Genomic DNA, 265650 nt, shown 5'->3' with positions numbered 1-265650 from the left:
CCCGGTTTGGGGCTGGATCTCTCTGTCCGTGGGTCCTATACGCAAGAGTCGGTGTGTGTCTTATGTCGGGGATTTCTGCCATGTTTATTTTCATGAATTCCACGTCATCCCAGTTGGGAGCTTACACGTTCACAAGGACCACTGGTGCCCTTCCCCGAACACCACTAAGCATAACGTACCGACCCCTGGATCCGTAACCCTCTTTGTTGCTGTGAAGGCTGTCCTCTTGTTCAGCAATATGACTTACTCCCCCTTGCCCTCGCCTGAATACGATTGGTACGACTGACCCACCCAGCTATTTCTTATCCGCAGTTGGTCCTTCTCCCTCAGATGTGGATGTGTCTTCTGGAGGAAGATGACAAGCTCTCAGACTTTTCAGATCGGTGAAGACTGGATCTTTTCACTGGGCCGTTAAGTGGTCACCATTCTTGCCATGAGTCTGCACTGCTCTGCTCCAAGATTTCCCTTTGACCAGGGGGCATCCAAGATGCCCACCATTGTCATTTACTCCATGTGGATGTGCCCCTACACTCTGGGCTTTCTGTTTGTTTGCTGGTCTGCCGAGATGGTCCTTCTTGGTGTTTTTGTTGCCGCCACGTGTGACCTGTCGCCGCCAGCATTCTATCCACTCCCCCGATTTCTCCCTCTTGGGTGTGTATGTCCCTGTGGGCCTCCCCACTTTACCTCCCCCCCCCAATATCATTCTGCCAGGCATTCCCTCCCCGTTGGGAACTCTGCTGCGCGCACACCCCCCCACCACCACCTCACCCATACCTTCATGAGTTGGCTTGCGTGCTAGTGTGGTGGCCACCCCCGGGAGCAATCCTTGTCCTACCCCACCTGTTGTGATAGCCCCTCTATTCTCTCACCTGTCTCTGTACCTTATCGTTCTCACTCCCTGGGACTCAAAGGTAGGTTGACAGCGAGGCAGTCCTGTCCTGCGCAATTGTCCTTTTCTTTACACAGAGTTTGTTTCTACTGTTGCCGCTGCTTTCCCAGTCGTGTCTGTGCACAAACCCGTCCGCCTCAGCGGTACGGTGAAGTAGCACTCCTTCCACAGTTTGCCAGGGTACAGCATGCCAGACCGCACCCCACTCTTGTAAAGGGCTGCCTTGGCTGCGTTAAATTCAGCGCAGCACTTGGCCATGCCTATCCCCAATACCCTGGAACACTGATCGAGTGGAGTCCCACTGCCAGGACTGGGTGCCTTGCCCAGTTCAGAATCTCTTAATTCTGGTACCGGGGAAGTTTCTCTATGACGGCCCTTGGTTATTCTCCCGCTTTATGCTTTGGCCTGAGTGACCTTTGGGCTCTGTCTATCTCTGGGGTTTGGGAAAGCTCTCCCTCCCGACCAGCTTGCCCAGTGTCTGGGCCACATATTCTGTGGGGTTCCTGCCTTTGATACCCTCCGGCACCAACAATGCGCAGGTTTTGGTGGTGCGACTGGTTCTCCTGGTCTTCGACCTTCCCCATCAGTGCCCCTTGTGTCACCATCAACCTTGCCATTTCTGTCTCCAGGGAGGCGATTTGGTCATTCTGGTCGGACCCCACTTTCTTCTAATTGCTGTCTCCTGTGCCTCTCACTGTTGCTCTGTCCTTTCTAATGCCACCTTGAAGGGGGCCGGGGCATCCGCAACCACCGCCTTCACTGTTGCCATTATTTTGAGCTTGGCGTCCCTGTGTTTTAGTAGCCCCTGAGTCAGGAGGTCAATCCGCTCGTTTATCGGTGTAGTCTGGTCTGGGCCGCTGCGATCCAGCCTGCTCGGGTGCGGCCGGCCCCCACCTGTCCGTGCTTGCTGACTTCCTGTCCTTCCTCTTGAGGCTTTTGATGATTCTACCGTCTTCTGGGCATTTCCCGGCAGTCTTGTAGGAGAGGGGGTGGGGGCTTAGGCAGGTTTAGTGGACCATTTTCGTGCTAAAAGTGGCACTTTTCTAGGGCGGCATGGTGGTGCAGTGGTTAGCACAGCTGCCTCATGGCGCTGAGGACCCATGTTCGATCCCGGCCACGGGTCACTGTCTGTGGAGTTTGCACATTCTCCCCGTGTCTGTGTGGTTTCACCCCACAACCCAAAACGATGTGCAGGGTAGGTGGATTGGCCACGCTAGATTGCCCCTTAATTGGAACCAAAGAATTGGGTACTCTAAATGTATTTCCCCTCCCCCCCCCCCCCCCCCCCCCCCCCCCCCCCCCACACACACCCCATCACCACCACATACATTTCCAGGAGCAATGGTTAAAACATTGCTTCAAATAAAACACGTGTAATGGATCTGATTAGAATTGACACATTAACACTATGCCATCTCATCCCAAACGGAGTCCTATGTGTTTCAGGAACTTTGCATTTGAAAAGCGGAGGATTGTACAATCAATGTAAACTACATCAATGCAAGCAGATGAAACATTCATTGTGGGGTTAAGGGTGGTCTGTCAGTATAGTGAAGCAATAATAATTACCATTAAATATTCAATATCTTCAGGCAGATTAAAAATGAGCTGATATTGAATTCTATTCAAAAAGATATGAGTCGTGCCCACCAGCTAGAGATCCATCAACTAAATCAGAATGATCAGAAATATAATGGAATAAATAATTAGAAGAAAATGGAAAATGCCATCAAGAAAATAACTTGTTAATCACAGCGATTGATTTCAAGTATGTGAGCGATTCCCGGTTTGGGTCACTGTCTGTGTGGAGTCTGCACGTTCTCCCCTTGTCTGCGTGGGTTTCCTCCGGGTGCTCTGGTTTCCTCCCACAGTCCAAAGATGTGCAGGTTAGGTGGATTGGCAATGATTAATTGCCCCTAGTGTCCAAGAAGGTTAGGTGGGGTTACTGGGTTGCGGGGATGGAGTGGAGGCGTGGGCTTAAGTCGGGTGCTCCTTCCAAGGGCCGGTGCAGACTCTGTGGGCCGAATGGCCTCCTGCACTGTAAATGCTATGATATTGAAAGTATGATGTGATTACTGACATCCTGTCCTTCCTCTCGAGGCTTTTGATGATTCTACCGTCTTCGGGTCCTAGAGTTATTTCTGGGCATTTCCCGGCAGTCTTGGAGGAGAGGGGGTGGGGGCTCAGACAGGTTTAGTGGATTATTTTTGTGCTAAAAGTGGCTAAAGTGAAAGTAAGGGGGGGTATGGTGTGAGAAGTGGCCCAGTGGTAGAACTCATGCCTCCTAAGTCAAAGATTTGTGGGTCAAACACACAATTCAGGCTGGGACCTCAGTGCAGCAGTGAGCCAGCGCTGCTCTGACACAGGTATTATCTTAGCCCTTTCTGCTGTTTTGGGTTATCTGGTCTTGTATCTCATTGCTGTTAATGGGACTTCACATTGTGAAAATGGATTGCCATGTCTCCGACGTTAAAACAGTGACTATACTTCAAAATAGTATTTAGCAGTGAAGTGTTTGCAATGTCCTGAGGTTGTGAAAGGCGCTATTAAAATCTTGTGAAGAAAACTCGACCAGCTTTGTACCTGAGCAGTGGCCAATTAAATTCATTATGGACAAATGCATGGTATTGCACATGGTGATTAGAATTAGCAGCTACCTCTAATCCATGGACCAAAGGAAAGGGGAAAGTAAAACTGAGTGTTGGTTGATTTGTAATTCCCCATGTCCAGCTATATGTGTGACAGTAAGGCAGCAGTAAACAGCAAACTGGGTTACTATTTATATTTGTGATAAATTTGTGGTTTATGTGCCACCTGCCAATGTCTGGTACCACTTTATCCGGTGTTATATTGGCTGCAAACTGAATTTTATGGCAATGTGTGTGCAAATCACTGACATTTAAATTTCCAGAATCTGCTGAAGCTTTACAGGGCTCTGGTCAGTCAACTCTTGAAATTTTGGATACAGCTCTTACAGCTGTCTAATGGAACCAAGGGGGTTTAAAGGCAATGCAGGTGGAGTAATGAGGCTGGTCCAAAAGTCTGAGAACTGGCACCTGCAAAATGAGAGAGAAAGGGCTCTCTTAAGGGGATTGGTTAGTTCAGTTGGCTGGACGGCTGGTTTGTGATGCAGATAGATGCCAACAGCGCGGGTTTAAATTCCGTCCTGGCTGAAGTTATCTATGGAGGCCCCGCTTTTTCAACCTTGCCCCTCGCCTGAGGTGTGTTGATCCTCAGGTTAAATCGCCACCAGTAAGCTCTCTCTCAAAAGGGGAGTGCAGCCTATGGGACTTCCATTTTTTAATAGGATATTAAATAGGCCAGAGAAAGTAAACTTAATACTTTCAGGTATACAGTCAAGGGCAGCAGGACAATAGGCTACAGGAGGCAGCACAGTGGTTTGCACTCTTGCTTCACAGCGCCAGGGTCCAGGTTCGATTCCCAGCTGGGGTCACTGTTTGTGCGGAGTCTGCACATTCTCCCCGTGTCTGCGTGGGTTTCCTCCGGGTGCTCCGCACAAGTCCCGAAAGACTTGCTGTTAGGTCATTTGGACATTCTGAATTCTTCCTCCGTGTACCCGAACAGGTGCTGGAATGTGGCGACTAGGGGCTTTTCACAGCAGCTTCATTGCAGTGTTAATGTAAGCCTACTTGTGACAATAAAGATTATTATATTATAGATTCAGGACAATAAAGCTAAGTTTACAACAGATGTCAAAGTGCACTTTTGCACAGAGGGTAACCATTAGACTAATTTTTTAAAAATATAATGTTGCGATGTGGGAATGGTGTTCTGGAAGGCTGAGATCAAGTGGATTGAAGGGCCTTCATCCAAATCTTTCATGAAGTTATAAAAATCACGTGCAATTTACAGTTAATGCCCAAAACAAACAAAAAATGTGAATACATTTTTAATTTTTTTTTTAGTCCTGTAACTAAATAACTCGCAGTTGAATAAGCCAATTATAGCCTTTGATACTTTACATGACTGATTATTTTTTGGGGGTATTCTTGGCTAATATTAGTTGGAGTTGCTGCAGGCCATCACAACAGATGTAACATAGGGAGAGTCATTTGTCATGTGAGAGTACCTTTAAGAAATGGGTGTTTATAAATGGGTGTGTATATAAATATCTGTAGTGAGAGTACCTTTAAGAAATGGGTGTTTACTACTGCAGTGATGTCAGAGAGTGGGTGGAGCTGGGCTGTCTGTCAGCTTTTTACTTTTGTTTTTGAGCAGGGTATGTTTTAGTTTCGTTTTCAGTGTTGGAGCTGAAGCCAGACCAAGCAGGTGTACTGCTGTTCTCTCTGCCATCAAAAGACTATCTCTTGATCATTTGGTGAATTCAGAATTATATATGTTTTCAGTAGTGACTTTAACCTGATGTGCTTCTGATAAAGGTTTTGTTTTTAAATCGCAAGGATGTTAAAAAGGAAAGATTAAAGGTTTACTTAGTGTTGTAGTCTTTGGGGGTTGTATTTTAATTAATGGTTGCTATGTTGTTCACCGTATGTTTTAAAAAGGTTAACTTGAGTTCAAAGAATAAACATTGTTTTGCTTTAAAAAATACTTTTCCATTTCTGCTGTACCACACCTGTCTCTAGAGTGGGCCGTGTGTTCCCCTTACCACAATCTATTAAAAGTTGTGGGTCAGGTGAACTCCATGATACACTTTGGGGTTCTCTAAACCCTGGCCCATAACAAATTGGGGGATCGAGGGGAATAAAAGTGTCTATTGGATTGGCTTAGTGAACTTAAAGACAGTGAGGGATGAGCATATTGTGGTTGCTTCTCAGGTGTGGTATTCTAGTTTAAGTAGGGAGTGTATTGTGGATAATGGCTCTTTCAGAGGCTCTGAAGTTTTTGGGGGTGGAGACGGTCATACGCAGTACCTTACGGACAGAGACTAAAAGCAGATTGTTAGATTTGGCAAAAACATTGCAGTTAACATTACCTGACAAAATGCGAAAAGATGAGGTAATTATGGTGGTGGCTAAGCATTTAAAGTTACCTGAGATACAGTTTGACTCATTGGAAATGGCAAAAATTCAGTTACAACTTAAACAAATTGAACATGAGAAAGAATTAAAGCAGCTTGAATACAAAAGAGAGAGAGAGGAAAAAGAAAAGGAAAGAAGAAAGGAGAAAAGAAAGAATAGCCCTAGCAGAACAAAAAGAAAGAGAAAGGGAGATACAGATCAGGGAAAAAGATAAAGAGAGAGAGTTTGAACTTCAGAAAATGGCCATGAAACATGACAGTCAGTTAAAATTAGCAGACGTAAAGGAAAACGTACAGTTGGATGATAGTGATGAGGATATTGAGAAAGAACGTCAAAGTCGAAGGCTTGGTGGGGATCTATTTAAATATGTCCAAGCATTGCCAAGGTTTGATGAGAAGGAGGTAGACGCCTTTTTCATTTCATTTGAGAAGGTGGCTAAACAAATGAAATGGCCACAGGACATGTGGGTATTGCTGATTCAAACAAAGTTGGTAGGTAGGTCTAGTGAAGTGTTTGAATCACTACCGGAGGAGGTATCTGGGACGTATGAGGAGGTGAAAAATCCACCCTAGGTGCATATGAACTAGTGCCTGAAGCCTACAGACAAAGGTTTAGAAATTTAAGCAAATAATTTGGTCAAACATACATGGTGTTTGAAAGGATCAAACAGAGTAATTTTGATAGGCGGATGAGGGCTTTGAAAATAGACCAAATGTATGAAGCTCTCAGACAAATTATACTTTTGGAGGAGTTTAAAAATTCAATTCCTGATGTAGTGAGAACTCATGTGGAATAGGGTTAAAACTGCAAGATTAGCAGCAGAAATGGCAGATGATTATGAATTAGTTCATAAATCAAAGCTTGGTTTCCGACATCAGTTTCAGCCTGTGAGGGATAGAAACTGGGGACAAGAGAAATACTCAAGTGGTAAAGGTAAAGGTGATCTGATGGGAGATAATAAGGAGAGTGTACCTCAGATTAAAAAAGAAATCCAGGAGGGTGGACAAGAAATGAAAAGTTTCAAATGTTTTCGCTGTCATAAACTAGGCCATGTAAAGTCATGTTGGTGGTTGAAGGCTGGGAAGGCTGATGTGTTAAACAGGATAAGACAGTTGGGTTTGTTAAAGGGGTAAAGGAAAGCCCAAGTGAAGCAAAGGAGGTGCAAAAGATTGTACAGCCTGATCAAGAGGTGATGAGAAGGTGCCAGATCTCTTTAAAGAATTTGCTTGTGTGGGTAAAGTTTACTCATGTAAACTTAGCACAGGGCTAAAGCGCTGGCTTTGAAAGCAGACCAAGGCACGCCAGCAGCAAGGTTCAATTCCCCTAACAGCCTCCCCGAACAGGCGCCGGCGAATGTGGCGACTAGGGGCTTGTCACAGTAACTTCATTGAAGCCTACTTGTAACAATAAGCGATTTTCATTCATTTCATTTTTCATTCATTTCATTTCATGTGTATCAGGAGGAGCAGGTAAAGAAGTCACAATTTTAAAAGATACGGGAGCTGGTCAATCTTTAATGGTAAGAGATGAGGAGTTATGTAGTTTGGGAAGAATGTTGCCAGAAAAGGTGGTAATATGTGGAATTCAGGGTGAGAGGAGTAGTGTTCCATTATATAAGGTAAGGTTGGAAAGTCCAGTGAAGAGTGGTGAAGTGGTAGTAGGAGTTATAGAGAAACTATTGACTTCCGGTGGTGGCTATGAAGGAGTAAATCGCAAATTTGGTGGCTCCCGCTCTGGTTGGACTTTTGGACCTTTCCCCCCAATTTTCTTCTGGTTTTAAGCTGTAAAGCCGAAGACTGAGGCTTGGGCACCGTTTCCACATATCGGTGTATGGAGAAAAGAACCAGAAGTGCACGAAAAGGCAGAAATAGAAAGATAGGCAAGAGCTGTGCTGAAGCTGCAGCAGGAGACAGCATGGCCGAGGACCGGACCCCTGGGGTGTCAGCCCAGCGATCAATGGAGCTGTTGATGCAGGCCATCCAGGACGGCTTTGCCAAGCAGAAACGGGACTGCCTGGACCCGATTAAAGAGTCGATTGATCAGCTGGAGCACAGATTGGACGCCCAGGATCAGGCGATCCAGAAGGTTGAGAAGGCGCTGGCTGAGCAGGAGGAGCATCAAACTGCGGTGGAGCTGGAGGTGGGGATGCTGCGGACCAGCAGAAAAGGCTTCTGGAGAAGATGGAGCACCTAGAGAATAGGCCCAGCCGGCAGAACTTAAGAATTGTTGGGCTCCCGGAGGGGTCTGAGGGAGCCGATGCAGGGGCATATGTAGCGAGTATGTTTGAAAAGCTGCTTGGGGAGGGGACATTCTCTTGACCCTTGGAGGTGGACAGGGCCTACAGAGCGCTTGCGAGGTAGCGATCGGGGGGACCCTCCGAGGGCAATGGTGGTGAGATTCCACAGGCTCCTGGACAAGGAATGTATTCTTCAGTGGGCCAAGCGAATGCGGAGCTGTAAATGGGACAAACAGTATCCTGCGGGTGTGCCAAGACCTGAGTGTGGAAGTGGCTAGGAAAAGGCTTCAACCAAGTTAAGTCAATCTTCTTCAAGAAACAGGTGAAGTTTGAACTGCTGTATCCAGCTCGTCCTGGGTCACATATGAGGACCAGTATCATTATTTTGAGTCGCCCGAAGACGCGCTGGACTTGGCAAAAAGAAAAGGACTGGTGGTGGGCTGAGAACTCTCGGTCTTGATGCAACATGTTGCCTCATATTGTTTTTTTTAAAAAATGTCTCTTCTGTTTTTGAGTTCTGTTTAAGAAGGGTGGGGGGGGTAAGTTTTTTCGTTTTCGTGCTTTCTTTTTGGTGAATGTTGGCAATGCCTTTTTCTTTGATGTGCACCTTTGTGGGATGGAGACGTGCTTGTTTGGGTTTCGGTGTTTTTTCTTTTCAGCTGGGTGATTGTGTGAGGACCGTTAGATGAGGGAATTTGCCTGTATGAGTGGGAGGAGGGGAGTGAGGGAACAATAGGTGGGAGACATTTTGGCACCGGGTGTGGGGGCCACCAAGCTAGCTGGGTGAGCTAACTCACGGAAGCGCAGTGGGGGGTGTGCATGTGTTTAGTTTATTGTATGGGTTAGGTTTTAGAGTGGTGTTGCTGGGGGGGGGGGGGGGGGTGGGGGGGAGGAGCGGTAGTTGTTCTGCTGACGAGGGACGGACTTCGGTTGAGGGACAGAGAGGAGGTCGGTGGCGGGACTGCCGGGGGGGCGGGCCGGAGGAGGCGCAACGCATGGGCTGGAGGCGGGCCCAAGAAAGGGGATGGCTGATCGGCGAGGGGGGGGCGGGCACTTTGCCCCCCCACTAGGCTGATCACCTGGAATGTTCGAGGGTTAAATGGGCCGGTTAAGAGGGCACGTGTGCTCACGAACCTGAGGGCGGATGTCGTAATGCTGCAGGAGCCGCACCTTAGAGTAGCGGACCAGGTTAGATTGAGGAAAGGCTGGGTCAGTCAGGTCTTCCACTCGGGGCTGGACACAGACCGGAGGGGTTACGATCTTGATTAAGAAGCGGGTGATATTTGTGGTGGGTAGAATAGTTTTGGATGTGGGGGGGTCGATACATTATTGTTAGTGGTAAGCTGGAAGGGATGAATGTAGTGCTGGTTAATGTATAAGCGCCAAATTGGGATGACGTGGAATTTATAAAGAGGATGTTGGGGAAGATACCAGACCTGGACTTGCACAAGCTGGTCATGGGAGGGAACTTTAATACAGTTATTGATCCCGGCCTGGATTGGTCATGCTCAAAAATGGGCACGCTGCCAGCAATGGCAAAGGAACTGAAAGGGTTCATGGAGCAGGTGGGGGGGGGGGGGGGGGGGGGGGGTTGGATTCATGGAGATTTAGGCAGCCAAGGGTGAAGGAGTTCTCCTACTCCCAAGTGCATGAAGTATACTCTCGGATCGATTTCTTTGTTTTAGGTAGGGCCTTGCTGGCAGGGTGGTGGATACGGGGTACTCGGTGATCACAATCTCGGACCATGCTCCACACTGGGTTGACCTGCAGGTTAGTAAAGATAGTAATCAGTGCCCGTAATGGTGGTTAGATGTAGGGCTATTGGCGGACGAAGCGGTGTGCGAGAGGTTGAGGAAGTGCATGCTGAATTACCTGCAGGTAAATGATACGGGGGAGGTCTCAGCAGCAGTGGTCTGGGAAGCGCTAAAGGCAGTGGTGAGAGGAGAGCTGATCTCGATCCGGGCTCACAGGGACAGGACGGACAGGGCAGAGATGGACCGACTGGTAAAAGAGATTCTGCAAGTCGACAGGAGGTACGCAGAGACTCCAGAGATAGGGCTTTTAAGGGAACGGTGGAGGCTACAGGCGGAGTGTAGCTTGTTAATCACAAGGAGGGCAGTGGAACAGCTCAGAAATGCGAGGGGGGAGATCTATGAGCATGGTGAGAAGGCCAGCAGGATGCACAGAAAGAGGGAGGCGGCTAGAGAAATAGGGAAAGTTATTGATGGGGATGGGAACTTAGTTGGGGATTCGGCAGGGGTGAGTAAGGCATTCAGAGATTTCTACAGCAGGCTGTACAGGTCTGAACCCCCTGCAGGGCCGGAGGGGATGAGGCACTTCCTGGAGGGGCTGACTTTCCCGAAGGTGGACGGGGAGCTGGTAGAAGGGCTGGGGGCCCCCATCGGGTTGGAGGAGTTAGTGGAGGGGCTTGTAGGCCATGCAGTCGGGTAAGGCCCCAGGACCGGACGGGTACCCAGCGGAGTTCTACAAAGGTTCTCTGGGATATTGGGACCGGTGCTGATGAAGATATTGAATGAGGCAAGGGAAAGAGAGGTTCTGCCCCAGACGATGTCACAGGCCACGATTTTGCTTATCCTGAAACGGGACAAGAACCCGGACTTATGTGGGTCTTACAGGCCGATGTCCCTGTTGAACGTAGACGCCAAACTGTTAGCCAAAATTTTGGCCTCCAGGATGGAGGATTGTGTACCAAACGTCATCGTGGAGGATCAGACGGGGTTCATTAAGGGCAGGTGGCTGGTGGCCAATGTAAAAAGGCTGTTAAACGTGATCATGATGCCCCCGGAAAGTAGGGAGGCGGAGGTAGTGATCGCAATGGATGTGGAAAAAGCTTTTGACCGGGTTGAGTGGGATTATTTATGGGAGGTTCTGGGGCAGTTTGGATTTGGGAGGGGCTTTATTGACTGGGTCAGGTTGCTGTACAGACTTGCTCCTGTGGCAAGTGTATGGACTAACAGGATGACTTCGGACTGTTTTAGACTGCACCGGGGACGAGACAGGGATGCCCCCTCTCCCCACTGCTGTTTGCGCTGGCTATAGAGCCGCTGGCAATTGCTCTGAGGGCCTCAAGGGGCTGGTCCAGGGGTGGGGGGGGGGGAGGAGCACAGAGTCTTGCTGTATGAGGACGATCTGCTTCTGTATGTTTCAGATCCATTTAAGGGGATGGAAGAAATCATGGGAATTTTCGGGGAATTCGACCGGTTTTCGGGGTACAAGCTTAATATGGGGAAGAGCGAGATGTTTGCAGTCCAGGCGATGGGTCAGGAGAGGCGACTGGGGGAACTGCCGTTTAGATTGGTAGGGGACAGTTTCAGGTACCTGGGTATCCAAGTAGCGTGGGATTGGGACCGGCTACATAAATTGAACTTAGCCCGGTTGTTAGATCAGATAAAAGATAATTTCCGGAGATGGGATGCACTTCTGTTGTCTCTAGCTGGGAGAGTCCAAACGGTGAAAATGACGGTCCTCCCGAGATTCCGGTTTGTATTTCAATGTCACCCCATCTTCATTCCGCGGTCCTTTTTTAAGTGGGTCAATAATGTTATTGCGGGCTTTGTATGGGGGGGGGGGGGGGGGGAGTCCCCGCGAGTGAGGAGGGTAATGCTTGAGCGGAGTCGGGAAGAGGGAGGGCTGGCGCTGTCGAATTTTAGCAATTATTACTGGGCGGCTAATATAGCCATGATTAGGAAGTGGCTGGTGGGGGGAGGGGGTCGGCATGGGTGCATATGGCTTCTTGCAAGGGCACAAGTTTGGGGGCACTGGTAACTGCGCCTCTGCCATTCCCGCCGGCGCGGTACTCCACCAGCCCCGTGGTGGTGGCGGCCTTGAGAGTCTGGTGGCAATGGAGGAGATATGTGGGAGCAGTGGGAGCATCGGTCTGGTCCCCAATCTGCGATAATTGCCGGTTTGCCCCGGGGAGGATGGATAGGGGGTTCCAAATATGGTGGAGAGGAGGGATTGAGAGGATGGGGGACGTGTTTATAGAGGTGAGCTTTCCGAGTATGAGGGCGCTGGAGGGGAAGTTTGCATTGGTGGAGGGGAACGGATTTTGATATCTGCAGGTGCGGGACTTTCTGCGTAGACAGGTGTCAACCTTCCCGCTCCTGCTGCTAAGGGGGATTCAGGACAGGGTAGTTTCCAGAGGATGGATAGGTGAGGGGAGCATTTCTGACATTTACAAGGAATTTATGGGATCGGAGGAGACGCAGACCGAGGAGCTGAAGCGAAAGTGGGAGGAGGAGCTGGGGGGAGAGATAGAGGAGGGCCTTTGGGCAGACGCGTTGAGTAGAGTCAACGCGACCGCAACTTGTGCCAGGCTCAGCCTGATTCAATTCAAGGTCGTGCACCGGGCTCACATGACAGTGGCCCGGATGAGCAGATTCTTTGGGGTGGAGGATAGGTGCGCAAAGTGTGCGGGAGGACCGGCGAACCATGTCCACATGTACTGGGCATGTCCAAAGCTGAGGGGATTTTGGCAGGGGTTTGCTGATGTCATGTCCAAGGTATTAAAAACAAGGGTGGCATTGAGTCCAGAGGTGGCGATTTTAGGGGTGTCGCAGAATCCAGGAGGAGAAATAGGCAGACGTTCTGGCCTTCGCTTCCCTGGTAGCCCGGAGACGGATATTACTAACATGGAGGGACTCTGGGCCCCCGAAGTCGGAGACCTGGCTATCGGACATGGCTAGCTTTCTTGGTTTAGAGAAAATTAAGTTTGCCTTGAGAGGGTCACTGTTAGGGTTCGCCCGGAGGTGGCAACCGTTCGTCAACTTCTTCGCGGAGAATTAATCGTCAGCGGGGGGGGGGGGGGGGGGAGGGGGGTTAGGTTAGAGAAGATTAGGGGGTCAATTAATGGTGGGACCTGTTGGGGAGGGAGGTGGTATTTGCACTATGTTTATACTTTCATGTACATTGTTTATATTGCTGTTGTTACAATGCCAAAAAAAACCTCCATAAAATGCTTATTAAAAAAAAATAGAGAAACCATCTTGTCCAGGAATACAGTTTATCTTGGGTAATGATATAGCTGGATCGCAGGTGGGAGTGATGCCTACTGTGGTTGATAAGCCACTGGAAAATCAGACAACAGAAGTGTTGAAGGACGAATATCCTAGGATTTTTCCGGATTGTGTAGTGACAAGGTCACAAAGTCACAGGTTAAGACAAGAGGAGAAATCAAAGAGTGAAGATGACGTTGAAGTACAATTACCAGAAATGATTTTTGATCAGATGGTTGAAAAAGAACAAGAACAGGTGGAGGATGAGGCGGATATTTTTAGTTCAGGAAAATTGGCGGAGTTACAACAAAAAGATATAGAAATAAAACGGATATATCAGAAAGCATACACGGAAGAGGAATCTGAGTGTATACCAGAGTGTTATTACCATAACAGTGATGTCTTGATGAGAAAATGGAGACCTTTACATATGCAGGCGAATGAAAAGTGGGCAGAAGCTCATCAAGTAGTATTGCCGGTAGTGTATAGAAAGGAGGTGTTGCGAGTTGCACATGAGGTACCAGTGGGAGGTCATTTGGGAATAAGGAAACCTCAAGCTAAAATACAAAAACATTTTTATTGGCCTGGACTACATAAAGATGTAGTTAAATTTTGTCAATCATGTCACACATGTCAAGTGATAGGGAAACCTCAAGCAGTGATAAAACCAGTGCCCTTAATACCCATTCCAGCATTTGAGGAACCTTTTACAAGGGTCCTAATAGATTGTGTAGGACCGCCTCCTAAAACAAAAAGTGGGAATCAATATCTTTTGACGATAATGGATGTGTCTACTAGGTTTCCAGAGGCCATTCCAGTACATAATATTACAGCTAAAAAGATTGTGGAGGAGTTACTTAAATTCTTTACTAGATATGGACTACCCACAGAAATATAATCGGGTCAAGGATCAAATTTTACCTCAAGGTTATTCAAAGAACAAAACAATTTAAATCAACCGCGTACCATCCAGAATCGCAGGGAGCATTAGAAAGGTGGCATCAGACATTAAAGACAATGTTGAGGGCTTAATGTCACGATTATCCAGAGGATTGGGATAAAGGAATTCTATTTGTACTGTTTGCAATTAGGGATGCACCTAATGAGTCAACCAAATGTAGTCCTTTTGAACTAATTTTTGGTCATGATGTACGAGGACCACTTAAATTGATTAGGGAAAAATTGGTGGGTGAGAAATCGGAAATTACATTATTGTATTACGTGTCAAATTTTAGGGAACGATTAAATAGAGCAGGTGAATTGGCTAGACAACATTTAACGGTTGCACAAAATGTGATGAAACCGGTAGTGGACAAGAAATCCAAAGTTTGTAGTTTTGCCAGTGGAGATAAAGTTTTAGTGTTGTTACCAGTGGTAGGTAAACCTTTAAAAGCAAGGTTTTGTGGACCTTATCAGATTGAAAGGAAATTAAGTGAGGTGAATTATGTGGTAAAAACACCAGATAGAAGGAAGACTCACCGAGTGTGTCATGTGAATATGCTTAAAAGGTACTTTGAAAGGGAAGGGGAGAAAAAGGAGGCGGTTTTAATGATTCTAACTCAAAGTAACGAACCAAATCCAGATGACTGTGAATTTGACATACCTCAAATTAAATTGGAAAACGAGAATGTTCTTATAAATTGTTGAGTTACCTTCCAGAGGAAAAACAGACTGACCTGAAAGAGTTATTGATATCACATGGGCAAGTTTGTGGAGATAAATTGGGAAGTACTGAAATGGCTATACATGATTTAGATGTGGGAAATGCTGTTCCAATCAAACAACATCCATACAGACTTAATCCTTTAAAATTGGCACAGGTTGACAAAGAGTTTGAGAGTATGCTTAGAAATGGCATAATTGAAGTGGGTTGCAGCCAATGGAGCTCACCCATAGTGATGGTACCAAAACCAGATGGTACCCAACAGTTGTGTGTGGACTATAGAAAGGTTAATGCAGTTACAAGAATGGACTCTTTTCCTATCCCACGTTTGGAGGATTGCATTGAGAAAGTGGGACAATCAGCTTTTATTTCAAAACTGGATTTACTTAAAGGTTACTGGCAGGTACCTTTATCCGAAAGGGTGAAGGAGATTTCAGCTTTTGTGACTCCAGATGGTATATACCAATTCAAAGTTATGCCATTTGGCATGAAAAACGCCCCTGCCACATTTCAACGGTTAACAAACAAAGTCGTAACTTCCAGTGGCGGCTATGAAGGAGTAAGTCGCACACTTGGTGGCTCCCGCTCTGGTTGGAATTTTGGACCTTTCCCCAGGACTTTTTTCCAGTTTTAAATGGCAAATTCGAAGGCTAAGGCAATTGGGCACCGTTTCCAGGTATCGGTGTATGGAGCAAAGGACCAGAAGTGCACGAAAAGGCAGAAATAAGAAGTTAGCCACGAGGTGTGTTGAAGCTGCAGCGGGAGACAGTATGGCTGAGGACCGGACCCCTAGGGTGGCAGTGCAGCGACCAATGCAGGCCATCCAGGATGGTTTTGCCAGGCAGAAGCGGGAATGTTTGGACCCGATTATAAGAATCGATCGATTGGCTAGAGAGCAGATTGGACGCCCAGGATCGGGCGATTCAGAAGGTTGAGAAGGCGCTCCCAGGATCGGGCGATTCAGAAGGTTGAGAAGGCGCTGGCTGAACAGGAGGAGCATCAAACAGCGGTGGAGCTGGAGGTGGGGATGGTTCGGGAACAGCAGAAAAGGCTCCTGGAGAAGATGGAGGACCTTGAGAACTGGTCCCACCAGCAGAACTTAAGAATTGTCGGGCTCCTGGAGGGGGCTGAGGGAGCAGAGGGCATTCGTAGCGGGTATGTTCGAAAAGCTGCTGGGGGAGGAGCATTCCCCCATCCGTTGGAGGTAGACAGGGCGTACCGAGCGCTTGCTAGGAAGCCACGAGCGGGGGACCCTCCGAGGGCAAGGGTGGTGAGATTCCATAGGTTCCTGGACAAGGAATGCCTTCTTCGGTGGGCCAAATGAACGCGGATCTGTAAGTGGGCCAACAGCATCCTGCGGGTGTACCAGGACCTGAGCGTGGAGGTGGCGAGGACTAGGGCAGGCTTTAACCAAGTCAAGGCTATTTTCTTCAAGAAGCAGGTGAAGTTCGGTCTGCTGTATCCGACGCGTCTTTGGGTCACGCATGAGGACCAGCATCACTGTTTTGAGTCGCCCGAAGAGGCGCTGGACTTTGCTTAAAAAAAAGGACTGGTGGGGGTCTGAGAACTCTCCGACTTTGAGACAACTTGTTGGCCTATATTGGGCCCCTTTTTTCTGTTTTTTTCCCCCCTTGTATTTTTGGGTTTTGTTTTCCTGTTTTTAAATTGGCTATGCCTTCTCTTACTGTTTCGTGTCTGTTTTTGGGGCTCTGTTTAAGAAAAAGTGGGGGGTGGGGGGGGGGGGAAGTCGATTTTTTGTTTTTGGGTTCTTTTTTTCAGTAGATATTGGCAATGTCCCTTTTGTTTTTATTGATGTGCACTTTTGTGGGATGGAGACGTGCCTGTTTGAGCTTCGGTGAGGGGTGCTTTTGTTTTTGTGTTTGCTTGCTGTTGGGTGTTTGTTTGGGGATTGTTAGATGAGGGCATTTGTTTGTATGGGCGGGGGGAGGGGAGCGAGGGAACAATAGGTGGGAGACTTCTTGGGGGCGGGGGCCACCAAGCTAGCTGGGTGAGCTAGCTCAAGGAAGCACAGTGAGGGGTGTGTATACGTTTGGTTTACTAGCTGGGTTAGGTTTTAGAGTAGTGTTGCTGGGGGGGGGGGGGGGGGGCGGAGGGGGAGAGGTGGGATGGGTTCTGCTGACGAGGGAGGGACTTCGGTGGAGGGACACTGAGGAGGTCGGGGGTGGGGGCCGCCGTTGGGTGGGCCGGAGGAGGTGCGGCGCAGGGGCTGGAGGCGGGCCCAAGAAAGGGGAAGGCTGATCGGCGGAAGGGGGGGGGGGCATTTTGCTCCCCAACTAGGGTGATCACCTGGAATGTTCGAGGGTTAAATGGACCGGTAAAGAGGGCACGTGTGTTTGCGCACCTGAGGGGACTGAAGGCGGACGTGGTAATGCTGCAGGAGACGCACCTTAGAGTAGTGGATCAGGTCAGGTTGAGGAAAGGCAGGATTAGTCAGGTTTTCCACTCTGGGCTGGATACAAAGACTAGAGGGGTTGCGATCCTGGTTAACAAGCGGGTGACATTTGAGGTGGGGAGAATAGTCTCGGATGTGGGAGGTCGATATATCATGGTTAGCGGCAAGCTGCAGGGGATGAAGGTAGTGCTGGTCAATGTACATGCGCCAAATTGGGATGACAGGGATTTTATAAAGAGGGTGTTAGGGAAGTTTCCGGACCTGGACTCGCACAAGCTGATTATGGGAGGGGATTTTAACACGGTTATTGATCCCGGCCTGGATCGGTCATGCTCGAGAAAGGGCAGGGTGCCAGCAATGGCAAAGGAGCTGAAAGGATTCATGGAGCAGATGGGGGTGGGGGGTGAATCCATGGAGATTTAGGCAGCCGAGAGCGAAGGAATTTTCTTTTTACTCTCACGTAATAGAGGTGTCCTCCCGGATCGATTTCTTTGTCTTGGATAGGGCCCTACTGGCTGGGGTGGTGGACACTGGGTACTCGGCAATCACGATCTCGGACCATGCTCCGCACTAGGTAGACCTGCAGGTGAGTATTGATAGCAAGCAGCGCCCACAATGGAGGTTAGATGTAGGGCTATTGGCGGACAAAGCGGTGTATGAGAGGCTGAGGAAGTGCATGCTGAATTACCTGCAGGTAAATGATACGGGGGAGGTCTCAGCAGCGGTGGTCTGGGAAGCGCTGAAGGCAGTGGTGCGAGGCGAGCTGATCTCGATCCGGGCTCACAGGGACAGGATGGATAGGGCAGGAATGGACTGACTGGTAAAAGAGATTCTACGAGTTGATAGGAGGTATGCGGAAACTCCAGAGGTAGGGCTTTTAAGGGAACGCTGGAGGCTACAGGCGGAATTTGGTTTGTTAACCACAGGGAGGGCAGTGGAACAGCTCAGAAAGGCGAAGGGGGCGATTTACGAGCACGGTGAGAAGGCCAGCAGGATGCTTGCACAGCAGCTCAGAAAGAAGGAGGCAGCCAAAGAAATATGGAAAGCTATTTACGGGGATGGGAACATAGTTGGGGACTCGGCAGGGGTGTGAAAGGCCTTTTGGGTCTTTTATAGCAGGTTGTATAGGTCGGAATCCCCTGCGGGGCCGGAGGGGATGAGGAACTTCTTGGAGGCGTTGACTTTCCCGAAGGTGGATGGGGAGCTGGTAGAAGGGCTGGGGGCCCCCATCACGCTGGAGGAGATAGTGGAGGGTTTGAAGGCCATGCAGTCGGGTAAGGCCTCGGGACTGGACGGGTACCCAGTCGAGTTCTATAAAAAGTTCTCTGGAATATTGGGGCCGGTGCTGATGAAGGTCTTTAATGAGGCCAAGGAAAGGGGGGCTCTGCCCCAGACGATGTCACAGGCCATGATCTCGCTCATCCTGAAACGGGACAAGGATCCGGAGCTATGTGGGTCTTCCAGGCCGATTTCCTTGTTGAACGTTGATGCCAAACGTCTGGCCAAAATGTTGTCCTCCAGGATCGAGGACTGTGTCCCGGATGTTATTGTGGAGGACCAGACGGGGTTCGTTAAGGGTAGGCAGCTGGTGGCCAATGTAAGAAGGCTGTTAAATGTGATCATGATGCCCCCAGAAGATAGGGAGGTTGAGATAGTGGTTGCGATGGATGCGGAGAAAGCCTTTGACCAGGTTGAGTGGGATTATTTATGGGAGGTGCTGGAGCGATTCGGTTTTGGGAGGGGCTTTATTGACTGGGTTATGTTGCTGACCCGGTCTCCGGTTGCAAGCGTACGGACAAACAGGACGACTTCGGACTATTTCAGACTGCACCGGGGGACAAGACGGATGCCCCCTCTCCCCACTGGTGTTTCCGCTGGCTATAGAGCCGCTGGCAATTGCTCTGAGGGCCTCAAGGGGCTGGAAGGGGCTGGGCCGGGAAGGGGCTGGGCCGTGGGGGGGGGGGGGGGGGGAGGGGGGAGTGGAGCACAGGGTCTCGCTGTATGCGGATGACCTACTGTTGTATGTCTCAGATCCAATGGAGGGGATGGAAGAAATTATGGGAATTTTAGGGGAATTCGGCCTGTTTTCGGGGTATAAGCTCAATATGGGGAAGAGCGAGATGTTTGTGGTTCAGGCGAGGGGTCAGGAAAGGCAACTGGGGGAACTGCCGTTCAGAGTGGTCGGGGACAGTTTCAGGTACCTGGGTGTCCAAGTGGCGAGGGATTGGGACCGGATACATTAATTGAAATTGACCCGGCTGGGGGAGCAGATGAAGGAGGATTTCCGGAGATGGGATGCGCTCCCGTTGTCTCTGGCGGGCAGAGTTCAATCGGTAAAAATGACGGTGCTCCCGAGATTGCTATTCGTTTTCCAATGCCTTCCCATCATCATCCCGCGGTCCTTTTTTAAGCAGATCAACAAAATTATTGTGGGCTTTGTGTGGGGGGGCGGCAAGTTCCCGTGAGTGAAGAGGGCAATGCTTGAGCGGAGTCAGGGGGATGGAGGGCCGGCGCTGTCAAATTTCAGCAATTATTACTGGACGGCTAATATAGCCATGGTGAGGAGGTGGCTGGGGGTGGGGGGGGTGGGGGGGGTGGGTGGGGGGGGGTGGGGTGTGGGGGGGGTGGGTGGGGGGGTGGGGGGGTGGGGTGGGGGGGGTGGGGGGGGTGGGGTGGGGGGGGGGTGGGTGGGTGGGGGGGTGGGGTGGGGGGGGGGGGGGTGGGGGGGTGGGGTGGGGGGGGGTGGGGTGGGGGGGGGGGGTGGGGTGGGGTGGGGGGGTGGGGTGGGGGGGGGGTGGGGTGGGGGGGGGGTGGGGTGGGGTGGGGGGGTGGGTGGGGGGGGGGGGGGGGGGAAGAGAGCCGGCGTGGGTTCGCATGGAGGCGGCTTCTTGTAAGGGCACAAGTCTGGGGGGGCAGGTGACAGTGCCTCTGCCATTCCTGCCGGCGCGGTACTCCACTAGTCCAGTGGTGGTGGCCCTGAGGGTCTGGGGGCAGTGGAGGAGACATGTGAGAGCAGAGGGGGCAACAGTATGGTCCCCAATCTGCAATAATCACCGGTTTGCCCTGGGGAGGATGGACAGGGGGTTCCGAATTTGGTGGAGAGCGGGGATTGAGAGGATTAGGGACTTCTTTATAGAAGGAAGCTTCCTATGTATGAGGACGCAGGAGGAGAAGTTTGCATTGGCGGAGGGAAATGAATTTCGATATCTGCAGGTGCGGGACTTTCTGCGGAGGCAGGTACCAACCTTCCCACTCCTGCCGCTAAGGGGGATTCAGGATAGGGTGGTTTCTAGAGGATGGATAGGAGAGGGGAGCGTCTCGGACATATATAGAGAACTCATGGGATCGGAGGAGTCGCAGACCGAGGAGCTGAAGCAAAAGTGGGAGGAGGAGCTGGGGGGAGAGATAGAGGAGGGCCTTTGGGCGGACGCGTTGGGTAGGGTCAACGCGACCGCAACATGTGCCAGGCTCAGCCTGATCCAATTTAAGGTCGTTCACCGGTTTCACATGACAGAGGCCTGGATGAGCAGATTCTTTGGGGTGGAGGACAGGTGTGCGAAGTGTGCAGGGGGGGGGGGGGGGGGGGGTGCAGGGTGGGGGGGGGGGGTGCGGCAGCGAACCATGTCCATATGTTCTGGGCATTCCCAAAACTGAGGGGATTTTGGCAGGGGTTTGCCGACGCCATGTCCAACGTATTAAATACGAGGGTGATAATGAGTCCAGAGGTGGCGATTTTCAGCGTGTCGCAGGATCCAGGAATCCAGGAGGAGAAAGAGGCAGATGTTCTGGCCTTTGCTTCCCTGGTAGCCCGGAGGCGGATGAAATGAAAATCGCTTATTGTCACAAGTAGGTTTCAATGAAGTTACTGTGAAAAGCCCCTAGTCGCCACATTCCGACGCCTGTTCGGGGAGGCTGGTACGGGAATTGAACCGTGCTGCTGGCCTGCTTGGTCTGCTTTAAAAGCCAGCGATTTAGCCCAGTGTGCACCAACTTCTTACTAGCATAGAGGGACTCAAGGCCCCCGAAGTCGGAGACCTGGCTATCGGACATGGCTGGCTTCCTCTGCCTGGAGAAAATTAAGTTCACCATGAGAGGGTCTCTGTTAGGGTACGCCCGGAGGTGGCAACCATTCGTCGACTTCTTTGCAGATAACTAATCGTCAGCAGAAGGGGGGGGGGGGAGGGGCTTAGGCTAGCGTAGATTAGGGGGGGTAAGTAATGGTGGGACCTGTGGGAGATATATGTTAATATTTGTTATTATATGCGGTATATATTAATATTTTCCTTGTTATGTACATTGTTGATATTGTTGCTGTTACAATGCCAAAGAAATACCTCAATAAAATGTTTATTCAAAAAAAACCTAACAAAGTCGTTTCAGGATAACTTAATTGTGCGGTATACACCGTAGATCTGGTATTTTTCAGCCAGACATGGACAGAACATTTGAAACATCTGATGGAGTTATTCAATCGACTTCAGGAGACTGGTTTGGTGATAAATCCAGCCAAAACTGAATTTGGAACGGCCCAAGTCACTTTCCTTGGCCATATAATCGGACAGGATCAACTGGTCCCACGGGATGTGAAAACAAAAGTTATTGGGGAGCTTCCGATACCCTTGACACGACGGGAAATAATGCGATTTCTTGGTATGAGTGGATTTTACTGGAAATTTGTACTCAATTTTAGCAGTGTGGTCGCTCCACTGACGGACTTGCTCAAGAAGCGTAACAAATTCCAGTGGACAGCGGAGTGTCAACAGGCATTTGATGGCCTGAAGGCTGTGTTAACCACTGCTCCTGTGTTAGCCATCCCAAACTATACCAAACCATTCAAAGTGGCAGTTGAAGCGAGTGATGCGGGTGTAGGTGCGATACTTCTACAGGACGACGACGAAGGGCTAGAGCGGCCTGTTGGTTATTTTTCAAAGAAATTGAATTCTCACCAGAAAAAGTATTCCACGATTGAGAAGGAGACTTTGAGTTTGGTGCTGGCTTTGCAACATTTTCACATTTATGTGACCAGCAATCTGTCTGACACCGTTATATATACTGAGCATAATCCGTTGACGTTTTGGAGCGATTCCGGAATAACAATGCGAGGCTGTTTCGCTGGAGTTTATTGTTGCAGCCATTTCATTTAAAAATAGTACATGTGGCAGGACGAGAAAACGTGATAGCCGATGCTTTGTCACAAAAGTGTTGAACGGAAGCAATTTCAGTTGGAGGAAGAAAAATGAAAAAAAATGGACTATATTATTATACCTATTTGCGTGTGTTGTTTTTTGAAACAAAAAGGATATTTACTGTGTGCATTTCTTCAAGGATAGTGAAAAGGTGAAAAATAAAATTGCCTTGAAGTTGATGGGGTTTTTTTTCTTGGGGGGGAGGTGTCATGTGAGAGTGCCTTTAAGAAATGGGTGTTTATAAATGAATGTGTAGATAAATATCTGTAGTGAGAGTACATTTAAGAAATGGGTGTTTACTACTGCAGTGATGTCAGAGAGTGGGTGGAGCTGGGCTGTCTGTCAGCTTTTTACTTTCATTTTTGAGCAGGTTGCAGGGTGTGTTTCAGTTTTGTTTTCAGTGTTGGTGCTGAAGCCAGACCAAGCAGGTGTACTGCTGTTCTCTCTGCCATCAAAAGACTATTTCTTGATCATTTGGTGAATTCAGAATTGTATATGTTTTCAGCAGTGACTTTAACCTGATGTGCTTCTGATAAAGGTTTTGTTTTTAAGTCGTATGGATGTTAAAAAGGAAAGCTTAAAGGTTTACTTAGTGCTGTAGTCTTTGGGGGTTGTTTTTGAATTAATGGTTGCTAAGATGTTCACTGTATGTTTTAAAAAGGTTAACTTGAATTCATAGAATAAACATTGTTTTGCTTTAAAAAATACTTTTCCATTTCTGCTGTACCACACCTGTAGAGTGGGCCGTGTGCTCCCCATACCACAATCTATTAAAAGTTGTGGGTCAGGTGAACTCCATGATACACTTTGGGGTTCTCTAAACCCTGGTCTATAACACATTGAATAGGGAAAGTCAACAACTATTTATTATTCTTCTCTCATTCTTTAACTGTGGAAGAAGTCACATTCCCTTGTTTTATTGAAACCTAGTAATTGAGCACAGATTCAGACTTGAACACAGGACTTTTCTGGGCTGTATTGCTTATTAACATATTACAGTTATCTACTGACTTTACATTTTTCAATATATGGTAGGACGAAACAAGACTATTTTTAACTTTTATTGGCACATCGATATTAACATGATTGATATGGTGTTTAATGTTCATAATATTTAAAAGAAAATTATTGAAAATAATTGTCTAAATTAATGCATTCAACCTGAATACAATAATGAGCAAAGTTTTAATAATGGCCCATAGTCTCCTAAAATAATGTGCATTAAAATATCCATTATGTTTGTGTAACTTCCTCAGTTCACTGTTTGTGGTGCTGCAAAGTATTTGTTTTCTTAAATTATTATTTTTTAACATGACTTCACCAAAATAGGTTGAAAAATAATTTTACAATCTGCATTTAAACAAACAGCTCAAGGGAGAATACGTTCACTCAAACCTATTTAAATATGCATTGCTTTAATTTTTTATGTGAAAAAATTTGCTTTTGGTGTTGTACAATCCACAATGTGAAGTAAGCACTGTACGTATCAACTATATTGTTCAGAATGCATCCAAAGTACACAGACATGAGATTAGTTGTTAGAATGAATAAGTCTCTGAAAACTGCTGAGACAATTTAGTTATTTTAAATGCTGACTGTTTCCTCTTGTCATATCAGCTCTCACGTTGCTTGAAGTAATGTACATAAACTATATGTTCCTTTTGACTGTTAAAGTTGCTTGGTGTTAGTTTTTCCTTCAAATTCCTTCCATTTTCAGATTGTCCAAGAGTCTTGCTTGAACAGACGAGCTGAAATGTGGTCATGCAACATTAAAGTGATGATAGTTCCATATCTGGAGAAGCTTCTTTATGAGGAAAAAAAAACAACACATTAAAAGAATCATAATAAAGGAAAACTGTTAGCTTTGAATGTACATCCACGTGACAAAGAAATAGCTTTTTATGTGTTGTGATCCTAGTTGGTGTTATAACTTGACAGAAAGATCCCAGAATGGAACCCTGGCACAAAAGACCATAAGGTGTACCTTTTTTTTAAACGTAAAGGAATAGAGTCACAGTACTTTCAATAGTATTAACAGTCAGGGAAATAACATTTATTAAACATGAAAAGTTGGATTATTATACAATACTCCTTTACTGTCCCCTTAGCTTCACATTACATGCAGATTTTAGTATCAACATGGATTACAAAGTACATCTTAAGCTACAATGGTCTCATTAACACACAGAATCCTTTAAAAAAAATATTTTATTCTCCTTTTTTCACATTTGCTTCCAAATTTACACCCACCAACAAACAATAAACAGTAACGAATACAATGTCAATCCCCTGATCAACAATAACAATCCCATCCTCCCACCAACAGCCCGCATGTTAACATAAACAAAAAACAAAAGGAATCAAGAAACATCCATAGTCACCATTAATACATACAGTCCCCCTCCCACGAACTCCCCCCTAATGTTTGATGTAATCCAATTCTTGAAAGTGCATAATGAATAACGCCCATGAATTGTAGAACCCCACCATCCTTCCCCTCAGTTCAAACTTAACCTTCTCAAGACTTAAGAATTCCAGCAGGTCTCCCCGCCACACCAGGGCACAGGGTGGAGAGGTTGATCTCCATCCCAACAGGATCTGCCTTCAGGCGATCAACGAGGCGAAGGCTATAACATCTGCCTCTGCACCCATTTCCAATACCCCAAATACAGACCCCCGAGGGCCCGGGTCCAGTTTTACATGCACCACTTTAGAGATTACTCTTAAAAACCTCCTTCCAGTAATCCTACAGCTTTAGACAGGACCAGAACATATGAATGTGGTTTGCGGGGCATGTCCCATTTACAAAAATCCCTTCTCATTTGATCCACTGCTTTGCCCAAATTTAACTTGTGAAGCTACCTTCAATCCTTGGCCACTTGAATCTCCAAATACCTAAAACTCTTCCCAACCACTTTAAAAGGTAGCTCCTTCAGCCTCCTTTCCTGCTCCCGTGCCTGAATCACGAACATCTCGCTTTTCCCCATATTTAACTTATAGCCTGAAAATCTGCCAAATTCTCCTAATCCCTCCATGATTTCGGTCATACCCCCCACCGGCTCCGTGATATAAATCATCCGCATAGAGCGAGACCCTGTGCTCCACCCCCCCTCTCACTATACCCCTCCAGGTATTCGCTGCTCTCAGGGCCATTGCTAAGGGTTCTGTGGCCATGGCAAACAGTAATGGGGAGAGCGGGCATCCCTGCCTTGTCCCCCGACAAAGACTAAAGTATTCTGACCAAACTCAGTTAGTCCTTGCATTTGCCACCGGGGCCTGGTACAGTAGCCGGACCCACTCCACAAATCCCTGCCCAAACCCAAACCTGCCTAAAATATCCCATAGATACTTCCACTCCACTTGGTCGAAAGCCTTCTCCGCGTCCATGGCAAATACCACCTCAGCCTCGCGCCCCTCCGCTGGCATCATAATTACATTAAGAAGCCGTCTAATGTTGGATGTCAGGTGCCTGCCCTTTACAAGTCCCGCCTGATTCTGCCCAATTATCTCTGGGACACAATCCTTTATTCGAGTGGCCAGGATCTTTGCCAATAATTTGGCATCTACATTCAAGAGGGAGATTGGCCTGTACGATCCACAGCTCTCCGGATCCTTGTCACGCTTCAGGATGAGAGAAATTGATGCCTGTGATAGCGTTGGGGGGAGTACTCCCAGCTCCTTGGATTCGTTGAAAGCCTTAACCACGAGCGACCCCAGTAACCCAGAGAACTTCTTATAAAATTCCACTGGGAGCCCATCAGGTCCTGGGGCTTTACCCGATTGCATCGCCCCCGTCCGTCTATCACCTCCCCAAGCCCAATCGGGCCCCCCAGGGCCTCCACCAGCTCCTCATTTACCTTCGGGAACTCTAGCCTCCCCAGGAATTGATTCCTGACCTCCTCCCCAACTGGGGGTTCTGACTCGTCTAGCTGGCCATCAAATTCCTGGAACACTTCATTCACCGCCCCCCGGGTCCGTCACCATCTTCCCCCTCATATCCTTTATTTTCCCTATTTCTCTCACTGCCTCCTGTTTCCTCAGCTGATGTGCCAGCATCCTGCTAGCTTTCTCCCCATGTTCAAATATTGCCCCTTTTACCCTCCTCAGCTGACCCTCCGCCTTTCCTGTGGAAAGGAGCCCAAACTCCATTTGAAGTCTCTGACTCTCCTTCAGGAGCTCCTCATTTGGAGACTCCGAATATCTCCTGTCCACCTGTAAAATTTCTCCTACCAACTTGTCCAGCCCCGACCGCTCAGTTTTATATCTGTGGGCTTGAATCGAAATACATTCCCCTCTAATGACCAGTGCATCCCAGAACAACCCAGCTGCAGTCTCTCCCATGTCATTGATCTTTATGTACCCTCGAATGGCCTCTCTCACTCGCTCACAGATCTCTTCATTTGCTAACAGCCCTGTAGCTAGTCTCCACTGTGGGTGCTGGGACATTCCCGTGTCTGCCCGTAGGTCTATCCAGTATGGTGCATGATCTGAGACCACAATTGCTGAGTACTCAGTGTCCTCAACCCCTGCTAACAGTGTTTTATCTAGCACGAAGAAATCTATCCTGGAGTACGCCTTACGTACATGGGAGTAGAATGAATATTCCCTGCTCTTTGGTCTCTCAAATCTCCATGGATCCACTCCTCCTATGCGCTCCATGAACCCCCGCAGTTGCTCTGCCATTGCTGATAGCTTCCCCGACCTAGCACTCAACCGCTCTAATCTCGGGTCCAGGACCGTATTAAAGTCACCCCCCATGATCAGCCGGTGTGAGTTAAGATCTGGGATCTTCCCCAGCACCTTCCTGATAAACGCGACATCATCCCAGTTTTGGGGCATATATATTCACCAGCACCACTGCCATTCCCTCTAGCTTCCAGCTAACCATAATAAATCTGCCTCTCGAGTCTGCCTCTATCCTCCCCACCTTATATCCTCCCCACCTCGAATGTCACCTTTTATTAATCAGGATAGCCACCCCCCTTGTTTTAAAGTCCAGTCCTGAGTGAAACACTTGCCCGACCCATCCCTTCTTTAATCTAATTTGGTCTCCCAGCTTCAAGTGCGTCTCCTGTAACATAGCCACGTCCGCTTTTAACTGTCTCAGGTGTGCGAACACGAGCTCTCTTAACCGGCCCGTTCAGTCCACGGATATTCCATGTAACCAGTCTGGTCGGGGGTGTTGGTCAACCATGACCTTTCCTAGGCCAGCTCCTAGCCCGTGTTCCGCACCTCACTTGATCCGTCCCTCGGCGGCGACCGGCATCTGATCTCCATCTCCAGTCTCCTAACTGTCCCTTACCCATCAGCAGTACCCCCCTCCCGCCCCCTTCCCCCCCCACTTCGTCTTTCCTCAGCTCTCCCCCCACTTTGCTCCAGTGAACCAGCTATCCAGCTGGCTCAGCATCTCCCACCCTCTGGAGTCAAAAAGCCTACCGACTGCTAGATTCTATCACACCTAGCACTAATACAAGCACTCAACACAGTAACAACAATCCCAAAAAGCAAACAAACCATCCCCCAACACGCAGGCAACGAAGCAAACCCCTTCCCCTTTAACCGGTTCTTATCAGTCCCATCACCTTCAAACAGAATTCAACACAAAAGAAGAAGCTTCAAGCAGCTGAAGCGAAATTATGCATGCAAGAATCAACCATCCTTCTTGCAGAAACTAAAACACCCCATCACATCTTAAAAGTTCTTCCCTCTATCCAGTACATAAAGCAATAAATCAAAATCAAATTACACAAGAAGAGAAGAAAGAAAGAAAAAAAAACACCAAAACCCTTTTCTTCCTGAACATCGCAACTTAACTCTCAGAATTAAAAGACCAAAATTTTAAACAAGAAATAGCAAAACACAGAACCATTTTTCTCACCTCCCCGCCATCCTGTCCCTTCCCCCAAATTCAGACCACCACAGTTTGAGTTTAAAAGTCGTTACACCAGATTGACAGGTTCTACCCCTCCCCCTTTGACTGATTCTTATCAGTCACATCACCTTCAAAGAGAATCAAACACAATAGAAGAAGCTTCAAGCAGCTTAATCAAAATTATGCATGCAAGAATCAACCATCTTTGTTACAGAGAATAAATCAAAATCAAATTACACAAGACGACAGAAAAGAAAAGAGAGAAAAACATTTTTAAAAAAAATAAAACACACAAACTCTTTTCTTCCCGAATATCGCAACTTAGCTCACAGAATTAAAAGACTGAACTTTTACACAAGACAACGCAGAACACAGAACCATTTTTCTCTCCTCCCCGCCACTCCATCCCTTCCCTCAAACTCAGCCCACCACAGTTAGAATTTAAGAGTCTTTAAACCAGATTATTGTCTTTCATGAAAGTAACCACCTCTTCTGGAGAATTAAAATACAGCTCCCGGTTCTCGTAGGTCACCCAAAGACGTGCTGGGTATAACAGTCCAAATTTAATGTCTTTCTCAAACAGGGCCGCCTTAACTTTGTTGAAACTTGCTCTCCTCTTTGCGAGTTCTGGTTCCCAGTCTTGGTACACCCGGATCTCTGATTCTTCCCACATGTACCGTTTTGTCTGCCTAGCCCACTCCATGATACGCTCCTTGTCAAGGAATCGATGTAGCCTCACCACCATGGCCCTCGGGGGCTCACGACCCTGGGGCTTATGTACGAGCACCCTGTGTGCCCGGTCCACCTCCAGCAGCTTGTCAAACACATCGGCCCCGACCATCTCCTGCAAAATCTTCCCCACATACGCTCCCACATCTGATCCCTCCTTTCCCTCTGGCAGCCCGACGATTCGGATATTTTGCCTGCGAGATCGGTTCTCCAAGTCTTCCACTTTATCGAGCAGTCGTTTCTGGCTGTCCTGTAGTATGCTAATTTCCAAAGCCATTGCAGTGGACTCCTTCTCTTGTTCAGTCGCCAGCTCCTGCAACTTTAGAATCTCCTGTCCCTGGGTCGTCATTTTCTCCTTCACCCGGTCAACCACCCACTTAATCGAGGCTATCATCTGGGTTACATCTTCTGTGCACTCCTTGCTATGCCAGGCGAACGTCTCATCCAGGTACTCGACCCATTGCTCCATCGACCAGTGGCTGGCGTGGTCACGCTTTGTCTCGTTACCATTGAGCTCGATGACCTCTCATTCGTGATCACAAAATCCTTCTTAAGCATACCAGGTGATTGTGGGCAAATACATTCTCCACTCTGAATGCCAAGTGAATGTTTGTGGATGTCTCCTCAGAACCCCCCCAATGATTGTTACATGAGAGTTTCTAAACTCCATTCCCCAAAACACACTTTAAAATCGCTCATAAATATGCTTTCCCTTGGCGATTTGCATTCTAAACTCCAGACCAGGGGCGTCATTCTCCGACCCCCCGCCAGGTCGGAGAATGGCCGTTGGCCGCCGTGAATCCCGCCCCCGCCCCCGCCGAAGTCTCCGCTCCCGGAGATTGGGCGGGGGCGGGAATCCGGCCGCGCCGGTTGGCGGGACCCCCCGCTGGATTCTCCGGCCCGGATGGGCCGAAGTCCCGCCCAGGAATTGCCTGTCCCGCCGGCGTAAATCAAACCTGGTATTTACCGGCGGGACCAGGCGGCGTGGGTGGGCTCCGGGATCCTGGGGGGGGGCGCGGGGCGATCTGACCTCGGGGGGTGCCCCCACGGTGGCCTGGCCCGCGATCGGGGCCCATCGATCCGCGGGCGGGCCTGTGCCGTGGGGGCACTCTTTCCCTTCCGCCTCCGCTACGGCCTCCACCATGGCGGAGGCGGAAGTGACTCTCCCCACTGCGCATGCGCGGGAAACTGACAGCAGCCGCTGACGCTCCCGCGCATGCGCTGGGAAACTGACAGCGGCCGCTGACGCTCCCGCGCATGCGCCGCATTTCCGCGCCAGCTGGCGGGGCAACAAACGCCATTTACGCCAGCTGGCGGGGCGGAAATCCCTCCGGCGTCGGCCTAGCCCCAACATTGAGGCTAGGCCGCCAAAGATGCGGGGACTTCCGCACCTTTTTGCCGGCGCGATGCCCGTCTGATTTGCGCCGGCTTTTGGCGCCAGTCGGCGGGCATCCCGCCGTTGGGGAGAATTTCGCCCCAGGTTTTCCAAATGACACTTTTAAACAAAACTTCCATTCCATTTGTTTTTTTAATTTTTAAAATTATATTATCAGAGTTACAAAGCCAGAGCTCAGAGGTGTGGACAGGGACAAATCCCTAATCCAGCTCCTTGCCTGCTCCAAAAGCCAATTCAAATTGAATTCAATTCATGGTCCCCACAAGAGAAACATTATGGGCGAGATTCTCCACTCCCGCTCCGGTTGGGAGAATCGCCTGGGCCGCCAAAAATTTCCCGGGAAGCCGGTCCGACGCCCTCCCGCGATTCTCCCAAGCGGCGGAAACGGCCCGGTCGAGTTCCGCGGGCCGCAGGCCGGAGAATCGCCGGAGACACCCAAAATGGCGATTCTCCGGCACCCCCGCTATTCTCAGGCCCAGATGGGCCGAGCGGCCAGGCCAAAACGGCGGGTTCCCCCGGTGCCGTCCACACCTGGGGCGTCATTCTCCGACCCCCCAGAGGGTCGGAGAATGGCCGTTGGCCGCCGTGAATCCCGCCCTCGCCGGTTGCCGAAGTCTCCGAAGGGAGAAAAGTCGGCGGGGCGTTAATGTCGCCGCTGCCGCGGAGAATGTCACGGGTCTGCGCAAGGCAGCCGATTTTCGGCCTGCCGATATTCTCCCTTCCGGATGGGCCGAAGTCCCGTCGACGTGATGGCCGTTCACGTCGACGTGAATCAAACTTCCTTTTCATCGGCGTGACCCTGTGCTCCAGGTTCACGCCGACCAGCGTGGAGGTGAGTGACGGCCTGGGGGGTTGGCTCTGGGCAGGCAATGGCGTGGCCGCAGTCTGATTGCGTGAGGAGAGGTGTGTCTCGGCTTGTGTGTGTGTGTGTGCAGCGGGAGGGGGGGGGCGGTGGTTAGAGTAGGCTGGGCTCCGGGGGAGTGCCGGGAGGGGGTCCGTGCCGGGGAGGTGGATGGGGGGTCCGTGCCGGGGTGGAGGTTGGGGGGTTGGGGGGGGGTCCGTGCCGTGCCAGGGTGGAGGTTGGGGGGGGGGGGTCCGTGCCGGGATGGAGGTTGGGGGGGGGTCCGTGCCGTGCCGGGGTGGAGGTTGGGGGTGGGGTCCGTGCCGGGGTGGAGGTTGGGGGGGGTCCGTGCCGGGGTGGAGGTTGGGGGGGGGTCCGTGCTGGGGTGGAGGTTGGGTGGGGGGGGGGTTTGTGCCGGGGTGGAGGTTGGGGGGGGTCCGTGCCGTGCCGGGGTGGAGGTTGGGGGGGGGTCCGTGCCGGGGTGGAGGTTGGGGGGGGGGTCCGTGCCGTGCCGGTGTGGAGGTTGGGGGGTCCGTGCCGGGGTGGAGGTTGTGGGGGGGGTCCGTGCTGGGGTGGAGGTTGGGGGGGTCCGTGCCGGGGTGGAGGTTGGGGGGGGGTCCGTGCTGGGGTGGAGGTTGGGGGGGGGTCCGTGCCGGGGTGGAGGTTGGGGGGCGGGGGGTCCGTGCCGGGGTGGAGGTTGGGGGGCGGGAGGTCCGTGCCGGGGTGGAGGTTGGGGGGCGGGGGGTCCGTGCCGGGGTGGAGGTTGGGGGGGGTCCATGCCGAGGAGGGGGATGGGAGGGCAAGTGAGTTGGTCCACCTGGCCAGGTGCCAGCCTCCAACAGTTGGACCCATGCGGTCCATGCCACCTGGCTGGGGGGAGGAGGGGATATGGGCAATGATGACATGTCGTCGTTCCCCTCCCCCCCACCATGCCGTCATGTTTTCAGATCATCCAGCGATGTTGGCCGCCGTGGTGGCAGCCGCTCATGTCTATGTTGCCCTGGATGAGGAGGAGGAGGAGGAGGAGGAGGAGCGTGCCAGAGAGGCGGCGCAGGCTGCCGCAGAGGGGCAGGCGGCAGCCGCCCAGGCTGGAGGGACACCTGACCGACAGGACGAGGAGGGGGAGGAGGACGTCGCGGCCCCACGGCAACGGAGGCACCCGAGGGCGCCCCGTGTGTACCGGCCCCGGCAGTCATACCAGGACCTCACGGACCGGGAATGCAGGAGGAGACTCCGGATGAGCCGGGAAACCGTGGCACACATCTGCCACCTGCTGGCACACCTGTCACCGCGTGGCACTGGCGGGGGACACCCTCTCCCCGTGTCCGTCAAGGTTACGGTGGCCCTGAACTTTTATGCAACGGGGTCATTCCAGGCACCGAGTGGGGACCTGTCCGGCATATCGCAGACTTCGGTGCATCGGTGCATCCGGGCAGTGACAGATGCCCTATATGCCATGGCGCACCGCTACATCCGCTTCCCTGTGGACCGGGCCAGCCAAGATGCCCAGGCCGTGGGCTTCTCTGCCATGGCCGGGTTCCCCATGGTCCAGGGCGCGATCGATGGGATGCACGTCGCCGTGCGGCCACCTGCAGATAACAGGGCCGTGTTCACTAATAGGAAGGGGACCTATTCGATGAACGTACAGGTGGTCTGCGACCACCGCATGATGATCCTGCACGTCTGCGCCCGTCACCCAGGCAGTGTACACGACTCATTCGTGTTGTCGCGGTCATCCATCCCCGGCATGTACGAGGGACGCCATCCCCGGCTGAGGGGCTGGTTGCTGGGCGACAGGGGCTACCCATTGCGATCGTGGCTGATGACGCCTATACGGAGGCCACGCAATGAGGCGGAGAACCGCTACAATGATGCCCATGTAGCGACAAGGGGAGTGATCGAGAGGTGCTTTGGCGTGCTGAAGATGCATTTCAGGTGCCTGGACCTCTCTGGGGGCGCCCTCCAGTATCGGTCAGATAGGGTCGGCCGCATCATTGTGGTGTGCTGCGTCCTGCACAACATAGCCCAACAGAGGGGCGATGTGCCGCAGGCAGAGGAGGGCGGAGTGGAGGAGCAGCAGGAAGAGGCCCAGTCCTCCCCAGATGAGGGGGATGGGGGCAATGGTCAGGGCAGACGGGGTAGACACAGGCGGGTGGCTGTCCACCGTTACCGGCTGGCCCAGCGGGCACGGGACAGACTGATAGCCGCCCGCTTCACTGACTAGATGGGCATGGGAATCGGGTAGTATGGCCACAGACCGCACACCATGGCAACAGCCGACCACACACACCACCCACCCAGCACCCTCACCCCCCTCCCCAACCCCACCCACCCCACCCGCATGCACACCACCACCCCCCCATTGCCGATCCACCTGCGGCACAACGGGCCGGGCTCACACAGTTGCGGGTGGACGCGTGTCTATCGCAGGCCATGGAGGATGATGACAACCCGCCCTGCGATGAGCTCCTGGCTCTACATCGTTGGACTATGTCTGACCCATGGCCACAGTACCACCATCCACCCGGACCATCCCTGCATGCGGCTGTGACACTGCAGCGCACGGTCCTGTCCTCTGCCCGGGGGATGTTGATGGCGGCCCAGGGGGAAGGGGACAGACTCACCTGGGGCTGAGGTAAGACCACCCCTCACACACACACTTGCGCTCAACGTACATGACACCCCCGCACACTTTGGACAGAGCACAAAGGCAGCTTCGGTAGGTGTAACATTGACTTTAATAACCAAAGGAGTTCATGCACGTGCCCTAGCCCCTGAAACTCATCTGTGCCCTGCACCCGTGCCAACTTACTCAGTGTCTAATTGTTTGGCCTTACGGGCCCTTTGACTACGTCTACGTGGTTCCCCAGACGGTACAGCAGAACTGGAGGTGGACTCCTGTGATTCCTGCCCTCTGACACTGGATCCCTTTGGTGGCCGTTTCCTGGGGCGTCCTGGCCTAGATGGGCCAGGCTGCGGCCCGGGCGACTGGGATGGCGAGCTGCCAGCCTATCCTGCCCGTTGCCCACCCGATGCACCTGGGACGGAAGGGGGGGAGTCCGAGGTGTCGCGGTGTACCGGGACCTCCCCTACAGAGGGAGCCGGGATGGACCACACCACCTCCTCCTCCCTCGGGGTGCCCGATGGCCCCCAGGCCTCTACATGGGTGGGGGATGCGAACGGACTGGCCATCCGACGCCCCCCCGACATCTGGCGCTGCCAGTCCTGGAGGCCCGTGCTGGTATCGACAGGGGTCTGCAGGTTTGCAGCCATGGAGCCCAGGGGGTTGGCAAACCCTGTCTGTGACAGTGCGACGCCGGCTCGCACATGGCCATTGGCGCCGATGCCCTCAGCGATGGCCTGCAGAGACTGGGCCATGGCCTGCTGAGACTGGGCCATGGCCTGCACAGACTGGGCTATGGCGTTGAGCGCCTCTGCCATCTGGCGCTGGCACTGGCTCATGGCCTCCTGTGAGAGGGCAGCCATTTCCTGGGCCACAGACGCCGCCTGCACGGAAGGCCCCAGGCCTCGCAAACCGTTCCCCATGTCTGACACCGTCGCACCTATTGCCTCCACCGCGGATGCCACCCGTGCGGTGTCGGCCTGGGTGGCACGCATGACCGGCACCACTCCCAGCTCCTGGACGCGGGTGGACTCCTCCACCTGCGACCGCAGCCGCCGCAAGCCGCCCGTCACCCTCTTCGCTCGTCTCCGTGTCGGTGGTTGCATCGGGTCTATGTGTGGGTGTGGTAACTGCAGGAACCCGGGATCCATCTGGGCGGCAGATGTTCGCTTGGGCTGGGCTGCCCTCCGACCGCCCGGTCCCTCTGCTGCTCCTACCTCCACCTGCTGTACCGGGACGGCTGTGTTGTGCGCACCAGTGAGTGTACCAGACGCCTCATCACTAAAGTGCCCAACCGTGGTGAGTGTTTCTGCGATGGTGGAGGGTGTTGGTGACAGCAGTGGCGTTGTGTCGTGCTCTTCGTCCCACTCTGAGTCCATGGCACTTTGGGGTGGGGGTTTGTCTCCACCCATCCACTCTGAGTCACTGTCCGGTATTTCGTCTTCCTGGGTAGTGCTGTCCCGGGTAGGGGTGTCCTGGGTAGTGGTGTCCTGGGTAGTGGTGTCCTGGGTAGTGGTGTCCTGGGTAGTGGTGTCCTGGCTCGGATGTGACGGGGGCCTGTGGCTGCCCCCCTCGTCGCTGGGTGGTCGCTCCCGCACGTGACGGGGGTGTCGTCTCCCTGTTGCTCCAGGTCTCTCCATCTCCCGTGGTGTGCGAGGGGCATCCTGCGGGCGTCGCATGCTGGAGGGTTCGGGTCTCTCCGTCTCCCGTGGTCTCAGAGGGGCATCCTGCAGGCGTCGCATGCTGGAGGGTGCGGGTCTCTCCGTCTCCTGTGGTCTCTGAGGGGTATCCTGCGGGCGTCGCATGCTGGAGGGTCCGGGTCTCTCCGTCTCCCGTGGTCTCCGAGGGGCATCCTGCAGGCGTCGCATGCTGGAGGGTGCGGGTCTCTCCGTCTCCTGTGGTCTCTGAGGGGTATCCTGCGGGCGTCGCATGCTGGAGGGTGCGGGTCTCTCCGTCTCCTGTGGTCTCCGAGGGGCATCCTGCGGGCGGTCTGCATCTGCGGGGATGGGTGCCTGGACGTTTGGTCCTGCGATACACAATGAAGCATGCATGGTTAGATATCAGGCAGTGATCAGGTGATACGGGGGAGGGGGATATAGGGGAGGGGGGATATGGTGACGGGCTGTCGGTGGCTTACTCGCTAGTACGCCCCCGACCTCTGCATCAGCAACCTCCCGGTCCTCAGGTCCGCCAGCCAGTTCCAGGGCCCTTTCCTCGTGTTCGGTCAGTGGCCTCTCATCAGCGGGCCCTCCTCCAGTCCTCACATGCTCCCTATTGTTGTGTGCGCGCTTCTCCTGTGGGGGGGGGGGGGCATGGGTAAAAGGCAACAGTGTTAGGCAGGTATATGATTGCACGCCATCGGTTGCGCGTGCATTGCAGAGGTTAAGGTTAGGGCTGGATTCACTTGGGGATATGGGGGATATGGGGGAGGGGGGATATGGGGGAGGGGGGATATGGGGGAGGGGGGATATGGGGGATATGGGGGAGGGGGGATATGGGGGAGGAGGGATATGGGGGAGGGGGGGATATGGGGAGGGGGGATATGGGGGATATGGGGGAGGGGGGATATGGGGAGGGGGGATATGGGGGATATGGGGGAGGGGGGATATGGGGGAGGGAGGATATGGGGGAGGGGGGATATGGGGAGGGGGGATATGGGGGATATGGAGGAGGGGGGATATGGGGGAGGGGGGATATGCGGGAGGGGGGATATGGGGAGGGGAGATATGGGGATATGGGGAGGGGGGATATGGGGGAGGGGGGATATGGGGGAGGGGGGGATATGGGGGATATGGGGGAGGGGGGATATGGGGGAGGGGGGATATGGGGGAGGGGGGATATGGGGGAGGGGGGATATGGGGGATATGGGGGAGGGGGGATATGGGGAGGGGGGATATGGGGAGGGGGGATATGGGGGAGGGGGGATATGGGGGATATGGGGGAGGGGGGATATGGGGGAGGGGGGATATGGGGGAGGGGGGATATGGGGGATATGGGGGAGGGGGGATATGGGGGAGGGGGGATATGGGGGAGGCTCACCCTTCCTGCTCTGACGAGGTCATTTACCTTCTTGTGGCACTGGGTGCCTGTCCGTGGTGTCAGGGCCACAGCGGTGACGGCCTCTGCCACTTCCCTCCACAGACGCCGGCTGTGGCGTGGGGCAACTCTGCGGCCGTGCCCGGGATACAGGGCGTCCCTCCTCTGCTCCACCGCGTCCAGGAGCGCCTCCACATCGCGTGACTCGAACCTCGGGGCTGAGCGACGGCCAGCCATCCAGTCGGGTGTTGCGGTCGGGTGTTGCGGTCGGGTGGGGGGGAGCAGCGCGGCCTTATGAGCCGTCACGCCGTGCGGCGCGTATGACGCTGCACGGCGTGAACCACTGCGCAAGCGCGGATCCCGTTACGTCGCTGCTAGCCCATTTCGGGCCGGAGACTATCGACCCATTTTTCCGATGTGACGCAAGTCGGATTTGCGCCGTTTTTTGCGCCGATCGGCGGACTTTCCGCCGATAACGGAGAATTTCGCCCCTGGTCGCTGCCGTCGGGAACAGCGCGCGAACGCTGGGGGGGGCAGCCTTCGGGGGAGGCGATGGGGGATCCTGCACCGGGGGGTACCTCAAATGTGGGGTGGCCCGCGATCGGTGTCCACCGATCGTCAGACCGTCCTCTCTGAAGGAGGACCTCCTTCCTTCCGTGGCCCCGCAAGACCCGTCCGCCATCTTCTTGCGGGGCGGACTTAGAGGGGACGGCAACCACGCGCATGACCGGATGACGGCAGTTATGCGGCGCCGGCCGCGTCATCTATGTGGCGTTGCCTTTACGCGGGCGACAAGGCCTGGCGCGTGTAGATGACGCGGCCCCGATCCTAGCCCATTGTCAGGGCCTGAATCGGTCGGGATCGGGGCCGATTCACCCCGTCGTGAACCTCGGCGGTGTTCACGACGGCGCGGCCACTTCGGCGCGGGAGTGGAGAATCCTGCCCACCAGATCCAGTCTTACAACACCAGGTTAAAGTCCAATAGTTTTGTTTCAAATCACTAGCTTTCGGAGCACAGCTCCTTCCTCAGGTGAATGAAGAGGTAAGTTCCAGAAACATTTATACAGACAAAGTCAAAGATGCAAGACAATATTTTGAATGCCAGCATTTGCAGGTAACTAAGCCTTTACAGATCCAGAGATGGGGTAACCCCAGGTTAAAGAGGTGTGAATTGTCTCCAGCCAGGACAGTTGGTTGGATTTTGCAAGCCCAGGCCAGATGGTGGGGGGTGAATGTAATGTAACATGAATCCAAGGTCCCGGTTGAGGCTGTACTCATGTGTGTGGAACTTGGCTATAAGTTTCTGCTCGCCGATTCTGCGTTGTCGCGCGTCCTGAAGGCCGCCTTGGAGAACACGAAAATCAGAGGCTGAATGCCATCGACTGCTGAAGTGTTCCCCGATTGTAAGGGAATATTCCTGCCTGGCGATTGTCGCGCGATGTCCATTCATCCGTTGTCGCAGCGTCTGCATGGTCTCACCAATGTACCATGCTTCGGGACATCCTTTCTTGCAGCGTATGAGGTAGCCGACGTTGGCCGAGTCGCACGAGTATGTACCGCGTACCTGGTGGGTGGTATTCTCATGTGTAATGGTGGTACCCATGTCGATGATCTGGCATGTCTTGCAGAGATTGCCATGGCAGGGTTGTGTGGTGTCGTGGTCACTGTTCTGAAGGCTGGGTAGTTTGCTGCAAACAATGGTTCCAACGCGCCACAGCGAAAAAACGCACCAACCTCCTCAGAAGACAAACACAGGACACAACCGACAGAATTCCCTTCATCGTCCAGTATTTCCCCGGAGCGAAGAAACTACGACATCTTCTTCGCAGTCTTCAACACGTCATCGATGAAGACGAACATCTTACCAAAGTCACACCCACACCCCCACTACTTGCCTTCAAACAACCGCACAACCTCAAACAAACCATTGAATGAACGGACATCGCGCGACAATCACCAGGCAGGAATGTTCCCTTCCAGTCGGGGAACACTTCAGCAGTCAAGGGCATTCAGCCTCTGATCTCCGGGTAAGCGTTCTCCAAGGCGGCCTTCAGGACGCACGACAACGCAGAATCGCCGAGCAGAAACTTATAGCCAAGTTCCACACACATGAGTGCAGCCTCAACCGGGACCTGGGATTCATGTCGCATTACATTCATCCCCCACCATCTGGCCTGTGAAATCCTACCAACTGTCCTGGCTTGACACAATTCATGCCTCTTTAACCTGGGGTTACCCCATCTCTGGATCTGGAAAGATTTAATCACCTGCTAATGCTCGCATTCCAAGCATTGTCTGGCATCTTTGAATTTGTCTATATATATGTTTCTGGAACCTACCTCTTCATTCACCTGAGGAAGGAGCAGCGCTCTGAAAGGAAGTGATATTGAAACAAAACTGTTGGACTTTAACCTGGTGTTGTAAGACATCTTACTGTGCTCACCCCAGTCCAACGCCGGCATCTCCACATCACTAAATTATGAGAGGCATAGATAGGTTGGAAAGTCAGAGGCTTTTTCCAAGGGTGGAAGAAGGCACAATTACAAGGAGGCACAGGTTCAAGGTGAGAGGGGGAAAGTTTAAGGGAGAATTGCGGGGTACGCTTTTCACACAGAGAGTGGTGGGTGCTTGGAACGCGCTGCCAGAGGATGTGGTGGAAGCAGGCACATTAGCAACATTTAAGATGGATACATGAATAGGGAGAAAGTAGAGGGATATGGACCGAGTAAGGGCCGAAGGGTTGATTTTTAGTTAGGGCATCATGATCGCCACAGGCTTGCAGGGCCAAAGGGCTTGTTCCTGTGCTGTACTTTTCTTTGTTCTCTGTTCACTGAACTCCAGACTGCTTGGACACTTCCCTTCATTTCTCTAGTTTCCTTAACTAGCTGCTTTTCTGATCTCTGCACTTGATTTCTTAACCATTACTCCATGGTATGGCTTTTCTTCTAACAAAGCTGAGCGAGATGTTTCCCCCTCTAGCCTTCTAATCCAACTGCTTCTAGCAGAGCTGTGAGAGCTATCTTCTCTCTTACTACATATCTCTAACTGCAATCAACTTAGCTAAATTACAACTCAAACTTCTCTGCAAGGCCGCAGTTGCTAAGCAATGCCCACATGCTTATAACTTTTTATTTATTTTACACTCTGTAGTTCTCTCTCAGCACAATAGAAGCACAGTTGGAACTTAATCAACAGCCACACCTTTGTCCAGCATTAATCCAACTAGGTTTAATCCTTCCAGGCATGGAAACATTAAATTAAACTCACTTAAAACTATACCTTCTTTCTAATATTTATCAATGTAAATATAAATCCTTTAAAACTGCCGTTGTTTTCTTTTAAAATAATATTTTTTGAAAGTTTTTTCATTCGAACAAAACAGTATAACAGTATAATAAAAACAGATGTTTCAAGTTACAAAATAAAATAACACAATCAACAACCAAGAACACATCCAATCCTTCCCCCCCCCCCCCCCCCCCATATCAAACTAACCAAAACCCCCTTAACAACTGATAGTGATTAATTTCTTAAAAAAGGAAATGAATGGCTGCCATTTTAGGTAGAATCCTTCTACCGATCCCCTAATGGTGTACTTGTCCGTCTCCAAATGTAAAAACTGCATAACGTCACCCTACCAGGCATAGGCACTGCTCCACCCAAACCCAAACAGTTATTAACAAGGCAATGGTGAGAGCCCCGGTGAAATACTCAGGGAGTACGGTAATAATAGCTTCATTGAGAGTTTGGAGGCAGTTTCGCCAACACTTTGGGTTGGGGGCAGGGTCAAGGGAAATGCCGATTCGGAGGAACCACAGATTTGAGCCAGGGAGGTGGGATGGAAATTTTCAGAAATGGGAGGAGAAGGGGATTAAGACACTAAAAGATTTGTTTCTTAGGGGTCGGTTTGCAGGATTGAAGGAGCTAGAAGCGAAGTATGGGCTGGAGCAGGGGAAATGTTTAGATACATGCAGGTTCGCGATTTTGCCAGAAAGGAGATACAGAGCTTCCCGGTGGAGCCGGCCTCCACATTGCTGGAGGAGGTGCTGACGACAGGGGGACTGGAGAAGGGGGTAGTGTCAGCGGTTTATGGAGCTATTTTGGAAGAGGAGAAGGCACCACTGGAAGGGATCAAAGCAAAGTGGGAGGTAGAGTTGGGAGAGGATATGGAGGAGGGGTTCTGGTGTGTGGTGCTCCGGAGAGTGAATGCCTCCACCTCGTGCGCGAGGTTGGGGCTGATACAGCTGAAGGTGGTATACAGAGCACACCTCACGAGGGCGAGGATGAGACGATTCTTTGAAGGAGTAGTAGATGTGTGTAAATGTTGCGCAGGGGGGCTCTAATCACGTTCGTATGTTTTGGTCCTGTCCACAGCTAGAGGATTACTGGAAGGAGGTTTATGGGGAATTTCTAAAGTGGTGCACGTGAAACTGGACCCGGGCCCCTGGGAGGTCATATTCGGGATGTCAGACCAGCCAGAGTTGGAAACGGGTGCGGAGGCAGATGTTGTAGCCTTTGCCTCGTTGATTGCCCAAAGGCGGATCCTGATAGGTTGGAGAGCACCCTCTCCACCCAGTGCCCTGGCGTGGCGGGGGTACATGTTGGAATTCTTGACTCTTGAGAAGGTTAAGTTTGAACTGAGGGGAAGGACAGAAGGGTTCTACAATTCATGGGCATCATTCATTATGCACTTTCAAGAACTGGATAACATTAGTTGGGGCGTGTGGGTGGGAGGGTTGGGGGGAGGGGGGCTGTGTGTGTTAATGGCGACTATGGGTGATCCCTAATTTCTTTTTGTCATTTGTTTGTGTGAACATGCGGGCTAATGTTTGGAGTTTGATGGGAGGATGGGATCGTTGTTATTGTTATGGGGATTGACATATTTGTTTATTGTTGGTGGATGTAAATTTGGGAGAAAACGTGAAAAAGGAGGAGAATAAAAATATTTTTTAAAAACTAAACAAGGCAAAGGTGGGGACATCCACCATCACCCCCTTCTGCAGCACTGAGACCCCGAAAATGGCCACCAATGGCCAAGACTCGAACTAGACATTAAGAATTTGTTAATGTCGTGGGCGGCACTGTCGCACAGTGGTTGGCACTTTTGCTTCACAGCTCCAGGCGCTCAGGTTCGATTCCTGATTTGCGTCGCTGTCAGTGTGGAGTCTGCACGTTCTCCCCATGTCTGCATGGGTTTCTTCTGGGTGCTCCGGTTTCTTCCCACAACTCCCGAAAGATGTTCTTGTTAGGTCAATTGGACATTCTGAATTCTCCCTGTTTACCCGAACAAGCGCCAGAATGTGGCGATGAGGGGCTTTTCACAGTAACTTCATTGTAGTGTGAATGTAAACCTACTTGTGACAATAATAAAGGTTATTATTATAAGATAGAGACCTAAAAGCTTAATAACTTTGGACACGACCAGAACAAATGGGTATGATTAGCCGGCCCCTGGGAACACCACTCATTCCTGTCGTCGTCCCCCCAAAAGCCCCACTCATCCTTGCCTTTGTCAGATGAGCCCTGTGCACTATCTTGAACTGGATTAAACTAAGCTGAGCACAAGAGGATGTGGAATTGATCCTGCAAAGAGCCTCACTCCACACCTTCTCATCCAGACCAGGACCCAATTCATCTTTATCTTCACCTCATCCAGTGGAACCAACTCGGCTGATATTACCATAAATATCCAAAATACTCCCCCCATCAGACCCAGCCAACAATAAAATCCTCTTCAATAGGGTAGACGGTGCCAGGGGAAAAGAAGGAATAGTCTTTCGCAAAAAAATCACGAATCTGGAAGAACTAAACAAATTGGTCGCGGGGAGTTGACATTTTTCTGACAGCTCCTCAAAACTGATAAACCTTCCCTCCACGAACAAGTCCCACACCTTTCCAGACCCTTCCCCTGTCATGTCCTAAATGTCATGTCTCAGCCCCCCGGCACAAAGAGATGATTATTACAGATAGGAACCAACAACGGCACCGAACTAGATTTTAAATGCTGTCTGAACTGCTTTCAGATTCTCAGGATGGACACCACCACCTGATTCGAAGAAAATCTCACAGGAGAAAGCGGAAGCGACGCAGTCACTAAAACACCCAAACTAGAGCCCCTGAAGGAACTTGTCTCCAATTACCCCCATATGGAACTCGGATCATTAAGCCACCCCAGTACTTTCTCACTATTGGCAGCCCTATCATAAAGTAACAAATTGGGCGAAACTAAACTACCTGACTATCCCTTTGGAGAAACGCCTTACGGATTCTCGGGGTCTTTCCCGCCCAAATAAGAAAGGACACTAACTTGTTAACTCTAACAAAAAAGGATTCAGGGAGAAAAGTGGAGCGACACTGAAAAAGAAATAAAAATCTCGGGAGGACATTCATTTTAATAGTCTGGATGCTGCAGCCAAGGACAGGGAAAGATTATCCCACTTCTACAAGTGAGACTCGACATTATTCACCAGACTAACATAATTTAATTTATGGAGCGAGACCCAATCGTGGGCCACCATTTATTCCGATAAATTCAGAAGTTATCAGATTCCCAGATAACGAAAGCTAGATCTGGCAAGGTGAAAAGGCAACATCCCCAAATAGGCTCCACTCACCAGGGGGTTAACCGGAAAGTATTCACTTTTACCCAAATTCAACTTGTACCTGGAGAAGGAGCCAAAACTCTTAGGTAGCTTCAGTATCCCATCTATAGTGGAGACTGGATCTGTAATATAAAAATGCCGATCATCTGCACACAAGGGCAGCCTATGATTCCTCCCTCCCAACCTATCCCCTTCCACTTACTGGAGGATCTTAACACTATGGCCAGTGGTTCAATTGCCAAAACATAAAGAAGAGGAGATAATGAGCATCCCTGCCTCGTCTCCCTATTTAACGGAAAACCCCCTGTCCTCAACACATTAGTGCAGACACTAGCAGTGGGAGCCCTATACAGCAAACGAGCCCGAGAAATAAATTTTTCCCCCAAGCCATGGATACAATCACCTCTGGTTCAGGCTCAAGAGAGGGGGAAAGAGCAATATTTAACAGACGTATATTGGCCGACAGCTGCCGACCCTTAACAAAGCATGTCTGATCTTCCACGATTGCATCTGGAAGGTAGGGCTCCAGCTGCAGCGCCAGCACCTAACGTCTATATTCAAAAGAGAAATGTGCCAAAACAACTCGAATTCCATAGGGTCCTTGTCCTTTTTCAGGATCAGGGAAACAGAGGCCAGCACCAGTGTAGCAGACAACGAACACTGGGACAAGGAATCATTGAACATGTCCAATATTAACGGGATTAACTCATCTTAAAACGTCTTGTCAAACTCAATGGGAAATCCATCAGGGCGAAGAGCAATACCCGCCTACATTAACCCAATACATTTCATAATTTCTTCAGGATCCAACAGGGATTCCAACTCCTCCCACCTTTCTCTCTCCACTAATAGAAAGGACAATCCATCCAAAAACTCCGGCATGGCTGAACCCTCTTCTGGGGGCTCCAAACCCTATAGTTTGTTTCGAAAGCCTCATTGACTTTAGATGCAGCAGAAGTCACCTAAGTCCCTTAACTGCACAACCTCCTGGGAAGCTGCCTGCTGCCCCAGCTGATGAGCTAAAATCCAACTGGCCTTCTCCACATGTTCATTAAATGTCCCCCTCGAGTGTCACAGCTGGCTCATCACCTTACCAGTTGATAGCAAATCAAACTGTGTTTCTACTCGTAAGGAAATCAGGGGACCAAGCAGGTACTGATGGTCCACCTCAAGGATGGAGTCTACCAGCCTCTGCCGCTCCACCCTTACAGTCCTTTCCACATGTGCTTTGCAAGAAATTATCTCCCCTCTAATGGCCACCTTAAAATATTCCCACAACGTAGAAGGTGAGATAAACTCACTTTTATTAAACTTGATATACTCCCCAATGGCGGAAGATATATGTTTGCAAAATCCTTTGTCTACCAACAGAGCTGTATTCAACTTCCATGGTGGGCGTTGAGAGGGTCCTGACTCTAGGGCCAAATCCACAAAATGTGGTGCATGGTCCAAAATCACAATTGCCGAATATCCCACCTTCTTCACTCAGGGAAGGAGAGACCTTCCCATCACAAAAAGGTCAATCCATGAGTAAACCTGATGGACATGGGAAAAAGAGAAAAATCTTGATCTCTCAGACAAAAAATCGCCACGGATCTGTTCCCAGCATCTGCTCCATAAAAGCCAACAACACCTTTGCCACCCCTGACGGAGCCAGCGACTTGGGCCTAGATCGATCCATCCTCGGATCTAGGACACAGTTGAATTCTTCCCCATAAGATTAGCTGATGCGAGTCCAAGTCAGGGATGCAGGCTAGCAACTTGTTAGCAACACTGCTATCATCCCAATTTGGCACATAGACATTAACCAGGACCACCAAGGTTCCCACCAAGGACCCACTAACAATCATATGTCTACCATTAGGATCCACTAAGAGCTTAGCCGCAGAAGATTTTACCCTTTTTAAAATCAGAATTGCTATCCCCCCCCCCGCCCCACCCCCCCCCCCCCCACCCCCGCCCCGATGATAGTGAGTCCTGCCCACAATGTTGTTGTGCCCCACCCTGTATGAAGCCAATGTGTTCCTGACCTCACCCACCCTCAGCTCACACAATGCAAGGCACAGAAGCCCAAAATCTCATCCTTGCTGCCCAGTCCGGTTGCTTTTGTGCCCAGCCATCTGGCTCTCAGCCCTGCTGGCCTCTGGCTGAGTTGCTCTGCCGGCTGGTGCTATTCCATTCCCTGAGGCACGACGCCGGCGCTTGCCTGACCTTTGCACCTCTTGACTGCTGCTCTGCTCACCTCTTGGCTCTTGCTTGGGTGGCCAGAGCTCGACCTCTACCCTCAGCAACTGTGTGTGCTCCTAGCTGGCTGCCTGGCAGCTGCTGCTGGCTATCTGTCCTGCTGGCTTCTCTTTGTTTTTGATTGGTTGCCCGCTTGCCCTCCTCAGCCCTGGCCTGGAGGTCAAAAGTCATCCCGCTGCTCCTCTAAATGGTCGTTGGTTGCACAGGGGTTTTACAGGCGGTGGCAACCGTTCCTAGAATATCTCGCGGAGCGTTAGAAGAAGGTCGATCAGTAGCAGCAGCAACCCTGGGGGGGGGGGGGAAACGAGAGATTGTTCGAGGGGATGGACGAGCGGGAGATAGCATGGAGGGTGGGGGGAAACTGTACGTGCGGCCAAGAACCAGTGTGTAAAGCTATGTAAATATACCATCTTGCCATGTATATATCTTGCTCAGGGAGATTTTGTGTTATTTTTAACGGGGGGGGGGGGGTTACTGTTTGTAAGGGGAAAAATTGTGTTGTTAAAAAACCTTAATAAAAAAATATTTTTTTTAAAAAGTGGTCGTTGGTCAACGTCTTCTCCTCGCCTCTCAGAAGGCTTGGCAACTGAGGCGTATTTACACGCTTGGGGGCACACGCAGCAACCTCTCAGCATGGGGCCCCACGCTGCAGTACTGTGCATTCCATTGTAAGTCCGCCTCTTTGTTTCTGACTGTTTTTAAAAGTCAAACATCATTGCTGACAGGTGTGGTTTCTGTTCATACCACAATGCAAATTTTCACTCAGATATGAAAGACCTCATTGCTAAGCAACGCTCGTTTGTTGATGTTGTATCTTCAACATCTTCCAATTAATAGATGGTGGAGTGGAAACGTTGTCGTGAGTGTTACTACAAAATGGTCGACAAATCATACCTGAAACTTAATCATATCTGAAATCTGTTTCTCGTGCTGCATATTTTGTCAATTCTGCAAAGCATTCTGTGGTAAACCACTGTTGCACCTGTATTAGGTGATGTAAGGTAGGACCTGTACTACAGGTTCGCCGGTAGTCCCCAGTAGGCGGAGCATAAATATGCGTGTCCTCCATTCAGCAGCCATTTCGCCAGCTGCTGTGGGAGGCCACACATCTTAGAGCAATAAAGCCTCAGTTATATCCAACTCTAGTCTTTGTTCAATTGATCGTGCCTCAATTTATTGCTCTAAGATTTTCGAAAAGATGGACCTCCGAATCAAATCAGATCGCCTGCAGCTGGATCCGCAATCAAGCGACGCCAAAAAAGAGTTTAATCACTGGCTAGCCTGCTTTGAGGCGTACATCAACTCAGCGACCACCCCTGTTCCGGAGGCTCAGAAGATACAGATCCTGTATTCAAGGTTGAGCTCCAACGTGTTTCCGCTGATCCAGGACGCCCCGAACTATGCCGACGCCATGGCGCTTCTCAAAGAAAACTACGCACAGAAAACGAACATGCTCTTCGCCAGGCACATACTCGCTACTTGCTCTCAACGCCCTGGTGTGTCCATAGAAGACTTCTGGTGGGCCCTAATCCCACTCGTCCGGGTCTGTGACTGTCAAGCCGTTACGGCCACCGAACATTCCAACCTTCTTATGCAGGACGCATTCATAACGGGGATTGGATCGGACCTCATACGCCAAAGACTGTTAGAAAGGGCCACGCTCGACCTAGCTGAAACAAAGAAGCTCGCACTCTCCATGACGGTTGCCTCATGTAACATTCAGGCCTACCCCACCAACCGCGCGGCCCACCCCTCCTACCCCTCATGGACCCCACAGACGGCCGCCCCAGCGGGGGCCTTACCCAGCCAGTGTGCCTGCACCACACGCCAGCCCGCGCCCGGGGGTCCCCGATGTTACTTCTGCGGCCAGTAGAAGCACCCTCGCCAACGCTGCCTGGCCCGCCCTGCCCTTTGCAAGGCTTGTGGCAAAAAGGGGCACTTCGCTGCGGTGTGCCAGGCCCGCACAGTCGCCGCTATCGCCCCCACCCCCCTAGCCTACACACAATAGGTGGCGCCATCTTCATCTTCCCGGATCACGCACGGCCAGTGGGCGCCGCCATCTTCACCTCCCGGGGCCACACGCGGCCAGTGGCTGCCGCCATCTTTACCTCCCGGGGCCACGCGTGGCCCATGGGTGCCACCATCTTGTCCAACCCCCGCAACGTGCAGCCCATGTGCGCCGCCATTTTGTCCCCCGCATGATCTTCAGGCGCCGCCATCTTGTCTCTGGTTAACAAGGACTGGTTAAGGAGATTATACGGACGGACAGGGAATATGCGGAGTCCCCGAAGCCAGGGCTACTTAGGGAACGACGGAGACTGCAGGCGGAGTTGGGGGTGCTATCTGCAGGTAAGGCCATAGAGCAGCTTAGAAAGGCAAGGGGCGTGGTTTATGAACATGGGGAGAAAGCCAGCAGAATGCTTGCACAGCAACTTAGGAAGAGGGAGGCGGCCAGGGAAATAGGAACGGTAGCTGACGGGGAAGGAAACCGTGTTGGAGACCCGGCAGGACTGAACAAGATATTCAGGGACTTTTACAGCAAGCTTTATATCTCAGAACCCCCTCATGGGGCCAGAGGCGATGAGGCTGACCTTCCCAAAAGTGGGCAGGGGGTTAGTAGAGGGGCTGGGGGCCCCGATTACAGCTGAAGAAGTAATGGGGGGCCTGAAGGCCATGCAGTTGGGTAAAGCCCCGGGGTCGGATGGCTACCCAGTGGAGTTCTACAAAACGTTCTCGGGGATCGTGGGGCCGGTGCTGGTTAGGGTGTTTAACGAGGTGAGAGACAAAGGGGTTTTACCCCCGATGATGTCGCAAGCCACTATCTCGCTGATATTGAAACGGGATAAAGATCCAGAAGTAATTGGGTCCTATCGGCCAATCCCCCTGATTAATGTTGACGCTAAGCTACTTGCCAAGACCCTGGCGTTCAGAATTGAAGACTGTGTACTGGATGTGATTGTGGAGGGCCAAACTGGGTTTGTAAAGGGCAGGCAGCTGGTAGCCAACCTAAGAAGGCTGCTTAATGTGATTATGATGCCCCCGGAGGGCAGAGAGGTGGAGGTAGTGGTTGCAATGGATGCCGAAAACGCTTTTGACCAGGTTGAGTGGGACTACCTATGGGAGGTGCTGGGACGGTTTGGGTTCAGGGAAGGCTTTGTGGACTGGGTTAGACTGCCATATCAGGCCCCGGCGGATAGTGTAAGGATGAACAGGACGACATCCGAATATTTTAGACTATACCGCGGGACAAGACAGGGATGCCCCCTCTCTCCATTGCTGTTTGCGTGGGCCATAGAACCGCTGGCAATTGTTCTGAGAGCGGCAAGAGGCTGGAAAGGAATGGTCGGGGGGGAGGGTGTAGAACACAAGGCCTCGCTCTACGCGGACGACCTGCTCTTATATGTGTCGGATCCAGTGGCAGGAATGGACGGGATTATGGAAATATTAAAGGAATTTGGCCGGTTTTCGGGGTATAAATTGAACATGGCAAAGAGCGAGTTGTTTGTAGTGCAGCCGAGGGGTCAGGGGAACAGGCTGAGGGAGCTGCCGTTTAGGCTGGTTGGGGACAGTTTCAGGTACTTAGGGATACAAGTGGCGCGTTGCACAAGTTGAACTTGTCCAGACTGGTGGAGCAAAGGAGGAGTGAGTTTCGGAGATGGGATGCGCTCCCGCTGTCACTAGCGGGAAGAGTGCAGACGGTGAAGATGATGATCCTCCCGAGATCCCTGTTTATTTTTCAGTGTCTTCCTATTTTCATTCCGCAGTCCTTCTTTAAAAGGATCGATAAACTTCCGGGTGCGGCGATGACCAGCTAAGTCGCACGTTTCGGCAGCTCACGGTGGAACGGACTTTTGGGCTCTTGATAGGAGCCCCAACGGCAATTTTAACGGCTAAAAACACCGTGCGGTAAACCAGAAAGGTGTTCCCCCTGGACACGGATGGAAAAAGGAGAGGAAAGTGGCCGGATTGCAGCGGATCCTTTGGAACAACGGCAAGGAAGGCAAGCAGAAACCAAGATGGCGTCGGAAGGTGGCAGTTTCATATGGGGCCCTGAACAACAAGAGTTCTTGAAATGCTGCGTGGAGGAGATAAAAAAGGAAATGAAGAAAGAGTTGTTGGCCCCGATATTACAGGCGATCGAAGGGCTGAAAGAGGAACAAAAGACCCAGGAGCAGGAGCTTCGGGTCGTGAAGGCGAAAGCAGCCGAGAATGAGAACGATATACAGGGCCTGGTGGTGAAGTCGGAGATACAGGAGGCACACCAGAAACGATGTGTGGAGAGGTTGGAGGCACTGGAAAACAACGCAAGGAGGAACAACTTGAGGATTCTTGGCCTTCCTGAAGGTGTGGAGGGGGCGGACGTCGGGGCATATGTGAGCACGATGCTGCACTCGTTAATGGGAGCGGAGGCCCCGACGGGTCCGTTGGAGGTGGAGGGAGCATACCGAGTTATGGTGCGAGGATCGAGAGCAGGAGAAACTCCCAGAGCCATAGTGGTGAGATTCCTCCGTTTTAAGGATAGAGAAATGGTCCTTAGATGGGCGAAGAAAACTCGGTGCAGTAAATGGGAGAACGCGGTGATCCGCGTTTATCAAGATTGGAGTGCGGAGGTGGCGAGAAGGAGGGCGAGCTTTAATCGGGCCAAGGCGGTACTTCACAAAAGGAAGATAAAATTTGGAATGCTGCAACCGGCAAGACTGTGGGTCACATATCAAGGGAGGCACCACTACTTTGAGACGGCGGATGAAGCGTGGACTTTTATTGTAGAAGAAAAATTGGAATGAGTGGATTATGAAAAAGAACGTTTGGACAAAGTGGTGGGGCGAATGGGGGGGGGCGAAGAGGGGTTTTATGTTCTAATCCTGCGGTATGGTAACTTTTCTTTCTCCCACAGGTGGTGATGGGGGGAGGTGGGGAGGGAGAGGAGATGGGGCGTTGGCCATGGGAGGCGGGGCCGGGGGAGAGGCGCGGGCTTGGTTCCCGCGCTATGATAATTATGGCGGGAATAGAGAAGCAGGAAGGAGGGGGCGTCGCACGGTGCGAGCCGTGGTCACGGGGGGAAGCCGAGGTCAGCCAGAGTTTGCTGACTTCTGGGAGCAACATGGGGGGAGTAATTACGCTAGCGGGGGGTCTAGCGGGGGGGGTGGGAGGGGGGAATTACTGGGTTGCTGCTGCTGGGGAAAGGGGGGAGTGGGTACGGGAGAGGATGGGCGGGGGGGCACCGCCTGGGGGAGATACAGCTGCGTGGGAACTGGGTGAGAAGCTGGAAAAAGATGATGGCTAACCGGCAAGGGGGGGGGGGTGGGAAGCCCCCAACTCGGCTGATCACGTGGAACGTGAGAGGGCTCAACGGGCCGATAAAGAGGGCATGAGTACTCGCACACCTTAAGAAACTTAAAGCAGATGTGGTTATGTTACAGGAAACGCACCTGAAACTGATAGACCAGGTTAGGCTGCGCAAAGGATGGGTGGGGCAGGTGTTCCATTCGGGGCTGGATGCGAAAAACAGGGGGGTGGCTATATTAGTGGGGAAGCGGGTAATGTTCGAGGCAAAGACTATAGTGGCGGATAACGGGGGCAGATACGTGATGGTGAGTGGCAAATTACAGGGAGAGATGGTGGTTTTGGTAAACGTGTATGCCCCGAACTGGGATGATGCCAACTTTATGAGGCGAATGCTAGGACGCATCCCGGACCTAGAGACGGGAAAGCTGATAATGGGGGGAGACTTTAACACGGTGTTGGAACCAAGGCTGGATAGGTCGAAGTCCAGGACTGGTAGGAGGCCGGCAGCAGCCAAGGTGCTTAAGGATTTTATGGAGCAGATGGGAGGGGTGGACCCGTGGAGATTCAGTAGACCTAGGAGTAAGGAGTTCTCGTTTTTCTCCTATGTCCATAAAGTCTATTCGCGCATAGACTTTTTTGTGTTGGGTTGGCATTGATCCCGAGGGTGAGGGGAACGGAATATACGGCTATAGCCATTTCGGATCATGCCCCACACTGGGTAGACTTGGAGATAGTGGAGGAAACAGGAGGGCGCCCACCCTGGAGAATGGACATGGGACTAATGGCGGATGAGGGGGTGTGCCTAAGGGTGAGGGGATGTATTGAAAAGTACTTGGAACTCAATGACAATGGGGAGGTCCAGGTGGGAGTGGTCTGGGAGGCGTTGAAGGCGGTCGTTAGGGGGGAGCTGATATCAATAAGGACACATAAAGGGAAGCAGGAGAGTAAGGAACGGGAGCGGTTGCTGCAAGAACTTTTGAGGGTGGACAGACAATATGCGGAAGCACCGGAGGAGGGACTGTACAGGGAAAGGCAAAGGCTGCATGTGGAATTTGACTTGCTGACTACAGGCACTGCAGAGGCACAATGGAGGAAGGCACAGGGTGTACAGTATGAATATGGAGAGAAGGCGAGCAGATTGCTGGCACACCAATTGAGGAAAAGGGGAGCAGCGAGGGAAATAGGGGGAGTGAGGGACGAGGAAGGAGAGACGGAGCGGGGAGCGGAGAGAGTGAATGAAGTGTTCAAGACATTTTATAAAAAATTGTATGAAGCTCAACCCCCGGATGGGAGGGAGAGAATGATGGATTTTTTGGATCGGCTGGAAATTCCCAAGGTGAAAGAGCAGGAAAGGGTGGGACTGGGAGCACAGATCACGGTAGAAGAAGTGGTGAAAGGAATTAGGAACATGCAGACGGGAAAGGCCCCGGGACCGGACGGATTCCCAGTTGAATTTTACAGAAAATATTTGGACTTGCTCGCCCCGCTACTGACGAGGACCTTTAACGAGGCAAAGGAAAGGGGACAACTGCCCCCGACTATGTCTGAAGCAACGATATCGCTTCTCTTAAAGAAGGAAAAGGATCCGCTACAATGCGGGTCCTACAGACCAATTTCCCTCCTAAATGTGGATGCCAAGGTCCTGGCCAAGGTAATGGCAATGAGAATAGAGGAATGTGTCCCGGGGGTGGTTCATGAGGACCAACTGGGTTTGTGAAGGGGAGACAGCTGAACACGAATATACGGAGGCTGTTAGGGGTAATGATGATGGCCCCACCAGAGGGCGAAACGGAGATAGTAGTGGCGATGGATGCCGAGAAAGCATTTGATAGAGTGGAATGGGATTATCTGTGGGAGGTGTTGAGGAGATTTGGTTTTGGAGAGGGGTATGTTAGATGGGTGCAGCTGTTGTATAGGGCCCCAGTGGCGAGTGTGGTCACGAATGGACGGGGATCGGCATATTTTCGGCTCCATAGAGGGACAAGGCAGGGATGTCCTCTGTCCCCATTACTGTTTGCACTGGCGATTGAGCCCCTGGCGATAGCGCTGAGAGGTTCCAAGAGATGGAGGGGAATACTTAGGGGAGGAGAAGAACACCGGGTATCTTTATATGCGGATGATCTGCTACTATATGTGGCGGATCCGGCGGAGGGGATGCCAGAAATAATGCGGATACTTGGGGAGTTTGGGGATTTTTCAGGGTATAAATTGAACATGGGGAAGAGTGAGCTGTTTGTGGTGCATCCAGGGGAGCAGAGTAGAGAAATAGAAGACCTACCGTTGAGGAAGGTAACAAGAGACTTTCGTTACCTGGGGATCCAGATAGCTAAGAATTGGGGCACATTGCACAGGCTAAATTTAACGCGGTTGGTGGAACAGATGGAGGAAGATTTCAAGAGATGAGATATGGTAGCACTGTCAATGGCAGGGAGGGTGCAGGCGGTTAAGATGGTGGTCCTCCCGAGATTCCTCTTTGTGTTTCAGTGCCTCCCGGTGGTGATCACGAAGGCTTTTTTTAAAAGGATAGAAAAGAGCATCATGGGTTTTGTTTGGGCCGGGAAGACTCTGAGAGTGAGGAAGGGATTCTTACAGCGTAGTAGGGATAGGGGGGGCTGGCACTACCGAGCCTAAGTGAGTATTATTGGGCCGCTAATATTTCAATGGTGAGTAAGTGGATGGGAGAGGAGGAAGGAGCGGCGTGGAAGAGATTAGAGAGGGCGTCCTGTAGGGGGACCAGCCTGCAGGCTATGGTGACAGCCCCATTGCCGTTCTCACCGAGGAACTATACCACGAGTCCGGTGGTGGTAGCTACACTGAAGATTTGGGGACAGTGGAGACGACATAGGGGAAAGACCGGAGCATTGGGGGGGTCCCCGATAAGAAACAACCATAGGTTTGCCCCGGGGGGAATGGATGGGGGATATGGAATGTGGCAAAGAGCAGGAATAACGCAACTGAAAGATCTATTTGTGGATGGGAAGTTCGCGAGTCTGGGAGCGCTGACCGAGAAATATGGGTTGCCCCAAGGGAATGCATTCAGGTACATGCAATTGAGGGCTTTTGCGAGGCAACAGGTGAGGGAATTCCCGCAGCTCCCGACACAAGAGGTGCAGGACAGAGTCATCTCAAAGAAATGGGTGGGGGATGGTAAGGTGTCGGATATATATAGGGAAATGAGGGACGAAGGGGAGACTATGGTGGACGAACTAAAAGGGAAATGGGAAGAAGAGCTAGGGGAGGAGATCGAGGAGGGGCTGTGGGCAGATGCCCTAAACAGGGTAAACTCATCGTCCTCGTGCGCCAGGCTAAGCCTGATTCAGTTTAAGGTATTACACAGGGCACATATGACTGGAACACGGCTCAGTAAATTTTTTGGGGTGGAGGATAGGTGTGCGAGGTGCTCAAGAAGCCCAGCGAATCATACCCATATGTTTTGGTCATGCCCGGCACTACAGGGGTTTTGGATGGGGGTGACAAAGGTGCTTTCGAAAGTAGTAGGAGTCCGGGTCGAACCAAGCTGGGGGTTGGCTATATTTGGGGTTGCACAAGAGCCGGGAGTGCAGGAGGCGAGAGAGGCCGATGTTTTGGCCTTTGCGTCCCTAGTAGCCCGGCGCAGGATATTGCTAATGTGGAAAGAAGCCAAGCCCCCGGGGGTGGAGACCTGGATAAATGATATGGCGGGGTTCATAAAGTTAGAGCGGATTAAGTTCGTCCTGAGGGGGTCGGCTCAAGGGTTCACCAGGCGGTGGCAACCGTTCGTCGAATATCTTGCGGAAAGATAGATGGGGGAAAAAAGAAGGCAGCAGCAGCAGCCCAGGACTTGGGGGGGGGGGGGAGGGATGGGGGGGGGGGGTGGGTGGGGGGGGGGGGGGGTGGCCTGAGACAAGGCAGTTGCCAATTAGGGCTAGTTTTTATTTTCGTTATTTAATATTTATTTATTTGTTGTTTTTTTTTTTGTTTAAATAAAAAAGGTCATTATTATCTGTATTGTTATAATGTTGTGTAAAGGATGCACAATGTACTGTGTTGGTTGACCAAAAATTTTTCAATAAAATATTTATAAAAAAAAATAAATAAATAAAAGGATCGATAAAATCATCCGAGGATTTGTTTGGGCGGGTAAGTCCCGCGGGTAAAGAAGGGGATGCTTGAAAGGAACCATAGTGAGGGGAGACTGGCGTTGCCGAACCTCAGCAACTACTACTGGGCGGCTAACATAGCTAACATGATAAGGAAATGGATGGTGGGTATGGGGTCGGTTTGGGAGCGGGTGGAGGCTGCTTCGTGCAGGGGCACCAGCTTGGCAGCCCTGGTCATGGCTCCTCTGCCGCTCCCGCCGGCCAGATACTCCACCAGTAGTGGTGGCGGCCCTGCGGATTTGGGGCCAATGGAGGAAACATACAGGGGAGGTGGGAGCGTCGGTTTGGTCCCTGTGATGAACGGTTACTGTATTACTGTACCCTTATCATCATGTAAGGTGATGTCCCCTTTAAGACCGGGCTTGGAACCATGGGGGACTCCGCCTCTGGCTCCGCCCACCTGGGAATCGTATACAAGGGGCCGCCTTGTGGGCGGCACCCAGATAGCACCCATCTCGACACCAGGCTAGTTCTTAGCTTATTAAAGCCTTCTTTACCGTTTACTCTCTAAGCGTTGTTATTGAGGATACAACAGTCCCCAATATGTGACAACCACCGATTTGTCCCGGGGAAGATGAACGGCGGGTTTTGAGCGTGGTGGAGGGCGGGGGTGGGAAGGATGGGCGACTTGTTCCTGGAAGGGAGCTTCTCGAGCATGAGGGCACTGGAGGAGAAATTCGGGCTGGCAAGGGGAAATGACTTTCGGTACTTGCAGGTGCGGGATTTCGTACGTAGACAGGTGCCGTCCTTTCCACGCCTTCCACCGAGGGGGATCCAGGACAGGGTAGTTTCCAGGGGCGCGGTAGGAGAGGGGAGAGTCTCGGATATTTATAAGGAGCTTATGGGAGCAGAGGACACACAGACCGAGGAACTGAAACTCAAGTGGGAGGAGGAGCTTGGTGGGGAGTTAAAGGGTGGCTTATGGGCAGACGCTCTGAGGAGGGTAAACGCAACCGCAGCATGTGCCAGGCTCAGCCTGATTCAGTTCAAGGTAGTTCCACCAGGCCCACATGATGGTGGCCCGGATGAGTAAATTTTTTTGGGCTGGAGGACAAGTGTGCTAGATGTGCGGGAGGACCAACGAACCATGTTCACATGTCCTGGGCATGTTCAAAACTCAGGAGGTGCTGGCAGGGATTTGCGGACGTCATGTCCCAGGTACTGGAAACAAGGGTGGCGATGAGTCCAGAGGTGGCAATTCTTGGGGTGTCGGAAGATCCGGGAGACCAGGAGGGGATAGAGGCCAACGTTCTGGCCTTTGCTTCCCAGGTAGCCCGGCGACGAATACTGTTGGCCCGGAGGGACTCAAAGCCCCCAAAGACCGAAGTATGGCTGTCGGACAGTCGAGCTTTCTCGGCCTGGAAAAAAATTCAGTTCGCCTTAAGAGGATCAATATCGGGGTTCGGGGGAGAGGGGGGGGGGGGGGGTAGAATAGCGTTCAGTAGGGGAGACTGTTTGTAAAAAAAAAGAATACTATTTCAGAGCTACGTAATGCCAATATAATGCAATGATGTGGAGATGCTGGCATTGGACCAGGGTGAGCACAGTAAGAAGTCTTACAACATCAGGTTAAAGTCCAACAGGTTTGTTTCAAATCGCTCGCTTTCGGAGCGGATCTGGTCAACTCACTCACCTGAGGAAGGAGCTGTCCTGCGAAAGCTAGTGATTCAAAACAAACCTGTTGGACTTTAACCCGGTGTTGTAAGGCTTCTTAATATAATACCAGGAACAGCAAAAGATGATGTTGACATGTCATCTATTGTTCCTATTGCTGAATTATTTAGGTAGAGAGTGTAGCCACCTGGGATGGCCACTTCCCGATTACAAAATGGACACTTTGCAAAGATTGCAGGGAAAATGGACAATACTGAGAAAACAAGCAGGTTCAGAGCTTGTCTGTATATTGGAGCCGCAGCTCCCAGACAAGACCAAAACTGTGGGCCCATTAGCATACTAATGGCCCATCTCCGGGAACAAAAGAGTAACATTTGAGTAACCGATACTAAGGCAGACACCTCGGCGCCAGAGGAGACCGAAAACAAAGCAGGCCAATGGCCACCTAGGACACGCCCAGCCATCAGGGCACCCACCCCTTTATTGGATGAGATCAATATGAATGATCAAGAAATAGCCCAATTGATTGGGGCCAAGTTCAAGGCCCGCCCAAAAGAGCGCGAAGCCCCTTTGGGGTATAAGAAGGAGCCCCCAAGAGAGAATCGTTCTCTTGGACCCGGCTCTCACCGAGGAGAGACCTGTCCACCAGCTACACCAGCAACAAGTAAGTCCAAGGTCAACGCACGCTACCAGACAGACGACCTCAGCTGTTCCCCTGTACCAGTTCCACCCCAGCAGCCTCAGAACCGAAACACGGCCATTGTTCCTCTGACTGAGTGGCCGCCGGAAACTAAGTATAGGCTTTAGCAGTAGTGATAGTTTAGTCTGTAGAGTTTCGTGCATGAGTATATTTAACTGTGTGTGTAAATAAATAAGCATTGACTTTGAACTAACTAACTGGTGTATCGAGTCTTTGATCAGTATTCGGTTTAGAACCTTATGGCGGTATCGAAAGATACCTGGCGACTCTAGAGCAAACGTAATTAGGATTAAGGAAGGTGACCATATTGATCGCCATATTCAGAGCCAACCAAAGAGAGCAACATTTACTGGCGACCTCTGGTGGGACGCTCCGTCGAGAGATTGAGGAGAGAGACAGAAATTGTGAGGGAGATGTGAGCGAATTTGAGAAGGAGAATAAGGAGTTAAGAGAACAGTTAGCAGAGAGGTGGATGATGCCAAGAGGGCACACCAGTCTTGGCTCGCCCATTTGAGTAGTTTTCAGACCCAGTAGGATAAGGCCTATCAGGACACGCAACGCGCGGTCTTGGTAAGACAAGAAACCGAGCAACAGGTAGAGCAATTGCAGAAACAGTGCAATGATTTAAAAGCAGCCCTACGAGCGCTCCACACTTCTATGACGGAACAAAGGCAGAGCTTCGTAGATCGCGCAAAGTGCCGTTGTAGAGCAGTCATTTAAAAAAAAATTGTTTTAATAAATTTAGAGTACGCAATTCATTTTTTCCAATTAAGGGGCAATTTAGCGTGTCCAATCCACCTAGCCTGCACATCTTTGGGTTGTGAGGGCGAAACCCACGCAAACACGGGGAGAATGTGCAGACTCCACACGGACAGTGACCCAGAGTCGGGATTGAACCTGGGACCTCGGCGCCGTGCTGCCCATGTTGTAGAGCAGTCATGAGCAGCCGGTGGTTACAGGAATATACAGTGAAGAAGCATGGAGGCATTTGCAAACAGTGATGAGTATTTTAATGTTGAAACATTGCTGGACTGTAATTCAATGTAGGTCAGAGAGTAAGGGTTAATGAGTGATGTTCAAGTTGAAGGTGAAAAGTACTCTTTTTGTTCATATAAATATAATTATGTACTGCATTTTTGTGTTTCTGCAGGCTATTTGTCTACTAAAACATGCCTAATTATGTGTATTGATTTATCACATGGGGTGGAATTCTCCGTTTCTGAGGCCAACGGAGGGAGGATCAGCGGGAAAATCGACACAAAACCCTCATTGATTTTGGTATTGGTGAGGGGCTAGCACTGGCACCGCGTGAAACACCGGCGGATCGTACGGAAAATGGCCGGAGAATCACCGGGTCCCGGGCCGTGCATGTGCAAGGTTGACTAGCTACACCGGTCAAACTGGAAAACATGACGCCGGCCGTGCTGGACTGCATACCCGCCCATCCCGACCCCACAGCTCACCTCCCACCATTCCCCCAGCCCCAGCCGAAGCCCCCCCCGGCCAACAGCATGGGTCCTGGCCGAGTGTGGCGTGCTGGACACTGTCCGCAGCCGGCACGCCAGGTTCCCCATCACTGGGACCACACGTCGTGCGCGCCGTTGGGAACTCGGCCCATGGTGGGTGGAGCATTGCGGGTGGGCTGATGATGACACGGCAATGGCCGCGGCCATGTCCCGGTGATGCCGATTTGGAGGGGACGGAGCATCAAGAACTGGCTTCAAACCAATGCCTGCACCGATTCCGGCCTCGGAAGCATTCTCCGTCCGACCGCTGATCCCGTTTCGGCGTCGGGTTACGGAGAATTTTGTTATGGGTTTGTAGTTGGGTTCATCATTAGTCAAGGATGTATCATCCCAGAGATTACTCTGGAGGATTTTAGGAGCAACATGTGAAAGGAGCAAATATGGCTCACTGCTCCTGGAGGTCTAACTTCACCCTGTTGAATCAGGAGGATTAACGCATACACATCAAATGTCTCCCTGCAGAGTACAGTGCAAATAATTGATATACTGTTGGATTGTGTAGTGCGACAGGAGTTCAGTACCCTGCATTGATTTTGTGCAAGTGAGACAATAGAGATATAGGTAGAAGGTTTTGTCAGAACATTCAAAGATGCTCATAATTGTTAGACATTTCAAAAAAATGTCTCTGCTTCTTCTGATCTGCCATGCTAATGTTGATTTTAATATATTAATCAGCATACCAGAGCAGGGCATCTGAATGCAATGATGAACCACAAACTGACAGGTCTCCAGCATTTGCTACAAGGAGGCGATAGCAAAAAACTATCTCTTCGTCAGGTTTGACATCACTGACAGTGCAGTGTTAATGTTGCTCCACCTTTGGATGAAGCAGCACCTTTTATTCATGACTTCTTTGGTGAGAAATAACCTTTCTCTGCATTAATTGTTGGTATGGTTGAATTGGGCACATTGATTCGTGGTCCTGGTCTTATGACACTCCTCTGCTGCTCCTTCGATCGTGGTAGCACAGTGGTTAGCACTGTTGCTTCACAGCGCCAGGGTCCCAGGTATGATTCCCGGCTTGGGTCACTGTCTGTGCGGAGTCTGCACGTTCTCCCTGTCTCTGCATGGGTTTCCTCCGGGTGCTCCGGTTTCCTCCCACAAGTCCCGAAAGACGTGCTGTTAGGTAATTTGGGCATTCTGAATTCTCCCTCTGTGTACCCGGACAGGCGCCGAAATGTGGCGACTAGGGGCTTTTCACAGTAACTTCATTGCAGTGTTAATGTAAGCCTACTTGTGACAATAAAGTTTATTAAATTGAATTATTAAATTAAGATTATTAAATTAATTCAGCATATTCAGTCCAGTAAGAGTCAATGACACAGGACTGTGCTTTGAAACAGCTGAGTGACATTGAGCAATAGCTCTCTCTCTGTTCAATGCTGGTATTTGACAAATTGTGTGCTACTTTAGTGTCATCTCTGTAGCCAGCATCATTCACATGAGCTGGGCTGAAAGGCAAGCATGAACAATTCTCTTCATTTGCTGTTACTTAGCCCTCAAAAAGTGATAAAAAGCCACCAATTGTTTTAAGCTGGTTCAGTCCCATGAGGAATTTTAGGAATGCAGGCAGAAGTGCACCAGTGCAGGCTACTCATTTCAAATTAATGCAAATTTAGCATATGGTTTTTTAAAACCCTGAATTGTTATTCTGTGCAAAAATTATACCGTTTAAAAAATAATACTTTCCAAGTTAAATCCTTACTCTATCAAACCATATTTACCACAGTGAGATTACCATTTACATTTTGTGCTCTCCTCTTCTTTTTGCACAGTTTCACACTTTGATTGCAGACCCATAGGAAGAACATTAGGACAATAGATATCGTAAGAAGAATTGTAGCGGCAACAACTACAAAATTCAAATCTTTATCAACCGGTTCTGGAGAAATAAAAATGTTAAAATAAATGAAAACTCAGCCAGGACAAACCTTTTAACCATGGATGTGGTACTTGTCTTTAGTATATTTTTAGAATTAGATTTTTGATTTTGAACTTTTTAATAAGAAAATGCAATACAACATTCATGTTGTTGCAGTTATAAGTTATGAGGAAACATGTGATCAGCAATGAATCATTCGTAAACTCAATCTGCATCTATATTATTACAGCAGATAAGTGCAAAAAAGAGGGAAAATAAAATAAATTGAAATGATCTCATATTACATAATAGTACTAACATACTTCTATTGATCGGCAAGTTGCATAATTTCCCTAGCAATTCTCCACATAGATTTCTAATCAGCAGAGTTATTCAGGGAGGTGTTGAGTAGATCATTGTTCCCTCTGAATACAGGATGAAAGCCAGACCTTCTTAACTTAACTTCTTCATCACATTTTAACATATTTAGTGTCTCAGCTACCTCCATAGGGCAGCACGGTAGCACAAGTGATTAGCACTGTGGCTTCACAGCGTCAGGGTCCCAGGTTCAATTCATTGCTGGGTCTGAGCGGAGACTGCACGTTCTCCCCATGTCTGCGTGGGTTTCCTCTGGGTGCTCCGGTTTCCTCCCACAGTCCAAAGACGTGCATGTTAGGTGGATTGGCTATGATAAATTGCCCTTAGTGACCAAAAAGGTTAGGAGGGGTTCTTGGGTTCCGGGGATTGGGTGGAAGTGAGGACTTAAATGGGTCGGTGCAGACTTGATGGGCCGAATGGCCTCCTTCTGCACTGTATGTTCTACGTTCCTCTTTTGCATTGACATTGGAACATCTTCTTCCTTTGCTACATCAACCATGGTCATGTGTATATCACCTCTTCGGTCATTAATTTGCCCCAACTATCCTCTTATTATCCTTTATTTATTTGCTTTTAGACGACCTTTGGGCTCCATTTCGCTTTAGCTGCCAGTGTCACCTCATACTCTCTTTCTTGGGTGCAATTCTCCCAAAAGGAAATAAAGTCCCAAAGCGTGTGCGTTTGGCCACGTGTTTCCCAGCACTCACAGTGCTGAGAAATGGCTATTCAATGTGACTTGCGTTGTATAAGAGTCCTGAATGGGGAGCGCGGGGCCGAGGCCACACTTAGCTCCATTTTGTACAGTGGGCCTCTGCTTGTTGGAACGGCCCAGAGTAGCAGAAAATTGCATCCCAATCTCTGAGGCTCCCAAAGCAAAATGCCAGCTTGGCATCTTGGCAGTGCCCATGCCACAAAGGTGTGGCACTTCCAAGCTGCCCAGGAGGCATCATCCGGCACAAAGGGCATGCAGCTGGGAGCCTCCGATCCCCTGGGAGGCCCCCACGAGTGCTATTCTGTCTGGTCTCTGTTTGTGGGGACTATTGCTGAACGGCACTCGCGCGAGGTTTATGAGGCAAAGGGGTTGAATCCCAAAGCCTCAGATATCTCGAGAATCTGCACATTTGAGTGAGACTTACTGCCTCACTCTTAATATGCAGATTTGCCAAAAAGTGAACGCGGCCACAATGGGTGGAATTTACATCGCCATGTCTCGCAAGATTGCGTTGGATCTTGCGAGGCATTGCGCGTCGCGGCGAGCTGCTTTCCAGCGCAGCATGGCCATTGGAATGCACCCCTTATCTCCTTTTTCACTTCTTCTATGAGCTTTCTATATTCAGCCCGGTTCTCAATTGTATTATCAATCTGACATTTTCTGCTTTCTCTTACTCACTATCATCATAGAATCACTGCTGTTCAGAAGGATGCCATTTGGCCCATTTAGTCCGCACTGACCCTATGATAGAGCTCCCTACTAGGCTCACTCCCCTACTCTATCCCTAACCCCGTAACTCCTCCTAACCGTTTAGACACTAAGGGGCAATTCAACATGGCCAATTCACCTCACTTGCACATCTTTGATTTGTGGGAGGAAACCGGAGCACCCGAAGGAAACCCACCCAATATCTTGTATCGTCCAGGAAGCTTTGATTTTGATTGTCCTCCCTTTCCCCTTTGTGGGAATGCACCTTGACTATACTTAAACCATCTCTTATTTAAAGCAGCCCTTTGTTCAGTTACAGCTTTGCCTGCCATTCTATGTTTCCAGTTTACTCAGGACAGATTTGCTCTCAATCGAATGAAATCAGACCATCTCCAATTAAGTCTTTTTAGTCTAGATTGCTTCTTGCCTTTCTCTATGATTAAGTTAAACCTTATGATACTATGATGACTGTTGCCTAAATGTTCCCCGACTGACACTTGATCCCTCTCATTCACCAAAACCATATCCAGGAATTCCACTTCCTTCCTTCAATCTTAAACATACAGATCAAGAAAATCTTCACAAAAACATTTCAGAAACTCTTTCCCTTCTACGTCTTCTATAATGTACGGCAGGCCAAAAGCTCCCTTGTGAGACCTGGAAGAGTTGCTCCTGGTCCAGAGAACCTGAGAATAAAATTAAAATCTATCTTTTGTATTCTCTTGTGGTCAGGATAGGGTTTCCAGCAGGTTTTGAATGATGGGGGAGCTATTACTGTCCCCACCCACTGCTCAGTGCTGAGGTAGAGAAAGCCGACCAGGTCCTGATGACATCATCAGGCCTGATTTGCATATTTTAAACAGGACACCACTTCAGGGTCCAGCTCACCATTTCTAAGAGCAGGTTAATATGGCTCAAAGGGAGGAAGCGAGCAAGATCGCTTGAGTTAAGCGACTCCCATTATTTTAATTACCCTTCTGCCTGGCTTCTGCCAAGGTGTGGTGGGGGTGGGGGGAAATTAAATCAGGCCAATGTTTCTGTTTCAGCCAAGAGGAAAATCATAAAACATAGCCAGATTATAAAGGAGGAAACGAACACGAGTTGAATTGCTAATCATAACTTACCATTTACATTCAACACAATAACACCATCCCTGCTGCTTCCTTCTTTATCTGTCACTGTCACTACATAGCAACCAGCATCATACAACTGAACGTTTGAAAGCTGGATGGACCCATTTCTGAATTCCTGAATCCGGTCTTCATAGCTCTCTGAAATGTTTTGATAATTGTCTGGTTCCCAGGTAATAATGTTCTTCATTCCCCATGCTGACAGCTGTTTCCATCTAATAGTAGGCACTCCATTACATCTGTATTCCACTGATAGAATAACACTTTCATCCACCGTAGCACTGACAACATCATGAGGTATTAGTACCATAATTCCATTAGCTGTAAAATGACAGAATCAAATGTGTTTGTTATATTACTAAATATGCTTCTACTCCAGTGTGTTTCAAAATACTTGAGCATCTTAAGCTATATAACGAGGCAGGAAATGGAAAAGCAATTGTAGAAGTGTTTTTTTCCCTTTATTCTTCATGGGGCAAAGGTGGCACTGGCAGGGCCTGCATTTGTTGTTCCTCCCTAATTGCCCGTTAACTAAGTGGCTTGTTAGGCCATTTCAGAGGGTAGTTAAGAGTCAATCACATTGCTGTGGGCCTAGAGTCAAACATGGGCCAGACAAGGTAAGGACGGTAAATTTCCTTCCCTAAAGGACATTCATGGACCAGAGCTTGTGTGACAATTGGTGATAGTTTCATGGTCATCATTACTGAGACCAGTTTTCAATTCCAGATTTATTCATTGAATTCAAATTCCACTAATTACGATTTGAACTTGTGTCCTGAGAGCATTGGCCTGAGCCTTTAGGTGACCACTGCAGTTGACTGTGCCAACACCTCCCCCTACAAATTGGTGCCATACAATCAGCACTAAGGAAAGGGAAGGTCCTGGGTCCCCAGTCTAAGTCACACTGGTGGACAGGTGCTGAATACACGCTCTGACATTTCTCTGCAGTAAGCGAGGGAATTGTTAAACCTAGGAAGTACCTTTATTAAAACCACTTCTAAGTTAAAAATACAATTTCAGTTTCAGACCTATGAATGTCTCATTTGGCACAACCTGAAGCTTAGAGCTAAAATTGTGCCCATGCCTTTTTTGCCAATGTCAACTTACAATCAAGTTGACCTGATTAGAAAACACTTGAACATAAAATGCATGCAAATCTTATGTATTTGTAAAGTGAGGCTTAAAGATAATTGGAACAGAACCAATGGGGCCTCAATATTCAAGGGTGATTATGTTGCTATGTCATCTGCTGCAGCCAGAAAGCAGCCCGTGACTGAAAGTTATGGGAACGTTGACAGCCACAGCCAGGGCTGTCCATCTTTTGGTTTGCAGATCAGGTTGTGGCTGTAGTTGGTAACATTGCATGCTGTCAGCCACTTTGGTAAATCACCATAAACATTAGCCTGGGACTCTGGATTACTTGGCCAATGACATTAGCACTATGCCAATGTCTTTCCCCATCTCTTGTTACTCCTGCACCTTCACTTCCAGTCCCAAAGGAAGACCACCCTTCAATGCAATGACATGATTTATAAGGCACTCAAACTATTAGTAAAACCTGCTTCTCCGCAATCAGAATTCTGTTTCCAATGATAAAAGGCCAAAAAACATCTGACAAACAAGAAGCCCAAAATGACAAACCAAGCAACTAATATGCAGGTAATATGCGTTCCCTTTAACTGGTGCAGCTAAAGACTCCTTGGTGGCTGTTGGGGTGATGGGTTTTGGGCAAATTTAGCATGGATGAGTCAGTTTTGGGGTATAACAATATCAGAATCAGCTCCTCCTCCAGCAATCACAGGACTCAAACTTGAACATATTTTCAAGTATTTTTCATATTGGACACCTATAAAGGAATCTGATTAAATGTGCCAGATAAGACATTTCCAGCCCATTAAAAGGCTATGTTTGTTTGTTGCCTTATTTCACACTATGCATATGTTGAGGGCCCAAAAGATCCTATTCATTACCTGAATATATTAAATGAACTTTATTTATGTTGTTCATGTTTGTCCAATAAAGTGGTATTTGCTAAGTAAATTTGGATGACATCAATCAATGATTTATTCTTTATTCTAGATAGGCTATTTAAACAGATCCTGTATACTAACAGAGACGGATAATGTAAATAAAAGGTAAAATTCTAAAGTATTTGCCTAAGGTCTTACGTTAATATTGGACAAATATGAAAGGGATTGTTACTGTACAATGCTATGCAATGTTAGGATAGGTGAGTCAGCAATGTAAGTTAAATCTTTGAATTAGTGGTCAAATTAACAATTTTCACGACAGCATTTACATAAAGGGTTTAACAACTACAAAATTGCTGTGGATGAATATAAAATGTTCGTAATACCTTTTCCTGAGCAGCTTTCTGAACATATTAAACAAGAATATAATTTCTCCTTGTCCTTTACACAGTGTTAACTTTAGGAGTAAGTTAAGTTTAAAGTGGAAGATAAGTTTCTTTTTTATATTGACCTTATCTTGTAGTAATGATGGACTCTGACAAGAAATCTGGAGCTCTATGGAATCCAACTCGACGGGGTTCTCCAGCTCACCGCGAAACACCAACTTGTCACCACTAATATACTGTTTCACCAAAAAGACAAGTTTAAGACTTCCTTAAGACATCCACAATCATCATTGTCTGATCCCGAGACCAAAAGGATGCCCTCATCACCAAAGTGAATACCAGTGCAGGAGACTGCTGGACATACCACAGGCTCATCCATTCCTCTATGTCCATCAAACTCCACTAAAAGCAATGGACGATGAAGAAACAGTTCAGGAAAAAAGATCATCATTAAGTGGCTTCAAGAACGAAGCATGCTAATAAACTTCCAACAATGCCTTCTCTAAAATCTTCAATGTGTTCATTCTAATGGGGGAAAGCTGAAAGGAGCTGAAGACAGCCATCATCTCAAGCTGTGAAGAAACCATCGGCTTAAGGCCAGGAAACACCAAAACTGGTTTGATGCGAATGGCCATCCCAAGACCTCATTGACAAGAAGAGGAAAGCTCTCTGAATCTAGCAATAAAACATAACCAGCAAGGCAAAGAGGAGAGCTCATCAATAACAAAAGATGGAGGTATGAAGAAGAACTAGGGGAATCAAGAACCAATGGTGGACTGAGAAAGATAAGGAGCTGCAACTCTTTGCTGACAAACATGACACTTGGAGCTTCTTCAGTGCCGCCAAGGCAATATATGGACCCCACACCCTCGGGCTCAAACAGGTGCGGAGTGAGGACAGAACTCTCTTGGGAGACGGAGAAAACATTGCCGCTCACTGGCAAGAACAATTCAAAGAACTCCTAAACCGTGATGCAATCATAGATGAAGATGTGTTTGAGGAAATCCCCCAACTCCCATCAAAAATGATCTTCGACTCCCACCAAGCGCGGATGACGTTAAAGCCACCAGTAAACACATGAAGAATGGAAAAGCCGCAGGATTGGTGGGATTCCGGCGGAGATTTACAAACTCAGAGGAGAAGAGATCATCTGTCATCTTCATCAGCTATTCCTGAAAACCTGGGACAGAGAAGAGATTCCTGCCGATCTCAAGGATGCCGTTATCACCACCATCTTCAAGAAAGGAGACAATACAGACTGTGGGAACTACTGAGGAATCTTCCGATTCTCCATCACCAGGAAGATCATCGCCCAAACCCTTGCTCTCCCAGTCACTGAAGAATTCCTTCCAGAACGTCAGTGTGTCTTCCGACCAAACCGTGGAACAATGGACATGATTTTCACTGCTCGGCAACTTCAAGAGAAATGCCAGGTTCAACTTCAACCACCCCACATTGACTTCATTGATCTGACCAAGGCTTTTGACTCAGTCAATTGGGAAGTCCTATGGATGACCCTGTCAAAGGCCAGTTGTCCAGAGAAATTCATCACCATCCTTTGAATCCTCCACGACAAGATGTCGGTGACAGTCTTCACCGACGGAAATAAGACAGAAACAATCGAGGTCAAGACTGAGTCAAGCAGGGATTTGTCATCACCCCACTCTTTTCTCAATGTTCATCACCACCATCCTCCACCTTGTCAAGAACAAGCTTCCCAGTGGAGGAAACATCACTTGCAGGATAGACAGAAAACATTTCAACCTCAACCGACTGAAATCCAAGAAGAAAACGACACTGAGATCACTTGTGGAACTCCAGCATGCAGATGACATCACCATCTCCACTCTTGCAGAAGAGAATCTCGACACCATCGCGGAAGCAAACTGAAGAATTGGTCACAGCCTCAACCTCAAGAAGACTCAAGTCCATTACCAATATGCCCCAGGGCAAGATCTGATTTCTCCCTCCATTACGATCAACAGGGAAACCCTCCCAAACGTGAAACCTTCCTCTACCTGGGAACCAACTCTCATCTAAGGCTGGCATTGATGCAGAGATCCTGCATTGTATCCGATTCGCTTATGCCTCCTTCGGATGCCTAAGGGCAAGAGCCTTTGAAGACCGCCACATGCATGCTGACACCAAGATTTTCTTTTTTTTTTAAAATATATTTTATTGAAATTTTTTTCCAAACAACACTTTTTTCCCTCTTACAAAGCAAACGTAACAGTAAAGAAATTTTTAACAATACACAAATAACTAAACCCCATAATCTTTTGACATAAGCTAAACTTAACCCCCCCCCCTCCCCCTCCCCCCCCCCCCCCCCCTCCCCCCCTGGGTTGCTGCTGCTGGTCATCTGTCTTCCCTCTAACGTTCCCCTAGGTAGTCGAGAAATGGCTGCCACCGCCTGGTGAACCCTTGAGCCGATCCTCTCAGGGCAAACTTTATCTGCTCCAGTTTAATGAACCCCGCCATATCGTTTACCCAGGCCTCCAGTCCGGGGGGTTTCGCCTCCTTCCACATGAGTAGGATCCTACGCCGGGCTACTAGGGACGCAAAGGCCACAACGTCGGCCTCTTTCGCCTCCTGCACTCCCGGCTCATCCGCAACTCCAAATAGAGCTAGCCCCCAGCCTGGTTTGACCCGGGCCTTCACCACCTTCGAAATCACTCCCGTCACTCCCTTCCAATACCCCTCCAGTGCCGGGCATGCCCAAAACATATGTGCGTGGTTTGCCGGGCTCCCGCCACACCTCCCACATTTGTCCTCCACTCCAAAGAACCTGCTCAATCTTGCTCCCGTTATGTGTGCTCTATGTAGCACCTTAAATTGAATCAGGCTAAGCCTGGCGCATGAGGAAGAGGAATTTACCCTGCTTAGGGCATCAGCCCACATACCCTCCTCTATCTCCTCCCCATGTTCTTCTTCCCACTTTCCTTTTAGTTCGCCCACCAACTCCTCCCCCTCTTCCCTCATCTCTCGGTATATCTCTGACACCTTGCCCTCTCCGACCCACACCCCTGAAAGCACTCTGTCCTGAATCCCCTGTGTCGGGAGCAGCGGAAATTCCCTCACCTGTTGTCTAGTAAACGCCCTCACCTGCATATATCGCAGGAAGTTTCCCCGGGGCAACTTATACTTTTCCTCCAATGCTCCCAAACTCGCAAAAGTCCCATCTATAAATAAATCTCCCACCCTCCTAATTCCCAACTGGTACCAGCTCTGGAATCCTCCATCCATTCTTCCTGGGGCGAACCTATGGTTGTTCCTAATTGGGGACCCCACCAGGGCACCCCGCACCCCTCTCTGTCACCTCCACTGTCCCCAGATATTCAATGTTGCCGCCACCACCGGGTTTGTGGTAAACTTTTTTGGCGAGAACGGTAGCGGCGCCGTCACCAGCGCCTCTAAACTCGTCCCTTTACAGGACTTTCTCTCCAGTCTTTTCCACGCCGCTCCCTCACCCTCCATCATCCATTTACGTATCATTGGCGGCCCAGTAGTAATCGCCCAAGTTCGGTAGTGCCAATCCACCTCTGTCTCTGCTTCGCTGAAGGAACCCCCCCCTTACTCTCGGAGCTTTCCCTGCCCACACGAAGCTCGTGATGCTCCTGTCTATTTTATTGAAAAAGGTCTTAGTGATTAGTATAGGGAGACATTGAAATACAAATAAGAACCTCGGGAGGACCATCATCTTAATTGCCTGCACCCTGCCCGCCAGCGACAGAGGCTGCATGTCCCACCTCTTGAAGTCCTCCTCCATTTGTTCTACCAGCCGTGTCAGATTAAGCCTGTGTAAGGTTCCCCAGCTCCTAGCGATCTGAATCCCCAGGTATCGGAAGTTTCTTTCCACTTTCCTTAGAGGCAGGCCTTCTATCTCTCTACTCTGGTCCCCTGGATGTATCACAAATAATTCACTCTTCCCCATGTTTAGCCTATACCCCGAGAAATCCCCGAACTCCCTCAACATTCGCATAACCTCTATCATCCCCCCCGCTGGGTCCGACACGTATAACAATAGGTCATCTGCGTATAGCGAGACTCGGTGTTCTTCTCCCCCTCTAATCACCCCTCTCCATTTCCTGGAGTCTCTCAACGCCATGGCCAGAGGTTCAGTTGCCAACGCGAACAACAATGGAGACAGCGGGCATCCCTGTCTTGTTCCCCTATATAGTCGGAAATACTCCGATCTTTGCCGACCCGTAACTACACTTGCCGTTGGAGCCCCATAAAGAAGTTTGACCCAGCTAATAAACCCGTTCCCGAGCCCAAACCTCCTTAACACTTCCCATAAATACTCCCACTCCACCCTATCAAATGCCTTCTCTGCATCCATTGCCGCCACTATCTCTGCCTCCCCCTCCACTGGGGGCATCATTATCACCCCTAATAGTCGTCGCACGTTAACATTCAGTTGTCTCCCTTTTACGAACCCTGTCTGGTCTTCGTGCACCACCCCCGGGACACAGTCCTCTATCCTCGATGCCAGTACCTTTGCCAGCAATTTGGCGTCCACGTTCAATAATAAAATAGATCTATAGGACCCGCACTGCAACGGATCTTTATCCCTCTTCAAAATTAGTGATATCGTCGCCTCCGACATTGTCGGGGGTAAAGTCCCTCCTTCCCTGGCCTCATTGAACGTCCTCACCATCAACGGGGCCAACAAGTCCACATATTTTCTGTAAAATTCCACCGGGAACCCGTCTGGTCCCGGAGCCTTCCCTGCTTGCATGCTTCCCAGTCCCTTAATAACCTCGTCCACCCCAATCGGTGCCCCCAGGCCTACCACCTCCTGCTCCTCCACTTTCGGGAACCTCAATTGATCCAGGAACTGCCGCATCCCCTCCTCTCCCTCTGGGGGTTGAGACCTATACAGTCCCTCATAAAAGGTCTTGAACACCTCATTTATCTTTCCTGCTCTTCGCACTGTGTCTCCCTTTTCGTCTCTAATTCCTCCTATCTCCCTCGCTGCTGTCCTCTTTCGCAATTGATGAGCCAGCAGGCGACTAGCCTTTTCGCCATATTCATACCTCCTCCCCTGTGCCTTCCTCCACAGCACCTCCGCCTTTCTGGTGGTCAGAAGGTCAAACTCCGTCTGGAGTCGTCTCCTCTCCCTGTACAGTCCCTCCTCCGGGGTCTCTGCAAATTCCCTATCCACCCTTAAAATCTCCCCCAGTAATCTTTCCCTTTCCTTGGCCTCTGTTTTCCTTTTGTGGGCCCCAATGGAGATCAGCTCTCCTCTGAACACCGCTTTTAGTGCTTCCCATACCACTCCCACAGGGACCTCGCCGTCGTCATTGACCTCCAGGTATCTCTCAATACACCCCCGCACTCTTGCACACACTCCCTCATCCGCCATCAATCCCACATCTAATCGCCAGAGTGCTCTCTGCACCCTGTCCTCTCCTACTTCCAGGTCCACCCAATGTGGGGCATGGTCCGAAACCGCTATGGCTGAATACTCAGCTTCTTCCACCCTAGAGATCAACGACCTTCCCAAAACAAAAAAATCTATCCGGGAGTACACTTTATGGACATGGGAGAAGAAGGAGAACTCCCTAGCCCTAGGTCTAAGAAATCGCCATGGATCCACTCCCCCCATTTGGTCCATAAACCCCTTAAGCACCTTGGCCGCTGCCGGCCTTCTTCCAGTCCTTGAGCTGGATCTATCTAGCCCCGGGTCCAGCACAGTATTAAAGTCCCCTCCTAAAATCAAGTTTCCTACCTCCAGGTCCGGTATACGCCCCAGCATCCGTCTCATAAATCCCGCATCGTCCCAGTTCGGGGCATATACATTAACCAACACGACCTCCATTCCCTCCAGCCTACCACTCACCATTACATATCTACCTCCGCTATCTGCTACGATGTTCTTTGCTTCAAATGCTACCCGTTTCCCCACCAAAATGGCCACCCCTCTATTCTTTGCGTCTAGTCCTGAGTGGAACACCTGTCCCACCCATCCTTTCCTTAACCTAACTTGGTCCGCCACCTTTAGGTGCGTCTCTTGGAGCATAACCACATCTGCCCTTAGTCCTTTCAAATGCGCGAGCACTCGGGCCCTTTTTATCGGTCCGTTCAGGCCTCTCACGTTCCACGTGATCAGCCTCCCTAGGGGGCTACCTGCCCCCCTCCCGTGTCGACTAGCCATTACCTTCTCTAGGCCAGTCCCATATCCCGCCTCCGCGCTCCCACTCGCTCCCCCAGCGTCGCATACCATCCCCGCCCACCCACTCGTTAGCCATTTCCTTTTGGATTTCCGCAGCAGCAACCCAGTTATCCCCCCGCCCCCCCCCCCCCCCCCCCCGCTAGATCTCTTTCTAGCGTGATTGCTCCCCCCATATTACTTCCGTAAGTCAGCTGACTTCAACTGACCCCGGCTACTCCTGCTCACTGCTCGACCCCCCCGTGTGGGGAACTCCCATCCGCCTTGCGCCTGTCTTCCCGCCATATTCTTTCTGGCGCGGGAACATCCCTTTACCTGACCCGCCTCTTGTGGCGCAGCTCCCTTTCCCCTCCCCCTCCACTTCCTCATTCTCCATCTATGTCCCGTCTTTCCCCCCTCACCGGCGCCCACATTTCCCAATGTCTCCCCCCTTCCCAATTTACTTCGTAATTAACTTCAACCATAACATTAACAATAACATTTCCTGCAGCGTCAGTCCCTCAGTTCCGATCCAATTTCTCCTCTTTGATAAAGGTCCATGCTTCCTCCGCCGTCTCGAAATAATGGTGTCTCTCCTGATACGTGACCCATAGTCTTGCCGGCTGCAGCATCCCGAACTTCACCTTCTTTTTATGCAACACCTCCTTGGCTCGGTTAAAGCTCGCCCTCCTTCTCGCCACCTCCGCACTCCAATCCTGGTACACCCGTACCACTGCATTCTCCCATCTGCTACTCCGCACCTTTTTAGCCCATCTCAGGACCTCTTCTCTATCCTTAAGGCGGTGAAATCGCACGATTATCGCCCTGGGTGATTCTCCCGCTTTTGGTCTTCTCGCCGGGATCCGATGTGCCCACTCCACCTCCAAGGGGCCCGTAGGGGCCTCAGCACCCATCAGTGAGCTCAGCATCGTACTTGCATAAGCTCCACAGTCCCCTCCTTCCACACCCTCAGGGAGACCCAGTATCCGAAGGTTCTTCCTTCGCGCTCCGTTTTCTAGGGCCTCGATCCTTTCAGTACACTTTTTATGAAGTGCCTCCTGCGTCTGTGTCTTAACCGCCAGGCCCAGGATCTCGTCCTCATTATCCGTCACCTTCTGCTCCACCACGCGGAGCTCTGTCTCCTGGGTCTTTTGTGTCTCCTTGAGCCCCTCAATTGCCTGTAGCATCGGGGTCAGCACCTCCCTCTTCAGCAGCTCCACGCACCGTCTCAAAAATTCATCCTGCTCGGGCCCCCATGTCGCCTGCACTTTCTCTGCCGCCATCTTGTGCTTCTCCCTTTCTGTCTCTTTGGTCGACGATTCCTCGCGCTGCAGCCGACGCCGCCGGTTTTTTCCTCCTTCGTTGGGGGGGGGACTCCCTTCTCACTCACCCCACACCGGGTTGCGTTGCCCAAAAATTTCCCGTTGGGGCTCTTAAAAGAGCCCGAAGGTCCGTCGGAGCTGGAGCCGCCGAAACGTGCGGCTAGCAAGGCGTCACTGCAACCGGAAGTGACACCAAGATTTTCATGTACAAGGCAGTCATCCTCTCAACTCTTCTATATGGCTCAGGAACGTGGGCTACATACAGGCACTACCTCAAGGCCCTGGGAGGTACGATCAACAGCCTGAGATAGATTTTCTGCATCAGCTGGGAGGACAGGCGTACTAACATCAGCGTCCTTGATGAAGCCAAGATCACCAGCATTGAGGCCATGACCATCCTGTGGTGATCTTTGTGAGGGGTTTCCAGAATGGAAGGCGTAGTGATCACAAAGATACACAAAGCTGTTTTGAAGAACTAAACTAATTTTATTAACAGTACTAAATTTGGGTTTGACATTATTCTGAATAGGCATCATCCATGTAAGTATTAAACTACACTCACTAATACTGGCCGGGATTCTGCAATACGGCGGCTAAGTGTTGACGCTCTCGTAAACACCGGAGTGTTTCACGCCGGCATCAATGGGCCTCCTGGCCCAGCGATTCCGTGGCCCACAGGGGGCCAGCATGGCCCCCTAGTGCTTCATGCAGCGGCGGCACCGATATGCGACCCTACACAGCCGGCCGCGGGTCCGCCCATGCGCGCGGCAGCCGCTTCCACGCCGGGCCCACGCAACATGGCGGTGGCACACATCGGGACGGCGCGGGAGAAGGTAGGCCCCCCCCGGATCGTGCGCGCCCGCCAATTGGTGGCCCCCGATCATGGGCCTGGCCGTCGTGGAGGCCCCCCTGGATCTGATCCCCCTGCCCCACCACCAGATGGCCACCGCGGCCGTGGGTCCGAGCCCCCACTGGGTGAAACCATGTTAGAATGACAGGCAGGAACTGGGACGATCGACCGCGGTGAATCGCCGCGAGGGCCTCTCTCAATGGCCTCACTCGACTGTCGCCGCGTCGACCGCGCGCGCGCGTGGCTGGCGGTGAATCTCCGGTTGCCGGAGAATCGTGTCCTGTCATCGGACCGGCATCGTGGGCCGTCTCAACGCCGATTCTCCGAGCCGGCGTGGGCTCGGAGAATCCCGGCCACTATCTCTATCTACTAATTAAAACTATTATATTTTAACTAACTCTGCAATACACCATGAATCTTATCTTCATCAGCTCCAGTCTAATCTCCTCCTCTTAGCTTAAGAGCCAGTGCAATTTATATTTCTGTTCCTTAGCTCCCTCTAGTGGCTAGGCTTAACATAACATTAACTCTTGGCATGCTATATATTTATTTAATGTCACATCCCCCTTTCTTCGAGAAAAATGTTGGCAATACATTTTCTTGTTTACAGTATTATACAGCATGTCAACAATGATAAAACTATTGTTAGATTTTCAGATTTAATCTATCTGGAGGATTCCTTTGTCTTGTAGACCTTCTTAATATTATAGCAGTGTTATTTGAATTATCTGGTACATTTGACAATATAATGTTTGGAAAGTTATTTGTAGGAAATATAAGTTGTTGACTCATGGTAGCTGATTCTGTGAGGTTGTTTGAGCTTCAATAGGTCGCTTGTTTCTACAAACAATCTTTCCAGATTCTGTTCTGATCACGTATGATCTTGGTGTGAGTTCATTCAGTACTTTTGCAATGTCTATCCATCCACCTTCAGGATTACGAAGGCGTACAATATCACCTTCTTTGAGTGTAGGTAGTGGTTTGGATTTTTATCGTAATATTTCTTTTGCTTACTCTTCAGTTGCTGGACTTTTTTATGCACCACTTGTTCATCTTTGTTTGGAACTATTAGAGTTCGTGACATAGTTCATCCTATCAATAGTTGTGCTGGAGAAATCCCCAATGATACTGGTGTATCCCTGTATGCGAACAGTGATAAGTCAAAGTTCTTTCTGTCCTCCATAGCTTTTTTGAGAAGCTGCTTCACAATTCCCACCCCTTTCTCAGTTTTTCCGTTTGCCTGCAGGTATAGTGGCTAGAAGTTACATGTGTGAAGTTATAGTCATTGGCAAATTGTAACCACTCCAGGCTGCTAAAGCATGGTCCATTGTCTGTGACAACAGTAAGTCGCATGCCATGTCTGGCGAATACATTTTTCATTGCCCTGACAACTGAATGCGTTGTTGAGTCAGATAATTTGATAACCTCCGGAAAATTTGTGTAATAGTCAATGATTATTAAATAATCACAGACTTGAAAGTAAAATATGTCCATGGTGACTTTTGCCCATGGTTGAGTAACTAGTTCGCTTTCCACCAAGGTCTGCTTACACTGTGCCAGTTGGTGCATTTGGCATATCTGGCACTGTTGAATGTAGTTGTCTGTATTCTTGTAGATTCCCGGCCAATACACCAATTGCCGTGCTCTTCTACATTTCTCAATGCCTTGATGTCCTTTGCGGATTTGTGCGCGAATGTCTTGTCTGAATTACAATACGGCCCCTGTTCAATGGAAAGTCGTCTATTGTTGTCAGGTTTTCTCTGATGTTGCGAAAGTTTGCACATTTCTGTTTAATCTAGTAGTATGTAGGTATTGTATCACTTGCTGAAAAGTCATATCTCGAAGATTATTGTAGTTTAGCATCTGTGACAGGTAGCATTGCTGTAATGAAGTTGGCTTGTGCTTCAATACTGAGTACAACGTCAACAACTTTGTTATCCTCGTGCATTGTGGTTCTGGATAACATATCCTCACGTACTAAGTCTTTCCTTGGTGCATATATTAATTCAAAGTCATATCGACGCAGCTTCAGCATCATGCGTTGAAGTCTCGGCGGCATGTCATTTAGATCTTTCTTGATTATATTGACCAGCGGACAGTGATCTGCCTCTACAAAGAAGTGTGGCAGTCCATAGACATAGTAGTGAAATTTTGTGATGCCTATCAAGAGACCTAGGCACTCTTTTTCAATTTGAGCATACCTTTGCTCAGTTTGTGTCGTGGAGCGAGATGTATACGCAACAGGCTTCAACGAATCGTCGTCTGCTTTTTGTAGTAGAACTGCGCCAATACCATTTTGACTTGCATCTGTTGATATTTTGGTTACTTGTGTTGAGTGGTAGAATGCTAAAACTGGAGCAGAGATTAAAGATGACTTTAGATCTTGCCATTCCACTTCATGTTGTGGAGTCCAGAAGAATGCAACATTTTTCTTTATTAGCTTTCTTAATTCAGTTGTCCTACTTGATAAGTTCGGAATGAATTTCCCCATAAAGTTGACTATCCCAAGCATTCTCGATATGACTTCGTTGTCCTTTGGTGTTGGCATTTGACCAACAACTTCGACTTTTGATTGGTCAGGTTGCAATCCATCTTTTGAGATGACATCTCTCCAGAATTTTAGTTTTTGAATGCCAAATTGGCATTTTTCTTTGTTTAGTTTGAGTCCATAGGAGTCAATTCTGGTGAGAACTTTGAGTAGTCTCACAGTGTTCTTCCTGTGTATTGGACCATATGATGACACTGTCCACATCCACGCGTACACCTGGAATGCCTTCAATGATTGTCTCCATGGCACAGTGAAATATTTCAGAAGCTGAAATAATGCCGAAGGGCAGTCTATTAAAACAAAATCGACCATAAGGAGTGTTGAAAGTGCAAAGTCGTTTACTCTTCTCATTCAGACATAGTTGCCAAAATCCCTTCGACATGCCAAGTTTGGTGAAGAATTTGGCATGCGCCATTTCCGCTGTAATTTCTTCACGTTTTGGAATCTGATAATGTTCCCTTTTTATATTATTATTTAAGTCCTTGGGGTCTATACTGATTCTGAGGTCACCATTTGGTTTTTTTCACACAGACCATTGAGCTTACCCAGTCTGTTGGATCAGTGCCTTTTGATATGATGCCATTCTGCTGCATCCTGTCCTGTTCTTCCTTTAGCCATTCTCTCAGAGGTGCTGATACTCGTCTGGGAGCATGAATGATTGGTTTAACAATCTTTCAGCTTGATGCTGTAGGTAAATGGTAATGCCCCCATTCCATTAAACACATGTATGAAGTTGCTCAAATTGGATTCAATGTTGTTTAGCGAATCAGTGAAAAATGTGGCAGTGTGAATTCTTTGAATCAGGTTTAGCTGGATACATGCATCTACTCCAATAAGTGAGGGTTTTGTGTCATCCACAATTTCAAAATCAAGTGAAATTTTTATGTCACCACTCTGAACTGTGAGGTAGCATGAACCTTTAGTTGGTATTTCATTTCCATTGTAGTCTGTTAATCTACAATGTATCTATTTATATTTTGGACTGGTCGCTACTTTGCCCAAATCCGATTCTGGGGCGAAATTCTCCGTTATCGGCGCAAAGTCCGCCGATCGACGCAAAAAACGGCACAAATCTGACTTGCGTCACGCCGGAAAAATGGTTCAAAAGTCTCCGGCCCGAAATGGGCTAGCAGCGACGTGACGGCATCCGCGCTTGCGCACGTGGTTCACGCCGTGCAGCATCATACACGCCGCACGGCGTGACGGCTCATAAGGCCGCGCTGCTCCCCCCCACCCGACTGGAACACCCGACTGGATGGCTGGCCGCCACTCACCCCCGAGGTTCCAGTCATGGGATGTGGAGGCGCTCCTGGACGCAGTGGAGCAGAGGAGGGACGCCCTGTATCCCGGGCACGGCCGCAGAGTTGCCCCACGCCACAGCCGGCGTCTGTGGAGGGAGGTGGTAGAGGCGGTCACCGCTGCGGCCCTGACACCACGGACAGGCACCCAGTGCCACAAGAAGGTGACCGACCTCGTCAGAGCAGGCAGGGTGAGCCCCGCCCATATCCCCCCTCCCCCATATCCCCCCTCCCCATATCCCCCCTCCATCATATCCCCCTCCCCCATATCCCCGCTCCCCCATATCCCCCCTCCCCATATCCCCCTCCCCCATATCCCCCTTATCCCCCCTCCCCATATACCCCCTCCCCATATCCCCCCTCCCCCATATCCCCCTCCCCCATATCCCCCTTATCCCCCCCTCCCCATATACCCCCTCCCCATATCCCCCCCTCCCCCATATCCCCCCTCCCCCATATCGCCCCTCCCCCATATCCCCCCTCCCCCTATCCCCCCTACCCCATATCCCCCCTACCCCATATCCCCCCTCCCACATATCCCCCACCCCCATATCCCCCCTCCCCCATATCCCCCCTCCCCCTATCCCCCCTACCCCATATCACCCCTCTCCCATATCCCCCCTCCCACATATCCCCCCTCCCGCATATCCCCCCTCCCCCATATCCCCCCTCCCCCATATCCCCCTTCCCCGATATCCCCCCTCCCCCATATCCCCCCTCCCCCATATCCCCCCTCCCCATATACCCCCCTCCCCCATATCCCCCTCCCCATATCCCCCCTCCCCCATATCCCCCTCCCCATATCCCCCCTCCCCCATATCCCCATCCCCATATCCCCCCTCCCCATATCCCCTCCCCCATACCCCCCTCCCCCATATCCCCCTCCCCATATCCCCCCTCCCCATATCCCCCTCCCCATATCCCCTCTCCCAATATCCCCCATATCACCCCTCCCCATATCTCCCCTCCCCCATTTCCCCCTCCCCATATCCCCCTCCCCCATATCCCCCTCCCCATATCCCCTATATCCACCCTCCCCCATATCTCTCCTCCCCCATTTCCCCCTCCCCATATCCCCCCTCCCCCATATCCACCTCCCCCATATCCCCCCATATCCCCCCTCCCCCATATCCCCTCCCCCATATCCCCCCTCCCCATATCCCCCTCCCCATATCCCCCTCCCCATATCCCTCATATCCCCCTCCCCCATATCCCCCCTCCCCATATTTCCCCCTCCCCATATGCCCCCTCCCCCATATCCCCCCTCCCCCATATCCCCCCTCCCCCATATCTCCCTCCCCCATATCCCCCCTTTCCCCATATCCCCCCTCCCCATATTCCCCCTCCATATCCCCCCTCTCCCATATGCCCCATATCCCCCTCCCCATATCCCCCCTCCTCCATATCCCCCCTCCCCATATCCCCCCTCCCCATATCCCCCTCCCCATATCCCCCTCCCCCATATCCCCCCTCCCCCATACCACCTGATCACTGTCTGCGTGTCTAACCATGCATGCTTCATTGTGTATCGCAGGAGCAAACGTCGAGGCACCCATCCCCGCAGATGCAGACCGCCTGCAGGATGCCCCTCGGAGGCCACGGGAGATGGAGAGACCCGGACCCTCCGGCATGCGACGCCCGCAGGATGCCCCTCGCACACCACGGGGGACGGAGAGACCCGGACCCTCTGGCATGCGACGCCCGCAGGATGCCCCTCGCACACCACGGGAGACGGAGAGACCCGGACCCTCCGGCATGCGACGCCCGCAGGATGCCCCTCGCACACCACGGGAGACGGAGAGACCTGGAGCAACAGGGAGACGACACCCCCGTCACGTGCGGGAGCGACGACGCAGGCGTGTGCCACCCAGCGACGAGGGGGGCAGCCACAGGCCCCCGTCACATCCGAGCCAGGACGCCACTACCCAGGACACCACTACCCAGGACACCACTACCCAGGTCACCACTACCCAGGACACCACTACCCAGGACACCGCTACCCAGGACACCCCTACCCGGAACAGCACTACCCAGGACACCCCTACCCGGGACAGCACTACCCAGGAAGACGAAATACCGGACAGTGACTCAGAGTGGATGGGTGGAGACGAACCCCCACCCCAAAGTGCCATGGACTCAGAGTGGGACGAAGAGCACGACACAACGCCACTGCTGTCACCAACACCCTCCACCATCGCAGAAACACTCACCTCGGTTGGGCACTTTAGTGATGAGGCGTCTGGTACACTCACTGGTGCGCACAACACAGCCGTCCCGGTACAGCAGGTGGAGGTAGGAGCAGCAGAGGGGCCGGGCGGTCGGAGGGCAGCCCAGCCCAAGCGAACATCTGCCGCCCAGATGGATCCCGGGTTCCTGGAGTTTCCACACCCACACATAGATCCGATGCAACCACCGACCCAGAGACGAGCGAAGAGGGTGACGGCCGGCTTGCGGCGGCTGCAGTCGCAGGTGGAGGAGTCCACCCGCGTCCAGGAGCTGGAAGTGGTGCCGGTCATGCGTGCCACCCAGGCCGACACCGCACGGGTGGCGTCCGCGGTGGAGGCAATGGGTGCGACGGTGTCAGACATGGGGAACGGTTTGGGAGGCCTGGGGCTTTCCGTGCAGGCAGCGTCTGTGGCCCAGGACATGGCTGCCCTCTCACAGGAGGCCATGAGCCAGTGCCAGTGCCAGATGGCAGAGGCGCTCAACACCATAGCCCAGTCTCAGCAGGCCATAGACCAGTCTCAGCAGGCCATGGCCCAGTCTCTGCAGGCCATGGCCCAGTCTCTGCAGGCCATCGCTGAGGGCATCGGCGCCAGTGGCCATGTGCGAGCCGGCGTCGCACTGTCACAGACAGGGTTTGCCAACCCCCTGGGCTCCATGGCTGCAAACCTGCAGACCCCTGTCGATACCAGCATGGGCCTCAAGGACTGGCAGCGCCAGATGCCGGGGGTGCGTCGGATGGCCAGTCCATTCGCATCCCCCACCCATGTAGAGGCCTGGGGGCCATCGGGCACCCCGAGGGAGGAGGAGGTGGTGTGGTCCGTCCCGGGTCCCCCTGTAGGGGAGGTCCGAGAACACCGCGACACCTCGGACTCCCCCCCTTCCGTCCCAGGTGCATCGGGTGAGCAACGGGCAGGACAGGCTGGCAGCTCGCCATCCCAGTCGCCCGGGCCGCAGCCTGGCCCATCTAGGCCAGGACGCCCCAGGAAACGGCCGCCAAAGGGATCCAGTGTCAGAGGGCAGGAATCACAGGAGTCCACCTCCAGTTCTGCTGTACCGTCTGGGGAACCACGTAGACGTAGTCAAAGGGCCCGTAAGGCCAAACAATTAGACACTGAGTAAGTTGGCACGGGTGCAGGGCACAGATGAGTTTTAGGGGCTAGGGCACGTGCATGAACTCCTTTGGTTATTAAAGTCAATGTTACACCTACAGAAGCTGCCTTTGTGCTCTGCCCAAAGCCTGCGGGGGTGTCATGTACGTTGAGCGCAAGTGTGTGTGTGAGGGGTGGTCTTACCTCAGCCCCAGGTGAGTCTGCACCCTTTCCCCTGGGCCGCCATCAACATCCCCCCGGGCTGAGGACGGGACCGTGCGCTGCAGTGTCACAGCCGCATGCAGGGATGGTCCGGGTGGATGTTGGTACTGTGGCCATGGGTCAGACATAGTCCAACGATGTGGAGCCAGGAGCTCACCGCAGGGCGGGTTGTCATCATCCTCCATGGCCTGCAATAGACACGCGTCCACCCACAACTGTGTGAGCCCGGCCGTTGTGCCGCAGGTGGATCGGCAATGGGGGGTGGTGGTGTGCATGCGGGTGGGGTGGGTGGGGTTGGGGAGGGGGGTGAGGGTGCTGGGTGGGTGGCAGGGTGGGGGGTGTGGGTGGTCGGCTGTTGCCATGGTGTGCGGTCTGTGGCCATACTACCCGATTCCCACGCCCATCTAGTCAGTGAAGCGGGCTAGTCAGTCTGTCCCGTGCCCGCTGGGCCAGCCGGTAACGGTGGACAGCCACCCGCCTGTGTCTAGCCCGTCTGCCCTGACCATTGCCCCCATCCCCCTCATCTGGGGAGGACTGTGCCTCTTCCTGCTGCTCCTCCACTCCGCCCTCCTCTGCCTGCGGCACATCGCCCCTCTGTTGGGCTATGTTGTGCAGGACGCAGCACACCACAATGATGCGGCCGACCCTATCTGACCGATACTGGAGGGCGCCCCCAGAGAGGTCCAGGCACCTGAAACGCATCTTCAGCATGCCAAAGCACCTCTCTATCACTCCCCTTGTCGCTACATGGGCATCATTGTAGCGGTTCTCCGCCTCATTGCGTGGCCTCCGTACAGGCGTCATCATCCACGATCGCAATGGGTAACCCCTGTCGCCCAGCAACCAGCCCCTCAGCCGGGGTGGCGTCCCTCGTACATGCCGGGGATGGATGACCGCGACAACACGTATGAGTCGTGTACACTGCCTGGTTAACGGGCGCAGACTTGCAGGATCATCATGCAGTGGTCGCAGACCACCTGTATGTTCATCGAATAGGTCCCCTACCTATTGATGAACACGGCCCTGTTATCTGCAGGTGGCCGCACGGCGACGTGCATCCCATCAATCGCGCCCTGGACCATGGGGAACCCGGCCACAGCAGAGAAGCCCACGGCCCGGGCATCTTGGCTGGCCCGGTCCACAGGGAAGCGGATGTAGCGGTGCGCCGGTCTGTGAGGTCCTGGTATGACTGCCGGGGGCGGTACACACGGGGCGCCCTCGGGTGCCTCCGTTGCCGTGGGGCCGCGACGTCCTCCTCCCCCTCCTCGTCCTGTCGGTCAGGGGTCCCTCCAGCCTGGGCGGCTGCCGCCTGCCCCTCTGGCACGCTCCTCCTCCTCCTCCTCATCCAGGGCAACATGGACATTAGCGGCTGCCGCCACGACGGCCAACATCGCTGGATGATCGGAAACCATGACGGCCTGGTGGGGGGGGGGAACGACGACATGTCCTCATTGCCCATAGCCCCTCCTTCCCCCCAGCCAGGTGGCATGGACAGCATGGGTCCATCAGTTGGAGGCTGGCAACTGGCCAGGTGGACCAACTCACTTGCCCCCCCCATCCTCCTCCCCGGCACGGACACCCCCCCCATCCCCCTCCCCGGCACGGACCGCCCCCCCATCACCCTCCCCCGCACGGACCCCCCCAACCTCCTCCCGGCACGGACCCCCCATCCCCCTCCCCGGCACGGACCCCCCATACCCCTCCCCGGCACGGACCCCCACCATCCCCCTCCCCCGCACGGACACCCCCCATCCCCCTCCCCGGCATGGACCCCCCCATCCCCCTCCCCGGCACAGACCCCCCCCCATCCCCCTCCCCGGCACGGACCCCCCATCCCCCTCCCCGGCACGGGCCCCCCCCAACCTCCTCCCTGGCACGGGCCCCCCCCAACCTCCTCCCTGGCACGGGCCCCCCCCCATCCTCCTCCCTGGCACGGACCCACCCACCCACCTCCCCGTCACGGACCCCCCATCCCCCTCCCCGGCACGGACCCCCCATCCCTCTCCCCGGCACGGACCCCCCCCCATCCCCCTCCCCGGCACGGACCCCAACCTCCTCCCCGGCACGGACCCCCCATCCTCCTCCCCGGCACGGACCCCCCTTCCCCCTCCCCGGCATGGACTCCCCCCATCCCCCTCCCCGGCACGAACCCCCCCCCATCCTCCTCCCCGGCACGGCCCCCCCCCATCCTCCTCCCCGGCACGGACCCCACATCCTCCTCCCCGGCACGGACCACCCATCCCCCTCCCCGGCACGGACCCCCCATCCTCCTCCCCGGCACGGACACCCCATCCCCCTCCCCGGCACGGACCACCCATCCCCCTCCCCGGCACGGACCCCCCCCCCCCCATCCCCCTCCCCGGCACGGACCCCCCCCCATCCCCCTCCCCGGCACGGACCCCAACCTCCTCCCTGGCACGGACCCCCCATCCTCCTCCCCGGCACAGACCCCCCCCCATCCCCCTCCCCGGCACGGACCCCCCCCCATCATCCTCCCCGGCACGGGCCCCCCCCCCATCCTCCTCCCCGGCACGGACCCCCCCATCCTCCTCCCCGGCACGGACCCCCCATCCCCCTCCCCGGCACGGACCACCCATCCCCCTCCCCGGCACGGACCCCCCCCCATCCCCCTCCCCGGCACGGACCCCCCCCCATCCCCCTCCCCGGCACGGACCCCAACCTCCTCCCTGGCACGGACCCCCCATCCTCCTCCCCGGCACAGACCCCCACCCATCCCCCTCCCCGGCACGGGCCCCCCCCCATCCTCCTCCCCGGCACGGGCCTCCCCCCCCCATCCTCCTCCCCGGCACGGACCCCCCTCCCGGCACTCCCCCGGAGCCCAGCCCACTCTAACCACCCCGCCCCGCCGCACACACACACACACAACCCGAGACACACCTCTCCCCACACATTCAGACTGCGGCCACGCCATTGCCTGCCCAGAGCCAACCCCCCAGGCCGTCACTCACCTCCACGCTGGTCGGCGTGAACCTGGAGCACAGGTTCACGCCGATGAAAAGGAGGTTTGATTTACGTCGACGTGAACGGTCATCACGCCGACGGGACTTCGGCCCATCCGGAAGGGAGAATATCGGCAGGCCCAAAATCGTCTGCCTTGCGCAGACCCATGCCATTCTCCGACGTCAGCGGCGCCATTAACGCCCCGCCGACTTTTCTCCCTTCGGAGACTTCGGCAACCGGCGGGGGCGGGATTCACGGCGGCCAACGGCCATTCTCCGACCCGCTGGGGGGGTCGGAGAATGACGTCCCTGTTATCAGATTAGCATGTGCGCCAGTGCCCAATCTAAATTATACCTCTGAACCATTTATGATCAATGTTTCTATCCAATCTTATTTCTATCGGATAGTTGCCTGATTGGTTTATCATTGAAGCTTACTTGTGACAATAAGCGATTATTATTATTATTGTATGTTCTATGTTTAATGCATTTTAAGATATCCAACACTTCCTCATTCATTATGCAGACATGTCCGAGAGTATTCACACACGCATCCTTAACCTCCACACCCATCATGTCCCTCTCTTTCGTGAACACTGATGCAAAGTACTCATTAAAGATCTCACCCACTTTTTCTGACCCACGCATAACTTCCCTTCTTTGTCCTTGAGTGGGCCTATTCTTTCCCTAGCTACTCTCTTGTTCCTTTGATATGTATAAAAGGCCTTGGGATTTTCCTTGCCAATGACATTTCACGACCTCTTTTAGCCCTTCTATATCCCCGTTTGAGTTTGTTTCTACTTTGCCTATATTTTTCAAAAGCTTTGTCTGGGGTGCAGGAGGGAGGGTTTCGGATTTCTGGATAATTGGGGCTCATTCTAGGGTCGGTGGGACCTCCACAAATGGGATGGTCTACACCTGGACCAGAGGGGTACCAATATCCTGGGGGGGGGGAAATTTGTTAATGCTCTTCAGGAGGGTTCAAACTAGTTCTGCAGGGGCCTGGGAACCTGAATTGTAGCTCCAGTATACAGGAGGTTGAGAGTAGTGAGGTCATGAGTAAGGTTTCAAAGTTGCAGGAGTGTACCGGCAGGCAGGAAGGTGGTTTAAAGTGTGTCTTCTTCAATGCCAGGAGCATCTGGAATAAGGTGGGTGAACTTGCGGCATGGGTTGGTACCTGGGACTTCGATGTTGTGGCCATTTCGGAGACATGGATAGAGCAGGGACAGGAATGGTTGTTGCAGGTGCCGGGGTTTAGATATTTCAGTAAGCTCAGGGAAGGTGGTAAAAGAGGGGGAGGCGTGGCATTGTTAGTCAAGGACAGTATTACGGTGGCAGAAAGGACGTTTGATGAGGACTCATCCACTGAGGTAGTATGGGCTGAGGTTAGAAACAGGAAAGGAGAGGTCACCATGTTAGGGGTTTTCCATAGGCCTCCGAAAAGTTCCAGAGATGTAGAGGAAAGGATTGTAAAGATGATTCTGGATAGGAGAGCAACAGGGTAGTTGTTATGGGGGACTTTAACCTTCCAAATATTGACTGGAAACACTATAGTTCGAGTACTTTAGATGGGTCCGTTTTTGTCCAATGTGTGCAGGAGGGTTTCCTGACACAGTATATAGATAGGCCAACGAGAGGCGAGGCCATATTGGATTTAGTACTGGGTAATGAACCAGGACAGGTGTTAGATTTGGAGGTAGGTGAGTACTTTGGTGATAGTGACCACAATTCGATTACGTTTACTTTCGTGATGGAAATGGATAGGTATATACCGCAGGGCAAGGGTTATATCTGGGGGAAAGGCAATTATGATGCGATGAGGCAAGACTTAGGATGCATCGGATGGAGAGGAAAACTGCAGGGGATGGGCACAATGGAAATGTGGAGCTTGTTCAGGGAACAGCTACTGTGTGCCCTTGATAAGTATGTACCTGTCAGGCAGGGAGGAAGTGGTCGATCAAGGGAACCGTGGTTTACTAAAGCAGTCGAAACACTTGTCAAGAGGTAGAAGGAGGCTTATGTAAAGATGAGACATGAAGGTTCAGTTAGGGCGCTCGAGAGTTCCAAGTTAGCTAGGAAGGACCTAAAGAGAGAGCTAAGAAGAGCCAGGAGGGGACATGATAAGTCTTTGTTCAGGCAGGTAGGATCAAGGATAACCCTAAAGCTTTCGATAGATATGTCAGGAATAAACAAATGACTAGGGTAAGAGTAGGGCCAGTCAAGGACAGTAGTGGGAAGTTGTGCTTGGAGTCCGAGGAGATAGGAGAGGCGCTAAATGAATATTTTTCGTCAGTATTCACACAGAAAAAGACAATGTTGTCGAGGGGAATACTGAGATTCAGGCTACTAGACTAGAAGGGCTTGAGGTTCATAAGGAGGAGGTGTTAGCAATTCTGGAAAGTGTGAAAATAGATACGTCCGCTGGGCCGGATGGGATTTATCCTAGGATTCTCTGGGAAGCTAGGGAGCAGACTGCTGAGCCTTTGGCTTTGATCTTTAAGTCATCTTTGTCTACAGGAATAATGCCAGAAGACTGGAGGATAGCAAATGTTGTCCCCTTGTTCAAGAAGGGGAGTAGAGACAACCCCGGTAACTATAGACCAGTGAGCCTTATTTCTGTTGTGGGCAAAATTTTGGAAAGGTTTATAAGAGATGGGATGTATAATCATCTGGCAAGGAATAGAGATAGTCAACACGGTTTTGTGAAGGGTAGGTCACAAACCTTGTTGAGTTCTTTGAGAAGGTGACCAAACAGGTGGATGAGGGTAAAGCAGTTGGTGTGGTGTATATGGATTTCAGTAAAGCATTTGATAAGGTTCCCCACGGTAGGCTACTGCAGAAAATACGGAGGCATGGGATTCAGGGTGATTTAGCAGTTTGGATCAGAAATTGGCTAGCTGGAAGAAGACAAAGGGTGGTGGTTGATGGGAAGTGTTCAGACTGGAGTCCAGTTAATAGTGGTGTACCACAAGGATCTGTTTTGGGGCCACTGTTGTTTGTCATTTTTATAAATGACCTGGAGGAATGCGTAGAAGGATGGGTGAGTAAATTTGCAGATGACACTAAAGTTGGTGGAGTTGTGGACAATGCGGAAGGATGTTACAAGTTACAGAGGCACATAGATATGCTGCAGCGCTGGGCTCAGAGGTAGCAAATGGAGTTTAATGCAGAAAAGTGTGATGTGATTCATTTTGGAAGGAATAACAGGAAGACAGAGTACTAGGCTAATGGTAAGATTCTTGGCAGTGTGGATGAGCAGAGAGATCTTGGTGTCCATGTACATAGATCCCTGAAAGTTCCCAGCCAGGTTGAGAGGGTTGTTAAGAAGGCGTACGGTGTGTTAGCTTTTATTGATAGAGGGATTGAGTTTCGGAGCCATGAGGTCATGTTGGAGCTGGCCAAAACTCTGGTGTGGCCGCATTTGGAGTATTGTGTGCAATTCTGGTCGCCGCATTATAGGAAGGATGTGGAAGCATTGGAAAGGGTGCAGAGGAGATTTACCAGAATGTTGCCTGGTATGGAGGGAAGATCTTATGAGGAAAGGCTGAGGGACTTGAGGCTGTTTTCGTTAGAGAGAAGAAGGTTAAAAGGTGACTTAATTGAGGCATACAAGATGATCAGAGGATTGGATAGGGTGGACAGTGAGAGCCTTCTTCCTCGGATGGTGATGTCTAGCACGAGGGGACATAGCTTTAAATTGAGGGGAGATAGATATAAGATAGATATAAGTCAGAGGTAGGTTCTTTACTCAGAGAGTAGTAAGGGCGTGAAATGCCCTGCCTGCAACAGTAGTGGACTCACCAACACTAGGGGCATTCAAATGGTCATTGGATAGACATATGGACGATAAGGGAATAATGTAGATGGGCTTAGAGTGGTTTCACAGGGCGGCGCAACATCGAGGGCCGAAGGGCCTGTACTGCGCTGTAATGTTCTATGTTCTATGTTCTACGTTCTAGATCTTATGTAAGCTTCCTTTTTTTTGACTAGTCGCACAATTTAAGGGTTGGGAACCGCAGCAGCAGGCCAGCAAGTGTAGAGACTGGGAAAGAGCTTGAAACTAAGACAAATATAGCAAAGATGGAGAATATGTAGAGGGAAGTCACTGATCTCAGTGGGTCTGGAGGTCTGGAGTCCATTTGCTTCAAAGCAAGAAGTATAACAGGCAAGACAGATGAATTTAGAGCTTGGATTTATATGCGGAATTACGATGACATGGCTAAAGGAGGAACAGGACTGGCATTTCAGGGAAATTGGTGTTTTAGACAAGAGAAAGGGGATAGCAGAAAAGGTGGGGGGGTTGCATTACTGGTTAGGGAACATATCACAGCTGTGATGAGGGAGGATATCTTGGAGGGATTCTCTAGTGAGGCATTATGGGTAGAGCTCACGAATAGGAAGGGTGCAATCACAATGTTGGGGGTGTACTAGAGGCCTCCCAACAGCCAGCGAGTACAGAGGAACAGATGTGTAGTCAGATTCTGGAAAGATGTGAAAATAGCAGGGTTGTTGTGGTGGGTGATTTTAATTTCCCCCATATTGGCTGGGACTTACTTTGTGCCAGAGGTTCGGATGGAGAGCAATTTGTGAGGTGTGTCCAAGAGGGTTTTTTGAAACAGTATGTTGAAAGTCCAAACAAAGGAGGGGGTCTTATTGGACCTAGTATTGGGGAATGAGCCCATCCAGATGACCAAGGTTTCAGTAGGGGAACATTTTGGGAATAGTGATCATAATTCCATAAGGCTTTGAATACTCATGGATAAGAACAAGAGTGGTCCTGGCTTGAGGGTGTTAAATTGGGGGAGATCTAACAACAACAGAACTTGGCAAGAGCTGGAGAATGTGGATTGGGAGCAGCAGTTTGAGGATAAATCCACATCTGATATATTGGAGTCAAAGAACAAAACAAAGAACAAAGAAATGTACAGGCCCTTCGGCCCTCCAAGCCCGTGCCGACCATGCTGCCCGACTAAACTACAATCTTCTACACTTCCTGGGTCCGTATCCCTCTATTCCCATCCTATTCATGTATTTGTCAAGATGCCCCTTAAATGTCACTATCATCCCTGCTTCCACCACCTCCTCCGGTAGCGAGTTCCAGGCACCCACTACCCTCTGTCTTTCAGAGAGCAATTGATTAGGGTGCAGGACGGACATATCCCTGCGAAAACGAAGGACAGAAATGGCAGGATTAGGGAACCATGGATGGCAGGGGAAATTTGAACTTCTCAAGAGCCAAGAATTCCAGCAGGTCCCCCCGCCACGCCAGGGCACAGGGTGGAGAGGTTGATCTCCGCCCTGACAGGATCCGCCTTTGGGCGATCAACAAGGCGAAGGCTACAACATCTGCCTCCGCGCTCGTTTCCAACCCGGCTGGTCCGACACCCCGAATATGGCCTCCCGAGGGCCCGGGTCCAGTTTCACGTGCACCACTTTAGAGATTACCCTAAAAACCTCCTTACAGTAATCCTCCAGCTTTGGACAGGACCAAAACATATGAACGTGATTTGCGCCCCCCCCCCCCCCCCCCCCCCCCCCCGCCCCCGTCCCCCGCAACGTTCACACATATCTTCTACCCCTCAAAGAGCCGGCTCATCCTTGCCCTTGTAAGGTGTGCTCTATATACCACCTTCAGCTCTATCAGCCACATCCTCGCACACGAGGTGGAGGTGTTCACCCTCCGGAGCACCTCACACCAGAACCCCTCCTCCATACCCTCTCCCAACTCTTCCTCCCACTTTGCCTTGATCCCTTCCAGCGGTGCCTTCTCCTCTTCCACAATAGCCCCGTAAACCGTCGATACTACTTGATGGGCCGAATGGCCTCCTTCTGCACTGTAAATTCTACGATTCTATGAAGTGGATAATGGGGATCCTGTAGACGTAATACATCAGGACTTCCCGAAGGCGTTTGATAATGTGCCACATAGAAGGTTAATTCACAAGGTGAGACCACATGGGATTAGGGATACTTATTAGCTTGGATAGAAGACTGGCTGACAGACAGGAGACAGAGAGTCGGGATAAATGGGTCTTTTTCTGGATGGCAAGATGTAACTAGCGGGGTGCCACAGGGTTTGTTCCTTGGGCCCCAGCTATTTACAATCTTCATTAATGACTTGGACACAGGGATAGATGGTTCTATAGCCAAATTCGCAGACGACATAAAAATAGGTGGGACGGTTGCAAAAATAGTAAGTTGCAATGAGGAAATAATTACAGATGGATATAGATAGGTTAGGAGAGTGGGCCAAAATGTGGCAGATGGAGTTTAACGTGTATAAGTCTGAGCTCATGCATTTTGGTCGAAAAAATGGAAAGGCAACTTATTATCTAAATGGGGAGAGACTTCAGGGTGCTCTAGTGCAGAGGGATCTGGGTGTCCTTATGCATGAGTCACAGAAAATGTGCATACAGGTCCAGCAGATAATAAGGAAAGTAAATGGAATGTTGGCATTATAGCAAAAGGAATTGAGTATAAAGACAAGGAAATGTTGTTGCAACTATGCAGGGCATTGGTAAGACCGCACCTGGAGTATTGTGCACAGTTTTGGCCTCCTTATTCGAGGAAAGATGTAGTGACATTGGAGGCAGTTTAGAGGAGGTTCACTAGATTGATTCCAGAGATTAGGGGTTTGTCGTATGAGGAGAGATTGAACAGTTTAGGCCTATACTCTCTAGAGTTTCAAAGAATGAGGGGAGATCAAAGTGAGGTGTACACGATGCTAAAAGGTATGGATAAAGTAGATGCTTCCTCTTGTGGGGCATTCTAAAACGAGAGGTCATAATCTTAGAATAAGAGGGAGCAAATTTAAAACAGATTTGAGGATAAACTACTTCTCCCAAAAGATTGTGAATCTGTGGAATTCTCTACCCCAGAGTGCGGTGGATGCAGGGACAGTGAATGGCGGAGCAGACTCAATGGGCTGAATGGCCTAATTTTGTTTCTATATCTTATGAACCAAGGTGAGTGCAAGGTCTTGGAGTGAAGCTTGGGACTATTTCCAGGCAAACAACATCACTGAAAATGAGCGCCAGGTGGTCATATTGCTCACCGCCTGCGGCCCGCTTACGTTTGGGGTGATTAGGAGCCTAACGTACCCAGCTGCACCGGACACCAAAATGTTTGATGAACTTGTGAACTTAATGGGGCAACATTTTAACCCAACCCCGTCCACGATAGTCCAGCGTTACCGGTTTAATACCGCTGAGAGGACCCCAGGAGAATCCCTTGCCGATTTTCTATCCAGGCTACGCAGGATTGCGGAGTACTGTGACTATGGTGAGACCTTGTCAGAAATGTTACGCGACCGTCTGGTTTGCGGTATTAACAATACAGCCATCCAGAGAAAGTTGTTAGCTGAGCCAACATTGACTTTTCAACAGGCCATTCAAATAGTATTGTCCCGAGAGAGCGCAGAACGGGGAGTGCAGGAGCTACAGGGAATGGAGGTGCATGCCTTGGGGTGCAACCCCTTCCGTCCAAAAGTGTCCCCCCCACACCCCTGCAGTACCTTGGGCGAGGCGACGTGAGGATCGACGCCAGTGGCTGTCAGACATTCCTCCCCGAATGGAGTCTTCTCCAGAACCAATGGATGAGGAGCCATGTCCATGTCAGACTTGTGGGCTCCGACCCCGGCACGGACACAGGTCCTGGGGGTGCCAGAAGCGCCGTCGTTCCGACAGAAACTGGGGCCAGCCCAGGGGCCATACCTTCCATTTCGATGAACCTGCGGCGACTACTCATGAGGACGTGGAGACGGAGGACGACTGCCTGCAGCTGCATTGTGTGGCAGCTCCCCGTGTGGCCCCCATTAAGGTGACAGTACGGGTCAATGGTCACCCGCTTGAGATGGAGTTGGACACTGGCGCAGAGGTCTCCGTGATCGCCCAGAGGACATTCGACCACATCAAGCAGGGTATAGAGACCCTTACAATAACCGACACACAGGCCAGGTTGGCCATCTATACGGGGGAACGATTAGACATTGCAGGAACTACGATGACCCCTGTTGTTTATAGACGCCAGGAGGGGCGTTTCCCACTTATCGTGGTGTGCGGCCACAGGCCCAGCCTGTTGGGTCAGGACTGGTTGCGCCATTTGCGGCTGCAGTGGCAGCACATCCTCCAAACAGTTTCTGGAGATGTGGTGCATCCCCGTATGGTATTGGGCCATCCTGTCCCAGAAGATGGAGAATGGGGCCGAGCGGCCGATAGCTTTCGCCTCCCACACATTGACTGCAGCGGAAAAGAAATACACGCAGATCGAGACTGAGGTGCTAGGACGGTACCCAGATGTATTCCAGCCCGGTTTGGGGAAAATTGCCCGTATCCAAATCGAACCAGGAGTCACGCCGCGATATTTTCGGGCGCGCCCGGTGCCTTACGCCTTGCTTGAGAAGGTAGAAGGGGTGCTCACTCATTTGGAGACTTTGGGTATTATCAGGCCCATCTGTTTTGCTGACTGGGCAGCACCAATTGTACCTGTAATGAAGCCAGATGCCACAATTCGCTTGTGCGGCGACTATAAACTTACAGAGAATACGGCTTCCCGGCTCAGCCGATATCCAATGCCTCACATAGAGGATCTCTACGCGAAGCTTGCAGGCGGACATTCGTTCGCGAAATTAGATATGAGTCACGCCTACCTACAGTTGGAGCTGGACCCTGCCTCCCGGCCATATGTAACGATTAACACACACCGGGGCCTGTATGAATATACACGGTTGCCCTTTGAGGTATCCTCTGCCTGTGCTATTTTTCAACACGTCAGGGAGGGCATTTTGAGAGGTTTACCGCGTATCGCTGTCTACTTAGACGATGTTTTGATTACAGGGACGTCGAAGCAGGAACATTTGGAAAATTTGGAGGCTGTCCTTAGGCGCTTTTCAGAGGCTGGAGTCCATTTACGTCGCACAAAGTGCGTCTTTCAAACCGAAGAAAGTAGTCTACCTGGGTTATCGGGTGGACCACAAAAGTTTACACCCCGTCGCAGAGAAGGTGCGCGCAATTCAACAGGCCCCCGCCCTGACTGACTCTTTGCATCTTCGTTCTTTTCTCGGCCTCGTAAACTATTACGGGAAGTTCCTCCCCAATCTGACAACTACACTGGCCCTGTTACCCCTTCTGCTAAAGAAGAATTCCGCCTGGGTTTGGGGTCAGCCGCAAGAAACTGCTTTCCGGCGGGTAAAACAATAATTGTCGTCGTCTAGGTTACTAACCCACTATGATCCTGGAAAGCCTTTGCTCATCACATGTGATGCATCCACGTTTGGTATTGGGGCCGTCCTGTCCCACAAGATGGAGAACGGGGCCGAGCGGCCGATAGCTTTCGCCTCCCGCACATTGACTGCAGAGGAAAAGAAATACGCGCATATCGAGACGTAGGGCCTGGCGGTGGTCTTTGCGGTGAAACGCTTCCACCAGTGCGTGTATGGCTGCCACTTCACTATCGTGACTGATCATAAGCCTCTGCTGGGACTTTTCCGAGAGGATAAGCCAATACCGCCCATTGCTTCCGCACGGATCCAGCGCTGGGCTTTGTTGCTCGCTGCATGCGAGTATTCTCTGGAGCACAAACCAGGAACGCAGATAGCAAATGCCGATGCACTGAGCCGATTGCCTTTATCGACCGGCCCCATGTCGACCCCCACGACCGGTGAGGTGATTGCAACCCTAAATTTTATGGACACCTTGCCTGTCACGGCACCACAGATCCATGAGTGGACCCAGACGGAGCCAGTCCTGTCAAAGGTTTGGCACATAGTCCTGTATGGTGGGCAGCAAAGACAGCTCCCAGGCGAGTTGCGGGCATTTTCCTCCAAGCTGTCAGGATTTAGCGTGCAAGACGGTATCCTCTTGTGGGGGATGCGTGTGATTGTCCCGGAAAAAGGACAGGGGCTGATACTAAGAGACTTGCACAATGGGCATCCGGGTGTGACCAAAATGAAAATGTTGGCCCGGAGGTATGTCTGGTGGCCAGGCCTCGACACCGACATTGAGAAGGATTTAATTGGATTGGATTTGTTTATTGTCACGTGTACCGAGGTACAGTGAAAAGTATTTTTCTGCGAGCAGCGCAACAGATTATTAAGTACATGGGAAGAAAAGGGAATAAAAGAAAATACATAATAGGGCAACACAACATATACAATGTAACTACATAAGCACTGGCGTGAGAAGGTGGCTCAAAACTGCTCCATTTGCCAGTAACATCAGAAGCTTCCGCCGGCTACCTACATCACTGGGAATGGCCAGGGCGGCCTTGGGCACGCTTGCATGCAGATTTTGCAGGCCCTTTTCAAGGATCCATGTTCCTTCTATTAATCGATGCCCAGTCTAAATGGTTAGAGGTGCATAAGATGCAGGGGACAACGTCCTGCGCAACAATCGAGAAGATGCGTTTGTCTTTCAGTACGCATGGCCTCCCCGAGGTGCTGGTCACGGACAACGGCACTCCGTTCACAAGTGAGGAGTTTGCGAGGTTCATGAAGATGAACGGCATACGCCATATCCGTACCGCCCCATACCACCCGGCTTCAAATGGGTTGGCGGAGCGGGCAGTGCAGTCATTCAAACAAGGCCTAAAGAAGCAGTCTTCCGGGTCAATGGACACGAGACGGGCTCGTTTTTTATTTTCATATAGGACACCATGCGGTGACTGGGGTAGCTCCCGCAGAACTCCTAATGGGCCGGAGACTTCGCACCCGCCTTAGCATGGTTTTCCCGGACATTGGCGCAAAACTACGTCGCACACAAGAACGGCAGGGAGATGGTTTTTCTCGGCATCGGCCGATTCGGCAGTTTGCGCCCGGTGACTCAGTGTTCGTTCGCAATTTTGATGGTGGTGCCCAGTGGGTCCCTGACATAATCCTTCGCAAAACGGGCCCTATCTCTTACCAGGTGCAAGCCCAGGGTTGTCTCCAGCGCAAGCATGTAGACCACGTTCGGTCCAAAAGACCATCCCTTCCAAAGATTCCCCGCCCCCGGAGCTCATTTCTACAGCCACAGAGACCAGACACAGTGCAAATATTCCTCACAATCTTCCTCTGGTGCCGCACTCAAAGCCTGCGTAGGTTGTTGCAGAACCGCGTGGAGATAGAGACGCCGAGATGACGGAGGCAGAGGACTCCGACTCCGAGATGGAGACACAGGACGCCTCAGAGGGGGAACCCACGGTCTGTGGATGTACAACCGTTACGCCGTTCATCATGGAAGCGCCGTTCTCCGTCTAGTTACACGCCGCCCAATCCAGCGCCTCGTGCAAATGGTGTCCAGCCTGCAGCAAAACGAGTCCGACGCCCTCCTTCGCCAGGGTCTTCGGTGGATTCCTTGGACTTTGGGGGGGAAGGGACGTTATAACCTGCCTGCTTACCACTGGCTGGGGACTAATGGCAATCCCACAATCCTTTGGGAGTATGAGCTTCCCCAATGAGGGGGGCGGAGAAATCATTAGCAGGTTCCCTGCATAAATAAAGCTGGCCAGTTTGGAACCGGCTAGAGGAGGGTGAGCTGCAAGGAAGTTGCTGCTGCTGTTGTGTATATATATGTTATTGTAAATAAATGTTATTTCTTTCTCTCCTTCAACTAGTGCTGGATTCTTCGTGGCCCTCACAAAATACACCATCTGCAATATTTTGCTTTTGTTAGCCAGTCATTATTTAATTACATTAAACTCAAGCTAGCCTTGCTCTGCTCTGTCAAAGCTGTCTACCAAACTGGGATAATCTTGGACGGCAAAGATAACACCCAACTTCTCCACTTCTAGCCATCTCCTTGAACTCTTCCTGTCTGTTTTGTCCACTCTCACTTCGAACATATTTGTGACACTGTTACATTTCTTTATCCTGTAGCCATCTCAGATGGCCACCTGCAAAGGACCATGGGAATTATGGCCAACCCAGGACTCAGAGCTTGTGTATGTATTTGCAACCTAGATAGCTAGTCATGATCGAAACCCCCGCTCGTTTGCATTCTAATGGCCCATTTCCCCAGAACAATAGGACTGCACTCAAGAAACCGATACAGATACAGACGCCACTCCCTTTACTCAGGGAGCCCAAACAGCCAAGGTCAATGACCGCTAAGGACACGCCCAGCCATCAAGGCACCCGCCCGTTTATTGGCCAAAATCGAAGGCAGTGATCGAAGCCTGTCGAATTATTGGGTTCAAGTTAAGGACCGCCCCAAAGAGCGCAAAATCCCAGAGGGATAAGAAGAGACACAGCCATGTGCTCGGTCTCTCTTGGATCCGGCCTATGCCAACCCAAGTGCACCATAACGACCAGACAGACAAGTTCAAGACCAACGATCGCTACCAGACGGATGAGCCCAGCAGAAACAGAGCCACATCTTCTACCCAGCCACGCAGGATCCGGACAAAGGCCTAGTCCATCTGCATAGAGCCGGTTGCCCTGAAGTTGCGTAAAGGTTATTGTAGTTGTTAGGTGTCGTTTAACTTGTAGTGTTTTGTGTTGCATGTCGAAGTAATCCTTGTGTGTAAATAAACTATCTTTGAACTTGAACTGACTAACTGGTTGTGTGGTCCTTTGATCGATATCCGGTAAAGCCTTGTGGTGGTATCATTTGATACCTGGCGACTCTAAAGAGCATCATTATTAATTGGCAACATGTGGTGGTATGTATTAGGGGTCATGTGGGACTGTGAAGCCGTGATGCTATTGGCTGACAGATCCCGGGTCCTGGTTGGCTGCCGACTCCTGGCTCCGCCCTGAAGGCGGAGTATAAGAACCCGAGCTTCTCCCCGCCGCTTCATTCTGTTGCTGAGCAGCTGGGGACAAGTCTCGCTTAATAAAGCCTGAATCGACTTCATCACTTCTCGTCTCTCTCGTAAGTCATTGTGCGCTACAATTTATTAAGCGAGCTTAAAAGACTATGGAGCTCCGGATCGCCCCGGACTGCCTGCGGATCAGCCCCCACGCAGCGAACTCGGCAGCAGTATTTAAACACTGGCAAGCATGTTTTGAAGGCTACCTCCGAACGGCCCCCGGCCGGATCACAGAAGACCAGAAAATGCAGGTCCTGCATTCGAGGGTATACCCGGAAATTTACCCTCTCATAGAAGATGCAAAGGATTTCCCGACGGCGCTCGCATTGCTGAAGGGCATCTACGTTCGGCCTGTTAACCAGGTCTACGCGCGCCACCAACTCGCGACGAGACGGCAAAGTCCCGGAGAATCGCTAGAAGAATTCTACGCCACGCTGCTAATTTTGGGACGGGGCTGCAGCTGCCCGCCGGTGAACGCAATCGAACACACGGACATGCTAATTCGCGATGCATTTGTGGCAGGTATGAACTCTCCCCAAATCCACCAAAGACTTTTAGAAAGAGAGTCACTAGGACTCTCAGAGGCACGGGCCCTTGCAGCTTCCCTAGATATGGCCTCGCAAAATGCCCGCGCCTACGGCCCCGACCGCGCGGCAGCCCCTTGGGCTCCGTGGACCCCCGTCGGGACAACCCCCACCCTCCCTCGCAAGCTTGCGCGGTTAAAGCGCCGGACCATCCCGGGGGGGCCCGCTGCTATTTCGGCGGACAAGCGAAACACCCCCGGCAGCGCTGCCCGGCCCGCGCAGCTATTTGTAAAAGCTGTGGCAAGAAGGGCCATTACGCGGCAGTGTGCCGGTCCCGGGGGGTCGCTGCAATCCCCGGAGAAGAACGAGCCCAGCACATCCCAAATGCTCCCCAACCCCCCCAGGCTCCGCAACCCCCCCAGCGCCCCATGTGCGACCCGCGGGTGCCGGGCACCACGAGGGGAGGATGGGCGCCGCCATCTTGTGACCCCCCAGCCACGTGCGATTCATGGGGGCGGCCATTTTGTCCACCCCCGACCACGTGCGATCCATGGGGGCGGCCATTTTGTCCACCCCCGGCCGCGTGCGATTCATGGACGCCACCATCTTGGTTGACAACAAAGGATCCCAGCATCGACGGCTCCACGGGGTCTGAAGAAGACGCCGCGACACTACTACCACGACTGGCTTCGGTGACACTGGATCAATCGCGGCCCCAGACGCTCCAGATGACGACAACAACGGTGCTGGTCAACGGATACGAGACGCCATGCCTGATCAACTCCGGGAGCACTGAAAGTTTTATTCACCCAGACACGGTAAGACGCTGTTTTCTGACCATCCATCGAAGCACGCAAAAGATTTCCCTAGCTGCAGGATCCCACTCCGTAGAGATCAAAGGGTTCTGCATCGCGAACCTAACTCTACGTCCTTCCCCAACTCTGCGCGCCCACATTACTGGGATTAGATTTCCAGTGTAACCTGCAGAGCCTAACATTCCAATTCGGCGGCCCAATACCCCCACTCACTATCTGCGGCCTCGCAACTCTCAAGGTTGAACTGCCGTCCTTGTTTGCAAACCTCACCCCGGATTGCAAACCCGCCGCCACTAGGAGCAGACGGTACAGCGCCCAGGACCGGATATTTATTCGGTCTGAAGTCCAGCGGTTGCTGAAGGAAGGCATAATCCAGGCCAGCAATAGTCCCTGGAGAGCACAGGTGGTAGTAGTAAAGACCGGGGAGAAGCAAAGGATGGTCGTAGACTATAGTCAGACCATCAACAGGTACACGCAGCTAGATGCGTACCCTCTCCCCCGCATATCCGACATGGTCAATCGGATTGCCCAGTATAAGGTCTTCTCCACCGTGGACCTCAAGTCCGCCTACCACCAGCTCCCCATCCGCCCAGGTGACCGCAAGTACACAGCCTTCGAGGCAGACGGGCGTCTATACCACTTCCTAAGGGTCCCATTTGGTGTCACAAACGGGGTCTCGGTCTTCCAACGGGAGATGGACCGAATGGTTGACCAGCACGGGTTGCAGGCCACATTCCCGTATCTCGACAACGTAACCATCTGCGGCCACGATCAGCAGGACCACGACGCCAACCTCCAAAAGTTCCTCCAGACCGCTACCGCCCTGAAACTCACATATAATGAGGAAAAGTGCGTTTTTAGCACAAACCGGTTGGCCATCCTGGGATACGTAGTGCGCAATGGGATAATAGGCCCCGACCCCGAACGCATGAGCCCCCTTATGGAATTTCCCTTCCCCCACTGCTCCAAAGCCCTGAAACGTTGTCTGGGTTTCTTTTCATATTACGCCCAGTGGGACCCCCAGTATGCAGACAAGGCCCGCCCGCTAATAGTCCACTACCTTTCCCCTGTCGACAGAGGCTCGCCAGGCCTTCAGCCGCATCAAAGCGGATATCGCAAAGGCCACGATGCGCGCCATCGACGAGTCCCTCCCCTTCCAGGTCGAGAGCAACGCACCCGACGTAGCTCTGGCGGCCATCCTTAATCAAGCGGGCAGACCCGTGGCCTTTTTCTCCCGGACCCTCCACGCCTCAGAAATCCGCCACTCCTCAGTGGAAAAGGAAACCCAAGCCATAGTGGAAGCTGTGCGACATTGGAGGCATTACCTGGCCGGCAGGAGATTCATTCTCCTCACCGACCAACGGTCGGTAGCCTTCATGTTCGATAATTAAAAATGACAAGATCTTAAGGTGGAGGATCGAACTCTCCACCTTCAACTATGAGATCTTGTACCGTCCCGGAAAGCTGAACGAGCCGTCCGATGCCCTATCCCGCGGCACATGTGCCAACGCACAAATAGACCGCCTCCAAGCCCTCCACGAGGACCTCTGCCACCCGGGGGTCACTCGATTCTACCATTTCGTAAAGTCCCGCAACCTCCCCTACTCTGTGGAGGAGGTCCGTACAGTCACCAGGAACTGCCACATCTGCGCAGAGTGCAAACCGCACTTTTTCAGGCCGGATAGAGCGCACCTGATCAAGGCTTCCCGCCCCTTTGAACGCCTCAGTTTGGATTTCAAAGGGCCCCTCCTCTCCACTGACCGCAACGCATACTTCCTGAACGTGGTGGACGAGTACTCTCATTTCCCCTTCGCCATCCCCTGCCCCGACATGACAGCGGCCACAGTCATTAAAGCCCTTGGCACCATATTCACACTGTTCGGTTGCCCCGCGTATATCCATAGCGACAGGGGGTCCTCCTTCATGAGTGACGAGCTGCGCCAGTTCCTGCTCAGCAAGGGCATAGCCTCGAGCAGGACGACCAGCTACAACCCCTGGGGGAACGGGCAAGTAGAGAGGGAGAACGGCACAGTCTGGAAGACCCTCCTACTGGCCCTATGGTCCAGGGATCTTCCAGTTTCCCGGTGGCAGGAGGTCCTCCCGGATGCTCTCCACTCCATCCGGTCGCTGCTGTGTACCACCACTAACCAAACGCCTCATGAGCGCCTCCTTGTCTTCCCCAGGAAGTCCTCCTCCGTAACGTCGCTGCCGACCTGGCTGGCGGCCCCAGGACCCATCTTGCTCCGGAAACATGTGCGGGCGCACAAATCGGACCCGTTGGTCGAGAGGGTTCACCTTCTCCACGCGAACCCGCAGTACGCCTACGTGACGAACCCCGATGGCCGACAGGACACGGTCTCCCGGCGGGACCTGGCGCCTGCCGCCAACACACACACCCCCCCTACACCGATCATCCCCTCCCTGCCACCGGCGCACCCCGCGACCGCCCCCTTCCCGGGGGGATCGGTCCTCCTCCCGTGCCCGCCCAGGAGTAAAACAGGAACAAACACCGAAACGCTCCCGGAGACGACAACGCCTGAACAAGCACCTGCACCACCACCGGGGCTGAGGCGATCGACGAGGAAGACCAGACCGCCCGCTCGACTCGTGGAATCCGCGTGACACCAAGAATGTTGTTGTAACAAAAAAAATGTTTTGCTAATATTGTAAATAGTTTTCACAAACTTGTACATAGCCCAGTGTAGGGCTAAAACTATAGTAACATGTCCAAAATTTTCCTTCCAGCGCCAGCCTTTTAAACTCCTACCACCATGCGAACCACCACCCCGCCGGGTTCCTTTTTAACAAGGGGTGAATGTGGTGGTATGTATTAGGGGTCATGTGGGACTGTGAAGCCGTGATGCTATTGGCTGACAGATCCCGGGTCCTGGTTGGCTGCTGACTCCTGGCTCCGCCCTGAAGGCGGAGTATAAGAACCCGAGCTTCTCCCCGCCGCTTCATTCTGTTGCTGAGCTGCTGGGGACAAGTCTCACTTAATAAAGCCTGAATCGACTTCATCACTTCTCGTCTCTCTCGTAAGTCATTGTGCGCTACACAACATTACTCCGGTGCCGATTGTCAACAATCCCCACTAGCTTCTGTTCAGATCCCAGCAAATTCTCCTTGTTTTCTTTACTCATCAAAACAACCCTTTCCCATCTCTCTCCTCCCTTTGATTCTATCCGTTCCTGACTTTCGTTCCTGACTTTCCTTCCTGCCCCCCATGCTGATTAACATGTAGTTCCCTTTCCTCAGGCTGTCTCTCTCCTTTCAATTAGGGATACACCATCTTTGTTCATAGCCAGAAGCATAAATGAAATCTATTACTTACTTTGTAAATACAATCCTGTTAAACACAAGATTAAAAGCAGACTGTTGTTATTCCAGCTTCTCGTCCTCATCAGAAACATTCAACCATTCTTTGGGAGATGGATTATTAAAGCACACATGTGTTTATGCAGCCTCTGCTTCTCTGAAGCCTGTTTTAATGGACGTCACCCTGGAGGTGTACTGGACAAACTAGTTTGCTTTGCATTTGCATATAAATTGGCAACCGGCCTGATACAAGAAATGTGTTAAGATTATCCTGGAGGCGATTGTGGATCCTTCTCCAAAGAGTACATATTGAGAAATGCCATGTTTAATATTCAGTAGAGACTCCAGCATATCTGTATGACTCTGCAGTTTGCAATTGAGATAATTTATATTCAGTTGTGGTATGCTAAAATTGTTTTTCATTACTTCCTTATTTCTTAAACTTTAAGGGTTATTTATTTCATGGCTTCATGCCTATTAAAGCTAAGGACAGTAAACACTGTTGGGTGCTCCGGTTTCCTCCCAATCTCCAATAATGTGCAGATTAGGCGGATTGGCCATGCTAAATTGCCCCTTAGTGTCCAACAATTAAGTGGATGTTGAGTTCAAGGAAGCGACCAAATAGGAGTGTAAGGAAACAAAAGGTTTATTGACGTGGAACAAAAATTCTATGTACACTGGTCCCGGAAGGGACAACTTGCACCCAGCCCACACTAGGGCCTGGGCTTCTATGGCCTGATTTGCTCTCCTGCTGATGAGGAAGCTCGTACTCCACAAGACTCGCTCATGGGAAGCTTAATCGGCCTGGCCCAACGGGTCTTGTGTAGGTTACAACAGTGGGGTTACGGGGATAGGGTAGGGCAATGGGACTAGGTAATGTGCTCCTTTGGAGGGCTGGTACAGATTTGATGAGCCAAATTGCCTCCTTCTGCACTCTTGGGATTATATGGATTGGGAAAATTCCTGCTGGCGGGACAGAGAATCCCGTCCCTGGTCTCAACGCTATACAGAACCCAAATCTGGGCCATTATCATAGATCACAGAATTTACAGTGCAGAAGGAGGCCATTCGGCCTATCGAGTCTGCACCGACTCTTGGAAAGAGCACCCTACCCAATGTCAACACCTCCACCCTATCCCCATAACCCCACCCAACACTAAGGGCAATTTTGGACACTAAGGGCAATTTATCATGGCCAATCCACCTAACCTGCACATCTTTGGACTGTGGGAGGAAACCGGAGCACCCGGAGGAAACCCACGCACACACGGGGAGGATGTGCAGACTCCGCACAGACAGTGACCCATGCCGGAATAGAACCTGGGACCCTGGAGCTGTGAAGCAATTGTGCTAACCACCATGCTACCGTTATGACATCAGTTTCAGCTGATACAATCACATTCACACAAAAACAGAATGTTTTCACTGTACTTCGGTACAGGTGACAATAAATCAAATCAAAATCAAATTCATATGTTGAAGCATTGCTCCTTTAAAATAATCCAGTATTACAACATATTCCCACAATAACATGCTATAATTCCAGCTATGTATTCTTGTCAAAGCAGTATATTTCGATGATTTACATTCCTTGACTCGCACTCTAATATCAAAATGTATTATGTCTAAATATTTCCCCCAAGGGACTTTAAATTCTCGCTATTCCTATGTCCTTTTGTTCACTGAAAGCTGTGCTAAAGTCTTGTAAACGCTTTTGTAATAGACAATCTGTGCAAAGTAATAGTTGCACTTCCCATCACCCTAAGTCAATTATGGTTATCTCAAAGGTGTGTGTACTTACACAATTTATCTTATTTGACCTGCATTCAGGCTCCCTGCATTAGAAAACAAACACTGGTTTTATTGTCACTCACAACACATAGTGATTTTTCTCTTGTTACCTCCCTGTTTGAGTTCAGAAATGATTAGCAGCGGGCGGCAAATAAACTGGCAGTGTTGTCCCACCCACTTACCACTGCATTTACAGGCAGTCCCAGTCCTGGTGGACATCACTTCTGGTGGTCAGACCACTGGTCTAGAATAGGTGGGAATCTTGTACAGATGGTTCATTTAGACTCCAGTGTAATTTTTATTCTGATCAGTTGTATTAGTTCCTATTGAAATGAATGAAATGAAAATCACTTATTGTCACGAGTAGGCTTCAATGAAGTTACTGTGAAAAGCCCCTAGTCGCCACATTCCAGCGCCTGTTCGGGGAGGCTGGTACGGGAATTGAACCGTGCTGCTGGCCTGCCTGGGTCTGCTTCAAAAGCCAGCGATTTAGCCCAGTGTGCTAAATCACCAGTCACGCATGTCATAAAATGGGGTATGTCGTGTTGGGTGTTCTGATGCACAAATGATCCAACACGGCTGTAGATGGTACAACTCAGTTTTATTGTCTAAACAACGGTACCAACTAACTACTGGCTTGGGTACGTGCTTCACCAGCTAACCTGTGGACCCAGCCCTATCACTATCTTAGTGAGGCACTCAGCACATGGTCTATGTCTGAGTGGCGCACTGTGAACTCTGTGCTCTGAGCTATCTCCTGGAAGAATGAGCGGGAACTGTGGTGTTCCCTGTTTTATAGTGCGTGTGCTCTCACTGGTGATTGGCTGTGGTGTTATGTGTGTGCTGGTTGGTCCAACTGCCTGTCCATCAGTGTGTGTGTGATTGCACCATGATATCCTGATGTGGATATCATGACATCCCCCCCTTTCATAAAGGATATGTGCCTACATGCTAATAAATAGAAATGTGTACTGAGTACAGCTGAATGTGTGTGTGCAATATTTACAACATGTACATGAGGCTAAACTATATACAGAGGAAGGTGTCAGGTGCAACAGAACAACGACGTTGTACCAATAACAGAACAAATGCAATCAACAAACGACGAGAGAAAACTTCTGGAACAATGAACGACAAGAAAAGAAATTCGTTAACAGTACTGTAAAACAATTCAGTGAGTCCAATGTGCGAACAGGCTCATAAGTCAAGTCTCTCAGGTGGGCGACGAATTCGGGTTGACCGCCTCAGGAATGGGTCAGGATCCACCGGCTGAGGAATGGGCCTGGACAGGGGCGACAGAGGAAGAGGTAGAGTGTCAGGAAGCTCAACAAAGTCTACATCAGGGACAACAGGAGGGCGTGGCACTGGTGCATGATTTCGTAGCGAGCGTGGAACCAGACGAAGGGCCCGCCGATTACGGCGGTGAATGGAGCCATCAGGCATACGAACCAGGAATGAGCGGGGAGCCACGTGGCGGAGAACCTCAGCGATTGCCGACCAGCCACCCTCCGGTAGGTGTATGCGGACATTGTCTCCAGGTGCCAGGGCAGGAAGATCAGTCGCCCGAGCGTCATGTGCCACCTTCTGCTGAGCACGCTGTTGTTGCTTCCTTCGCAATACTGGACATGGTCGAGGTCAGGAACATGAATGGCCGGCACAGTGGTCCTGAGGGTGCGACTCATCAACAGCTGGGCCGGCGAGAGGCCTGTGGACAGTGGGGCCGAGTGATAGGCCAGCAGGGCTAAACAGAAGTCAGATCCGGCATCAGCAGCCTTGCAGAGGAGCCGCTTCACAATGTGGACGCCCTTTTCTGCCTTGCCATTTGACTGAGGATGCAAGGGACTGGACGTCACTTGTGTGAAGTTGTATGAAGTGGCAAAAGAAGACAATTCTTGACTCGCAAAGCAAGGCCCGTTGTCAGACATGACGGTGAGCGGAATTCCACGGCGAGCAAAGGTTTCTTTGCATGCCCGGATGACAGCTGATGATGTCGTGTCGTGCAGGCATATGACCTCTGGATAACTTGAGAAGTAGTCAATAAGAATAATGTAGTCTCTGCCGAGCGGATGAAAGAGGTCCACACCCACCTTCGCCCAGGGGGACGTGACCAACTCATGGGGCTGAAGGGTCTCAGGAGGTTGCGCCGGCTGAAACCTCTGGCAGGTGGGGCAGTTGAGCACCATGTTGGCGATGTCGTCGCTGATGCCTGGCCAGTACACAGCCTCTCGGGCCCTCCGCCTGCACTTTTCAACTCCAAGATGGCCTTCGTGCAGTTGTTCGAGGACAAGCCAGTGCATGTTGTGTGGGATCACGATCCGGTCCAACTTCAAGAGGACACCATCAATGACGGCCAAGTCGTCCCGGACGTTGTAAAATTGTGGGCACTGCCCCTTGAGCCACCCTTCCGTTATGTGGCGCATCACACGTTGTAGAAGGAGGTCAGCCGCAGTCTCATGGCGAATGTGGGCCAGACGTACATCAGTGGCCGGCAGATTGGCCGATGTGAAGGCTACCTGTGCGTCGACCTGACAAACGAACCCCTCCGTGTCGGGCGGTGTGTTGACCGCCCTGGACAGAGCATCTGCGATGATGAGATCCTTCCCCGATGTGTAGACAAGTTGGAAGTCGTACCTCCGGAGCTTGAGCAGAATGCGCTGGAGGCGAGGGGTCATGTCGTTGAGGTCCTTCTGAATGATGGCTTAGGGGGCGATGGTCGGTCTCCACAGTGAACTGCAGAAGACCATATACATTGTCGTGAAACTTGTCGATGCCAGTCAACAGGCCTAGGCACTTCCGTTATGTGGCGCCTGCGACGCATAGGCGACTGGAGCCCATGATGAGGTGTCGTCCCGTTGCAGGAGTACCGCCCCAATGCCGGACTGGCTGGCGTCAGTTGAGATTTTTGTTTACTGTGTGGTATCGAAAAACGCCAGTACCAGGGCGGTGGTGAGCTTGACCTTGAGCTCCTCCCATTCACTCTGGTGTGCGGGCAGCCACTGGAATTCCGTTGTCCTTTTGACCAGGTGGCGAAGAGCAGTCGTGTGCGAAGCAAGGTTAGGAATGAACTTCCCCAGGAAGTTGACCATCCCGAGAAAGCGCAGCACTGCCTTCTTGTCTGACGGCTGCTGCATGGCTGCGATGGCTGCCACTTTGTCGGCATCCGGCCGCACACCCAACTGGGAGATATGGTCCCCCAAAAACTTTAGCTCAGTCTGGCCAAAAGAGCACTTGGCTCGGTTAGGGCGCAGGCCCTGATCCCGTATCCATGCAAAGACACGCTGGAGATGACTGATGTGCTCCTGTGGTGTGGTGGACCAGGTGATAACGTCGTCTATGTAGACGCGTACCCCTTCGATGCCCTCCATCATCTGTTCCATGATGCGATGGAATACTTTGGAGGCCGAAATGATGCCGAATGGTATCCTATTGTAGCAGTATCTGCCAAATGGAGTGTTGAAAGTGCACAGCTTCCTGCTGGACTGATCCAATTGAATCTGCCAAAAGCCCTTTGAGGCATCAAGCTTGGTGAATATTTTTGCCCGAGCCATCTCGCTCGTGATTTCTTCTCGTTTGGGTATGGGGTAGTGTTCCCTCATAATGTTGTGATTCAAATCTTTTGGGTCGATACAGATCCGCAGCTCGCCGGAGGGTTCCTTGACGCACACCATGGAGCTGACCCATGGCGTTGGCTCCGTGACCCGGGAAAGCACTCCTTGGTCCTGCAGGTCCTGCAGCTGCTGCTTGAGGCGGTCCTTGAGTGGTGCTGGGACCCTACGAGGTGCGTGAATGACCGGGGTGGCGTCCGGTTTGAGCCGTATTTTGTACGTGTAGGGCAGTGTGCCCATGCCCTCGAAAACCTCCTGGCTGTGCGTGAGGAGTGAGTGGAGCTGCGCCCTAAGGTCTGCATCCGGGAAATCGGACGTGCCTTCTGGAGACAGTGTGTACCCGTTGAACGAGGTGGAGGATCTTGCACGCCTGTGCGCCTAACAGAGAGTCCTTTGCGGATCCTACGATTTCAAAGATAATGTGGCTTTGTGTGAGTTGTGTGTAGCTTCGAGCTGGCAGGACCCCATGGCCGGGATGACGTTTCCATTGTAGTCAACCAACTGACAGTGGGATGGCAGCATCGGTGGTTTAACCTTCAAAGTCTGGAAGGCTGACCATGCGAGGAGGTTGGCGGAGGCACCAGTGTCCAGGCGAAATGTGATCTGGGATCGGTTGACCGTTAGGGTGGCACACCACTCATCGCCTAGATCAATGCTGTGCACTGGCAGCGGCTGGTGGTTCTGACTTGGGGACATCCGGTTCTTGTGGATTACCGCAACGCGGAAGGGCTCCCTGTCTTCTGTATCGCTGCTCTGCATACTATCTGGATATGACTCAATGTAGGGGGGCTGAATCGGCTGCACGTCCCTGCGAGGCTGGCGGAATTGTTGGGAGTTGGCAGGTTGAGCTGCTCGACAGCAGGCAGCATAGTGGCCCATCCTGCCATAGCGGAGGCATTGTCGCGCTTTGGCCGGACATTGCCGCTTTAAGTGGGCGGAGCCACAGTTGCCACAGGTCGTGACGTCATGGCGTTCGTTGCATTCGTTGCGCCACCGCGCATGCGCGGTGCGGTCCTGCGTAGAGCGCGCCTGTGCATCACGTCCCTCTGCGTCAACGTCCCCTCTTTTGGCGCTTACAAGCGCGGGAGGCCTCGGAAAGCGCACAAGATGACCACCCTTGTCCATGCCGCGGGCCGGGAGGAACTCAATCGACTGGACCCGCTCCGCCTCGCAGGACCCGAGCCGTGCCTTTTCGGCCGCCTGGATTTGGGAGTACCGGCTGGTCGCGTTCTCATGGAGGACGCAGGTCGCAATGGCAGTCGCTAGGGTGAGGCGCTTTATTTTAAGGAGCTGCTGGCGTAGGGTGTCTGAGATGACCCCAAAAACTATCTGATCCCGTATCATGGAGTCGGAGGTGGCCTCATAGCCGCAGGACTGCGCGAGGATACGGAGGTGTGTCAAGTAAGATTGGAAAGGCTCATCCTTACCCTGCAGGCGCTGCTGGAAGAGGTACCTCTCGAAGCTCTCATTGACTTCCACGTTGAAGTGTTCCTCGAACTTCAGAAGCACCGTCTTATAATTTGTCTTGTCCTCGCCTTCCGCAAATGCCAGGGAGTTGTAGATGTGGATGGCGTGTTGCCTCGCCATGGAGAGGAGGAGGGCGATCTTCCTGGTGTCCGATGCATTCTCCCTGTCTGTGGCTTCTAGGAAGAGCTGGAAGCGCTGTTTAAACAGCTTCCTGTTTACACTGAGATTACCAGCGATTCGGAGCGGCTGCGGCGGGCTGATGGTTTCCATGGAGCAGATGGCGGATTTCTGAAAGGGTGCAGGTAGGTCTCACAGTCGCTGGTTAGCTTCCACTACTGGTATCATGTCGTGTTGGGTGTTCTGATGCACAAATGATCCAACACGGCTGTAGATGGTACAACTCAGTTTTATTGTCTAAACAACTGTACCAACTAACTACTGGCTTGGGTACGTGCTTCACCAGCTAACCTGTGGACCCAGCCCTATCACTATCTTAGTGAGGCACTCAGCACATGGTCTATGTCTGAGTGGCGCGCTGTGAGCTCTGTCCTCTGAGCTATCTCCTGGTAGAATGAGCGGGAACTGTTGTGTTCCCTGTTTTATAGTGCGTGTGCTCTCACTGGTGATTGGCTGCGATGTTATGTGTGTGCTGGTTGGTCCAACTGCCTGTCCATTAGTGTGTGTGTGATTGCACCATGATATGCTGATGTGGATATCATGACAGGGTATAGTCATTGTTGGAGGGAATTTTCTGATACTGGACTATGATATAAATTATAGGTGGTCCTGTAACTACATTTGTGCTCCTATATTACTTTTGAATAGTTCTGATGAGACAAAAGGTACTCATTGGCTTAGATGCCTGTTTAGAAGAGGCAATTTGTAGAAATAGATAGTGTACACACAATGCTGTTAATATCAGAAAAGACACAAAAAGGCTGTTAGCTATTTTGTGATATTAAAGATACAAAATGGCTGAACAAGCCACATTCCCTGTAAACTGTCTCATGAGAACCAACCGTGGGTATGTATAGGGAGTATCCCAACAGCCGCTGATAACAGCTTCACAGAACAAGACATACAATGTATCCTTGATCCACAGCTGTAGACAGGACATATCCTTGTGTTAGTTTTGAATGAAATCTGTATGAAGTTAGGGGCAGGTAAGACAACACCCACTTTAACCATATATGTGACAACTGGGATGCTAAGAAAATAGATTGACTGCATATAATAAAGTGTGACGTGAATATAGTTGATTGATTGTATGTAAATAAGAATCCGCCCCTTGAATCTGTATATTAACCCATGTGAGCCTTAGCTCAACTGAGAAACGGTGCTGTCAATAGGCAGCGGAGTCTCAGGCCTTCACTCCCAGAATTCTGACATAATAAACTGCTTTTTTTTACTTATACTCAGGCCTTCGTGGGAATATTTTCACCTCTAACAGTCATTTTGAGCTGCTCTCAGGTGACACTTTAGAGACACTTTTCTCACAAGTATAGCTTGTGGTTTTTCACCTTAAAGGATTTGAAAATACTTGTAGGCCGAGTTTCTGCAAAAACACGGCTAAGTGTTGACGCCGGCATAAACACCGGAGAGTTTCACACCGGCGTCAACGAGCCTCTTGCCCCAGCGATTCTGAAGCCCACAGGGGCCCAGTACGGCACTGGAGTTCTCCGCGCAGCTCCGGCGCTGATACGCTGCCCTGCACCGCTGGCCTCGGATCCGTGCATGCGCGTGGTGGCCGGCCGTGGGTCTGTGCACGCGCGCGGTGGCTGCTTCCGCGCCGGGACCGTGCAACATGGCGGAGCCACACAGCGGGCCGGCGCAGAAGGTAGGCCCCCCCCCCAGATCGCACGCACCCGCCGATCAGTAGCCCCCGATCGCGGACCTGGCCGTCGTGAAGGCCCTCCTGCCCCACCCCACCTTTACGGCCACCCCGACCACGAGTCCGAACTCCAACCAGGTGGAACCATACGTGAACCACGCCGGCGGGAACTCGGCCAGTCGACCGCGGAGAATCACCACGGGGGCCTCTTTCAACGTCCCCCGACCAGCATCGTGTCGACCGCGTGCGCGCGGCTGGCGGCGATTCTTCGGTCGCTGGAGAATCGCTTCCCGGCGTTGGACCCGATCGCGGGTCTGAGGCCACATTCTCCGTCCCCGCACCAAGCGCGATTTCGGCGCGGAGGCTCGGAGAATCCCGCCGTAGTTTCTGTTAGCAATTAACCTATGCTGGACTTCCGGTGGTGGCCATGGAGTGAGTTCCCGCTCAGGTGGAATTCTTTGGTCCTTTGACCATCTGAGGGGTGGAATTTTGGATGCAAAGAGGTGCAGGAGTGCCAGGAGAAGGTGTAACTCCTCTGGTGTGGCTGGTGGTGGATCCACGGCGGGGGGGGGGGGGTGGGTCTAGAAGAAAATAGCTGTTGGAACAGGAGAGTCTTTATGTGCGGTGGGTTGTGGTGGCAGAGGGCGGGGGGCCTGTTCTGCTCGCCTGGTGGTCAACAGAGCAGCTGGTGGACTGTTTAAATTAGACATTCAGCCAGCAGAGAAGGAAAGCTCTAGGGGACCTGGCCAGGATGGTAGAGCCGCTCAAAGCAGGGATTGACCGAGTGGGGCTGGAATCCTGGGGCTGGGAGGTCCAGAGGGTGGGGGTGGGGGGCGGGGGGGGGGAGCGCGGGGAGTGGCTCACCGCGTTGGTGATCGAGATGGTGATGGTGCGGGGGAGACTGAAGGTGGGTGATAGAGGATCTGGAAGGCAAGGTTTGCGGATGCTGGGGATGCTCGAGGGCATCAAGGGTGCGGAGGCCGGCATGTGTGGCCGAAGTGCTGGGGAGGCTGATGGGGGAGGGGGCCTTTGATTGGCCTTTGGGGGTCGACCGAGCGGACAGGGAGTTGATCAGGCTGCAGGCGAGCGAGTCGCTGAGGGCAATGGTGGTGCGGTTGCAGCGCTTCTTGGAGAAAGAGAAGATTCTTTGGTAGACGAGGCAGATGAGAAGGTGCACCTGGGAAGGGAACGAGTTGCGGGTGTACCAAGACCTGGGCGTGGAACTGACGAAGAGGAGGGTGGGGTTTAATTGGGTCAAGGCTGCCCTCTTCAAGGAGAGGGTGACGTTTGGAGTGCTGTACCTGGCCTGCCTCTGGGTGACTTTCGAGAATCAGGAATACTATTTTGTATGCCAGAGGAGGCGATGCAGTTTTTGAGGGACAGTGGACTGGCAGGAGAAGGGGGACACTATGTGAGGAAGTGTTTTCTTTTGGTTGATATTGGAAAACTTTTTCTCCAATGAAATGTTTTGTTGGGTTTGGTGGTGGGGTGCTTGGGGAGTATCAAGGGTGAGTGCACCTTTTTTCTGTTTCTTTGGTTCTTGAGGGAGTGTGGACGTGGGGTGATGGGAGTCATGGGGAGTAGGAGGTTTGGAAGCCTTGGGCAGGCTGCCAGGCTAGCTGGGCGTGCTAGTTAATGGGAGCACAGTGGGGGGTGGTCCGGTGGTTGGTAAAGGGGAGGAGGATGGTGTTGTTGTTTTGTCTGGGGGAGGAGGGATGCTGACAAGGGTGAGGTTGTTGTGGCGCAGTTGGAAAGGGAGTGATGATGGTGGGCCTGGAGTGTCATGTGACACGGGCCGGGGCTGGCCCAAAAAGTTTTTTTAAAAATATATTTTTATTAAGGCGTTTATCTAAACAGCAAATACACAAACAAAAGCAAGAACAAACAGGGGCATCAGAATAAATAACTAATCAACACCCAAACTCCCCTGCCCTTCCCCTACTCCTATCCTGCCATCCCCATTTTAACCCCATTATCCCCCTCTACCATGTCTCCCCCCCCTGCTGACTCCTTAAACCTCCTTAAAGATGTTGATGAACGATTTCCACCTGTGGGCAACCCAAGGACCGACACTCTCAAGACAAACTTAATCTTTTCTAACCTCAGGAATTCTGCCAAGTCGCTCACCTACACCCCCAATTTTGGTGGCTCCGAGTCCCTCGAACCAAGCAAAATCCATCTCCGGGTTATCGGGGAGGCCAAGGCCAGGGCACCGGCCTTTCTTGCTCCCTGGACACATGGGTCTTCCGACACCCTAAACATCGCTACCTCTGGACTCGGGACCACCTTCACCCTCAGCACCTCGGATATTCCGTCCGCAAACCCCTGCCAGAACCCCTTCAGTTTTGGACATGCCCAGAACATGTGGACATGGTTTGTACGCCTCCCCGCGCACCGCCCATACCTATCATCTACTCCCTCAAAAAACCTACTCATCCTCACCACCATCATATGCGCCCTGTGGACTACTTTTAACTGAATAAGACCGAGCCTTCCACAGAACAAGGACGCATTCGCCCTCCGCAGAGCCTCCTCCTATGTCCCGGGCTCCACCCCGCCTCCCCCAGCTCCTGCTCCCACTTCTGTTTAATGTCTCCCATTGGGGCCCCTCCCAATCCATCAGCTCCTTGTAGACCTCGGACACATTCCCCTCCCCTATCCCCTCACTCGACAGCACCTAATCTTGCAGCCCCAAGGGCGGCAACCTGGGAAGGGAAGGCACCTCTCTCTTCACGAAATCCTGGACTTGTAAGTACCCCAAATCATTCCCCCGGGAGCTCCTCCAGGTCCTCTAATTTTGCAAAGCTGCCCCCTATGACCAGATCCCCAAACCGCTCAATCCCCGCCTGCTGCCACTCCTGAAACCTCGGACTCCACTGCTCCCATTCCGTCAAGGCCAACACCACCACTGGGCTCACGGAGTAGCTGGCCGGCGAGAACGACAGAGGCGCCATTAACAATGCCCCCAAGCTTGTTCCTCTACAAGAGGCCGCCTCCATTTGCCCCTTAACACCGACCCCCCCCCCCCCCCACTAACCATTTCCTGACCATAGCGATATTTGTCGCCCAGTAGTAGTTCATTATATTGGCAGCACCAACCCCCCACCACCCCCCTCACCCCACTCCAAAATAGCCCACTTGACCCGTAGGGCCTTCCCCACCCATACAAACCCCGAGATCAACGCATTACCCTTCTTAAAGAATGACTTAGGGACAAAGATCGTCAGGTTCTGAAATATGAACAGGAACCTTGGCAGCCCCGTCATCTTCACTGTCTGCACCCGTCCCGCCAATGACAGTGGCAGCACATCCAAAGCTCGTTCCCACCACCTTGAATGGCAGCTCCCCCAGCCTCCTCTCCTGGCCTGTGGTCTCAATCGGGACTACCTCACTCTTCCCCCTGTTCAACTTGTACCCAGAGAACCGACTAAAGTCCTCCAAAATCCCCATAATGGTGCCAATGCCCCTCAGTGGGTCCAAAATATATAACAATACGTCGTCCGCAAGCAACAAAACTCTGTGCTCGACGTCTCCCCCTCCTCCCTGGACAATCCCTCTCCAGTCCCTTGACGCTCTAAGCTCCATTGCCAATGGCTCTATAGCCAATGCAAAAAGCAACAGGGAGAGCGGGCATCCCTGCCTTGTCCCACGGTGCAACCCGAAATACCCTGAGCTCACTCTTTTCTTCCACACACTTGAGACCGGCGCCCTGTACAGCAACTGGACCCAGTCCACAAACCCCTGCCCCAACCCAAACCGCATCAGCACCTCCCACAGGTTCTCCCACTCCACTTGGTCTGAAGCCTTCTCTGCTTCCATTGTCACTGCCTCTTCCACTTCCTGCTCCTCTGGGGGCATCATAATCATGTTAAGGAACCTCCTCACATCAGCTGACAACTGTCGCCCTTTTACAAATCCCGTTTGGTCCTAGCACCACTGGGACGCAGTGCTCAATTCGCGAAGCCAACACATACGCCAGCAACTTAGCGTCCCTATGCAACAACGCTATCGGACGGTATGATACACACTACTCCGGATCCTTATCTTTTTTAATATCAGGGAGATGGATGCCTGCGATAGTGTAGGGGGCAGTTATCCCCTCTCCTGGCCTTATTGTATGACCTCACCAGCAACGGCTTTAGGCGCTCCCCAAACCTTTTGTAAAACTCCACCGGGAACGCATCCAGGCCCGGGGCCTTCATTGCCTGCATTGCCCCCATATTCTCCATCACCTCCATCCACCTGATTGGGGCCTCCAATGCTTGCACCAATTCATCATCCTGGGAAACCTCAACCCATCCAGGAACTGCCGCATTCCCTCCAGCCAGCCGGGAGCTCTCGTTCAGCTCCAACTACCCCTAAATGGCGGACCTCACCCGCTCGCACGCCTCCTCATCCGCCAACAGCCCCACATCCAGCCTCCAATGCGGGGGCTAGGCCCCCCACCCGATCCACTCGCAAATTCACCCAGTGTGGCATGTGGTCTGAGTACACAATCACCGAATACTCTGAATTGACCACCCATGCCAACAACGCCTTGTCAACCACTAAAAGGTCAATCCGGGAGTACACCCTGTGCACATGGGAAAAATCTGAAAATTTCTTTGCCTTCTTCTTCCCAAACCTCCACAGGTCGACCCCCACAGTAAGAAATCTGTTAAATTTGAAAAAAACCATTGAGAAAGCAATTAATTCTAATCGATTAACTAGATAGTGGAGTAACTAAACCTGAGGGAAGAGATTGGTATTTAGCATTTAATTTTACAATAAAAATCTAGCGTCAGGGCCATATAGTTAATTATAACTCAATCTAACAACAATTCAAGTGTTTATTTTAAATTAATTAACTAATTATTTTAAATTAATTAACTTCCAGGGCAGCACGGTAGCAAAATTGGATAGCACTGTGGCTTCACAGCGCCAGGGTCCCAGGTTCGATTCCCCGCTGGGTTACTGTCTGTGCGGAGTCTGCACGTTCTCCCCGTGTCTGCGCGGATTTCCTCCGGGTGCTCCGGTTTCCTCCCACAGTCCAAAGACGCGCAGGCTGGGTGGATTGGCCATGCTAAATTGCCCTTAGTGTCCAAAAAGGTTAGGAGGGGTTATTGGGTTACGGGGATAGGGTGGAAGTGAGGGCTTAAGTGGGTCGGTGCAGACTCGATTGGCCGAATGGCCTCCTTCTGCACTGTATGTTCTATGTTCTCTAACTAGTGCTTAAATGTGACCCAGTGGGGTGCAGTGCTCCAACTGTGAGATGTGGCAGATCTGTGACGCTTCCAGCGTTCCGGTCGACTACATCTGCATCAAATGTAACCAATGGTAGCACCTCACAGACCACGTGGTTCGGTTGGAACAGTAGTTGGATGCACTTAGGAGCATGCAGGTGGCGGAAAGCGCATGGATAGGAGTTATAGAGATGTGGTCACACCCAAGGTGCAGGCAGACAGATGGATGAGCGCAGGCAGTCAGTGCAGGAATCCCCTGTAGCTGTCCCCCTTTCTAACAGGTATACCTTTTTGGATACTGTTAGGGGGGGAAAGCCTATCAGTGGAAAACAACAGCAGCCAGAACAGTGGCACCGCAACTGGCTCTGTTGCTCAGCAGGGGAGGGCAAAGTGCAGGAGAGTGATAGTTATAGGGGACTCTATATAGTAAGGGGCACAGATAGGTGCTTCTGTGGAAGTAAAAGAGACTCCAGGTTGGTGTGTTGCCTCCCTGGTGCCAGGGTAAAGGACGTCTCTGAACGAACACAGGACATCCTGAAGGGGGAGGGTGAACAGCCAGGGAGGTCGTAGTACACATAGGTACTAATGACATCGGCAGGAATAGTGATGAGGTCCTGCAGAAGGAGTTCAGGGAGTTAGGCACTAAGCTAAGAAGCAGGACCTCTAGGGTTGTAATCTCAGGATTACTCTCTGTGCCACGTGCCAGTGAGGCTAGAAATAGGAAGATAGTGCAGCTAAACATGTGGCTAAGCCAGTGGTGTAGGAGGGAGGGTTTCAGATTTCTGGACCATTGGGATCTCTTCCGGGGCAGGTGGGACCTGTACAAGAAGGACGGGTTGCATCTGAGCTTGAGGGGCACCAATATCCTGGCTGGGAGGTTTGATAATGTCACTCGGGAGGATTTAAACTAATATGGCGGGTGGGGGGGGGGGGGGGGGACCAGGGTGTTAGCTTAGAAGGTGTCATAACTGAAGGGGAAATAGGGAACAAAAATAAAAGAACATCACCCTCAGGCAGAGAAAAAAAGGTGACAAGTGTGAGAAGGGAGGTGGTCAATGCAGGACTGAGGGTGTTGTACATTAATGCACGCAGTATATGGAACAAGGTAAATGTGCTTGTTGCGCACATTGATATTGGCCAGTATGATGTTGTGGGCATCACAGAGACGTGGCTGCAAAGGGATCAGGGCTGGGATCTAAACATCCAAGGATATATGTCCTATCGAAAGGACAGGCAGATGGGCAAAGGGGGCGGGGTTTGAAGTTAAAAACTCCCCACTATTCTTAGAATTCACCCTATACCAAAAAAAGGTATTCTAAATGGTGAACAGGGATTCTCACTTCCCGACTCCGATACAGGCTTCAGTGGGTGCTATTCAGGTCAAACTATATTTTCAAGTTATCCCCCGGTATAACCCATATCTTCACCGAAGAATTTTACCTACTTACCCCTCAGTAGCATTGATATCCTGGGTCCTGCATTGCTAAGTAAGTAAAGTAGGCTAATAACCACTGTTTCAGGTTAAAACTTTTAAGTTATTTTATTATTATTATTTTTTTTTCTTTTTAAAAGATGCAATCACTGTCTTTACTGAAAAGTAAAACGATCTTGCTTCGGGATCCTTCTGGTTGGTTGAAGGGACCTTCAAGCCCAACTTGACAATCAATCTTCTTTTTAAAATCTGGTCTTCTTTAGATGTATTCGTTGATGAGCTCAGTTGCTGTGCCCTATCTTTCCCATGTACAGAGCTGTGAGAGCTGGCTCTGCTGGTGGTCCCCTTTCTTCGGGTTTATATATTTTTCTAACAGTTATCTAGTTTTTATGACTTTATTGTAAAGTAACTCTTGATTCTCTTTGATTGTAAAAAGTATCTTTGAGCTAAACATTCTAATCCAACTAAGTATTCATTTTGACATAACCTCATCTCATAGATCTGATTACATTGTGTCCTTTGTGATATTCAAAATGCTTTGACTTCAAGAGGTGTTACTTTTAATTCCTGTCATTTCTATAGTTTTATTTTCCAACTGTGTCCTCAGCTCATAATTTTGACTTTGATTTTGGCTTTGAATTATGTTTCTCGTAGACTGATAGTCTCCAGTTTTCTTTAATTTACCTGGTATTAACAAATTTTCACACCTAAAATTCTCACCAAATTCAACTGAACCTCATCCATGCTTTTCCAGATGTTTACTAAGATAGTTACTTTCAATGAAGGTGTGAGCCATTGTTTTTGGCTTCATTCAAAATCCTGTTTGTCTTGTTTGCTAAGCCTGCTTGACCAAGGATATCTGCATTTTACAATCCTTTCCTGGCAGCTGCTGTTAACCCTTTGTGGGATCTTGCCCTGCATTCTCTCATGTTTCTCTCAGACCAGATATTGCCAGACTTCCATGTTTCAAATGACACATCTTTCCATATTTTCAATAACACCCCGTCTTGACATTTGAAACATAACTATATCTTTTGGTCAATTATCCCCCCATCTAATTGTATTGACTAACATTTAACCCCGATCTTTCTCATTTGTATGTACATGTTTTGTGATTTTAAATTGTGCACCGAAATAAATTCGTAAATGTATCCATATCACAGACCAGTGTCTTTTTTTGTTCTTTCCTCAAGTCCAATTACCATGAACCATAGCCGCAGCTGCTCAGGAAGGCAACGCAATGGCTATATCCGTGTGTTCCACTACCTCCAAAGCATTTTACGTCCTTGCGGTAGCAGTACCGTAGAAGCTTCCTCATGTCTCTTAGAAACAGCACACAACTCAGTCCATCAGTAACCAAAAAGGTCTTTTGTCCATCACTGGCTTGTTCTTCGTCCTCCTTGACTTTACTACCATATAATACCCAAGCATTCACCAACTCCGTTTTATTAACTGCTTCATCAAGTTTCTGTCCCTTTTTAATGTTATGAATAAACATTATGTCAGAGTTTAGAAGAATGGTTTCCCATCTTTCCCATCGAGCTGTATTTGCACCTTGCTGGCAAATCTGTCTCTTAGTTAGCTCTTTTAATTCCAAAAACTCAGTTGTGACATAAATTTTCTTACCAACCGACAAGTTTTCTATCTCTGCTATTCTTTTTGTTATAGCTGCCAGACATTTCTCGATGTCTGAAAATTTTTGTTCAGCTCTCGCCCAGTTACCTGTCAGATGTTTGATAGGTGTCTGATTGCTATGATTAGCGAGCACCATACCATATCCATTTTTATATATGTCTAATTTAATGCTTAAATCATCCTCTTCTTGCCTCCCAACCAATGGTCCCGATATTGCAACTGCTGTCTTTAACTGATCTAACCCCCTCTGGGCCTTGCTGGTCCAAATAAAATCCCCTTTCAACGTTTCATAAATGGGTTTAGCATAAAGACTGAAGTCCTTCACTACTGGCCTTAAATATCCCAATATTCCCATTATTTTTTGAACCCCTTTTCTCGAGACGGGCGCAGTAATTTCAGCTACCTTCTTCCTCATTTCAATACTGGCCTCCCTACCTTCCTTTGTTACTGAATAACCTAAATAGTTGACTTTGCTTCTCCCATTTTGACATTTCTTCGTCCTATTTTAAAACCTGCTTCATTAAGTGTCTTAATAATCCTGGCCACTCTTTCCACATGTTTGTCCTGATTGTCATCTCCAATTAATACATCATCGATATATACTAAAGCCAAATCTTCTTTAATCAGTTCCCTGACTATTGCCTGAAAATGATTTGGAGAATTAACATATCCCTGTCGCAGTCTACAATAAACGTAATGCTTAGTGCCGAAGGTGAATGCTGTTTTCTCCCTGCTGTCTGGGTCTAATGGAACACTCCAGAATCCATTCGCCAGGTCTATACTAGTTAAGAAAGTTTTTCCTGCAACTTGCTCTGAGGTAGTTTGTGGATTCATCAAATATCTCTTATCTTTTTTTGTGACTTTATTTAGAGCTTTGTAATTTGTTATCATCCTAAATGTGCCATCTGGTTTACTTACTACTTGAATTGGACTATTTGTCGAGGCATATGTGACCTCTTGAATAATCCTCTGCTGCTCTAATTCCTTGATTGTTATCTCCAGCTCGCTCTTAGCTCCTCGGGTCAAAGGATACTGTTTTTGTGATCTGTGTTGTCCTCCGTGTATTGTGTGTTGGAACCTCTTGCTAATTAAACCTGTGTCATTCTTTCCTATTGCTAGGTTTGCTCCCATTAATACTTCTTCCATCCTTCGTCATTTAAAATACTTTTTTCTTTCTGTTTCCTTATTTCCTCCATGTTATCAATTGGTTTTAATATCCTTATTTTTCCTGTATCTATTTTTATTAAATCTTTTCCTGCCATCAAATTCTCATTTCTTGATATTGCAAATAATTCTCCTAATCTAATTTCTGGTCTAATATCCTTATTCCCTAATGCTCCTTCTGCTATGTATTCTTTTCCTGTAAGATTTCCAACTTCTTCCCTTATCATTGATACCTCAGCCCCTGTGTCCACAATAAATCTCTTTCCCTTGTATTCTACTACTAATTCCCCTTTTTCTGTTTCTATTGTTTGATTTTGGATAGCCTGTTTAAGGGGAGAAGCCAAATCTGTTTAATTTATACCGGGGCCTCCGCTGCCTCTTCCTCGGAATCCCCCTCGTGAGGGTCCCGAGTACCACTCTGGTGGTTGATACCTACCTTGCTCAATCCTCCCCTGACCAGCTGCTCTTCTTCTCCTATCCTCAATGAGTCTGTCTCTTTCCTCCCGACTGAGGGCTAGGAATTGTTCCCTTGGTAAGTAATTTAGATTTTGTGGTGGGGGTGGTCCTTGTGGCCGTAGATTATACCCGTGTTGTGGCATTGCTGGTTGGGCTAGATTTTGTCCCGTTTTGTCGGATATCTGTCGATTCGGTGGTCTGGTCTGAGCATTTTGTGTTGAAACATTATTTTGGGCAGCTGCTGCACTTCTTTGTTTGTTTATCCTTAATTGCTTTACCTGCTAAATCAAATTTGACCAGTTCTCTTCCTATTTCTTTTCTGGGGGTTGTTAGCAGTATTGTTGAGAAGCTATTCCCTCCTGGAATCTTTGGTCCTAACTCCCTCAGGAATCTGACTACATCGGCCCCCTCTTCCTTATTAACCTCATATATTCGGTCAACATATATTGTGAGGTATTCCCCTGTGTAGCCACTTAAAATGGCCAACTCCTGATTTAAAATGGCGAATGGCAAAGGCTGATGGGAAAGTCAGCCAACAGAACAAAAACGAGCAGCTGCAGGTTGACTGTGTATTTACCTCTGGAAAGGCAAGACAAGATCGATACCAGCAACCATCAGCATAACAAAACACCAGCCATCTACAAACTAATGAGCAATCCCCGGGAACAATAAGCAACATTTAGACACACAAAGCAAAACCAGACTCTTCGGCGCCAGCAGAAGCCTACACAAAAGGAGGTGCACGACCACCTCAAGACCGCCCATCGATCAGGGAACCGCTCCAGCATTGGAGAAAATTGAACCAAGTGATTGGGACAAAGTCCAATCACTTGGGACCAGGTACAGGGTCCGCCCCGAAAGGCGGGAAGCCCCTGGGGACTATAAGAATTGAGCCCCAAGTTCAAGGCGCTCTCTCTTCCACCGCTTCCAGCTCTTCCTCTCTTCCAGCTCTCTCTTCCACCGCTTCCAGCTCTCTGCACTCACTCTTCACTCTTCAACAGCCGCTCAAAACTGTACGTCTTACTTCAACGCTCGCTACGAGATAGGCGCTCCTAGCTACCAATCTGTACCAACTTCGAATCCCGCAGGCTTAGAACCCGAGCGAAAGGCCATTCATTTCCCTGACCTTGTGGGCCAGTTCCAAGTTAAGTATTGGCCTGTTAGCTGTAGAAGTAGCTTAGACGTAGAATTTGTACATGAGTAATGATTACTGTATATAATAAATGTGCTTTGATTTAAATCTTACTAAGCGGTGTATTGGATTATTGATCATTACTTGGACTTGAACCACGTGGTGGTATCATAAAGATACCTGGCGACTCAAGAGCAAAGGTGATAAAACAGAGCAATTAAACTAAGGCAAAGTTAGCAACACCTGCATATGCTGCCTCTGTCATTTCTTTCATTAATTTAGCTCTTTCATTTCCCAAATCTAACTCATTTATTAAATCTGAGACTTTGCCTGTAACTATTTCTCCCACTGTATGTAAATCAATCAATTTGGTGGATTCTCCTGATGCCCCCATTTTCTTCGCTAACTGTTTTACCCTCAGTGAATACTCAATTCTACTCTCCCCATCTTTCTTTGGGCCTGCTGTCTTCATTACTGCTGCTACTATTTTATTCGGTACCATACCTCCCTGTCCTTCCTCTGGACCTGGTGTAAATGACCAAACTACTTTCTCACTTCTGGGGCACGGCGTTCTTAAAGGGGCATTTCTATCTGGTTCCCTATGTTCTGAGAAATGTATTTGTCGTTGTACCGGTTCTTCTTCAAGATAGGGGGTACCCTGTTGTACAAAATCTTCCACCGGTTCTATATATTCATCGAACATTGCAATTGGTACTTGGCTATCCCGTGGAGCAAAAGATACCCTATCTATGGGAGTAGGTGCAGTTATTCGGGGTCTTGGGAGATTCTGTATCCTTTCTTGTGGTCTTAATGCTGCTATTATCTGGCCTTGTATTTCTGTGCTGTTCCTTACTCTACTCATGGCTCTTCCGAAACTATCATACCCTTTGCCCATTTGCCAAATTTTAGCTTTGGGGGTAACGTTTGGTAATCCCAGTAATTTTGTAGAATCAATTTGTTGACTTCCTCCTAATATTTCTCCTATTTTACGTCCCCTAGATATAACCTCTCTTTCCCATCCTTCCTGATCTCTGTGGTGTACCATTTTTTCCTTTGGATTATACATATACTATGGTAAATCCTTATTTATTGGTCGATAAGTGGAAGGTTGTTGTTGTTTCCAGTAATCGCTATAATCCCCTATTTCTAATAGTTTAGAATTGTTTCTATTCCTTTTTCTTCTCCTTCGTTTTAATATTTCCTCATTCTCTGATGAGGATGATGATTCTTCCTGTCCCAGCGCAGGAGGCGCAATAATCCCAACTGGGCTTTGTTCCTCTTCACTTTCTTGTGTTTCAAAAAAATAATCTATAAAAACTCCTTTATGTGTGACAGATTGCCTAGGCCAATTTTCTTCCCGAAACAGACTTAAATCTGGGTATTGAGAATGGTATCCCTTTGGGAAATTTCCAAAGGGGTCCAAATTCCCTTGGTTATCTGGGGGACTGGGACGTGTTTTTTCTGTCTCTGACAGGGGTGTTGGCACTTGGTTGAATTGAAATTCAGATTGCTGTCTTGTTCCTGCTGTGTCTAAAATGAATTGTGGCCATTGCTCTCGCCAAATCCTTATTATCTGACCTGTCCTAGCCAGAGGGGTTAATGCACATGACTTTATTATTGCTCTCAGAGATTCCCTTGAGTTATTTTTGAATATTCCGTCTCCTAATAATGTCATATCAACATCTCTCCCTACACTATGTCTCAGGATTCCTTCCATTTTTGCTTGATTTACTTCTGTCTCATCCATCATACTATACTGCTGTCCAGAATTGTTTAGTGATACCACATGTATAACCTTTGTCCCATGGCTCAGAGTTGTGGCTCTAGCTATCCCTTCTTTAAATTCTCCTCTTAGAACTACCTCTTCATCCATTTTTAGCTGTAACTCCGGATTGTATCTATGAGCCAATACCCCTGAAATTCCTGCCCTTAATTTCCCCTTTCTATTGGAAGGATTAACTTGTACGTCCTTTTGGGCATTTGTAAAGTCTCCTTCCACTAAGTGGATCTGCTTTCCTCCTACGTACAATTTTTTTATAAGTCTCGACTGCTCCCATTCATCTTCGATTTTACCTGGCGCATTTGTTTGAAGCCCTACTGTTTTCACTGTGCTATCTGATTCTAGGACGGATTCCTCGTCATTTTCCATTTCTAAAGCTTCATTTTTCTGCAGCTGTTTACGATATTCGTTTGTCACTTCAGACTTAGTTTTGTGTTCACTAGGGACCTGTATTATTTCTTTCATGTTTTCTTCGTCAATGATTTTAACCAGTTTAGAGCACTCTTTGCCCACTTGAGCAGCTGCATGCTTCTGTCTGCGTCCGAACAAAATTAGTGATTCAGCTTGCTTTTCAAATGCAAATTTACAAAGTGCTTTAAGAATCCCGACTGCATCTCTATATTGCAGGTTTTTAGGCACTCAACAAAGAAGGAGATGTCTCTGTCTTGATACGTCTCTTTCTTCCAGGATTTTTTTAGCTCTTTTAATTTCTTCCATTCTTGTTTCATTGCTTCATCTCTCTTGACTGTATTCCAGGACTGTATTACCCTAATTGCCATTTTTCGGAATTCTAAGTTCTGTTCCTGGTTGTCCCTTTCAGGTGCACTCTGAAATTAAGGATAAGTACCCTTTCTGGGCCCTATCCAAGGCTAACTAAGGCACTATCTTCCTGTTTTAGTTAAGGGTCGATTGGTTATTGGTCTCTAAAGGTTTCTAGGTGCGCCCTATTTCTCTAGGATTCCTCACAATCTGCCTCACTCTAAGGATGATTTATTTTTTGGCCTCCTTTTACCAGTAATGGATGCAAGATGTTTAGTGCTGTCACCAAGATGTCTTGCAGACTTTTTCTCAGGGTCAGTATCTTCTAGTCTACTGATATTTACACCCAATCTGAGTTTTATGTCCCCTTGATCCACAGAATATCCTTACAAAAGTCAATCACACATGACTTTCCAAACTAAACTCGGCAGGTAAAGTTTGACTCACACATAGACTAGAAACTTCTAATATTCCAGCATTTGTGCCGGTTAAAAACTTCTAATATTCTAACCGTTGTTTGGGAACTGGAAACTTCTAATATTCTAGCCCCCACTTTGCTTAACTAGAAACTTCTAATATTCTAGCCTCGCTTTACCTAGAAACTTCTAATATTCTAGGCCTCCACGCTGGGTGCCATGAAGTTTAAAAACTCACCACTATTCTTAGAATTCCCCCATACCAAAAAAAGGTCGATATTCTAATTGGTGAACAGGGATTCTCACTCCCTGACTCCGATACAGGCTTCAGTGGGTGCTATTCAGGTCAAACTATATTTTCAAGTTATCCCCCGGTATAACCCATACCTTCACCGAAGAATTGTACCTACTTACCCCTCAGTAGCATTGATATCCTGGTTCCTGCATTGCTAAGTAAGTAAAGTAGGCTAATAACCACTGTTTCAGGTTAAAACTTTTAAGTTATTTTATTATAATATTTTTTTTTTCTTTTTAAAAGATGCAATCACTGTCTTTACAGAAAACTAAAAAGATCTTGCTTCTGGATCCTTCTGGTTCAGACTTCAGGCCCAACTTGACAATCAATCTTCTTTTTAAAATCTGGTCTTCTTTAGATGTATTCGCTGATGAGCTCGGTTCCTGTGTCCTATCTTTCCCATTTTTGTGAGGGCCACGAAGAATCCAGCACGAGTTTTAAGGATACAAACTAATAACATTTATTTACAATAACATATATATATAACAGCAGCAGCAACTTCCCTTGCTGCACACTCCTTCCTCCTGGTTCCTAAACTGGCCAGCTTTATTTATACTAGGAGTTTACTAATGGTTTCTCCGCCCCCCTCATTGGGGAAGCTCATACTCCCACAGGATTGTGGGATTGTCATTAGTCCCCAGCCAATGGTAAGTAGGCAGGTTATAACATCCCTCCCCCCAAAGTCCAAGGAATCCACCAAAGACCGTGGCGAAGGAGGGCGTCGGACTCGTTTGGCTGCAGGCCGGACACCATTTGCACGCGGCGCTGGATCAGGCGGCGTGTAACGAGACGGAGACCGGTGCTTCCGTGATGAACGGCGCAGCGGTTGTACATCCACGGCCCGTGGACCCGAGGATTCCCCCTCTGATGCAGCCTGCGTCTCCATCTCGGAGTCAGAGTCTGCTGCCTCCGTCATGTCAGCGTCTCTATCTCCATTCGGTTTTGTAACGACCTTCGAGTGAGGCACCAGTGGAGGATTGTGACGACTACCTTCCCTTGTCTCTGGTCTCTGCGGCTGTAGAAATGAGCTCCGGGGGCGGGGAATCTTTTGAGGAGATAGTCTTCTGGACCGAACGTGGTCTACATGTTTGCGCTGGAGACGACCCTGGGCTTGCACCTGGTAAGATATAGGGCCCGTTTGGCGAAAGATTACACCAGGAACCCACTGGGCACCACCAGCAAAATTGCGAACGAACACTGGGTCACTGGGCGCAAACTGCCGAATCGGCCGATGCCGAGAAAATCCCTGTCCCTGCCGTTCTTGTGTGCGGCGTACTTTTGCGCCAATGTCCGGGAAAACCATACTAAGGCGGGTGCGAAGTCTCCGGCCCATTAGGAGTTTTGCGGGAGCTACCCCAATCACCGCATGGGGGGTGGTCCTATACGTAAACAAAAAGCGAGCCAGTCTCGTGCCCATTGATCCGGAAGACTGCTTCTTTAGTCCTCTTTTGAATGTCTGCACTGCGCGCTCTGCCAACCCATTTGAAGCTGGGTGGTAAGGGGCAGTGCGGATATGGCGTATGCCGTTCATCTTCGTGAACCTCGCAAACTCCTCACTCGTGAATGGAGTGCCGTTATCCGTGACCAGCGCCTCGGGGAGGCCATGCGTACTAAAAGACAAACGCATCTTTTCAATTGTTTCGCAGGACGTTGTCCCCTGCATCTTATGCACCTCTAGCCATTTAGACTGGGCGTCAATTAATAGAAGGAACATGGATCCTTGAAAAGGGCCTGCGAAATCTGCATGCAAGCGTGCCCAAGGCCACTCTGGCCATTCCCAGTGATTTAGGGGCGCGGCTGGCGGAAGCTTCTGATGCTCCTGGCAAATGGAGCAGTTTTGGGCCACCTTCTCAATGTCGGTGTCGAGGCCTGGCCACCAGACATAACTCCGGGCCAACATTTTCATTTTGGTCACACCTGGATGCCCATTGTGCAAGTCTGTTAGTATCAGCTCCTGGCCTTTTCCCGGGACAATCACACGCGTCCCCCACAAGAGGATGCCGTTTTCCACGCTGAATTCTGACAGCTTGGAGGAAAATGCCCGCAACTCGCCTGGGAGCTGTCTATGCTACCCACCATACAGGACTATGTGCCGAACCTTTGCCAGGACTGGCTCCGTCTGGGTCCACTCACGGATCTGTGATGCCGTAACAGGCAAGGTGTCCTCACCGGTTGTGGGAGTCGACATGGGGCCGGTCGATAAAGGCAATCAGCTCAGTGCGTCGGCATTTGCTATCTGCGTACCTGGTTTGTGCTCCAGAGAATACTCGTATGCAGCAAGCAACAAAGCCCAGCGCTGGATCCGTGCGGAAGCAATGGGCGGTATTGGCTTATCTTCTCTGAAAAGTCCCAGCAGAGGCTTATGATCAGTCACGATAGTGAAATGGCGGCCATACACGTACTGGTGGAAGCGTTTCACCGCAAAAACCACTGCCAGGCCCTCCTTCTCGATCTGCGTGTACTTTTTCTCCGCTGCAGTCAATGTGCGGGAGGCGAAAGCTATCGGTCGCTCGGCCCCATTCTCCATCTTGTGGGACAGGACGGCCCCAATACCATACGGGGATGCATCACATGTGACGAGCAAATGCTTTCCAGGATTATAGTGGGTTAGTAACCCAGACGACGACAATTGTTGCTTTACCTGCTGGAAAGCGGTTTCTTGCGGCTGACCCCAAACCCAGGTGTGATTTTTCTTTAGCAGAAGGTGCAAAGGGGCCAGCGTAGTGGCCAGATTGGGGAGGAACTTCCCGTAATAGTTTACAAAACCGAGAAAAGAACGAAGATGCGAAGTGTCAGTCGGGGCGGGGGCCTGTTGAATTGCACGCACCTTCTCTGCGACGGGGTGCAAACCTTTGCGGTCCACCCGATAACCTAGGTAGACTACTTCCTTTGCCTGAAATACGCACTTTGTGCGATGTAAACGGACTCCAGCCTCCGAAAGGCGACTAAGGACAGCCTCCAGATTTTCCAAATGTTCCTGCTCCGACATCCCTGTAATCAAAACGTCATCTAAGTAGACAGCAACACGTGGTAAACCTCAAAATGCTCTCCATAACACGTTGAAAAATTGCGCAGGCAGAGGATACTCCAAAGGGCAACCGTGTATATTCATACAGGCCCCGGTGTGTATTAATCGTTACATATGGCCGGGAGGCAGGGTCCAGCTGCAACTGCAGGTAGGCGTGACTCATATCTAATTTTGTGAACGAGAGTCCACCTGCAAGCTTCGCGTAGAGATCCTCTATGCGAGGCATTGGATATCAGTCGAGTCGGGAAGCCGTATTCACTGTAAGTTTATAGTCGCCACACAAGCGAACTGTGGCATCTGGCTTCATTACAGGTACAATTGGTGCTGCCCAGTCAGCAAAACGGATGGGCCTGATAATACCCAAACTCTCCAAACAAGTGAGCTCCCCTTCTACTTTCTCGAGCAAGGCGTAAGGCACCGGGCGCGCCCAGAAATAGCGCGGCGTGGCTCCTGGTTCGACTTGGATACAGGCTACGGCCCCTTTTATTTTCCCCAAACCAGGCTGGAATACACCTGGGTATCGTCCTAGCACCTCAGTCAACCCTTCAGAAACTGTTTGGAGGATGTGCTGCCATTGCAACCGCAAATGGCGCAACCAGTCCCGACCCAACAGGCTGGGCCCATGGCCGCGCACCACGATAAGTGGGAAACGCCCCTCCTGGTGTCCATAAACAACAGGAATCATTGTAGTTCCTGCAATGTCCAGTGGCTCCCCCGTGTAGGTGGCCAACCTGGCCTGTGAGTCGGTTAATGTAAGGGGCAGTATACCTTGTTTGATGCGGTCGAATGTCCTCTGGGCGATCACGGAGACCGCTGCGCCAGTGTACAACTCCATCTCAAGCGGGCGGCCATTGACCCGTACTGTAACCTTAATGGGGGCCACACGGGGAGCTGCCACACAATGCAACTGCAAGCAGTCGTCCTCCGTCTCCACGTCCTCAGGAGTAGTCGCCGCAGGTTCATCTACATGGAAGGTACGGCCCCTGGGCTGGTCCCAGTTTCGGTCGGAACAACGGCGCCTCTGGCGCCCCCAGGACCGCCGTCCGCGACGGGGTCGGCGCCTACAAGTCTGACACGGACATGGCTCCTCATCCATTGGTTCTGGAGAAGGCTCCCTTCGGGAGGAATGTCCGACGGCCACTGGCGTCGGTCCGGACGTTGCCTCACCCAAGGTACCGCAGGAGTGCGGGGGGACGTTTTCGGATGGAAGGGGTTGCGCCCCAAGGCATGCACTTTCATTCCCTGTAGCTCCTGCACTCCTCGTTCTGCGCTCTCTCGGGACAATACTATTTGAATGGCCTGTTGAAAAGTCAATGTTGGCTCAGCTAACAACTTTCTCTGGGTGGCCGCATTGTTCATACCGCAAACCAAACGGTCGCGTAACATTTCTGACAAGGTCTCACCATAGTCACAGTACTCCTCAATCCTGCGTAGCCTGGATAGAAAATCGGCAAGGGATTCTCCAGGGGTCCTCTCAGCGGTATTAAACCGGTAACGCTGGACTATCGTGGATGGGCTGGGTTAAAATGTTGCCCCACTATATTCACAAGTTCATCAAATGTTTTGGTGTCCGGTGCAGCTGGGTACGTAAGGCTCCTAATCACCCCAGACATATGCAGGCCGCAGGCGGTGAGCACTATGACCACCTGGCGCTCGTTTTCGGTGATATTGTTTGCCCGGAAATAGTAACGCATCCGTTGTGTGTACTGGTTCCAGCTTTCCAGCGCAGCATCAAAAACATCCAAACGTCCGTACAGAGGCATGAAAACAACTTCCAACCTGTATCCAACAAAAATCCAGGGAGGTGGCTTCAGCAGTGTAGACAGCTATTCACTTTAACCTTCGTCGCCAGTTATAACACCCATATACCGAGCTGTGAGAGCTGGCTCTGCTGGCTGAACCCTTTCTTTGTGTTTATATATTTTTCTAACAGTTATCTAGTTTTTATGACTTTATTGTAAAGTAACTCTTGATTCTCTTTGATTGTAAAAAGTATCTTTGAGCTAAACATTCTAATCCAACTAAGTATTCATTTTGGCATAACCTCATCTCATAGATCTCATTACATTGTGTCCTTTGTGATGTTCAAAATGCTTTGACTTCAAGAGGTGTTACTTTTAATTCCTGTCATTTCTATAGTTTTATTTTCCAACTGTGTCCTCAGCTCATAATTTTGACTTTGATTTTGGCAATGAAATATGTTTCTCGTAGACTGATAGTCTCCAGTTTTCTTTAATTTACCTGGTATTAGCACATTTTCACACCTAGAATTCTCACCAAATTCAACTGAACCTCATCCATTCTTTTCCAGATCCTTACTAAGATATTTACTTTCAATGAAGGTGTGAGCCATTGTTTTTGGCTTCATTCAAAATCTTGTTTGTCTTGTTTGCTAAGCCTGCTTGACCAAGGATATCTGCATTTTACAATCCTTCCCTGGCAGCTGCTGTTAACCCTTTGTGGGATCTTGCCCTGTATTCTCTCATGTTTCTCTCAGACCAGATATTGCCAGACTTCCATCTTTCAAATGACACATCTTTCCATATTTTCAATGACAGGTTGTATTGTTAGTAAGGAATTAAATTACATTTATAGCAAGGAACGATATAGAATCAGAAGGCATAGAATCTCTGTGGGTCGAGTTGTGGAATCGCAAAGGTGAAAAGACCCTGATGGGAGTTATGTACAGGCCCCCTAGCAGTTGTCAGGATGTAGGGCAGAAAATAAATCAGGAGATAGGGAAAGCCTGTACAAAAGGCAATATCACAATAATCATGGGTGACTTCAATATGCAGGTGGACTGGGAAAATCAGGTTGGTACTGGATCCCAAGAAAAGGAATTTGTGGAATGTTTAAGAGATGTTTTTTTGGAGCAGCTTGAGGTAGAGCCCGCTAGGGAACAGGCAATTCTGGATTTGGTGCTGTGTAATGAGGCAGACTTGATTAGGGATCTTAAGGTGAAGGAACCCTTAGGGAGCAGAGACCACAATATGATAGAATTTGGTTTAGCACACTGGGCTAAATCGCTGGCTTTTAAAGCAGACCAAGCCAGGCCAGCAGCACGGTTCAATTCCCGCACCAGCCTCCCCAAACAGGCGCCGGAATGTGGCGACTAGGGCCTTTTCACAGTAACTTCATTTGAAGCCTACTTGTGACAATAAGCGATTTTCATTTCATTTCAGTTTCGGAGGGAGAGGCTGCAATCAGATGTAACGGTATTACAATTAAATAAGAGTAACTATGAAGACAGAGAGAGGAGCTGGCCAGAGTTGTTTGGAAAAGGAGACTAGCAGGGAAGACAGTGGAACAGCAATGGCGGGAGTTTTTTGGGGTTATTCGGGAGGCACAGCAGAAATTCATCCCAAGGAGCAGGAAACATGCAGGACAAGGTAGCCATGGTTGACGAGGGAAGTCAAGGACAGCATATAAGCAAAAGAAAAAGCATACAAAGTGGCAAGGATTAGTGGGAAGCCAGAGGATTGAGAATCATTTAAAAGCGAGCAGAGGACAACTAAAAAAGCAATAAGGGGAGCGAAGATGAAATATGAGTGCAAGTTAGCTAGTAATATAAAAGAAGATAAGAAGAGTTTCTTTCAATATATATAAGGTAAGAGAGAGGCAAAAATAGACATTGGACCACTGGAAAACGTGGCTGGAGAAGTCATAATAGGAAACAAAGAAATGGCAGACAAACTGAATAGTTACTTTGCATCAGTCTTCAGGGTGGAAGACACCAGTGGGATGCCAGAGCTCCAGGAGAATCAGGGGACAGAGGTGAGTGCAGTGGCCATCACTAAGGAGAAGGTTCTGGGGAAACTGAAAGGTCTGAAGGTGGATAAGTCACCTGGACTGGATGGTCTACATCCGAGGGTCCTAAAAGAGATAGCTGAGGATATTGTGGAGGCATTGGTGGTGATCTTTCAGGAATCACTGGAGGCAGTAAGGGTTTCAGAGGACTGGAAAGTGGCTAATGTAACACCGCTGTTTAAGAAGGTAGGGAAGCAGAAGACGGGAAATTATAGGCCGGTTAGCCTGGCTTCGGTCATTGGTAAGATTTTTGAGTCTGTTATTAAAGATGAGATCGCGAAATACTTGCGAGTGCATGGTAAAATAGGACTGAGTCAGCACGGCTTTGTCAAAGGGAGATCATGTCTGACAAATCTGTTCGAGTTCTTTGAGGAGGTAACAAGGAAGTTAGACAAAGGAGAACCAGTGGACGTGATTTATTTAGGTTTCCAGAAGGCCTTTGACAAGGTGCCGCGTAGGAGACTGTTAAATAAGATAAGAGCTCATGGTGTTAAGGGTAAGATCCATGGATAGAGGATTGGCTGACTGGCAGAAGGCAGAGAGTGGGGATAAAGGGGTCTTTTTCAGAATGGCAGCCGGTGACTAGTGATGTGCCTCAGGGGTCTGTGCTGGGGCCACAACTTCTCGCAATATACATTCATGATCTGGAAGAAAGAACTGAAGGCACTGTTGCTAAGTTTGCAGGTGATACAAAGATCTGTAGAGGGACAGGTAGTATTGAGGAAGCAGGGGGGCTGCAGAAGAACTTGGACAAGCTAGGAGAGTGGGCAATGAAGTGACAAATGAAATACAATGTGGAAAAGTGTGAGGTTATGCACTTTGGAAGGAGGAATTTAGGCATAGACTATTTTCTAAATGGGGAAATGCTTAGGAAATCAGAAGCACAAAGGGATTTGGGAGTCCTTGTTCATGATTCTCTAAAGGTTAACGTGCACGTTCAGTCGGCACTTAAGAAGGCAAATGCAATGTTAGCATTCAGGGATCGGTGCTGGGTCCACTGTTATTTGTGATTTATATTAATGATTTGGTTGAGAATTTAGGAGGCATGGTTAGTAAGCTTGCAGATGACACCAAGATTGGTGGCACAGTGGATAGTGAAGAAGGTTATCTAGGATTGCAATGGGATCTTGATCAATTAGGCCAGTGGGCTGACGAATGGCAGATGGAGTTTCATTTAGATAAATGTGAGGTGATGCATTTTGGCAGATCGAATCAGGCCAGGACCTACTCAGTTAATGGTATGGCGTTGGGGAGAGTTATAGAACAAAGAGATCTAGGAGTGCAGGTTCATAGCTCCTTGAAGGTGGAGTCGCAGGTGGACAGGGTGGTGAAGAAGGCATTCGGCATGCTTGGTTTCATTGGTCAGAACATTGAATACAGGAGTTGGGACGTCTTGTTGAAGTTGTACAAGACATTGGTACGGCCACACTTGGAATACTGTGTGCAGTTCTGGTCACCCTATTATAGAAAGGATATTATTAAACTAGAAAGAGTGCAGAAAAGATTTACTAGGATGTTACCGGGACTTGATGGTTTGAGTTATAAGGAGAGGCTGGATAGACTGGGACTTTTTTTCCCTGGAGCGTAGGAGGCTTAGGGGTGATCTTATAGAGGTCTATAAAATAATGAGGGGCATAGATAAGGTAGAGTGTCAACATCTTTTCCCAAAGGTAGGGGAGTCTAAAACTAGAGGGCATAGGTTTAAGGTGAGAGGGGAGAGATTCAGAAGGGCCCAGAGGGGCAATTTCTTCACTCAGAGGGTAGTAAGTGTCTGGAATGTGCTGCCAGAGGTAGTAGTAGAGGCGGGTACAATTGTGTCTTTTAAAAAGCATTTAGATAGTTACATGGGTAAGATGGGTATAGAGGGTTATGGGCCAAGTGCGGGCAACTGGGACTAGCTTAATGGTAAAAACTGGGCGGCATGGACTGGTTGGGCCGAAGGGCCTGTTTCCATGCTGTAAACTTCTATGATTCTATGATTCTATGATTCATGTCAAGAGGGCTAGAATACAAGACCAGGGATGTACTTCTGAGGCTGTATAAGGCTCTGGTCAGACCCCATTTGGAGTATTGTGAGCAGTTTTAGGCCCCGTATCTAAGGAAGGATGTGCTGGCCTTGGAAAGGATCCAGAGGGGGTTCACAAGAATGATCCCTCGAATGAAGAACTTGTCGTATGAGAAATGGACTCTGGATCTGTACTCGTTGGAGTTTAGAAGGATGAGGGGGGATCTTATTGAAACTTACAGGGTACTGCGAGCCTGAATAGAGTGGATGTGGCGAGGATGTTCCCACTTGTAGGAAAAATTAGAACCAGAGGACACAATCTCAGACTAAAGGGACGATCCTTTAAAACAGAAATGAGGAGGAATTTCTTCAGCCTGAGGGTGGTGAATCTGTGGAACTCTTTGCCGCAAAAGGCTGTGGAGGCCAAATTACTGAGTGTCTTGACGACAGAGATAGATAGGTTCTTGATTAATAAGGGGTTCAGAGGTTATGGGGAGAAGGCAGGAGAATGGGGATGAGAAAATATCAGCCTTGATTGAATGGCGGAGCAGACTCGATGGGCTGAGTGGCCTAATTTTGCTCCTCTGTCTTATGGTCTTATATGATCTATAAACCCCTTCAGCTCCTTCGCCACTGCTGACACCTTCGCCGACCTTGGGCTCGTCCGGATATCATCTCAATTTGGGACATAAATGTTTACCAGGATCAACGACATCCCCTCCAGTTCCCGCTAAGCATCACGTATCTCCCCACCCCCGAATCTGCCACAATGTTCCCCACCCCGAATGCCACCCGCTTATTCACCAACACCGCCACCCCCCTCGTCTTCATGTCCAGTCCTGAATGGAAAACTTGCCCTACCCATCCTTTCCTCAGCCTTGTCTGATCCCCAATCTTAAAATGTGTCTCTTGTAGAAAAGCCTCGTCCGCCTTCAGTTTTCTCAGGAGCGCGAACACATGTGATCGTTTGACCGGCCCATTCAGCCCCCCCGCATTCCATGTGACCAGCCTAGTCGGGGGGCTTCCTGCCCCCCCCTCCCCTGCCGATCAACCATATCCCCATTTTTGGTGGAATTATATAAGATGTTCGGTGGGGATCTGGGGGCTCTGCTGGTGAGGGTGTTCAACGAGGCTAGGAAAAGGGACCCACCCCCCACAAGCGCTATGTCAGGAGTCCATATCCCTGATACTGAAGAAAGATAAAGATCTAGAACAGTATGGGTCCTGCCGTCTGATATTGTTACTAAATGTGGACGCCAAGTTGTTGCCGAAGGTGCTGGCCTCGCGTATTGAGGACTGTGTGCCGGGGTGATGGGTGAAGACCAGACCGGGTTTGTAAAGGGGAGGCAATTGTCGGCAAATGTTGGGAGGTTTCTGTATGCAATAATGATGCCCTTGGAGGGCCAGGTTGTGGAGGTGGCAGTAGCAATGGCTGCAGCGAAGGCTTTCGATCGGGTGGAGTGGGAGTATCTGTGGGAAGTGTTAGGACGGTTTGGGTTCGGGCAGGGGTTTGTGGATTTGGTCCGGCTGCTGTATCGAGTGCCGGTTGCAAGCGTGCAGATGAACCAGGTGAGCTTGGGGTACTTTGGTTTACACCCTAGGACAAGGCAGGGGTCCCACCCTCCCCATGGCAGAGCCACTGGTAATGGCTCTTAGAGCGTAAAGGGGTTGGAGAGGGATTGTACGGTGTGGGGGTGGTTGAGCACAGAGCTTCAGGTACTTGGGCATCCAGGTGGAGTGGGGATGGGCGCAGCTACATAAATTGAATCTGGCTCGGTTGATGGAGATGACGAGTTGGGATGTGTTGCCGCTGCCGCTGGGTGGGTGCAGACAGTGAAAATGACGGTGCTGCCAAGACTCCTATTTGTGTTTCAGAACCTCCCGATCTTCGTCTCAAAAACATTTTTTAAGAAGGTCAACTCGTTGATTTTGGGGTTTGTGTGGGCGGGGAAGACCCCACGGGTTAAGAAGGTGCTGTTGGAATGGGGGCAATGGGGGGGGGGGGGTTGCTGGTTGGCCTTGCCAACTAATATCACTATGGTTAGGAAGTGGGTAGTAGGGGAGGGGTCGGGGTGGGGGTGGTTGGAGGCGGCGTCTTTTAGGGGAACGAGTTTAGGAGCACTTCACGAGCCCAGTGGTGGTGATGGCCTTGAGGGTATGAGGCAGTGGCGGCAACATCTGAAGCTGGAAGGTGCCTCGGTGTGGGCACCAATCAGTGACAACCACAGGTTTGCACCGGTGGGGGGATGTGTGTTGGACGTGTGGTTTCGGGGTGGAGGCAGGCAGGGATCGAGCAGTTCGGGGTCCTGTTTGTAAGGGGCAGCTTTGTGAGTTTAGAGGACCTGGAGGAGGAATATGAGCTTACCAGCAGGAACAGGTTTAGATGCTTACAGGTTCGAGACTTTGTGAGGAAGCAGGTGCCGTCCTTTCCCGGTTTGCTGCCCTTGGGGTTGCAGGATAAGGTGCTGGCGAGGGAGGGATTGGGTGAGGGTAAGGTGCCTGAGATTTATAAGGAGCTAATGGACTGGGAGGGATCCCCAATAGGAGAAGTCAAACGGAAATGGGAGGACGAACTTGGGGGAGGGGGAACTGGAGACCGGGATGTGGGAGGAGGCCCTGAAGTGGTTTCCCTTGTCTTGTTGTATTTGGCCACAGACTGCTATAGAAAGGGTGGGAAAGGGCCCTTTATTGTGACAATAAAGATTATTATTTTTATTATTATGCTCACAGTCAGAGAGAATTAAAATGGCCTGCGGCATATAACCAAGAGCAGGGCTCCGTCCTGGAAGTGTTTGGTCGGATAGGCACCCTAACACTAAGGGCAATTTTGGACACTAAGGGCAATTTAGCATGGCCAATCCACTTAACCTGCACATCTTTGGACTGTGGGAGGAAACCGGAGCACCCGGAGGAAACCCACGCAGACACGGGGAGGATGTGCAGACTCCGCACAGACAGTGACCCAAGCCGGAATCGAACCTGGGACCCTGGAGCAGTGAAGCAATTGTGCTACCCACCATGCTACCGTGCTGCCCCACAACATCACGGAGGGTAAACTCTTTGTGAAGACAGGTCTTCATTTCCACAAGGATTGTGTAGTAGTCACTCCTACCAATACTGTCATTGACTGATGCATCTGCGACAGGTGGATTAGTGAGGATAAATCGAGTAGGTTGTTCCCTCTCATTTGTTCTCTCACCACTTGCCGCAAGTCTAGTATGGCAGTTATGTACTTCTTAACTCAGCCAGGCATACCCAGTCGCTCTTAGTAATGGACATTGAAGCCCCCCACCCAGAGTAAAATTCAGTACCCTTGCCACTCTCAATGCTTCCTCCAAGAGGTGTTCAACATGGATTCATCAACTAAGGAAGGCTGTAGGTGCTAATCAGTGGGAGGCTTTGAGCATATAAATTCAGAGCAAGAGTACGCCATTCTGCCCCTTGAGACAGCTCCACCATTCAATGAGATTATGGCTGAATTGATTGTGGTCTTAGCTCCACGTTCAGCCTGTCCCTGATAAATTTTGATAGTTCCACCATCTTACGTGCTAGGATTTGAACCCCCTGTTGCCAGAGCTTTAGGCTGGGCCTTTGGATGACTAATTCAGTGATGTTACCACTACACCATCCTGCAAATACTGCCATGGGATCTTTAATATCCACACAAGCAGGTAGATAGGGCCTTCATTAAACTTTCATCTGAAAGACACGTGACACCTCCAACATTGAAGAACTCCCACAATGCCGTCATGAAGTTTTAGCCTTGATTTTTGCCCTGGAGTGAGCCTTAAACGTAGAATCTTGTGACTCAGAGGCAAATATGCTCCCTATTGAACCACAGCTGACAGTAAATGTTGTTTTACTTGTAGCACATATCTTCCCACATAGTGAGGAGGCAGTAGAAGGATTCCTAGGCTATTTTTCAGCCCATTAAATCATGTAATGAATGCTTCTTCCATGGCCAATAGGTCCTGGTGTGGGAATGTAGTATAAGGGTCTGGCATAAAAGGGTTATTGCTCACACAGTGATGTAAGGGAATACATGACCTGTACCAAGGGGTCAGGGTAGTGCTGGCCAGAGCTGAGTGTAGAAATAAGCTAGGGACAGTTCCGAGCTTGGATCTATACTGCACCTATGTCATTTCTGGTAGTTAATAATAAATACTTCCAGTTCATTACCTAAGACTACAAATACATCAGTAAGTCCTATTGAACTATACCCAACACCTTTCAGCATGTTTGCAGCAAATGGAACAACTTTTAACCTCACTGAGGCTGCAGAAGAAAGTTAAAATCCTGGAAAACTGAAGGAACAATCAAACTAGCATTACGACGGAAAGAAAAGTTTAAGAAGTGAAGGCACAGAGGAAAATTGGCAGAGAAAATCTCCAAAGAAAGGCTTGGAAGCTGAAAGCAGAAACTAAATGATGCTCGATCAATAACTCCTGAGAGGAGATTGGAGACAATTGAAGGCTTTATTGTACTAGATGTTTCCCCAGCAGCGCAGGTACAGAATGCAGCTGCTGGGGAGACACAGGCTCTTATACTCTGCCTTACTGGGCGGAACCAGCAGGCAGGCTTCACCAATGAAATAGCAGTCTCCGGTACCGCCCACACCAATGGTCTTACAGCATTATTCAGGATACCGTAATACCCCTAATACCGACTACCACATTCACCCCCCTGTTAAAAAAAGAGTCCGGCGGGGGTGGTGGTCTCGTGTTATACAGTGGTAGAGGTGTAGGTTATGGTGGTACCCGGTGTACATTAGCACAGTGTTTTGCCTCATTACATGCCGCAACTATTCACAGTAACTATTTACAGTCAGAATGAAGCAATTAGTCGATCGGGGGCCCTGGTCATCCTCTGTGATAGTCGTAGCTTCGGCGGTGATGCAGGTGCCGGCTCGGGCATCCGTGGCTTCGGGAGTGTGGCTTCAGCTTCTCTGGCAGCTTCATCACCCCTAGATGGGACCAGTGGAAGGACCGATCCACCTGGGAAGGGGGTGGCTGTGGGGTGCGCCGGTGGGAGGGAGGATGGGGTCGGTAGTGGAGGTGTGGGTGGGGATCCAGCGGGCGCCAGGTCCCGTAGGGAGACCGTATCCTGTCGGCCGTCGGGGTATGCCACGTAGGCGTATTGAGGGTTAGCGTGCAGGAGGTGGACCCTCTCGACCAATGGATCTGACTTGTGCACCCGCACATGTTTGCGGAGCAGGATGGGTCCAAGAGCTGCCAGTCATGTTGGGAGCGAGGTCCCGGAGGAAGACTTCCTAGGGAAGACAAGGAGACGTTCATGAGGGGTTTGGTTTGTCGTGGTACACAGCAGTGACTGGATGGAGTGGCGAGCTCCTGCCAGCTGGAGACTGGGAGATTCCTGGACCGTAGGGCCAGTAGGACGGCCTTCCAGACCGTTCCGTTCCCCCTCTCCACCTGCCCGTTTCCCTGGAGGTTGTAACTGGTTGTCCTGCTCGAGGCAATGCCCTTGCTGAGCAGGAATTGACGCAGTTCGTCGCTCATGAAGGAGGACCCCCTATCGCTGTGTATGTAGACTGGGAAACCAAACAGTGTGAAGATACTGTGGAGGGCTTTTATGACGGTGGCTGCGGTCATGTCGGAGCAGGGGATGGCGAATGGGAACCGGGAGTATTCGTCAATCACGTTCAGGAAGTACGTGCTGAGGTCGGTGGAGGGGAGGGGGCCTTTGAAGTCCATACTGAGGCGTTCAAAGGGACGGGAAGCCTTTATCAGCTGCGCTTTCTCTGCCCTGTAGAAGTGCGGCTTGCACTCCGCGCAAATTTGGCAATTCCTGGTGGCGGTCCTGACCTCCTCGATGGAGTAGGGCAGGTTGCGGGTCTTGATGAAATGGAAGAATCGAGTGACACCCCGGGTGACAGAGGTCCTCGTGGAGGGCCCGGATGCAGTCCACTTGTGCGTTGGCACATGTGCCGCGGGATAGGGCATCAGAAGGCTCATTTAGCTTCCCGGGATGATACAAGATCTCATAGTTGTAGGTGGAGAGCTCGATCCTCCACCGTAAGGTCTTATCGTTCTTTAGCTTGCCCCGCTGTGCATTATCGAACATGAAAGCAACCGACCGTTGGTCAGTGAGTCGAGTGAATCTCCTGCCGGCCAGGTAATGCCTCCAGTGCCGCACAGCTTTTACTATGGCCTGGCCCTCCTTTTCAACAGTTGAATAGCGGATTTCTGAAGCATGGAGGGTGCGTGAGAAGAAGGCCACGGGTCTGCCCGCTTGGTTGAGGGTGGCCGCCAGAGCTGCGTCAGATGCATCGCTCTCGACCTGTATGGGAAGGGACTCGTCGATGGCGTGCATCGTGGCCTTTGCGATGTCCGCTTTGATGTGGCTGAAGGCCTGGCGAGGCTCTGCCGACAGGGGGAAAACTGTGGTTTGAATTAGTGGGCGGGCCTCGACCGCATAGTTGGAGACCCACTGGGCATAATACGAAAAAAATCCCAGGCAGCGTTTCAGGGCCTTGGAGCAGTGGGGGAGGGGAAACGTCATGAGGGGGCGCATGCGTTCGGGATCTGGGCCTATAACTCCATCATGCACTACGTAGCCGAGGATGGCTCGACGGTCGGGTCTGAACACGCATTTGTCCTTGTTATATGTTAGATAAAGGATTTTTGCGGTATGGAGACATTTTCGGAGGTTGGTGTCATGGTCCTGCTGGTCGTGGCCGCAGATGGTGACGTTATCGAGGTCCGGAAACGTGGCCCGCAAACCGTACCGGTCAACCATTCGGTCCATCTCCCGTTGGAAGACCGAGACTCCATTTGTGACACTGAAGGGAATGCTTAGGAAGTGGTAGAGCCGCCCATCTGCTTCGAATGCAGTGTATTTGCAGGCATTAGGGCGGGTGGGGAGCTGGTGGTAGGTGGATTTTAGATTCACCGTGGAAAAGACCTTGTATTGTGCAATCTGATTGACCAGATCAGATATGTAGGGGAGAGGGTACGCATCGAGCTGCGTCTACCTGTTGATGGTCTGACTATAATCGATGACCATCCTATGCTTCTCCCCGGTCTTTACAACCTCTACTTGAGCTCTCCAGGGACTGTTGCTAGCCTCAATAATACCTTCCTTCAGTAACCGCTGGACTTCCGACCTAATGAAGGTCCGTTACTGGGCACTGTACCGTCTGTTCCTGGTGGCAATGGGTTTGCAATCTGGGGTGAGGTTCGCAAACAGGGAAGGCAGATCAACTTTGATGGCCGTGAGGCTGCAGACAGTGAGGGAGGGTATAGGGCTGCCAATTTGAAAGTTAAGCTCTGGAGGTTACATTGGAAGTCTAACGCTAGGAGTGTGGTAGCGCAGAGGTCAGGAAGGACATAGAGCCGGTAATTTTTAAATTCCCTTCCCTGGACCGTGAGGTTCGCTATGCAGAACCCTTTGATCTCTATCGAGTGAGACCCGGAGGCCAGGGAGATTTTTTGGTTGATTGGGTGGATGGGAAGAGAACAGCGCCTTACCGTATTGGGGTGTATCAATCTCTCTGTGCTCCCGGAGTCGATCAGGCAGGATGTTTTATGCCCGTTGATGAGCACGGTCGTCGTCGCAGTTGAGAGTGTTCGGGGCCGAGACTGGTCCAGGGTCACCGAGGCAAGTCATGGCAAAATGTGGATGTTTTCCTCGGGCGGTATGTGGTCACCCGAGTCGGGGTCCTGAGAGTCCAGCCAAGATGGCGGCGCCCACAGGTCGCACATGGCTGGAGGTGTGCAAGATGGCGGCGCCCATCCGTCGCACGTGGTCCCCGGGGAACAAGATGGCGGCACCTGGAGGCAGCTCGTGCCCTGGAGAAGGAAGATGGCGGCGCCCGCTGTCCGCACGTGGCTCGTGGAGAGAGTTGTGGTGGCGGTCCCGGTTCGACCCCGGAGACTGCGGTGACCGCCTGGGCCTGACATACTGCCACGAAATGGCCCTTTTTTCCGCACCCTTTGCAGGTAGATGAGCTGGCTGGGCAGCGCTGCCGGGGAGCTTGGCTTGCCCGTAAAAATAGAAGTGGGGACCACTGGGGTTGCCTGGCAGTCTCGCAGCACAAACTTATTGGGGGATGGGGGATGCATCGGAGTCGGCCACGGGGGGGTTCCACGCTGCCCAAGGGGCTGCCGCGTGGTCAGGGACATAAGCGCGGGCGTTTCGGGAGGCCACATCCAGGGAGCTAGCAAGGGCCCATGCCTCCTTGAGGAGTAATGTCGCTTTCTCCAGCAATCGTTGGTGGACTTGGGAGGACAGCATACCTGCAACGAATGCGACCTGGATCAAAAGTTCTGTGTGGTCGCTGGCCGAAACTTGCGGGCAGTCACAGTTCCTCCCTAACCAGGAGCGCATGGTAGAACTCCTCCAGCGAATCCCCGGGGATTTGTCGCCTCGTCGCTAGCAGATGTCGGGCGTAGACCTGGTTTACAGGGCGAATATAGTGTCCTTTCAGCAGGGTTATTGCGGCCTCGAAATCGTCCGCATCCTTGATGAGGGTGTAGATCTCTGGGCTCACCCTCGAGTGGAGTACTTGCAGTTTCTGGTCCTCCGTAGGTTCAGTCGTGGCCGTCCTGAGGTACCCTTTGAAGCACGCCAGCCAGTGTTTGAAGGTTGCTGCTGAGTTTGCCGCGTGGGGGCTGAGTTGCAGACACTCCGGCTTGATTCGGAGCTCCATTCTTTAAAATCTAGTACAATAAATTGATGCTCGATCAATAATTCCTGAGACGAGATTGGAGACAATTGAAGGCTTTCTTGTACTAGATGTTTCCCCCAGCAGCGCAGGTACAGAATGCAGCTGCTGGGGGGACACAGGCTCTTATACTCCGCCTTACTGGGCGGAACCAGCAGGGAGGCTTCACCAATGAAATAGCAGCCTCCGGTACCGCCCACACCAATGGTCTTACAGCATTATTCAGGGTACCATAATACCCCTAATACCGACTACCATACTAAATTCTTCACTGCAGCAGAGAACTCCACTGAATCCTGTGGAAGTCCAGCTTTAACACCCACAGTGTGCAGAGTCAGCTGACCTAGCAGGGGTGAGCTAAAAATTTTAAAATCCTCTACAACACAAATCATGAAAATAAGTTCAATGCTGCAGTGGTCAGACATTGTCATTTAAATCACAGTCTGAAAAATCCATGTCGGCGATCTTGCATATGGATTTGGAGTCCAGTCCCTTGCGAGCCATATTTGGGGTATTGGACTTGCCGGAGTTGCAGATGGGAGTGGGGGCAGACGTTTTAGCCTTCACCTCACTGATCCACCAGGTGGGTCCTGTTGGGGTGGGGGTCAGCTTCCCCACCCTGTGCCCTGGTGTGGCTGGAGGACCTTGAGGAGTTTTTGTATCTGGTGAAGGTGAAATTTGTCCACAAGAGATGGGGTTTGTACTACATTTCAAGCTGGTTGCCTTCAGCTGTTAAGGGGGGGGGAGGGCAAAGTGGGGTGTTTGGTAGAGGTTACAGGGAAGGGGGGGGGTGGGGGTTGTGTTGTTTTTTCTTTGCTATGTTGTGTGTTTAAAATGTTAAAATATCAGAAACTTGAATAAAAATATTTTTAAAAAGAAAGTAAATTAAAACTTTCCCAGAGGCAGACATGGCTAACACGGAAACCAAAATGCATGACAAGGACACGGCTCTGCAGCCGGCAAAGAAAGAAAAGACAGACGTATGATAGTGGGGGGCAGGGGGGGAGGGAGGGACTAGGGGGAGGGAGGGGCTGGGGGGAAGGAGGGGAGGAGGGGGAGGGGAGGGAGGGGCTGGAGGGGGCAGGGGGAGGGGAGGGGGAGAGGGCTTGGAGAGGGTGCGTGACGGAGAGGGTGCGTGATGGAGAGGATGCAAGCCGGGGAGGAGGGGGGGGGGGGTTGGGGAGGGTGGTCCTCTGACCACCCGGCCCCTCGGCTGCTCCTGCCTCCACCTGCTGTACCGGGACGGCTGTGTTGTGCGCACCAGATAGCGTCCCAGATGTCTCATCGCAGAAGTGCCCAACCGAGGTGAATGTCTCTGCGATGGTGGAGGGTGTAGGAGAGAGCAGTGGCGTAATGGCCTGCTCCTCATCCGATCCGAAGTCCGGGGTCCCCTGGAGTGGTGATTCCTGTCCATCTGTCTCCTGTGTGTGGGGGTCGTGTGCGTCAATGTCCTAGGCGTCGGTGTGCTGTGTGCCAGTGTCCTATGCGTCAGTGTCCTGTGCGTCAGTGTCCTGGGTCGGCTGTGATGGGGGCCTGTTGCTGTGGCTGCCCTCCTGGTCACTGGGTGTGGCCCGCCGGTGTCGCCGCACTCGCACTAGATGTGGGTGGCGTCCGCCTGGTGCTCCGGGTCTATCCCTGGCTCGTGGCCACCCTGTAACGGCCTGGGGGCGGCGTCCGCCTGATGGGCCGGGTCTGTCCCCCCTTCCACTATATCCCCCCTCCCCCATATCCCCCTTCCCCCATATCCCCCCTTCCCCCATCATATCTCCCCTCCCCCATATCCCCCTTCCCCCATATCCCCCTTCCCCCATATCCCCCCTTCCCCCATCATATCCCCCTTCCCCCATATCCCCCCGGGAAAGAAGGTGTGGTATTCGGTATTAGAGGTATTACGGTACCCTGTAATGCTGTAAGACTATTGGTGTAGGAGGTACTGTTGTCATTGGTTAAGCCTGCCTGCTGGCTCTGCCCAGTAAGGCGGAGTATAAGAGCCCGTGTCTCCCCAGTGCTGCTGGGGGAAACATCTAGTGTAATAAAGCCCATCTCGCTTCTGGAATTATTGATCGAGCATCAATTCATTACACTAGATTTTAAAGAATGGAGCTCCGAATCAAGCTGGAGTGTCTGCAACTCAGCCACCACGCGGCTAACTCAGCGGCAACCTTCAAGCACTGGCTGGCGTGTTTCAATGGATATCTCAGGACGGCCACAATTACACCCACGGAGGACCAGAAAATGCAGGTTCTGCACTCGAGGGTGAGCCCAGAGATCTACACCCTCATCGAGGATGCGGACGATTTCGAGGCCACAATGAATCTGCTGAAAGGACACAATATTCGCCCTGTAAACTAGGTCTACGCCCGACATCTGCTAGCGACGAGGTGACAAATCCCCGGGGAATTGCTGGAGGAGTTCTACCGTGCGCTCCTGGTTAGGGAGGAACTGTGACTGCCCGCATGTTTCGGCCAGCGACCACACAGAACCTTTGATCTGGGATACATTTGTTGCAGATATGCTGTCCTCCCAAATCCGCCAGCGATTGCTGGAAAAAGAGACACTAGGCCTCAAGGAGGCACGGGCCCTTGCTAGCTCCCTGAATGTGGACTCCCGAAATGCCCGCGCTTACGTCCCCGACCACACGGCAGCCCCTTAGGCAGCGTGGAACCCCCCTGCGACCGACTCCGATGCAGCCCCCATCCCCCAATAAGCTTGTGCTGCGAGACTGCCAGGCAGCCCCGGGGTGCCCCGCTGCTATTTGTGCGGGCAAGCCATCTTCCTCCTTCAGGGCCACGTGTGGCCTCCGGGCGCCTCCATCTTGTCTCTCGGACACCATGTGTGATGGATGGGCACCGCATCTTGTGCACCCCCAGCCATGTGCGACCAGTGGGCGCCGCCGCCTTGGCTGGACTCTCAGGACTCCGACTCGGATGATCACACACCTCCCGAGGAGAACTTCCAACTTCTGCACGACTCGCCTCGGTGCCCCTGGACCAGTCTCGGCCCCGAACACTCTCGACTGCAACGACGACCGTGCTCATCAATGGGCATGAAACACCCTGTCTGATCGACTCTGAGAGCACGGAGAGCTTCATACACCCCAACACGGTAAGGCGCTGTTCTCTCTCTGTTCACCCAGTTCACGAAAAAATCTCCCTGGCCTCCGGGTCTCATTCAGTGGAGATCAAGGGGTTCTGCATTGCGAACCTCACAGTCCAGGGAATGGAGTTTAAAAATAACCAGCTCTACGTCCTTCCCCACCTCTGCGCTGCCACACTCCGAGGGTTAGACTTTCAATGCAACCTCCAAAGCTTAACCTTTAAATTCGGCGGCCCTATACCCCCCCTCACTGTCTGCCGCCTCGCGACCCTCAAGGTCGATCCGCCTTCCCTGTTAGCGAACCTCACCACGAATTGCAAACCAGTCACCACCAGGAGCAGACGACCGGATCTTTATTCGGTAGGAGGTCCAGCAATTACTGAGGGAAAGTGTCATCGAGGCTAGCAACAGTCCCTGGAGAGCTCAAGTAGTGGTTGTAAAGACCGGGGAGAAACATAGGATGGTCATCGATTATAGCCAGACCATCAACAGGTATATGCAGCTTGATGCATACCCTCTCCCCCGCATATGCGATCTGGTCAACAGGATCGCACAATGCAAGGTCTTTTCCACGGTGGATCTAAAGTCTGCCTACCGCCTTTTTTTAACAGGGGGTGAATGTGGTAGTCGGTATTAGAGGTATTACAGTACCCTGTAATGCTGTAAGACTATTAGTGTAGGAGATACTGTTTTCATTGGTTAAGCCTGCCTGCTGGTTCGGCCCAGTAAGGCGGTGTATAAGAGCCCATGTCTCCCCAGCAGCTGCCTTTTGTACCTGCGCTGCTGGGGGAAACATCTAGTGTAATAAAGCCTTCAATTGTCTCCAATCTCGCTTCTGGAGTTATTGATCGACCATCAGGCGGGATATGGGGGAAGGGGGATATGGGGAAGGGGTATATGGGGGAAGGGGGCATATGGAGGAAGGGGGGATATGGGGAAGGGGGATATGGGGAAGGGGGATATGGGGGAAGGGGATATGGGGAAAGGGGGGATATGGGTGGACATGTGGGAAGGGGGGATATGGTGAAAGGTGGGATATGGGGGGGAAGGGGGATATGGGGAAGGAGGGATATGGGGAAGGAGGGATATGGGGGAGGGGGCATATGGGGGAAGGGCGATATGGTGGAACAGGGATATGGGGAAGGGGATATGGGGGTATATGGGGAAGGGGGGATATGGGCATATATGGGGGAAGGGGGGGATATGGGGGGAAGGGGGGATATGGGGGGGAAGGGGGATATGGGGAAGGGGAAATGGGGGAAGGGGGCTATGGGGGAAGGGGGAAATGGGGGAGGGGGATATGGGGGAGGAAGGGGGATATGGGGGGAAGGGGGATATGTGGGAGGGGGGATATGGGGGAAGAGGGGATATGGGGGAAGGGTGGATATAGGGTAAGGGGGGAATTGGGGGTATGGGGGAGGGGTATATGGGGAAAGCGGTATATGGGGAAAGGGGTATATGTGGGAAGGGTGGATATGGGGTAAGGGGGGGATATGGGGGGTATGGGGGAGGGGTATATGGGGAAAGGGGTATATGGGGGAATGGGGTATATGGAGGAAGGGGGATATGGGGGAAGGGGGATATGGGGGAAGGGGGATATGGGGAATGGGGTATATGGGGGAAGGGGAAAAGGGGGGCAGACAGTGGGGGGTCTCACTTGGCGCTGCGCAGCGGGTGGCCATTTTGCCAGGTCTCCGGGGAGGGGGGGGGGGTCCGTGACGGGTGACACTGTCGCGAATGGTGTCACGCCGTTACTAGCCCATTCTGGGCTGGAGAATTCACAATGTTTTGAGGGGCCTGACGCCGGAGTGACTTGTGCCATTTTTGGCCACGCACAGTCCTTTTAGAGTCCCATCTTCACATTGAGGTTACCCTTCATTGTGTTGTGTGGCACTACTACCATGTTAAATGGGCAGATCTAGCAACTCAAGACTCATCTATGAGGGGCTGTGGGCCATCAGCAGCAGCAGAATTGTACTCAACCACAATCTGTAACCTCATAGCCCGGCATATCCCCCACTCTACCATTACTACCAAGCCAGGGAATCAACCCTGGTTCAATGAAGAGTGCAGGAGAGCATGCCAGGAGCAACACCAGGCAGACTGTAAGCTAGACAGATCCACATTAAAACGATCAGTCCTGCCACATCCATCCCTGAATGGCGATGGACATTTAAACAACTCACTGGATGAAAAGACTCCACATATATCCTCATCCTCAATGATGGAGGTGCCCAGCACATCAGTGCAAAAGATAAGGCTGAGGCAATTTCTACAACCTTCAGTCAGAAGTGCAAGTGGAGGAAACATCTTGGCCATCTCTGGCGGTGCCCAACATCACAGATGCCAGCCTTCAGCCAACTCGATTCACTTCATGTGGCATCAAGAAATGACTAAAGACACTGGATACAATCAAGGCTACGGGCCTGACAATATTTCAACTATAGTACTGAAGTGTATACACCAGAACTTTCATAAATAATAAATAATCTATATTAGTGTCACGAGTAGGCTTACATTCACACTGCAATGAAGTTACTGTGAAAATCCCCTAGTCCCCACACCCCGGCGTCTGTTCGAGTACACTGCGGGAGAATTCAGAATGTCCAATTCACCGCACAAGCACATCTTTCAGGACTTGTGGGAGGAAACTGGAGCTCCTGGAGGAAGCCCACGCAGACATGGGGAGAACGTGCAGACTCCATACAGACAGTGACCCAAGCCGGAATCGAACCTGGGTCCCTGGCACTGTGAAGCAACAGTGCTAACCACTAAGTTTCAGTGTCCCTAGCCAAGCTGTTCCAGTACAGGTACATCACTGGCATCTACCCAGCAATGCGAAAAATGACCCAGGTACATGAGGAGTTCCTCAGGGTAGTGTCCTAGGCTCAACCATCTTCAGCTGCTTCATCAAATGTCCTTCTCTGCATCATAAGGTCAGAAGTGGGGATGTTCTCTGATGATTGCATAATATTCTGCACCATTCGTGACTCCTCAGGTACTGAAGCAGTCCATGTCCAAATGCAACAATATGGACAATATCCAGGCTTTGGCTGACAAGAGTCAAATTACATTTGTGCCACACAAGTGCCAGGCAATTACCATTTTCAACAAGAGAGGATCTAACTATCGTCCCTTGACATTCATTAAAAAAAACCATTTAGAGTACCAATTTATTTTTATTCCAATTAAGGAGCAATTTAGCGTGGCCAATCCACCTAACCTGCATATCTTTGGGTTGTGGGGGTGAAATCCACGCAGACACGGGGAGAATGTGCAAACTCCACACAGACAGTGACCCAGGCCGGAATCAAACCCGTGTCCTCAGCACCGTAGGCAGCACTGCTAACCACTGCACCACCCTGCCATCCTCCCCTTGACATTACCATTGTTGAATCCTCCACAATCAGCATCCTGAAAGTTACAATTGACCGTTCATTCATCTGGACTAGCCATATAAATACTGTGGCTACCAGGGTAGGTCAGATGCCAGGAATCCTGCGGTGAGTAACTCATCTTCTGACTCCCCCAAAGCCTGTCCACCATCTACAAGGCACAAGCCAGGAGAGTAATGGAATACTCTCTCCTTGCCTGGATGAGTGCAGCTTCAAAAACACTCAAGAAGCTCAACACCATCCAGGACAAAGCAGCTTGCTTGATTTATAGCCTTTCCACAAACATTCAATCCCTCCACCATTGATGTACAATGGCAGCAACAGTGTGTGACATCTACAAGATGCACTGAAGGACCTCACCAAGGTAACTTCTGCAGCACTTTCCAAATACACAACCGTTACCACCTAGGATAAGGGTAGTAGATACATGGGCATATCACCACCTGGAAGTTTCCCTCCAAGCCACTCACCATCATGACTTTGGAAAATATCACCATTCCTTCACAATAGCAGGTTCAAATCTTTGAAACTCTCTCCCTGATAGCACTGTGGGTGTACCTACACCTCATGGGCTGTTGCAATTCAAGAAGGTAGCACACCACAAACTTCTCAAGGGCAATTAAGGATTGGTAATGAATGCTGGCCTAGCCCACATCCCATAAATGAATTCAAAAAATTGTACCAATCATTTGCACTATTTCTCCAGTGATTCTGTTGCTGTTCTGCTGCCAAGCATTAACCTTGGGAAACTTTCCCACTAAGAAATACAGTAAAATCTTTATTGTGCCAGTTAATCAAAAACTTTGGTTAACCGAGCATTCCATTTCCCAGTGGAATACAGCAGAATACCTGTAGCATGCGTAAGGAAAGAGTAAATGTTCCCTTGTACTGAAAGTTAGAATTGGGGTGTTAACTGTTTAATAGATTGCACCAAATATAAAGGGGGTGCAGTTGGCAATGTGGTATTGTTGGAGAAGGGCTTGCTGAACACAACAAACTTGGAGTTGAAGAAGTTAAGACCTGTTTTTTATTTCTTATTATAGAGTTACCATTGGAGCTAATATTCAAGTACTCAGGAAGAAAACAGTATTCATTTTACTTTTAAATCTTCAACAGTACATTAAAACATAAATTAAAGTATAAAATAATACAGTGTACGGATTCCAGATAACTTTGTAATTACTTAAATTTGATAAAGTGGTGATTTGTATTCGGGGGAACTTCCGAAATTCCGATTAGTAGATAACTCTGGTTGGTAGAGTGCTGGAAATTGATCTGGATTTTCCTCCATAATTGGCTGATATAATAGCAGAATAGCAAGTAAAATTGGATGAGGAGGCAGTTAGGAAATAGATATAGTTTTGATTAATTTATATGTGTGTGTGTTAGGAATAAGGGGCGGGATTCTCTCAGCCCGGGGCCGGGCCAGAGAATACCCGCGACCGGCGCGAATCGCATGCGGCCCCATCGCCGATTCTCGGCCCGGGATGAGCCGAGCGGCCGTTGTAAAAAAGCCGAGTTCCGACGACCCTGTCCACACCTGCTCTCAGCCGGCAGGAACTCGGCGCGGAAGGGTCGGGGGGCGGCCTGTGGGGGGGGGGGGGGGAGGGGGGTAGGGGGGGGTCCGACCCCGGGGGGGCCCGACCCCGGGGGGGCCTCCGATGGGGCCTGGCACTGTCGGTGGGCCGGCCTCTCTGGCTGGGGGCCTCTTTTCTTCTGCGCCGGCCCCTGTGGCCCTGCACCATGTTGCGTCGGGGCCGGCGCATTGAAGGGAACCACTGCGCATTCGCGGATCCCGCGGCACCCAGTTGATGCCGGGATCAGCAACTGGAGCGGCGTGTCCGCTCCAGTGCCATGCTGGCCCCCTGTAGTGGCCAGAATTGCTGATCCTGAGGCCGTGTTGACGTCGTCGAGAAACGGGACGGCATCAGAGAATCCCGCCCAAGGTTTTATTTTTATTTTTATGAGTGGTCTTTCTGTCTGTGGCTTATTTAGATGCCCGACAAAGAATCATTGGGAGAACCCGGGTCCTCAGGGCTTTAACCTCGGTCTCTGGATTATTAGTCCAGTGACAATATCACTATACCACTGTCTCCCCAAATGTCTCCAAAGGCGCAACCGTGGGCTGCCATCTTCCCTCCAATATTAGGAAACGTCAGGCTAAGACGGGTCCTTAGTCTTCGGCCCATCAGGAATTCTGCTCGTGTACCCTGGTCATTATATACGGTGTGGCTGATAGCTAAACAGGAACCGCAGCAGTTTTAGTTCCATGGAACCTATGGCTCATTTCTTTATGCCCCCTTTTAAGGTCTGTACCACCCGCTCAGCAGGCCGTTTGAAGATGGGTAGTACTGGGTGGTCCGAATGTGGTTTACACTATTCATCATCATGAAGTGCACATTCCTCGCTGGTAATAGGGATGCTGTTATCAGTAATGAACACCTGCGGGATGCCATGGACATTAAACGATTGGCATTGCTTCTTAATGGTAGTCCATGCAGTGGTGGACGGCATCCGGTAAACATCCAACCATTTTTACCTCGAGTCAATGAGCAGCAGGAACATTGACTCTAAGAAAGATCCGGTGAAGTCGGTGTGTAACCGCACACGGGGCCAGCCTGGCCACTCTCAGGTGAAGAGACCCTGCCGGCGGAGCTTTTCATGCTCCTGTACACTGCTTTACCAAAATCTTGATGTCGCCATCAAATCCCGGCCACCACAATTAACTTCTGGTGAGCATCTTCATTTTGGACACTCCCCGGAGTCTATTGTGCAGGTCCTGCAATATGGCTTTCCTACCTTGGAATGGGACCAGTACACGGGCCCCCCTCAGGACAATGCCGTCCTTAATGCTAAGCTCTTGTTGCTTAGTCTTAAAAACCCGCAGTTCCTCAGGCCGTTTACCCTGTGGTCCCCTTGTGCAGGGTGATGTGACACAAATCTGCCAAGGTCAAGCATTTTGTGTCCACTTGGGAATTTGTGAGGCTGTGACCGGCAAGGTGTCCATTTAAATCAGTGCATATACAACTTCATTTGTCACTGGCGGAGGTGTGGGGGTGGGTGGGGGGGTGGTGAGTGTGTGTCAGGCAATGGGAGTCCGCTCAGGGCATCAGCCTGCCCGGTTTTCATTCCCGGGGCATACTTGACAATGTATTTATATGCCGCCATTAATAGTGCCTATTGCTGTATCCTGTATTGCCTTGTCTTCCTTCAACAAGCCGAACAACGGTTTGTGGCCTGTTGTGATTATGAAGTGCCGACCATAAACGTATGGGTGGAACCTTTTGACCGCGCTGATTGTAACCAGCTCTTCCTTTCCGATTTGAGCACACCTGCACTCTGAATTGACCGCGATGATTGTAACCAGCTCTTCCTTTCCGATTTGAGCACACCTGCACTCTGAATTGACTGCGATGATTGTAACCAGCTCTTCCTTTCCGATTTGAGCACACCTGCACTCTGAATTGACCGCAATGGTTGTAACCAGCTCTTCCTTTCCGATTTGAGCACACCTGCACTCTCAATTGGCCGAAGTCCTCAATGCATGGGCTATTGGCCGCTCTGCCTGATTTGTGATCAGGAGCGGTCTGGAAGGTTCGTAATGGGTTAGCAGCCTGGAGGTCGAAACTGTCGCTCTACCTTGGCAAATGCCTCTTCTTGTGGGCCCTCCACGCCCATTCCTGATGATTTTTGAGGAGTGTATGTAGTGGTGCCAATTTGGGTTGCCAAACCTGGAATGAATTTGCCATAATAGTTTACGGTCTGAGGAATGACTGTAGTTCAGTTGTATTCCCAGGCGTGGGGCTTGGTAGCTCGAACCTTCTCCTCCATCGACTGCAAGCTGTCCTTGTTGACCCCGCCCCCAGGTCTCCACTTTTGCCTGAAATACACACTTGCCTCATTTTAGGCAGATGTCTGCCTCAGTGAAATGGCGGAGGACTTCCTCTAAATTATCCAGGCGTTCCTTCTCAGGTACTTCGGTAACCAGGACGTTGCCTTAGCAAACTGCCACTCTTGAGATCTCTCGGAGGATGCTCTCCATAACCTGCTGGAAGATCACACAGGCAGACGATACTCTGAATCGCAACCTGGTGTATTCATGCAGACCCCTGTGGCTATTGATGGTCATGTATCTTCTGGACGCCGCATCCAACTCCAACTGGAAGTATGTGGGGCTTATGTCTAATTTGGAGAAGGAGTGACCCCCGGCCAACTTCGCATGAAGGTCCTCCATGTGCAACATCGGGTACTCGTCCAACCGGGAGGCCTTGTTCACCATCAATTTGTAATTGCCACACAGGCGGATGGTTTTACCCAGCTTCAGCACCAAGACTACTGGCATCGACCACTCCGTGAACTGCGCAGGATGAATAATCCCCAGGCTTTCCAGACAGCTGAGCTTGTCATCCACTTTTGGAACAGGGCACAGGGAACTGGGCAGGCCCTAAAATACTTTGGTTGGGCTTCTGGGTCCATTTCTGGGTAGATTTTGGCCACGGTTCCCTTTATTTTCCCCAAGCTATCCTGAAAAACTTTGGGGTATTTTCCCAGCACCTTGTACAGCCTGCCTATGCCCATTTAGAAAATCCACTGTCAATGATGGTGGAGACTCTGCAGCCAATCACGGCCCAACAGACTGGATCTGGGCACCTGTCCCACTATCATGGCAAACGAGCGGATTGCTGCCTGTTGGCAACCGGAATTGTTGTTGTGCCGACGATATCCAGCGATTCTCCATTATATATCGCCAATCATGCCTTAGTGTTCATTAGGTCTAGGCGATGCATCCCTGTACGTTTGCTGTCCTGTAACCGAGTCAGCCGCCCCTGTGTTAATTTCCATCTCTAGTGGGTAGCCATTAACCTGGATGGTGATTTTGATGGGGGCTACTCTTGGTGCGGCAATCCAGTTTGGTTGTATGCAATCATTCTCCTGACAAGGGCGACATGCTCAGTGACAGTTTTGGCATTCCTGGTCCCCACGATTCTTTCGACCACAGGTGCAGCACTGTTGTGAGTCATCCTCCTGGAGCTCAGGGGAGATGTATCACCAGGCTGTAGAGGCGCTTGGTCAAGACGTCTGGCCCTGATGTTGCTTGGGTGGTGGCTGGGTGCAACAGGCTCTACTCAGGGGTCTGTTGGAATGGAGGGGGTGGGGGGGGCAATGCTATTCACCTCCATATCCAGTGATCCCTGCAGTTCTTGGACTCCCTTCTCCCTGTTTTCACACATTTTCTCCGCCTTTATCAAGTCCAAAGAAGGTTCTGCCAGCAACTTGTGTTGTGTCGCCATGCTATTTATGCCATACACAAGGCGGTTCCTCAGCATCTTTGACAGGGATGGCCCATAGTCATAATGCTCGGCCAGCTAGCCTAGGCATGTTAAGAATTCTATGACCAACTCCCTCAGCGTCCGTTGGCCATGTTGAACCTGTATCTCTGTAATATCACCGACAATTTGGGGTGATAATGGTCCAACAGGAATATTACCAGCTCGCCAAAGGTTGTTGAATCTGGGGCTACAGGGTTGGTAAGGCTTTTGATAATGTTAAAGTAAGGGGCTCCACAGACCATCAGGCGTATCACCTTTTGTCGATCGTCTCCTGTATTGGCAGTCACCTGAAAAATGTAGCAAATCTGTTCAGTGTACTAGGCCCAATCTTCTACGACTGGGTCGAAAGCTTCAAGCCTCCCGAAAAGTGGCATTTTTAAATTTGCTCTGACCTTGCTCCCTTGCAGCGAAATCCAACCGTGGTTTGGATGTCCAGAATCGCAGCCTATAGTTCCGTTTTTACTCGTCGCCATTATAATATTCACAGGTTTAAATATTCACAGGTTTAAACTCACAGGTTTATTCTGCCATAGAAAATCAAGGCCGGCGAGCAGTACGTCATTCCAGCCGGAACCATCCGAAGGTGCCAGTTCCAATCTTGGTCGTTTTTAACTGTCTGGTTCAACGAGCCCCTGCTGTTCGATCTCACCCCTCAGCGGGGGAGCTCGTATTCCACGGGCCCAATGGAGAGATCAATTGGCTCCTCCCCATGGGTCCTGTGGGGGTGATTACAGTCTCCTACCACTCAGCCAGCTTTGGATCCAACGTGCCTGGTTACCCTGAATCCCATGTGCTTTTACCTTCTTTATCAGTCTTCCTTGTGGGACCTTGTCAAAAGCTTTGCTGAAATCCACATAAACTACATCAACTGCACTACTCGCATCTACACACCCGATCAGCTCCTCGAAAAACTCAATCAAATTTGTTAGACATGACCGCCCTCTGACAAAGCCATGCTGACTATCCCTGAACAAACCTCGCCTCTCCAAGTGGAGATTGAGTCTCTCCTTCAGAATGTTCTCCACTAGTTTCCCTACCACTGATGTGAGACCTGCTGCTCTGTAATTTCTTGGTTTATCTCTACCACCCATCTTGAAAAGTGGAATCACATTAGCTGTCCGCCAGTCCTTTGGCACCTGCCCTGTGGCCAGAGAGGAATTAAAGATTTGGGTCAGATTTGGGGTTTGGAAGAATGAAGAGGTGATCTTATTGAAACATATAAGACCCTGAGGGAGTTTGACAGGGTAGATGCAGGGAGGATGTTTCCTCTCTTGGGGTAACCGTACTAGGGAGCACGGTTTTCTCCCATTTAAGATGGAGAGGAGAAGGAATTTCTTCTCTCAGAGCGTTGCTGATCTTTGGAATTCTCTTTACTAGAGAGCAGTAGATTCTGGGGCATTGAATACGCTCAAGACTGAGTTAGACAGATTTTTGATTGACAAGAGAGTTAATATGGGGTTGTGGGTGCTGCAGGAGAGTGTATTTAAGACCATCACCAGGTCAACCTTGATCTCATTGAATGGCAGAGCAGGCTCAAAGAGCCAGATGGTCTAATCCTACTTAATTTCTTATGGTCTTCTGAATTACTTCAGGACTTTTTATATCATTAAAGTTGCCATAAAAATAAATGCAATTTGTTTATGTTGCTGATTGTAGCTGAGACCAGATAATTTGGCAGAGGTGAATAATTGCACCAATAATTGGTACAGGGCTGAGCTGGCAAGATGGATACAGAACTGGCTAGGTCATAGAAGGCAGAGAGTAGCAATGGAAGGGTGCTTTTCTAATTGGAGGGCTATGACTAGTGTTGTTCCGCAGGGATCAGTGCTGGGACCTTTGCTGGTCTGGTTAGTAAGTTTGCAGATGACACAAAGGTTGGTGGAATAGCGGATAGCGATGAGGACTGTCAGAGAATACAGCAGGATTTAGATCGTTTGGAGACTTGGGCGGAGAGATGGCAGATGGAGTTTAATCCGGACAAATGTGAGGTAATGCATTTTGGAAGGTCTAATTCAGGTTGGGAATATACAGTGAATGGTAGAACCCTCAAGACTATTGAAAGTCAGAGAGATCTAGGTGTACAGGTCCACAGGTCACTGAAAGGGGCAACACAGGTGGAGAAGGTAGTCAAGAAGGCATACGGCATGCTTTCCTTCATTGGCTGGGGCATTGAGTATAAGAATTGGCAAGTCATGTTGCAGCTGTATAGAACCTTAGTTAGGCCACATTTGGAGTATAGTGTTCAATTCTTGTCACCACACTACCAGAAGGATGTGAAGGCTTTAGAGAGGGTGCAGAAGAGATTTACCAGGATGTTGCCTGATGGAGGGCATTGGATATGAGGAGTGGTTGAATAAACTTGGTTTGTTCTCACTGGAACGACGGAGGTTGAGGGGCGACCTGATAGAGGTCTACAAAATTATGAGGGGCATAGACAGAGTGGATAGTCAGGGGCTTTTTCCCAGGGTAGAGGGGTCAATTACTAGGGGGCATAGGTTTAAGGTACGAGGGGCAATGTTTAGAGGAGATGTACGAGGCAAGTTTTTTACACAGAGGGTAGTGGGTGCCTGGAACTCGCTGCCGGAGGAGGTGGTGGAAGCAGGGACGATAGTGACATTTAAGGGGCATCTTGACAAATACATGAATAGGATGGGAATAGAGGGATACGGACCCAGGAAGTGTAGAAGATTTTAGCTTAGACAGGCAGCATGGTAGGCACAGGCTTGGAGGGTCGAAGGGCCTGTTCCTGTGCTGTACTTTTCTTTGTTCTTTGATTGCAAGTCTATATGCGTCAGAGTTGGATAATTTACCTCTGAGCCATCAGGACATAGATGATTCCACGTTTCTGATTAACCCAAAGATCATGTTTCATTCAACTCATAGCACATTAATGAACTTTGACATGCAATGAAATTGAAAGGATGATTCATAGCTGTTAGTGTTACTAGCGTGTACAGCTGAACATTGACCTTTGGGAGTTGAATAATACTTAATTGAAGAAATTTTATTTAACCAGGAGCTCAATCAGGCCTCTAGCAACAGAAAGCAATGCAATAGTTTTCATACAAAGCTTAATGCTCCATGTGCACTAGTTTGTAAAAAAAGTGTGTAAAATTCTCGCTCACTCTTTTGATTTCCAAGGCCTTGGCCGGGATTCTCCCTTCTGGGAACGAAGTCCTCATGCCGGCGGGAGAATTGGCGGCAACCACTCTGGTGTCAACAGCCCCCGAAAGGGCGTAATTCTCTGCATTTTCGGGGCTAGGTGGATGCCGGTGGGGTTGGCGCCGCTCCAGCCGGCGACAAAGGGACGTTGTGAGTTTGCGCATGCGCGGAAGGGCCGGCGTGATCTCGACGCGGAAGGAAGATGTGCCTCCACAGAACAGGCCCACCCGCAGATCGGCGGGCCCCGATCGCGGGCCAGGCCACCGTGGGGGCCCTCCCCCGGGGTCGGATTCCCCCCCCCCGCGCCCCTCCGAGTACCGCCCCCGCCGACCTACCTGCCAGGTCCCGCCGGTATGTGAGTTGAGTGATTGACGCCGGCAGGACTGGCCAAATACGGACGGCTGCTCGGCCCATTGGGGCCCAGAGAAGCGGGGGGGGGCAAGCTGCCAACGGCCCCCGACTGGCGTGGCGTGAAACCCGCCCCCGCCCGAAAAACGGCGCCGGAGTCTACGGCAGCCGGCGGTGGCGGGGCGGGATTCTCCCAGCGGGGGTTCGGACAATCCCGTCCCACGTGTCCCAGAATACAAGAGCAAAAATGGCATATATCGGAATAATTACACATTAAATACCTCATTGTTCATTCTGGAAATGGTTTAACAAATATTTCCATCTAGTGATCCAATTTTATATGCCACATATTTTCCTTTAACTTATTTATTAATGGATTCTTTTCATTTGGCTATAGATGGTGGGATTGCCCAACGTCCAGTGTTCTCACTCTTTCCCTCACTGCAAACCAGTTGTTACTAAAATCAGGATGTCCAAAACCATGTAAGACCGATCAAGAACACAGATCTGTTTATGTCCTCTTCTCAGTTTATTAATATTCACACCATAAGCCACATCAATACTTGAAAGGTACTGGCATGTACTAAGGCTCAACAACTATCAGTTATCAACAGAAATAATCAATCAGCTTACCTAAAATAAAGAGATTGCATTTTTATCGCACTTTATATAGCTAATTAAGTACTTTTGAACTATGATACAGAGGAAACATGGCATCCAATGTGCAGGGAGCAACTTCCACTAACAGTAAAGTAACAATGCCCAGATACTGTAATCTGTTAGTTGAGGGATGAATATTTAACAGGACAAGGAAGACCGTCATAAGAACGTAAGAACATAAGAACTAGGAGCAGGAGTAAGCCATCTGGCCCCTCGAGCCTGCTCCACCATTCAATGAGATCATGGCTGATCTTTTGTGGACTCAGCTCCACTTTCCGGCCCGAACACCATAACCCTTAATCCCTTTATTCTTCAAAAAACTATCTATCTTTAGCTTAAAAACATTTAATGAAGGAGCCTCTACTGCTTCACTTGGCAAGGAATTCCATAGATTCACAACCCTTTGGGTGAAGAAGTTCCTCCTAAACTCAGTCCTAAATCTACTTCCCCTTATTTTGAGGCTATGCCCCCTAGTTCTGCTTTCACCCGCCAGTGAAAACAACCTGCCCTCATCGATCCTATCTATTCCCTTCATAATCTTGTCTGTTTCTATAAGATCCCCCCTCATCCTTCTAAATTCCAACGAGTACAGTCCCAGTCTACTCAACCTCTCCTTGTAATCCAACCCCTTCAGCTCTGAGATTAACCTAGTGAATCTCCTCTGCACACCCTCCAGTGCCAGTACGTCCTTTCTCAAGTAAGGAGACCAAAACTGAACACAATACTCCAGGTGTGGCTTCACTAACACCTTATACAATTACAGCAGAACCTCCCTAGTCTTAAACTCCATCCCTCTAGCAATGAAGGACAAAATTCCATTTGCCTTCTTAATCACCTGTTGCACCTGTAAACCAACTTTTTGCGACTCATGCAGCACACCCAGGTCTCTCTGCACAGCAGCATGTTTTAATATTTTATCATTTAAATAATAATCCCTTTTGCTGTTATTCCTACCAAAATGGATAACCTCACATTTGTCAACATTGTATTCCATCTGCCAGACCCTAGCCCATTCACTTAGCCTATCCAAATCCCTCTGCAGACTTCCAGTATCCTCTGCACTTTTTGCTTTACCACTTATCTTAGTGTCATCTGCAAACTTGGACACATTGCACTTGGTCCCCAACTCCAAATCATCTATGTAAATTGTGAACAGTTGTGGGCCCAACACTGATCCCTGAGGGACACCACTAGCTACTGATTGCCAACCAGAGAAACACCCATTAATCCCCACTCTTTGATTTCTATTAATTAACCAATCCTCTATCCATGCTACTACTTTCCCCTTAATGCCATGCATCTTTATCTTATGCAACAACCTTTTGTGTGGCACCTTGTCAAAGGCTTTCTGGAAATCCAGATATACCACATCCATTGGCTCCCATTATCTACCGCACTGTTAATGTCCTCAAAAAATTCCACTAAATTAGTTAGGCACGACCATGAACCCATGCTGCGTCTGCCCAATGGGACAATTTCCATCCAGATGCCTCGCTATTTCTTCGTTGATGATAGATTCCAGCATCTTCCCTACTACCGAAGTTAAGCTCACTGGCCTATAATTACCCGCTTTCTGCCTACCTCCTTTTTTAAACAGTGGTGTCACGTTTGCTAATTTCCAATCCGCCGGGACCTCCCCAGAGTCTAGTGAATTTTGATAAATTCTCACTAGTGCATTTGCAATTTCCCTAGCCATCTCTTTTAGCACTCTGGGATGCATTCCATCAGGTCCAGGAGACTTGTCTACCTTTAGCCCCATTAGCTTGCCCATCACTACCTCCTTGGAGATAACAATCCTCTCAAGGTCTTCACCTGTCATAGCCTCATTTCCATCAGTCACTGGCATGTTATTTGTGTCTTCCACTGTGAAGACTGACCCAAAAAACCTGTTCAGTTCCTCAGCCATTTCCTCATCTCCCATTATTAAATCTCCCTTCTCATCCTCTAAAGGACCAATATTTACCTTAGCCACTCTTTTTTGTTTTATGTATTTGTAGAAACTTTTACTATCTGTTTTTATATTCTGAGCAAGTTTACTCTCATAATCTCTTCCTCTTCTTTATAGCTTTTTTAGTAGCTTTCTGTTGCCCCCTAAAGATTTCCCAGTCCTCTAGTCTCCCACTGATCTTTGCTACTTTGTATGTTTTTTCCTTCAATTTGATACTCTCCCTTATTTCCTTAGATATCCACGGTCGATTTTCCCTCTTTTTACCGTCCTTCCTTTTTGTTGGTATAAACCTTTGCTGAGCACTGTGAAAAATCACTTGGAAGGTTCTCCACTGTTCCTCAACTGTTTTACCATAAAGTCTTTGCTCCCAGTCTACCGTAGCTAGTTCTTCTCTCATCCCATTGTGATCTCCTTTGTTTAAGCACAAAACACTAGTGCTTGATTTTACCTTCTCACCCTCCATCTGTATTTTAAATTCCATACTCTTCTCTGAATAGTGTCATGGGATATTTTATGTCCAAAGGGCATGAACAGGCCTTGGTTGGATGTCTCACCAAAAATGGCACCTTCAGTAGTGTAGCATGCCCTCGGTGTGTACTGAAGTGGAGTGCAGCCTCGATTTTGTGCTCCAATTTATTTTAGCTTGGTTTAAATATTGACCTATTTCCATGTATATCATTTCAAAAATCTAAATACACCGATATTTAAATAAGTTTGGAAACTATCTTTTTCCTGCCTGCTATCAAGTATCAAAGAACAGTACAGGAACAGGCCCTTCGGCCCTCCAAGCTTGCGCCAATCACTCCTGATGGAATCATAGAATTTACAGTGCAGAGGAAAGCCATTCGGCCCATCGAGTCTGCACCGGTTCTTGGAAAGAGCACCCTCATTAACCCCACACTTCCACCCCATCTCCATAACCCAGTAACCTCACCGTACCTTTTTGTACACTATGGGCAATTTAGCATGGCCAATCCACCTAACCTGCACATCTTTGGACTGTGGGATGAAACCGGAGCACCCGGAGGAAACCCACGCACACACGGGGAGGATGTGCAGACTCCGCACAGACAGTGACCCAAGCCGGAATCGAACCTGGGACCCTGGAGCTGTGAAGCAATTGTGCTATCCACAATGCTACCGTGCTGCCCCCTGATAATCGCCTATTGTCACAAGTAGGCTTCACTGACGTTACTGTGAAAAGCCCCGAGTCGCCACACTCCGGCGCCTGTTTGGGGAGTCCGGTACGGGAATTGAACCCGCGCTGCTGGCCTTGTTCTGCATTACAAGCCAGCTGTCTAGCCCACTGTCCTAAACCAGCCCCTACTCTGAAGGATACTAATGAACCAAATGGGTTTTACAACAATTGATGATAGGAATCTAAACTAAATACTGGGGAGAGGATTCAGTTGTATGGAGAAATTGAAAGTCAAAGTTAAAGGTGAAGGTAGATGTGCAGGTTAATGACGAGGACTTTGAACTAGTTAAAGAGGCCGAGGGCTCAGGAGAAGTTAGTAAAGTTTTCAGAATACGTCATAGAACAGAGAGTATAGAAGGTGGCAGATATCTAACCAGGCAAAGCAAAAAAGGGGGACAAGTGTGAGAAGGGAGGTGGTCAATGCAGGACTGAGGATATTGTACCTAAATGCACGCAGGAAATGGAATAAGGTAAATGAGTTTGTTGCGCACATTGAAATTGGCCGGTACGATATTGTGGGCATCACAGAGAGGTGGCTGCAAGGGGATCAGGATTGGGATTTAAATAACCAGGATATGTGACCTATCAAAAGGACAAATGGATGGGCAGAGGGGCTGGGTTGCATTATTAGTAAGGAATGAAATAAAATCGGTGGCAAGAAACGATATAGAATCGGAGGGCATAGAATCTCTGTGGGTAGAGTTGAGGAATCGCAAAGGAATAAAGACCCTGATTGGAGTTGTGTACAGGCCCCTAGCAGTAGTCAGGATGTGGGGCAGTAAATTAATCAGGAGATAGAAAAGGCGTGTAAGAAAGGCAATATCACAATAATCATGATCTACTTCTGCTCCTATGTCTTATGGAATCACGGGTCAACATTACAGAAGCTAGATTTAGACCCTTAATTTATTACTTGAATTTTAATTCCACCAGCTACTGAGATGAGATTTGAACCTTTATCCCCTGGGCATTAACCTGAGCTTCTGAATTACTAGTCCAGTAATATTACCACTACACTGCCGTCATCCCCCAGTACTTCAAAGTACTTCAAAGAATTTGAAATCACTGACAAACACTAAAACTGTTGCTCAAAAATCTGTTTGCTTTGTTTTAATCAAAGCTATTAAAGGAAACAATTAGTATTATGCACTTCAATTCATGACCAATATCAAAACTTCAATATTGCTGAAAAAAGAGACATGCTGTCAAAGATTTTCATCTTCATAATAATCTTTATTAGTGTCACAAGTAGGTTTATATTATGTTGCTCTTATTAGCCTTAGTTTTATTAGCTCTAATTCTGTCACCTTTGCTCACGAGTCGCCAGGTATCTTTCTGATACCGCCACGTGGTTCAAGCTCCAGTAATGATTAATAATGCAGCACACCGCTTAGTAAGAGTTAAAACAACGATCATTTATTATATACAGCAATAAATATTTATACAATAATCCTACTTCTAGACTACTACCTACCACTAAAGGCCAATACTTAACTTTGGTGATGGCCCACCAGGTCAGGGAAACGAATGGTCTATCGAATTGGGTCTGGCCTGCGGGATTCAAAAAGGCTGGTATGAGTCGATAGTCTGGAGCACCTATCCGGTAGCGATCGCTGGAGTAAGACTTACTTGTTTCTTTGTCGAAGGGTCCCGAAGGTTGCGAGCAGGAGAAGAAGGGTCGATCTGAACTTGGCCCCTATTTTTATAGTCCCTAGGGGCTTCCCGCCTCTCGGGGCGGACCTCGTTCCTGGTTCCAAGTGATTGGACTTGGTCCCAATCCAAGTGGGGTGGTCGTCTACCTTCCTTTGTCACAGCCACTGCTGGTGCCGAAAGGTCTGGATCGGCTTTATGTTGCTAATGTGTAGCAATTGTTCCCGGGGATGGCTGCTTACTATGCAGATGGCTGGGTTGTTGCGATGTTAATAGCTGCAGGTATCGTTCTGGGCCGACTTCCCCAGAGCCGAATACACTGTTTTGCCTGCAGCTGTCCGTTTGAGTCCTGTTGGTTGATTTTCCCATCAGCCTCTTTCGTTCGCCATTTTAGATCGGGGTTTGACCATTCTACTCGGGAATCAGCCATTTTAGGTGGCTACATTTAACATTGCAATGAAGTTACTGTGAAAATCCCATAGTCGCTTGCACTCACCAGGACAAATTCACAAGAATACCAATTGTAAAGGGCACACTTTATGTTGCACGAAAAATTGGCAACTCAACTCTGCTTGTTGGAAGAATTGCCATGGAGAATTCACCAGGGAACAATGATTTCAAAACTATACTGTTTAAATTCAAACCAGGCAGGTCGACTCTGATTGGTCAAGGCATTGCCATGAAGAATGAACTAGGGAATGGCTGTCCCCCAAGCTTTTGTTTAATTGAAAATGGAACAATGTATGGACACACTCCTCCTGCCTGCAAAGGACAGGGCTCCATGTGTGACTATATGTAGTTTCCAGCGTGCATAAGTCGGTCACACTGGGAACCTGGCTGATAATCTCAAATTGGTTGCTAATCAGAATTGTTTAACAATTGCTGTCCAACTGCAGAATAAAATTTAATGTTGGACACCATGAGCGGGACTTTCCGCACCCCCCCCCCTTCACCCTTGGCGTGTTTTCCAGGCGTTGATGCGGCTCGCCATTAACTGTTAGAGGGATATTCTGGCCCCACCTATGTCTACGGCACCCTTCCTGCTGCTGTGGAGCCTGCCGGGAGAGGTCACATTCAGCAAGGCAGGAAGATCCCGCTGGTGGGAAGGGGCGGGAGAATCCCTCTCTCTGTTTTGAATTTTGTAAGCACAGGCTTGTTGGTACGGTTAGTACTTTTCCTGTTGCGAACAGCTGAAGGGTGGCGCCGTTTGATATGATTCATCAGTCATTGGGACGCATGGCTACATATCTGGCATCACATCGCCACTGAAATTGATATTATTCATTTGCGTGCGAGGCAGAATATCTTTTTGGCTAGACAGCAGCATAATTTGAGTGGAGAATACCACTCATATTGCTACTTAATAGTAGTAGGGTGAAACGGCTAGCTTACGCATGTTAGAAGCTACATATATTTACACAGAGAGCCCAGTCAACAAAGAACAAAGAACAAAGAAATGTACAGCACAGGAACAGGCCCTTCGGCCCTCCAAGCCCGTGCCGACCATGCTGCCCGACTAAACTACAATCTTCTACACTTTCTGGGTCCATATCCTTCTATTCCCATCCTATTCATGTATTTGTCAAGATGCCCCTTAAATGTCACTATCGTCCCTGCTTCCACCATCTCCTCCGGTAGCGAGTTCCAGGAACCCACTACCCTCTGCGTAAAAAACTTGCCTCGTACATCTACTCTAAACCTTGCCCCTCTCACCTTAAACCTATGCCCCCTAGTAATTGACCCCTCTAACCTGGGGAAAAGCCTCTGACTATCCACTCTGTCTATGCCCCTCATAATTTTGTAGACCTCTATCAGGTCGCCCCTCAACCTCCTTCGTTCCAGTGAGAACAAACCGAGTTTATTCAACCGCTCCTCATAGCTAATGCCCTCCATACCAGGCAACATTCTGGTAAATCTCTTCTGCACCCTCTCTAAAGCCTCCACATCCTTCTGGTAGTGCGGCGACCAGAATTGAACACTATACTCCAAGTGTGGCCTAACTAAGGTTCTATACAGCTCCAACATGACTTGCCAATTCTTATACTCAATGCCCCGGCCAATGAAGGCAAGCATGCCGTATGCCTTCTTGGCTACCTTCTCCACCTGTGTTGCCCCTTTCAATGACCTGTGGACCTGTACTCCTAGATCTCTTTGACTTTCAATACTCTTGAGGGTTCTACCATTCACTGTATATTCCCTACCTGCATTAGACCTTCCAAAATGCATTACCTCACATTTGTCCGGATTAAACTCCATCTGCCATCTCTCCGCCCAAGTCTCCAAACAATCTAAATCCTGCTGTATCCTCCGACAGTCCTCATCGCTATCCGCAATTCCACCAACCTTTGTGTCGTCTGCAAACTTACTAATCAGACCAGTTACATTTTCCTCCAAATCATTTATATATACTACAAAGAGCAAAGGTCCCAGCACTGATCCCTGTGGAACACCACTGGTCACATCCCTTTGCATACAGAAGGAGAATGTCCACACATTGCGTCTTTTTCAACTAAACAAAAGTTTGGGGGACAGCCATTCCCTGGTTCATTCCCCAGGACAATGACTTGACCAGCCAGAGTCAACTTGCCTGACTTGGATTTCAACATAAATTTGGCAGTTAACTATTTTGTGGTGCATTCTCCATGACAACACCTCTAGTGATCAGAGTTCATTTGCCAACCAATCAGCATTCTCTTCTCGTGCACTATAAATTGTTGTCCCCTTTACAATTGGTATTTTTGTGAATCTGTGCTGATTGAGTGCAAGATTAAAAGTTTCAACAGCATGTCTCTGTTCTCAGCAATACGTAAATTCTGTACTAACAATTATATAAAAAATTATGGAGTGGATTCTCCAATGCCTGACACCATGATCAAGATTCCCGATTGGGCGAAGAATGGAACGTTCCCTGGAAAATGCTGTGCGATGCTCTGATCCCCCACTGGCAGCTACCCGCCCACGCTACCCGCCCACGCTGGCGGGAGGATACAAATCACTGATTTTCATCCATTTCAATTTAATTAACAGGCTAGAAGCCCGATTTACCATTGCCCCCCTCCCAACCCCTTATGTACTGACCCCCAAAGTGGGAAATCCATTGGCCGGGCTTTGGTTCAGGTTTGTGGGGAGGAGGGGGCCTCTGGATTGGGCCACCCGCTCAAAATGGCGGCCCGATACCAGGATTCCAATAGAATCCGGCAAACTCTCCATCATGCATATATTTGCATGGTCAAGGAGAGAGACTTGCACCTGGGCCCTGCTCCCAGCATCAGCAGAGGCCAGTGCTGATTCTCCACTGGTGGGAGCACTTAGGGTGGGATTCTTCGATTGCTGACTGAAATTTCATTCGGCGATTGGCCGGAGAATCCGTTTTTACGTCAAAATCGGGGGCGGTGGTGTTTTTCAGACGCTCCGCCCCTGAAAAATGGCATAATCGCTGAGTACGCCTCATGCTGTTGGGGCGGCCTCAGGACGTCACCTGAGGGCCTCCCCCAATGCTCCGCCCCCGATGGGCCGACTTCCCGACTGTGTCGGTTGCGTATGCTCGCAATCTTCGGGATACTAGTGTGGCGGCTGCGGACTATGTCCAGTGCCGCCACAGTTGAGAGGGGTGGGGGTGGGGGGAAGCCATTCTGCTGGCCAGGGAGGCTTCAGCGGGGGCTGGGGGAACTGGTGGGTGGGTGGTCTGGGGGTGGCGAGAGGGGTTACTGGGGGCACTATCTGGCAGGCTGGATATGCGCGCGGCTCATGCCATGTTGTACGGCGCAGCCGCCGTAGGCCGACGGCGTGCGCATGCGCGGCCACGGACCCGGCAATTCTCCATCTATATCTGCAGGGAAAGCCGGGGCTTTACGTGGCGAGGCTGCTAGCCCCCCCACCGGGCAGAGCTTCGGTGTGGGGGCGCCGCCGACTTTTTGGTCGTAAAACTAGACACATGCTCCTGTCCGCATAGCCTCAAAATCGGAGAATCCAGCCCATAGACTCCAGAATGGAGATTCCAGGCCTATATCTGCATCCTTACAACCAACTTATGGTCTGATTACATCCTGTTGTTAACAGACTTGTACATAACGTACTCCATAAAAAATACTTTATGTGACAAAGTAATAAATATTGCCTCAGGCAAATCTTTATCTAAGTTTCCAACCATTACAGGAGGCCATTCATATAATTCAAGTTACCCATTGTTAGCGAATACGTTACATTAATAAATAAGAGGTTCCTGACAATTGGAACAATCTGCAGACTTGAGTAACACAGAGGAACATAAGCTTCAGACGCTTCTTTCAATTCCAAATCCCCATTTGTAAACAAATGTTAGCTTCGGTTTTGCACAAGCACTATTCATATTTAATTATTCAAACACAACTGCGAAGGGGTGTTAACAATAACTCGCTTGTTCAAATTTACACAGTGAAATGTAACAAAATTTGTTTCAAGAAAAGTTTGAGTGAGATAAGAAAGTAGAAATATATTTGTAACACCTGCAATTATTCCAAATGCCCTTAGGTGGTATTGCAGGAAAAGCAATAAAACCAAATCGATCCTTTTACTGTTGGTAAGCTTATCTACTCAAGTCAGTGAAGTTAACTGGGTTTACTTTCATGGTCAGATTTTTATAGGGTTAATCATTTGTTGTGCATAGATCCTTATTTTATATAATTCCTTGGTTAGCTTTTGTTAATGTTTCTTCTTGTAGAAGATAAAAGTCACAACTACAGTTGAACTGCTGTATTTATTGCTGTTTATTCTCATTTCAAATCTGTCTCTTGGCTTGTATTTACTAATTGCAGCTCTTACTGAGATAGATGTTCTGTGCCAGGACAAAGTCCTGAATATTATCTTGTGTGACTTGTATCTTGAGGAGGCAATTTAGAAATTACAGAATAAATTGGACTATATTGATAGTGGGCATAGCGCTCATGGCTGAAGATTAATGTGAGCAAGTGTGAAGCATTACACATAAGAAGAAAAATAGACAAATGTACACTTAACAAATGGTGTTAAACTGGCTAAGGATTAAGCTGAAAGGGAGTCTTAGGAGATCCAGGGGAAGATAAGATTCAATTGTTTCTTTCAAATCCAATTCCCCATTTATAGGCAAATTGAGCATCCGTTAGCTTGAGTTTTGTGAAAGGCTCTGTCCAGAGCAGCTATCTAGGCCGGTTACTAGACTAGTTATCCAGAGACAAACAGGGAATGCTGTAAAAACTCAGATAATTCTGACAATATCTAGAGGAGAGAAAACAGAGTTAATGGGGCCGATTCCGCAGACATGAAACAAAGTCCGGTTTCGGGCACCTTCGGTGGGGTGTTTCTGGGCAGCTGCAACGCCGAGATTCACCCCGTTATTCACTGGCACTTTGCCGGTTTTTGGGCCTCGGATAGTTTCTCCTCGTCGAGGTCACATTTTAGTGGATTTTTATTATTGTCACAAGTAGACTTATATTAACACTGCAATAAAGTTACTGTGAAAATCCCCTAGTCACCACATTCCGGCGCCTGTTCAGGCACACTGTGGGAGAATTCAGAATGCCCAATTCATCTAACAAGCACGTCTTTCGAGACTTGTGGGAGGAGACCGGAGCATCCGGAGGAAACCCACGCAGACACAGGGAGAAAGTGCAGACTCTGCACAGACAGTGACCCAAGCGGGAATCGAACCCGGGACCCTGGCGCTGTGAAGCAACAGTTCTACCCACTGTGCTACCATGCCGCCCACTGTGCTATCCTGCTGCATCATGGCATTGTGGCACTTTAGAACCATTTAAATTAACAGCATAGAAGGAGGCCATTCAGCCCATTTAATTTCAAGAGAAGTCCTAAATTAATCCTACAACCCTCTGTCCTCCCATATAATTTAAAAAAATATATTTCAAATATTTATCCAAGTATTCCTTAAAACGTGAGGGCTGGCTGAAGCAGCAACGTGCACGAGAAGACAACGGCGGCGAAATCCGACCGGGAGATGTGAGGGGCAACACCGGCCCTGGACCCATTCTTGGATTGCCCTCTGGAAGTGCCTCGCCGGCACAAATGGATGCCTACTTACTTATATATAGATATATCTTATCCTGTGTACATAACGGCAAAATATACTCTGCTCAAAAATCCAATAAAAAACATTTATTAAAAAAAAGTTGCAATGTTTCTGATTCAGCCATTTCCTTTGTCGACATATTCCATACTCCAACAATTTGCTGCCCACAAGTTTACTAACCTCTCTCTTCACTTATTAATGACACTTTAAATAGATGACTCTTGTCACAGACTGCACAAACAGAGCCTCGGCGAGTTACCATAGTTCATCTTGTAGATGGTGTCACTGCTGCCACTGTGTGCCAGTGGTGGGTGAATGATTGTTTAAATTGACGGATGAGGTGCCAATCAAACGGGCTGCTTTGTTCGAGCTTCTTGACTGTTGGAGCTGCACTCATCCAAGTAAGTGGAGGGTTTTCCATCACACTCCTGATTTGTGCCATGAAGGTGGTGGGATTTTAGGAACCAGCAGGTGAGTTACTCACTGTGGAATTCTCAGAATCTGACTTGCTCTGCAGCCACAGTATTTATATGGCTGGTCCAGTTACGTTTCTGGTCAATGTTAACCCCCCAATTGTTGATGGTGGGGGTTTCAGCAAGGTAATGCTATTGAATGACAAGGGAGGATGGTTAGTTTCTCCCTTGCTGGAGATAGTCATTGCCTGGCACATGTTTGGCATGAATATTATTTTCCACTTATCTGGCGAGGTCTTTGAAGGCGAAGCTTGGAATCCCTTGGTGAAAGTGAGTTTCAATTAGATTGCTTCACTTGGTGTTTATGGACATCTGGGTGGGTTCTTGAGAAATCTGTGGCTTGGCTGCAACTGTCCTTTACTCTGTAGTGTGTTGTATTTAACTACAGTTTGCTCATTAATTCACATGTACTTCATACTTACCCAGGATGTTAAAGTATACAGCCCAGAACTAGGGGACACTGTTTTAAGTTTAATGTTCGCCCATAGGATAGAACAGAGCACAAGTTTTTTCTTTTAGAGGGTGGTGCAATTTTTAACTCTGCCTCAAAAGGCAGGGGGAGGCAGAGTTAGATAAATTCTTATGATGCAAGGGAATCAAAGGTTACCAAAAAAAATCAATGGTGGCACGGTGGCATGCTGGTTAGCACTGCTGCCTCACAGAGCCAAGGACCTGGGTTCAAGTCCGACCTTGGGTGGCTGCCTTTGTGGAGTTTGCACATTCTCCCTGTGTTTGTGTGGGTTTCCTCCGGGTGCTCTGATTCCTCCCACAGTCCAAAGATGTGCAGGTTAGGTGGATTGGCCATGCTAAATTGCCCTTTAGGTAGGTGGGGTTATGGGGATAGGGTTGGGGTAGGGGGCCTGGGTAGGGTGATCTTTCGGAGGGTTGGTAATGACTCTATGGTCCGAATGGCCTCCTTCTGCATTGTAGGGATTCTATGATTATCGGGTGTAGATGGGATTGCAGATGAGGTGCGAGCAACTGCCCTTGATATCAAAGCAGTATTTGACCGAGTATCAAGGAATTCCAGTAAAACTGGAGCCAATGGGAATTAAGGAGTCAATCACTGATTGGGGTCATACCTAATACAAAGGAAGATGATTGTGATTGTTGAAGGTCAATCATCTCAGCTCCAGGACATCACTGTAGAAGGTCCTCAGGTTTTCCATCATAAGATCAGAATTGTAGATATCCGCTGATGATTGTACAATATTCAGCACAATTCGCAACTCCTCAGAAGCAGTCCATGTCCAAATTCAGCAAAACCTGCACAATATCCAGACTTGGGCTGACAAGTGGAAAGTTACATTCATGCCACACAAGTGCCAGGCAATGACTATCTCCAACAAGAGAGGGCCTAATCATCGCCCCTTGACATTCAATGGCATTACCATTGCTGAATCCCTGCATTATCAGCATTACAATTGATCAGAATCTGAACTGGACTAGCCATATAAATGCTATGGCTATAAGAGCAGGTCAGAGGCTAGGAATCCTGCAGTGAGTAACTCACCTCCTGACTCCCCATAGCTTGTCCACCATCAATAAAGGCACAAGTCAGGAGTTTAATGGAATACTCTCTATTTGCCTGGATGAGTGTAGCTCCAACAACACTGAAGACGTTCTACACCCCATTCAGGACAAAGCAGTCTACTGGATTGGCACCCCTGTCACAAATATTCAACCCCTACAGGACTGACGAATAGTACATGGCAGCAGTGTGTACCATCTACAAGATGCACTGCAGCAACTCACCAGGTTTCCTTAGCTGCACCTTCCAAATTTACGACTACCACCATCTTGTAGGACAAGGGCAGCAAATAGCTGCGAACACCACCACCTGGATGTTCCCCTCCAAGTCACTCAGTATCCTGACATAGAAATATATCGTCGTTACTTCACTGTCGTTGGACTCCCTCCGTAACAGCACTGAGTATGTTACTACACCTCAGGGACTGTAACAGTTGAAGAAGGCAGCTCAATACCTTCTTCTCAAGGGCAACTAGGGATGGGCAATAAATTCTGGCCTAATCAGTGATGCCCACATTCCTTAAAGTAATAAAAAAAAAGATAATATAGAACTCAAAACACAGACATGTCAGCCATGATCTTGTTCAATGGCGGAGCAGGCTTGAGGAGCCGAATGACATACATCTGCTCCTATTTCGTATGTTCGTATAAGTTACATATTGTGGGCGGCACGGTGGCTCAGTGGTTAGCACAGTTGCGCCATGGCGTTGAGGACCCGGGTTCGATCCCGGCCCCAGGTTACTGTCTGCGTGGAGTTAGCACTTTCTCCCTGTCTGCATGGATCTCATAGAATTCATAGAATTTACAGTGCAGAAGGAGGCCATTCGGCCCATCGAGTCTGCACTATCCCTTGGAAAGTGCACCCCCACTCACGCACACACCTCCTCCGCCCATCCCCTTAACCCAGAAACCCCAATTAACCTTTTTGGACACTAAGGGCAATTTATCATGGCCAATCCACCTAACCTGCACATCTTTGGACTGTGGGAGGAAACCGGAGCACCCGGAGGAAACCCATGCACACACGGAGAGAACATGCAGACTCCATACAGACAGTGACCCAAGCTGGGAATCGAACCTGGGACCCTGAAGCTGTGAAGCAACTGTGCTAACCACTATGCTGCGATGCTGCCCATATAAACTCCATCCCTGTCCCTCCATCAAGTGTCTGAGGCTGAAGCAGACTGTTCACAACCCTGGTGAAATATTTCACCCCTGATGAGCTTCCAAACACATATCCATATCACCTATTTCCACCTCAGCAACACAGCCTGATCTCTGTAATCTCTTCCACACACATTGAACATACAGTGCAGAAGGAGGTCATTCGGCCCATCGAGTCTCCACCGACCCACTTAAGCCCTCACTTCCACCCTATCCCTGTAGCCCATTAACCCCTCCTACACTTTTTGGTCACTAAGGGCAACTTAGCGTGGCCAATTCACCTAACCTGCACTTACGTCTATGGACTGTGGGAGGAAACCGGAGCACCCGGAGGAAACCCACGCAGGCACGGGGAGAACGTGCATACTCCGCACAAACGGTGACCCAGCAGGGAATCGAACCTGGGACCCTGGTGCTGTGAAGCCTCAGTGCTAACCACTGTGCTACCGTGCTGCCACAATCCAGGTTAGGTGGATTGGCCACATTAAATTACCCCGTAATTGGAAATAAATAATTGGGTACTCTAAATTTATTTTTTAAAAAGATACATTTTGTATATTTCTTCTGAACTTGTACAATAAGTTTATTTTTGTTTGTTCAAAAATCTGTGGAATCTTGTGGCTTTATTCCAAAAGCAGGTGTCTTGGATCTCAACAAAATGCTATTGGCCCCTATCTGGATCTCCCTACCACACCCTGGAGACCGTCTAAGGGTCATAATACAGTTTTTGGATGTGGGTGTCGGTGGCTAGGGTAGCATTTACTGCCCATCCCTAATTGCCCTTGACATGACGTTGGCGTGCTGCCTTCTCGCAACCTACTCGTGTTAAAATCATGGTTCCAAAATTAATTGTCGTTCTACAGAACTCTGAGGGAAATGGAAAATATGGAAGATTTTCCGGCCGTTCCCGCTGGCGGGATGTTCTGGTTCTGCAGACGGCAACCCCCTGCCGAGGGTTCCCGATGGGACTGGAATATCCTGCTGTTGACCAATGGTGGGCTGCCTCTGCTATTGCAAAATGCCCCTTTCGGGGGGAGGGGGCGGGGTTTTCTGCCCCGGTGGTTGGATTTTAACATCCTGACTGGGGATCTGGGAAGTGGAGATTTACCCGGTGCACTGCGAGCAGCCCAGACGGGCATGTGGCACCTAGTGCGTGGGCGGAATGGCAGTCAGCTCTTGGATCTGTCAATCCCTGTCTGAATGGAGCTGCTGGGTTTCCCCACTTAAAGTTGAAAATTAGACAAATAATGGGTGGGCTGGAGGTGGGTTTGGTAGTTACTAAATCAAAATGCTGCAATTGCTGGAAATCTGGAATAAAAACAGAAAATGCTAAAATTATTCAACTCATTTCACAGCAACTGTGGAGAGAGAAACTAGGAGCATTTCAGCTCAATGACCTTTTGGCAGAATTGTTCTGATGAAAGGCTCTGACCTGAAACATTACTCTGTGTTTCTCTCTCAACATCGGCCCATAACTTCCTGGATCTCCAGCATCACATTTAGGGGATAGCCCAGTAATGCGCTGGGGAATCCCTCGCGGAAGTTCCCCCATGGGAGAAAATATGGCGAGCAGTGACCACAATTCCTTAAACTTTCAGATACTCATGGAAAGAGACGAGTATTGTCCGAGGGTTAAGGTGCTAAATTGGGGGAAGGCTAACTACAACCAGAGTAGGCAGGATTTGGAGGCTGTTGCTCGGGAGAGGCTGTTTGAGGGTAAATCCACATTTGGCACGTGGGAGTCTTTTAAGAAGCAGTTGATGGGACTGCAGGACAGGCATGTGCCGGTCAAAAGGAAGGACAGGAGAGGCAGGATTCGGGAACAATGGATGACCAGGGAAATTGTGAATCTTGCCAAAAAGAAAAAAGATGCATACGTGAGGTACAGACAACTAAAAACAGCTGAAGCATTTGAGGAATAGAAAGAAAGTAGAAAAGAGCTCAAGCAGGGAATCAAGAGGGCAAAAAGGGTCACGAAATGTCCTTGGCAGACAGGATTAAGGAGAATACCAATGCATTTTATACATATATTAGGAACAAGAGGGTAGCTAGAGAAAGAGTTGATCCACTCAAGAACAAAGGAGGGAAATTATATGTAGAACCAAAGGAAGTAGGTGAGGTCCTTAATAAGTATTTTGCATCGGTATTCACAAAGGAGAGGGACACGTTGATTGGTGGTGTCTCAGAGGGATGTGCAAACACTTTAGAACAGGTCGTTATTACAAGGGAGGAAGTGTTAGGTATGTTAAAAAGTATTAATCATGGAATCATTGAATTTACAGTGCAGAAGGAGGCCAGTCAGCCCATTGAGACTGCACTGGCCCTTACAAAGAGCACCCTACTGAAGCCCACATACCTACCCTATCCCATAACCATTTTTTGGACACTAAGGGCAAAATCCCCAGGGCCAGATGGCATCTATCCCAGATTACTGAGGGAGACAAGAGATTAAATCGCTGGGCCTCTAACAGAAATCTTTGTGTCCTCATTAGCCAGGTGAGATCCCAGAGGACTAGAGGATAACCAATGTAGTACCGTTATTTAAGAAAGGTTGCAAGTATAATCCGGGTAATTATAGGCCAGTGAGCTTGACGTCAGTGATATTGAAATTGTTCGAAAAGATTCTCAGAGATAGGGGGCTGGATTCTCCGCACCCCGACGGCGAAATCGTGTTCGGCGACGGGGCGGAGAATCTAGTTTCCCGCATGAAATCGGGACCCGGTGCCAGTTCAGCGATTCTCAGCGCCCTGAAAAGCGGCGTACTCAGGAAGTACGCCGTGCCGATTATCCACACCTGAGGCCATTGCCCGAGGCCCACCCTGCTATTCTCCGCGCCCAACCGGCTGAAATCCCAATGGCGTGGACCGCTCATGGTCCCACCATTCGGAATACTCGCGTGACGGCTGCGGACTCAGTCCGTGGCCACCACAGTCGGGGGCGGGCTGGTCAGGGGCACTATTTCCGCGGTCCAGGTCCGCGGTCTGAGTCTGCCATAGAGCACAGCGCGGCCACTGGAGGCCGCCACCGTGGGCATGCGCGGCATCTGACCCAGAAGTGCGGGGGGGCGTATCGGCAGCTGGAGTTGTGAGCTCCTTGACAGCTGCCTGCTAGTCCCCTGCAAAGCTGTAAATCTGTGGCCTTTCAACGTCAGTTTTTCTGGCGTAAAAAAACAGTTTTCACGATGGCGCGGGGTCATAATCCCTGAAACAGAGAATCCAGCTCCGGATCTATGCACATTTGGAAGTGAATGGTCTTATTAGCGACAGTCAGCATGGTTTTGTACAAGGGAGGTCATGTCTCATTAATTTAATTCAATTTTTTGAAGAGGTGACAAAAATGATTGATGAGGGAAGGGCTGTGGATGTTGGCTACATGGACTTTAGTAAAGCATCTGACAAGGTCCCTCATGACAGTCTGGTGGAAAAGATTAAATCACATGGGGTCAGGGGTGAACTAGCTGGATGGATTCAGAAAAGGCTTGGCCATAGAAGACAGAGGGTAGCAGTGGAAAGGTGTTTTTCCGAATAGAGGTCTGTAACTAGTGGTGTTCCGCAGGGATCAATCCTGGGATCTCGGCTCTTTGTAATATATATAAATGACTTGGAAGAAAACGTAGCGTGTCTGATTAGCAAGTTTGCGGATGATACTAAGATTGTCAGAGAATACAACAGGATATAGATAGGCTGCAAAGTTGGGCAGAGAAATGGTAGATGGAATTTAACCCGGACAAATGCGAGGTGATGCATTTTGGTAGATCCAAATCAGGTGGGAGCTATAAAATAAATGGCAGAACCATCAGGAGCATAGAGACACAGAGAGATCTGGGCGTGCAGGTCCACAGATCCTTAAAAGTGGCAGCACGTGTGGAAATGGTGGTAAAGAAAGCAGACGGCATGCTTGCCTTCATAGGACGGGGTATCGAGGACAAAAGCTCAAAAATTATATTACAGTTATATAGAACATTAGTTAGGCCACATTTGGAATACTGTGTCCAATTCTGGTCACCGCACTACCAGAAGGACATGGAGGCTTTGGAGAGAGTACAGAAAAGGTTTACCAGGATGTTGCCTGGTATGGAGGGTATTAGCTATGAGGAGAGATTGAATAAACTGGGACTGTTCTCCCTAGAGAGACGGGGCCTGAGGGGCGACCTGATAGAAGTTTATAAAATTATTAGGGGTATAGATAGGGTGAACAGCTGGAGGCTTTTTCCCAGGGTGGAAATGACAATTGCAAGGGGGCACAAGTTCAAGGTGAGGGGGGGAAAGGTTCAGTGGAGATGCGCGGTGGAACTTTTTTTCACAGAGGGTGGGGGTGGCCTGGAATGCACTGCCAAGTGAGGTGGTTGAGACAGATACGTTAGCGACCTTTAAGACTTATCTGGATAGGCACATGAACAGACGGGGTATAGAAGGATACAGGTGGTTGGGCTAGATAGGACTGTGATGGGCGCAGGCTTGGAGGGCCGAAGGGCCTGTTCCTGTGTTGCGTTGTTCTTTGTTCTTTGAAAGGGTTTACATAGCAATTATCCAGAAATGCTAACATCCGCTAAACAATTGCACTGGATCGCTTCTCGTCCTTTCGGCTAAGATGGGCGTGGGGCCAGATATAATGTCTGGATCTGGTATGTCTCTCTTGTGGGGATCACGAATTGGATTCAATTTGAATTGTTTTTTGGAGCAGGCAAGGAGCTGGATTAGGGATTTGCCTCTGTCCACACTCTCAGCTCTGGCTTGTTAACTCTGATAAAGTGGTAAAAAACAATTGCACTGGGCTGGGAACCAACCGACAGAAAGAATTTAAATTGCTAACTTTGGGTGGTTCTGTCACTTTTACTCTGATAGTTCCTCTGAAAGAGTTAGAGGATATAAATCATTTCTAACTCCAGAGTAGTTACTTAAAAAACCCAGACCCAGCCTCGCACAGGACAGCACCTCCCACACACACGACCCCCCACATTGCAGACTCGATGGGCTGAATGCCCTCCTTCTGAATTGTAGGGATTCCGTGATTCTGTGCTGTGACCCAGTCTGACACCCCCCACCACCCCCCTACATTTCAGTGCTCCTGTCTTTTTCAGGTTGAGTGGGAGAGGCAGGGGTTTCAGACCCCAGTGTCGATAAGTCATTCGAGAGTGGAAATCCGCTGGTAATTGCCACTCTGAGGTAGTTACAGGCCATAGATTAATCCACTAGTACAATGGAAATAAATGCAGAATTACATGTCTAGGAATATTTTACCATGTTAAAGATACTAGATAAATACAAGTTATTACACAGAGGATATAATACGTAGGACATGAGGGACATGTAGCTCTAAATTGGAGAAGCTGAGAAGGTAAAGTGCATAGCCACAGATTAACTATGAGATTTAGGACAAATGGCAGAGATAAGGGGTTATGAGTTTGTGGATGAGGCACGATCAATTTGGCTGGAGACGAAGTTGAATTCAAACTGAGGCTTTATTAGTATCTGAAGTGTGGCCTCCTACAGCAGCTGACAAAATGGCTGCGAGCTGGAGGCCACGCATATTTATAACCCGGCTCCTGGGCGGAGCTAGCATGCAGGGGCCCAGGTGGACCTGAAGTGCAGGGTCTACTGTACAACCCTTAATATAGGAACACAGTGGTTTACCACATTCACCCCCTGTTAAAATTGAGTCCGGCGAGGGTGGTGGATAACTATATACAATTCGCAATCTTTAATATTTACAGAACAGTGAAAAAAAAATGTCTCTGGTCATCCGGTGGGCCGGTCAGAGGTACAGCCGGTCCGGCACCTTTATTGTCCTCTGGGATCGACGAAGTGGAGCCGGCGATGTTGGTGCTGTCGTGGTCGAAGTTGACTCTGGGAGCGTGCCAAAATCCTCTTCATCAATGGGGGTGGGCAGGGGGAGGACGGACGGTCCTAGGGGGGGTGATGAGGGTGGCGGGGGAGGGGAGGGTGGCGCCAGGGGGCGATGGGGGTGGTGTGGGGGTGGAACTTGCTGGTGCCAGGTCCCTGAGGGAGACGGAATCCTGGCGGCCGACGGGGAACGCCACGTAGGCGTACTGTGGGTTTGCGTGGAGCAGGTGCACCCTTTCCACCAACGGGTCCGCCTTGTGGAGCCGCACATGTTTACGGAGAAGCACGGTTCCCGGAGCTGTGAGCCAAGTTGGGAGTGATACCCCGGATGTGGACTTCCTGGGGAAGGCAAAAAGACGTTCATGTGGTGTACTGTTAGTAGCAGTGCAGAGTAATGAGTGAATGGAATGTAGTGCATCAGGGAGGACCTCTTGCCAGCGGGAGGCTGGGAAAGTTCTGGACCATAGGGCCAGCTGGACGGCTCTCCATACTGTCCCATTCTCCCTTTCTACATGTCCGTTTCCCCAGGGGTTGTAGCTCGTCGATCTGTTGGAGGCGATACCCCTGCTGAGCAGGAACTGGCGGAGCTCATCACTCATAAATGAGGATACCCTGTCACTGTGGATGTAGGCGGGAAAACCGAACAGAGTGAAGATAGAATTAAGGGCTTTAATGACGGTGGCAGGCGTCATGTCGGGGCATGGGATAGCGAAGGGAAAACGGGAGTATTCATCGATCACACTGATTGAGACTACTGATTTGTGGAAGGTAGAGTTTTACAGCACAGAAAGAGGCCCTTTGGCCCATTGTCTCTGCGCCAGCCATCAGGCACCTCACCTATCTAGTCTAATCCCATTTTACAGCACTTGGTCTTTAGCCTTGTTTGCTGCGAAGTTTCAAGTTATCTAGCTCATCGAAACACTTCTGAAATGCTGTGAGGGTTCCCGCCTCTACCAACCTTTCAGGCAGTGAGTTCCAGATTCCCATCATCCTCTAGGTGAAAAAGCTTTTCCTCAAATCCCCACTTGCTCTTTACCTTAAATCTATGCCCCTTGGCTATTGACCCCGCTGCTAAGGGGAAAGGTTTCTTCCTAACTACCCTATCTATGTCCCTCATAATGTTGTACACGCCAATCAGGGCCCCCCTCAGCCTTTTCTGCTCTAAGGAAAACAACCCCGGTCAGCCTTTTTTGAAATGCTCCAGCCCAGGCAACATCCTGGTGAATCTCCTGCGCACCCTTTCTTATGGAATTACATCCTTCTTGCAGTACGGCAACCAGAACCCTACACAATACTCTAGCTGTGGCCTATCGAGTGCTTTATACTGCTCCATCATAACCTTCTTGCTCTTATATTCTGTGCCTTGACTAATAAAGGCAGGTATCGCATATGCCTTCTTCACCACCTTATCTCCCTGTCCTGCTGCCTTCTGGAATCTTTGGACATGCATCCCAATGCCCCTCTAGCCCTCTGTACTTCCTAGCGTCCTACCGTTCATTGTGTATTCCCTTGCCTTGCGAGCCCTCCCAAAATGCATCACCTCACACTATTCAGGGTTAAATTCCATTTGCCATTGTGCTGTCCATCTGACCAGCCCATCTATATCATCCTGTAATCTAAAGCTTTCCTCATCACTATTTATCACAGTAAGAAGTCTTACAACACCAGGTTAAAGTCCAACAGGTTTGTTTCGATGTCACTAGCTTTTGGAGCACTGCACCTTCCTCAGGTGAATGAAGAGGTATGTTCCAGAAACATATATATAGACAACGTCAAAGATGCAAGACAATGCTTTGAATGCCAGCATTTGCAGGTAATTAAGTCTTTACAGAGCCAGAGATAGGGGTAACCCCAGGTTAAAGAGGTGTGAGTTGTCTCAAGCCAGGACAGTTGGTAGGATTTTGCAAGCCCAGGCCAGGTGGTGGGGGGGTGAATGTAATGCAACATGAATCCAAGGTCCCGGTTGAGGTCGTACTTGTATGTGCGGAACTTGGCTATAAGTTTCTGCTCGGCGATTTTGCGTTGTCGCGCGTCCTGAATGCCCCTGACCGCAGAAGTGTTCCCTGACTGGAAAGGAACATTCCTGCCTGGCGATTGTCGCACAATGTCCGTTCATCCATTGTTGCAGCGTCTGCATGGTCTCGCCAATGTACCACGCTTCGGGAAATCCTTTCCTGCAGTGTATGAGGTGGACAACGTTGGCCAAATCGCACGAGTATGTACCGTGTACCTGGTGGGTGGTATTCTCATGTGTAATGGTGGTACCCATGTCGATGATCTGGCACGTCTTGCAGAGATTGCCATGGCAGGGTCGTGTGGTGTCGTGGTCGCTGTTCTGAAGGTTGGGTAGTTTGCTGCAAACAATGGTTTGTTTGAGGCTGCGCGGTTGTTTGAAGACAAGTAGTGGGGGTGTGGGGCTGACCTTGGCGAGATGTTCGTCGTCATCGATGACGTGTTGAAGCCTGCGAAGAAGATGTCGCAGTTTCTCCGCTCCAGGGAAGTACTGGACGACGAAGGGTACGCTATCGGTTGTGCCCCGTGTTTGTCTTCTGAGGAGGTCGGTGCGTTTTTTTGCTGTGGCGTGTTGGAACTGTCGATCGATGAGTCGAGCGCCATATCCCGTTCGTACGAGGGCATCTTTCAGCATCTGTAGATGTCTGTTACGTTCCTCCTCGTCTGAGCCCTCTGTATACACAGGATACGTCCAGCGTATGTGGAGGGAGGTGGGCAATGCCGTCAGCTCCGTGGGGCACACCCAAGGACCGGCGACCAGTGACGCAAAAAGATGCACGACTTAACGAGAGCAGCCAGGATGAGTACACAGTGATGTGCCCCTGGCACCACCCCCCGACCACCCACACATGTGAAAGGCGGCCCCTCCCCAAGGAGGACGGCACAATCCCCTACCTGACACACGTGGGCTGCGCCCACCCATGCCAGCCGCTTTAGCCGGGTGCCCCGTGCTGCCATGCCATCATTTACCCTATAGCTGCGCTGTGTGCGTCGGACCACCGAACACTGATGTTTGTTTCCCCCCTTCCCCCCACCCCCAGGATAAGACTGCCTACAGCCACAGTGAGCATCAGAGAACTGGAGGGGGTCCACCCGTACTGCACCCCCTCATCATGAGCAGAGGGCACTGGACCTCGGAGGCGGAACCGAGGACCGGGAGGTTGCTGGTTGCCAGATCGGAGGCGCACCAGCAAGTGAGACTCCCCCTCCTGACTCCACCTCCTCACCCCATCCCCCCACTTCACCCCCTCACACCATCCCCCCCATCCCCCACTCCACCCCCTCACTCCACCCCCTCACCCCCCCCCCCCCATCCCCCACTCCACCCCCTCCCCGCCGGCCGCCGGTCTAATGATACGGGCTGTCTTGTGTCTTCCAGGACCAGCTGCCAGTCGTCCCAGCCTGTCTGCCGTTGCAGGCCCACGGCCTGTGCCAGGCCCACTGCCCCCAAGGACGCAGGCCACGACACGGGGAGGGCAGACATTAGGGAAGCCCTTCCACAGAGACCCAAGACACTGAAACCCAGAGGACTGACAGGCAGGACACCGACAGCCAGGACACAGACACCCAGGACACAGATGCACACGACACCCAGGACAGTGACACACAGAGGACGGACACCCAGAGGACGGACACCCAGAGGACGGACAGACCAGACAGTGACACACAGACGGGGATGACACAAGGACCATCGGGCCAAGGGTTGAAGCAGGAGACCCCGGACTTTGGCTTCGATGAAGACATTGACTTCTCGTCACTGCTGTCACCACAGCCTCCACCATCACAGAGACTCTCACCTCGGTTGGGCACATTAGTGATGAGGCTTCTGGGACACTCACTGGTCCGCACCACACAGCCGTACCGGTACAGCAGGTGGAGGTAGGAGCAGCCGAGGTTCCGGACGGTCAGAGGGCAGACCGGCCCCAGCAACCAGCTGCCACCCAGACGGTTCCCGAGTTCCTGGGCTTTCCAGTCCCACCCATAGACCTGATGCAGTTAGAAGCCCAGGGACTAGACGACGGGATGACAGCCGGCTTCCAGCAACTGCAGACGCAGGTGGAGGAGTCCATCCGCGTCCAGGAGCAGGGAGTGGTGCCGGTCATGGCTGCCACCCAGGCCGACACCGCACGGGTGGCGTCCGCGGTGGCAGCAATGGGTGCAACGGTTTCGGCCATGGGTCAGGTTATGCAAGCGTGCGGCTTCATGTGCATGTGTCATCCATGGCCCAGGACAGGGCTGCCCTCTCACAGGCAGCAATGTGCCAGAGCCAGCTGGACATCCCAGCCGTGCTCCGCAGTCTGGCCGAGTCTCAGCAGGCCATCACTGAGAGCATTGGGGGCATTGCCCAGATGCTGGATGGCGTCGCACAAGCCCTGAGGGAGGTGGCGCAGTCCCAGACAGGGATGTCCATCACAACTGACGTTAGAACCCTGGTCGATGCCACAGCAGGCCTCCAGGACTGGCAGCGCCCAGGTGTCGGTGGTGCCTCGGGGCTTGTCTCCGCTCGCACCCCTGTCCCATAGAGAGGCGCGGGGGTCGCCGGGCACCCAGAGGGCGGAGGAGGTTCTGGGGCCCGTTCCGGTGACTCCTGCAGGGGAGGTCCCGGAACACTGTGGCACCGCGGCCTTCCCCCGTTTGGCCCCTGGTGCATCTGGTGGGCAGCGGGCAGAAGAGGGTGGCACAAAGCCACCCAGGATGACGGGGAGCAGCCTGGCCCATCCAAACTGGGCCGCCCCAGGAAATGAGCGCAGTTTAGTTATAGGGGCTAGGACACGTGTATATAACCTTTCTAATTAAACTCACCGTCACACCAATGCAAGCTGCCTCTGTGCCATGTCCGATGCCTGCGAGGTTGGGTAGGGGATTGAGTGCCATTGAGGTCCAGGGGTATTGGAACGTTGAGCCCCAGTGGGTGTAATGTGCCCCCCCGGACGTGCACGCCACCCCTCCCCACGATTCAACAGGGCCATGTGATGGAGTGTCCAGGTCGCATACAGGGACCACCCAGGTGGAGGGCGTAAATGTGGCCATGAGTCAGACATTGTCAAACGATTTTGAGCTCACAGCTCATTGCAGAGCGGGTTGTCATCATCCTCCCTGGCATCGAGCACACCCGCTTCCACAAGCAACCGTGTGAGCCCAGCCCATTGTGCCACAGGTGGATGTGTAATGGAGGGGTGGTGCATGAGGTCGTGTGGGAGTAAAGGTGGTGGGTGGCGTGGGAGGTGCGTCTCATGGGTGTTGTGAGAGGTGGGGGTGCGGGGTGGTGAGGTGGTGCCATACAGTGGGGTCAGTGCCCACGCTCAGCGAACCCCTACCTTCTAGTTGGCGAAACGGCAGCGATCAACGCCTCCAGTGCTCGCTGGCCAAGCCGGTGGTGTCGTGCTGCCTCACGTCCACATCCAGCCCCCATGCCACGTCCATTACCCTCTCCACCCTCCTCATCTGGAGAGGCGTGCCCTTCCCCGGGCTCCCCCTCTGCCTCCTGCTCCTCCTCCTCCAGCACATCGCCCCTCTGCAGGGCTATATTGTGGAGGACGCAGCAGACCACAACGATGCGGCCGACCCTCTCCGACGGGTACTGGAGGGCCCCTCCAGAGCGGTCCAGGCACCTGAAGCGCATCTTCAGCAGACCATAGCACCTCTCGACCACACGCCTGGTTGCTGCATCGGCCTCATTGTATCAGGTCTCTGTGTTGTTCTGTGGCCTCCGTATAGGCGCCATCAGCCACGACTGCAACGGGTAACCCCTGTCACCCAGAATCCAGCCCCGCAGCCGGGGGGGGCGTCCCTCGAACATGGCGGGGATGAACGATTGTGTCAGGATAAATGTGTCATGCACACTGCCCAGGTACCGGGCGCAGATGTGCATTATCTTCATGCGGTGGTCACAGATCATCTGAATGTTCATGGAGTAGGACCCCTTCCTGTTCATAAACACGGCCCTGTTATCCACTGGAGGCCGCATGGCGACGTGCACCCCATCGATCGTCCCCTGTACCATAGGTATCCTGGCCATGGCAGCGAATCCTGCTGCCCCAGCATCCTGGTGGGCGCGGCCCACGGTGAACTGGATATAGCGGTCTGCGATGTCGTACAGGACGTCAGTCACTGCACGGATGCACGGGTGCACCGACGCCTGGGAGATGCCAGACAGGTCCCCACTCGGTGACTGGAACGACCCTGTGGCATAAAAGTTCAGGGCCACCGTCACCTTGACGGCCATCGGGAGATGGGGTCCTCCCCCAGTGCCACGCAGTGCCAGGTGTATCATCAGATGGCAGATATGGGTGACGGTTTCCCGGCTCATCCGGAGTCTCCTCCTGCATGCCCTGTCCGGCAGGTCCTCGAAGGACATGCGGCGCCGGTAAACACGAGGTCTCATCGGACACCACCACCTCCTCTCCTCCACCTCCTCCTCTCCTCTCCCCTCCCCTCACCCCCTCCTCCTCCTCATCCACATTGGTATCCTCATCCTGTGCCTCGCCCTCGTCGTTGTCCTCCTCCTCCTGTGCCTGTCGGGCAGGCGCCCTGCAGCCTGAGCAGGTGCCACCTGGCCCTGTGCAGCCCGTCCCTCTGCTGCAGCCGCCACCGCCTCTCTGAGCCGCCTGCACCGACGCTGCCACAGGGCTGCATGCAGGGCAGTTGCCCCCGCCATGGCGGCCAACATCGCTGGCTGATGGCCAAAAATTATGATTTGCAGGGGGTGAGGGGAGTAGACAACAGGTTTAACAATGGCGCATGGCCTCCTCCACAACCAGATGCCATGGGCTACATGGCCGCCCTGGTTGGCAGCTTGCGCCACAGCCACGCATGCACCCCCACCCCTGCCATTACCCTCTGTGCCCTGACTCCTGTTGCCCGTCCCTCCTGCAAGCGCCACCGTTGGATGGCACTGCCCTCACTGGGGGCTGCCAAGGGCACGGCCTTGGACCTACACGCCGGTGGGTGCTGCCGGCTGGGAGGGCTGCCCCCTGAGGGATCCGGCAGCCATCCGCACGCCCGTTGCTTTGGCACCGCCCTGCAAATGCGGGCCGGAGGGGCTGTGATCCCCATGCCCCCCCCCCCCCCCCCCCCGAACCTGGAGGCTCTCCCACCCAGCCATGGCCATGCCCATCCCGCCAGCCGTAGATACCCCCCACGCCGGCCCCTCACCTCCTGTCTCCGCATTGTCAGCCAGCATGACTGGCTGACGATTTTTAAAATCATGTTAGAACGGCGCTGACCTGGGGTCACGCTGTCGGACTTCGGCCCATCAGGTCCACAGTATCGCCGGGAGCCCAGAGAATCGCTAAACGGACCCCCTCAGGTGATTCTCCGGGCCGCGCGGTGCTGATTATCACCACGCCATTTTCACTTGTTGGCAGAATAGCAAAATGGCGTTGGACCGGCGTCGCGCGAAATACAGCCGGGAACGGCGAATCTCCGAACCGGCGCGGGCTCAGAGAATCCTGCCCCTCAAGTCCAAGGACAGCACGGCAGTGCAGTGGTTAGCATTGCTGCCTCACGGCTCTGAGGTTCCAGGTTTGATCCCGACTCTGGGTCACTGTCCGTGTGGAGTTTGCACATTCTACCCGTGTTTGCGTGGGTTTCGCCCCCATAACCCAAAGATGTGCTGGGTAGGTGGATTGGCCCGTTAAATTGCCCCTTAATTGGAAAATATTAATTGGGTACTCTAAATTTACAAAAAAGAAAATCCCCTAGTCGCCACACTCCGGCACCTGTTCGGGTGCATGGAGGGAGAATTCAGACTGTCCAAATTACCTGACAGCATGGGCGGGATTCTCCGGTTTTTAGGTGGGGGTGGGGATCGTGCCGCGCCGTTGGCAGCGGCCCCCCCCGGCAATTCGCCAGGCCCTGATGGGCCGAGCGGCCACCCGTTTCCGGCCAGTCGCGCCGGCGTGAAATGGGCATGGTCCTCGGGGGTGCGCGGGGGGATCCAGCCCCGGGGGATGCCCCCCATGGTGGCCTGGCCGCGATCGGGGCCCACCGATCTGCGGGCGGGCCTGTGCCCTGGGGGCACTCTTTCCCTCCGCGCCGGCCTCTGTACGGCTCCGTCATGGCCGGCGCAGAGAAGAAACCCCCTGCGCATTCGCAGGAAACACGGCGGCGGTTCTGCGCCTGCGCCAGAACATGTTGGCTGTCCTGCGCATGCGCCAACTCTCGCCAGCCGGCGGCGGCCCTTAAGCGCCGGTTGGCGCGGCGCCAATCCCTCCATTCCGGGATTCCGCAACTTCCGGGCGGCCCGCGCCGGAGTGGTTCGCGCCACTCTTGCCGCCGGTACGGGTCGCCCCGCCAATTGCTGGAGAATCCCGCCCCATGTTTTTCTGGACTTTGCCTGAAATGGAATGACATGTGTCTTTACTAATCTTTTCCTTTTTACGTACCGGTGGGAGTTTTTACAGTCAGGTTTTATGTTTCGACTAGTTTACATTCATATTCTTTTTCCGACTTCTTTATCAGTTTTTAGTCACACTTGACTCGCTTTTCATTTGGGTGTTTTGTGCCTTAAAGGAGTAACTTTTTGTTGAACGTCTTACAGTGTAAGTGATGTATATTTGTTGTAAACTGGGTAATAGTTCATGATGAATATCTCTATTGTCATGAAGATATGCTTCATCTAAATAATGATTTTAAATCCACAAGCTAGAAATAAGAGTTTTTAAAATACAGAATTCACAGTCAAGATGGCTACCTAATTTGTACTGCTGTACAATTCACATCACAACCCAATTAAGATGGAGACTGCATGGCTGCAAAAGCCCATTAATTACAATGACCTCTGAGGAGTATGAATGAACCATATTTCTTATTCCATTAGCACAATATCAAGATACTCATACTGTGCGCTGCACGATAGCACTGTTGCTTCACAGCTCCAGGGTCCCAGGTTCAATTCCCGGCTTGGGTCACTGCCTGTGTGGAGTCTGCATGTTCTACCCGTGTCTGCGTGGGTTTCCTCTGGGTGCTCTGGTTTCCTCCCACAAGACCTGAAAGACGTGCTGTCAGGTGAATTGGACATTCTGAATTCTCCCTCTGTGTACCTGAACAGGTGCTGGAATGTGGTGACTAGGGGGTTGTCACAGTAACTGCATTGCAGTGTATATGTAAGCCTATTTGTGACAATAAAGATTATTATTAAACTAATCTCTTGAACAATGGGGCTCCGGCTAAGACGGGTATTCCCAGACCTGATGTAATTAAGTTAAAATTGGAATACACAATTACGTTTGAAATCTTGTCAGTTGGAGAGGGTAGTCATATGTCAAGCCAAGCTTTGTATATTTTAAGCACATTTTCTCCAACAAGAGAGAAACCAACTATCTCCTCATGACATTCAATGGCATTATCATTGCTGAATTCCCCGCTAACACCATCCTGGGGGTTAGAATTGACCAGAAACTAAACTCAACCAGGCTGGTTTAGCACAGGTCTAAATCGCTGGCTTTGTAAAGCAGACCAAGGCAGGCCGGCAGCATGGTTCAATTCCCGTACCAGCCTCCCCAAACAGATGCCGGAATGTGGCAACCAGGGGCTTTTCACAGTAACTTCATTTGAAGTCTACTTGTGACAATAAGCAATTTTCATTTCATTTCATATATATGTTGTGGCTACAAGAGCAGGTCAGAGGCCAGGAATCCTGATGCCAACACATATTGGCAGCAGTATGTGCTATCTACAAGGAGCATTGCAGCAACTCGCCAAGGCTCCTTCAACAGCATATTTTAGACCCTCAACCTCTACCACCTAGAAAGTCAAGGGCAGCAGATGCATGGGAACACCACCACCAGGAAGTTCCCCTCCACACCACGCATCACCCTAATTTGGAATTATATCACCGTTCCTTCACTGTTGCGGGATCAAAATCCTAGAACTCCATCCCTAACGGCACTGTGGGTACCTGTTATTATACACTTTGTGGTAATGTGTCGTTATTCTTTGTCTTGTGATCCAGAATGGTCTGATGAGTTGATGATAAAGAAACCACTAATCTTTAGATTGAAGCAAAACTAATTTATTGAATAACGATTAATTGAATAAAGTTTGCACACACTACTGAGCTATAATTACTAATAAAGAAAGGTTGAATCTGCTAAACAGTGATCTATAGTATAGTATTAAGAAATGATGACCTTGTGATAACTCTCTCTCTAAGCTAAACTACTTCTCGTGCTGTGATTAATACTTCTCCTTTGCTAACTACCCAGCATTCCCTGAGGTCTGATATTTGGACTGAGAATTGGTGGTGCCCTCTAATGTTTGAATTACACTGAAATGTAATAATTAACCCTTCACTGACGTACCTATATACATACAATCACTTCCCCCCTTTTTTTTACATTTCTTTTCTCTGTATAACAAAGGAAAAAATGTACAGTATTATTACAGTACATGTTATGTATATAACTTTGAAAAGTAGTGAAAAATCAATAAGGAAAAAGTTCAATATGAACGATTCACAAATCGAGCCTGTCCGGCTTCCTTCTTTCCCTGGTTGACCTGCTAAAACCAAGAAGAGGAGACGCAGAAGTTTTTACAGTCATCTGTGAATCTTCACAAACTTGAGAATTTGTCATAGTATCATTGAAAATACTTTCATGGAATTGTAGATTTGGAAAGATATTATTGTGTTGTTTGAATTTTAGTAGTGCTCGGCAATTGCATCAAACTATTGTTCCTTCAGCTGTCTGAACAATATAAGAACGTGGTGCTGCTTGTCGAATAACTTTTGCAGGAGTTGACCAACTTCCATCAGGTACTTTGATCCTGACGGTATAATCTGGAAGCAGTGAGTCCAGTGTGTTTGCACACTGGTCATAATACATTCTCTGTTGTTCTCGCTGATGATTCATCTTTTGTATCACGGGCAGATGATCTCGATTGGGTAGAGACATAGATGGTTAGAATAGTTCTCAAATCCCTGTTCATCAACATCTGCGCAGGTGATAGACCCGTGGAAAGCGGAGTTGCTCTGTGTAAGAGTAAAGCTAGATTCAGATCTGAACGAGAATCCAAAGCTTTGTTAAGAAGTTGTTTGATGGGCGGAGGCTGCCTGGGGGCAGGCCGGTGGAGGCGTGGGGGCAACTGGCAACTGGCCCAAGAGAGGGGATGGCTGATCGGTGAAGGGGAGGGGGGCGATGAGCCCCCCAACTAGACTAATCACCTGGAATGCAAGAGGGCTCAATGGGCCGGTCAAGAGGGCACACGTGTTCGCGCATTTGAGAGGACTGAAGGCGGACGTGGTAATGCTGCAGGAAATGCACCTGACCAGATTAGGTTAAGGAAAAGTTGGGTCGGACAGGTTTTTCACTCGGGACTGGACTCGAAGACCAGGGGGGGTCGCGATCCTGATCAACAAGCGAGTGGTGTTTGAGGCAGGAAGAATAGTTCTGGATGGGGGAGGTTGGTACATTATGGTCAGTGGGAAATTGGAGGGAGTGCAGGTGGTACTATTAAATGTGTATGCGCCAAATCTGGACGATGTGGAGTTTATAAAGAGGATGCTGGGAAAGATACCGGCCCTGGATTTGCATAAACTGGCCATGGGAGGGACTTTAGCACAGTTATTGACCCTGGTTTAGACCGGTCAAGCTCAAAAGCGGGCAGGGTGCCTGCAATGGCTAAGGAGCTAAAAGGGTTCATGGAGCAGATTGGGAGGGGGGGGCAGGGGTGGACACATGGAAATTTGGGCAGCCAAGAGTAAATCAGTTCTCCTTCTACTCACACGTGCATAAAGTGTACACCCGGATAGATTTCTTTATTCTGAGCAGGGCTCTACTGACAGTGGTGGTGGACACGGGGTACTCGGCGATCACAATCTCAGGCCATGCCCCACACTGGGTTGGCCTACAGGTTAGTAAAGACAGTAACCAGCGCCCACACTGGAGATTAGACGTGGGGCTTTTAGCGGATGAGGAGGTGTGCGGGCGGTTGAGGAAATGTATTCAGAATTACCTAGCGGACAATGACATGGGGGAAATTTCATCAGCGGTGGTCTGGGAGGCATTGAAGGCAGTGATTAGAGGGGAGCTGATCTCGATACGGGCCCACAGGGAGAAGGTAGACAGGACAGAGACGGATCGACTGGTAAAGGAGATACTACAGGTCGACAGCAGGTATGCGGAGACCCCTGAGGCAGGGCTTTTAAGGAACGGCGGAGGCTACAGGCGGAGTTCAGCTTGTTAACCACAGGGAAGACGGTGGAGCAGCTGAGAAAGGCGAGGGGGCGATTTATGAGCATGGAGAGAAGGCCAGCAGAATGCTTGTACAGCAGCTGAGAAAGAGGGAAGCAGCCAGGGAGATATGGAAATTAAAGGATGGAGACGGGAACCAGGTGGGAGACTCAGCAGGGGTGAATAAGGCATTTCGGGAGTTTTATAGTAGGCTGTATGGGTCGGGGACCCCACCAGGGCCAGAGGGGGTGAGGCACTTCCTCGGGGGGCTGAATCTCCCGAAGGTGGACGGGGAGCTGGTAGAAGGGCTGGGGGCCCCGATCGGGATCGAAGAGATAGTGGAGGGGCAGCAGGCCATGCAGTCGGGTGGGTACCCAGCGGAGTTTTATAAAAAGTTCGCTGGGATATTGGGGCCGCTGTTGATGAGGACATTCAACGAGGCAAGGGAGAGAGAGGTGCCTTCCCCGACGATGTCACAGGCCACGATCTCGCTGATTCTGAAGCGGGATAAGGATCCGGAGCTCTATGGGTCCTACAGGCCGATATCCCTACTGAATGTGGACGCCAAACTGTTGGCCAAAATTTTGTCCTCTAGGATTGAAGACTGTGTTCCGGACATGACTGGGGAGGACCAGACGGGATTCGTTAAGGGAAGGCAGTTGGTGTCCAATGTAAGAAGGTAGCTAAATGCGATCATGATGCCCCCAGAAGGTAGGGAGGTGGAGGTAGTGGTCACAATGGATGCAGAGAAGGCTTTTGATCGAGTGGAGTGGGAATATCTGTGGGAGGTACTGGGACGGTTCGGATTTGGGTGGGGCTTTATTGACTGGGTCAGGTTGCTGTATCAGGCTCCAGTGGCGACGTACAGACGAATAGGACGACATCAGACTATTTTAGGCTACACCGGGGGACGAGACAGGGGTGCCCCCTCTCCCCACTGTTGTTCGCGCTGGCGTTAGAGCCGCTGGCAATTGCGCTGAGAGCCTCAAGGGGCAGGAAGGGATTGGTCCGGGGGGGGAGTGGAACACAGAGTCTCACTTTACGCCGACGACCTGCTTCAGTATGTACCGGACCCAGCTGAGGGGATGGAAGAAATCATGAGGATTCTGGGGGAATTTGGTCGTTTTTCTGGGTACAAACTAAATATGTGGAAAAGTAGGATGTTTGCGATCCAGGCAAGGGGACAGGAGATACGATTGGGGGAACTGCCATTTAGCGTGGTCGGGGGAAGTTTTAGGTATCTAGGCATCCAAGTGGTGCAGGAATGGGAACGGTTGCACAAACTTAATCTGGCCCGTCTGGTGGACCAAATGAAGGATGATTTGTGGAGGTGGGACGCGCTCCTGTTGTCACGAGCTGGGAGGGTTTAGTCGGTGAAGACGACGGTCCTTCCGAGATTCCTGTTTGTATTCCAGTGTCGCCCCATCTTTATTCCGCTGTCCTTTTTAAAAACGGGTTAACAAAGTTATCACAGGCTTTGTATGGGTGGGCAAGACCCCGCGAGTAAAAAAGGGGATGATTTAGCGGAGCCGGGGGAGGGCGGGCTGTCGCTGCCAACCTTATTGGGCGGCGAATATAGCCATGATCAGGAAGTGGGTGGTGGGGGGAGGATCGGCATGGGAGCGCATGGAGGCGGCATCATGTAAGGGCACCAGTTTGGGGGCGTTGATAACGGTGCCTCTGCCATTCCCGCCAGCACGGTACTCCATCAGCCCCATGGTGGTGGCAGCCCTGAGAGTCTGGGGGCAGTGGAGGAAGCATGTGGGAGCGGAGGGAGCATCGGTCTCGTCTCCAATCTGTAACAACCATTACAGACCTGTTTGCCCCGGGAAGGATGGAGGGGGGTTTCGGAGATGGCAGAAGGCAGGAATTGAGAGGATGGGGGATATGTTTATAGAAGGGAGCTTTCCTAGCTTGAGGGAGCTGGAGGAGAAATTTGGATTGGCGAGGGGAAACAAATTTAGGTATCTGCAGGTGAGGGACTTCCTACGTAGACAGGGCTCAACCTTCCCGCTCCTACCACCAAGGGAGATTCAGGATAGGGTAGTTTCCAAAGTATGGGTGGGAGGAGGGAAGGTCTCCGACATGTATAAGGAGCTCATGCGGTCAGAGGACACGCAGACTGAGGAGCCGAAGCGCCATTGGGAGGAGGAGTTAGGAGGAGAGATAGAGGATGGTCTCTGGGCAGAGGCGTTGAGTAGAGTCAATGCGTCCACAACATGCGACAGGCTCAGCCTGATACAGTTTAAGGTTGTTCACCGGACTCACATGACAGTGGCCTGGATGAGCAGGTTCTTTGGGGTAGAAGATAGGTGCTCAAGTGTGCGGGGGGGCCAGCGAACCATGTCCACATGTTTTGAACATGCCCAAATCTCAGGGGACTCTGGTAGGGGTTTGCGGACATCATGTCCACGGTATTAAAAACAAGGGTGGCACCGAGTCCGGAGATGGCGATCTTCGGGGTGTCGGAAGATCCGGGAATCCAGGAGGAGAAAGAGGCAGACGTTATGGCCTTTGCTTCCCTGGTAGCCCGGAGACGGATATTATTAGCTTGGAGGGACTCAAAGCCCCCAATGTCAGAGACCTGGCTATCTGACATGGCTAGCTTTCTGTTTGGAGAAAATCAAGTTCGCCTTGAGAGGGCCACTGTTAGGGTTCGCCCGGAGGTGGCAACCGTTTGGAGACTTCTCTGCAGAAAATTAAACGTCAGCAGAAGGAGGGGGGGGGGGTTAGTTTAGATTAGAGTAGGGGGGTAATAAAGGTGGGACCTGTAAGGGAGGAAGCAGGCTTTTTGCACTATGTTTATAGACTTATGTATGTTGTTTATTTTGCCGTTGTTATAAAACCAAAAATACCTCAATAAAATCTTTATTAAAAAAGAAGTTGTTTGATGATTTGAACTCCTTTCTCCACTTTACCATTTGTCTGAGGGTAGTGCGGACTCGAAGTGATGTGAACGAAGTTGTATTCTCGAGAGAATTCAGCCCATTCATGACTATCGAAGTACGGCCCATTGTCAGACATGACAGTGGTTGGAATACAATATCTGGCAAAAGTTTCTTTAGTTGCTTTAATAACAGATCTGGATGTGAGATCTGATAACTTGATGGCTTCCGGATAATTCAAATAGTAGTCGATTATAAGGATATAATCACGACCATTGCAGTGAAACAAATCAATCCCAACTTTTGTCCATGCGATGTCTCCAATGCATATTGTTGTAGTTTTTCCTTGCATTATGCAGGTTGAAATTTCTGACATGTTTCGCATCCAAGTATCATATCGGTGATGTCTTGGTTGATACCCAGCCAATACACAGTTTGTCTTGCTCTTCTCTTGCATTTTTCAATACCAAGGTGACCTTCATGTATCTGGTTAAGAATCATGGGTCGGAGAGACAAAGGTATAACTATGCGATCAAGCCGAAGTAACAATCCATCCACAACTGTTAAGTCTGCTTCTATATTCCTGAACTTGGAACAATGCCCTTTTGGCCAACCATTGTTGAGCTGGTCTATGACTCTTTCAAGCATTGAATCCTTCTTGGTTTCTTCACGGATGAGGTGCAATTTCACATCTGAAGCAGGAAGAGTTTCAGCTCGAAGCTGCACTTGAGCTTCTACATGCTGTATAAATTCATGATGTTCTCCTTCTAAAATGATTGAATGTGACAAAGCGTCTGCAATTACCAAGTCCTTGCCCGGAGTATAGATGAGGTTGAAGTTGTATCTCCTAAGCTCCATCAAGATCCTCTGTAATCTTGGAGTCATACCATTTAGATCCTTTTGTATGATATGTACAAGTGGTTTGTGGTTAGTTTCAACAGTAAAGGTGGGAAGTCCATAAACATAATCATGAAACTTTAAAACGCCTGTAAGTAAACCAAGGCATTCTTTCTCAATCTGTGCATACCGTTGTTCAGTCGGTGTCATCGCTCTGGAAGAGTATGCAACCAGTAACCATGACGAGTTGTTGTCCTTTTGCAACAGAACTGCTCGTATTCCATCGTGACTCGCATCAGTCGAGGTTTTCTCTGTTCGGATCGAAGAACGAAAGACGAGGTGGTGTCGTCAGTTGTGCCTTTAAATCGAGTCATTCCTTTGTTGGTCTAGTCAAACTTGGTAAACTTCTTAATGAGATTTCTGAGAGCAGGGTTTCTGAATGAAAGGTTGGGAATGAACTTGCCTAGAAAATTCACAACAGCTAAGAATCGTAAAACGGCTTTCTTGTCCTCTGGAACTTTCATTTGTTGGATGGCAGCCTGGTCGCAAACCATGTTCAGAAATCTGGGCCGGGATTCTCCCGGAATTGGCGGGGTGGACCTAACCAGCGCCAGGAGTGGCGTGAGCCACTCCGGCGTCTGGCCACCCGGACGTTGTGGAATCCTCCACACTTCCGGGGGCTAGGCCAGCACTGGAGAAGTTGGCACCGAAGGGCCACCGCCGGCCAGCGCGAGTTGGCGCATGCGCAGAACCGCCGGTGTGTTTCCTGCGCATGTGCAGGGGCTTTCTTCTCCGCGCCGGCCGTGGTGGAGCCTTACAGAGGCTGGCGCGGAGGGAAAGAGTGCCCCCAAGGCACAGGCCTGCCAGCAGATCAGTGGGCCCCGATCGCGGACCAGGCCACCCTTAGGGCCCTTGCGCCCCCCCCCCCCCCCCCGAAGACACGTCCGACAAGCCAAGTCCCGCCGGGATGGACCATGTCCATTTCATGCCGGTGGGACTAGCCGTAAACGGGTGGCCGCTCGGCCGATTGGGGCCGGAGAATTGCCGGGGAGGCCGCCGACCGGCAGAATCTCCGCCCCCGCCCTAAAACCGGTGCCAGAGAATTCGGAGCGGTGGGACAGGATTTACGCCGCCCCCCCCCCCCCCCACCCCACCCCCCCGGCGATTCTCCGACCCGGCGGGGGATCGGAGAATCCCGCACCTGGTCTCCAAGGAACTTCAGAGCCGAAATACTAAAACTACATTTGGTTCTATTCAGTTTCAAACCAAACATATGCACTCTTTGATATACCTGTAATAATCTTGAGGTGTGTTCTTCTCTTGTCGATGACCAAATGATTATATCATCCACATATACACGAACACCTTCAATACACTCAGTCATCTGTTCCATCACATCAGAAGCAGAGATGATTCCAAAAGGCATCCTGTTAAAACAGGACCTGCCAAAAGTCGTGTTCAAAGTACATAACTTTCTACTAGATTCATCAAGTTGCATCTGCCAGAATTCTCTGGAAGCATCCAATTTGGAAAAGTTTCTTGCATTGGCCATCTCGCTAGTGATTTCTTCTCTCTTGGGAATGGGATAGTGCTCCCTCTTAATGTTCTTATTCGGATCTTCAGGGTCGATGCATATCCTCAGATCACCAGAAGGTTTCTTCACACAAACCATGGAGCTGATCCAATCAGTCGGTTCTGTGATTCTTGATATAATGTCTTGATGTTGTAATCTTGCCAGTTCAAGTTTCAATCTCTCTCGAAGTGGTGCAGGAACACTTCTTGGCGGGTGTACCACAGGTTTGGCATCCGGTCGTAACAGCATTTTGTAACTGTAGGGACGAGCACCCATGCCTTCGAAGACGTCTGGATAAAGATTCAGAATCCCTTGAATGTCGTCTTGAATGAATGAAAATCGCTTATTGTCACAAGTAGGCTTCAAGTGAAGTTACTGTGAAAAGCCCCTAGTCGCCACATTCCGGCGCCTGTTCGGGAAATCATTGGTGAGATGAATTTGCACTACAAATCCTCTGAATTAGGTGTAAATCCTTGCAGGCTTGTGCACCTAAGGGTGAAGACTTGTTTGAATCAACAATCTCAAATATTAGAGAACTCGCTATGTCATTATTGGTAACTAACAAGTAGCAAGATCCCTTTGATGTGATGACATTGCCATTGTAGTCGCACAGTTGACAAGCTGATTGATGGATTTTCAGAGTTTGCTTTAGCTTTGTGAAGTCAAGCTTATTAAGCAAATTGGCAGAAGGGCCAGTATCCAGCTTAAAGTTGATTGGATAATCATTGACTTGTAATACTGTGTTCCATTCCATATCAGTGTTGATGGAGTGGACTATCTTGAGAGGTGTTGATACTTCTGTGGTTCTATCATACTTCTCAATGATGCCAACAAAGAATGAGTCTTCCAAAGAATAAGCACTGTGTCATTGGAAACATTTTCTTCAAAACCTTCTTCCTTAAACTACACTTCTAACATTAATCTGTCTTGACTTTGACTTTGCAGATTTAACTGTGTATGGATCTGCACTGAGCAGCAAAGTGGTTTTGTTTGCCACATTGTGAGCAGAGCTTTCCTCGCGCAGGGCATTTTTTTCTGATTGTGGGTGGTTCCACACCTTCCATGCGTCATTACGTACACATCATCACGCTCCAAACGTCTTTGCGCATGCGCAGATCGATCTTTGTCCGTCTCGCATCTTTTAACGAAGTGCACATGTGTAGGGTTAGAATGCACGCTCAAGATGGCTGGTGTCTGAAACACGCATTTTCTTCATTTGTGACACTGCCGTAACACATTCTACCTTGAGTTTCGTTTTTGTGCCCTTTTCACAGAGAAACAATTCATTATACTGACATTTCAATAACTGATGTAACTGGCATATTTAAATCGGAGTTTCAAGCATGAAATCCTTCTGTCTCAGCAAGCGTTCCCTGAGCTTTTTATCAATTATACCAAAGACTATTTAATCCCTGATCATTGAGTCATTCAAGGCTGAGAAGTTACAAGATTAAGCTAGCAGTCTAAGATCATACACAAAGCAATCAATTGATTCACCTTTGTTTTGCATTCTTTTCTTGAAAATAAAACTCTCAAAAGTTTCATTTGTTTGAATTTTGCATCAATTGCACTATTTAAATCTGAAGCCTCGAAATGAATTTGAAACTGCTACCTGAACACTTGCCAGTTAACATCCAGTTTGCCGGTAATCCGGAGTTGTCATGGAGCTTGAGCTTTGTCCATCAGTCCTGGATTCATCGAAGTTCTGCAGTCACAGGTTGGTGCTTCGAGATTCAAATTGCTTCTTAGTTTTGTGGACTGGATCCTCGCTAAACTAAACTAGTTAGCTACAGTAGACATACCTGGTACCATGTTCTCTTACACTTTGTGGTAATATGTTGTTATTCTTTGCCTTGTGATCCAGAAAGGTCTGATGAGTTAATGATAAAGAAACCACCAATCTTTAGATTGTAGCAAAACTAAGTTATTGAATAACGATTAATTGAATAAAGTTCACACACACTACTGAGCTACAACTACGAATAAAGTAAGGTTGAATCTGCTAAACAGTAATCTATAATCTAGTATTAACTAATGATGACCCCGTGTTAACTCTCTCTCTCTAATATAAACTACTCCTCGTGCTGTGATCAATACTTTGCTAAATACCCAGCATTCCCTGAGGTCTGATATTTATACTGGGAACTGGTGGTGCCCTCTAGTGTTTGAATTACACTGAGATGTAATAATTAACCCTTCACAGGCATACCTAAATACATATCATTACAGTACCTTGTTGCCTTTCCTTCTTTTTACTCTTTCACTCTGTCCTTTCTGTGGCACTGTTCCAATTATGGCAATCAGCAAATTTGCCCTTCTTTCTATGTTATCTATGTCCTAATGCTTAGAGTCGCCAGATATCAAATGATACCATCACAAGTTTCAACCGGCTATCGGTCAAAGAGTCAAACACCAGTTAGTTATTTCAAGGTCAAGGGTACTTTATTTACACAAAATTAGTCATGCAACATAAACACTACTAGTTAACTACACCTATTGACTAAGATAACCTGTACTTAACTTTGGGCACCCGGCTTAGGCCAGAGAAACAGTGACCGCTGTTCGATTCTGGATCTATCGAGTCCGAAGGAGTAACTGCTGCTCAGCTAGGCTCATCTGTCTGGTAGCGAGCGTTGAACTTGTACTTCCTTCTGGTGTTGCTGCACTTAGAACATAGAACATAGAACAATACAGCGCAGTACAGGCCCTTCGGCCCACGATGTTGCACCGAAACAAAAGCCATCTAACCTACACTATACCATTATCATCCATATGTTTATCCAATAAACTTTTAAATGCCCTTAATGTTGGCGAGTTCACTACTGGAGCAGGTAGGGCATTCCACGGCCTCACTACTCTTTGCGTAAAGAACCTACCCCTGACCTCTGTCCTATATCTATTACCCCTCAGTTTAAGGCTATGTCCCCTCGTGCTAGCCATTTCCATCCGCGGGAGAAGGCTCTCACTGTCCACCCTATCTAACCCTCTGATCATTTTGTATGCCTCTATTAAGTCTCCTCTTAACCTTCTTCTCTCTAACGAAAACAACCTCAAGTCCATCAGCCTTTCCTCATAAGATTTTCCCTCCATACCAGGCAACATCCTGGTAAATCTCCTCTGCACCCGTTCCAAAGCCTCCACGTCCTTCCTATAATGCGGTGACCAGAACTGTACGCAATACTCCAAATGCGGCCGTACCAGAGTTCTGTACAGCTGCAACATGACCTCCTGACTCCGGAACTCAATCCCTCTACCAATAAAGGCCAACACTCCATAGGCCTTCTTCACCACCCTATCAACCTGGGTGGCAACTTTCAGGGATCTATGTACATGGACACCTAGATCCCTCTGCTCATCCACACTTTCAAGAACTTTTCCATTAGCCACATATTCCACATTCCTGTTTTTCCTTCCAAAGTGAATCACCTCACACTTCTCTACATTAAACTCCATTTGCCACCTCTCAGCCCAGCACTGCAGCTTATCTATATCCCTCTGTAACCTGCTACTTCCTTCCTCACTATCGACAACACCACCGACTTTAGTATCGTCTGCAAATTTACTCACCCACCCTTCTGCGCCTTCCTCTAGGTCATTGATAAAAATGACAAACAGCAACGGCCCCAGAACAGATCCTTGTGGTACTCCACTTGTGACAAAACTCCATTCTGAACATTTCCCATCAACCACCACCCTCTGTCTTCTTTCAGCTAGCCAATTTCTGATCCACATCTCTAAATCACCCTCAATCCCCAGCCTCCGTATTTTCTGCAATAGCCTACCGTGGGGAACCTTATCAAACGCTTTGCTGAAATCCATATACACCACATCAACTGCTCTACCCTCGTCTACCTGTTCAGTCACCTTCTCAAAGAACTCGATAAGGTTTGTGAGGCATGACCTACCCTTCACAAAGCCATGCTGACTATCCCTGATCATATTATTCCTATCTAGATGATTATAAATCTTGTCTCTTATAATGCCCTCCAAGACTTTACGCACTACAGACGTGAGGCTCACCGGTCTATAGTTGCCGGGGTTGTCTCTGCTCCCCTTTTTGAACAAAGGGACCACATTTGCTATCCTCCAGTCCTCTGGCACTATTCCTGTATCCAATGATGACATAAAAATCAAAGCCAATGGTCCAGCAATCTCTTCCCTGGCCTCCCAGAGAATCCTAGGATAAATCCCATCAGGCCCCGGGGACTTATCTATTTTCAGCCTGTCCAGAATTGCCAACACCTCTTCCCTACTTACCTCAATGCCATCTAATCTATTTACCTGGAGCTCAGCATTCTCCTCCACAACATTATCTTTTTCCTGAGTGAATACTGACGAAAAATATTCATTTAGTATCTCGCCTATCTCTTCAGACTCTACACACAACTTCCCATCCCTGTCCTTGACTGGTCCTACTCTGTCCCTAGTCAAACTTGGAGATGGCTGTGACCAGGGTACCAGGTCCAAGAGAGAACGAACACGTGGCAAACTCTTCCTCTTATACTTGGGGGTTTTCCCGCTCTTTTGGGCAGTCCTTCGGTTTGGGCCTTACTCATTGGGTGATCCCTGATCACTCTGTTCGATTCCTAACCAATAGGTGGGCTGGGATCTGGATGGCTGAGCGTGTTCAAAGGGGTTACTGACCCCGTTGTTTACGCTTCCCTTGACCAGGGAGTTGTACCAAAATGTCTGGGACTGTACCGGTTGCCAGTACCAGTCCTTTGTTTTGGTGAAGATGGGCCATCAAATGCTAATCGGCCCCATTAAAATGCTAATTGGTCGGAGTTTCGATACCGTCTGGACTTCTTGCTTACGAATATGCATTTCAGGCTCTGAGCCTGCCTGAGTCTTGCCTTGTCCATTTTACCCGCTAGGCTTTGAGAGTTTCCCTGTACCTAGTTGGAAGTGGCCATCCCAGATGGCTACAACCTACACCACATGGACTGCAATGTTTCAAGAAGGTGGCTCACCACCAGCTCCTCAAGGGCAATTAGGGATGGACAAATAAATGCTGGCCTAGCCAACGATGCCAACATCCTGTGAAAGAATTTTAAAAACATGCTTTCTCAGCAGGACTGAGGACCAGCAGCTGAGAAGCTGAAAGAAATCCTTCCTCTCTCTCTCTCCACCCAACTTACAAGTTTTTGGGCCCTGTCTGCTATTGTTTGCCTCTCACTCCATGTGCAACAGGCAAAGAAGGCATATTAAAGAAAGAAATCAACTCCACACTTGTGTCTCCAGAGGAACCGATAGACCATCTATATGGATTTTTAAACTGCCTCTGCAGTTAAAACAGAAGGCCACAGAATGAAAGCAACAAGACCGCTGGATTCAACTTGAAGTCAGCTGGGTTACCAGTTGTCAGGTGTGAAGATGGGATGGATGAAAGGCTGGCCTCGGTGCTCTGTCACTTTGTCCTAGCTGCAAATTAACCCTCAAAACAAAAAGCAGCCCTCTACGCCTTATCTTCTCACACTCCGCATCCCCATATACTCCCCATGCCCTATCCTTCCAACCTATGGCAGCTTATGCTCCCATCAACCCCCATGGCCTCTCAAACCTGTGCCCCACACCAACCCCCTCCATTGGCCCTTCAGACCCTGCATGCCAATCTGTGACTTTCTCTGAAACTCATGTCCCACCCCCCAGCCACCATCCCTTGCCCTTATACTCTCTGTGCCAACTCCCAGTATTCATCATGGGAGACCTCAGGACTCACGCTGAGATGAAACAAAATATACTTCTAAGTTTTTATTGATGAATTCACTATTTATAAAAGCACTCATTGGTTAAAAACAAGTCTATTTAAAATACTTCAAGTACATTAATCCCTTATAACAACATGCATTTGTAATCACAGCCTCACATCAAAGACTTTATAAGCACTTGAAGCTGTCAATCTTACAACGGTGAGGTGACAGGTACCCCACTCTGATAATGATAGATTGAATGATAAAGATGTGAAGTTATTACTAATCATATAATAATAACCCTCAGTCTTATGCCATCAGCAGTGTGAAATAGCAAGCATTATTTTAAGTTTGAATGGCAGGAGGTTTAAATGTGTTGATAGCTTTTTAGTTCCAATGAGTTTTGATATTTTCCCTGAGAGCTTTGACAGTTTCCTTGATAGCTTTGCAGCTACAAAAAACTAGTTCCAATGTGTTTATGCACTTGTTAATGCATATTTATGTCTACTTTTAACATTCCCAAAGGGCAGCCAACCCCTTCCCAAAGGGCACCTCACCTCATCCAAAGGTGCCCTTGAGCCTATCCAAAAGGGGGTATTCTACCTTTCCAAAGGGTACCCAACTTTCGAAAGAACGTCACACATTCTCCTGTAAGGTCTAAACTGCACAAGTTGTGTTTTGGACACCATGGACAAAATTCGATCAGATTGCACGCAGCTGCATTTTAACATGTGCAGCTGCCTCTGTGAATGACAGATGTGCAAAGTACAACCCGCCCTCATTTCTCCTGATGAAAATGGCAGGTTATGGGTTCAGGGATGGGACTTTTGATTTAAGGCCTCAGTGCCTTTCTGGAAAAGCCAGGGACCCTCTTTGTCCCCATGAAAATCCAGACCACTGTTTGAAATTTCAGTTTCCTCATGAGGTTTACGGAATTTGTCTGATTTTAGTATGTGCCCAGACCTACACAGGAGATCTTACTTTGTGTTTGCCATCTTATCTTCTAGACATTGAAGTTCAGTGACACAGACCAGACTTTGGCATGACGTGTCACACAAGGCTGACTCACCCTCCAGAATATTGCGACAGGTTGGTCCAGGCTGGAGCAGTTGCAGCTTGATTTGTATTACAGCATGATTCGGAATCTTACACGTGGGCCAGAGAGATAGCCCTACTGATACATGCCGAAGAGCTGTGAAGTATGTAAGAGTACTCTTTGGACATTTGCTTTGTATGCCGCAAATGTAACCTGCCTTGTAGCTTTAGACAAACGCCCTTTGCTCTTTCACATTGAAGTGGGATTTCCGGATTTAGGGTACAAAAGATCAAGGATTATTCATGAGACGGTATTTAGGTGACTAACTCAAGAATTTTATTTGACATTCAAACAGAAGTGTTTTACCAGAAATAATACAATAGCTTCTCAAACAATTTTATAATGGTGAACACAACAGAGTGATTGAATTCTTTTTCATGGGAGATAAAATGGTTCCTCTCCTATGCTATCCTGTTGCAATGTACGCAGTGCTGAAAAATCACTGTCAGCCTGGATTTTATATTTTTATTTAGTTTGTCGCCCAGCAATATGTGACAGTATTTCTCCTCTCTCTTAGGGTTCAGCACACAGTGCTCTTATCTTTGACTTTCTTTATCTCTCATCATTGTCTGCTGGTTTTCTTGCCTCCATATAATAAGCTCCAACACTGGATCATTAGGAATAACCTCCAATTAAATAGTGGGAAGATATAAATCACTGCCTTTAGTCCTGCCACAAACTCCATTCCCTAACTACTAACTCCACCTCTCTCCTTGGGAACTGAGACTGAGTCAGGCTGATTGAACCTTGATGTTGTATTCGATTCCGAATTGACCTTCAGCCCATTTATCCATGCTATCACTAAGACCACATATTGCCACCTCCCCTCTAGAATTCCCCAACTTCGTCTCTGCATTGGCTCATCTACTGCAGAAAGCCTTGTGCTGGATTCTCCGGCCGCGCCCGCCCGGCGACCGGAGGATCCCGCCGAGGTCAATGGACTTCTCCATTGTCCGCCTCTCGCCTGTGGCGTTCTTGCGGCAGGTGGGGCAGAAGAAATCCAGTCCCGTATGTATGGCTTCTCACCTCTAGATTTGACTCTTCCAACACACTCCTGGCCGTCTATCCTCTTAAAACTAATGCTATCCAAATCTTTGTTGCCTTTGCACCAAGTCCCATTCACTTGTAGTCCACTGGCCTGCATTGCCTTCCAGCCAAGCAATGCCCTTAATTAAAAATTCACATCCTAATTTTCAGATCCCTCCCTCCATGATCTCACCTCTCCCTGGGCTGGATTCTCCGGTCGGCGACCCCGAAATCTCGTTCAGCGAATGGCTGGACACTCCGAGTTCCTGACCAAATCTGGGGCGACGCCGCTTTTGCGATGATCCGCCCCCTCCAAAGCGGCAGTATGCCGCGCCACGTATCGGCGGCCTGAGGACATTGCCTGAGGCCCACCCTTCCGATACTCCGCCCTCGACCGGCCAAGATTCCGGCGCCGTGGTTCGCATGTTGGCTCACCCATCGGGAACCCGGCGTGGCGGCTGCGGACTCAGTTCAGCACCGCCACAGTCGGGGGAGGGCCGATCCACGGGCGGGGGACATTATTTGGAGCTGAGGGCACTGTTGGAGCGTGCGAGCCGGCCGAAAGGGGGACTATTTTCCGTGGGCCGGGTCCGCGAGCAGCCGGCAGCGTGAAGCATGGCGCGGCTGCTGCAGGCCGCCGCCATGCGCATGCACGGCCACGGACCCGGCAATTCTCTGGGGCGTATCGGCAGCTAGAGCCGGGGGCTCTATGCTGCCATCCTGCTAGCCCCCAGAAAAATGGGGAATCGGTGGCCGTTTTGCGTCAGTTGTTCAGGCGTAAAACGCCATCGTTCCCACTCCAGCGTGGGGACATAGCCCCAGAATCGGAGAATCCAGCCCCCTATCTCTGTGATCTTTTCCAAATTCCCAACCCGCCCAGATATCGGTGCTTATCTGATTCAGTCCTCTTGAATCTTCCTGATTATAATTCCTCCATCAATGGCCACTATGCTGTCAGCTGTCTAGGCCGAAACTCTGGAATTCCCTCCCTAAACCTATCTGGTTCTCTACCTCTCTTTTTTCCAAGGTTTGAGCAAGGTTTTTTCCACCTGCTTCAATCTGTGTCGCAGTTGCTAATTTTGCTTTATAATGCTCCTGTGTAGTGTCTTGGAATATTTTATTACATTAAATATGTTATACAAATACATGTTGCTGATTGTAATTTATGATTCTTTTTGATGTTACCAATTATCCAGCATGTTTTCTAATTTTAGCCAAGTTAGCTTCATCCTTTGCTCCAGGGGCATCCACCTGATGCCGCTGCCAAGGGTCTCGAGCTGCCGGCCCTGTGATGGTGCTGGCAACGCTGGGAACCACCCGCCATCCTCAGTTGGCCTGTGAGTCCCGAGGCGGACAATTAGGAGGCTGCCTCCGTTAAAACTGCTGAACCAGTCCCTCTGCCTGCATACATATGCGCTCAGGATCCCATTCCATCGTGATGTTGGGGTCCCAAAACCCATGGTAAAATCCTACCCATTAGGCTGAAGTTTTCAACCAACTTCTTTGGTCCTTTGTTGCTCACTGTCTCATCTTTAAACTGCTGGATTTAATTCTCCTGCAGCTGTTTAACTTCCCCTTCGTAACATTTATCCACGTCATTCTCTAATTCTGCTTTCATTGCTTCCACCTTTAACCATTTCTGCATTGATTTTTCATTCTTTTCATTTCCTCTATGAACTTTAAGCAAAACTGCTAATAGCTGCTTGAAGGCCTGAAATTATTTCTTCCACATTGGGCATGTGAATGATGGTCTCCACCTGACCTCAAATGCAGCCTGAAGCCCACTGTCTACGGTACACATGCAGTACACTGCCAGCTGTACAACCTCTGCATTTTACAACACAGTTCCTACAGTTCAAGTTGACTATCTCGGTCAGCTATACTAAGAAGTGATTATCCTAGTTATCGATCACTGAGACCGAGCCTTTTCACATTCCTAGCTAGTCCAGAACCTCGTCCTCACTCTGCTAGACAACTAAGTTGATTCACCCGTTGTGCCCGGCGTCATATCAGGTGCAATGCGGTGGCTGAGTCGCGCCCAACATTTATATATCAGCAGGTCTTTTGCCATGTGCTCCCTTGGAAAGCGATGTAAATGCAACTCTATCTGTAGGTGAATGTGAGTGGATTGCTGGGTGTGCATAGAGCACATTTGGTGCTGTCTTGTCTATCTGCCATTCATTCTTCTCAAGCTCACAGCTCAGATAGGGAGACTCCTATTGAGAAGCCCATTGGTTTGGTGAGAGGGGAAACAATCCCAACTGGCAGTCGAAATGGTTGGGAAATGGCCTCTGCACTGTCGAATGATCCTTCTGACTAGGTTCTTTAAATGAACGCAGGAGTCATTTTGTGCAATAGTCAGTGAAACCAATCTGAATAGTTCCCAATGGTTATTTTCATTGAAGTCAAGTGTGTCTACAATTGAAACTGGAGTGACTCCAGATGCTGAGTTTTCCTGGGTGTGAAGATCAGAGCTCAGCTTGATTTGCAAAGTTTCTGAAATATTATGTCAGACAAAGTGATGTTAACTCCTTCTAATTCCCACATCAGAATGAGTTTCCTGACCGGGAAATGTATGGGTGTGACGCATAGTGAGGAAGAGCCAGTATTAGGGATCTCCTCCCTAATTTCAATTGGAAGACAGAAGATCCAGGGTAGGCGGCTACAGGTTCTTGGAGACATGAACCTCTCAGTCACCCTGTAAGAATAATATCAAGCATCATCTCCATGTAAAATGGTCACGATTATTGTGAGTGTATATGTAAATGATGGGGGTGAATTTTCTCAGGCATCTGGAAGTTTCACCATAATGTAGGTGAAAGAGCAAGCCTCCACACGAAATGGGAGTTTTCATCAAACTTCTGCTGAAGTTAGGGCAGTGGTGTGGGACAAGCATGAAATAAATCCCCAACACCTTCTCTGAAAATAGACATCTGAGGAGCTAATGAACGCTAACATAGCAATTATTACATGTGATTCTTGTCAGGCTCCAGTTTATGATTGTTGCAATCATTTAAAGTAATCTGCTCCTCTGGCGTTGCAGGAAAGTCCTGTGTTTTATCGGTAATTTTGAAAACGTCGAATCTTACAGGCAGAAGCTTTCTGCTGAATACAAATGAGGCCAGGTATGAGAACATCACAATAGAAAGTAAGGACAGCACCATTGTGAAAGTTTTAAATGGAAACAGTTGCCGATAGGTGCCATTTTCAAAGGAAATGCCTGGATATTGAATTAGAGGTGGAATCCGAAGAAAAGGTTCGCCAGCTAATAGTCTCAAGGTTAATCCAACAAGATATCCTGCAGCTGATCCGTATGTATTTGTGTTTGGGATGAAGAGGACACAGACAAACTGCGGAAAGAGTATGGCATACACTAATTCTGCACTCAGGAACCACAGACCGTAAATTGAGTTTGTTAGAAGTGCCAATGTTGTAGCTGCAGCTCCACACAGAATTACTGTAGTTCGCATAACCCAAATCACTTCTTTTTCAGCAGCCTGTTGACAAAATAATATGTTTGATTAGTGAAGCTTGATTAAACTTTGCTTTTATCATTAAATGCCAGCATGCTCGAGCATGGTTCATGGCCGTGAGTCTCCATTTCACTATTTCCCAACCACAGCCATTACCTGGTGGACAAGCACTGATCAGAACCCTTCCCAACGGGGAGGGTAAATCAGAGGGGCCATCACTTTGCATAACTCCATTGCAATAGTAGCTTCCTGTTTTCTCAGTCGAGGAACATCTGTATCATGCAGTGACCAATAGCTGGGAATAAATTCAAAAGCAGAGGAGCTCAAATAGAGATGACACAATTAAAATAGTCACCCAACACTTAATGGGAGTTTTTTTAACAATGACCTTGTACCCCCATAGACTCCAGGTATTTCATGAGGGTTGTATGAGTTCATGAGGGTTCCTCAGTACAACTGGAAGAATGAGATAGTGTGAGTGGGGAGTTTATATCCAGAACTACAATAGTCAGACCATCACATGTTATTTATATACTATTATAACATATATAAATTAATATTTGCTCTCAGAATGTGGGCAACACCAGAAAATCTGCCTTTATTGTCCATCCCTAATTGCCCGTTGAAAGGTGGGGGATTGGCCTTTTAGAACTTTTGTGTTTGGTCCCTTGTACTTTATAAAGTAACTCACCAAACACTTTGATATGTCCAAACCAAGATCCTTTTATTGTGTCTCGTGTGGTAAGATGGTAATCTGATTCAGCGCACGTTATCATGGAGGCTATTCCTCTGAAACATACACCTAGCACTGACCAATTACATGTACGTCTTATTACCCTCTCAATCTTCTTCCCAAGATGGCCGGATGTGCCTCCCTTTATATCCGGGTCCCAGGTCACATGGCCTTGGTCTGGAGACCACATGGTGTGCTTGTACTGCCACCTGCTGGTTGGAGGTCACACACCATCCAATTATGATATAGTCCATAGACATATTACCACAACAACCACTGCAGTCCTTGTGGTGATAAGGGATGGCATAAAGCAAATGGTTTAGTCATCATGGACTGTTCCTCCATTATATGGGCCCCCACTATCCACTTATTTGTGCTGGTTTTCATTAAAGAATCAATGAAAGACTTGAATTTATATAGCACCTATCACAGCCGCAGGATGTCCCAAAGTGCTTTACAGTCAATGAAGAACTTTCTAGATACAAATAAAATTCTTGCTACAAATAAAATTCCCTTTAAGCCTAAGCTGAGGGACACATTTTTTTGAACTGGGCCTACTACTTGTCTGCTGTTGATCGACTTGCCATACCAAAAACAGCTTGACTTATAAACCAGCTTCAGGATTTTTTGTCAGCAATGTTTCTTGATGTGTGTAATGCATTTTCTGGTTTTCAGCAAAAGATTGTTTATTTATTTATATTTTATTCGTTCATGGGACTTGAGTGTCACAGGCTGTGCCAGCATTTATTGCCCATCCCTAATTGCTCTTGAGTGGGCAGTGAAGATTCAACCGCATTGCTGTGGGTCTGGAGTGGCATGTAGGTCAGACCAGGTAAGGACGGCAGATTTCCTTCCCTAAAGGGCATTAGTGAACCAGGTGTGTTTTTCCGACAATCGACAATGGCTTCATGGTCATCATTAGACGTTTTTAATTCCAGGTTTTTATTGAATTCAAATTTCACCATCTGCAGTGATGGGATTTGAATCTGGGTCCCCAGAGCAATACTCTGGGTCTCTGGTTCACTAGTCCAGTGACATTGCCACTACGGCACAGCCTCACCACTACCACGATATCATCGCCTCCCCACACCACTACGCCATTGCCTCCCCACTGTATGAAGAACTGTAACTCAGAAGGTTAAATATGTATGGTAAATTTCATGATGGTGAAAATTGACAGGTCTCTGGTGGATTAATACTGCCTTGCCTTTCCTCATTGCATGTTTTACTTGTGTGGTGATTCCGTAATGTGTATCTGTGCACAAGTGATCTCAGCTTCCTAGCTGTGTGTTTTCATCCCATTCACTTATCTCCCTGGCCCTTCAAACACGTTTTTCAGGATGTTTCAGGAATGCCAGGTTGACTTGTTCAATATACACAGCCAGTGAAGGTCGTTGGCTGTCTGTTGTCTGCTGAGCACTTTCCTGGCTTGTGGGGACAGAGGCAGAAGACATTGGGCAGAGGTGGTAAACAAAGGAGGGAGCAAGTTCCAAGCTTTATGGATGGAGTCAGCTCAAGCACTTCAACTGCATGGTGAAGCAGCAGCGTCATTCATATCCCTTGATGAACCTGGATGAGAGCTTGCACAAGTTCCCCAGTCCCTTTACGTCCATTGCTTCACTGGGGCACAATTGGCACGTTAGTTAGGCTGTAGGCCCCAGGCTTCAACATATCAGGCGCCCAGCATTATATTTTCAGTCGGGCTTGGTACCAAATAAGCCAATGACTTATTTTAACAAAGATAAAGTCGTCAGGTCCTATAACAATTACTCTTAACTGTGGCAGCTCACTCACCTCTGAATCAGAAGGTTGTGGAAAAGACTGAAATAGAAAGAAACTAGGCTGGCAGTCCAGTCTTGAACTATTGGAGCTGCTGTCTTTTCAAATGAGACTTTAAATTGTGTCCCTGTCTGCTGTCTCAGGTAGATATGAAAGACTCCATGACACGAGAACAGTAGGCAAATTATCCCCACTTTCTAATGTTTACTTCTCAGTCAAAGTCTCTAAAATAAGTTTATCTGGTCATCATCACCTTGCTGTTTGTGGGGTTTGTTGGAAATAATTAGCTGCCACATTTCTTGCCTTGCAACTATGCCTGCACTTCTAAAATACTTCACTGGTGATAAAACATCTCGGGACATCCTGAGGTTGTGAAAAGTGCTGTGTAAATGTGAGTCTTTTCCTTTTTTTCATGGGGCAGATGTCACACAAACAACAATAAGAGCAAGAAAGTCTTCATATGTTGCTCAACTTCACTTTATTTTGACAAGCTAACGAGGATGGGGGAGTGGGGACTGAAGGTTCAACTAATGGGTGCTGATGAACACCTACCCCAGTTCTTGTACAGGAGGGTGGGGGTGTCGGTGGAGAAGCCATGGGGAAGTGAACAAATTTGGGGGCTGGACATTTTGGGGGGAGAGGGTGACGGTGTGAAAAGGCTGCTGGTGGAGGTAACACAGCCCACCTTCCTGCCTGAGGCTTGAACACAGTTCATTTCCAGGCTTCCCCCTGCCCCTAAAGGCCTCCTGCCTGTCTGAAAATTGAGGCTGGGCGGAAAGCGGCCCTTCAGTGGTTAATTGGGCCTCAACTGGGACAAGAATGGGCAGGCCAGCCTAGGCCTTGCCCATCCTAGTGTATAAAGTTGCGGAGAGCATGGGGTGGGTGGGAGCCTGGTGGAAGGCTATTTGAGAAATTCTAAGATCACCCCCACCCCACCCCCATGTCAGCAGGGGAAGGTTAAATTCTGACCCATTTATCTTCTTAGTAAGTGAAGTAGAAAGCTTACATTTCAATATTCATATCATGGTTGATTCCGCAGTAGAGCGCTGAGTAGCACTCATACGGAGAATGGGTCAGATTTTCTGTTCATTATGTTGACAGGCCACACTGTGCCAGCCACTACGAGCATTGCTCTACACTAAGAGGGCTCGATTGTCTATTCCTTTTCTAAATAGTTCAAACAGATACTCACCGTTTTCCTAATAATAGTCTTGTAGATATTACGCGCAAACATTGAACTTGCTGATAAAAGTGATGAATCTGCTGATGACATAACTGCTGCTGAAAGAGCACCGATTCCCAATACGGAAATATAAACAGGGCACAGATACTGAAGGACAATGGGTAATATCATGCTTGATTCCTGTCTTTCATTTGGAGTTGGCAAGCCATAGTCTGTTTGATTCCAATCTGGAAGATATAAGACAATTTGCTTTTAGATCAGTAATTTCTGACTATGAAATCATGAAGCCTGATTAATAAATATTTGACAAGTATGGAAAATCCCTGAGCACTATGTTCTGGAAGGGTATGAAGGAGATTCTCATTCAGGCGGGCAGTATTTAATAGCGGCGACAGGGAGACCTGCTGGAGATATAGGGAGAGTCCCATGTACCCTCTTCTTGGGAAGGCATGCAGAATGAAGTGACAGTCAGGCCTTCCCCGGGGGTTCCGCCCACTGACTGCTGCTGGTCAATCAGAGGCCAGGGGCTTTTCATTAGTCGGCAGCTGAAGGGAGAGGCAATACAATTGCTGTTGTTGGTACTTCACACATCTGGGGCGGGATTCTCCGACCCCCGCCAAATTCTCTGGCACCGCAAATTCGGCGGGGGCGGGAATCGTGCCGCGCCAGTCGGCAGGCCTCCCCCGGCGATTCTCCGGCCCGCGATGCGTCAAAGTCCCGCTGCTGTCATGACAGACCCGCCTGCGGGAATCAAACCACCTACCTTACCGGCGGGACTGGCGGCGCAGGCGGGCTCCGGGGTCCTGGGGGGGGCGCGGGGCGATCTGGCCCCGGGGGGTGCCCCCATGGGTGCGATCGGGGCCCATCGATCCGCGGGCAGGCCTGTGCCGTGGGGGCACTCTTTTCCTTCCACCTCGGCTATAGCCTCTGCGATGGCCGATGCAGAAGTGACAAACCCCCCCCCCCCCCGCGCATGCGCGAGGATGACGTCAGCAGCCACTGACGCTCCCGCGCATGCGTAGACTTCTGCCAATCACCGCAGTCCCTTCGGCCCCGGCTGGCGTGGCGCCAAAGGCCTTTCCCGCCAGCCGGTGGCACGCCAACCACTCCGGCGCGGGCCTAGCCCCTCAAGGTGAGGGCTTGGCCTCTAAAGGTGCGGAGAAATCCGCACCTTTGGGGCGGCCCGACGCTGGAGTGGTTCCCGCCACTCCATCCCGCCGGGACCCCACGCCCCGCCGGGTAGGGGAGAATCCCGGCCCTGATCACCATGGACCCAGCCCAGGTGAGTGATGGTGGAGTTGTGGGATGGGGGTGTCGCGGGGGAGGGTGTTGGAAGGAGAGTGGCACCAAGGGCAGTTGGGGATCTCTCATTGGACCTCCCTTTACTGATTCCAGGTTGACCAGGTCAAGGGACTCTCTGGGAGCCGGCAAACAACCCGAACAGAGTTTATCTTTCAGGCTGCCTGCTTCATGATTCTCCTGCCCGCTGCATCAATTGCCCACTTATGGGCCTCAATTGCTTCAGGCCAGAAAGGCCTTCCATTGGCCTTCCCATCACACACTTACTCGGTGCAGTGACAGGAACAGGGCGAGATCCCCACCAGCTGCTCTCCTGTACTTATTAAATGCCTCTGCCAAAGGAGAGCACATTACAGTTTGCCCACAATGAACTCTTCATCTCAGACGTGCAGTTAACTACAAACCTCAGAACAGATCTTTGATATTCCTCCACAGGAAGGGAAAGGGTTGGGCGTTGAGGGTGATTGGGGATATCAAAGGTATTAATTAGCACTCCTCCCTATAATGGAATGAAACGGAGGGTGGGCTTTTTGAAAATATTTTCTTCACCTCTTTCTTCCCTCCTTCCCTTCTCACCCTCCATACGCAGCTCCATCACCCCTCCCAAGAGATATCGTTGGCCCTTCACAGGCTGCTGATGCCTGAAATTCCAACCCCTTTCCTGACTCCTGGTGTTGTCAGTGCATCCTGAGAAACATGCTGCGAGTACCAGAAAAAACATCGAACTGGGCCTCCAGCATATCATCAGGCAAACCTAGTTTATTTGCAGTGTCTATATACAGTGCTTAGGAGCATTGGCCTCAACGAGATTGTACTTGAATTGCATTTCAGTAGCGTAGTAGGCCCATATCTGAATCTAATGTGTCCACGCCTCCTGTTTCTCGCGTCGACGTGAGTGAGCCAGGACAGATTTTTGGAGATATGCACCCCTAGGAATTTGAAGCTGTCAACCATCTCCACCTCGGCCCCGTTGATGCTGACAGGGGTGTGTACAGTACTTTGCTTCCTGAAGTCAATGACCAGCTCTTTAGTTTTGCTGGCATTGAGGGAGAGATTGTTGTCGCTGCACCACTCCACTAGGTTCTCTATCTCCCGCTTGTATTCTGACTCGTCATTATTCGAGATCCGGCCCACTATGGTCGTATCGTCAGCAAACTTGTAGATGGAGTTGGAACCAAATTTTCTCTCCTTTCTTTCTCAGGCACACCTGGAAAGTAACTCAGGGAGTCCTCCGACTAGGCCCAACAATCGAGTTCTTCCAGCAAAATAGGTGTGTTTTCTGATGTTATAATTGAAGAGCCATCTCAGCTTTCAGCCACACTCTCCACCAGCACAGAGACACACAACTCGGTGGGATCTAGATTTAGGGAGGCATCGGGATCACAATCTGGTGAGAGCCTCACTCTCTCTGATCCACAGCAGACAGAACAGGAATGCCCCAGGGTTCAGGCACTCGGAGGATTGCTGGAGGACAGGAATTTGCAGAGTCCCAGTGAGCTGATGGGCCTCTGGACTCGGTCATCCCTCAGTTGCTGGGACTCCAAAGGCAAAGCCAGGAACATCAGGAGGGGATGTCAGAAAAACTCCCTCAGGTTGAGATACGGAACAGAGAGTCCTTCTGCCTAAAGTTGATAGTGTCGACACTCCAACTCAACGAGGTCAACACAGCGAGGGTGGCAACCACAGTGCAGATCTTGGTGTGAGACATTTGTCCTGCACTGCTGCTGCAGAACATGCACTTGATGGTGCAGGCACTTGTGGGGAATCCACGAGTGCCAATGTCAGAGGGCGATAGGGCTTCTCAAGCTCACCCCAGCTGCCCCTCTATCCCAAGGAGGAATCAAGGGGTCCTCGGGAACCCATTGGGAAGAGGAGAATGTGATGCATGAGCTGGGATTATCCACCCAGGTGACTCCAGGAGAGTCCTTCCCACCCAAATTCTCTCTTCCTGTGACTGCCTCAGTTCAAGCTCCACAGGCTGAGAAGGGTGGCACTGCCACATTGAAGGACCCTGAGAGCAGGCCATGGCCCGCCTGGTTTTGGCCCTCCAGAAGACCTTTACAGACAACAGGAAGTGGCAGACTGCAGGCTGCAGTAGATGTTGGGGATGCACCAAGACATAGCGGCAGGGTTAGAAAGGTTAAGTAGCTTTAGTTGCATAGCCTAGGCCTGGGTGTTAAGCATTTGCAGATAGTGTTCACTTCTGTAAAAGGACTCTCACTGATTGCACCCTTTCTATTGCTGCTTGTTCTGATGACCTGTGTTCCTCTAATCCCGGCCTGAAAACTGGATTCCTGTACCAGAAAAAGCCAAGGGCTCATTCCAGCACTTCCTCCATGTATTTTGTGCAAGATTCCCAGCACATTGGTCGTGTCCCTTCACAGTGACTGAACATATCAGTCATACTTGTATCTCATAGGCAATGAAGATGTCTCCCACAAAGTACAGGTTTAACGTCACTCATTGTTCACGTGCGTTCTTTTGAGCTCTGGCTGCTAACTGCACCCCCCCCCCCCCAACCTCCTCCATAGGAACAGGAGTCACCGAAACCGCGTATGTTATTCACAATTAAGAACACGCACTGTCAGCCGGGAAGCTTGCACAGGTTTACAACTCAGCTACAAAGTCAGTGAACTAGGGAGCTCAGAAATAACAATAGCATTCAGGGCAGAATTCCCAAATCTGTTCAGAGGTCTGGGGAAGTTGAAAACAGTCCATCACATCGCAGATGCAATCAGACGCAGAACCAACATGCTTGTTCACCCCAAGGAGAGTTCGATACTCACTTTTACCGAAAGCAAAATTGGTTAAATTCTGGCATCATCTCACCTGTCACCAAACTCACAAACTGGTACCAAACATAGTTTGTGTACCAGAGCTCCAAGTGGTTCAGTCTGCATTGATGTTGGCCTTATAGCATTAAACAAGGAGTGGAAAGGGAAATCCATCCAATGGCATCTGTGGATGAGATCCTGGAAAAGCTAGAAAAAAGCACTACTTTTACACTGTTGAATACAAACAGCAGCTTCCCTTTATGACCTTCGAACACGGAATCCAAACATCTGTCTCCATTTATCACACATCTGGGGAGATATGGGGCGGGATTCTTCATTGCCCGATGCCAAAATCGTGAACAGCAATCGGGCGGAGAACAGCTCCTGACGGCGAAATCGCGGCAGGCGCCAGTTTGGTGGCGAATTGCGATGCTCCGCCCCCTCCAAATCGTCATAACTGCGACAGGTGCCACGCGCCTTTGCGACCGCGTCCGCATCTCATTATCAGGTCCACTCGTGTCCGATGGACCGAGTTCCCGACGGCGCGGGCCAGATGTCGTCTCAATAGTTCTGAGCCTGGCGTGGAGACTATAGAGAGGGCGTACGGACAGTGTCCACTAACGCCATACATGACTGACAGTCGTGCCGCTGGCCGGGGGGCTTATGCCGGAGCTGGGGGGGGGGGGGGGGGGGGGGGCGGGGGGAGTAGTGGGGTGTGCTTGGGAGGTGGGGTCGGGTTGGACGGGTACACGGTCCAGCACAACCTGCGCCATCTTTTCAGCCGCGATCAGTGAGTGTGGGGGGGGTGTAAGTTTATGCGCGGCTGCAGCTTGTCAGCCCTACGTGTATCCAGCTCAGACGTGCCGATTCTCCCACTGTTTTCCGCATGTTCCACGGGTGTTTCATGCAGCAGCAGTGCTAGCCCCTCACCGGTAGAGGAATCGGTGTGGGTGTGGCGGCCGATTTTTCCGTCGTGGAACTCCCCGGATCTTCCATTGGCATCAGCACTTAGCCGCAGGAGCGGAGAATCCAGTCCATGGTTTTAATTGTCTACCAATTGGAATCGCATCGGTTCCAGACATTTTTCAGAAAACAATGCCAACCTTTTTGGAGGTATTAAAAGGGTCATCCCCCATATGGATAACATCCAGATCCACAGGTTCACCACACTGTAACATGATACAAGAGTTGCAACACTTGGAAGAAGCAAGGCTGACTCACAGCAACAAGTGTGAGTTTTCATAACACACTTTTAGAATTTACAGCACAAACACAGAAATCACTGGACAATCTCAACAGGCCTGCCAGCATCTGTGGAGAGAGAAGGGAGCTCACATTTCGAGTCTGGAAAACTCTTTGTTAAAGCTGACAAAGATGCTGTGAGACCTGTTGAGATTGCCCAATAGTTTCTGTTTTTGTTTCAATTCAGTCATCTGCAGTAATTTGCTTTTATCTTCACGTTTAAAATTTCCAGGACACATTCACGAATCAGGCATCAAGGCTGAATCCCAAAAGACGAAGCCAATCACAGATTTTCCATCACCCGGCAACGTTTCGGAGCTCCAACGCTTTATGGAGATAGTCAATCAGGAAGTGAAGCTCCACCCTCAGTAGGCACGTGTGAAGGAACCACAATGAGACCTGCTCGGACAAAATCAGGCATAGTGCAGGAAGAACATCAACAAACACTGTTCCAGAATATCAAGAATATGCTTATTTCAACAGACATATTGGCACAGTATGACCGGAAGCTGCCCACAGTAGTTGCTGTGAATGCATCAGTGGCTGGACTAGGAGCAGTATACTTCCAAATCCAGAAAGGTGGAATCTGTAGACCAGTATATTCTCAATCTAAGTTATTGACCAAAACAGAACAAAGATATGTTGTAAACAAGAAGGAGCCATTGGCAGTCACATAGGCATATGGTCTACATCAATGACCATAAGCCATTAGTTAGCTTATTAAACATCAAGGAACTAACAATGATGCTACCTAAAGCCCAGAGATTCCAACTTAGGCTCATGATGTTCAATGTTACAACTGTACAAGGCAAGCAGCAACAATAGCAACAGCATTGCTAGAATCAAAGAGCTCACCAGCTAAAAAATTCCGACAGCAATCACATAGAGGTTGAATTAAATATGACAAGCACAGAATACAAATGACAAATGTGTTAAAATTAGAGAATATTTCAAAAATAGATAACCAGAATATGTTTGTCACAATCTCATCCTGAAATTGTACTTTGAGCAACGCAGATATCTCAGTATTGTGCACGGCTTATTAATCAACAATAAGAGGTAGGTCACATCAAGTGTCCTCCGTCTCTCAATCCATCAAATAATACACCAGGGATACCTAGGCATTACAAAGTGTTATGCTAGGACGTGAAATTCAGTTTGGTGGTCAGGAATCTCAAAATCACGACAGGACATAACTACAGAGCAAAAGGTGCCCTTGATGATATCCTTATTTCCATCCAGACCCTGGAAACATCTCGGAATGGACCGTTTCAAGCTCAAGGGGAAGACATTCCTCATAGTTGTTGACTATTATTCCAGGTGGATTGAGGTTCAACATCTTCAGTTAACAACCTCACAAACAGACATAGCAGTCCAGATCTTAGCATTTCAGATAATGGTCCATAGTTTGTGAATGAAAGGTTCAAGAAATTTACGTAAGCCTATGGATTTGTCCACAAAACTAGTTTCCCCAGGTAGCCACAAGCAAATGATAAGGCTGAGAGAGGAGTAAGAACAGTCAAAGATTAACACTGTTGAGCCAACGTTCTACATCACTTCCAAAAGCGTTGGCTCTGACACACTAATGGGAAGAAGGCTATGGACTCATTTTCCTGTCCTTCCACACAGGCTCATGTTATGTCTAAAAACCACTGACATCAAGAGAGTAAGGGAGAATGGGGGGATGAGTATCATGCAAATCAGACAAAGAATTACAGTCACCGCCTAGAGTTCATGAGTTATCAGAACTCCAACCAGGAGAACTAGACTGGATTAGAAACAGAACAAAGAAGGCCAAGTATTGGAAAAAACAGAAAGGCCAAGACTGCGGCTGAAATTCTCCACCTGTTGGCAGCACACCCCCTCCGCAAGTTTCCCATTGACAGTGGGGTGATCAGAGAATCCCGCCGCCAGTGAACCCGCGCCTCCTCCCGATGGCTTGAAACATGCAGTTGGGGGCTGGAGAATCACACCCCTTTATCTTGTTGAGACTGAGAATGGGATAGCGAAAAGAATTAGAACAAGAGCACTCATATCAACAACGAGAAGACAATCAATTGAATGGACTCATTATCCATATGTTCAGGAAGTCAACCTGAACAGAGGACCAACATTCTCTGAAGATTCACATGCTACTCTACAGAGTCCGAGAGAAAACATTGAGATCCCAGAATCCGAAACAACTTCCGAGAGTGAACAATGTTGGGGAGATTGGTGAAATCACCATGATGTTTATCTCTGTGAACCAGAGATGAAGACAGAGAGATGTTGAATAATATAAATAGCATTTATTGAGTCAGAGATTTTGGGTGGGGGGGTGATGGATTAATGTGAACTATGTAAATGCCTGGGGCAGGATTCTCCGCCCCGCCGCACCACATTTCTGCCTCACCACGCCGGTGGGATGCTCCGTTATGCCGGACGGTTAATGAGGTTTCCCATTGTGGGGCAGCCCCACGTCGTCGGGAAACCCCCGGATGCCAGCAAAACGGAGCATCCTGCCGACGGAGAATTCCGTCCCTGGACTTTCATTCCAGGCTGAAGTTCTATGGGGGGGGGCTGTTTCCTGCCGTGGAGCCCGGTGGTAATTTGCACAAAATGACAAGATGCTGAGCTCATTAAATATGCAGTTGGTGGTTTCCTGACGTATTGCGCAGTGGGGCAGATATGCCCCACCATCATATCCGGGGTCATATTTAAAAGGCACCCAGACATCAACTTCCTTGTCACAAACCCACCATGAAAGGAGGAGATGGCCAACCCCACCAATTTCGGGGAGCTCTGGCTCCCAGATTCATCGATGCTTCCCTCAAAGTTCTGCTCAATACAGTGGAGGCCAGGAGGGGCGTCCTGTACCCCAAGGATGGAAGGAGGAGGCTGAACTGTGTGCCCAACCCTGCATAGGAGGAATTCGCCAGGCTGGTCAGTGCCTAAGGACTCCATCAGAGTACAGCCCTGCAGTACTGGAAATGGATGAATGCCCTAATCTACACCACCATGGTAGGTGAACGCTTAACTGCTTACATCTATCCCATTGAATGGTAGACAGAACATGGACCACAGGGGCACAATAAGGTAACGCCTCAAAGCTCCACTGAAGTCCATCTAGTCTGCAGGTGAAGAGGCCACTGTGGCTCCCACACAGAGAGTTCAGAGGCTGACTGCAAATGGGGAGGAAGAGGGTTACATAGAACATAGAACATAGAAAATACAGCACAGAACAGGCCCTTCGGCCCACGATGTTGTGCCGAACGTTTGTCCTAGATTAATCATAGATTATCATTGAATTTACAGTGCAGAAGGAGGCCATTCGGCCCCTCGAGTCTGCACCGGCTCCTGGAAAGAGCACCCTACCCAAACTCAACACCTCCACCCAACACCAAGGGCAATTTTGGACATTAAGGGCAATTTATCATTGGCCAATTCACCTAACCTGCACATCTTTGGACTGTGGGAGGAAACCGGAGCACCCGGAGGAAACCCACGCAGACACGGGGAGGACATGCAGACTCCGCACAGACAGTGACCCAAGCCGGAATCGAACCTGGGACCCTGGAGCTGTGAAGCAATTGTGCTATCCACAATGCTACCATGCTGCCCTTCAGAACAAATAAATCTACACTATATCATTTTACCGTAATCCATGTACCTATCCAATAGCTGCTTGAAGGTCCCTAATGTTTCCGACTCAACTACTTCCACAGGCAGTGCATTCCATGCCCCCACTACTCTCTGGGTAAAGAACCTACCTCCGATATCCCTCCTATATCTTCCACCTTTCACCTTAAATTTATGTCCCCTTGTAATGGTTTGTTCCACCCGGGGAAAAAGTCTCTGACTGTCTACTCTATGAGAGCAACAGTAAGCAGTACTAATGACTTGTCTCTGAGAGCCATACTCTTCTATCTGTATGGACACACTGCCCTGGAGGCTTTTGCCCTAGACACCTTCTGGTTAACAGGAAGTGCATAAATCTGATGGCACACAGACCAGTGGGTTATTTGTAAGACTGGAAACATGAGAAAGAAACCTGAAACCCAGTTGCTCTCAACCCCATGGCCACTCTTCCCCCAGGAAAGGTTATGGCACAACAGGAGAGAGGGAGAGAAGATAGGAGGGCACTGCCTGAACTGAGGAGCCCCACAGAGTTTGAGGAACAGGCAGCCAAGCTGGCAGCGGAGGACCCAGACTGAGCTTGTGCAGATGGAAAGGTCGCCACGAGGCCTCCATACAGTAAGGGTCCATGCATAATGTAGTCACATAGAAACCTAAGGGTCAAGCATTCCTCCATATTGGAGGCAGCTCACGCAGTCACTCACCCTCTCCTCTCTCACTGACAGGCGCTAGCTGGAAGAGGGCAAGGCCAGAGGAAGAAGTCCCACAGCAGGACAGCCAAAGCAAGTCAGTGCCTTCCAGGCCTCAGGTCTCCAGAGGACACCCGCCAAGGTGATCCAAAACAATAAGTCAAAATGGTCAGCAGCTGCCTCCATCCCTTCTCAGGATGTCGGGGGAACACCTAGGAGAAGTGGTAAGCAATGAGAAATTTTAAGAAGCTATGGTTTCACATGTTGCACTATAGTTGTTAATCTTCTTACATTTTTGTAAATAGACTACACTTGCACTTCAATGAGGTCTGATGTGGGTTAATTAATTGCAATTTGTAGTTGTTAAGCTTGTGCACACCCCAGGCTGGGTCTATGTCACCCAGAATCATGCCTGTGCAGGGAGGAAAAGGACCTTTGCCAGGGCATTTGTGACCATGTGCAAGAAGCCTCCCACATGCTGAGCCTTTGTCCTTCACACATACATCCATCCCAATGGCCTAGCATTGTAAGTACTACACTCTGGGGTTCTCCTTCAGTTGTCCAATTGATCTGACCTGCCGCTCCGCCTGCACCCACTGATCCAATTCCCATGCAGCACCTCAAGATAACCATCTTGAGATTCTGGAGAGTTGCATGTGGCCAATGCGCATGTGACTTTCCAGATGGAACTCAACCCCTTACAGCCTTCCCCTATGACCCACACTCTCCCCCATAACTATTGGCCCTCCTGGTGTGCCCTTTGACCTACCCACAGTGAGCCTACAACCCAACCCCATCACTCTCCATCCCATGCAGGTGAATGTCCATGTCCCCCTACCTTCGTGAGGAGCACACCCCATGAAAATCAACATTCCTTTCCTCGTCCTGCCGATCTCCAGAATCTTGCTTTACTTCCGTATCCCACCCAACAACCCCCAGCCATCATCACAGGATCCTCACCCTCCCGGCTCCCACTGTCCCCTTTAACTCTCTCCATCCCTTCCTGATAAAAGTCCCTCACTTTGCCTCCCCAGTTGACACCACATACACCCCCTTCTGACCCCTTTCACCCTCTTCCCCCGCATGCGAGTTGTACCGACACAACCCCTCACCTCCTCCTGCCTACACTCCGTCATGCTCTTCCTCCATTCCACAACCCCTGCAGCAGCTCTAACTTTCACCTAGAACCCTACACCTCCCATGTCCCTCCCTCTAGGCCTCCACACCCACCCCACATCTTCCTTCCTCTCCTTGCCGTCTAATCCAGCCCCTAGCACTGAAAATCACTGTCTGACAGTACCTCATGCCGCTGTTTACCTGCAGAGAGAAGATCCACCTCCTGGTACCTCCTGCAGCGAGAGGATCTACGTGGTAGCTGCTCCACCCACCCACTGCTACACGTGGTTTTCCGGGGTCCACAGTCGCTGGAAGCCTCCATCTTCCACTTTCCGCAAGCTGCCCCAGCCCTCTTGCAAGTGAATACCCACATGTTCAGCCACATTTGTCCGGATGTGTTCATGATATCCCGCTGATGGCGCGGACAGTCAAAAGTGAGGTCAATTTCAGTTAGGGCTTCATCTACATCACATTAACGGGATGCAAAACAGCTTCACGCCGGCTTCTGGAGGGAGTGCACGTTCCTGCCGTCGTTTCTCGTTAGCGGGAAAATGATTTTTCAATTCCTGCCGCAATGTTCATTTCCACCCACCATTAATTCTGTTGTATGGGAGACTGGGCAATTCTGCCCATACAGCCAACATCTTCAGTGATGCACGATCACACAATAACAGAGCACCAAGAGAGATAATTCTATTTGATTTGAATTGGTTTGATTTGATTTGATTTATTTATTGTCACATGTACCAAAGTGCAGTGAAAAGTATTTTTCTGTGGCCAACGAAACGTACACAGTGGACAAAAAAAGTAGTTACTGTGAATGCGAAAAAGTACACAGTACATTGACAAATAAATTAGTTACAGTATGGAACAAGAGCAAAATAACAAGCAAAACGACATAAGCCTCGTGCTGAGTCTATGTTGTAAATATTTATAATGTACAATAAAATCGAGAGTTTGGCAACAGCCTTCCCTCCAGCATGTTCAGTAAATCGAGAACCACGACTAAAACCAAAAACAACAAATACAGAATTGGCACTTGGCCCAGATTCGAAGTTGCTACTGACCAGCAGAAAAGCAAATCAAATTATCCCAACCAGTTCCTGAAAGTCAGAATAAAGGAACTCAAATAAATTGACTCTAAGCAGCTGAATATTGAAAAGCAGCACTCTCTCAAATCCATTCGGTCTCAAAGGGCTGCAGTTTGTGCATCCATAGAACCAACTTGTGTTGGGCCACTGCTGTAGGTTGGGGAGTAATGGTTGCAGACTGCAATGAAGCTTACAAATATTCCATAGGCATCTGAATGAAGGCAAATGCTTCCTTGTTGCTGGTGTACACGAAGGCAATGACTTCAACATTACTTCTACCGTCCATTGCATTGGCCAATAAGAAAGGAGCCAGGCTGTTCTTTGCCATATTGTTACCAGCAACATCTTAATAATCATTATCTCATTGTTCTTCTTCCTCCTCATCTGCCCCCCTGTTACTGAGACTGACCTGCAGAAGAAGAGGAAATTAATTTGGAATGGCTTTGCAGCCCTGAAGAAAAGTGATGACAGCTCCAGATTTTCTTTAAGGAGCTGCAGCAGGTAAAAGCACAGCTTTCACTCAGTTGCCTATAATTGGCGTCAGCCCGTTGACCTCTCCATCATTGATAGCCAAGCTGGAATACCTTTCCAGAACTCCATAGCCTGGGTCAGCTGCCATCGGCGGGATGCTCCGACCCGCCGCGCCACATTTCTGCCTCACCCCGCCGGTGGGATGCTCCGTTACGGCAGCCAGTCAATGGGGGGTTCCCATTATGGGGCAGCCCCACGCCGTCAGGAAATCCCCGGGCTGCCGACAAAACAGAGCTGTTTGCTTTGACAAAGGGTCATCTGGACTCGAAACGTTAGCTCTTTTCTCTCCCTACAGATGCTGCCAGACCTGCTGAGATTTTGCAGCATTTTCTCTTTGGTTTCAGATTCCAGCATCCGCAGTAATTTGCTTTTATTTAGTTCTGTTTCCTTATCTGGCTGTTGAACCTTTCTGACACTGGTCTGCTACACTGGATACAAGAGAGGTGACATTCTGCACTATTGCCATCTCCCTCCATTTGGTTACTTCTTTCCGTACATTTCTCCCATGCAACCCCAGCAATCAATTACAGTGTTATTGGCTCTATTAGAATCTTATGATATACATTTTTTTTTAAATCAGTGCTTGAACCTCCTTGACATGGTAGACCCTTTAGAACATGACTTTAGAATAGTCATTTATAAAAGTATGAAACAGTCTGGGACTGCTTTCCATGAGTCGCCGGAGATTAAATTAAACGTTTTGGATCCTGAAAACTCTTGTGCTGTTGTGAAAAGGATCTTGAGAACATCAGAATTCTTTCATAATAATTAATTTCAATTCATATTGCTTGCTTATTCTTTGGGAAGCTGCTGCTTTTGGAAGTGCTGCAGACTTTTAAATCCAGCAGCAACAAGTTTCCCCTCGCAAGCCAACAGGCCAGATGAGGAGAAAGAAGAGCAAGAGGATTATGACTATGATGATGACAGTTTACACGAAACATGCACCTTTGGTTCACCAACCATTATGGAAATAAGTTGATCCTGGCTGTTCTGATGATCTCAGGTGCATACCCTTTCATGGCCCTCTGAGAGAATGAAATTCTCTGCATCTCTGTCTTCAATGAGAGACCCCCTGATTTTTAAACAGTGACCCGCTAGTTCTAGATTCTCCGACAAAAGGAAACACCCTCTCCACATCCATCCTGTCAATATCCCTCAGCATCTTACAGAGTTTGAGTGGATCCAGCCAACAAGTTTCCTCTTTCCTCAGAATGCTGTTTTTATTGCTTAGAAGCTGCAAGCTAGTAGAAGGAAAACAATTTTGTTTGCATGGTGGCTTGTTTGCTCAACAATATCAAAGGCCATCAGAATTCTCACGTATAGAATAAACCACACAAGTATTTTGTATAATCTCCAAATGTCATACCTGTAGAAACAGCAACTGCACCAATAATAATGGAAGGGAAAGACAATGTGAAGCATAAAACACCAGCGATATAAGATGTTTTTTGTGCTTGAGAAACTGATGATGCAGCAAGAACTCGCTGAAAATACACTTGCCAAGGAATCCCTCCCAGAGTCTGAAAGAAATTTAAAATGCAAATATCCAGGTGGTCAATTCTTTAAAAATAGTTATTTCAGACACTGAAACAGTTTAGTTGTGTGATTTCATCACAATATCTCAAACACAAGTTAATTGCAAACAAGTAGCTGTTTTATGAACCTGACAAACAACTACAAAATCTCCTCTTCCCGGTTATACTTTGTATCCCCGAATGTTACATCAACAAACTTTGTCACAAAATTATGGACTAAATAGAGTATTTTTAATACTATTGTTTGATTGGTGAAGCGTCCTCACCATATAAAGTAGATCATCAATCCATCGGCAGATTTGGTTCACTTCTATTTTACCTATCCATGGGCTCTGGTAAAGGTAATTCACCATGGTATATTTGATGTCGGCAACGGCTGGATTTATAATGGTGAAAGGCACACAGAGCCACTGGTAAGGAAAACAAAATAAAATAATTGTAATTTAATCCTGTTTCACCTTGGATGTTTCTGGCAACTCTTTTCAGTACCTGATTCTATAATCAAGCAGCCAAAGATATCTGATAGCATTTTAAGTGCTGTAACAATCAACAAGTCATGCTTATCAGTTTTATGGACAATTATAGTCAGTAACTGTGCAGCTGTAAGATTGCAGTTCTGTATTGAGATGTCTTTTGTACCATCATTTTTCATGCACGATTTAACGTAAACGAAATAGAGTCCTATGTTGAGCCGAGTGTATCCCGGTGCTCGCAATGTCAAAAAAGACGCCGCTATTAAACAGAACTCTGTTTCATTTCAGGGCCTCAGCAGGGAATACCCCGTCGAGGCCGCACTCAGTCCCATTATCTGCACTGAGGAGCTCTGCTCGTCAGTTCAGGAAGAGATCAAAATCGAGACCCTCCAACGCAACTCCAGAATCCACAACACACCTATAAGGGGGTCATTGAGGGCCCCACACCCCAACTAATAAGGGCAGGGCAACCCCAGGCTTGATTCCCAGTGCAGGCAAAATGCCACCTGGGCACTGCCAGACTGGCACTGCTCCTGTCAGTATGGGAGTCCTCCCTTGGCAATGCCAGGGTGGCACTACCATGCTGCCCATGTGTCACTGCAAGGGTGCCATGCTGGCAGTGCAAGGATGCCCAGGTGGCATTGGAGTGCCAGGGTACCACCCTGCCCAGAGTCAACCACCCAGGGCTGCCAATCCCCTGGGAGACCCCCCCAAGTGCAAGGACATCTAGTCCCCATTTATGGAGACCAGTGTTAACCGCTGCTCACTCAGGATCTCCGAGACACAGGGGTTAGATACAATGCCTTGGGTAACTCCAGCGAGTGCATGTCAAAGTGCTGCTTACAGCAAAACTTTAATATACAGATCAGCCAGACCTGGATCCCGCAACTGTGGGCAAGATTCAGATTGCAATGTTTCGCGAGATGCCATTCGGTCTTGTGAGGAGCGTCGAGCCAAGTAAATCACATGAGAGGGCTCTTGCGTGATTTACTAACAGTGTCACCCCCCTCCCCCCGCTCCCCGGTTTGGGCGCAGGTGTTAGATTTTGCACTAAAACTAAATTTCAATTAAATCCTTTTTCTTTTTAAACTGTATTTTATTCCAAATATATTCAAAAGTACAAAAACAAATAAATCAACAACCATTCGCCACACCTCACAGGGCACAGTTTGTGCAAGTTTTTTCCGCCTTTTCACACCCACTCCTCCCCCCACCCCCGTGACAAACAATTCCTCAAACATGGTCATGAACAATCCGCACTGTATCTCAAAGCCCTCCGCTGAACCCCTCAATTCAAACTTAATCTTTTCCAGCCAGAGAGAGTTGTACAGGTCCCCTGCCAGGCTGCCACCCCCAGTGGCATTGCCGACCGCCATTCGAACAGAATCCTTCGCCGGGCAATAAGAGAGGCGAAGGTCACAACGTCGTCCCTCCTCTCCTCCATCAGCTCCGGCATTCCCAATAACCAAAAAATCAGCACCATAGGGTCCGGCCAAGCTTCTACCCCCACAATCTTCGATAACATACCAAACACCCCCTCCCAGTATCTCTCCAACTTCTCACAGACCCAGAAAATATGGGCATGATGTGCTGGTCCTCACCCACACTTCTCAAATTCGTCTGCCACCCCCTGGAAAATCCCATTCATCCTTGCCCGAGTCATAAGCACACTGCACCACCTTAAACTGAATCAAACCCATCCTCGCACATGCGGAGATCGAATTCACCCTGCGCATCGCCTCATTCCACACTCTCTATCCTACCTCCCCCCCACCCCTCACCCAGCTCCTCCTCCCATTTCTGCTTAATCCTCCCCATCTGCTCTCCTGCCCCTCCTCCCTCAGCCACCTATATACATACCAATCCTATCCTCCCCTTCCATATTCAGGAGCAGCAACCACTCCAATAAGATATACTCCAGCAGCTGGGGATACCCTCTCCATTCCTTTTGCGCAAATCCCTCACTTGCATGCACCTGAATTTGCTTCTCTTTGGATGCTCTACCCGATCCCGCAGCTCTTCCAGACTTGCAAATCTCTCCTCCAAATATAAATCCCTCGCAGCACCAGCCCCACCTCTCTCCATCTCTTATGCCACCTGGACCCTCCCCACCAATGTCAGGTGTAACGTATCCCATCTCCTCAAGTCCTCCCTAGCCTCCTCCACCAACTTTGCTAAGTTCCATTTGTGCACTCCCCCATCACCTGAACACCCAAATACCTGAATCTGTCCGTGGCAACGCTAAATGGCAACTGATTTGTTATGCTCTAGGTGCAGCATAAGCGGCTTCCTTGTGGTGCACTTGACAAAGCAAGGTTCAAACGTGGAGATAACTTCAACACGTTTATTAAACTATTTACACTTCTATTAATCGGGTACGAAATTACTGCTAATCCTACTGGAGCTACCCAGACGGACGAACCAGTTGCTGCAATCCACGTGGTGGGAGTGATATTGAATCAACCCTGTGTCTCTACTCACTGACTGTCTCCACTGGAAAGAGGCAGATCATGTGTGTGGTGTCCTTTATATATGGGTTGGTGTAATGCCCTCCTGTGGTCGTGTCACCTCTGTGTGTATCGTGAATGTCCATTTGTCGTGTCCTATCTAAATGATCTATTGGTTGAGTGTGTGTGTGTGATGTCTCTGGTGCTCCCTCTAGTGTCTAGCTAGCCTACATGTATTTACATTAACCCCCCCCATGTACCCACAGTGATGCACATCACCACAGCAACAGCCCAAGATTGGCTCCCCGACCTGCCGCATTCACCAGAAACATCTCACTCTTTCCCACATTCAGCTTAGAGCCTGAGGAGGCCCTGAACCTCTCGAGTATGCCCATGATTCTCCCCATACTCTCCAATGGGTCCGATATGAACAGCAGCAGGTCATCCGTGTACAACAACACCCAGTGTTCCTGACTCCCCCACACAATCCTCTGCCACTCTACTGACCCCCTAATGGACACTGCCAAAAACTCTAGCACCAGCGCAAACAGCAGCAGCGACGGCGGGCATCCCTGCCTCGTTTCCCTGTGCAACCTGAAGCTCCATGAACTCATCTCGTTTGTCGTACCCTCGCCATCGGAGTAATGTACAGCAGAAGCACCCACGCCACAAACCCTCAGCCCAAACCTTCTCAAAACCTCAAACACGTACTGCCACTCCACCCGGTCTTAAGCCTTCTCCAGGTCCGTAGAGACCACTACCTCCGGTACCTGTCCCTTCGCTATCCGGTCTTACCAGAATGGAGAATCCTGCCCAAAGTTGTAAATCTGTCTGTTCATTCTGCTGAAGACACCAGTGACAGATTACAATGTACAACTGTGATCAGAAATTCTTACTGTTACCACTGCAACTGTTGTGGAACAAATCCCTACTATTGCTGCCTCCAAAGTTAAATCTGGAGATCAGCGGTGCTTACTACAGATCTTACTAATGCCATAGGTGTGCAGTAGTGGAATTTCGCTGCCCCTGCATGTTTCTTTCACTGTTGATGCTGGTGACAGGATATATTCTGATGCAGTTCCAGAGATGCTCTGGCCCGCTAGGAGGTCTGCAAAGGTTTGTGCCTTGCAAGGCGAAGAATATTTGTGCATATGTCCTACACATCGTCAAAGAGAGCCGAGAACAGTCAGAGATTGATGCCACTAGTGCAAGAGAGTGTTGTGGGGGAGTAGGATAACAATACAAATTGCTTATGGGTAGAATGAAAAACTTCAGGTAATGTGTAGTGTATGGGGATAATAGCTATAAGGCTAACTGGTAGAGTGTATCATCAGTGCTGTTAAATGTTGTCAGATCTCATGTAACTGGAACTCCAAGGAAGAAGGTTCATAGAATCATTGAATTAAAGTGCAGAAGGAGGCTATTCGACCCATCGAGTCGATGCCGGCCCTTGAAAGAGCACCCTACTTAAGCCCACACCTCCACTCTATCCCCATAACCCAGTAAACCAACCTAACCTTTGGACACTATGGGCAATTTAACGTGGCCAATCCACCTAACCTGCACATCTTTGGTTCCAATTGAGTCCTACTAAAACTCTGTAAATAGTATAAATAGTCAATAAATGTTCACTAGTTTACAACAGCATGGGTTCCAGCTCTCTTCTATCCTGAGCCCGGTCATGATATTAATACACAAGCATGAGGCATTGTGAGGAAGCAGATCTTCACGTACTACTACAGCCGATAAGATAATTGAACCTCGTTATTGGTGTCAAACTGCACCGCACTCTAGGCATCAGCCAACTAGGGAAAAAGGACAGTTTTCATATTGCAATTTTTATATAATTGTATGTAATATATGCGCAATAAATTTTGCTGTTAATAACAACCCATTTCTCATCTGAAGGGCAGAATGAAAAAGCTCTAATTGAATGACCTAATGAGGAACTGACTGAGGGAAAATCTATATTGCAGCCTCAGGCTTGTTGTCCCCTTTCAGGGGTGAAATTCTCCGGAAACGGCGCGATGTTCGCCGACTGGCACCCAAAACGGCACCAATCAGACGGGCATCGCGCCGCCCCAAAGGTGTGGCATGCTCCGCGTCTTTGGGGGCCGAGCCCCAACATTGAGGGGCTAGGCCGACGCCGGAGGAATTTCCATCCCGCCAGCTGGCGGAAACGGCCTTTGTTGCCCCGCCAGCTGGCGCGGAAACGACATCTCCGGGCGGCGCATGCGTGGGAGCGTCAGTGGCTGCTGACAGTTTCCCGCGCATGCGCAGTGGAGGGAGTCTCTTCCGCCTCTGCCATGGTGGAGACCGTGGCAGAGGCGGAGGGGAAAGAGTGCCCCCACGGCACAGGCCCGCCCGCGGATCGGTGGGCCCCGATCGTGGGCCAGGCCACCGTGGGGGCACCCTCCGGGGCCAGATCGCCTCGCGCCCCCCTCAGGACCCTAGAGCCCGCCCACGCCGCCTTGTCCCGCCGTTCAAAAGGTGGTTTAATCCATGCCGGCGGGACAGGCAATTTATCGGCGGGACTTCGGCCCATCCGGGCCGGAGAATCGAGCGGGGGGGCCCGCCAACCGGCGCGGCCCGATTCCCGCCCTCGCCGAATATCCGGTGCCGGAGACTTCGGCAACCGGCGGGGGCGGGATTCACGGCAGCTCCCGGCGATTCTCCAACCCGGCGGGGGGTCGGAGAATGACGCCCCAGACATCAACAGGATAGATCTGCCGCTTGACTGTAATGTAGGTGAAAATGTGTCAGCACTGCACTTCCACGTACAACACGGATAGCCGATTTTCTGGTCATTACGAAGTCCCTGCAAAAATGATTGCCATGTAAATTTGTTCATTCATTCGTTTATGTAAACCTCATTTATTCCCAGATTGCCTGAAAGTCTGGACTAACACTCAGCTGTACAGCCAAAGAGCGACATGCTGGTTTTCAGTCAGAGCCTGACACCCAAGAAATATGGGAAAATTCTACCCCATATATTCTTTCCCACTGCTGCTCTATTTTGAAAAATAGGTCTGGCTGGCATCTGGGGCGAAATTCTCCCCCAACGGCGCGATGTCCGCCGACTGGCGCCAAACACGGCGCCAATCAGACGGGCACCGCGCCGGCCCAAAGGTGCGGAATGCTCCGCATCTTTGGCGGCCTAGCCCCAACATTGAGGGGCTAGGCCGACGCCGGAGGGATTTCCACCCCGCCAGCTGGCGGAAACGGCCTTTGTTGCCCCGCCAGCTGGCGCGGAAATGCGGCGCATGCACGGGAGCGTCAGCGGCCACTGTCAGTTTCCTGCGCATGCGCAGTGGGGAGAGTCTCTTCCGCCTCCGCCATGGTGGAGGCCGTAGCGGAGGCGGAAGGGAAAGAGTGCACCCACGGCACAAGCCCGCCCGCGGATCGGTGGGCCCCGATCGCGGGCCAGGCCACCGTGGGGGCACCCCCCGGGGTCAGATCGCCCCGCGCCCCCCCCCAGGACCCCGGAGCCCGCCCACGCCGCCTGGTCCCGCCGGTAAATACGAGGTTTGATTTACGCCGGTGGGACAGGCAATTTCTGGGCGGGACTTCGGCCCATTCGGGCCGGAGAATCCAGTGGGGGGTCCCGCCAACCGGCGCGGCCCGATTCCCGCCCCCGCCCAATCTCCGGTACCGGAGACTTCGGCGGGGGCGGGGGCAGGATTCACGGCGGCCAACGGCCATTCTCCGACCCGGCGGGGGGTCGGAGAATGACGCCCCAGATCTTTTGCACATTTCACTTTTCAAGTCCAATTCATGTTCAATTAAGTCAAGTTTTTGACATAACAGACTGTTCAAAACTATTCCAATTGATCAATCAAATTCTTAAGACAGTCCAAGGATCGGAGATCAGTAGCTATCTGGAAGGAATTTGAGCTTTCAGTTACCGAGGCTACAGTGTAATCTGAATCATTGCATCTTGCACGCAATGTAAGAAAAGTCACAGAATTATTAACTTCTAAAATGTTGCTTAAATTATAGTTTGTGTCCATATTTCCATAGTAGCAGATTTCATCTTTTCTACAATACATTAAATAAATAGGGGTCAACAAATAATCTGGAGTTTATGGGTGCAATTGGAAAATTGTGTTTAAAGTGCGTGTCCATCTAGCCAAAGTGAAATTGTATCAAGTTGCTGTGCAAACTAATTAAGCAAAGGAAGGCAATGGTGTGGTGGCATTCTCACTGGGCAGGTCATCCAGAGACCCAGGGGTGGGATTCTCTCAGCCCGGGGCCAGGCCGGAGAATCCCCGCGACCGGCGCGAATCGCGCCACGCTGCCCTGATGCCGGCACGCGATACTCCACGGAGTGGAGAATCGCCGCCATTGGCACTGGCGTGGTTGGTGTGGCACCGGTCGGGGGCCACTCTACGTGGCCGGCCTGCCGATCTTCGGCCCGGGATGGGCCGAGCGGCCGTTGTAAAAATGCCGAGTCCCGCCGCCGCCGTCCACACCTGCTCTCAGTCGGCAGGAACTCGGTGTGGGAGCGTCGGGGGGCAGCCTGTGGGGGTGGGAGGGGGGGGGGGGTCTGACCACGGGGGGCGGGCCTCTGATGTGGCCAGGCCCGCGATCGGCCCACCCTCCTTTTTTGCGCGCCAGCCCCTGTAATCCTGCACCATGTTGCGTCGGGGCCGGGGCGTTGAAGGAAGCCACTGCGCATGCGCGCGTTGGCGCCGGTGCCACTGCGCATGCGCTGATCCCGCGGCGACCAGTTCCTGACAGGATCAGCAGCTGGAGCGGCGTGAACCGCTCCAGTGCTGTGCTGGCCCCCTGTAGACGCCAGAATTGCTGATCCTGAGGCCGCGTTGACGCCGTTGAGAAACGCGACGGCGTTTCCGATGGCATCAACACTTAGCCCAGGATCACAGAATCCCGCCCCCAGGCTTTGGGGACTAACATGGCAGGTGGTGAAATTTTAATTAAATAAAAGTTTTAAAAACCCGGAGTTAAAAGCCGAATGAAGACCATGAAACCATTGTTGATTGTTGTAAAAAAAGAAGCATTTGTTAATGTCCTTTCAGAAGGGAAATCTGTCATCCTTACCTGGTCCGGCCGCCATGTGACTCCAGGGCAGCTGCTCTTTATGCCTCCCCTCAAGTGGGCGGAGCCAGGGGCGGAGCCCACATTCTGTGTAATATTGTACAATGGTCCATAGGTGGAGCCCACATGGGCAACAGCGTGATACAGTGTAATACAGTGGTGAATGGTTAGTACAATACGTTCATCACATTCAACTCCTGTTAAAAAATTGAAGTCCGGCGGGGGTGAAGGGTTCACCGGTTCAGTCTGTCCGGCACCCTGATCGTGCGCTGCGATCGCCGGAGCTCTGGTATTGCAGCTGGCCCGGGTGTCGAACTCGCCGGTGCGGGCATGGGTGGTGAACTCGTTGGTGCGGGCACAGACGTGGACTCCGGGAGCGTGTTTTCAGGAGCTTTGTTCCTGTGGGTCAGTGAAGGGGGAAGGGAGTATAGGAGGGTGTGTGGTGGCCATGTAGGGGCAGGGGCGCTGGTCGGCATAGGTTGTGGGGGGGGGGGTTAGGTTGGGGTGGTGGTAGGGGAAAATGCGGGTGCCAGGTCCCGGAGCAAAACCGTATCCTGTCGGCCGTCAGGGTGTTCTACCTATGCATACTGGGGGTTGGTGTGAAGGAGCTGGACCCTTTCAACCAGGGGGTCGGACTTATGGCTCCTTACGTGTTTGCGGAGTAGGACGGACCCCGGTGTCGTCAGCCAGGATGGAAATGAGACCCCGGAGGTGGATTTCCTGACGAAAACAAACAGGCGGTCATGAGGGGTCTCGTTCGTGGCTCTGCAAAGGAGGGACCTAATTGGAGTGGAGCGCTTCGGGGAGGACCTCCTGCCAGTGGGAAACTGGGAGATTCCTAGACCGTAGGGCCAGGAGGACGGGTTCTCCCTCTCCATCTGTCAGTTTACCGGGCGTTGTAACTGGTAGCCCTGCTTGAGGCGATGCCCTTACCGAGCAGGTACTGACGGAGTTCGTCGCTCATAAACGAGGAGCCCCGGTCACTGTGGACGTAAGTGGGGAAACCGAACAAGGTGAAGATACTATTTGGGCCTGAATGACGGTGGCCACGGTTATGTCGGGGCAGGGGATTGCAAAGGGGAAGCGGGAGAACTCGTCAACGACGTTGAGGAAATACGTTTTGCGGTTGGTAGAGGGGAGGGGCCCTTTGAAGTCGATACTGAGGCGCTCAAAGGGGCAGGATGCGTTCACCAGGTGGGCCTTGTCTGGACGATAGAAGTGCGGCTTACACTCCCCGCAGGTTTGGAAGTCCCTGGTCATGGCCCTGACCTCCTCGGTGGAGTAGGGCAGGTTGCGGGCCTTGATGTAGTGGAGAAGCCGGGTGACCCCCGGGTGGCAGATGTCATCGTCGATAGCCCGGAGTCGGTCACCTTGTGCGCTGGCGCACGTGCTGCAGGACAGGGCATCTGGGGGCTCGTTGAGCTTCCCAGGACGATACACTATATCGTAATTATAGGTGGAGAGTTCGATCCTCCACCTCAAGATCGTATCGTTCTTGATTTTGCCCCGCTGTGTATTATCGAACATAAAGGCTACCAACCGTTGGTCGGTGACGAGGGTAAACCTCCTACCAGCGAGGTAGTGCCTCCAGTGCCGCTTCTTCTACGATGGCTTGGACTTCTTTTTCGACTGAGGAGTGTCGAATTTCAGAGGCGTTGAGGGTACGGGAGAAAGATGCTACTGGCCTGCCCGCCTGGTTAAGGGTGGCAGCGAGGGCGATCTCTGACACGTTGCTCTCCACCTGGGAAGGGACGGACTCGTCCACCGCGCGCATCGCGGCTGAGGCAATATCTGCCTTGATGTGGCTGAAGGCCTGACGGGCCTCAGCCACCAGTGGGAAGATGGTGGCTTTGATCAGTGGGCGGGCTTTGTCCGTAAAGTTGGGGACCGCACTGGGTGTAATAGGAAAAGAACCCGAGGCACCTTTTCAGGGCCTTGGGGCAGTGGGGAAGAGGGAGTTGCAGGAGGAGGCGCATACGTTCGGGGTCGAGCCCTTGAACTCTGTTTTCCACGACACAGCCGAGCATGGCTAGTCTGGTTGTGCGGAAAACACATTTCTCCTTGTTATAAGTGAGGTTGAGGGCTTGGGCGGTTTGGAGAAATTTCTGGAGGTTGGCGTCATGGTCCTGCTGGTCGTGGTCGCAGATGGTGACGTTATCCAAGTACGGAAATGTGGCCCGCAGCCCGTACTGGTCCACCATTCGGTCCATCGTTCTTTGGAAGACCGAGACCCCATTTGTGACGCCGAAGGGAACCCGGAGGACGTGGAAGAGGCGGCCGTCTGCCTCAAAGGCCGTGTAGTGGCGGTCCCCCAGGCGGATTGGGAGCTGGTGGTATGCTGACTTCAGATCCACCGTGGAGAACACCCGGTAGTGCGCGATCTGATTAACCATGTCCGCTGTCCGGGGAAGGGGGTACGCATCGAGGTGTGTGTACCGGTTTATGGTTTGGCAGTAGTCTACAACCATCCGGTTCTTTTCTCCGGTTCTGACGACCACCACCTGAGCTCTCCAGGGGCTATTATTGGCCTCGATGATCCCCTCCCGCAAGAGTCGCTGGACCTCGGACCTGATAAAAGTCCTGTCCTGGATACTGTACCGCCTGCCCTGGTGGCAACTGCTTACAGTCGGGGGTGAGATTTGCGAAGAGCGGGGGAGAGTCGACCTTAAGGGCCGCGAGGCTACATATGGTGAGGGGGTGTAGGGGTCTGCCGAACTTCAGGGTAAGGCTCCTGAGGTTGCACTGGAAGTCCCGTCCCAACAGGAGAGGAGCGCAGAGATCGGGGAGTACATATAGTTTAAAATTGGCGTACTCGGCGCCCTGTATCGCGAGGTTCGCAACAGTGCACCCCTGGATCTGCACTGAGTGCAATCCGGAAGCGAGAGAGATGGTTTGAAGTGCGGGGAGGATTTGGAGCGAACAGCGCCTTACCGTCTCTGGATGAATGAAGCTCTCCGTGCTCCCGGAGTCAAACAGGCAAGGCGTTTCGTGTCCACTGACCCGGACAGTCACCATGGAGTTCCGGAGGTGTTTTGGTCGTGACTGGTCGATGGTGACCGTACCGAGTTGCGGGTAGCCAGCGTGGTCGGAGGTGATGGGGTGGTCCCAAGATGGCTGCCCCTGTCGGTCGCACGTGTCGGGTGGTGTTGCAGATGGCATCCAAGATGGCAGCCCCCATGAGTCGCACGTGGCGTGCCGCGTGGGAGACGGCGGCCAAGATGGCGGCCCCTGTGAGTCTCACGTGTTGTGCGGAGTTGAAGATGGCTGCCCCCACGGACAACACGAGGCAGATGATGCGTCCGGAGGGGCGGAGCGGCAGGCACGCAGCGACACTGCGGGGTCTGCGAGTCTGAGAGTCTGAGAGTCGGGCCTGCGATTTGGAGGATTTGGACCTGGCCAGGCAAACTTTAGCGAAGTGTCCCTTTTTGCCGCAGTCACTGCAGTTCGCGTTCCGAGCCGGGCAGCACTGCCTGGGGTGCTGGTGCTAGCCGCAGAAATAGCATGGTAGCCCCCGGGCTGGGCGGGCAGCCGCGCGGCACAGGCCTGGGGTACTCTCTGGTCGGGGGTCCATGAGGGGGTCGCGGGATCGGACGGGAACGCGTTGAGTCTCTGGAACGCTACTTCTAGGGAGGTGGCTAGCTTTACCGTCTCTTCTAGGTTGAGGGCGCCCTTCTCGAGCAGGCGCTGTCTGACGTAGTTGGACCTGACTCCAGCCACGTAGGCGTCCCGGACGGCGAGTTCCATGTGTTGAGAGGCCGTGACGGCTTGGTAGTTGCCGCTTCGCGCAAGGACTTCGAGGTCGTGTAGGTACTCCTCCAGCGATTCCCCGGGGTGTTGGCGGCGAGTGGTGAGGTGATGCCATGCGTACACTTCGTTCACCGGCCTCACGTATAGGCGCTTCAGCATCGCGACGCCGTCCGCGTATGTGGTCGCTTCCTCGAGTTGTATAGAGATTCGATGGCTCACCCGAGTGTGGAGGAGGCTCAGCTTCTGGTCATTAGTGACGGAGGGCGAGGAGGAGGCGGCGAGGATGGCCTTGAAACATCGGAGCCAGTGTGAAAAAAATCCCTTTGGCTTCTGCGGCCTTTGGGTTGAGTTCCAATCGGTCAGGTTTGAGGGCTGCTTCCATAGCGATGTTGTAGTCGATTAAATTGATGCGACCATCAATTCCCGCGAGACAGAGAGTTGAAGTGAACAGTGGCTTTAATCAACTAGAACAGTGCCTGCCTGCGACTGCTCTGCTAGTGAGAGCCGCCTACAGGGCAGCTGCTCTTTATGCCTCCCCTCAAGGGGGCGGAGCCAGGGGCGGAGCCCACAAGGGCACCAACATGAAACATTCTGTGTAATATCGTACAATGGTCCATAGGTGGAGCCTACATGGGCAACAGCGTGATGCAGTGTAATACAGTGGTGAATGGTTTGTACAATACGTTCACCACACCACCTTCTTGAACCGCTGCAGTCCATGTATGTATACCCCACAGCACAGTTAGGGAGGGAGTTCCAGGATTTTGACCCAGTGACAGTGAAAGAACAGCGATATAGTTCCAAGACAGGCGAGTGAGTAGCTTCGAGCAGAACATCCAGGTGTTGGTGTTCCCATGTATCTGCTGCCCTTGTTCTTCTAGATAGTAAAGATTGGTGTTTGGAAGATGCTGTGAATTGCTGCACTGCATCTTGTAGTTGGTACACACAGGGTGGATTCATATAAAAAGCGGGGGAAAATTCCCTTCTGGGTGAGGCTGAAGATAGCAGACACTTGCTCTTTACAAACTCTAACGTATTTCTAATTTCCTTTCCTTGCTAAGGTTTTGTTTAAAATGCAAATTTCTGCAGCAACAGAGCAGGAATAAGGCTTTAACTCACTTTGAGTCAGCTGACTTTGGACCATGGATAGATTGCTTGTGCACTTGGGAACCTGGGAACAATGTAATGAAATCCCTGAAACAAGTGTAACTGGAGGAAACATGTGTGGTGCTGGAGGCGTGTTGAATTTTGTGGATGTAGGGATCAATAGATGCACTGAGAGGATTGCAAATATTTGGCCATAGTTACACATGGAACACTATGTCCAAACATTTGCAATCTTTTATGTTTGACGTATTTATCCAGGAGAAAAGCCTAGGGTCAATTCTGTTCTAAAGATACCTCTTCAGAATTTTTGAAATCAGGCTACACATAGAAAATACTTACCAGGCTGATGATAATAAAAATCATTTGCATCACATCTGTATATGCCACAGAGTAGAGACCACCCAATAATGTATACACGATGACTACACAAGATGACAGAATGATGGACAAATAGGTTTCTATGTCCAAAATAACAGCCATCGTAGCACCTGAAATAGATGTGAATCATTGATCATAAACTATGGAATTGTAAAAAAATCCAGTCAACAAATACCATAACATGTACATATTAAGAAAACTTTTGAAAACTTACCTAATGCTGCAAGAATAGCAGCTGACCAGAATATATCTCCTAACACAGCTGGGATCATGAGGAGACTAGTCATGAGATTACCAAATTTGATCTGGAATGGGTCCATCATGGTGACATATCGATTGCTCCTCATTGGCTTTGCAAAGAATAGGCCGCCTGCATTTGAAATAAAAGCAGCTGTTCCATTTATAGTGGACAATTGGTTGCAATTGTGTTTGTTTTGCTGGGATCTTCCTTGCCAGTGCCCTCTACTGTTGATCCTGCCAAAGGTGCAAATTACTATCCATAGCACCCAAATACGAAGCCCCCTCTAGTCCACCGCAACCTATCCAATTCCAGCTATGGTCCCTAACACTGCTTCCTCTGTAAATGGGCTAATCTTCATCAACATTTTTAAAGAGAGATAACATTTAGAATCTGGATGACTCTGACTTTGACAAAGAGTCATCCTGACTCAAAACGTTAGCTCCCTTCTCTCTCCACAGATGCTGGCAGACCTGCTGAGATTGTCCAGTGTTTCCTGTTTTTGTTTCAATTGGCAAGTACTTTGCTGATGACGATGCTAGCAGAAGTGGAGTTGTAGATGCATTTGAATATTTGATGATCAATGGCTGGTCATACTTCAGTAACATTAAACCGCTTTCAAATCCATACCCTTTATTGTAAAACTATTCTGATTTTCCCATCTTGATGATGTCCTCGCATTGCTCACCATCCTTAGGTGCCTAGCTGTGAAACAGGCAGGTGATCAATTCCCAGAGCTAATGGTGCGATTCTATTCAACAGCATTTAAGAACAACCAAGTTTCTCTCCAACATTCCTTCCTTTCCCGCGAAAAGTGCCTGGTCTTCACTTCTTTAGTCATATTTATGCAGGCGAGATCAAGAAGTTACCTTTGTTACCCAATAAGCTTTGAAAATGTTGTTTAATTTAAACCAATACATCTTATAGACATGCTCAAAAGAGGCGGTAGGTCACGCCCACAATCTTTGGGTGTGATGTACCTCACAATACATTCTCCGGGAGAACAGCTGAAAAATGATAAAGCTCTTGTACATTTCCTTTTGTTCAAGAGAGATGCATCTGTGCTTGCATTGAAATCTGTATTGCTTGACTAATCTTGCTTGGTACCATTTTATTTATGAGCTCTTACCAAAAATAAGGTTCAAACAATAAGAAATGGGTGCCTGTGCCCAGCCTACTCCGTGATTTGGCAGATAAACTATTTCAGCAATTCCATTGATGAAGCCTCCTCCAACCCACGTTGCTGTAAAAAATAAAGTTCAGCTGTAAGATGGTTCACATGAACTTGTTGTAACTTGGTATCGTAGCTACAATAGTCACTACTACATTTGCTTGATTTCCAAATTATGATAGATTTTATGAGGGTTAAAATTGTGCTCACTTTGACTTTAGGTGCATTGCTTAATATACTTGTGTAAAATTCCTATGTTGATAATTATAATGAAGTTGCTATCCCATTTCAAACCAATATATATATATATTTATTTCTTACATTACAACAACAATCTCAAATGACTTGAAAATGCTTGGAATGTTCTGACGTCCTGCAAGGCACTATATAAATTCAAGTTTTCCTTTCTGTTAGTTACGGTTCTGTGGAGGAGTTAAACAGGAGGATACAGTGGGCTGGGCCATCTTTTTTTAAATTCATTTATGGGATGTGAGCGTTGCTGGTTAGGCCAGCATTTATTGCCCATCTCTAGTTGCCCATCAGAAGGTGTGGTGAGTTGCCTTCTTGAACCACTGCAGACCTACAGGTGTAGGTACATCCACTGTGCTGTGAGGGAGGGAGTTCCATCTCTTGATGGTGTGTTTAAGAATGGGATTTTGCTCTGATTGTTCTGAATCTGATACGGTTCCTGCTTTAAAGTTGTTGGTTGGGTGATATAGCTATGTATAAATGGGTTGATATTGTCCTTGCTTCAGTACAGGTACAGCACCAGCATTGACCTGACAATGTGGAATACTGTCCAGGTCTGTCCTGTCCACAAAATGCAAGAAAACTCCAACTTGACCAATTACCATTCTTTGAATCTACTCTTCGGTAAAATGTTGGAAGGAGGCATTGACAGTGCTGTCAAGCTGCAGTTACTCACCTATACCCTACCCACCAACACATAATTTGGGCTCTTTCAGGCCCACTTAGCTCCAGACCTCATTACAGATGAATTCCGCCATTGATCAAATAGCTGAATTCCAGAAGTGTGACGGAAATGGAAAATCAATAAAGCACTCCAGACAGCGGCTGTATACCATTCACGTGGATTGGCATATATTCCAAAAAATCTTCATCCATTGTGGTAACAGTTGAACTCCACCACAGCATGAGATTCATCTTGTTGCTAAACAAATGTGTATGTGGTGAATGTATTATATCAATAATCCACCATTGTATCAGTACCATGCTTTGCCTTTGTATTTGCATCTATGCTATGCTGTTGCCCTTGTGGGCTCCACCTATGCGCCATTGTATGGCATCATCCATAGGGGAACATGTTGGGACACGTATGGGCTCCGCCCATGGCTCCTCCCCTTGAGGGGGGGTTTAAAGAGCAGTCGACCTGTAGGTGGCGCACAGTATTGTATCAGTCGCAGGCAGGCACTGTTCTAAGTTGATTAAAGCCACGGTTTACTTTTACTCTTGTCTCGCGTGAATTGATGGTTGCATCAGTGTACTTTGTGAGGATTTCTGCAAGGAGGCTGTGCAAATTTACAATTGGTTTCAGGGTATTATGAAGCCACTCCGGCTGTTTGTTGGTTCATGAGTTGTTTCCAAAAGGGTTGAATGTTGAATCTTGACTTAAAAAGATGAAGGTGTGCACCATTACTTGTTACACCCCTTCGACAGGGTCCTGGGACTGCAGGAATGTCCTAATGTGTGGAGCTGAAGCTCGGAGTTGAGATGGTTCAGGAGATTGCGGAACAGTGTTAAGCATGACAGTGCTGCTAGATTTTGGGGTTGCAGAATAATTCACAAAGTAAAGTATAGTTGAGCTCTTTTCGCCCAGTTATTTTATCCTTTATGGAAAGCCCACATATACAGCATCTCTATGTTCCTGCCTCCAAACTTATCTGAACCTCCATGCCATTGAAACTCTTATGCATGGATTTGCTGTCTCCAAACTTGGTGACCACAAAGCATTTAAGACCTGTTGTGCCACACTTACACTAGTGAAGGTATGACATTGTAATTTACTTGCCATAGTCTTACCAGGCAGATTCCTGAAGATTAGATCACATAATCAGCAATTCGATTGCAACCACCAATTGTAAAAGAGCATATCATTCTTCAGGACTGTGTTTCTGAAGTTAGAAAGGAAAATGGACAACTTGCATTGCTGTGAGAATTCAGATAAGACTGTCGTCCATCACCATTATGGCCTAGACCAAGGTGGACATCTTGAGCATCTCAAATTGGAAAGTGAAAAGTCAGATGGAGCAGTTACATTTTTTTTGTACTCATCTTTTACAGGTTGTGGGTTTTCCTGGCTAAGCCAGCATTTGTTGCCCATTCCTAATTGCCCTTGAGATGTTTTCATCCCATTTCCTACGTTTAGCCATTTTCTATTGGTGGGAGTGAGGGAGGGTGTTTCTGTCAGCCGATCATCTGACTGTTCCACCTCTAATGAGGCGTAGCTGAGGATTCTGGGAGTTACACCCATTCTGCAGCTTCAGGATAAATTTTGTCAGCGGAGAGTTTGCACCAGTCATGTTACAGGCCCATTTCCTTTGGTCAGAGAGGAAATCAATCCAAGAGATGATCGTTTGCATTCAGCAAGAGGTCCCATTTCTCCACAGAAGAATCTCCTCATCCTTCTCCACACCAGTGGAGCAGAATGCCAACTCTGGCAAATGTTCAAAATGGGTTCCACTGAAGCACAATATGCCTGTCCCACATATAAGTGATGATCTTCTCATAATTTGGGATGGAGTTTGAACCTCTTCATTTGACCAGACTGCTATTCCACAAGTGGAGTGGTCCTATAGGAATTTCAGACATTTGGATCAATCCTTGATGCCCACATTTTCTCATAAAATGAAAAAAAATTGATTCCCTATTAAAATAGTTTCACTGTGCTGGATGTGACTTTCTTTTTCAAGCCCTCTGGCACATGGCATTTACACTTTCATGACGTATTTTCCTAGGCTGGCAGAGGCTAATACAAACATAGTGAAGTTCAACTTTAGAGGGACTTCAAGCTTAAGATGCCATTGGATCCTTTTCTTCTGTAATTATATGTGAGGTGATTAAGAGGAGTTTAATTGTTGATGAGGGGTTTCGGGATCATTTTCTCCAGACGGTGCTCAGCTAAGGGGCAGTGTTGGACAATTCACGTCAGAGGGGTGGTGTCAAAAGAATGAAATAGGGGGCAGCACGGTGGCGCAGTGGGTTAGCCCTGCAGCCTCACGACGCCAAGGTCCCAGGTTCGATCCCAGCTCTGGGTCATTGTCCATGTGGAGTTTGCACATTCTCCCCATGTTTGCATGGGTTTCACCCCACAACCCAAAAGATGTGCAGGCTAGGTGGATTGGCCACATTAAATTGCCCCTTAATTGGAAAAAATTGATACTCTAAATTTATTTTTTTAAAAGAATGAAATAGGAGCGACAAAGGGAGACATAGCTCATGTATGCTCACAGAGCCCCTGAGTTCAATAGAGTGTTGGACAAGTGTAAGGTGCACCTTTCAGCCACAAAGAGAAAGGTGGTGATGAGCAACATTGCATCACTGAGGAGAAAGAGACTATGCAAGGGAGTGAAAGGCAAATGGAGAGTTGAAACAATGCAGAATTTTATTGTCAGTGATACTGAACCAGAGTCCTGACAGGTATGTTGCCTTAGTGGTAATAGGTTGAAAAACACTCTAGATTAGATGGAAAAGGAACAGAGTAGAATCAGGGCTTTGATCAGTATCAGCACCCCATGACATTGTGGGGGCAGAATTAATGACCAATTAAGGGTCATTTCCGGCTCAGCCTCAAAATTTAGGTGCCTGCATCAGAAGCCCCCTTTTGAGGTTGGGATCACCCCTCTAACATTTGTTTGTCTCTGGTTGGATCTCTCTCCCTCCTCCTCTCCCCCGCCTCTCACTGAAACCCTCATCTCTCTTTCACACTACCCCCAGGGACCCCTTGAACTTACTGGGCCTCCGTTTCCTGGACTGGATATTCTGACATCCAGTAGAATTCAGTATTCAGTAAGGGGGTATCTTTGGTAATGTGCAGGTGGCTGGTAGAGTGGGTTCGCAGCTTTGATCAGGGCTTTGATCAGTATCAGCACCCCATGGCATTGTGGGCGCAGATGTGCAAAGAGCAAGGCTGCTAAGGACGTAGAAGCAAGCCATTGGGCTTCTGAGGATGCGATTCCTGCCTGGGCCAGTTGGGTGGTGTCATGCAGTGCATTCCTGGAAGGGTCTCGGTCATTGTGGTAATCTGCTGCGTTCTCCAAAACATGGCCCTACAGAGAGGCGTGAACCTGGAAATCGGTGAGGCCCTGGAAGGAGACAGCTCATCGCTGGTGCAGCAGAAGCAGGAAGTAAACGAGGAGGAGGAATTGGAGACAGAAGGAAAATACAGTGAAGGTGGAGAAGTCTCTGCTGCAGGGCAAGTTGGCCTCCTCCTGACACCCTCTGGGAAGAGAATCTCCCTCCTGTCTCTCACAGCTTCCTGCATTAGATCTGGGTCAGCATCGATGTACTGTAGCCAATTAATGACCAAGTAGCCAATTAATGACCAATTAAGGGTCATTTCCGGCTCAGCCTCAAAATTTAGGTGCTTGCATCAGAAGCCCCCTCCTGAGGTTGGGATCACCTCTCTAACATTTGGTTGCCTCTGGTTGGATCTCTCTCCCTTCTCCTCTCCCCCGCCTCTCACTGAAACCCTGATCTCTCTTTCACTACTGGGCCTCTGTTTCCTGGACTGGATGTTCTGACATCCTCCCACATTTCTTCTTCAGTCCACTGCAGCTCTGATTGGCCAGAAACTCTCGAAGGCTAGACTTCCTCCCAAGTGAAGGACTGAAGTCCCACCTGCAGCCACTTACACTCATTCGAGCGTGAAATGGCTGCCGGACACTCGGAGATGGCAGGGTTGTGTACCCAGGCGACTCTTCAGATGGTAGGAAGTAAGACCCTCCCCATCTGAAAAATTCAGGGCATTAGCTCTGCTTCTCTCTTCACAGATGTTGCCTCAGTGAACAGGTTGTTGGTGAGCAAGTACTGCTTGCTAACATTGTTGATGATCCCTTCCATCACTTTGCTGATGACTGAGAGCAGACTGATGAGGCATTATTTGACAGGATTAAATTTGACCTGCTTTTTGGACAAGACATACCGGTGCAGATGTCAGCATTGTGTCTGTACTGGAACAGCATAGTCATGGCATGGCTAGATCTAGATAATAAATCTTCAGAGCTAGACAGTGAATTTGCTGGTGACTGTAACCTTTGCTGGATCCAGTATCTTCAGCCACATCTGGCATCACATGGAGTGAAGTGAATTGACCGAAGACTGGCATCTATGACAGTAGAGACCCGAGGCCGAGATGGATCATCCAATCAACACCCCTGGTTGAAGATGGTTGGAAAAGTCTCTTTTGCGGCTGATCTTTCACGTGCTGTGCTCTGGCATTATTGAGGATGGAAATATTCAAGGAGACTCCTCCTTCTCCCGTTAGCTGTTTAATTGTCCACCAATTAAGGGGAGACATTGGCATAGTGGTAAGATCATTGGGCAGGTAAACCAGGGGCCCAGGCTGATGCTCCAGGGACATGGGTTCAAACGCCACCATGGCAACTGTGGAACTTAAAGGCAATTAATAAAAACCTGAAATTGAAAAGATTGAGCCATGAAACTAACACAGATTGGTATAAAAACCCATTTGGTCTACTGAAGAAGGAAATCTGCCCTCCTTACCTCTTCTGACTGTCATGTGAGAGTACCTTTAAGAAATGGGTGTTTATAAATGGGTGTGTATATAAGTATCTGTAGTGAAAGTACCTTTAAGAAATGGGTGTTTATTACTGCAGTGATGTCAGCGAGTGGGTGGAGCTGGGCTGTCTGTCAGCTTTTTACTTTCATTTTAGGCTGTTTGCTGCAGGGTGTATTTTAGATTTGTTTTCAGAGCTGGGTAGCTGCAGTCACAGCCTAAAGGTGTATTAGAGTCTCCCTCTGTAATCTAAAGAATGTAAATCGATCCTTTGGTGATTTAAAACTAATAACTGCTCGCAGTAGTGACTTTAACCTGATGTGCTTCTGTTTAAAGGTTTTTTAAAAAAGTCTTCTGGATGTTAAAAGGACAGCTTACGGAGTACTTAGTGTTGTATTCTTTGGGGATTGTATTTGAATTAATGGTTGCTAAGATGTTCACTGTTTGTTTTAAAATGGTCAACTTGAGTTCATAGAATAAACATTGTTTTGCTTTTAAAAATACTTTTCCATTTCTGTTGTACCCACACCTGTAGAGTGGGCCGTGTGCTCCCCATACCACAATCTATTGGGTCAGGTGAACTCCATGATACACTTTGGGGTTCTCTAAACCCTGGCCCATAACATGACCGACATGTGACTCCAGATTGATAGCAATGTGGTTGATGCTCTTTTTTGGGGTGGGCGACAAATGTTGGCCATGCCAGTGTCGCCCACAACCCATGAACAAATAAAACACCATTCACAACTGGAAGGGGCAAGACAACAAGACTTTTGATCTGATTCATTGGTTGTAGGATTGTTTCGCTCTTTCTGTTATGTGCTCTTTCCATTGTTGAGGGGTGGACGCAGCTTCACCAGTTTAGCACCTCATTTTCGGAATGCCTATAGCGGCTGCGGCTTCTTTAACTTCTTATTGAACAATGTCCAGCAAAGCAGGGGACGGAGCATTTTATAAACCAACTGGAGTTCCTTGACACTTGTAGATTGAACCAATGGATTTGATCTTACCTAATCCCATCATAGATCACTTTAAAATTGGACAACTAAGATCTACTCTGGTGATTTGCTGTATTCTACCCATTGTAACTCTGTTCGACAGGACAGGTTGGGCACTGCAGGTAAATGTTTGGAATTTTGACTTTCACAACTTTTGACACCTCGGAGATTATTTTTATTTGACAACTAAAGTGGCGTCCAACAGTTTTACTTTTACTGATACGTCTATTTACCTGTGGTCGTAAGAATTCCAACTAAGATTCCAATGTTCCTCCCTCCAATCATGGCCACCTCACTTCTGTCTCCAGAGCATTTTTTCTCTTCCTGCTTTGATTTTCGAGCAGCCCAAATTCCAGTTGCAAGAATTAGCACATAGAAGACAATGACTGCCACAAGTCCCGGGATGTTAACAGCCATATCCCTCAGTAACCTACTGGAGAGAAGGAAATGTTGCTTTCAGCCTTTCGTACATGCACAGAACGTCTCATCAGATGTATGTTTGCAATTGCTGGAGAAACCTGTCTTATAATTTTTTTAATCTGTTTATGGAAGACAATACTCTTTTTTTTAAATTTAGAATATCCAATTCCTTTTTTCCAATTATGGGGCAATTTCCTTGGCCAATCCACTTACCCTTCACTCTTTGGGTTGTGGGGGTGTGACCCACGCAGACACAGGGAGAATGTGCAAGCTCCACATGGACAGTGACCCGGAGCTAGGATTGAACCCGGGTCCTCAGCGCCATGAGGCAGCAGTGCTAACCACTGCGCCACCGTGCCGTCCCGCTGGAAGACAATTGACTGATAAGACACTGAGCTAAATTCTCCGACTCACGCTGCCGGAAGTGGAATGCCCCGTGTGGCGGAGAATCCAGTGGTAGTGAAGAAACCGGGATCGGCGCCGACCAGATCCCCCACTGCCCCCCACAGAGACCACCTAAATAAAGGGACCCCCAGGGATCTCCTACATAAAGGGACCCTCAGAGACCACCTAAATAAAGGGACCCCCCACAGAAAACACTAAATGAAGAAATGCCCCCACAGAGACTCCAGTAAAGAGACTTCTGCCAGGGAGCCCCCCAGAAGAGAGTCCCCTGTCAGGAAGCCCCCCAGAAAAAAGGCCCCTGTCAGGGAGCCCCCCAGAAGAGAGCCCCTATCTGGAAGCAAGAGAGCAGTCCAGACAGAAGCGGTGAAAAATATTCTAGTTGTAACACTCACCTGGGCAATACACCTGCTGGCTCAGACATAGGAAGAATCATGGCCGGGATTCTTCAATCCCGCGCCGGGTTGGAGAATCACCAGGGGGGGCGGGAGAATCACGCCTGCCGCTCTGACGCCGGGCTGCTGATTCTCCGGTTGCTGGCCGTGCCGGTCGAATGCCTTTGAAAGTGGCCTCTGCGGCGATTCTCTGCGCTTGGCGGGCCGGGTTCCTGCCAAGTCCCACCGGCATGTGTTACGTATGGTCTCACCCGGCGGGATCTTGGAGTTCTGGCTGTGGGGGGGCGTCCTGGTGGAGGGGTGGGGGGTCCGACTCCGGGGGGCCTCCACGGTGGCCAGGCCCACGATCGGGGGCCTACCGATCGGTGGGCGGGCTAATTCCGGGCGGGGCCTATGTTCCTCCGAGCCAGGCCCCTATAGGGCTTCACCATATTGCCCGGGGTTGGCACAGAGACAGCAACCAACGCGCATGCGCGGATCCGTGCTGGCCGTGTCACGCCGGCTTTCGAGCACACAGCACTCTGGCGCCGTACTAGCCCCCTAAGAAGGGGTGAATGCCTGGGCCTGGAGGCCCGTTGACGCCGGCATCGCTCACGCCGGTTCTGACGCTGGCATCAACACTTGGCCGGGATTTTGGAGAATCCTGACCCATGTGTCATTTCCTGGAAACCGGTCAGCTGTGTTTAAACCACCTCAGATATTTGAGTTGCAAGCTAATCATTCATTTCCTTTTGGTATTGATTTTATGAGGTTGTGAGTGACAACTTCCGCACAAACACAGCTGTCAGCATTGCTCCATTGTTCTCCCTTCACAGTTGAATAATTCTGAAGTGCTCTAGCACATGGTGCTTCCTGTGTCTGAACCAGCAGGTGTATTGTCCAGGTGAGTGTTACAACAGTAATTGTTTTCGCTGCCTCTGTCTGGACTACTCTCCAGTTTCCTGACAGGGGTCTCTTTTCTTGGGAACTTCCTGTCAGGGGTCACTTTTCTGAGGAGCTTTCTGTCAGGGGTCACTTTTCTGGGGAGCTTCCTGTCAGAGGTCTCTTTTCTGGGGAGCTTACTGTCAGGGGCCACTTTTCTGGGGAGCTTCCTGTCGGGGGTCACTTTTCTGGCGAGCTTCCTGTCAGGGGTCACTTTTCAAGGGAGCTTCCTGTCGGGGGTCACTTTTCTGGGGAGCTTCCTGAGCGGGGTTACTTTTCTCGGGGGGCTTCCTGACAGGGATCACTTTTCTAGGGTCTCTTTGGGGGTATCTTTACTTAGGGGGTCTCAGTGGGGGATCTCTTTATTTATGGGATATCTGGGGGTCTCTTTATTTAGAAGGTCTCTGTGGGGGGCTCTCTTTATTTAAGGGATCCCATTGGGAAGTCCTTTATTTAGAGATCTATTTTGGGGCTGATTGGGGAGTCTGGTGGGGGTGGGAAGTCTTGCATTGTGGAAAGAGAATTGAAATTTCTGTTGGGGAATGGATTTAAGCAGCTGAAATTTATTTTTACAATTTCTGATTCATAACTATTTACAGATATACAAGACAACAAGTGTTACTCAGTCTAAGTCATCAACATTCGCCTCTTGACTCTTAGTCATATGTCCCTTACATTATCATCTGGGTGTTGCTGTTTCCCCAGTCCCACACATTACCCTTTTGGCCATGAGCACTGATGAGCTGGGCGCATGGTCTTGATGCAGCAGACCTCGTCCTTAACCCAAGGGGGTAAATATGTAACATAGGTGACCCCAAAGTCCATCGGAGGGCTGCTACCCCCTACAATGCAAATCCTGCCCCCCAGCCACCCCCCCTCCATCAGAGGCCCCATATCAGACCACCCCCCATCAGACTCCCCAATCAGACTCCCATATCAGAGAACCCATATCAGAGACCACCCATATCAGAGACCCCCACCTTCAGAGACCCCACAAATCAGAAATCAGTCACACTTGCCTGGAATCTGAAGAGCAATCTAGGCAGACACAGTGATAAATCAGTGTTTTCACTTAAACACATTAAAATGCTTTAAACTCCCTCAGATACTTCGATCGGCAAGACTTCTATTCACTTTCAAAGATAATTAGCTTTTAGTAGGCTGTAACTGACAAAGGAATAGTTTCCAGACAGCCAGGTGTATGGATTGTTTATTTTCATCTCCCTTCAAGTTTGAATGTATCTCAAGTACCCTGCTGTGAACCTGACCACAATGTTTATAAACATCTACATATGATTGACAGGTCATCACCACATCAAAAGGAGTTAAGTGCTTTCCGCTGAAAAAAAAGGGAAGCAAAATCACTTATCTCGTAGATGTTTCTAAACATTGTGGATCGCTTCACAGCTGGACTTCGAAATGGATGCCCGATAGCAGGTTTCAAAAGGCATCCCGAGAGCTCCCCGCCATGCATAAATTTGCATGGTAAGGGAGAGTGAATCATTCCTGGGCACAACTCGTACTGCCAGCGCAGACAGGGGCGATTCTTCTCCGGCAGGAGAACTTAGTCGTCTTGCTAACTGGTAGCAGTAATATTGTTCAGAAGTTACACATGCCGATTTATTTCCTAACTCTGCTTTGTTTTCAGTTATAAGGTGGAAACTTAAATATCGACGGTGCATAATCGAGAATAAAATGGTTCCTCCCGCATTAAATTTGAACCATTCATAGATTTCCTTGACCTATCAGCATTTAATCAGTGACATTTCGTGTAAGCCATCCATTTTGCAAGCCCAGTTACAACATAATATATATATAAATACGTATTAGAATTTTACTTATTTCTCTTTTAGTTATGCCCAAGAGTACATGTGTCTCGATACTTAGCCAAAGCATTAAACATTTCTTGTAACATGAAATGTAGGATTGCAAGCAGCAGCTCTTTCAGATAGTAAGAGCTTTCCCAGTAATTCAGAATAGTTGAAAAATAACTGCATTGCACTGGCAATGCAGAACATTATCTTACAATTCAGAACAACATTTTACAAAATAAAAATAACAGTTGAAGGGTGGTTTACCTTGGCCTGGACTTGCTGTCAACCATTGCCAGTAGCAGGGTTTCCGATGCAGCAGAGAATCAGGTGTTGGGGGTAAAGGGGATCAGGGTTCGTGCCTGCACACCAGCAGGAGGATGCACATGGATGCAAATTGGTCCTAATGACCCATTTGTGTCTACTTAGCAGGACAGGCTCCAGATTCTCCAGGCCCTCGTGATTCTCCTGTCCTCTGGGCCGTGAATCACGTGGGTGGGATCACTACTTGTATTTACCAGCATGACCCTAACATGGTGGACCTCACCACGGTCAAGGGGGTAATGCCTTAAGGGAGTTGCACCAAAGTCCATTGAGGGCCACCCTCCCCTCCCGCCACAATGCCAGACCTTCCCAACCCACCCCCACCAGAACCCCTCCCAAAGCCCCCCCCCCCCAGAAACCCCCTAAATAAAGTGACCATGCACAGAGACTCCTAAATAAAGTGACCCCCACAGAGACACCAAAAATAAGGAGACCCCCAGAGACTCCCTAAATAGAGAGACCACCAAGAGACCCCCTAAATAGGTGATGTCCCCTCAGGGTCACCTAAATAGGAGAACCCATGGAGAGCCCGTAGATAGAGTAATCCCTCCCCCAGACACCCCCCAAATTGGGGGACACCCCCCAGAAACCCCCTGAATAAGAGGACCCACCACAGAGATCCCCTAAATAAAGGGACCCCCCCAGGGACCTCCTAAATAAAGGACCACCCTCAAACCCCCCAGAAACGAAACCACTTTCTGGAAGCTAGCGAGCAGTCCAGACAGGGGCAAGTGAAAACAATTACTGTTGTAACACTCGCCTGGGCATATAACTGCTGGCTCAGACAGGGAAAGCAACATGTGTCAATTCTTGGAAAGAGTAAACCAGTGACTTGTTTTTTTAAACGCCTCAGATCTCTGAGCTGCAAGGCATTCCTTCATTTCTCTTGGTGGGCTGTGATTGACAGCTTGAACAAACACAGTTGTCAGCCGTGCTTCATTCATCTTTTTCAAAGTTCAGAAACTCTGAAATGCTCTGAGCACAATGTTTAAAAACATCAACTATTTCAAAGAGAGTTAAGTGCTGTCAAATTCCAGCTGAGCACTTCAAAATCATTCAAGCATGAAGGGGAATGGGGGGGGGCGTTACCTGAAATACACTTAACTCTCTTTAAAGTGGTTGCGTACCTCCGCTCCAGCTGCCTTCCGTACCGTGGCTCTGGCTGCCTTGACTACTTGGGCACTGGCTGTCTCGTGTACCATGGCTCTGGCTGCCTTGACTACTTGGGCACTGGCTGTCTCGTGTACCATGGCTCTGGCTGCCTTGCGTACCTGGGCACCACTGCCTTGGGTACCACAGCTCTGGTTGCCTGGCGTACTGCGGCTCTCGCTGCCTTGCCTACCACGGCTCCATCTGCCTTGCATACCATGGCTCTGGCTGCCTTGTGTACCACTGCTTCAGCTGCCTTTTGTACCTTGGCTCTGGCTGGATTGTGTACCGTCACTCCAGTTGCCTTGCGTACCAGAGCTCCAGCTGCCTGACATACCACGGCTCCAGTTGCCTTGCGTACCAGAGCTCCAGCTGCCTTGGGCACCACTGCTCTGCCTGTATTGCGTGCAGTTGTTCTGGCTACATTGCGTACCACTGCTCCAGCTGCCTTGTGTATCATGGCTCTGGCTACCTTGTATACTAGCACTCCAGCTGCCTTGCGTCATTCTGGCTGTGTTGCATACCGCCGCTCTGCCTGCATTGCGTACTACGGCTCCTGCTGCCTTAAGTACTGCTGGTCCCATTCCCTGTGAGATCCTGAGAGAAGGTTCAGCAGGGGGGATACACAGCCAAAATTAGAAGAGAAAGCAAATCCTGAGTCAGGAAGGCAAATAAATTATAGACCAGTTAAGCCTGAAGGGTGTTTGGCAAGATAGGATGGTATTTATTTTAATGCAAGGAGTTTGACAATCAAGGCAGGTGAGTTGAGGACACACATTTAAACACAGGGATATGATGTCATGGTTGAGGGAGGGGCAGGATTGACATTGGCAGCTCAATATTCCAGGATATAGGCGGCAGGATTCTCCGTTCCTGAGACTAAGTGTTGACGCCGGGATAGGATTCGTGGACTTCCTCGAGAACAAAACTGGCGCCGCATCTGGACCAATTGAGAGACTGTTTAGGGGCTAGCACCGGCGCCACATGGAACACAATCAATTCCAATGCGAAATAGTGCCGGATTCGCTGGATTCGCGATTGACACTCAGGAGGCTGACAAGCTGCAGCCGCATATACAGACTTCACTCCCCACACACACCATGCCAGCCAATAAGATGGCACTAGTTGTGCTGGAGCATAATCATCCTGCTGATGGGTCAGCTGGGGCTAGAGGGCACCTGGGAGGGAGGGGGGGGGGGTGGCCTGGGGGGCACCCATATGACCTGTGGCCCTAACACAGTGGGCAATCTACGGTGTGCACAGCTGCACGGCTGCCTTGCAGGCTGTGGCAATGGTGTTCTGTGCCCATCCACTCCGACCCCATAGCCCACCTCCTGGCCACCCCCCCACTACACCCCCTGGCCCTGGCAGAAGCCCCCTTGTCGGCGGCAAGCATAAGCTAGCCTCGCCTTTGGGAATTTGCTTGGTGGAGGCGGAGAATCTCAGAGGCCCCAGAGAATACCGGGTCAGGTCTGCTAATGATATGCCAAGGGTGTTTACTGTACATGCGAAGTGGAACGCACTGACGCCGCTGTCGAGGCACCGGAGAATTGCGATTTGGCGTGAAACCGGCGCCTACCATGATTTCAGCGTCAAAACCGATTCTCTGCCCAATTGTGTTTCCCGATTCCAGTGTCAACCAAGAAAGAATCCGTCCACAATCTTTAGGCGAGACACGGAAGGATGTAAAATAGGAGGTGGTGGCGCAGTTTTGACCAGGAATTCAATTACAGCAGTAAGGATGGACGACATCTTAGAAGGCTCTTCAAATTAAGCCATATGGGTAGAACGTAAGAACCAAAAAGAAGCAATCACATTGATGGGAGTGTTATTTAGGCTCCCTAACAGTCCAAGTGGAATACAAGAGCAGATATGTAGGCAAATTTCAGTGATGTGTAAAAGTAATAGGGAGTGATAGTGGAGGGATTTCAACTTCCCCAACATTGGACGCCAGTTTTGTTCTCGAGGGTGTCCACGAATCGTACCCCGGCGTCAACACTTAGTCTCAGGAACGGAAAATCCTGCCGCCCATATCCTGGAATATTGAGCTGCCAATGTCAATCCTGCCCTTCCCTCGGCCATGACACTGATGTAGTCATGGTGTAAAAGGTTTAGAGGCAGCGGAATTCTTAAAAGGCATCCAGGAGAACCTTTTAAGCCAGTGCATAGTAGGTCCTGCGAGAGAGGGGGTGGTCCTGGACTTAAGTTTAGAGTCAAGATTAATTTCAGGCCTATTCTTGTCTTTTCCATAACAGAGCTCTAAACTGGGGGAAGGCTGATTTTAATAAGATCAGATATGATTTGGCCAGAGTGGACTGGGAGTAGACACTTACGGCAGATATTGAAGGCTCAAAACAGCAGACGCCTTAGAGGTGTATAGAATGTGCAAGAGGGAACTTAAAAAGGAAATTAGAAGAACAAAAAGGAGACATGAAAGGATACTGGCAGGTTAAATAAAGGACAATCCTAAATTATTCTACAAGTAGATTAAGGGTAAAAGGATAACTGGGGAAAGAGTAGGGCCCATTAAGGACCACATTGGTAATGTGTGTGTGGAGCTGGCAGGTGTATGTAGGGTTCTAGGTGTCAGTGTTAACTAGGGATGATGTGGGTATAGAAATCAGGGAGAAGGACTGTGATAAAATTAAATAAATTAACATAGACAGAGTAGAGGTTCTGAGTCATTTGGCAGGCTTAAAAGTAGATAAACCTCCAGGTCTGGATGAAACGTATTGAGTGAGGCAAGGGAGGAAATAACAGGGGCACTGGCAATAATTTTCAATTCCTCTCTGGTCACAGGAAAGGTGCCGGAGGACTGGAGGAGAGCCATTGTGGTACCATTATTCAAGAAGGAAGGAAGGGATAAACAAGGAAACTACAGGCCTGTCAGTCAAACCTCAGTGGTGGAGAAACTATTGGGAGCAAATCTGAGAGACAGGATGAATCTGCATTTGGAGAGACAGGGATTAATCAAGAACAGTGAGCATGGTTTTGTTAAAGGGAGATCATGTCTGACCAACTTGATTGAATTTTTCTCAGAGGTGACCAGGTGTGTGGATGAGGGCAATGCATTTGCCATAGTCTACTTGGATTTCAGCAAGGCTTTTGATAAGGTCCCAATTGGGAGACTGATAGCAAAGGTAAGAGCCCATGGGATCCAAAGATTTTTGGCAAATTGCATCCAAAATTGGTGACAGGAAGCAGAGGGTGATGGTCGAGAGTGTTTATCTGACTGGAAGTCTTGTCCAGGGGGGTCCCACAGTGATCAGTGTTGGGGCTCTTGCTGTTTGTGGTTTATATAAATGATTTAGACATAAACATAGGAGGGTTGATCAGTAAGTTTGCAGATGATATGAAAATTGGTGGGGTGGTAGATAGTGAGAATAGCCTTAGATTATAGGAGAATATAGATGGGCTGGTCAAATGGGCTGATCAGTGGCAAATGGAATTCAATCCAGGTAAGTGTGAGGTGATGCACTTGGGTTGGACAAACAAGGCAAGGGAATACATGATAAATGGCAGGACCTTGGAAAGCTCCGAGGATCAGCGGGATCTTGGTGTGCATGAACACCTGTTCCTTAAGGTAGCAGGACAGGTGGATAAAGTATTTCAGAAAGCATATGGTATACTTGCCTTCATTAGCCAAGGCATAGAGTTTAAGAGCAGGGAGGTTATGCTGGAACTGTATAAAATATTGGTTAGGCCACAGCTCGTTCTGGAATGCACATTACAGGAGGCATGTGATAGTACTGAAAGGGTGCAAAGGAGATTTACCAGGATGTTGCCTGGGCTGGAGAGTGTCAGTTATGTAGAGAGATTGGATAGACTGAGGGTGATTTCCTTGGAGCAGAGGAGACTGAGGTGGGACGTGATTGAGATGTATGAAATTATGAGGACATAGAATAGACGGGAAGAAACATTTCCCCTTAGTACAGGGGTTAATGTCCAGGGGGCATAGATTTAAGGTAAGGGGCAGGAGGTTTGGAGGGGATGTGAGGAAGAACCATTTCACCTCGAGAGTGGTAGAAGTCTGGAACTCGCTGCCTAAAAGGGTGGTTGAGGAAGTGGACTTCATAACATATAAGAAATATTTAGATGTGCACTTGCAATGCCAAACAAGGCTATGGGCCGAGTGCTGGATAATGGGATTAGAATACGTAGGTGGTTGTTTTTGAGCGGTGCAGGGATGATGGGCTGAAGGGCCATTTTTGTGCTGTAGACCTCTATGACTATGATACACTGCAGTAACTTGCCAAAGCTTCTTCGAGAGCACCTTCCAAACTCGGCAACCTCTACTATTTAGATCTGGAGCATTGTGTACAGCTTTGGTCTCCTTGCCTAAGGAAGGATACATTTGTCATAGAGGGAGTGAAACAAAGGTTCATCAGCTTGAACTCTGGGGTGGCAGCAGTGTCCTATGAGGAGAAATTGAATATACTAGGCCTGTATTCTCTTGAGTTTAGAAGAATGAGAGATGGTCTCATTGAATCATACAAAACTCTTAGAGTTCACAACAGGGTAGATGCAGGAAGGATGTTTACCCTTGCTGTGAGATCCAGAACCAGGGTACACAGTCTCAGAATAAGAGGTCGACCAGTTAGCACTGAGATGAGGAGGAATTTCTTTGAATCTTTGGAATTCTCTACCCCAGAGGGCTGTGGAGGTTCAGTCATTGAGTATATTCAAGGCAGCGACCGATAGATTTCTACATATTAAAGACGTCAAGCGGATAGTGCAGCAAAATGACGTTGAAGTAGATAATCAGACCTGATCTCGTTGAATGGCGGAGCAGGCTTGAGGGGCCAAATGGCTTACCCTGCTCCTATTTCTAATGTTTCTATAAATACTGTAGCTACAAGAACAGGTCAGAGGGAGGACTTATGCAGCAAGACTCCCAAAGCCCATCCTCATCAGGAATGTGATGGAATATTCTCCACTTAACTGAATGACTCAGTTCCAACAGCACTCAAGAAGCTTGACACCATCCAGGCTTGATTGGTATTGTCATAATATGCACCCATGCACACCATGAGGTAAAAGCAGGCAGTGACAGACACCCAGGTGAGTCAATCAATATACAGAACAGAACGCGACCAATCACCAGACAGAACAGCAGAGAGAGGCTTCCAACTATAAAACACACGAGGCATCAGCACTCCGCCTCTTTCCACTGGTGATAGCTGTAGTGACAGTCAGGGTGTACAAATCATTCAACACCTTCTACACGTGGATCAGAGTTAGCCTGGTCTAGATAGTTAGTGTTAGTTTACTTAGAGGAATAGTGAGTCAACCCACAGGCAGCTGTGTGTTTCGTTACTGGAGTTCAATAAATCATATTGAACCAACACCTATGTTTGGTGTATGCGTTACATCTGCATCAAGATCACGGGGCCAGTGCGGACCAGAACAGTTTTCTCAGCCCTGCAACTGTGCTAACGTTTGCGAGCACCACCGGCATGCTGGGGAACATTCAACAGCTGGAACAGCCAACTGTATAGACTGTGGACTCTTGAGACTGTTAAATCTACCTTTTTATAATGGGTTTAAAAATCGCATCCATAAATGTGCGAAGCATCAAAGATACTTCGCGGTGTGTAGCCTCACTCAACTATTTAGCAAATGTGAAAGCTGACCTACTGTTCCTGCAGGAGTGCGGAATTCCGCACCTCAGCAACTACAGGCGCTGGTCGAGCTGGTGGTCCCATGGGCCATCCATCTGGTCAGGAGGAAATGACTGCCGCTCCTCCGGCCTGGGTATTCTGCTGCGGGGAGGTAACTTCACCATTTCCGACGTTAAGGAGGTGGTGGGCGGACGCCTCCTCGTAGCAGACGTGAAATACAAAAACACCCCTCTCAGACTTATTAATGTGTACGCCCCGGCCGTAAAAAGTGAGCGGCTGGCAGTCCTTCAGCAACTCCCACTGCTGTTGGCCACCTCCAAGCCGGTCATCCTGGGCGGTGACTTCAACTGCATCATCGATGCGGCTGGACAATCCAGCAGAGCCGACAGCAAACTAGACCCTACGTCCAGACTCCTGATGGAAACGGTAAAATACGCCAAGCTGTTCGATGTCTGCAGCAACCCTGCAGACGGAGCGCAGCGTAGATACACATGGTCACGGCCAGACGGGTCCGTCCGCTCCAGGATAGACTTCTTCTTTGTGTCCCGAGCTTTCACGGTCAGGTCCACCGACGTAAGGCCGGTGTTCTTCTCTGACCACTGCCTCCTACTGGCTGACTGCCACCTGCAGGAAGACCAGGGGGTAGGCAGGGGGACATGGAAGCTAAATGCAAAACTGCTGACCCCTGAGAACCTCGAGGAACTCAGGAGGGATTACAAGGGTTGGAGAATCGTGAAACCCCTCTTTGAGGCCCCACATCTCTGGTGGAAAGCAATCAAGGGGAATATCAAGAGGTTTTTCATCCTCAAGGGCGTTCAAAAGGTGAGAGAGAGACGAGGGGTCATGTCCAGGCTCCAGAAAAGTATGCAGAATTTGCTCCAGCTGCAGTCGATGGGGGGTGGATGTCAAGGAGGATCTCCAAGAGGTGAAGAGCCAGCAAGCCTTGCTCTACACCTCGGAGGCCTCCAAGGTTATCACCCGTTCCAGAGTCCGCTCCGTGGAGCAAGACGAAAAGTGCTCACGTTTCTTCTTCCAAAAGGTACACAGAGAGACCTCTGTGATCAGCAGCCTGAAGGAAGAAGATGGCTCTGTAAAGTCATCGCAGTCTGACATCCTGAGGATCAGCCAATCCTTTTATGCCGGACTGTATGACCTGAAGCCAACAGATAGCACTGTTTCCCAGACCTTCCTGTCGACTCTCACGGAGGTCATAGGCGACAGCGAGCTGGAAAACCTGGACAAACCACTAACTCTGGATGAGCTGACAAAGGCCGCCAAGTCCTTCGAGACGAGGAAAGGCATCATCACCCTCATCTACAAGCAGAAGGGGGAAAGGGAAGAAATTCGAAATTGGCGACCCATTTCACTGTTGAATGTGGATTACAAAATTCTAGCCAAGGTCATCGCCAATCGGGTCAGGTCTGCTCTGGAGTCGGTGATCCACCCTGACCAGACCTGTGCTGTGCCCGGCAGGAAGATCTCTGATAGCCTCGCGCTACTCAGGGATACGATCGCCTACGTGCAGGACAGGAGGGTGGACACTTGCCTCATCAGCCTTGACCAGGAGAAGGCTTTTGACAGAATATCGCACACCTACATGATGGATGTGCTCTCCAAAATGGGGTTTGGGGAGGGAATTCGCAATTGGATCAAACTGCTCTACACAAACATCTATAGCGCAGTCTCAATCAATGGGTGGGAATCAGAAAAGTTCCAGATCAAATCCGGAGTCAGGCAGGGCTGCCCTCTCTCCTCTGCCCTTTTTGTGTGCTGCATAGAACCTTTTGCCGAGTCCATCAGGAAGGATCCGGGTATAAGGGGAGTGACGATCCCAGGCAGTGGAGGCATGCAAGTCAAGGCCTCCCTGTACATGGACGACGTTTCCGTCTTCTGCTCGGATCCTGCGTCTGTATGCAGGCTCTTGACCACCTGCGACCAGTTTGAACTGGCCTCGGGAGCCAAGGTAAACCGTGGCAAGAGTTTTGGGACATCCTTTCATGCAGCGTAAGAGGTAGACAACGTTGGCCGAGTCGCACAAGTATGTACCACATACCTGGTGGGTGGTGTTCTCACAATTAATGGTGGTACCCATGTTGATGATCTGGCACGTCTTGCAGAGACTGCCATGACAGGGTTGTGTGGTGTCGTGGTCACTGTTCTGAAGGCTGGGTAGTTTGCTGTAAATAATGGTTTGAGGTTGCGCGATTGTTTGAAGGCAGGTAGTGGGGGTGTGGGGATAACCTTGGCAAGATGTTCGTCTTCATCGATGACGAGGATTGTCATCTGCTAATTGGCCAACCTGTCTTTCCTGGAGGGTTTGCACACATGAAGCCTGGAGCGCTCAAGGGAAATACAAAAACCAATAGACTGCATCTACCTTCATGACCCACTGACATTTTTCCTGGTTTAAGCTCCCAAACACCAAAACCCATATGCTTTTCCCAGATGCTGTGCCTCTCTCCACAGCTGCTGCCTGATCAGCTGAGTATTTCCAGCATTTTCTGTTTTTCTCACAATCCTGCTTCTGCTGGTTTCAATTTTTATAAACACACATCCAGTCATCATTCAGGTCCCCACAAAAATATTTGACCCAATCCAGTCCCAATATCCTCTTTATTTCATGGTTGATTGGGAATCCAATCACAGATCTTACTGAGTAAAGATTAAAATGCTTGCTGCAAGTTACTCAGCTTCTGCAACATAGATTCCACTCTTGCATGTAATGGGCAACAGTGCAAAGGCAGATTAAGTAAAATAAAATAAAGCCAGGTTGATCAACTCTCCGTCAGATTAATAAGATACGTTTTAATAAATTGGAGCTCTACAAAATCATATGATAAATTACCCAATCTCCCAGGCAGAAGATACTAATTATCAAAAGTGAATATATCAGAAATCCATACCTGAATTTTATATATCTTCTCAAGGATAAACTAACTTCATTCCAACACTAGAGTCGCTTTAGCTATGAATTATCATGAAACAAGAATGTAGCTTACTTTTATACCCTGTGTAGATACCGTATCTGTTGAATTTAGTTCAAAGTTGAGCAACTCAGGTGAAAAGTTGAAATGTTGTTTTAGATCATTTGTAAAAATTTACAACTTGATGATAATCCTTTGGTGATAAGGAATCGTAAAAGGTCTGACTCAAAACCTCAAAAATATGTTAATGATTCATTTTATTAATGGATGACTTGTCGCTGTTGTATGCAATGTACAAAGGCCTCATTCTACTTTTACTCTACATGATGTATTTATAGGCTTGTGTTAATAGACATTGATGACAACCACTTACATTTATACCTACATTTGAAATAGGTAAATGTCCAAAATGCTTAATGAAAAGAAGAACATTGGGATCAAGGCATTGAAATTGTTTGAGATAATGTTAATCTAAGCCATTTGGTGGCAAACTGATGAGATTGTATTGGCTGCATGGTTTATACTTCTTCTGAGGTGATTAAGCATCAGTTGATATTGGGCTTTTTTAATAAGCATTTTATTGAGGTATTTTTTGGTATTATAACAACAACACAATAAACAATATACATGGGACTATAAACATAGTGCAAAAGCCGTCTCCCTCCCTTACAGGTCCCACCTTTATTAATCCCCTACGCAAAGATAAACTAAACCCCCACCCCCTCACCCCCTCTTCTGCTGATGATTAATTTTCCGAGAAGTCCACGAATGGTTGCCACCTCCAGTCGAACCCTAACAGTGACCCTCTCTAGGCGAACTTGATTTTCTCCAAACATAGAAAGCTAGCCATGTCCGATGGCCAGGTCTCCGACTTCGGGGGCTTTGAGTCACTCCAAGCTAATAGTATCCGTCTCCGGGCTACCAGGGAAGCAAAGGCCAGAACATCTGCCTCTTTCTCCTACTGAATACCCAGGTCTTCCGACACCCCGAAAATCGCCACCTCTGGACACAGCGCCACCCTTGTTTTTAACACCGTGAACATGACATCTGCAAATCCCTGCCAAAACCCCGGTTATAACCTGCCGACTTACCATTGGCTGGGGACTAATGACAATCCCACAATCCTGTGGGAGTATGAGCTTCCCCAATGAGGGGGGCGGAGAAACCATTAGTAAACTCCAAGTCTAAATACAGCTGGCCAGTTTAGGAACCAGCAGGAAGGAGTGTGCAGCAAGGGAAGTTGCTGCTGCTGCTGTCATATATATATGTTATTGTAAATAAATGTTATTACTTTGTATCTTTAAAACTTGTGCTGGGTTCTTCGTGGCCCTCACAAAACTGGCGACGAAGGTTAAAGTGAATAGCTGTCTACACTGCTGAAGCCACCTGCCTGGATTTTTGTTGGATACAGGTTGGAAGTTGTTTTCTATTATACCATGCCTCTGTACGGACGTTTGGATGTTTTTGATGCTGCGCTGGAAAGCTGGAACCAGTACATACAACAGATGCGTTACTATTTCCGGGCAAACAATATCACCGTGAACGAGCGCCAGGTGGTCATATTGCTCACCGCCTGCGGCCCGCATACGTTTGGGGTGATTAGGAGCCTTACGTACCCAGCTGCGCTGGACACCAAAACGTTTGATGAACTTGTGAATATAGTGGGGCAACATTTTAACCCAACCCCGTCCACGATAGTCCAGCGTTACCGGTTTAATACCGCTGAGAGGACTCCTGGAGAATCCCTTGTCGATTTTCTATCCAGGCTACGCAGGATTGCGGAGTACTGTGACTATGGTGAGACCTTGTCAGGAATGTTACGTGACCGTTTGGTTTGCGGTATTAACAATGCGGCCACCCAGAGAAAGTTGTTAGCTGAGCCAACATTGACTTTTCAACAGGCCATTCAAATAGTATTGTCCCGAGAGAGCGCAGAATGAGGAGTGCAGGGGCTACAGGGAATGGAAGTGCATGCCTTGGGGCGCAACCCCTTCCGTCCGAAAACGTCCCCCCGCACTCCTTTTTTTTCTTTTTAAATTTTTTAAAAATTCTCCTCCTTTTTCACGTTTTCTCCCACATTTACATCCATCAACAATAAACAATAATCGGCAAGATATGTCAATCCCCATAATAATAACAATCCCATCTACCCACCAACCCCCAAACCTCAACCCGCATGTTTACATAAACAAATGGCAAAAAGGAATCAGGGATTACCCCCCCCCCCCCCTCCCCCACCGCAGGTCTCAAGCTCCTCCTGTCCACTGCCTCTTGTAAAACTCCTCCTCCCAACCTCGGTTCCTTCCCCCCCCCAACTTTCCACCCGGCTAGACCACTCGGACCCCGTTCTGCCAGGCTCCGATGGCCGCAGCCCCTCCCCCCACCTGACTCCTGTTCACTGGCTGGCTTAAACCGGCCAACGTGGAGGCCCCCGCCCGGGTCCCTTTCCCACTTGCCCTGCCTAGGAAAGCTCAAAGATCCCCTTTTAGCACACAAACCCTGCATATCCACCTACACCCCAAAGAGCTCTCATTTCGAGTGAAAGTCCCGTCCCTTCCCTCGTCCAAATATATACCACATTGGCTCCTTTAATCTCTACACCCGCGCGCAGTGATACAAAAAAGAAGAAAATACAGTCACGAGGTTACATCGGCACATGGCCATTCCTCAATTTGTCAGTTCTGCCACAGTCCTTCTGCTTTCGCAAACTCCTCCGCTGCTTCCGCCGTTCCAAAATAAAAGTCCCTGAGCTTGTAAGTCAACCTTAGCTTCGCTGGATATACAATGCCGCACTGCACCTTGCTAATGTACAGTGTCCTCTTCACCCGGTTGAAGGCAGCCCGCCTCCTTGCGAGCTCCACCGTAATGTCCTGGTATACACGTATAACAGCTCCAGCCCACTGCACCACCCGCTTCTGCTTGGCCCAGCTCAAGACCTTCTCCTTCACTCTGTACCTACGGAAGCACAGAGTCACCGCCCTTGGCGGCTCACTCGCCTTTGGTATAGGCCTCCACGACCGATGAGCCCGATCCAGTTCATATCGGGAGGGATCCTCCCCCTCCCCCAATAATTTTGCCAGCATTGCGGCAAAGTACTCAGTCGGCTTCTGTCCTTCAACTCCTTCGGGCAGCCCGACAATCCTCAAATTCTGTCGCCTGGATCTGTTTTCCAGGTCTTCCATTTTTCCTGGTGACCCCGCGGTGACCTTTCCACTCCCCGTCGGACCTCCACCTGTTTTTTTTCCGGCCGTTTTCTTGCTCACCCTCGACATTTTCTTTGTTCCTTTTTCCCTCCTGTGTCTCCACTGTGCATCCTCCGTGCCTTCTCCCTTCTTCTGCGGACCGGGCTTAAAGCCCCGAAAATGCCGTTGCCGACCGGGAGCCCTCCATTGTGCGGCCGCCTCCCGCCCGCCGTCACCGGAAGTCTCCCCCCGCACTCCTGCGGTACCTTGGGTGAGGCAACGTCCGGACCGACGCCAGTGGCCGTCGGACATTCCTCCCAGAAGAGAGCCTTCTCCAGAACCAATGGATGAGGAGCCATGTCCGTGTCAGACTTGTAGGCGCCGACACCGTCGCGGACGGCGGTCCTGGGGGCGCCAGAGGCGCCGTCGTTCCGACCGAAACTGGGACCAGCCCAGGGGCCGTAACTGGGACCAGCCCAGGGGCCGTACGTTCCATGTGGATGAACCTGCGGCGACTACTCCCGAGGACGTGGAGACGGAGGACGACTGCCTGCAGCTGCATTGTGTGGCAGCTCCCTGTGTGGCCCCCATTAAGGTGACAGTACGGGTCAATGGCCACCCGCTTGAGATGGAGTTGGACACTGGCACAGCGGTCTCCGTGATCGCCCAGAGGACATTCGACCGCATCAAGCAGGGTATACAGACCCTTACATTAACCGACTCATAGGCCAGGTTGGCCACCTACACGGGGGAACCACTGGACATTGCAGGAACTACAATGACCCCTGTTGTTTATGGACGCCAGTAGGGGCGTTTCCCACTTATCGTGATGCGCGGCCATGGGCCCAGCCTGTTGGGTCGGGACTGGTTGCGCCATTTGCGGTTGCAATGGCAGCACATCCTCTAAACAGTTTCTGGAGGGTTGACTGAGGTGCTAGGATGATACCCAGATCTATTCCAGCCTTGTTTGGGGAAAATAAAAGGGGCCGTAGCCCGTATCCAAGTCGAACCAGGAGCCACGCCGTGCTATTTCCGGGCGTGCCCGGTGCCTTACGCCTTGCTCGAGAAGGTAGAAGGGGAGCTCACTCGTTTGGAGAGTTTGGGTATTATCAGGCCCATCCATTTTGCTGACTGGGCAGCACCAATTGTACCTGTAATGAAGCCAGATGCCACAGTTCGCTTGTGTGGCGACTATAAACATACAGTGAATACGGCTTCCCGACTCGACTGATATCCAATGCCTCGCATAGAGGATCTCTACGCGAAGCTTGCAGGTGGACTCTCGTCCACAAAATTAGATATGAGTCACACCTACCTGCAGTTGGAGCTGGACCCTGTCTCCCGACCATATGTAACGATTAATACACACCGGGGCCTGTATGAATATACATGGTTGCCCTTTGGAGTATCCTCTGCCTGCGCAATTTTTCAACGTGTTATGGAGGGCATTTTGAGAGGTTTACCACGTGTTGCTGTACACTTAGATGATGTTTTGATTACAGGGACGTCGGAGCAGGAACATTTGGAAAATCTGGAGGCTGTCCTTAGACGCCTTTCGGAGGCTGGAGCCCGTTTACGTCGCACAAAGTGCGTATTTCAGGCAAAGGAAGTAGTCTACCTAGGTTATCAGGTGGACCGTGAAGGTTTGCACCCCGTCGCAGAGAAGGTGCGTGCAATTCAACAGGCCCCCGCCCCGACTGACACTTCGCATCTTCGTTCTTTTCTCGGTCTAGTAAACTATTACGGGAAGTTCCTCACCAATCTGGCAACTACGCTGGCCCCTTTGCAGCTTCTGCGAAAGAAAAATCACACCTGGGTTTGGGGTCAGCCGCAAGAAACCGCTTTCCGGCGGGTAAAGCAACAATTGTCGTCGTCTGGGTTACTAACCCACTATGATCCTGGAAAGCCTTTGCTCGTCACATGTGATGCATCCCCGTATGGTATTGGGGCCGTCCTGTCCCACAAGATGGAAAACTTGTCAACCCAAACTTCTCCTCCAGCGCCCTCATACTCGGAAAGCTCCCCTCTAAACTTATCCCCCATCCTCTCAATCCCCGCTCTCCGCCATATCCGGAACCCCCCATCCATACTTCCCGGGGCAAACCAGTGATTATTACAGATTGGGGACCAGACCGATGCTCCCTCTGCTCCCACATGTCTCCTCCATTG

General features: G+C 49.9%; 2 protein-coding genes across 6 annotated transcripts; both read right to left on the bottom strand.

Moving 5' to 3' along the window:
* Positions 1 to 23452: 23452 nt before the first annotated feature.
* On the bottom strand, positions 23453 to 202978 carry vstm5 (V-set and transmembrane domain containing 5). 4 transcript variants are annotated; one of them, XM_072476430.1, is made up of 5 exons: positions 202848 to 202978; positions 104237 to 104377; positions 63794 to 64120; positions 60756 to 60892; positions 23453 to 24206 (listed from the first exon to the last, which is right to left on the bottom strand). In XM_072476430.1, the coding sequence occupies exons 2-5, from the start codon at positions 104271 to 104273 to the stop codon at positions 24162 to 24164; spliced, it is 546 nt and encodes a 181-aa protein (XP_072332531.1). In that variant the 5' UTR covers positions 104274 to 104377; positions 202848 to 202978; the 3' UTR covers positions 23453 to 24161. The 4 variants fall into 4 exon arrangements, with proteins under 4 accessions (XP_072332531.1, XP_072332532.1, XP_072332530.1 ...); XM_072476431.1 differs by lacking the exon at positions 104237 to 104377 and having other exon boundaries at positions 202848 to 202971; XM_072476429.1 differs by lacking the exons at positions 104237 to 104377; positions 202848 to 202978 and adding an exon at positions 102280 to 102430 and having other exon boundaries at positions 60749 to 60892.
* A 149-nt stretch (positions 202979 to 203127) lies between these two features.
* Positions 203128 to 260320, bottom strand: LOC140391684 (high affinity choline transporter 1-like). Of its 2 annotated transcripts, none has more exons than XM_072476427.1 (9): positions 260279 to 260320; positions 246566 to 246762; positions 239538 to 239651; positions 238385 to 238540; positions 238132 to 238280; positions 225227 to 225370; positions 224792 to 224945; positions 211078 to 211295; positions 203128 to 207397 (listed from the first exon to the last, which is right to left on the bottom strand). In XM_072476427.1, exons 2-9 carry the CDS (start codon positions 246747 to 246749, stop codon positions 206867 to 206869), a joined length of 1650 nt encoding a protein of 549 aa, XP_072332528.1. In that variant the 5' UTR covers positions 246750 to 246762; positions 260279 to 260320; the 3' UTR covers positions 203128 to 206866. The 2 variants fall into 2 exon arrangements, with proteins under 2 accessions (XP_072332528.1, XP_072332527.1); XM_072476426.1 differs by having other exon boundaries at positions 246566 to 246765; positions 260279 to 260319.
* Positions 260321 to 265650: the final 5330 nt, after the last annotated feature.

The sequence above is a fragment of the Scyliorhinus torazame genome, chromosome 15 (assembly GCF_047496885.1).
Source record: "Scyliorhinus torazame isolate Kashiwa2021f chromosome 15, sScyTor2.1, whole genome shotgun sequence".
Taxonomy (NCBI): domain Eukaryota; kingdom Metazoa; phylum Chordata; class Chondrichthyes; order Carcharhiniformes; family Scyliorhinidae; genus Scyliorhinus; species Scyliorhinus torazame.
This window is presented reverse-complemented; position numbering and strand designations above follow the sequence as displayed.

Coding starts and splice junctions, on each gene's coding strand:
- vstm5 (XM_072476428.1), bottom strand. CDS start 102,358: ATGTTTCTGATGAGGACGAGAAGCTGGAATAACAACAGTCTGCTTTTA. Junction 60,893..63,793: donor TATTGTGTTGAATGTAAATG/GTAAGTTATGAT, acceptor TTATTTCTCCAG/AACCGGTTGATAAAGATTTG. Junction 24,207..60,755: donor AGAAGAGGAGAGCACAAAAT/GTAAATGGTAAT, acceptor TTCCTCATAAAG/AAGCTTCTCCAGATATGGAA.
- LOC140391684 (XM_072476427.1), bottom strand. CDS start 246,749: ATGGCTGTTAACATCCCGGGACTTGTGGCAGTCATTGTCTTCTATGTG. Junction 238,281..238,384: donor TGCTATTCTTGCAGCATTAG/GTAAGTTTTCAA, acceptor CATCTATTTCAG/GTGCTACGATGGCTGTTATT. Junction 211,296..224,791: donor TGCAGTTGCTGTTTCTACAG/GTATGACATTTG, acceptor TATATCTTCCAG/ATTGGAATCAAACAGACTAT.